The following is a 252,824-nucleotide window of genomic DNA, read 5'->3' as shown; positions in this document are numbered from 1 at the left end:
CGCCCTCCCCCACCCCCCACTGCTTTGATTACCATCTGTGTTCTGTACTCCCAAGGCATCTCTGACCTGCTTCTCTTTCCCAATCTTCAGGATTAATATAACAGTTTGTTGAAAACAGTCTAAATGCTAATTTTTGTCTTCTATTGTGAAGTATTTTACAAGTAGTAAATCTTCCTCATATTCACTTGGATACACATATATAACAAGCAAAATGGGATGAGCATAATACCCAGACACACAGCCGGTGGAAAGTGAGCTATCTTACAAGTTCGGCATGAGCGCCAATTCCTCTCTGGCTTTTAATTATGGTGTCATGCAGTGAAATCAACCACCTCAATTCTTTTGAGGGCATTCTCTTTGACAGATACAAATTTCATTTGCAAGGACCTCTATGAAACCTAGAGTTCTCCCCCAGAAAATGCAGTTTGAAAACAATTGATAAAGAGCAATCAAATAGTAATTGATGGAGTGGAACAAACCTCCACAGCATCTGGGAGTGCGGTGTCTGCTCTCGACACTTGACTGAGCTAGCCTTCATATGTGAAAATGCCATTAACCTCAGTTAAAGTCATGAGCACTGTGCCATTTTTTTCTGGCACCCAGTGTGGCATAATGATTAAGTGCCATAGAGCTCTGGAGTCAAGTAGAACTGGATTATACAGCAGGCCCTGCCACTTCCCAGAACGGCGCCCATGGGCTCTCTGTTTAACTGATCTTGGAACTTAGTTTCATCTTTTGCAAACGTAGGATTAATGTATACCAACCTCACACTTGTCGGATTGGTGTGAGAAAGGAATTACAAACTATGAAAGTGTTCTAAACCAGGAACGCAGCACAGCCAATGCAAATCCCTTCACAATGGACTGTACTGAACTTTAATACATATGTTAAAGCTTAACTCACAGTTAGTGCTTAACACATATTCCCATTTTTAGAACTGGTTTCAGCATTGTTGAGTCTCACTAAGACAGTTACGCTTGCTTTAAAATTCTCTTATGAAAGAGTACATCTTGCGAGCAAGAAGGAGCCGCTCATTCCGTGACAATGGAACAGAGATACTTGCTATAGCAATTCTTTTGCAAATGTTATGCGATAACTCTGAAAGGAAGCTTGAATTGTGTTTAATGATCATAATCTCCTTTAGTAGCATCTGAAATGAAGTATCTGCTGAATTCCCAACACCACCCTTGGCATGATATTAGGACCCTGATAATGAAAATTCTTACAGTTTTTGTTCAATTAACTTGGAGATCTTTTATTTACAACATTTTGTTCCTCCTTTAAGAGCAAATAAAAACCTCTCATTAATTAAAAATAGTAATTTTGTCTGGTGTACTATAGACAGCTTATATGAAGCAAACTAAATAGTATGGCCAAAACTAACCAGTGCCCACCACTGATGGATGCCATATGATGAATATGGATGCCTGGATACCTTCTTGACCAGTACAGTTGAACATATATGTATTGATCAAGTTAGTGGCTGCAGTCTCCTTGAGTTGCACCTATAAACACAGTCTCAATGTCGTGCTGATCTTGGCATTTACTGAAAAATTACCTAAATCTCTGGAAGCATCTAGATATTTTGAAATGGTTTTTGAAAGGATGTTAGCCCCATTCTTGTCAGCACCTGCCAAATTTCTGTCACAGAATCAAAAATACGTAGTCTAAAAACATAGTCACTTTAATATGTCCCTTCAGCCGTGGTTTTAAAGGTTTTGGTGTCTTCTGTATTTCCTGATCATTTATCACATTCAGTCTAACACAGATATTTCACTGGTCATTGTTTTTTAGTCCAACAGACTTCAGAGTTCAGCCCATTCCGCTGTCTTTTATTGCTTGCTGTTTTTAAGGAGACACCTCAGTAGAAACCCCCTTTTTCTCTACAGTGTAATTACTGAAGCACATAAAGCGGTTATAGCAGGAATTTATCACTTTCAGGTGGAAACACTCCCAGCCAAATAAAAGATAGAGTAGGAATGCCAGAAGCAATTTATAACAGGCTCACTGACATTTTGTATTGGGAAGCTCTACCACTGAATAAGCATCAAGTCATAAATCTCTGTAAACGTGATTAAAGCAAGCAAGTTATTCTTTGAGGGGACACTATAAAAAAAAAAAAGTTGTGATGCAAAGCAGGAAAATTCTGTTGACAAAAATCACCAAAACCAGCTGTCAGTAAAATTTACAAACAGCTTGCTTTAAATTCTGTTGAATTCCAGCAGCTGTTTGTTTGCACATAAAATGTTCATTTAGGAAATGAGCATTGGCCCTCGTTTGGGTTCCATTGTGTTTCACAATTTTGTAATCAGCTTAATCAAATTTCATACAATAATTTAAATTACTTCCCACAGATAAGAGGAGGTAACCAGTATGTGTAAGTCTGCCTTGGACACAGTATATGCTCAATAAACAGGGAAATAAATGAGTAAATGACTGTTAACATTGTCCCTGAGAGCAATGACCAATTGCAAAGTGCATTTCAGCTTTTTTTTTTTCCTATCATATATACTATTTTGGAAATGATGCCTTGTTCATACTGGATTCAGTTTGCTAGTATTGGTAATAAGCCTTAATAGCCCTTCAGCAATACATTTTTGAGTTTAGAACACTGAATTAAAATGTAATTACTGTTGTAAAGCCACTTTCTGTGAAAGAAAGCTTACTGAATCTCTCCTCAATATTTTTGCAAATGCCTTCATTTAATTGCTTTCCTCACTATCTCAAAAGATAGCTTACATATTTTTTCATCGGTGAAAGAGGGATAGTAGAAAATATCTCATTGCTGTTGTATGGATAAAGTAAGCTAATATCTTTAGCGAAGTCTCTGGTACAGAGTAAATTCTTAATAAATGCTATCACTTATTACTGTACAAAAACTCTAGGTTCAAGAATATAAAATGATAAGAAATTTATTCTTAGGTAGTAAGAACCAAAATATCCTCTTGGATACTCAACTAGACAGGAATCCAGTGTGTTTCAACTTATCTGTTCCCCCAAGCCTCAAAATACCAAATACATATATATATATATATATATATATATATATACACATATACATATACACGTATATGCCATTTTTAGGTGTTAATCAGGAGATTGGAAAGTTGTGTCAGACCAAAAAACATTAGCTTAAAATTAACTACAAAAACACTTTTCATTCTTCAGCCAAATGTACACAATAACAATCTTTCCTGTACCTGAATTGCTCAAATTACTAAGAAAACTATACAGTCATTCCTTGGCATGGGGTGGGGAGGTAGGTATTGGTTCCAGGACTCACGCAGATACCAAAATTCGAGGTGCTAGAGTCCCATGTAAGCCCTCTGTATCCACAGGTTCCATATCTGAGGATTCAGCCAACTTCCAGTCATGTATTAAATTTGTGATGCAGGGTTGGTTGAATCTACAGATGTGGAACCCACAGATACTGAAGGCCAACTGTATGCGTATTTATTGAAAACATTCCACCTATAAATGAACCTGCACAGTTTAAAACCTTATTGTTCAAAGGTCAACTGTATCCATTGGTTTTAAATTTCCATAGACTTAATATAATCCTAACAATCATCTTATGGTACAGACATCATTATCTCTTCATTTGACAGAAGAGGAAATGGGTCTTCAGGTTGCTTAGTAACCATCCCAAGGACACACAGCTTATAAGTGGCAGAGCAAGGAAATAGATCCAGGTCTGCCTGACTTCAAAGCCCAAATTTTAAGCACCAGCATAACTTAATTTTAATTAAATTTAACTTCCAAGGACTTGAAGCCCAAATCAGTTTAAATACCAGATTGCACACTGGTTTTCAGAACAATTATGCATTGTAAGATTACAGAAGAAGTTTAACTTATAGTCTCTCCCCTCAGAGAATTTACTGTCTACAGACAAGACTAATACAAGAACTAATACAAATAATATGAGACAGCTTATAATCAGGTGTTCGATTATGTGGTACACATATAAGTATCACAAATGGTCAGAGGAGAGAATGCTTAAAATTGCTTAAAATAAACAAAGAGGTTCTATGTATAGCACAAGGAACTATATTCAATATCTTGTAATAACCTATAATGAAAAAGAATATGAAAAGGAATATATATGTATAACTGAATCACTATGGTGTACACAAGAAACTAACAAACATTGTGAATTGACTATACTTCAATTGAAAAAAAGACAAAAATACTGCTTAAGAGGACTGGAGTGTTCATGGATATCTTTGTAGGAGACATGAAAGTAAGAGTTAAGTCTTGGAAGATAAAGAGGGTTTGAAGGAGTAGAAAGGAGGAGGAAGATTATTTCAGATGAGCAAAATTATATAAACACAGAGACAAATGATGGGGGGAAATCAGCAGTAGTTTGACAAGGGCAAAGATATTAGATTGAAGCATATGAAATTACTGTTTTTGTAGGTCATAAATGGTCAGATAACAGCAATTTCATCTGGCTCAACCTAATGCATATTAGACAGTAGTGATTACAGACAGTACCTAGATGAATGCAATAAGGAACACCTGCAATTTGGGGAGGAATCAGTGAAAAGTCACCTTCTTGAGAGGGGAGCTAGCAGGAATCAACAAATAATGGCTGAGATTATTATCTGTTCATTTATGTACTGTAAGAGAGATTTGGAAACAGGTTGCTTAGATATTCAAAGAAAAGCCCCAGTCCAATCAAAGCAAATAGAGTAAAATTAAAGGACTGAATTTTTTTTAACTTGCCTTTTCAGGGCAACTTGAGCCTGGGAATAAAAATTAAGTCACATTATTAATAATAACAACCCATATTTATATATTTTTGGCATCCACCAGGGATGTATGGTAGCTGATTTTACAGGCTCACAAGATCCAACATTAAATTTGTAGGAATTTTAGTAGCTATTTGTTAAGCAAAACCATTATTAAAAACTATATTGTGTAACTTTAGAATTAAATAAATTATTTCTTAAAGCAAAAGTATTTAAAACTCATCCTTTCCTAAATATTTTACTGTATTTTCTTATTATCTATCCTCTTGAAGTGAATTACATTTTTAAAAACTTTCTATGATAGACATGCTATAGTATGTAATGATGTGTCCTTGCACATTTCTTGCTAAACTGATGTTCAGTAACATCACCTTGGTGGCTTGAAATCTTTGTTACTAAGACATATTAATATGTCATGTCTGTAGCTCTTATATTACGAAGGGGCACAAAAAAAGTGATGATTTATTTATTCTTCCGGTATTCAAGCTGATTCAGCAAACAATTCACTCACATCACTGGATGAACAAGTTTCACTTTTGTCTTATTCATCAATTTAACATGAATACCAACCTCCATGTGTCAGAATTGCACTCAGAAAGCCAGTTGTGTGGCATTTACCAACACATCAGTGCACCTTCCCACCGTGTTGGAGCTGGTGTCTTCCCTGCCTTGCCCCCTTGGAAGTCTTCAGGCTGTATTTCACTTTTACTTAGAAACACAGTGCTGTTGGCTACAATATGGCATCGAGACTTCCCCTCTTCCCAGGCTCTGATTCTGAGACTCACAGTGATTTCTGCTGCTTGGAGATGCTCTGAGGTCTTAAGATCGTCACTCCTTTGGACTCCACAACTCCTCTGAGCTTGCAGACCCCACAAGTCTGGAATTGTCTCTAACTGCTGCCTTTGGAAATGTCAACACTGCTCTCCACAAATACGGAGATTTTCTTTTCCCCAATCTTGTACCTGCTCTGACTAATTGTGTTGCCTTATGCCTTCAATATCTCAAAGATGACATATGAAATTGGCTCTTTGGTTTTGCTGTGCTTTTTATGGTCACATCACAGGTCTACGAGGGGCTGGTTTGGAGGAACACTTTACCTTGTCTATTTCTTTCCAGCTGGTACCACTAGATGATACATTATATATTTCACTTATTTATCTAACTTATCCGTATTTCCTTATGGAACGTATACCCAAGGATAGCAGGGATTTTTGTCAATTCATTGCTATATCCTCAGCACTCAGGACAGCACCAGGGACATAATAGGTATTCGCATGAATGAATGAAAACAAAGTGACAATTATTAAGCTGTAGTCAGAATCAGCTTGGCGTTTTAATGCTGGGGCTATTATTTCTGGACAAAACTTGCTCTCCTTTCTCTTTAATTAAGATAAGTTGTGGGGGGGAGGCTGTAGCTCAGTGGTAGAGTGCCTGCTCAGCATGCACAAGGTCCTGGGTTCAATCCCCCAGTACCTTTGTTTAAAAAATAAATAAAATAGTAAATAAGTAAGCTTAATTATCTTCCTCCCCCCAAAAAAAATTTAAAAAATAAAAATTAAACAAAATAGTGTCAAAAAAAAAAAAGATAAGTTGTGTTTTCTTTTTCCCTCCAGAGATTCCTAAATGACTTATGCCCTACATGGTCTGTAACTGACACAGGGAAATGGTACGTGAGAGGATGACTGCATCTCAGGTCTTGATGGAGTCCCTGGGACGTGCCCCATCAAGTGAGGGTCCTTGGTTTCACTCAGGAAAGGATTCAAGAGTGAGCCATAGTAGAATGAACGTAGATTTATTCAAAGAGACACATACTCCATAGAGAGTGCGGGCTTCTCAGGTCAGAGAGGCCACGAGGTACGGAGTTGTTAGTTTTTATGAGCTCAGTTATTTCATATGCTTATTTCATATTTCATATTTCATACACAAGTTGGAGGATTATTCCAACTACTTTGGGGAAGGGGCTGGGATTCCCAGGAACTGGACCATTGCCCACTTCTTGGCTTTTCATGGTTAGCCTAGGAACTGTCATGGCGCCTGTGGGGAGTGCCATTACCACGCTGATATATTACAGTGAGCACACAATGAAGGCCCAGGTCTACTGGAAGTCAGATCTCCTGCCCCCTGGGGCCTCAAGGTCTATTGGGAGTTGAAGTTTCAACCATCTTGGTGCTAACTGCTGTGTCATTCCTTTAATAGCTGTGCCCTGTCCCCTTCCTTTCTGCCTCACAAGGATGACTAAATTCTCCTCACTGTGGGGTGTTGCTTAGATTCCCCTCCCCACCCCACCCCCAGTCAGACATAAAGTTGTGACTGGAACATTATAACATAATCTGTCTGAAGAGAAATAAAGCCTTTGAGTGTGTCAAATCAGAATGTCAAAAAAGCATTCTCTTAATGATTCAGACTGAATTTCTTTTGTGAGATGGTTTGGGATAATTCTTGATAAGTTGCTTGGCTAAGAGGGGTGTTAGCAAAAGCCAAAGCTGCAACAGGCAGTGTTTAAACTATCATCCATGGCCAAGGAGAGAGAAATTGGGTTTCAGGCCTGGGAAGGAGGAAGGGAGGAGAGAAGGACCAGAGACAGAGGGAGGAGCCAACAAGGTTGTCATGAGGTGGGACTTGCACCAAGAAAAGGCAGCCACTGAATCGTCCGAAGAGTTGGGTGACTGAGAACTTTAAGAGCGAGTCCTTAATTATGGAACATTTTTAGCTGGATATTGGATTGCTATGGAAACTAACCTGAAATCTATGAATTTATGGGGCCTGGCTGCCCGGAAAATACTACAGCTGCTCTTTATGTGAATTGAGTGTAAAAGTGATGGTATTTCATGTCTGAGCTGGTAGGTTTCTTGTGCAATTGATATAGTTGAACACATTATTGTTTACAGGTCAGGGCCAGAGCACATCATTATGTGGCAAAAAAAAAAAAAAAAAAAAGAGCAGGAGGTGCCTGGGGACTTGGGACCTTGAAACAATTAGGAAAGTATGAAATTGTTAGCAAAGGTGGCGAGAGCTCCAATTTGCACAAGTCTGGTTTGAAATCTTTTGTTTTATCTCAGTTGGGAAGAAGCTTCTGGGGGGCTTTTTGTTTGTTTTATTTTATTTTATTTTTAAATATCAGATACTTTCTGCCTCCAAGGGGAGATGTTCTGCTACCAGAACAAGATAGACAAAGGCTGTGGTGCTGCACAATGGTTCCGGCTTCTACTGTCTCACACTCAAAACTGTCCAAACAACCCATGAAATGCAAGAAGGCAAGAAACGACAGACAGTTACATTACCTGCATTTTTTTCTAATTATATTATCTTCTCAACAGAGTGTTATTTTCACACTCAGCGACTTGATGTCAAAGATTCTCACACCTTTCTGGCTTATTGCTTTACGTGAATGTGGATGCTGTGATAGCAGTTATTATCAAAACCAGAAAGAACAGGAAAAGGAAAAGACCCTTTGTTTTCCAGCTGGTTAAGAGTATTTAAAACTAAAAGGCGAAATATACTTTAAATGTATACATATTTTTAAAAGAATTTATGAGCATCTATTGGGGGAGGAGCAGGCAGGAAAAACAGGAGAAGTGGATAACTACTAATGAATAGGCAAAAAAAAAAAAAAGCCAAAAGAAAAACAAAAACAAGGCATTGTTCTTAAAACTATAAGATACATAGTCAAGCCCTGGTCCTGCCATTTGCTATTTTTTTTACCTTAGTTAAGCTACTTCATGCATTCTTCCAATTACTCTCATGCATCAATGGTTCTTAGAGCTAATCATATGTCGTCACTATCTTAGGTGCTGGAAGACCAACCTGATCCTGTCCTCACAGAGTTTACAATTTCTGTTTCCCCATTATTAACTCTAAAATGGGAAAAACCATAATTGCCTTCTCATAGTGTTACTGTGTGGATCAAGTTGAGAGTACCTTATGTAAAAGCAGTGTGTAAATCATACATGTGAAAGATTATTCTTATCCTTCTGTTTGTTAAAATGCAAAATAAGACGTACTCAGCCAACCCCACATTTGTTCAAATTAAAATAATTTTTCAACTTCAATTGTCATTGCACAATGGCCTCTGCAGAAGAAAGTGCCTTCTTTAAAATAAAAAATCTGTCAAGATTTTGTGCAGTTCCCATTATGATCAATAGACAACGTGGCTTGCTTTGAAATTTCTCCTCTATGTTTCATTTCCAAGTAGGAATTAAATTTCCTTTAGAATCACAAAATCTAACTCACTCTGCCCTGATATTTGAACCACAAACAGAAAAAAAATCCTATAATTTGAATAGCTCTATCTTCAAACTCAGGAAAATTTTTATGACACAGTACAACATAGTTTAAGAAAAGCCATAGTAAAGATAATTTTTTTAAATATTGAATTAAAATAACAATTTAATCTGCTTGCTCAGAGAATAAATTTCATATCAAATCAAAAAGAACCTTAGCCCTATGTTCTCTCTTATTCTCATTCATAAATGGTATCTCTTTAAATAAAATGACGGCACTCACGTGTTCACAGCTCAAGCAATCTTGACAAGCTCAGCTCTAAGTGTTTTGTAATTATTCAAAAATTGTTAAGTATGACTTGAAATTACTATTTCTTGTATTTCAAGTGTTACCTGTTGACCAGCATAGCAGTGTTGAAGTAGTGGTAATACCTATTTTAAATAGTATTTGACCCATTGGTCTGCTAAATAAAGTTGCCACTAACTTTTGAAAATAAGGCTACCGTAAGATAATAAAATAGATAAAAAATCCCCTTCTTTCCTACAAACTGAAATAGTTTACAGTCTTTGTCAAAAAATCAGTGTGTATATGTATTTCTTTGCTGTGCTTTAAATTTACAACCAAGCAAACAGAACCACTACATAATACAACTAAGATCAAGTATATATAAATATAATAGTACATACATAGAAATATATTATTGTAGTAGGATATAAGATTAAATTGACTTATACTTAAATTCATAAGGTTAAAGAGTTGCAGACTCCAGAAATATAGGAAAGAATTTTTTCTGCAGTTAATTATTGCAGGCAGTTGGACATTCTGAAGAGCGAACAACTGGGTTCATACAAGTGTCAAGAATGAACAGATCCCAAAACTTGGTTTATGCAGTGTTTAAGCACAGGCGATGCAGCTTTTGCCTTTATAAGGCAAATGTATCTTAAAATCAATTTGTAATGTGACAGAAAGACAATAAAACAGTTTTAGTAGTGGGGTGAGATATTGCGAGAGTTCAGTTCTAGGCAAAAATGAATCAAGACCTCCACGTCCTGTGAGGGCAACAAAGAACCCAACCTTACTAGGAGAGCAATATGGATTGCAAACGATGTGTCTCTTAAAGGAAAAATGTAGGGAGAAAAACGGCACTGAGCTCTTTGGAAGAGAAGTATAAGTCTGTTCCAAGTAGCTTGTATGGCAGCCTCCGTATTTTAAAGTAGCTTCACATGATATCTTCTTCATGCGCTGCTTAATGGAAATAGCTTATTTATTAAGATGCCTAATGAAAATTTAAATGAAAATACAGTAGTCATTATTTTACAAGGTTTGGTATCTTTTTTTAATATAGTAGAAGTTAAAAAGAGTCACGTTTGTGAAAATCAGTATTTTAACTCGCTGAAATGAAGCACAGGAAGAGCAACCTTACGATCGTGAATTTGTTTTTAAAATAATAAACCTTTCATTGCTTTCCAGCGTGACTGTAGAGAGGATAACAGCTCCTTTCCACAATATGTTACTCATATTCTGCATGAATGAAATGAAGAATATCATGAAACAATTTTAAAAAGTTTATAATCACAGCCAATGAACCATATTTTACTTAATAACTATTTAAGTGAAATATAATAAAAATTCTGAATAAATCATCTTCTTATAAGGAATAATCATTTCACGTTTTATATTGGAGTCATATCACTGGTGAGATTTCCTTTAAAATAATCTGTTAAGATCAATTGTTAAGGTATCTGAAGAAAAACCTTGCAAATATGGACAGCTTCTTAAGATTTCAAACCCAACCTAAAATGTATGCTTAATATTTCTACCAGGCACCTGTACTAGAACTAGGGGTGACCAAAAGATCCAGTAATAATTACATACAGTTCATCAGAATGTACCAGGAGGGTAGGTACCAATGTTTCTTATTCCAAACTTGTATGGATGTTCTTGGCTGAATCATAATGAGCAAAGCTATTCAGTTATACTTCCTTTTTTAATTATCCAAGCTGGGAAGAGACCGAAAATTTATTCTGGTGATGGTATTCTCTGATACTTAGAATTAACAAAAAGAATACGTTGACTACAAAGAGATTCAGTTTCAAGTCCAGAATGAAAGGGAAAGATGTGAGAGATTTGTTTCCACACAATGGGGAATAGTGATACAACAAGAATGGCCTCCTCCTGAGATTTCACATATTGTACCTGTTCGATTTGTTGAAACTTGATTTTCATGTAGGAAAAAAAGTGTTTTGGGTCAGATAAGATCTCTAAAATGTCCTTGCTTACCAAGTGGTAAGAAAAGCATTTCAAAAACCCAATTCTTGACTTCCAGGACATTCAAGGAGAAAGGATTGAGGAAGAGGACCAAGAACCTTAGGAATGATGACATTTCAGAGGGAGGAGACATAAAATGATGCAGGATTTTACAAGAAGAAAAAATTTAGGTATAGAGGAAACATCATTGAAGCTTGAAAAAAACTTATTTTGAAGAAGAGTTTGGGTTTGTAAGTAAATAAGGTGGGTGAAGGAAGGAAGAGACTGAAAAATATCACTGATCACATTCTTTTTAAAAGACTCCTCCAGTGCTAAGAGAGGTCAAGGGTTGAGAACTGGGAAAAGGCCACTGAATCTAGATATTCCACCCCAGAAAAGATGATGGCATTCCAGAACAAGCGTCATTAATGTGTCCCAAAGGTGCCTGCTCTTTCACCTTTTTCAGGATATTGAGATTTGAAATGGCTCTGGCTCATTTCTTTTTTTGTTTTTGCCCAGAAGGTCCCCATGATCTGACACTACTTGGTGCTGGGAAAAGTCCAGTTGAGGTGGCTCCTCTTAATCCTGGGGCCAAAATTCCCTAATTCTCCTTCTAGGAGAAATAGAAAAAAAAAAAAAAAAAAAGGCAGGGGGGATGAGGAGGAGAAGAAGGAGGAAGAGGAAGATAAAAGAGATCTGATGGATCTTTAGCTTGAAAAATGAAACAAAAATTGTGAAAATAAATTATCTTATTTAACAACATTTAGGTTATAACTGCAACTAGGTGTTCATTTTTAGTTCTTTCTTTTTTTAAATGTGTTCATTTTTAGAATGAACAAAGAATGAACCAAACATTTATTAGTTTGGGGTGTAATGTGGCAAAAAATAATGTTTAATAGTCAGACATGACCTTCTCAACCCACATTTTTCCAAGAGCCTCTCTTAATTCTTTTGTTACCAGTGCTGTTGCCCCAGAATCATACCCACGCCCCTCCCTCAAATGGAAACCAATTACTCTTATCTAAGTTTCAGGAGAAAGCTGCAAAGAGAAGAAAGCAAGAACTGGTTAGAATGGACTAGGCCCAAGATGGCAGATTTGACTTCAGTAGACCTTGACTCTTATTATACGCTCATTGTAATACATTAGCATGCTAAATGACACACCCACCAGCGCCATGACTGTTGACAGTTGCCATGACAATCAGAAAAGCTCATACAAGGACTGAAAAGGAGGGTTGCATCAGTTCCCCATCCAAACCACATCCCTCTTCTCAGATAAGTTATGAATATTTCTCCCACTCTTTCCAATTCCCTTCCTTTTACCTCGATCCTCTTGTATATTTGGTGTCTCTGCCCAAATTGGGTTGAGAATTGAACTAGGTTCCCCTCTTCTCCCTATTCTTTAGCCAAAGAAAAAGCTTGTGCTGTTTCAGTCTCAGAGTCAGTGTCGTTATTGGCTGCACACACCCAATGAGAAAAAGAATCTCCCTGGCTGAGACAAGGGGTCTCAACCTGGGTTAGGCCCCCCGTGAGGGTCGACCAATTCTGTAACATTTTGATATTCAAATAATTCTCTTTTGAAGCTTATACCTTGTCATCATGTCTGTTGCTTTTGTCTCCTCCAGTGACTGAATGATGGAATTCCTATTTGCCCACCATTCTAGCAGTTGTCCATTATCACTTTCAGTGGCTTCAAGAAAGTTTGCATCTTGAGCAATATTTGCATTTTCACTTTGAATTCGATTTGCATTGTATTTAACATAGTGTTGTCCAGATACTGATGCTTTAAGTGATGAGGAGTATAGAATCTAGTGTCAGGCATAGAGAATTCTGTGTTATTTGAGTGAGGACTAATTTTATAAATAGCCAGTTTTGTATCACGTATTTGTAAGTAATTTATATTTTACTTTCCTAAACAATTTTATATAAATCCAGGAACTTGATTATGAAAACTTAGAAGAAAGGCCTATCTCATCTTTGAATGATCAAGCATGGTCTGTCTTTCCAAACATCCTATGAATGACTAAATTCTTACATAAAGGAAATGTAATTGAGAAGTATATTTTTATTTCACCCTCAGAAATCTTGTTATGTTTTTGTCAGTCATAATAATATATTTTGGGAATATATACCTAGTCTTTAGCAAGTTAAGTGTTCATTTCAAAATTTAACTAAAAAAAAAAAAAAGGCAGAAAAGTCATTGCTTGCCCACCGTGTAAGTTTGGTTAATGAGCTGTCAACAAACAAAAGATTCTCTTTATTAATTGCTTTTCTTTATGGCAGTTTAAATTGGTAAAAAATTATTAATCAGATTGTTAGGTTTGTCTTTAATTTTGTTAAGTTGTTTGTAAACATAGGAAAAAATAACTATAAATTGCATTTTGGAATGCAATTATAATCTTATGATACAATGCACATTCAGAGTCAGAAAAATATAGTGTTGGTATGAGGCTCGTTGCTAGAAAATGAAGCTCTCCCTACCAATTAGTATTTCTGGAAATTTTCTATTAAAAGGATGTATTGACTCATTTTGAAAGTTTCTCTGGATTAATTTGAATTTTCAAATAGAAATTAAGAGGATTAAAAAAATGTAAATCAAACTTAAATCTATCCAATGCTTTTCAGAAAAATAATTAAGAATGGGCATTCTGGCAAAATCCTGTTTATAATTTTAAATCTCCACATTCCATTTGCATGAATGGTGTAGGAAAAATCATTATAATGCAGCAGAAATTCATTTATTTGGCAAAAAAAAAAAAAGGTTTTGCAAGAAGCACCTTCATCGACCAACTTGCTTTGCATTTGGATGCATTAGAAGTCAAGCTATTATTGGCCAACAGGTAATCAGTAAATGAAAAGATGCAGATAGAGATATACCTCCTCTTTGCCATCTTTAATGCTTTTCTACTCCAGTAATTTGGTCCATATCTTGTCCTTTTTGAAGCTTCCATTTTTTTTTCAGTCATTTCTTTATTTAGAACCCTGTGTACATCCTCATTGCTCTAAATGGTGGGGGCCACACAACAGACTGTTGATCCCACTCTTCTCCCATTGGCCGCCATGAACATGCTCTAGTAATTATTAGAAGTGACCAACCAACTTCCCTAGGACAGTGGCCATAAGAATTTTTTAGACCTCTGTCTGTAGCAGGAGCAAAAACTCTGTCTCATGCACACTATTCCTTTCACTTTCCAACCAATGAGTAACAGAGAAGTGTCATTCCTTGTATAAGACTATGTCAGGTAGATAATATAAACAGCAATGATGTCTTAAAATGATTCTCAATTATTGTTAGTCTTGCCTTAAATTAAATTCCTCAATAAACTCAATTACACAGTAATTTTATTTTCATGCATATCAAAATTTAGTAAGTTCCTAGAAACTTAGCAGCACATAAAAGTTACCAAATGATTTAAATTTCCTAAGGAGGTTTAAAAAGTTATATACTACTATGAGAGGTGTATGAGAAAAAAGGATTATAAAAATGCTAGACCATGGTAAGTAACTGTATTGTCTTTCTTCCAAATAATCTCTATGGAAACTGCAAACAGCATCTGTCATTTTACTCTACCTCTCTGAGCCTTTCATATTCATGACAATATAAATAACAGATATCAAATTATGGTAGAAGAACCCTGAATTGTGGGTTTGGATATTGGAGTTTTAAACTGGGCTCCCACTCACTGGAGAAGTCACAATGCTCATAAATCAAAGTTTCTATTGCATCCTCTCATCTGCTTTGCTCCAACTTAATTTGTCTGCTGCAGTCAGACAAACTGCACCTTGATCTTTCTTATGTGCTTCTCTCACTTTTAGTTGCTTCTGTATTCATTCCCACACCTAAGGAAGTATTTTTCCTTTCCTTTATTTCAAAGAGAAGAACCTTTCCTCATGCCAGAAATCATTAAAGATGTAAGGGTTCTTGGACAGTTTTCTCAAATTCAACCATCTTCCTCTTCACATTAAGCACTTAGCAATCCTTCAGTCTTGTATACAACTGCAGCTGATAATGAAACAGATTTAATAAATTTGGGTATTCCTCGAATTTATCTTATCTCCTTAACTGTACAATTTAGTGACCCTCATTATTCCATAGGCTCTAGAATCATGGAATCCATTCCCATTTCACTAAAAAAATGATGCATTAAACTTGCAATTAGAATGCCCACTTGTAATTAGAAGCTGCCCAGAGCCTCCTTTTGAGAGAAGCTTCTGTAGGAAGTGCTTTATGTACAAATGGACCTGCTGATGCTTACCCAATAACTGCTGGGCCAGGGCTAGGCAGCCTGGTACGAAAGCTCTGTCAAAAGGAGACAACCTATGTAAATGCTGCTGAGCAGATCAATTGGATCCTCACCCTGGGAGAAAACAAAACTCAAGCTAGGAGGAGCTAAATTGCCGTGATGGTGGACAAACAGATCAGAGAGATACCATGTGCTGAAAAATGGGACAGTCTGAAAAAACAAGCTGATTCCTGCGTGGATCACTGGGATGGCCACCTAATTGCCATTGTGCAATTTCATGCTGTGTCTACATTGCATTTATATTTTATGTACCAAGTAGAGGCCAACTAAAGTCCGTGCAAGTTTCTCAGAAACGAACCTTGAGAAAAGTGTTGGAAATACCGAGTGATCACACAATATGCTGAGCTCAAAAAAGCCTTTGCCACAGCAGTCAGTACAACCTCCCTTGCATTGCACGGAGGTGGGGGGAGACTTGACTATAGAGACAGAAAAGGAGATGCCGGTGCGATGACAAGCAAAGAGAGATTTGAAGAGGGAAGAAGGGGCCATAAGCCAGGGAACACAAGCAATGCAGTTCTGGAAGCTGGAAAAGGCAAGGAAACAGACTCTCCCCTAGAGCCTCCTGAGGGAGGTTGGCCCTGCCAACACTCTAGTTCAGCCCAGGGAAACCGATTCTGGACTTTCAACTCCAAGAACTGCAAGAGAATAAATATGTGTTGTTTTATGCCACCGTGCTTGTGGGAATTTATGCATTAACCATAAGAAATTAATCCGGAGATTCATGTGCATATTCCTTCTTTGTATCTGATAAATAGAGTAAGAGATACACGTTAGAATTTTTTTTCTTTTCCTCACCAATAACTGGAGTTAAGTACCTATTTAATGCAAATTTCAATAAATTGACAATCAAAGGTTGCTCTGGGCAGAATTTAGTTAAGTACAAGATCTGATTATCTTCAGTAGCAAGCAAATTCTTGAAGTTATTAATACTAATATGAATTAGCATTATTTGAATTAGTGTTATTGAGGTTAAAAAATGTATACGTATGTTTGATAAAGTTGAAAAAAATTATAAGAAGTGGCAGGTAAGGATGAAAGAAAAGAGAAAAATAGAATAAATGTCCCTGATTGTCACAGAATTTTTAAAAAAAGTATACCTAAATATAAAACCTGACCAAGTCTCTATCTTTCCAATTTTTCTATTATTTAATTATTTTATCCAACCTTTTTATTACTTAGTTTCCTATTTAATTTTACCAAAATAGTAGCATGTGCTATATTGTTAACGTTTTTAATTTAAATTGCATTAGATTTACTTTGACTTATATTTAATTTGCAATTTTGTTGATTTTATTTTTTCTTTATGTATTTATTTCATGAGCTATTAGCTTAAGGGGTTTAGGTTTATTCTTACCTTTGTATATGTATCAGTCAACATCAGAGTCTGAAATCTTTTTTTCCCTTTAACAGCTACTATTTTTATAACTGTTTTAAAAGCTATTCAACTCAGGAACGTTATTCCAAGTCTCTGCAATGGCTTTCTATCCCTTCATACTTTCCCAACAAACTTCCAATAATAGAATATACCTCTCAAAGCCTGTGAAACCCTACATCACTCATGCACACGTGCACCTTATTGTTAACGGTATTCTCAGGTACATTTGCTCTGGGATGTCATTTGCTAAATACAATCTTAATAATGGATTCATCAATTGGGAGAGTTACGCATAATTTTCAGAATAACTACATACCCATCCTGTTAGAACTCTTGTAGTTTGAATACTCAAAGTTTCAGTTAATACGGTATTGGTCCTTAGATGACAGTGTACGTGATATAAATTCCACAAGTAAGAAACAATGGACATTTAACAGATGATGATGACAGATGTCAGAAAAGCAAACGCCTTAGGTCTTACTCACCTCTGGAAATGTAATTTTGTCATTCCCTCCAGGAAGGTTCTCTGGGCCCCCAGGCTCCAGCAGCGGGCCTGGTGTTGACCCTAGACTCTCAGGGTACCTGTTCTGGCTGGGCTGTTTCTCCGCTATTCAGTGGGGAAATGAAAGGGGATAGGTGTTGGTTTTTATTTAATCTCTGAGCTAGATCAAAGGCCTGCCTCAAAGTCCTCATTCCAGCATGCGCAGTATACAGGAGGCCCTCAATTAATGTTTGTTGTATGAGTCTAGCTTCTCTAGCTCCTCCAGGAAGAGGAGAACTTTTAATAAGAGGCATTTTTTCAGGGGCTACTCAGCAAATGTCAAGCCTTTTAAACTGTTGCCTAGAAAAATCTGACACTGGAAACTTTAACCTTTAGAAGCCAGATTAGCATTTACTTGAAGGCTATGCTTTGCAATGAACAACAGACTACATCTAAAGCCAGCTAACTTGTACTCCAATAACACAAGTTTAGTAAAAATGTAAAGTGGGTAGTGAAATTATCAAAAACCAACTCCCAGCTTATTACTCGATAGCAAAGAACTTCTTCTCTAGTTAATCTTCTATTCCCCAGTGATCTATGACCACTTAATCGTCCGTAGAATCCAGTCTAATCAATTACAGCATTCACTCTTACCGATCCAGGCAGGAATAGCCTTTATCTGCCCAAATCCTCCTGTTTCCTCGTGGATTCAGATTTCATTGCATCACCAGATGAAAGCTGATTTTCAAACTGACATGTCCTTTTAGTGATTTGCCTTGTTTGGAAAAAAATGGAAAAATAGGGGCTTTGAAATCAGCAACAGTGCAACTGAACTTTTTTTTTTTGAGTGAAGGTAGATTTATTCAGAGAGATACATTGAAAGGCAAGAGAAAGGCCATGAGGTGTGGGGGTTGGGTGCTCAGATTAAGAGTAAGTACACATTCCATAGACAGAATACAGGCCATCTCCGAAGAGGGAGAGAGAGAGGGGCTTTTTCTTTCTCTCTTTCTTTCTTTCTTTCTTTTTTTGTCTTTTTTTTGGAGGGGGAGGGGTAGGCAATTAGGTTTATGTATTTTTACAGGAGGCACTGGGAATTGAACCCAGGACCTCATGCATGCCAAGCATGTGCTCTGCCACTTGAGCTATATCCTCTCTACTCACTGCAGTTGAACTTAATCTGCATCCACTAAGGCTTTCTCTATGTTGACCACTTTGCTAAATGCATCTATAAGTAGTTTATGATTCTTAGTCTAGTTTTCCATGAGCACATATACTCATAATTATTTTATATTTTATACATATTTGCATTTCTTCAACAAATATTTCTTGAGCATATACTATGTACCAGGCACTTTTCTACTACTGTGATACACATATATTTCTGCTAGTAAAATATCTCATAACTTACACACTGAAATTAAATATATCAGTGTTTCACGATGTTTTGTAAAACTGTGAATCCATATGTTCTGCACCTAAACACAGCCACTGCCCTCCCAAGTTACAGCCCACTGAATTATTTGAGTCCACTGGTTAGTCTTCTATGCATTAAGAAAGATAAATCTGGAAGAATCATGTTTCATTCCTCCTGGCAGTTTTGATACCACTGATTGATGTATTTTTTTGTCCAACCTGAAAGATACATTATTCTGGATTCTTCTCCTACCCGCTTGCATACTCTTCATGGAACTCTTGATTTCCTATCAAAAACATACCCTCCCTTAGTGTCTCTGTCTCAGTCAATGGCATGGCTGTCAACACAGTGCCTCAGTTCAAAAATTTAAGAGTTATCCTTGATTTCTCTCATCTCCTCCTCAATATGGAATCTAGTATCTTGATAAATCTTGGCTTTACTTTCACATGTACCACAAACCCATTAACTTACCTCCATCTCTTCTGCTCTCACCCTGGTCCACCACCATCTCTCACCTGGTTCACTGCAATAACTTTGCTACCAGTTTTTGCATTTCTACTCTCGCAGTTTTGCAATTCATTCTCTGCACAGCAGCCAGAGTGATGCTGTAAATGTAGACAGACCGTGTAACCCCACTGCTGGAAACTCTCCTATGGCTTTTTCCACATGGAGTAAAACTCAGACCCTTCTCTGGGATCTTCAGGAGCTTCATGATGTGGCCCCTACCTCCGCCTCTAACTTCACATTCTCCTATCCTCCACTCTGCTCACTGAGCTGCAGCCACCCCGGCTTCTTGCAGAAATATGGAAAAAGCCAAGTCTGTTCCTTCTTAAAGGCCTTTGTGTTTCTGTTCCCTGGGCCATAGACATTCCTCCCGAGTACTCTGTAGACTCGGCTCCCTCTTATTCTTCAGATCCTCAAACAAATTTCCCGTCCTCAGAGAGGCCCTCCTGGCCATTCAGTCTAAATGAGTCAGACCCCCCGCCTTCCTACGCCAGTCAATCTCCCTCATTACTACCCTCCATCATCTTATTTCATGCATGTGTTTATGGTCTGCTTCTACCCACTTGACCATAATCTCCATGAAAGCAGGGATCCTCTCTCTCTTACTCATCTGGATGCCTGGATCAGGCACTTGTTCACCTAAGTGGGTGCCTGGCACAGAGTTGGCCAAAAGTATTTGTTGGATGAATGAGTGAATAAATACATGAATGAAAGGAAAAATGGCCAACACTGTCAGAGTCTAAATGTGCTGACCCGTGACATTGCAGCTAACTTTTCTGACACTCAGAGCTTTGGAACTCCGTAAATGGTCCTGTGATGTAGGTACTTGAGTTGAGGATGGCTGGATGGATTTATTTGCCTGTTTGTTTGATTAACGTGCATCAGTGTGAGAAAAGCTGTGGCTCACTTGATTTTGGCTGAGAGGGCGTGGCCTCTGATCTCACCACACAAACAGCCATAATCTTACCTAGCAGATACCGCTCTAACAGAAAATAAACTGATTCTTTTGCTTCATTTCCTAGCATAATTCACGGCCTGTTTTCTGAAACTATTTTCTGGCTTCAGAGAAAAACAGATTCACAAAGACCACTTTAAACAGAGACCAATTTTTGTTTAAACAAACTTTGGATATGAACAGACAGTGATCATTTTTATTCTTACAAATTCATACCTTTTGATCAAAGGAAAAACGTAATGCCTTAGTGACATGCAGGAAATACAAAATACATGCTGACGTTTGAACTGCACACATTTGGTATGGCAGGAAAAGAAAGTTTATTCAAAGATAAGGCTTTATAGCTCTGTGTAATTCACTTATAAGAAATAACTGTAGAATTTCTTTCCTAATTAATTTGGAGGTAATACAGGATTAAATCAATTTTTATTGAAAATAAAGTGAATTATTTTAATAAATATTAAAGTTTAGCTCCTGGATCAGACAGAAGAAAAACTTCAAGTCATATAGGAAAATAAAAAGCTCTTCTGGGATAAAAGTAAGTAAACCTGGGAAGATTTCCACTGAGACAAAAGACAAAATTTTTAAAGTTTAAAAACAAATTGTAAGACACATATTATTTTATTCTTAAGGAAAAATGCTTTCTTGTTTTATGATGATATTCAGAACCTCTCCCTAAATCTACATGGAATTAAAAACTCTACTGAATGCAGAACAGAGTATGGCAACTTTGAGAGATCTGGGGGTTATGAATAAAGACTCTAGATTTACCTTGAATGCCAATGAATGTCAAATTCGTAAAACTTACTAATAATAGCCCTAACATTTGTGTAATACTTTATAGTTTATGGACACTTTCAAATACATTATCTCATTTGGTTTTCAAAATAACCCTTGGGAAAATCAGAATACACTTAGTGGTATTTAACTGCTAGGGAGAGGTTAGGGCAGACCCAAAGTCACTTAATACTGCACTGAAATAATGGAAATCCACCCTGCAGCTTAACATCACTCTACTTGGGAACAAAGCCTCTCACTTCACAAGAGAACCTAGGTTTAACCTGCAAATGCCTTGGAGACTTAACACAGCAATTTACACCACCACTAAGAAGCATATGAGTGATTACAGAGCCTTTTCTGGGGGAAGAATTCGGGAAAAGGTGAAAGAGAAGGTCTGGGAGGACACAGCTCCTAAAAACGTGCAAGTCTTTCAGTGAGGAGGTTGCTGGAAGGAAGTGGGAGCCCTTAAAGAGAAACCCAGCCTTATCCACAGGTCGTCTGAGGTCGCCCCGTCCTCACTTTAAGCTGTGCCAGTGAACACCATGCGTGGAAGTACATTCATGTTCTTGAAGAGTTTAATCTGTGCTGATTTTTAAAAATAATGAATCAAGGCAGAGTTTAAATTTGTTAAGTGATATTTTGACTAAGACGTGAGGAGTGAGTAGGAGTTAGCCAGGCAAGGAGGAAGCGGAAGCAGCAATATTCCAGGCAGAGAAAGCAGCATGAGTGAAAGTCAGAGGCAAGAGGTGATGGAGCCCGTTTACCACTATGTGCTGGGATAATTCACTGAGGTGTTAATCTGTGTTTTGTTTGCACAGCTAGCAGTGGATCAGAAGCACAAGAACTACTTTTTCTCTTCAAACCTCTCCGTCCCCATTAGGTTTTCGGTTGAATGAGGACCTAGACCCTGTCTTGCAGAGTTAAGAAAATTTTGTTTTGTGAAAGAAGATAGTCCAAGAAAGGGGATGGGCTTTGAGGCTCTGAGATCAGGAACCGGACATGACAAAACTGAAAGAGGCTCCTCCAAAGGCTGAAGATTAGGGGTCCTGAAAGTGCAGACCTGCACTCCACCTCTTCACTGTATCCCCGATTTGGTGTTAGGAGCCTGAAGTGTGGCTGGATCCAATCACCGAAGCTCCCAGCCTCTGCAAGGATCTCAGTGCTCCTGTTACCAACGACACCTCTTTACAAAGAAAATTCAGGCTTGGACAATCAGCAGTGACCTACTGGGGCCACACACAAGGTCTCCTGAATCTGAGGTGGGGGTGGGGTTGGCAGAAGGATATGTGTCCTAATTTTCTCAGAAGTATATAATTGCCATAAATACTCATTTAGGTTATGTCAGTTGCTCATCTCAGATGCAGAGACCTCAGGAATCTGAGGTCTGATCTAGGCCCTTGGAATCTAAGTGGCTCATATTTACTCTTGCCTTCAGAATTTGTAGGATTTCTAGAGGTCTCAGGACCATCATTTCCTGCACATTCATACATTTAGAATTAGAAGGACTCATTCTCGCAATGATTTTATGAGTTCTATATTTTACAATTGTCACGGTCACAAAGAATAGAAACCAATATAAAGGGAGGCCATGTGAAGGTAGAACATTTACCACATAAAGTTAAAAATAAGAGGTAACACTCATACCCCTGGCACAAGATCTTTTCCAAGTACTGTTTTAAGTGATGGAGCTAGATTAAGTTGCATGATACTAACAACCCCGTAGATAGATATTATTTTTTATCCCAAGTGTGACTATTGCCAAGAAAAGGATGAAGAAATGTAAACACTGAATAGGTAGCATTTTCCATCAGGAGAGAAGACATTAAGCCCCAATGAAGTAAAGCTAAAGGTAATTCCTGGATCAAAGTCAAATGCTATCATAAGAGAAAAAATAATCCATTACTTGTACTATGAACGAAAAAATACTGCAAACCATATCAGTAAACAAAGAATGCTGAAGCCATCAAGTCATCAGCAGCTGTCACCACCCCCCAGTGAAGACAAGCCTGCAGCCCGGCCTCTGCAGCCACTCATGATGAGTGCCCTCTGAGGGGACTCAGAATAAGAAAGGACAAGATACTGGCCCTAAATAGCTAGATGCTTGTCAAAGGAATGAATTCAATGAGCCCAAATGTTTGCTTCTTCCCATACACAGAAAAGTGCTAAGTTCTCTAATTTGAGATGGTTTTCTTTAGATAACAAGTAATCTGTTATTGTTCCAACTACCTGGTCTTTGTTGTAAAGCTCCTATATATCCTATCTCTTCCCCTAGCTCTTTGGAGCAGTCCCTCTGAGCCATCTGAGAGGCTGTCATCCCGGCTTGAGTTCTTCCGCCAAATAAAAGATAACTCTCAACTTTTAGGCTGTGCATTTATTTCAGTCGACAGCACCCAACTTAAAACTAGACACAGAACAACTTTTTGCCACGCAGAGAATGAAGTGATTACGTGAACCTATTTTGCCTTCTCCTTTCTGAGAGTCAGTCACTTTTTGTATATAAAGCTTTTTGTCATTATCCCTTTTGAGTTTTCACTGAACAATGAAGGCTTATTGTCTGGCGGTTTCCAGCATTATTATCAGGTAGCTACACCATCCTGAATCCAGCCATCATTTCCAGGGCATCTCCCATTGATTATAATAAGCCAAAACAGTAGGATTGGAAATTTTAGGTACTCTTGTTCATTAGAATTACTATCTAGTTTATTTTACAGAAAAAAAAAATCTATTATAAAGACTTGAGTAAATTAACCTGGCTCGACTGCCAGGAGATTCTAGTGTTATAGTATTTTCCCCCCAGAGCACTAAAGGGAGTGTGTTCATCTGCCATTCTTACTAGTCCTAATGTTTTATTGTCAAAAGACATGGCTGACTCTAGGCAAAATTGCAAAGCAGCCAAAGTTCACCTTAATAGTCCTGCCTTCTTTTCACGCATACCCTCCTCATCTTGAGAAAGCATGGATTGCATTTAGTTCCAGGAATGCTCAGATATCCATTGAAGCTCACTGGACTCACGAAAGGTTTTGGACACTGAAAATTTGTCATCAGGCTTCAACTGATCTTCCCATTGTTAAATCCACTCGTAAATGTACATTCCTCATTTGACCAAACTGACCAGCAGCACTTTATACAGCTGATTGCTCCTCTCCCTCAATATCCTTTTTTCCCCACATGGCCTCCCACTTGGACATCCCACTTCCTGGGTTTTCTTTCAATTCCACAGATAGCTTCTTTTTGATCTCCCTTGTTCCTTCTTGTCTCTCTAGCCTCTTAATACTGGAAGGATCCAGTACTCAGGCTTTGGTCATCTTCTCTTTCTCTCTATATTTGCTCTCTTGATGATCTCAGTGCTGGAAATATCATCTACAGACCAATGACTGCCATTATGCCCCTTTGGTGGGCCTACCTCCTGAATGCTAGACTCATGTATCCAACTACCTACTTGAAAGCCTCTCTTGAATATTTAGTAGGCATCTCAAAGTGAAGCTGACCAAAACTGAGCTCTGTATCTTCCCCAGAAAACCTGCTCTTCCTGGTCTTTCTGTCTCACCTGAAAGAAACTCCATCAGTCCAGTTAATCCAGGCAACATCTTTGGACACCCGGACTCCTTCTATACCTCATATCATACATTCAACTTTTTACATCTAACTTCAAACTACATTGAAAATTCAACCTCTCTTGACCACATCCAGTTACCTCCAGTGCTATCATCCTGACTGAACCATTATCATCTTCTATTTGGATTATTGCAATAACTTTGTAACTACTTTCCTTGTCTCTACCCTTATAAATTGTCTTGGTTTAGTTGCCTCCAATGGCAGATCCTGAGAAAGAATTTGGGTGTAATTTAAGAGGTGATCCTAAGAAACATTGTAGGGTATGGTGCAGAGAGAAGGATAAGGCACAAACCCAATAAAAGATTTAGTGTTAATGACTAGGTCACCCTTGTGGACAACAGGTGTAATAGAGAATAACCTTTGTTTTGTTGGAAGTTTACAGGGACAGCATGACCTGGCCCCCTTGGATGGCTGCCAGAAAAAATGCCTGCAGCAAGAAGTTTGCAACAATCAACCACAACCCTCCCTTGTTTTTTGTGCAAAAGGAGCCTGTATTCTGACTAGAACAGGATGATTCTCCAAGACATTAGTCTGTCATCCTCTCAGTCTGCTGGCTTTCTGAACAAAGACACTATTCCTTGTCCCAACACTTTGTCTCCCGATTTATTGGCCTGTCATGCGGTGAGCAGAACGAGTTTGGACTCGGCAACACTGGGGCTCAGTCCTGCCCGAGGACCAAGGTAGAATTTGCCTCATGGATGTTCTTCTCACACACACACACACACACACACACACACAAAAGGCTGACTGTTCTCAGCAGAGATCTAGCACTCCTTTGTCTTCCATGGGACACCAGAGGATTGGTGCTTAGGTGGTCATGTCTATCCTGTCAGGGAACAGGTAGCCTGAACCACCTGGACATTAGCAAGTGGAGCCTAACCAGGACCTGAGCTTTTCTGTGTGTCTTTCTGTCGGGGGCTGGGTGTTCCTTTCTTTGGGCAATTGAAACCAGGCAGGACCCTGCGGGGCCCTCCTGGATGCAAAAGCCTTTCTATGTGTCTTCTGTTTCTTATTTGCAGGAAAAGACTCCAATCTCCTAGACTTTCCTGAAAACCAAAGGGCAGATTCAAACAGTTGCTCATCAGGGAAGTCAGGGAATGTAGAAACAAAGGGGAGCAGTCAAGAAACAATAACACAACCTTGAGGCAAGCTTCTGGTTCCTCCTTAAGGAATATACATAACAATAGCTTTGGATTCTATTTTGGGAACTAAAGCTCCCACCCAAGTGGAGGATAATAGCTGCAGGCTGAGCACAAGATCCCTGGAACACCTCCCGGTTCCCTCACCACCAAGCAACCAGAAGAAAGTCACACACCCTGCAGCCCTCACCCCAAAATTTGCCTGTTAAAAACTTCTCCCCAGAAACCGTTAGCTTGGATTTTTTTTGAGCATGAGCCACAGATTCTCCTTGCTTGGCCCTGCAATAATCCTTTCTCTGCTCCAGACGCAGACGTTTTGGTTTATTTGGCCTCAGTGTGCGTCAGTCACACAAAGCTGCATTTAGTGATGAAATCTCCCTGTGGGGAGCTCGACTGGAACGGGCTAGGGTGGGGCGCCGAAGCACAACAAGTGACTGTAGTGCCCCTCGTCTGAACTGGGGCTTTCCTATGCAAACTCCTTTTGTGCTTTACCTGTCACCCGAAAGAAGCCAAGTCTCTCCCATTCCTCTGAGATAGGAAGGGGGCAGGGCACAGCCATTCAAGGAATGCTACAGCAATTAACATCAAAATGGTGAAAGATTCAACCCCCAGTAGGCCTCTAGGCTCAGGATGATGAGAGATTTAACTTCTAGAAAATCTTGAGCTTCATTATATGCTCATTGTAACATATTAACATGGTGAATGACATGCCCACAGGCACCATGGCAGTCCCAAGGCTAGCCACAAAAGGTCAAAGAGTGGGAAATGGCCAACTTCCTGGGAATCCCAGCCCCTTCCCCAGGCTGCTTAGACTGGTCCTTCTACTTACTAGCATATGAAGCCACCAAGCCCATAAAAACCAGCAACACGGCGCCTTGCGGCTGCCTCTCTCTCTCCCTCTTCGGAGACAGTCCACGTTCTGTCTATGGAATGTGTACCTACTTTTAATCTGAACCCCCAACCCCCAAACCTTGTGGCCTTTCTCTTGCCTTTCAATGTATCTCTCTGAATAAATCTACCTTTACTCAACCGTGGCTCGCTCTTGAATTCTTTCCTGCATGAAGCCAAGGACCCACACTTGGTGGGGCACGTCCCAGGGGCTCAACCAAGACCTGGGATACAGCCCTCCTTATGCCCCACATCTGTTTTCCTGCATCACCTCCTCCTTCTAAATTGTCTTCACCACCTTTGACAAATTTCTTTCTGACCTTGCTTCTGTCTCTCTGAGCTTCTTCAGAAAAAAAATCTTACTGTAAATTGTTCCTATAACTTCCCACAGCAACTGGGATTATCTTTGTGACTTTGTCCCAGAGCATTAAAAAATTTTTTTTAAACTTTTTTTGGGCAGGAAGGTAATTAGGTTTATTTATTCATTTTTAGAGGAGTTACTGGGGATTGAACCCAGGACTTCATGCATGGCTAAGCAGGCCCTCTACCACTTGAGCTATACCCTCCCCCTTGTTCCAGAGCATCTTGTTTGAATCCATATTGGCACAGTCTGTCGAGTTCTGGTACAGGGGCTGAGGCCTTGTCTTTTTGTAATTGTGTGGTCAAGATCAACAAGCCAGCCCTGGCAAATCCTCTCTTTCTGGATATCCATATTCCCAGATGCCTGTTTTAAGGTCACAAGAGACATTTGAGGCTTTGATACCTTGAGTAATTCTGAATGCCAGGCCTTGAAATTTTAAATTTTCCTCCTCAAATCCTCCCCTCCAGTTCCTGGCACTGAGTACCTTGAAAATGCATACATTTTCTAGTGACATGTAGCTGTCACTTGATAGTCACCTGCTCTGTAGTCCTATTTCGGCTGCTGAAGGATGGAAAAGGCCCTGAATTAGCCCATTTCTCACAGCCTCAGACTTCTGATCGTTCTCCAGGAACCCTCCCACTTTCTAGAAAACTTCCATGGAGGCTGTGTTAACCGGTAATTTCTAACCTGCTACTTTACGAGCTTGTTGCTCGCACTTCACCGCAATCCATTCACCTAATGCTGCATTTATCTGATTCCCAGTGGGACCCATGTAATCTTGAGCCTTGTCATTTCCCCAAAGACTAGATTGCCAATCTCATTAGAGTCTCCACATTCTCTTGCAGAATTTGGAAGGGTGTTCCAAGAACTGACAATCTCCTTGAACTCTACTTTGAAGAGCTTAGAGTTTTGCTGGGGAGGGGACACTCCTGGCCCAGTTCTATGACAATATCAGGACTCCGGGAATAGTCAGAGAAGGAGAAAAGCCTGGAGCAGATGCGAAGCACTGGGTGCCAGCCTCAGCTCCATCACTAATTAAACGGTGTAACTAAAAACCAGTCACTTAACCTTTTGGTGCCTCTTTTCCCTCACACATCCAATGAGAAATAATAACTAGATTTGTTGGGAGACAAATTCAATAATAAGAAGGTGCTTTGAAAAATAGGAAACTATACCAGTGTGAGGCAATTCTGTTATTATTAGCCTAAGTTGCTTTGGTCTTCCAATTTCAGTTGAAATTAAGCAATTGAACACAAAATACCAATTTCGTAAGGAGAATATAGCAGAATGAGCAGTAGTAAAAAGATCGATTTAATCTAGACTTTACATTTTTATTATGTGAAATCATTTAAGAAGAAATGGTATTTTTACTCATAACTTTGGTTTAAGAAAGGGAAAATATTGGAGCAATTGCAAAGAATTGGGCCATAAATTTTATTAGATTTCAACACCATTTAAATATGCTTCAAGTAAAGGTTATATGTTTGTTTCATGTTACCAAAATGGTAAACTAAGATGATAACACCGTACAGAGAAAATTAGAATGACTCTGTCTTATGTGTTAAAGAAAGAGGGGTACTTTCTTAAAAAATATTAGTACTGGAACAATATCCATGCTCCAAACACAATTAATTAACCCCTGATGGTATTCCGATACCTTCTCAGTGTCTGTTGTTTCTTTGAGCTTGGCATATCTCTTGGGACTTTCTCTTATCTCTTCAAGTGCATTTGTTTTTCAGTCTGTTTGTCTGTCACTATGACCCTATCCATTTCTATCACTAAAGACTTTCTGATCCACTGATGGCACCCTGTCTTCTAACACCATGATGGAAATACACTTTTGAAGACATATTTTCTGTTACACAAAAGAATCCTGGACAGAAGGTAGGTAGATGCTATGACTGGTCTTAATTTTTATAGTAATGGTTTCTGGTTATTACTTATAAATATGAGAATGCAACTTAGTCAAAAATAAAAATCATATAACCCCTGAGATAACCAATATCAATATCTTGATATTTATCTTTTTAGGTATTCTATTCATATTTATTGAAAGAAAGATGGGATCACTGAAAATCTGTTTGCCTTTATGTTTAATGAGTGCCTGATAAGCAGCAAGCACAGAAATGGATGAAGGAGATTGAGAGATGTGATGGGGATACAGAGGGAAAAAAAAATGTTCTCTGCCTTCAAGTAGTTTCCAGTTTATAAAAACAGACTTACCACATGATCCAACAATCCAACTCCTGGGCATATATCTGGAGGGAACTCTAATTTGAAAAGATATACGCACCCCAATGTTCACAGCAGCACTATTTACAATAGCCAAGACGTGGAAACAACCTAAATGTCCATCAACAGGTGACTGGATAAAGAAGATGTGGTATATTTATACAATGGAATACTACTCAGCCATAAAAATGATAACATAATGCCATCTGCAGCAACATGGATGGACCTGGAGATCATCATTCTAAGTTAAGTAAGACAGAAAGAGAAAGAAAAATACCATATGATATCATTTATATGTGGAATCTTAAAAAAAAAAAAAGACAAACGAACTTATTTACAAAACAGAAACAGACTCACAGACAGAAAATAAACTTACGGTTACCAGGGTGGGAAGGGGATGGAAAGGGATAAATTGGGATTTTGAGATTTGAAGATATTAACTGGTATATATAAAATAGATAAACAACAAGTTCATACTGTATAGCACAGGGAACTATATTCAATATCTTGTAATAACTTATGGTGATAAAGAATATGATAATGAATATATGTATGTTCATGTATGACTGAATATGAATGAAGCATTATGCTGTAACTAGAAATTAACACATTGTAAACTGACTAAACTTCAATAATATATATACATATACACAAAAAAGAAAAAAAGAAAGTACTTCCAGATCTAATGGATACAAAGAAATATAAATATTCTCCCAGTTATTCAATCAAACATGAATCTAACTATTGCTAGGAAGGGATTTTTCAGATATAATTAAGGTCCTAAATCAGTTTACCTTAAAGTAGGAAGATAATCTGAGTATGTCTGACCTTTTCAAATGAATCTTTTAAAATAAAGTTTTCTCCACGTGGGTGGAGAAGAGGAAGCCAGAGATTTGAAAAAGGAGAAAGATCAGACACAGGAGGATTGCTGGCTTGAAAGATGGGGGTGTCAATATGTGGAGAAATGCCGTAGGCCTCTAGCTACTAAGAGAAGATCCTGGTTGACAGCCAGTAAGAAAATCAGGACCTTGGTTCCACAACTGCAGGGAACTAAACTCTGACAACAGTAAGAATGATCTTGGAGGACTTGAGTTTCCTCACATCTTCCAGAGGAGAACCTAGCTGGGCTGACACCCCAGTTTCAGACTTGGGACACCCTGAGCAGAAAACTCAGCCATGCTGTGCTTGACTTGGGTTGGGCTGATATGTAGATGCACACTGATATGAATGGCAGCTGTACTAGGGTCCTACTTAGAGGTGTCCTTGAAAGTAAATAGTGAGGGCAAATGCTTCTAATGAATGGAACTTTGGGTGGTGCACTTAGACATTACTTTGTGAGAAAAGAGGCATATCCTGAAGCTAGAACATATGTAAGTTCATGACTTGGCTAACTGGATAGGAACCTGAAAGTTCTGGGCTAGAGGCATCTGAGTGAACATGTGCACGTGGGCACAGAATGAAAATATTTGTATCACATGCAACATGCTCAGAAAGGACTCACTGTGGAAGAGGCAATAAACAACCAGGTAGAGCAAAAACTCATCCAGTTGGTATCAACCAGTCTCTTCTTCATCTACTACAGTGCCGTCTCAATGGAAATATGAGTGAGTAGTTGTGATGGTGAGGATGGAGGCTACGCATGGACCCAGATGCCTAGACTCTCGTTTACCAAGACTGATGTAGCTACTGTTGCTACCAAATGTCCAATCCTCCAGCAGCAGAAACTAATACTGAATTCTTCAATATGGCACCAGCCCTCAAGGGGAACAGTCAGCTTTTTGGTAGAAAACTGATTACATTAGATCATCTTTACCACGAAAGAAACAGCTGGGTTTTTTGTTTGGTTGGTTTTGGTTTTTTTTTTTTTTTGACAGAAAGAGGTAGATACTTCAGGTATTGACTTGCCTTTCTTGCCCACAGGTCCTCAGGTTTATATGGTGTTTGCTCCTTCATGTGGCATCCTACATACATTGTGTTAGACTAAGGAACCCATTTGACAACAAAGAAACTGTGAGAATGAGTGCATGACCAACAGATCCACTGGGCATGTCACATTCAACACCACCCAGCAAGCTGACAACACAGCTGAATGATAGTCCAGAGGCAATGCTTTGCAACAATGGAATACCATCCTCCAGTGTATGTCTCCAGTATGTACTTTAACCAATGCTTCTCAACCAGGGGCAATTTTGCCCCCAGAAGACATTTGGCAAAGTCTAGAGACATTGTTGGTTGTCACAATGGGTGGTTGCTACTGGCATCTAGTGGATGGAGACCAATGATACTGCCAAACATCTTATATTACACAGGAGAGCCCCACAATGAAGAATTATCTTGCCCAAAATGATAATAGTACCAAGGATGAGAAATCGTACTTAACACTAATGACGTTTGTAGGGTGCAATTTCTTTGTAGTTGAAAGACATTGGTCTGAGACCCATGAGTTAGAAGCAGAAGTGGCCCACCTACCGTCACTTCCATGTCTTCTCTCTGGCACACTGCACTCTCAAGAACATTCCCGAATAAATCGCTTGCACATAACCTCTATCTCAGTCTGCTTCCTGGGGAACCCCATCTGTGACAGATTATAAATTAAGGCAAGGCAGTAGCAACAGCAACAAAGCCTGCATAGCAATTTTAGGATATTTTAAGGAAAAATAGAGTCCATTTACCAATTGGATATAAAAGGAAGGGAAGATGAAAGACTTAATTATAACTTCCAGGTTTACTTGGACAAGTGAGTAATCAATGGTGCAGTCATCAAGATAAGGAATATAGAAATAGGAGAGAATTTGAAGGAGGAAAATGACCAATTTTTTTTCTTGTATATTTTCATCACATGTATATAGAAAAATGCAACAACATAATATGTATAATGTTGTTAGTTTGAATCACATGAAATTGCCATTTTTATAGGTCAAAAACTGTCAAATGTTGGCAGTTTCAAATAGTTCAACCTAATAATTACATATTAGCTTCTACATGGGGAAATTTACTATTTTTATTAAAGCTTATGTAGGCCATATACGATTTTAGAAAGGTAATATCTGTCAGATTCAAAAGATAATCTTTGGGGTAATGATACATCATTTACATTTAAGCTTCCAAAGCAAGAATATAAGTCACATATTATTGCTTTAAGGCACGTTAGGGGAACTTGATGAGATTGGAAACTGTTTTATATCAATTTTCTTGTGAGAGTTGAGACATAATTGCTATAAGTAGAGCCAGGAAAGGTCACAGATAACTTAAATTTTATGCCAAAGCTTTGAAAAACATGCTATCAACTGTCATAAAAAAGAATGTTAAGACAAATGTGGTATGGGATGGCATTTGTCTTGCCTATCAACAGGCTCTTTTGCAAAACCCAAAATGCCAAAATGCTCTTTTGGGTGAGATCAAAATTGTGAACTTAACAGACAAGCACACATCACCTTTATAGGCTGAAATATATACTTATTAAACCAAGTTCTACCAAGGCTGTAGCATGTAATGTTGATTGAAGACGGGCACCCAGTATTACTGATAGAACTGATTCAAAATGGTAGTTGAGGGGGTGGAGTTAGAATAAGACTTTCTGCTGCTGCTTTTAGTGTGAGCCTGAGAATTGGGTTTTCATTCCTTCAACAGAGAAGTAATCCTCTGGGTGTATACTAATCTGATCAAAGATAGTATCTGATCGAAAATATTATGTTAAACCACCAACCTAGAGAGATAGAAAATGATAGAAAAATACATACAGAAAGAAAAATAACAACCTTCCTTCACTAAGCATAGGTTCAAGGACAGAGGAGTGGCATCACTCCTCGGGGGTAGGTGAGAGAATCTAAGTGAGAGATGTGGTGAGAACTATCAACACAGATACCAGTCAGAATAGACTAGGTTGTTCTGAAGTTAAAACAAACAAACAAAATCTGAAAATCTCAATGACTTAAAACCACTAAGTTAATTTCTGGCTCACCTTACATGATCATTACAAGTTGGCTGCGGGCCCTGCTCCCCATTGTCCTGACTCCAGGACCCCAGTTGAACAAGAAACTGCTGCCTGGAACCTTGCCATCCCCCAGAGTGAGCAGAGAGGGATGAATTGGACGCTGGCTTTTGAAGCGAAGTCCTGAGTAATACACATCCTTTTTGCTCACATAGTGTTGCCAAAGGAAGTTCAAGGCCACAAATAACTTCAAAGGGGATGAGAAAGTACAATGCTGCAATATATCTGGGAAGACAAAATAAAAATATTTGGTGAGCAGTCCTAATGACACACTAAGACTGCCGCTTTCTTTCTAGTCTGTAGTTGAGACCAAAAAACGGCAGTGTTGGGAGATGCAGTAGCAGAAGTGACGGAACCTTGGACCAGGGAGACCAAGGAGAGGAACAGTAAAGGCACGAGGCTGGAACACGCCTCACTACAGGAGGCTTTGAAGTTTCAGGTGCACAACAGCCTTCCCTGGAGATGTAAGAGGAACTATTTCTGCTAAGTATGCAGGCGCATAACTCCTAGACTGTGTTATCATCAGAAAGGAGAAGAAAAGATACCACAGGGAAATCGGACGTTTAAAAAGAAAGTTGTGATGTGAAAGAGGAATCCATTTCTCCTTAAGGAATCCATTTCTCCTTGTGGACACTCAGTAGTTCACAGTGGGTTAGTTTTCTTTCATCTCTCAACATCCTACATTCAACTTCAAGTCATTGCTTGAAGGCCACATTATTAATGAAAGAAGAATTTTAAAATAGAAAAAAAGTACATTTTAATTACCCACTAAAAATGCTATTTCTGTATTAATCCCACATTTCTGTTGGTTTTTCTAGAATTTATATATTTGATATGATTTATTTAAATAATTATTCATTTACCCAATTATCAGCCACTGTGCTAATTTTTATGGTTTTAATTTATAGGGATAGGAACAGTAACTAAGACACATGCGTTGAAGACTTTGAGTGAGTTTAGACAGATTTTACGTATCATAAATAATTCTGAGCAAATGGCATCGTTCTGCAGACTATCTACTGCCTCTCAGAAATGTCCACAAAAGAGAGAAAGGGCACTTTCTATTGTCATCAGTCTTATATTTAATATTATGAATGAGATTTATCCAAAAGCAAAATGACCTGGTGATTTAAATCTTACATTGTTAAGTTTAAATATATCTATAAGACTTAAAAATTTTGTTACTGGCTATGTCGACCAACATCTTGTCACAAAACTATACTAAAGAAACTGAACAAGGTGGTTCATACATTTTTGTAAATTATATGGACCTCTTTAATGCCTCCCTCAACACTCAAACAGAATAACAACTCCTCCATTTTATCTTGCAGTTACAGAAATCAAACAGTCCATAAAGCAGAAAAACAGAAAAACCATGTTTTAAAGTGAGTAGTCACTTCCACCTTCACAGCTAGTGTGGAGAATTTTTGTTAATAAAAACAAGAAGCGAGAGGGGAGACAGAGAGAGAGAGAAGCTTTTTTAGAGGATCTGAATTACTGTTATATTTCAGTATCTAGCACAATGTCTTGTACATAGTAAATGCTCAATGATTGTCAAAATGCATTGAGTTTAGAGTTCACTATCACATATTCAAAGGTCTATAATTCCTTAATTCCTTTTGGACTGAAAATTAAAACTGAATTAGGAGGCTTAAGTTATTTTGTTTTATTGGTATCAGTGTAATGCTGGCTGTGTAAGAGGAGTTGTTTCTGGATGTGTATATGTCTAATCACTTTCTGAAAGTGAAATTGGTATTATTTCTCTCTTAAATGTTAGAAGGAATTCACTAGTGAAGCCATCAGGGCATGGAGTGTCTTTGTGGATGAGATTTTAATTATGAATTCAATTTCTTTAACCGTTTTAAAGCTATTCAGTCCTTCTGTATCTTCTTGGGTCACTTCTACTAATACGTGTTCCTCTAGGACTTTTTTCTTTTTTTTTTTTTTTTCTTTTTTTTTTTTTGGTTAGTTGGCTGAAACATGGACCAAAAGATGCCCCAGAATGAGGGTTTTAGCAGTACTGGACCTGCTTTGGTTCAATGTAGAGGAAAAAATACAAACGTTTTTAGGGAGTTTAGAATGTTAGAGTGAGCTTGTCATTTAAGACCTACTCACCCACACCGGGAGGGCCCAGAAAACATACCTTTCTCCACTACTGTGAGAAATACACTTGTGAGGAGAGCCCTGGGACCCCTGAAGAACCTTGAGATCACTCTTCTCTGGAGGCCAGACTTTGTAGTGGGAAGTGCAGTTGCTGAGTTGAGAAACCTAGATACAATGGGAGCAATTAATCCCGAGGTGCCAAGTGGCAGCACTCAACTGCCAAGGGCAACATGGGCGTGGTTGCTGTCTAAGAGGAAGCGGAGTCAAAGCAGCCATCAGAATGGTCTAACTCCCATAGACTCGTGGCCTTGGCTACTTGATCATGGTGCTGCTATAAGTAAAAGAGACAGACAGCCTACTAAATTCTTACTTGATCTGCCTAAGCAGGAAGGTTCTAGATCAAGCAATATGGACTGAATTTTTGTGTCCCCTAACCCTCAAAGTGATGATATTTGGAAGTGGGGACTTTGGGATATAATTAGATTTAGCTGAGGTCATGGAGGTGTAGCCCTTATGGTGGGACTAGTGCCCTTATAAGAAGTAGAAGAAGAGACACAGGACCTCTCTGTCTCTCTCTCTACGAGCACATACCAAGGACAGAGCATGTGAGCGCACAGTGAGGAGGTGGCTGTCTAGGAGCCAGAAAGTGGGCTCTCATCAAGTCTTCTGGTACCTTGATCTTGGAATTCCAAGAACCCAGAATTATGAGAAATAAAATGTCTGTTGTTTAAGCCATCCAGTCTACGGTGTTTTGTTATAGCAGCTCAGTCTGACTACAGCAAGGACTGTAGTTGAAGTGGTGGGCATAGCTATAGGAGAGAGCTGCCTTGCTCGGAGCTGGGTCTTGGATAGAGAACAGCAGGCTTGGCAGGGCCGGGGGTGAGAATTAATACCCCGAAGTTACTTTCCACCTGCCTTCCAACTCTTGTTCATGCCTCCTATGTGCCAAATCTAACTGCAAGCCAGAAGAGTGCAGTCAGTGTGGTTCACAGGTCAGCAGATTGTGGCCTGCAGGCCAAATCCAGCCCATGACCTGTTTTTGTAAATGAAGATTTATTGCAACCTTGTTCATTTGCTTACACATTATTGGTGGATGCTTTCATGCAATAACAGCGAAGTTTAGTAATTGCCACAGGAGCTATATGGCCCTTGAAGCCTAAAAATCTATACTACCTGTTCCTCTACAGAGAATGTTTGCTCGCCACAAATACAGTTCACAAGGTTCAGTCTCTTGGGGCACAGAGCAGGGTGGAGAAGGATGAGGAATAAAAGCTGAAATGGCAAACAAAGACTATTCGGCAGAAAAAGTAATTTCACATTTTGTCAGTATATATTTGAAATAAGTTCCTAGAAGTTGGGCTGCTGAATCAAGGGGTAAATATCTGCCCTTTGAGGGTCATTTTTCCAGGTATCACCAAGCTTTCCTCCATGGGGCTTATTACATTTTGCATGATCACTGGCAACATATGACAGGGCCTGTTTCCCCACAGCCTAATCAACAGAGTATCTCAAACTTTAGGATTTTTATCTACCTGGTAGGTAAGAAGTGGTGTCACAATGTATAAGTTCAATTTGCACTTCTCTTATTAGTAAAATTGCATATCTTTTTGAACACGCATGGGACACTTTTATACCTTCTTCTCTAAACTACTATTATTTATGGGAGGAATACGATTTTTTTTTCCATTGAAGAGTAGCATGCTGTAAAGTGCGCTGAATGTTATAAATCTATAGCTTAGTGAATCTTTTAAACAAAGTAAGTGTTCTTATGTAACAATCAACTAGCTTAAGTTATAAACATTCTCAGCATCTCTAAAGGCTTCCTCATGCCCTCTTTCAGTCATCACCTGCAAAGTTAGTCACTATTCTGTCCATCATATATTAGTTTGATTTTTAACTTTCTATAAACAAAATTGTACAACATTTGCTCTTTGGTTTCTTACATTCATCATTATATCTGTGAGCTTTATCCATATTGTTAGTGAAGCAGTAGTTTGTTTTTTATTGCAATATGATAATCTATTTTATAAATATATAATTCATTTATTCATTGTATTGTTGATAGGTATTTAAGTATTTCTAAGTTTTTGCAATGAAGACTTGTGTTGTCACATTTGTGCTCATGTACTTTGGTACACATATGTAGACATTTATGGACGATACATACCTCACAGTGAGCTAGTGGATCATAAGGTATGATTGTGTTCAACTTTAGCAGATACTGATGAAAGCATTTCCAAAGTAGCTGTATTCATTTTTACTCCCATCAGTAGTATCTTAGAGCTCCAGTTGCTCCCTATTGCCAGAACTAGGCATTTTCAGAATTTTAAATTTAGGCCTATAAGTCAGATATTCATGTATGAAAAAAATAACTGTAGCCTCTAGCTTACACAATTCACCAAAATTTATTACACATAGATTTTAGGCCTAAGAGTGCTTCAACAGCCTTTAGTGAGAAGGGATTTATGGTTCATTTCAGAATATGTTATGTCTTTTCTTGTAATTCAGTAAATTGTCTATCTATTTATCTAAATTTATATCCATATCTATATAATCACTATTAATTTCTATCTATGTGTGAGCATGAATTAGTGTCATTTTTATGCTTTTAGTTGGCCCCAAACTCCTTGTGGTTGCAGAACTGACCCTCTCAGCTCTTAAAGGTCACCTTCAGTTTCCTACCATGTGGCCCTATCCATGGGCAGTTCACATCAAAACAGCTTACTTCTTCAAGACCAACAGAAGAGTCTCTTTTTTCAGTCTGCTGAGACAGAATCATAAAAGGTAACATAATCATGGGAGTCACATCCCATTACCTTTACCATAAGACATAACTGAATCAAGGAAGTGCCATCCACCACCTTTGCCATATTCTTAGTCAGAAGAAAGTCACAGGTTCCACCTGCACTCAAGGGGAGGGGATTATACGAGGACAGGATTGAGTGGAGTATGTCCACTCCAGAGCAATTATCACAACGTGTACACAACATGCCTGGAAGTAAGGGAGATAAGCAGCCAAGAAGGGCATTGCTCAAACTGTAAAATTAATATAAACCAAGGATGATGATCAGGAAGCTGAAGACAATCGATTCAGTAAAAAATTGATAAACTCACATCCAGTTTCTATATCTGAGTCAGGGTCTGACTCTAAACTTATTGATTGAAGAAGGAGGGACTCTGTAACACAATGATAAGTCACTTCCCAACAGAAATGATAGGTATTTACTTGCATAATCAAACTCTGGGGCAAGAGGAATACACAAACATTTTGAGGAATGTTAGATGTCAGGTCTGAGGTGACATCGATAATTAGAGACATAAAGCATCATCAGAGCCCTCATGTTAAAGTGAAGGCATTTGGAGACTAGATAATTAAAAGAATTTGGGCATACATCCAGCTCACAGTAGTTGGTTCACTGAGTTCACTGACTTACAAAGTTATTGTTTCCTTAGTCCCAGGATGTCATTGGAATGGAGATACTTGGTAGTTAGTGGTTCATTAGATCACAGAATAAGAGCTTTCCAGTAGGAAGGCCAGGTGCAAATTTCTAAAACTTCTTTCCCATTTCCCCATCCCCACACTTGTGAAATATATTAAGACAAAAAAGCAACATTGCATCCCAGGGAGAAGAGCAGAAGACCTAAAAGATGCAGAGGCCATGGGCCCATCATATGTTCATTTAACTCACTATTTCGACCCACTAAACAACCCAGATGGATCCTGGACAATGAAAATAGACTACTGCAAACTCAACCAACTAGTAGTGCTAATTGCAGTTACTATTGCTGAAGAGGTATCTTTGTTAGAGTAGATCAACTTCAAATACATGGTATTCAGTCATTGATTGTCTAATTTATCCTTTACTTCCTTGTCTTTGTAAGAAAGAAGCATCAAAAGCAGTTTGTATTCATGTGGGATAAATGTTTGTACTGCCCCATCACTAGGTTAATTTTCACACCCCCTGTCATGATATTGCCTGGAGAGACCTGGACAGTTTGGACATCTATACAAAATCACTTTGGTCCATTATATTGATGACATATTAATTGGACCAGATGAGCAAAAAGTGGCAAGATAAGTACATTGGAAACCTAGCTAAGACACATGCTCCAGAGAGTAGGAGAAAAACATTACGAAGGTTCAAGTGCCTGCCATGCCAGCTACTTTTTTAGAGGTTCATTGGTTTGAATATACAATACACACACTTGGGAATATTGCTCTACCTGCTCTGAGTGGGTCCCAGAGCAAGTAAAGTCTGCGCAGCAGGTCCAGATACAGCAGACCCTGTGGTGCAGAGGCCCCTGTGGTAGGGTAGCTGTGAAGTTAATGACAATAGGAGGATCAAATTCCAGAACTTGTGGTTTCACAAGTTCACAGATAAAAAGGAACTGGACTCCTGGAGCTGTGCTGAAGGAACCACACTCAAAAAGGCTCATACACATCTGAACATGATTTAAATGAAGCGGTGGTGGACTTTGATCTGACGCTGCAATGGACTGAGTTTTACAGGGGCCTGAAACATGGTGAGTGTATTTTTCACATGAAAAGGATGAGAATCACTGGGGGCTGGGGGAATACATGGTAGGCTGCTTATAATGTGGCTCCCTGTCATTTCCACCTTCTGGTACTCTTTCCCTTGAGTAATCCCTTCCCCTGGAGTATGGGCTGGACCCAAATACTTTTTTTTTAACCTTACTTTTTATTTATTTATATATTTTTTAGCAGGGATACTGGAGATTAAGCCCAGGACCTCGAGCATGCTGAGCACGCGCTCTACCACTGACCTATACCCTCCCCACCTCTTTTAGGGAACAGGATATAGCAAAAGTGATGGGACATCACTTCTCAGATTAGGTTAAAGGCCATAACTTCTTCTGGTTTGTACTGTCTCTTTCTCTGGCTCTTAATGCCCGCTTGTTTTGATAAGTAAGTTGACATATCATCAGATGCCTTAGTAAGAAGCCCATGTGGAAAGGAACTGAGGGCAGCCTTCAAAGATCCGCCAGCAAGGACTGAGGCCAAGGAAGAGATGAAGAGGGCCAGTGATCATACGGGTGAGCTGGAGACAAATCCAAGTGATCCTTGGAATGACTGCAACCCAGGTGACACCGTGACTGTAGCCTGGGAGAAGTCCTAAAGCAGAGGACAGAGATAAGCAGTGCCCAGATTCCTGACTCACAGGAACTGGGAGACAATAAATGTTGTTTAAAGCCACTAAATTTTGGAGTAATTTGTTATAATGCAAGAGATAATTAATTCAATAGCATATCATTGTACAGCTTGAGGGTCATCTAATCAAGACCCTCCCCCATTTTACAGCAGAGGAAAATGAATCCCAGTGTAATTAAGTACATTCTTTTAATATATCTTTTTTAAGATAAAAAAGGTTTTCATCACATTGAGATTTGTTTTATTTTCCTTTAAAATAGCACTGAATCTTTCAAGATGTTTAAATAAATGAATTCCTGAATCACATAATCATAGAGCTGGAAGGGATTTCAGAGATCAGCTAGTGGTCGCCACTCACTTTATAAAGGAGGAAACTAAAAATCTACTTTGAAAAATTCCCTTTTGTAATTGCCTTCTAAAGTGGTTTATGAGCTCCGTGAGAAAACTCGGCTCATAACTTGAGCTCCCCTTATTTTTGAAACCCCAAACCCTGTAACCCAATTTAACCAGCTGCTTTATTCACCGGTCTTGACTTTTGGCAAGCTTTAAAAAATCAAATCCCCCGTCAAAGGATGAAGATTTGCCACTATTGAGGATAGTCAAAGAAATTAGCTTCAGGCTCTGAAAGCAATTTCAAGAGGAGTTCTAAAACTGTTTTAAGCAACGGCCGTACCGCTGGAATAAATGTATATCCTGTCAGGGCAGCTACTTTGACTGGGATATGGTAATTTGGATCTGTAATTTCTGCTTTGTTTCTTGAAAAGTAGAAACACTATATATCAACTGTGCAGAAAGTAACAGCCATTCATTCCATAACACTGCGACAATAAAAATTTAAATAAAAGGTTTCAAACAGCGCTTCAGTCTTTGCTCAACAATCCACACCTATGATCCTGAATACGACCTTTTTGCATTTCATAGCTGTTTGCATTTACGATACTCTTTCCGTGCGTTCTGTCATTAACTATTGATTCCTCTAACATTTTCCTTCAATATTATTTCGAATAGCAGGACTAGAATTGTCATTATGTGAGCTATCAACCCTCAGCCCCTATCCTTTCATCTTTCCATACATCTTAATTGATGTTTAAAATGTAACCATTACAATTTTACAGCATAGATACTGAATTATAGATACATTTTCATGTTGCTTGTTCACTTTGTTGAGTTGTTCGTGGCTACCTGGATCACCAATACTGAGAAAGATTCTGTGGCCTTATCTGGCCTCAGTGGGAAAGAATTCCATATTTTGTGAAGTCTGCCATGATCAAAGAGGAAAAGTAACCACATATATATTGATGACCTTCTTTGAATTACTGCTTTGATTCCTATTGCAATGAAGATATCTCTAGGGTGGATAATGCTTTAATAGGTTGTCAGCCAGTTATACCTTAAAAGGAATAAAAGGTTTGCATTGTGTGGAAGTAGGGAGTACATACAGCTGGTATGCATTGGGAATATGGATGTCACCATGAGGGAAAATGAGACAGAATTGTTGCAAAGATCGTCTAGACTGCCATACTTCACGGTTTTATCCTGGTTCAGTCTGAACTGCTTTAAGTATGTCTTCAATTTGGTAAAATTGCCTCTGTTCACCATTCAGGAATAGTGCAGAAAGCTGGAAAATTCATATTTTCACTTATGTTTCAAGGACATTGATTTAATCTCAGCCTCTCTGTACTAAGACAGGTTGATTTCCCAAGGTATCATTTGCCTGGAAAGAGGGCAGAATTTATCATGATCATAGCACATGCTGGAAAAGCCCCTTGGCGGAGGTATTTTGTGACATTCGTGGATGTTGAATCAGGAAGCGATCTATCCCACTGGCCCACTGTCAGGCCAGTGTTTGGATGTGACTACCCTTTCACCTGGGCTGGGGTTCAGCGACTGTGAATTGGTAAGTCAGAACTCCTTCTCCTGCCTGCAGTAATAACTAGACACAAGAAGGGAAGCCATCAGGAAAGTTCGAGAACAACTCATGCAGGCACACTTTGACCCTAACAACCTGAATCAGTTCCAGCTTTGCCTGATGTTACCCTGGGAGCTTTTCTCCCCGCCATGTTCCTCCTTCCTCCCTCTCACTGGTCTATGTATCTCTCTCCAAATCTCCCATTGATGTCCTTTTCTTTTTCTTATTTTTCTACCTCCCTTTGCTGTAGTCATTCAGAACTAAATAGAGTGCCAACCTCTTACCAATCCATAGTGTATTACTGTGACCTCAATCCCATTTTCTCAGTTACCGATAAAATGGTAGTTCATTCCTCACAGCTTCCTGACATAAGCTCTGACTGGTTCACACCAAATCTTCACTCTATCCCAGAAATCTAACTTGGTCCGGACTCCAGTTCACCTTTATGCTAACTCGATGTCTCTCTAGGAGAATTAGCCTACTTAGCATTATCTAATTTTTTCTTAAAGTTCGAGACAATATTTAAAAATTTGGGAGAAACTGTATTAATTATAGACAAATTTGTTAAAAAAAGTTTTTTTAATTCTAATGTCCTTCCAGCTGGAAGAAACAGGATACTTTGTTGCAGAATGGCTGAAGTTTATTTTTTCTTTTATTTTACTAAGAAAAAAGTTGAAAACATCAAAGTATTCAGATTTTCTGAAGTCAAGGCTTTGCTTTGGTGGGTTGGGAACTTTTCTGAACCCTTTCTATGAGAAGTAATTGGATGTGTGCATAAAATGAATTACAATTCAAACCAGTCACCACAAGCATACCAATTGGCTCCCCTGAAAATACAGCAAATTCATTACTCATGAATTCTCAAAAATCAGTCAGGCAAAGTGAGAGAGAAAAAAATGATTACAATTCTCATATCACTGATGATTTAATATATAAATTAGTTTGTATAATTGGGTATTTACCAGTGACACAACTCAATTATGCTTTCTTTAATAGATTGGAGATCTCAAACCACTAAATGCTACCTCTCTGCACCACGACCCCGCCCTGCCTCTGCCAGTGAGAAACAGCACAGACCACCACCGTGTACTTTAAAAATCCCTTCTACCGAAAGGGCTCACTCTTCATTTTATATAACAATCTTGTCTCCAGTGTCTGATATGGATCTCAGATACAAGTTATGCTATGAATTATCTGGGTGGGGAATGGAAAAGAGAAGCATATTGTAAGCAGTTTATTCCTGTAGCACTGAAAGAGAATCTTCATTCCCTTTTTAGAAGGAATGAAGCTGGGTACAGAGAAGAAAATTGGTACCCATGCGTATCTGTGCTCCCAGAGGTAGAGTCTTAATGAATTTACCTGAGGGCTACATAGCACCTTTGGAAACTACCTTGTTAGCCAGCTGTTTGTTTCTGGCTAGTCTCAATTAATGTGCATCTTAAAATAATAGCATGGTCAGAAAAAGCTTTCAAAAACCTCCAAAACGGCATCTCTGTCTCTCAAAACAGAACATCATTGACCAAAAGGATGCTTTAGAGTGAATGACAAGTAACATCCTGAAAGGGCAGGCAGGGTAAGGCAGATAGAAAGCTGGGTCCCTTTGAACAAGTCTCTAAATGCCTAGATAGTCACATTTCTCACAGGGCATCTTTGTAGGAGATCATCAAGAGGACATGACCACTAGGTGACCCAAGAACTGGACCTGGGTAATCAGAGGCTCCTCCCCTCCTCTCCTATGCTTGGAATGTAGTTTCCCCCATTGTTCCCACAGTGGGAGGCATTTTCAAGGATGTAGCCTTGAGAGAGCAATGTGATGTCGAGGCCATCTGGATGGTACAAGTGACAGAACCCAGTTAAGGCCTCTCTATATATTTTTAAGATTGGTGGATGGGTCCAGAAATCTATGCATCTTGCGGCTGCCCAAGACAAGCCTGGTGAGTAAGTTCCTTTGCTTATCAGTCCTTCCACCTACCAACCAGGAGTGGTCTGCCTCTGTCTTCAGTCTCCCCGACCTTCAAGTCTGGGGATGGTTTTAGATTACACCCAGGAAGCTCCCAAGGAAATCTGTGAGCCAACGGGCATATAAACATCTCTTTTCATTCTATCAACCAAAGAAGAAAACATAAAAGGTGCAACTTGAGGGCAAATGTCAGTAACAAGAGCGAAAGCCTGTAGAGAGAATCAGAAACAGCACAGGAGTGTACAGATTACAGGAAAAAATAAAACAAAAGCAAGCCTGAGTCACAGAAGTAAAAGCATTGAGGCAATTAATGGCATAAACATATCTTTAAAAAGGAAGAAAAAGTGAAAAAAAACCTTGAAGGATTGGCACTAAAGGTAACAAAAGTCTAGTAAAAAGGGTTGTGTCTAGACACTGAGGCAGCTGCAGCGGCATATCCTTTCTAAGCACAACAGGAATTCAAATACAGACAGAACTTCCTGAATTCTAGAATTTTTCCATCTCACTCTGGAGATGACAGACAGCTCAAGCGGTAGAATGATTTAGGACGTTGTGGAGAAGTAAAGAGAAAAGCTGATTTAGACGACAGAAGAAAAGGTCTTAACTGAGATCCATGTGATTGAAGTCTGAAAATGTTGGCCCTAACACAGAGCAAGATTTTCCCTTAAGGGAGCAGACGAGGCTAACAGATTCTTTACGATTCTCACACAAGGAACCGCTTTCCCGAAATACGCGCTGAATATTTGCCCCAAGGGGGCATGAGTAACATTTGTAACTTTCATTGTAAAGGGTCTTTGTGAGAAACTCTCTTTTCTTACTATTTACAGGCAAGTCTCATAGATGGGGAAGAAATGTATACCTTTTCAGTTCCCAACAAGATAAAAGGAAATTGCAATTGGATTTTACTAAACCTACGTATTCTGCATGGAGGAAAGTAGGGGAAAAAGGGCCAGAACCCACTGTGTGCTGGAATGATCTCCGGGAATCGTGTGTTGGGGGTTAGACGGAGCATCTAAGTAGAGGCAGATTTATTGTGAGGTCGGTGGAGATCGAGCCGTAGGGCCCCTCACTTGTATGGACCTCAAATGGAAATTAATGCTTTGGGTACGATTTGATTTTTTCACTATTGTTTTAATTTTATTTTTTTTTTGATGTCAGAATAATTCTTATTAACATTATTTTCTATTCCTTTTGTTTCATACTTTACTACTTTTCATCTGAATTTTTTCAGGCCTTTAATATATAATTTATGTATGACAAAGACAGTGTCATTTATATAGTCCAAGTTAATGTCAATAATGTCTCATTTGTTTCATCGAAATATCTCTAAAAGGATCATAGAACGGGCCTCTGAACAGCCACAGCTAGGCCGTTTCTCGTTCTCACAGCTATTTCCACGTGTGGACGTTAGTAAGTTCCGATGCCACCCGTCAGTACCTCTGGGGGCCCAGTGACCGCACCTCCCTGACTCATGTTTCCTGGTTTTACCACCTGAGAGGGATTGAAGGGTTGCCCCCCCACCTTGGTTCTAATTTTAAAGAAGATCTCAGTTGAGTGTAGTGTGCACTATGTAGAGCATTTTGGACATAAGTTTGTTTTGGTAATTTGTGTCCTTTTTCTTAAGGAGGGTCCTCAAATTGTCAAAGCTTCAGGACCACAAAGCCCACACCAGCTTCCGGCTGGGTCAGGCCTCCTGAAGCATTCAGCAGCCCTGGGTTGGGGAATCAGAGCAGTTCAAACACTCAAGCACTTGGTGGCTGTCACTGTGGCATTGTCTGGCTAAGTAATGACATCACAGTTGACAGGAAATGCAGTTATGCTTCCAAGTTGACCCTCCCTTTTCACATGGTTGAGACTCAAAGTACTGTCTAGACTAAAATAGGGAGTTTTCTCAAATACTGACACATCTTAGAACATTATGTCATCCCCATGTAAATAATTATTGCCAGGAGAGTCTGGGGGTGAAGGCAGAACGGGTACAAAATCAATGCAGGATTTGTTAACTTATTATAGAATAAAAATAATTAAATTTTGTGTGAATTTTAAGTCTTAAATATCCTCTCCCATGAGATGCTCATCAAGTTATTTCCTGTTTAAAAAAATCCCAACTTTAGCAGCCTTAATTTGGCACTGCGTATATAACAGAAATGCCTAGAACAGGGACCAATGAGTCCCTGGTAAATACAATGTTGCTTACCAAAGAATAAAAGGAGGCAGAGTTTCAGAATTAGCATCTCAGTAGTGAAAGCCTCTTTTCTAAATCTTTAAAACATTTGTAGAGAAAAGAATTGGCAAACACCCAATTCTTCACACTGCAGGGAGATGCCTGAAGTTTAGGAATCATATCTCGGAGTCTCTCTTCAAGAAAAAAAAACTGGAGTCAATATTAAAGGCTAATTTAATTGATTACTCAAGTAGACCCCCCCCCCCCCCCAGTATAGTAATGTTCTGAAAGCTACCTGACACAATTACGGGGCCCAGGGAAAGGTAAAAGAGTTGTGTCTTCATAATTAAGAAAATCACTTTTTCAAAATTATTTTCATCTGGTGCCCAAATTAGGTGGATAGAATGTTTTGTGTGGCATCCTCAGTGTTCTAAGAAGTGGATATTTCACATATAAATCCAGATCTCTGCATAGTGAGAAGAGTGAGACAGACACACAGAGAGAGACAAAGGTGACAACTCTGTCTACATTCCTGTAAAACAGCAATATTGGGAGGTGTGTAACAGCTGTGCCCTTTGCAAAGGCAGGAAAGCTCGTTCTACTTGGCCATAATCCCCATCTTTGCCCATTAATAGTACCAAGTCTATTTCACTCATTTATATTATCTACTTAAAGTCCAAATGCTTCAATTTGTGATTCTTGGATTCAAATGCCCTATTCTCCCCAAATTAATGACTTTTCTTGGATATGTGTTTCACCAAAATGTTCTTCAATTAGGAAGATCAGCTCAGCTACAGCATGCACTGTACAATATTGGAAAAAAAAAAAAACCAACAAAGAGGCTCCTGCTTTACCATTACCAATGGCTCAGAACCATTTCCCCTCACCCGTTATATGAGGCTTAGGTAGCCACCTGCTTCACTGACATCTTGTCAACCCCTGGGGCTACTATTCCATTTCAAGCATCAGATGTGGGGTGTTTATTTTAGGGGAAATGCATGAAACTGAGCAGGACCCAGCAAGGCCCTCCTGGGTACAAAAATCCCTCTGTGTCCCCCATTTCTTGTTTATAGGAAAAGGCTTTGGTCTGGTAGGCTTTCCAAAGAGCAGACTCATGCAGCTGCTAATTAGGGAAGTGAAGAAATACAGAAACAAAGGAAAAGCAGTCAAGCCAGAAAAGTAATGATGGTTTAAACAATAGTTTGGCAATAAAACAGAGTCCTAGTTCCTCTAAGGATATGCTTAACAATCTGATGCTCATCTTGGAGTTTTTCTGCAGAAATTAAGACCTCCACCTTGTGGCAGATGGTGACTATGTGTTAACCACAAGCACACAGATCCTAGACTGGTTGGAACCAGAAGGTTGATGATTAAAATTCCCAAAACATCATCCTGTTGCCTCACCACCAACCAATCAGAATAAAGTCCATGAGCTGCAACCCTCACCCCACATGTTGCCTTTAAAAACCCTCCTGAAAAGTCACTGAAGAATTGAGCTGAGGATAAGCTGCCTGTCCTTCTTGCTTGGTGCCCTGTAGTAAGTGCTGTACTTTCCCTCATTACAACTCAGTGCCAATAGACTGGCTTTGCTGTATGGCAGGAGAGGGGATCCAAGTTCAGTTCTGAGTGTTCTGTGGAGGTGGGTAAAAATTCAGGCCGATGACTACCAGATAAATACGTCTGAGGGAGGGGATGTTACCTGAGGACATGGGAGCTAAAAGAGTTGTGGAGAAGCCCACAAGGGGAAATTCTTCGTAAAATCCAGTTCTCAGTTGTTTTCCCTTTTCATTCTCAAGTATAACCTTTGTCATCTATATTACACTTCTCTTCTGAAATTGCCCTAGTCTTTTAGTAAAGAAGTTTGCATTTGACTAAACATCTAGTGTAGTAGTCTTTAAGAGACTGAAGTGATGGGTTAATTAAAGGAAAGGAGGCTTTCTCATTCCATGAATTTCTGGACCAGGGAAGAGCGGCGGTTCTGGTTATCTGTTGCTGGGTAACAAGCACCACCACAACGTGAGCTGCAAAGTAGCAACCAGATTATTCTGCTCAGAAATCTGCGAATTGGGCAGGACCTCGCAGGGGTTCTCACATGGTTCTGTCTTCATGCAGTCTTGGGGCCACTCCATGTGGTCTTTTTACATAGTGTCTGCCGCCCTGAGGCCACTTGGGGAGGTCAGAGTTTTTACATAACAGAGGATAACTCTAAGAGTCAGTGCAACATCTCCTCTATCCTCACCTTAGGAATTTAAAAGTCACTTCTGCAACATTCCATCGCTGAAATCAATCTCTAAGACCAGCGAGGATTTAAGAAGAGAGGAATCAGACTATGCCTCTCCATGGGAGAAGCAGCAAAGAGTTTGTAGATATATTTAAACCACCACTGTGGCCGTGTAAGCTTCTCAGGTACATGGTGACCCAGATTTCAGGCGGTCATTAGCACTACAGACGGGGACTCCATGGCAGAGCTGGGAACTAAGGGGCCTGATTCAGATCAGTGCTGAGCTCTGCAGGGGGACCCATTCAGCCGGGTCAGGAGGATCAGACCTTTGGATTGTGCCTAAAAAAAGACAGAATACTGACATTGGAAAGGGGAATGGAAAGAGGTGGAATCGTTTTTGTGAGATTGTTGAATAGAAAGCAGTGAACCAGTTGAAATAATGTCAATATCTCATTTATTTTGTTGACACTTAACTGGTTATCTCAAACACATGCCACAGCACTGAAGAAAACTGAAAAGATTTCAGAGCAGCCAAAATAATAGAAAGTCTAGATATTAATGTTTATTTTCTTCCTCATAAGAGGGCCATTCCTGGCTTGACACAAGAGTTTCCTCTCTCTTACTTTACATGCAGTTAGGATAAATGCAGTTTGTGGTATTTTGGCTGATAGTAAATTTTAAGTGGCTTAGTAGGTTGGTGGGGACAGGGGTGGGAGTCACTGCTAGAAGGAAGTTCACCGGCAGCAATAAGAAATAACTCAGTTGTTAAGCCTGAATGGCTTCCAAACCCTAGCATCTTTCTCCCATTTTCCATGTTCCAGTCTTCACCACATGAAACCCTGGGGCCAAACGTACAGACTCATCTTCGTGTCCAGTTCCCAAGGTCAATAGAAACTTAACATTGGGAAAACCCCTTTCTGAGGCTCAGCACTGGGTTACCTTTGGTGTGGATCTGAAGTTGTGTCCCTGTTCTAGTGACGTTCTAGTGTCCCTCTCATTCCTGAGCCCCTCAATCCTAATTCCTCTAACGGGCCTTCAGTCCAGGTCCTTGTTTCCAGGGTGTTATGTTGATACCTCATGTTCAAATCCCTTCTGGACTGGGCTTCTGCCCTCCTAGGGGATATCCTAGCCCATGAATCCTTGTTTCATTAGTAGGGCTGTTTTATCCTGTGGCAGACATTTACAACGCCAATTCCCAACTGCCGAACTACTAAGTGTCCCTAATCCAAGCCCCAAAGTCAGGCTGTCCTCATGTTAGGAGGTCCTGATCTTTCGTTGCAAAACTCTATTGCTGACTGTCCAGGACACAGCTGAAGAATTGAGGGGGTGACCAAATCTGACCCAACGTTTGCCTCTCTGGCTGAACCCCTGTAGTAGGCACTGTCCACTGTCTGAGTGTACTCACCGCCCTCTAGTGGCAGGTCCAGTGCTAGATGATGTAGGTGTTATTTCTCTCCCCCTCCTGCCTCATCTGCTCTAAAGAGCTGGCCAATAGCCTCGCTTCCTTGATACCCTAGATACGACCTCAGCATCCCCAAATTAAAGGAGCAGAAAGAAAATGTACATCCATAAAACAAATACAAAGTCAAAAGAAAGGCTGTGGGATTATTTTGAAAACAAACACCTCAAGAAAAACACTAACGTTAACTTACATTTACTGGGCACGTCTCCCAGCCAGGCTCTCCTCCAAGCCCTTTACGTGTGTGAATTCATTTCAGCCTCACAACGACTAGGAGAAGTTGTGTTATTATTATTCACATTTTGTGGATGAGAACATTAAGGCCCTAGTGTGCAAGGTTATATGGCTGAGTAAGGGGGGCGGGGCTAAGTTTCAAGGCTGGGGATCTTGCCTCAGAATCCTCACTGTTACTCATTTTTCTAAGGCCTGGAAAGATGTCAGTGTGTTCTGGCCCAGTATGATGACCCAGGCCCACAATGATAGTCCTGAGTCATAAAAAACATTCAGATCTGTTCTAGAGGGCAGAAAATTGTATAAGATACTTTAAATAATTATCTCAAAATTGATTTAAAATAACAGCCCTTTGGTGGGTAGGGTATAGCTTAGTGGTAGAGCACAAACTTAGTAAGCACAAGGTCCTGGGTTCAATCCCCAGCAACTCCATTAAAAAAAAAATGGATAGCCCTTCAAGGGGTCAGCTTCTATTTGGAAAATGAATTTATGAATTATTGCTATCTTAGTGACATTCATTTTTTCATCAGGTTTATTTAGTACTTGAGACATACCACATCTTTAATGTAGACTGAATCTTTACAGGGCATAGGTATATACGCTAATACATTTCTGGAGTTACACCAGAAACACACTTATTTACAGTGTAACATATTTTGATACCACATAATTTTTGGATTATACAACTCTTTTCAGAGTTACTATCAAAAATAATCAAAACTGGTACACTGGAATCACATAAGAGACAATACGCCCCAAACTGAAAATAATTGGTTAACTCCGTCCCCCTCCCCAACACTGCAACACACTGAAGAACTTAGATACTTTAAATTTTATTTTTCTAAATGTTTGACCAGGTGGCCAAAAGAAAACGTTGTTCCCTACATTATATTTCTTAAAAAATGAATTCCAATTACCTCACGATTAAGGCACAGTTAGTTTGTTACAGGTCATGATTTAATTGCATCAGGCTGGAGTTTATTGCCAAATTATCTTGTTAGCATCCAGAGCCTGTAGGCCGCTGAAAGTCTAACTAAACGAAACATTCTGTCATAAATCTTTTCTGGGAAAAGATGGATAGGGGTATTAAAAACACATAAAAATGAGAAAAGAAACCATCCGGGACATTAAATGTTTCTTAAGAAGTGTCCGACATTGGTATTGGTTAAAAGGCAAGGCATCACATGAGAATTACGGTGAGACCTTTTAACAAATACTTGGGCTGAACCCCAGAATGATTAAATCAGGAACATAGGGAGCAGGACTTGAACATTGTTGCATTTAAAATTTCCCCAGTCAGTTCTAACATACAGCAAGCCTGAGAACACTGATCGAGGCCAGGGGTTGGCGAATTGTGGCTGTTGGCCTGGCCATTTTGTAAATAAAGTTTTATTGGAACCCATTCACACACATATTGTCTATGGCTGCTGCTTTGGGGCGGCAGGGGCAGAGTTGAGTAGTTGTGAGGGAGATGCTATGGCCCTAGAAGCCTAAAATATTTACTCTGTGGCTCCTTAAGAAAAAGCTTTTCAACCCCTGCTGTATGCTAATTAACATCACTGTATTTGAGTAGTGTTATTTAGGTGTGTTAAATTTGCTCAAAAGAAGGGAGGAGGGTTTAGAAGTACAGTATGTGTTATCCTCCCTTCATTATCCTTCCAGGAAGTTACATGCATCATTTCTGCTTACATCCCATTGGTTAGAACTTGGTCATGTGGCCCTACCAAGCAGCAAGAGGGCCTGGGAAATGTAGTCCTTATTACGATAGTCTCGCCCAGTTAAAATTCAAGTGTTCTATTACTAAGGGAAAAGAACACGGATGTTGGGTGACTAAAAGAAACCTCTTCCACATCAGTCTGTTTTCACACTGAAAGACTATACTCAAATCCTGTAATATAACAGGAAGAAATACTCTTTGGATCAGAAAACAAGCAAAGACAGATGGATAATCCATTTGCCTTCATCTCATGTTAAAACATTTGAACCTTCAGCTTTTGCATATGATATGCTCACTGACTTAGTCTCTAATGGAGAACAGAAAATATTTTTCAATTAGAAATCTCTCTATAATCATAGGACTTGTGTTTGATTCAGATACCCAAAACTAATGGAACAGACTCTCCTAACATTTGCTGCCATATTCGATGGCTGGCGTGAGAATTTGTGTCCAAGCTAAACAGTTGAAAGTGAAAGGGATACTATTAAAAGCTGTACTTGGACAACAGGGATATGCTGGAAAATTGTTCAACAGTCACCTTAATTTTGATTTACACTTTGGGTAAGCATTTTCTAATTTAGGATAAAGAGAAAAGAAAGAAGGAAAAAACCTCAGTGTGGAGTCTGATCTAATGTTGACCAATCATTGAGCCAGGTGGATTATCATTACTTTAGGGAAAAGTCGTAAATAATATTATCCTCACACTGATATAAATAAAATGTTGTTATTTTAAATTTCAAGAGACTGTATTTTATTTTATTATTTAAAAATTGTGGTAAATCTTTAAGTTAACCTAAAATTTGTGGTCTTTGTGGGAGTCAAATCTTCAACAGGTAGTCCACAGATGACAAAAGCTTGGGAAACATTGACTAAAAGGCAGAATTACTTGGAGGGCATACAGACTTTTAATCACAATATAGCATAGGTAACAAAAGGCATGTCGACAGGTCTTGGCAATTCTTTTAATATCTTAAAATCTACTCCCTTCTATCAATCCTTTTCACTACGTCTCTATTGCCATTATTCTAATTGGATTCCTTGTCTCCGATGCATTTGTCCCCCAAATCCATGCATCATCCTGTTCCCAGGGCAAGTTTCAAACTTGCAAATCTGCTCATGTCAATTTCCTTCTAAAGTCTTTCCAGGATTCCCCATGCTCCCCATTGCCCTTCAGGGTCAGGTCCAGACAGGGCTATATAATTTGTGGGACCCATTACAAAATGAAAATGTAGGGTCTCTGTTTCAAAAAGCAGGGACAATAGTGCCATTCAAGGTAATGGAATATAAACATTTTCCCTTTCTTCTGTGCTGTGTCTTTCAACTTGTCATAGTATTTTTATGTGCTATTTAATGTCATTCTAAATAAAGATAAATTAAAATCTTAAATTATCAGAATAAATTTTACTGTTCATGGTTATATAGTGGAATGCCAATTTTAAATGTAAAAATAAGTGTTTAATTCAAATGTAGAATTACCAGAATCACAGTTTCTGTTTTACAGCCCGTATGTGCACATGTATAATTGCTGCACGAAGCCAGCTCAACTGGTTGTGTTTTGCTTCTTGGCCCCTTTACTCTCTCACCTTCAGTCTTGGCAAAACATCCCTCCAGCCTGCCTCACCACACCCGCCTCATCGCACTTGTTACACAAGGCTCTGAATATTAATCTGGTTCATTTCTCCTTGCAACTAACCTGTGAGTTCTACGAAGTCAAATAAATATGTTTTTCACCTTTGTTTCTCTAGTGTTTAGCAAATAATAGCTATTCAGTACCAGGTTATGGCTGAATAGGTAAATGACTAAAAAATTAATTAATGATGACCCCCATTTCTCAATTTCCAATTCCTAGATTCAACAGACAGAATTGCCAGTTATGTTTTTCAAAGATTCCCAAGGATAGACATTCTACAGCCATCTTCTGTAAATATACTTCTTATACTTTACCAACTTGATAGTTTTCTCTTACTGGCAAACGGTAAGTTTTTCTGTCTGCTCACTACTCTTTCAGGGACACTGAGCAGGACTTGTTTTGGTCATATGCAGGGCAAAGATTCAGACAGACTAGGGGCAAGCCTATCTCTACTCACTTTTCTAGAATCTTCTGGTGAGCTACTTAGTTTTGGATTAGCTAACTTCCTTGAAGAGTTAGGGCAAGGACTATGTCAGAGCATGAACACATGGTAACTTTCAAGAAAAGTCATTCTGCTCCCTTCCCCTTACCAGCCATTTAAATACAAGCACCCCTCACTCTTAGAAACTTCACTTTACACAACTTTGCTTTTACAAAAGACCTATATTGGTACCTGTTTTTGCTAACAAAAAGAAATTCAAAAAGGGTTTTCATTTTACGAAAAAAAGGCAAAAAGCGAAAATAGCATTCACTATTACAGGGGCAGCACACACCCTGAGTAGGAGAGAGGTACCACCAAGCTCCTGCCCCGGGAACTAGACTCAGCATCAAGCCATCAAGCTACTAGAGCTGTGAACTGTGTCTGTGAGCATCTGGGCTGGATCTCAGTTTACAGTGGTCCTGCCTTATCTGCGGGGGATGTGTTCCAAGATCCCCAGTGGGTTCCTGAAACCATGGATGGTACCAAACCAGAAAGATACTGTTTTTTTCCTATACATACATACCCATAATAAAGACCAATTTATAAATTAAGCAACATAAGAGATTAACAACAACAGCTACACACAGGCACCCCAATGTTCATAAAAGCACTATTTTCAATAGCCAAGACAAGGAAACAACCTACATGTCCATCAACAGATGACTGGGTAAAGAAGCTGTGGTATAATTATACAATGGAATACTACTCAGCCACGAAAAGGAACAAAATAATACCATTTGCATCAACATGGATGGACCTGGAGAATGTCATTCTAAGTGAAGTAAGCAGAAAGAGAAAGAAAAATACCATATAATATCACTTGTGTGGAGTCTAAAAAAAAAAGGCAAATGAACTTATTTACAAAAGAGAAACAGACTCACAGACATAGAAAATAAACTTATGGTTACTGGGGGGGAAGGGAGTGGGTAGGGATAAATTGGGAGTTCAAGATTTGCTGATATTAATATATATAAAATAGATGAACAAGTTTATACTATATAGCACAGGGAACCATATTCAGTATCTTGTAGTGACCTATGATGAAGACTAGAATGAGTGTACATATGTTCCTATGTGACTGAAGTATTGTGCTGTACACCAGAAACTGACACAACATTGTAAACTGACTGTACTTCAATAAAAATATATTAAAATAATAACAGCTAATGATAAACAGAACTGAAAGATATTCCATAAATTAAAAAATGTGAATGTGGTCTCTCTTTCAAAGTATCTTATTGTACAGATGTAATGCCTTTTCCCTCTTAACTAAGCAGCACTGTGGCTGCAAACTTTGCAGCTTGAGGTGCAACAGCAAAACTAGCACAAATTTATTTTTGCTTCTCCCCAATTTCACCGATAGTAGATTCATTCTTACCAAAGATCTTAGTAACCTCAGCATGTTTTTTTTTTCCTTCCTTATTAAATTGAGAACTTTCACCTTTTCATTTAAAGGACGCACTTTGCAGCTTCTCTGTGACATAGCAGAATTGTCAGCATCGCTACTCTTATGCTTTGGGGCCATTATTAAGTAAAATAAAGGTGGCTTGAACACAAGCACAGTGATACCATGACAGTCGATCTGATAAGCCTGATGCCTACTATGTAAGTGACTAACAGACGGGGTTTGCTGGACAAAGGAGTGGTTCACATCCTAGTCCTGGGTGGGATGGAGCAGGACAACATGAAATTTCCTCATGCTACTCAGAACAGCGTAAAATGTAGAAGTTATGAATTATTTCTGGAATTCTGCACTTAATTATTTTCAGACTGATGTTGTCCAGGGTAACAAACCTCAAAAAGCAAAACTGCCTAGAAGTGGGGAATTTCTGTATTTTGTGCATCCATTAGCAAAATGTATCCTTAGAGTTTCATAGGAACGCTCTACTTTTGGATAGCGGGGAAACCTGTATCTTCTATGTATTCAGTACAGCAGTTGTCTTATCTCTGAGATAAGTAACTTTAAATCATTGTATCTTAAGAGAAGGCCACTCGTGATCTAAGAAAATTTGAACTATGTTAAAATTTGTATGCATATGTGATTCTCATGTGGTTTAATACATCCCCCAATACATGTAAGTCATACACTTAAATTTATTGAATTTTATTTTATGTACATTATACCTCAAAATACCTAATATAAAGAATAACAAAGATATGCTAATGTCATGTCTGTTTCACCTCTAGTATCTATGTTTCTCTGGATTCAGTCTCCCATAACTCTCCTCCTTCCTGGATCCTTTCATGGTGTTCTCTGAAATTCATACTCGGTGAGTTTGCTAGGTAGGTCTACCATAACCAAATACCACAGAGTGGGTGGTTTAAACAAGAAAAATGTATTTCTCTTAGCTCTGGAAGCTGTACGTGCAAGATTAAATTGTTGAAAGGTTTGGTTTATCCTCTCTCCTTGGCTTGCAGACATCTGCCTTCTCATTGTCCTCACATGGCCTTTTCTGTTTTGGCATCCCTGGTGTCTCTCTTCTTCTAAGAACAACAGTCATACTGAATCCAGGCCCCATCTTATTGTCCTCAGTGTAATTTAATCACTCTCTGAAGGTTCTATCTCCAAACACAGTCACAGGGACTAGAGTGCATCCATATGACCTCATTTAAACTTATTACCTCCTTACAGACCCTATCTCCAAGTACCTTTCCATTCTCAGCTACTGGGAGCTGGGATTTCAACATATACGTTTTGGGGGTTACACATAACATAGCCCAGAACACTCTGCTATTAACAAAATCCTCTAGTGAAGTTCTTGTTTTAACTAGAATGGACTCACTCCAGCAAACTACTTAGCATATTCTTTTTTTTCCCAACTGGGAAATATTTTCATCTTATTTTTATTTTGCTAACTCTTATTTATCCTTTAGGTCTTAATCTAAACATCCCAAATATCACTTCCTTAGGGAGGCCACTGCTTAACCCTTGGGTTAGGTCCCCTGTTTCATGTTCACGACAGCACCCTGTGATTCCTTTATGATGTGAAGGGTTTTTTTGGTCAGCTTTACTGATGCATAATTCATATGCAACAGAGCTCATCAATTTTCAGTGTACAGTTTGAGTTCTGAGAAAATTATACAAAGGTATATCCACCACCACAATCATGAAATAAAACATTTTTATTACCCTGAAAAGGTCCTTTGGGCCCATTTGCAATTAATTCCCTCTACCCTCAAACAATCATTGGTCTGTTTTCTATTATTACTGGTTTCCCTTTTCTGGTGTTTCATATAAATGGAATCATACAGCATGCAGTATTTCCTGACTGCCTCCTTTCACTTATCACAGTGCTTTTGAGCTTCACAGACAGAAAGCATGTCAGTAGCCCATTCCTTTTTTATTGATGAGTAGAATTCCACTGTATGGATATACCACAGTTGGTTTAATCCATTCAAGAATTGATAAACATTCTGTATATTTTTTTCCCCCAGTTTTTGACTATTATAAATTACCAAATTGAGTTGTTTCCAGCTTTTGGCTCTTACAAATAGCTACTATGAACATTCATATACAAGACTTTGTGTTGACATATTTTCATTTTCTTGGGTAATTATCTAGGAATGGAATGCCTGGGTCATATGGTAAGTATATATTTAACTTTTTAAATAAACTGCCAAATGGTTTCTGAAAGTGTTGTACAATTTCACAGTTTCATTTGAGGTGTTTAAGTGTTAACATTTGTTTCACGTCCTTACCAAAACTTAGCATTTTCAGTTACTAACTTTAGCCATTCAAGGGGGTATTTTAGTAGTATTCACTGTGATTTTAATTTGCTTTTTCTTGATGCCTAATGCTATTGAGTTTAATTCTTTCTTAATACCTTTAAGTACTTGGAAAATGTCTCTCTTCCCTCCCTGCTAGACTACAAATCTCATGACGGAAGAAATGGTACATTTCTTTTGTCTTTTTATTTCGGGACATCTATGCTCCTTATTCTTTAAAAATGTTTTAATAAAATATTTCAAAGCTGAGAAAAATTGTAACAAACCATCGTGTATTCACCACCCACCACCCCTGTATGAATCATCAAACCAAGACCTTTCTGTTTAATCTTTTAACCTCCCAAATTACCTTCCCACCACACACACACACTCAATTTATTTTAAAACAAATCTAATACTGTATCTTTCTTGTTCACAGATGTATCTCTAGTGTTTAGAACAATGATCCAAATGGAAGGCATTCAATATTTATTTGAATGACTTGATGCTATCTATTATTTCATATTTAACTTATTTTATCTTATGTTCTTACCTCAAAGACAGACCATTACTTTGAGTCATACTGATGAATGGGTTGAGCTTTTTTGGTAAATCTGAACAGAAATATCATAACCCTCTTTCAAAAACAGCACCCGTTCTCTTACTGTCAGATGGATGGTTGAAGCTCAGAAATATCAAAATTTTCTTTAAGCTGATCAACTGACCAAGATTTTTTTGGTTGTGAAGCAGTATCTCTGCTTAAATCAGCCATGAAAATGAGCTGCCGCTACAGTAGGTTTCTAGTTTTCAGAAGCTGTTTACTGAAGTCTGTGTTAGGTTGAATACTGAATAGTCCATCATACCAGTAACGGGGCTAGAGAGAATTGCTTGACTCTGGTTCGATGCCACTTTAGTACATAAATTGTCAAACTGGCTGTCAGGGTGGAATACACAATTGGAATGGCCTGTAGCAGAAAAACATTCATCGGCTGATGATTGGGCCAAAGTAAAGCAGATGTAAGTCAAATTTCTGGAGCTCACTTCATTCTGAGGCATATTTCACAACATAAAAATCCTCAAGAAACATGTTCTTCTATTTCTTGAGAGATAAATAAGGCTGCCTGAGATGTAAGACAGATAAATACATCTTCCATATTCCTGCAGTTTGGTCCTACAATTAATCCTGAACTAAAATGCTTCTGAATCTTCCAGTGAGTTTTGCAAAAACAAATGCCAAAGAGGAAGGATGTGCTTTCAAAAACAAAAGTCCTGTGTGATCGCCTCAGCTTTGTTTTCCCAGAGAAGGACGACTGGATGACTCAAAAAGCTTAGTGAGAGGGGAGACGGCTTCGTGACTTCCAGCTTGTTTCTGTTTCTCCCTCGGTCTGGTGACTCAGCCGAGGGAAGGGGTGCATCAACTGCAACAATTCTTTTACGAAGTTGGCTTTTTATGCCTCGTGCTGTGGAATACGCAACACAAAACTATCGCGGGTTAATAATGCGGCAATTTAACAATTTCTGTTAATCCTTATGTTGTGGTTAGATGCCAATGGCTCCATGAAGGCTACAGTTTAAAATCACAATTATTTGAAAGTATGTCTTTTTGGTACACCACTAGTAAATTGGATTATGTTTTCTGAGCCTCCAAGAGCATTAGCCAAAGCATAGCTAAACCTTTTCCAGTATTATAAATCATCTTTATAGGCTCACAGATATTTTATAATAAAGGTTGGGATTTCGCTAATCTTTTTAATATGAAATTCATGTTTCCTTCTCCCCATTAATCCTTATTCCATTTCTGTAACTCCACTCACACATTAAATTTATCTAGGCTATCAGCCAAAGTAGAGTGCTTGTTTATTTTCTTCTTAAAGCCAGTCTCTACATCCAAATTATCCATCATAGATTAGGACTCTATTCTGACCTTGCTACAAGAAATCAGGGAACTCTGTTATTCTGAATTGTGTGTAGATGGAGGCTTATAAATTATCCACCTGCTTGTTGGTATTCACCTACAAGAGGAGGCTTTTCTTTTTAGAAACATATGTTAGATTGTGAGAAAAGCAAGGAAGACTTCTCTTTGTGTACCTGAAACGAATTAAGCTGTAACAGTAGGGTACATTTAAAAAACTACTCATCATTAGTAATTTGTAGTTTGCATTGTTGGATGTGTGCCTACACAATTATACAGTATCTTAATTTTTTTTAAATTCCAAATGTCAGTATACTTTAACTCTGAGCTCTATTTGGCTTTGTAGAAACTCTTCTTCAGACCCATCCCAAAGGAGAAACAGAACCAAACTCAAACAAATAAATAAGCAAAAACCACTCTACAAAGAGTTCCAGTCTCATTATCAATGTCATATTTAAGGGGGAAAAGTGTCATTAGAATCTGAATCTATTTAAAAGTGATTTTTAGAGAAAAATCAGAGACATTATTAGAGAGGTTTGCTTTCTCTTCAGTAGGAGGATATAGTAGACACCATTCAAATAAATGCAATTGGAGTTTTAGGTAAATATTATTTGATAGAGATATAACTCTACATTGCATATAATCATGAGACTTCCTATCAGTTAATATGGTGATTTTTTGGCATCTTTTGGCTACGAGTAATAGAATATTCAACTTAAATGGCTTATCAAAAGTAGTATAATTATCTCCTCATACAAGAAGTCCAAAGGCTGGCTGCTTTCAGGATTGGTTCAACAACAGCTCAGTAATATTGTGAAGGATTCTGGTCTTTCTGTATTTCAGCTCTCCATCCTCAGAGTATTGTCTTGAAACTTAGATTTACTTAAACCTCTTGGATGTAAAGTGTAGCTGTAGTTTAGGTATCACATACAGAGATGACAGCATCTGCCATAAAAATGCAGTTTCCTTCCACATATCTTTTTATAACAGGAGAGAAAACCTTCTCCAGATGCTCCCTAGCAGACTTTCCTTTGGGTCCCTTCTGCTAGGATTGGGTCACATGCCCATGACCTACATGTCATGGGTAAATTTAAGGAAACTTAAGAAATTTAAGAAAACTATATGTGACATTTTGAGACGTCATAGTTGACTATCTGGGCCAGCAGGGAAGTGGGGAAAGAGAACTATGCCAGTTGAGAAGACAACAGTTGTCTACCAAGAGTTTACATCACATTTTGCCACTATTTTGTAAAATAAAGTTACTAAAAATTAAGTGTAATTTTATTTAAACTTTTGTTTTTGCAAAGAAATTTGTATCAATACATTACAGATAGTTTAACAGAGAGTCACAGAGTAATTCTAATTAAACCTCTTGAATTTCTTTCAAGTAAATTTTAGAAGTCCCCTCTAAACAAACTGGGGAAAAGAAAAGAATATTGTGATATTACTATTCCAAGAAATAAAAAAACAATAGGATGTGATGAATTGAGAAACCAAATTGCACTCTTTCAATGGAATGTGCCAAAGACCAACTGACTAGTAAAATAATTAGGAAACGAGACCCTGAGCATAGACTAAGGCATAATGGAAACCAGTCAGATTAAACAGACGTCAGTGCTATAATTACGTTCCACAGCAGACGCAGAACTGAAAACACCAGGGCACCTGTTTTGTTCAAACCAAAGCTAGCTTTCACAGACACAGTCTGAGGGGCAGAGGGCAACATCAAGTCATCTCTCTTGGTTTGGCTTGATTCACTGGGGAGGCTTCTAGATCTTCCAAGGGTGGGACAATTCCATTCAGGAAAAAAAGCAACAACTACAAAGAATCCCACATTGAACACAAAACACCCAAAGATACTCCTTCTTCTAAATGCTCCTATTCCGAAAGCATATTCCTCTTTGTAGTTTTCTAGTTTTATTCAAAGTAAATACCAGACGAACAAGCTTTAATGCAAAATATGACTCAAGAATACTGTGTAAGCAGGGATTTAGGACTCCTCACAATGACTGCCTTTATTGTTTCCCTCTTTTAAGGGAAAAGCAAAGAAAACAACTCTGTGAGCTGCAAAGAGGGTTTAAAATGACTTGTTTGGAAAGTCTCCAACCAAAGGACCAGAGTCTAAGGCCTCCTATATTTTAGGAGTTCAAAGTCTCCTCTAAGCACCAACATGAATACAATTCTGGCTGCATTTAATTGGGGGCTAAAAGAGAGTACAGACATTACAGCACATTATTAAGGAGCTATTCCACCCCTGAAAGATAAAGTACTTTTCTGATGAAAACAAGCACAGCACATTGAAATTTTCTTAAAAACCAAAAACCAAAAAACCTCAAACTCATCCTAGTGAAAACAGAAAAATACCATTTTATTAATCTATTAATTTCTCAAGAATAAAGGCTTTTATATTCTTCGTTATTCTAAAAGTCAAAATCTCCATTTCAATAGAAGGTTTTTAAGGGGAGGTGGAGGGAAGTTCTAATGAATATTTATGTCTAATTCTACCTGGATTTGCTTGGTGACAGAACACAGAACCTTTTAATATGCTTTTAAAAATGTGCACAGAACCTCATATGGAAAACAGGATTGGCATCACATTCAAATTGCTGGGGCGGGGTGTCATCCAACAGGCCACTTCAAGGTCTTAAAAACAGTCGTTAGCTTTCACAGTAACAAATGGCTTGCCCTCCAAGACACAACATTGCAGCCTAATTGAGCCTAAGATACTGGGTTTAAGTCCATGGAGTATCTGAACCAGCAGCAACTGTTAAGAACCCAGCATCTGATTATTCCTCCTGTCAGTCAGTAAGATAGTCAATGTTTCTTGAACCCGCGGTGTAAACAGTGACAGATACTGGGGACACAGCAGTGAACGAATCCTAGGTGCTGCTCTCAACTTTCAATCCGCTTTGTCTATTTTGCTTTAGGAGCCAAGGGAGAATTCTGAAATGTGAAGCATAAGACATGGCTGGAAGGAGACCACTGGGCCAGAATGGTCTGCTCCCTCTCCCTCGGTCACAGCGATATGCCTCCTGCGTTCCCCACTCACGGTGCTCCTCCTGCTTGTGGACACAAAAGCGATGGGACTAAACTGATGGTAATTAGCATGATGATTAAGATCATTCAGTTTTTTTTTAATGGATCACTGTAGGTATATGTCCAACTTTATAAACTTCTCAGTCATCTCCTTTCTTCTGGTTTAAATTAAAATAAATGAAGGGAAAAAATCAAAATTGGACACATAGGTTCTTTGATTTAATAAAGAAATAGTATGCCGATATTGTCAGTGATGCGTCATAAAACTAAATTAAAATACATGTTTTATAGGAAGAAGAAAATGATATTAAGCCACAGCATTTTCAGCTTTGCTCCCTTTTACTTGGAATCATTTTCCACTGCTCTTTATCTGTCTGACTACGTCATGTCTCAGCATAAATGTCAGAACTTGGCTGTGATTCTTGGAAAAATTATGCCACTTAGTGTTAACACCTCACCGTCTCTGAGTGGAGTTTGTATTCTTCTTGTCTTGAAGCACATAAATTATTTTCAAGGTTCATTTTATTTATTTTGTTTTGGTTTTGGTTGTTGTTGTTGTAGGGGGAGATAATTAGGTTTATTTATTTTTAGAGGAGATACTGGGGATTGAACTCAGGACCTCATGCATACTGAGCATGGGCTCTACCACTTGAACTATACCCTCCCCCCTAGAAAGTATTGTAAGCAATTCTCTATTAGTTTTTTCTTTTAAACTTTATAGAGCAGTTTTAGGTCGACAACAAAGTTGAGAGGAAGGTATAGAGATTTCTCATATGTCCTCTGTCCCCACATATGCATAGCCTCCCCTATTAGCAACACACTCACCATAGTGGTGCTTTTTTTTTTTTTTTTTAACCAAGGATGAACCTGCACTGACACATTATAATCACCCAGAGTCCATTTTTTACCTTGGGGTTGACTCTTGGTGTTGTGTATTCTACAGATTTGAACAAAAGTATAATGATGTACATTCATCATTATTATATCATACAGAGTATTTTCACCATCCTAAAAATCCTCTGAGCTCTGCCTATTCATCTCTCCTCCTCCCCCAACCTCCCTGGCAACCACTGATCTTTTTACTGTCTCCATAGTTTTGCCTTCTTCAGAATGTCATATAGTTGGAATCTATAAGTAAGGACCCTTTTTAGATTGGCTACTTTCACTTAGTGATATGCATTTTAGCTTCCTCTATGTCATTTCTTAGCCTGAGAGCTCATTTCTTTTTTAGTGCTGAATAATATTCCACTGTCTGGATGCACCATATTTATCTATTCACCTGCAGAGGGACATCTAGGTTGCTTACAAGTTTTGGCAATTATGAATAAAGCTTCTAGAAATACTCAGGTGAAGGTTTTTGTGTGGATGTAAGTATTCGACTCTTTTGGGTAAAAACTGGAGAGCATGATTGATAGTGTGGTAAGAGCATGCTTAGTTTTGTATCTATTCATCCTATAAATTTAAAAAAACTGTCAGTCTTCCATGTGTTTATATAAATTAGTGCAGATTTTCTTCCATTATACTTATTTAAAGCCAGATAATGATTTCTAAGACACTTGACCAAGTTTTATTTTTCTTTTAAGCATTTCAGATCTGCAGAAATTGATGAAAATTAGACTCTAAAATACACTAAATAATGTGATCTTCCTTTAAAAAGAACTATTAAAGTAATTGAATAAAAGCTATCTAGGATAAACTCTTTTGGAAAACAAATTATTTACATTAGAAACATATTTAAAAACTGATTAATTTTTTAACAATTAAGTACCCTATAGGTTTTCTAGTCTGTGATGACAAAGGCAGAGAAGAAGGAGCCAGTGGAGGAGGAGGAAAAAAGAAAGAAAGGAAGAGAAAGACAGAGAAAAGAAGAAAGGAAAATAATACCAAACTTTTTTTGAGGAAATCTTTTTACCAAGGACAGATGGCATTGGTAAGGGGGCAATGGGATCTCCTATCCTGCTAATTCCAGCAATAATGGTGATGATGAGGTTAAGGATAAAAATCTGCCCTGTGGTTAGAAAGCGAACATGTGAACCAATTTATTTTGAACCAGGAACAAGGACCATCTACTATGAGACTTAAACACACTTATCAAAATCACACCCAACTCAAAGGTCTTAATTGCTTTTAGTTTCTTTGTTCTAGTTCTTTTTTTTCCCCACTTTTCCTTATTATCATGGTCATTCTTATGATTAGAAGAATTAGCATATTTATACCCTGAATGTAACCACTTCCAAATATTGATCCAGGGAAAGTATCCTCTGCATAGACTTCCTTTTCCAAGAAACTGAAGAAAATTGTTTGTTCTTGAAGAATGCTGTTTGACCTCTGTTACACTGTCTATTTGAACATATAGTAGGCTACAAGCTGCTCTTTCTGCAAAACAAGCTTATTTTGAAGTTAGAGCTGAGTTCAAAGAAGGATGTTGTACAGACTATTTAGAGACGCTGGGACCTGGAGCTGTGGCTGGGGACCTGCTTGTAGGAGGGAGGTGCCAGGCAGGCTTGGATCTTGGCTATGGAAGCAGATTCTAGAGGACCTGTTCTCTTTCCAATTTGGCTGGTGTGGATGTATTTGATTATTGTTAAGTCACTTAAAGAATGTAAGCAAATAGTTGAGCGAACCCCTTACTTAGCTCCCAGACTTCCTGTGTACAATTCTTATAAGCTTTCAGAAAACCCTCCTAAATTCCCCATGCTCAAACTACTTATCATTTCATTGTCAGGGTATATCCTTTAGCATAAAATAAAACCTGCTGCATAACTTCAACCAATGTGATCCATCCAACAATTAAAACACCCCTTGGAAGGAAATTCCATTTCCTCCTTTATCCATATATTCTGGTGTTAATACTCTTTTTCTACGCAGCAAGTTTACATTTATCAACCTCAAACTTTCTGCCTAGTCCCTATCACAGGAAATGAACAATGAAATGAGTACAAGACCAGCAGTCATTACCTATCGGGAAATATGTAATATCTGAAAGTATTTTGTTTATTCAAAACTAGGATGCATTTGATTAATGGTATTTGATGTAATTAATATTTAAATTATATATTTCCTTGCTATCTAAATAAACAGTGTAACCATATAATTTTAAGTTTTGAAATAATTTATTTAGTATTTTCTGTAGTCTCAATGAATGACTATATAATTCAGTGATTGGTTTTGAGAGTGTCCGGGACCATTGTGAGTAGCTAAAGCTCAACCCACAGACGTAAACCAGGACTTCCCTGTGCAAACCGGGATGCATGCTTCTAAAGCACGTTCTCAAGCTAAAGAGTTACGTTTCCTCAGTCAAGCAGGCAACGTTTTCCCATTTATTTTTAGAGTTCATATTTGCAAGCAAATGAAACAATCAATTCCCCATTCCTGCAAATAGGGAAAACCTCTCTATTCAAAATTTCAACATCAATAACTTCTCCAATGTGCATGTAACTAAATTATACTACATCGCTCCCGCAACAAAATGGAGGAATAATGTAGCAAGAACTTGTTCTACTCTCTCAGCTACTTTTGTTCACTATTGGAAAATATCACTTACACATTTGTTTTCCAGCTTGTTTTCTGTCCCCCCGGCCTCTCCCCAATTACCATGTTCCCTAGAGGCAAATACTTTGTCTTGTTCATTGTTGTATCCCTACTGCCCAGAATATAGCAGATGCTCAACAAATATTTGTTGAATGAATGAATAAATGAAAGCCCATATGCAATAAGCATCATTTGGTGAAAAGCTGAAAAAAAGACAGGAGGAGGATACCCTTGATGGGGTTTGGCAGGGTCACAATTTCAAATGTCTCTTAGGGCAGGTACAGGATGAAGCGAACACAGCCAGAGGAAATCCTTCTGTCTACCCTGTGGGAAGAGTGGGGTTTGTGCTTCACTGACACCTGCAGCTCCAGGCAGCTCCAGCCAATTGCTGCCACGAAAAGGTGGAGGGTCCAGTGATGTCGGATCTTACAATTTTTCAAGACCAGAAATTTGAATTTCAAGCCAATACCTAAAATATATCATGTTAACTCTAATCTTTGCCATAACATTGTGTAGATTAAGTATAACACATCTTTGGTCTTTGGACTATGCACTTGTGACCTCTGGTCTAATTCTAATTCCATCAATTGAAAATTCATTAGGAAAATTAATTCTTTTCTGATATAAATAAAGCTGAAAGTATTAGCTTTCTCTCTTTCTCACTTTCAAAACAATGACTTTTGTCGCATCAATACATCTGTAGCTATCAGCTTCTGGGATTCAGAGATTTGACAGTAGGATGAAAAGGGGCCTACCTACCTTATTTGACTTTGAGAACAAATCATTTTTTTAACATCTCCCTTCTCAATATGACAAAATAACTTTTTAAATAATTATCATAAAATAAAACTAATACTAGCCAGAAAAGCTATGAAAACGGTGAAGGTTTATCTTTAATTGAATTTCACATATAGTCATGCCAGTAAAAAAAAAATTAATAAACATAAATAAAATTATTTCACTAAAGAAAAAAATCAAATGGATTGTTACTTTTTAACGATCTTCATTCTTTTTTTTGGTTAGAAAAAGGGAAAAAATATCTTTTTAGCTTTTTATCACTCAGTGAACAGTACGGTTTCTGTGTTCAAACCTCACTTTCTACAAATTTGTCAATGACTCCATCAAAATAGATTTTTGCATATTTAAGTTTGTTAGCAAGTATAGCCACATTGCTTAATCTATCTTCACTTCACAGCTGATCAAAGAACAATTAAAACATTTTTTTAAATTTCAAAATATTTCTCTCCAAGCAAAATTATAGTCAGGAAAAATCTTAAAAATAAAGTAAATTTTGACAGAGATTTATAAAAATTTCATTTCACAGTAAATTTAACTACTCCAATACTTAACACATCTTTATTTCTTTGGGATTGGTTCTAGCAGCCTTCAAATGTCTGTGGGGTCAAAAATCTTTGAACATAAATAAAAACTCCAAGTGGCTACACAGGATGACAGAGTTGGAGTAACAAGTGCTGTTCCTTCATCTTCACAATTAGTGTTCTCATTGTTTATTTAAAACCTACTGTGAGAACGCGGGAATATATATTTCCAGAGGTGATGGAGGCAGAAACTGCACCCATGAAAGCTGGAAAGATTCTGAATCATGCAGAACATATAACCGGGAGTTCTCCAAATTTTCCTACATGTAGAATACCATGTTTATCAAAGGATAAATAATTTTTTTAAACTTCTAATTTGCAGCTTGCATATGTATTATTAAGACTCAGTAGTAACAACATCAATTGTTCAGGACTTACATCGACAAAAGATGTTTTCAGGTAGGAGTATTTTCTCACTGACATAGTTTGGACTTGCTGGAGCTAGGTGAAAATAAAAAACAATGTCTTTTAGTTTGTTCTATTATTTAAAAATTCTCTGGAGACATTTGTACCCCAATTTCATATGCCCTGAGGTAGACAGATCCCACGGCCACCCATGAAAAGTCCCAGGAAAGGAATAGTACATAGAGGGAAGTAAAGAAATAGAGGAAGAAGAGTATAAAACACCCACATGACCTTTCATATGTGCTCCCTCCACTTTTATGGGAGATATTTGCAAATTGTCTTATGTTTATTCTCTGGCTCTGATTTTCTACATATGCTAAGGTAAATCATTGTTTTTATTTAAAGAAGAGAGATTCACTTGGGAGCTAAAGTACCTGAGCTCTGGTACCACTCATCTCATCTGAAGACATTTTAGTCCTCTTTCCTCCCCAGGGGCTTAGTTCAGGGCCACCACTGCCTGCTGTTAAACCCAGTGTCTCAGCTACCAGTTGTTACTGAACCAGGTTTGCTTGCCTGATGAGCAGCAAGCCAAACACTGAGATGCCAATGTTTGCAGCAGAGAAAGGGTTTATACAGGAGGAAGATTGGTGAGGGGGGTGGACAAATCTCAAATCCACCTCTCCTAAGTCCAGGGGGTTGGGATATTTATGGGATAAAGCTGAGGCCTGGGAGTGTGGGAAAAGGTCTTAGGAGATAGGAAAAAGGTGAAGGAATCGTGGTCCAGCACAGGTACAACCAAGCTACTGGCTTCTTCATGGACGGCTTGTTCAGAAAATGGGGGCACCAACGCGCTCTGAGGCATCCTCTGACAACAAAAGGTCACTGAGCAGACACTCACGCATGCCTAGTTGGGCGGGCTGGTGGTCCTAACCAGTCTTAACTGACTGGAGCTCAAACTAGACCCAGCTGACTCCAAGCCCCAGAAAATCAACTTCGGTAAACATCTTATTGTGTGTTCGTGATGCCTGGAGGTCTCTGACAGCAACAATTAAAGCCAGCTTGAGCAGTGAGGCAGGTTACAGGTGTTGCGGATTTAACTGATGACTACTCTTGGTTTCACCCTGGCTTTTATTTAGCTGTTTCTGATCCATGAGCCTGTTTACCTTGTTTCTGGGTCCAGTTATGGTCTTGTTTCATCTTTTGCATTTTATCTACCGGCATTCTGTTTTTGCAGTAAAGCTGGGTCCAGCAGAGTTTGGACTTCCAGCCAGCTTCTCTATTCCATTACAATGTACATACGAGTGCACATTTGGGACGTTATTTAGAACTAGAAAGTTCTGGAGTGAAAGGCACTAAACTCATTACGGTGCTTATCTCTGGGGAGATGAGGAGGGAGCTCAGGTTGGGAGCGGAGTCAAAATCACTTTCATTTTATCCGTAATATTTTAAGTTTTAAGGGAGACCACAGAAATATATTAATTCAAAAATTTTAAATTTACTTAAACATTAATGAAATAAAACATAATAGGAATGAGGGGAAGTATTTTATAAATACCCACTTGTACTACAAGCGCTCAAGGCCTGTAGGCAGGTTCTCGGGTTCCGGCAGACAGAAGAACACTCTGGAAGCCGTAGGTACGTCTGACGTGCGGAGCAGGACACAGGCTTCCATGGCAGCTGCGGGGGAAAGTCCCTTATGTATCAAGGCAAACGAAGCCGGCAGCCCGCCAACTGCGCTAGGAGCTAACCAGTGCGCTTGCGTGGTGCAAGTCGCTCTTGTATACCACTACATGGGTACCGCGCATGCGGGACAGTGCAGCTGAGTCACCGGCCACCGGATCTCCGGTGAGGGAGCCTGAGTGACTCCGTTTTCCCTGGACGACTGCTTTATTCTCTTTGTTTTCAACTTAGAAGCATGATTTTACTGCTACTAAATCCTAAGCCATCTATTTATGTGAAGTTACTTTAATGGAGCTTTAAAAATATAAAAAATATATCTTATATTGGTGCACTACTTGCTTTTATTAAAAGATGCTTACATTTTAAAAATTGAAAATTTAAATTCACAGAGAATAATTTGCTGAAATATTATAATGAACCATTTACTCTTCGCTAAAATTTACAGAGATAAAAGTATGCATCTGTGTTGCCATTTTTCTGAAGTAATCAATTTACTAAGAAAACTCATTTCTCTGGGGTAGTTCTTACTCACTGACACATAACATAATGCCTTAATGCCCTAAATGGATTGTTAGGTAGGACTTAAATGATTCACATATGATGCTGAGACAAAGCCTCTTCTTTAAGAACAGCTCAACATGATTCATATTCTGTGCTATATTTTAAGAAAACAAGAAAGAATAGAGCGACGACGACAGAAGCAGATGGGACAAATACTTTAGAAGCTGTTTCACTACCTATAAGTGTTGTAGAACCACCTGGCTAAAAAAGCAAAAGAATGTTCATCATGAGAGTCTTATACAGCAGAGTTGCTGGGAAGAGCTTCTTTTGGAAAATGACTCCAGACAAGCTCAGCTGTGTCTTCCTCTTGTATATGGCAGTTGGGTACATTTCCACTTTTTTTTTTAAAGCTCCATTACTTTTAAAATACACATTTAAAAGGAAAAAAAAAAAGCTAGGGCATAACTTGATTTTCACATCATTTAAAACCATTATTTGATGTCTCAAAAGGCTCTTCTTTCCAATTTTAATTTTAAAGGCATGACTATAATACAAGTTTTCCAAGGGCATTAGTACCTGGGATCTATATTGCAGCAATGCAATTTATAATTCTATCTGTGGAACCAAAGACTGATATAAATGTAATAAGACTCTAAGGAGTTATATATTGTTTTTGAAAATTTGCAGTAAGATATCAATTATCCATAGCAGAAAGAACCATGGATCTCAACCTTGATTGCACATTAGAAACACTTGGAGACCTTTTAAAACTCCCAGTGGCTACACCGTACCCTGACTAATTAAATCAAATTTCAAGAGAAAGGTGAAACTCTGAAATCAGTATAATTTCCCCTGGTAATTTCTATGTGCAGCTCAAATTGAGAATCACTGAGATACAGTGTACCATAATGGAAAAGGTTTGCCTAAAATGATTTTCTTCTCCTTTTAAAATATTACATTGTGAGTCTTACTCTTAGATTTTGTTGAGAGGAAAGCTGAAACAGAATTTTTAGGAATTATGTTAATTCCTTCATTTGTCCATCCACTCATTTATTCAACAAGAATTTACCGAGTTCTGATATGTGCCAAATTGAGCTTAGTTTATAATCTTAAATTAGGATAATTATCTTTTTAAAGACAAGATTATATTTTGATTCTTTCTTGGGAGAATTTAACCTGAAGAGACAAAGTGAAGGGACAGTTTTGTAAGAATTGGGGTTCAGACCAAGATGGAAATCATTTTGTCAAGTAGAGATCTGCTGTGACTCTTTGCTCTTTGAACAGATACTTTAAGAAGAATGGGCTTAATGAAACTCAGTTAAGAGGTTTCCTGGAATCAACAAAATACAGAAAGTTCATCATGAAACTGTCAAGTGAAAATAGTCGAGACTTCCTCCATAGAAGATGTTTGCTTTAAGATTTTTCTTTTAGAAGATACACTATAAAGAAGAACGTTTTTACATTTGCATTTATTCCTGGCCTGGATAGCTGAAATCAAGCCATGGCACCAAGACGTCAGTGAGAGGTATCATTTATGCAGAACTTACCACAGGGCCTTTTCTAAGCATCTTTAACACCATGCAGTCTTCACAACAATTTTGTGCAGTAGACACTAGCATTATCTCCATTTTTAAAACAAGAGAGCAGAGTTACAGAAAATATAAGTAAAATGTCCAAGATCACCCAGCTGGGGCAATTGGAAGTGAACCTCAGGACTGGACTATGAACTTCAAAACAGAGTTGAACCAAGGCAGCTGGTTCAAAGATCACCCTCTCGCCTCCAAGTGTGTCTGAGGAGCAGCAGCAGTGAGCTCGTTAGCAATGCAGAGCCCTGGGCTCCACCCCAGTCTTACTCATCAACACCTGCATTTCAGTCTGGTTCCTGGGTGACTCACATGTGCACTTAAATTGGAGAAGCAATTTTCTAAATCCCTGTTTTATACTGCCTCTCGGATCTGATGGGATCAATTTTATGAGCTGCTTCTAAAGGTGTGGGTATAATGAATGTCCCTGTTGTTGGTGTACACTGGCCATAATGAGGAGCCCAGTCGTAGAAATAAGGTCTATTAGATTGTTCTTTAAAACAACGGTTCTCCAAACTCTTGAAAATAAAAATCACCAGAGTACTTGCTAATAGTACAAATTACTCCCTAATCACTGACCTACTAAGTCATAATCTTCAGGAGAAGGGCCTGGAAATATGTGTGTGTGTGTGTATATATATATATATTTTAAACAAAGGGCCCTAAGTGATATTTATTATGAAGGACGTTTGGAAATATTGCTCTGAGTGAAGCTTTTTAATCAATAAATAATGAAGACACAAAATCAGTGCATCTGAAAAAACTGTAACTTGATTGAAAGTGCTATATCATCACATCTGAAGAAAGAAAGATGCACCTGAAGGGAGCTGGTTGACCACAGAAACATTGAAAAGAGCTTCTTAGAGATAAATCTTTGATGGTAGAGCTCAGGGCTCACTCAGCTCTGAGGAGGAAAGGAAGTTTCCAGAATCAAGGTTGTCTCTTTTGAAGGTGTGTCCTATGATGGTGATGGATGCTTCAGGCTGGAGAAGCCTGATGATATTAAACACTGCAGTCGTGTAATTAACTCCATTTGCTTGGAGTCTCTGCTCAGCAAGCAATGTTCTGATTAAAGCGTCACTTCCTACGTAACGTGCTTGCAGGGAAAGAAAATACACTGGCTGGGGGAAAGAAATGTGCAGTTAAAACTGTCACTGTAAATCAACAACCTGGTACCCAGGTTTTACTCATCAGTGATCTGGATTTCAATGTGAGTCCACCTAAGGGAGCTAGATCCCCTTACGCTGTTAAGATATGATTCCGAGCCTGCAGAACGGTGTGGTGAGAGGTAATACCCGTCATTCCTTGTGGGAAAGACCTGCCTGCATAGACCCGCCATCGCCCCTTTCCTTTGAAGTTTCTTCTCATTTGCCTTTCTGACCATGATAACTTTCCCCTGAAGGCCAGGATATTTATCTGCTGGCAGGACAGTAACTCTGGAGGACAGGATATTAGTTTAAGAATGAGTTTGATCAATTTCTTTGACTTTCCTCCTTTATCCCATTTAGTAGTTTACCAATCTAGCCTGGAAAACTAGGGAGTGAGTTCAAAATCACAGAGTTTTCTTGTGATGTAAATATATTTTCTTTGCTTAAGATTTGATGTTCATTTGTAGAATGGGGATTGGATATAAAATTTGTTCGCTTTCCATCCTAGGGAGTTAAGGGCAGGAGAAGGGGGAGAGAGTGAGTAAGTAGAGAAAAGAGTGAACATACTGCTAATTTTCTGCTCTGGGCTTTGACACGGGACTATGTGTGTCTCTCTGTGTTAAATATTTCTTAAATCAGCTTAATGTGGAAAGTGAGCCACTTTGTATCACGCTGGAACATTCCACATAAAAGTGAACTAGACCTCATGGGATGGCACAATAAAGGAGACACTGGGTCTCAGTTTAGCCAACCTGAGTTGAGTGTGGCATGGTCTCCAATTTGAGAGCAGTGTTCCTAACATGGTACCCACTCAGGCAGGACTAGGGGACTTCTGAGCCAAGGGTGAACGCTGGGCCTGTGGTAGCGATGGAAGATGTAACACTCAAGGGTGAGGATAAGTCAGCCCAGAATTACTACCACACTCTGATTAAGCCAGAAGACCAGAGCACAAGTTATGTCAGCTCAGGCTTCAGTCATTAATCCTAATGAGGAAAACAGTACTCAGGGAGCAGGGAACACTGCCCACTGCAGAGATGATCAGAGGTAGAGGGCACGACCCCTGCAAACTTGACCCTTTCCCACACACATTCAGGTGTGTAACATCGCTTTTCTGACATAACTGGTTATTCCCCTTCAACTACCAGCCGTCTCTCTGCCTCCTTTCCCTTTAGTCTTGAAAAAGTTAACTGTATATTTCATCTCCACTTTCCCTCCTATTTTTTATTAAGCTTATTCCTGAGGCTTTTTCCCCTATCTTTCCACAGAAATTTCTCTCAAGGTCATGGTCACTCATGAATATGTCAAAGCCAAAGGTCAGTTTTCAGTTCTTATTTTAATCTACCCAGCAGCTGCCTAGACACGATCAGCCACTCCCTCCTTTTTAGAAACTCTTCTGGGCTTGCATGCTGCATGTTATTTCTGGGTGTTCCTTCTCTGCCTCAAAAACACTGCAATTCCCCAGGGCGCTCTCTTTGGATAATTTCTCTGCTTAGACACATTCATCTCCCTGCATAACCCCATTCAGACTTGTGGCTTGAATTTCCATCTCTAGGCCAATAACTTTCACACTTTTTTTTCCCCCCAGTATGGACCTTTTTCCTGAACTCCAGACATAGAGATCTATCAGCTCATTCAACACCTCCTCTAGAATATCTAGGAAGCATCTCAGACTTAATGTATCTTAAACCCAGCCCTTGATTTTCCCTCCTAAGCCTTCCTTTGCCTCTCCAATTTTCCCATTCTCCAATAAATGGCAATTCTATTTATGCAGTTGCTCAGGTCATAACCCCTGGATTCATTCTTGGCTCTTTTTTTTTCTTACACATTTCTCACTAATCTGGCAGCAAATCCTGTCAGCTTCGCCTTCAAAACATATCCAGAATCTGATTATGTCTCACCACCTCCACGGCTACTGCCTTTTCTCCACTGCGCTCGTTTCCTGGAGTTTCCTGGAGTGCCCTGACTTCCACTTTGCCTCCCTGCAGTATGTCCTCCATGGCTGCCAAAATAGTCCTTCAGGCTTGCTGGATCCTGTGGTTAAAGAAAAGTTATCAGGACTTGGTTTATCATGCTATTTGTCAGCCCTGCTTTTCTCTGCTTGACCTTGTTAAGTGTGTGGTCTCTTCCTACTATATGAACGAGATGGCAGTGGGAGCCCTAGACTCACTTCCATTCAGTTTAGCAATCCCAGGGAAAGGAACCATCTCTTCCAAAATTTAACTGTTAACTCAAGGATGATTGACTGGTTTTACTGGAGTCATGTGTGGATCTCTAATCTAATTGGCCATGAGAAATAAGGTGCTCCAGCTATCCTGGGTCATGAGCCCATACTAACTGCTGAGATGGAGTAGTGTCATAGTCATTGACAGTCTCACAAGACAACCTTGCATAGGAGCAAGGGAACCACAGAAATCGGAGAAGGGAAAGAATTTAGATCAGAGAAAAATATAGTTAGCTACTATAATTTATTACATTTTGTTTGTGAAGTGAGTTATTTAATTCCTTTGAGTCTAATTCTCCATCTAGAGGCAACAACACTTCACAGGGTTGCTGTGAGATTCAAATAAATATATGTATATAGGTATATGAAGTTACTTGGTAAAAAATGAAATTATGTACAGTAATTGATAGATGTTAGTTATTAAATTGAGACTAGTCCATCAGTGGCTGATTAAATATAGGTAGATACAGAGGATAACCTTTGCGGACTTAAAAGGCATAGGTGTGGACAAAAGTTAACCAATGGATTAACACCTTAAGAAGGGAGAGAGGAAGAAAAACCATCTTGAAGACCAGGGGGAACAGAATTATATGGAATATAAGTGTTAATTACCTACTGAAGTGAGTAATGACTAGAGGTAGGTATTTTGGGAAGGATTATTTGAGGAAAAAATGTTATCAAATAAAGCTGCAATCAGCATGGTGGCCAGAGCTGGATTCTTGTCTGCATGTTCCACTAGGGAAGAGTCTGTTCCCAAACTCAGGTGATTGTTGGCAGCACTCAGTTCCTTGCAGGCTGTCAGACTGAGGGTCTTGGTTTCTTGCTGGCTGTCAGCTGAAGGCCTTCTTAGTTTCCTGCCACTTGGTGGCCAGAGGCTGCCTGCTATTTCTTGCCAACTGGGCCTCCCTAACGTGGCCTCTTCACAGTCACAAGGGAGAGGGGCTCCTAGCAAGACAAATATTAAAATCTCGTGATATGTAATCACCTTTGCCATATTCTATTGTCAGAAACAGTTCCTTACCACATTCAAGGAAGGGAACCGATCACTTAATAACGTGAAGACAGATGGTGAGGATCGTTAGGGGCTATTTTAGAGTATCTACTATACTACAACAGCCTGTTTTCTCCCCTTAGATTTGCAAAAGAATAAAAAAAACTTCTGTAACTTTCTGTACTCAATAGATAATATACTTTCCATATATAAGACATGCTACAGCTTCCCTATTCATGCAGGGTTCTTGAAATGCTAGACAGGTCACACTTGTAAAGAAAGGTTATAAACTCTCTTTTTAAATAAAGATAAATTATTTACCAAGATAATGCACACTTTAATTTCATTATCAAAAAAGAGTTTGGGGGAGACCTTCATAATGGGAGAATACTTTTGAAGCCCAACCTGAGAAGGGATCAGAAAAGTTCTTAAAGCAGTTAGTCTAAAAAGAACATTTCCTAGCTTAGTGTATGTTTGTACATCTCACCAAAGAATCTGACAAAATGTTTCAGGACTTCTCCGGAGCTGTAGCTGATGCTTTACTTTGGTAAGGCTTCCCATTTATTTCCTTCCTAAACTGTAATGTGTGTTGATTGCAACACCTTGCTTACAATATATTAGTCCGATAATATTTAGTTAATAAGTATCTTCATTTAGTAACTGAGTTGTTTTAAACAAAGAAAAGGAAAATTTCTCAGATAGTACTCCGTATTTCTTTTGGGCTGGTTATTGAACTTTTGTCTTTGAGAAGGATTTTGGCTTGCAACTCTACTGAGTTGCCAAGAGGTGGAAGTTTAAGTGAGGGGCTTTCCTTTTTTACTAGAGGTTTCTCAATGGACCCAAAGTAACAAGAATTGAAAATTTGTTTTGAGATGTTGAAATAGCCACTTTGGACATGACTTGTTTAGGGTACAGACCATTTTATAGTGCTGGCTCCAATACATTGGGAGTTTTGTTCTCACTTGAGTGGAATAATAAAACATAGACATGGAGATAGCTAAATAATAATAATAATAACAATAAAAATAGCCCATATTTTAGAATAGCTATAAATGGAGTGTAACCTTTAAAAGTTGTGACTCACTAAATTATACACCTGTACCTTATATAGGATTGCACAGCAACTACCAAATCTCAGTGAGTATAAAGCAAACTCTTCTGAGTTCAGGTAAGTATAAAGGCTTAGTAAATCTTTGCATGTCTAGTTGACGTGGTTGGGTTTCTTTGTGCGGAATTTCAGAGCGGCCAGGACGGAAGGCTAGAGTTCTTCCTGAGGGCTTCTGGGCGAAGAGCACAGTCAGGGACAGAGACTTCTTGTCCGGCCGGGAGCCTGCACTGCAGCAGTCAAGGGAGCAGTCACCGGGGCCAGCAGTGCCAGTGGTTCAGAGTTCCCTCGTCAGGGCAACACAGACATGCATACAACTCATTCCTAAATCACTAGTGAATTTGTGTATCTAAGTCAACAGATTCAAGTCTTTATTTTGGTGGGAAGGGGTCTATGTCAGGATACAGTGTCTGGAGTCAAATGTACTTTTTTGCTCTATGATTCAGAGCAAGGTAATTCCCTTTTCTAGTTCTCAGTGTCCTTGTCAATAAAAATAAGGTGAAAGTATGTTGTTAGAATTAAATAAGAATGGAATAAATGTGGCACATTTGACCCAGTGTTCCACATATGACAAATTTTCAAGAAGTGTTAACTGTGGTTATTTTAACTATAACTGCATCTTTACCTTGTTTCTCTACTTGTGCAGTGGGAGTGATTAAGGATAACTCTATATTGGTGGAAGTATTTGCTTTTAAATAGTATTTTTATTTTAATACTTTTTGGCAAATGCCATCTTAGGCAATACTATTAATAAAGTCATGGTATGTTCAATGCTTACATTTGAATGAAGTGTGCTTTATGCAGAAACTACATTTAAATTTAAAATGTTTGCAGGGATAAATTAGGAGTTTGGGATTAGCTGATACAAATTACTCTATACAGAATAGATAAACAACAAGATCCTACTGTATAGCACAAGGAACTATATTCAATAGCTTATAATAACTTATAATGAAGAAGATTATATATATGTATAACTGAATCACTATGCTGTACACTAGAAACTAACACAACATGGTAAATCAACTATACTTCAATTAAAAAATAAAATAAAATAAAGATAAAATGTTTGGTCATCCGCACATTTTTCCACAGCAGTTAATATTAAATTGTAATAGCCAGTCTTCTAAAGCTAAAACAAACATAACTGCAAAAAATTCAAAACAAAAATTATTTATAAACTGAAATAGACTTCTTTGGTCCCTCAAAGATTTCTTGAGCAACAGTATGTTGGTATTGTGCTGGATATGGTAGATACAATGAGGAAGGAATAACAGGTCACTTCTCTTAAGGAACTTAAGAGCCTAATGGGAAGAGAAAGATATGTACAGAGATGATTATAATGCAACATGGAAATGCTTCTGCAGAGGCAGGCACAGAAGGCTTTTGTAACAGAGAATAGAACAATGAAGTCTGCCTGAGGCTCTTTGGGAAGCTATCCTCAAAGAAAAGACCCAAGAGAAGGGTGAAGATGAAGAGTTTCTAGATAAAATCTAAGTGGGAACAGGGAAGAGGTCTTTCGAGAGGAAAGAGTAGTGTAAGCAAAGTGGCCCAGGAGTGAGAAAAATCTGTCATAATAGGAAATAGCAAGAAATTCGCTGAAGTCAGAGCATAAAGACAACATGCAGAAGAGAGGGGGAAATCTTGGGGGCTGGATTATGAAATATTTTGAGGATCATTTCACTCTATAGGTTATGGAAAACCAGCCTGGGTTTAAAAGTAAGAGAGGGGTAAGATTAACTTTGCAACAAATGATGCCAAAGGAAATTATATCATTCCCTTTAGCTTGCTGTTATTATACTTAAAAACTTACATTGAGGAGCTTACCTTAATGAAGCAAGCAGGCTCCCAGGGCCCCATGGGGGGAAGAGGATGCAGGTCTGCAGCATCAGCCCCACTGTCGTCCAGGAGGGCATCTGCAGGTCTAGGGACTGATCATCTCCGAGAAGAATGGCTCATTCAGGCAGAGAGCATATTTGGAGAAGGTAGTCGTATGTATCATTTTTCTATTCTTCTGATTTTGCACCAAGTGTCTTAATATTATAAAAATCAGGTTTTATAAGTGAAGTGAAGGTTGCCACAATCCTCAGGGGTAATTTAGGTAACTCACATGAAAAAGCAGATTCTGTAGGGTTGTCTAGAGTGGAGGCAGTCCTCCAAGAACTGGGAATTCTCAAAACATTTTCTCTACTACAGAGAAGCCCAAAGGGATGTGGGTTCAAATAGTTTTTTATGTATGTTCCTTACTTATATGTAAAAATGTACCTTGAAACTCTTATACAATCCATTTTTACAGACAAAAAGATAAAGAAGAATTAAATGTGCAGGAATGTGCAAAAGCAAAGCGTTAGAATTCTGATTCCAAAGAAGATTCCCAAATCCTCCTATCCTAGTGGATTCACTGTAATATCTGTAATACGGAATCAAGTGCTGTCTTTCCTTCTTCTCCATGAATAAACTACCCTATGGGAAACTCCACTGCATTTCAGAGATTTAAATAGAATAAAGATGCTTGGTTTCCATAATAACCATGCCAGCTTCTCTTTTGTTTCTCATTCATTTATTTATTCATCCATTTAACCAATAAATATTTATTGAGTGCCACAAATATTTGTGGTGAGTTTAAGTACTGATGGGAAAACCAGGAAGGTCACAGTAGATCTTCTGTCCTCATAGAGCTTCAATGTCTAGTGAGGGAGAGAAACAGTAAACACTCAAAAGTGCAGCCACTGTCATCCAGAGGTCAGCTTGGACTTCCCTGACTACTGAGAGGTACATAAGATGGGCTGGAACCCCCCATATCCACATCCTGGTGGGTCAGAGGCTCCACTCAGCACATATCCAGACCTCTGTGTCTCATGGTCTCTGCTCCAGCCAGCCTCCTCCTTCTCTGTGGTAAAGCAGTCATTGTTCTGCACCTCTTTCAAAGTACACATTAACACATCCCTTCCTCAATTTCCACTAAACACTCATTCACATAAAGCATTTATAAGTGTGACTGACTTCAATCAAGATCTAGGGGTAAGGAGGACAGTCTAGAGTGTTGGCTGCACAGCAAATGAATGTGAGATATATTTGGATATTCATGGTTTTTAAAGTCCATTCAACCACCCAGACCTCTCACTGGACTTTCATCTGTCTTCAGTACCCATCCTCCACCAACTCACTGGTTCTTCCTCTCTCCACTTTCTTTCTCTCCTCCCTCTGTGCTTCCGTCTCTACCATTGCTCAGAAGCAAGCAAGCAACCAACCATTACAGTAACAAACACAATGAACAACAAACAAATTCCTTTATTCTTTCATGGAGCCTGAACATTTTTTTGGTCATTTGGTCTCTTGAAGACACTCATCCTCTCGGAGTTACACTTATACTTACTCCAAAAGGCTTGTCTATGTATTATACTCAACAAGGACATTTTCTATCCTGAGGGAAATTCTGTTACCATCTGTTAAGATGCATATTGTTAATCTGATGTGTTACAAATTAGGATGCATGCTCTAACAGAAAAGTAGGAAGTATAAGAGTACCATTTTGGGACGGGAGATTGGATTTAAACTGAAGAAGTGGGGAAGGAAAGCTTCTCTGAGAAAGAAAGACATTTCTGAAGACTGTTAGCTAGGCACAGATTGTGGAGGAAGAGCGTTTCCAGCAGGGGAACATATGAAAACATATGGAAAGATGTGAAGATAGGAAGGAGTTTGGTGCACTGGAAAAACCAAAAAGAGGCCAGCATGGCTACACTCTAAAGAGGAAAAGGAGAAAGAAAGGGATGAAGGTGGAGAAGTAAGCAGGGGCCAGAGCCTATGGGACCTTGTAGGCCACATGATTGCAAGTTTTAGGTTCCTGGCTTTTCCCTAACAAATGAAATTGACTTCATGAATTGCTTTTTACTAAATTTTGATTTTATTTTCAACACAGAAACAGTTGTGCCAGAGCTGGCAAACCTGTACACACACACACACACACACACACACACACACACACACACACGCTTGCACACACAAATGTTATATAAAGCACCTTCCCCAAGGGCCATATAATTTGGCATTATTACAAAGTCTATTCCATGGCCATATACATGATTCTGGTTCGGCTGGGTAACTAGCTGAAAATTATCTTCATATTAATTTTCCCTTCACAGGAATGTTTCCTGCAGAGAGACCCAGAATATGAGGCTTTCTGTAAAATCTTAAAAAAAAAGTGGCCTGCCAGCAGCACATGAATTCTCTATTATCTTTCAGGATTTGTATCTGCCCGCTGACACACCCATTTCCCCCAGAGAGCAAGTAGCTTCTTGTTCTGCCCTGTGCCTTACTATTGGCAAGGCACTGTGAGAATAAATCTTAAGTTCTGTTTACCACCAGGGTAAACTGCCTTCCTATAGTATTCTTGTAAAAAGGCATTTTGGGGGGTGTGGTATGTCCCCACGTATTTACAGGTACTGAAAATGACATACACATGCACTCCAGACATTGTGCCCGCTCCTTACTGCTGGTGTTAATCTGGCCCTTGGCACTTTACACATCACGCAAGATTCATGTATTCAAGATGTTCATTCTGTTATTTCCTAAAAATAAATTATTTTGTTTGCTCTCTCAATTCTACCTACCCCAAACTACCTTACTTTTCTTCTCCATTCTTACTTTTCAACTGCTAATAGCCATGCCTTTTAAGCTGTCTTTTTATTGAAAGTAATAAATTAAGACATTCATCTTCAGGTAGTTTCACCTTTGCATAAGAGTCAACAACATATACATTAGTATGCTCACAGTGTTGAGTAGGCAGGAATTCATCTCAGCAGCAACAACATTCACTGATCTTAGAAAGAAAACTTTCCATTTATAGTTACTGGCAAGTCTTACACATTTCAACTTTCCAATAATATAATACTTCAAAATTAAAATATTTTGAGGAATTCGTATCTTCTGTGGCTCTTCCTCAAAATGAAGCCATTGGCCATTTGCTGAGGATGAGTTTGCTGGAGGTACTATGACTCCATCTGATCATCCTGTGAGTCAATGCTTATGGTGGAACCATGGCTACCAGTGTCCGCGGTTTCATAGCACTTTTGGTCTTTGGCAAAGTTGATGAAAACCTGATTTTTCAAGGGAAATAAAGCCATTGTACTTGGTAAACTTGGTAAAAGGAAGAAATAATGTCAATTCACACACACGCACACACATACACACACATGTGTGTGGGCACAATGGGAGGGCAAATAAGAAGAAAACTAGATTTCATAGGGACATGCCCAAACATATATACACACTCTCACTAGGAGTTCTTCCTTTATACTGAAATTGAACTGGGGCTTGAAAATAATTCCTATATGGACAACTATCAGTACATTTATAATTATAAATCTAAAGCTATAATTGAATATTTAAAGCCACATATTTGTATCTATATGATCTGCATCAATATCTTACAAGTATAAACAAGGAGCCCAACTCAAGCCCTTATCAAATGTTTTTATGATGATGAGACAAATTTCACTCAAGAGTTAATGCACTAAAATAAAATTTGCATAGAAAACTCACATTAACATTATGTTCAGTAAGCCGATTATTTAACAGGCAGACCTTTATACTTTATTTAAAATAATTAATTCTATTACTCATAGATTCATCCAGAAAATACTGAGAGCCTATTTTGTGCCAGACAGGATGCTGGTAATTGGTTACAAGTCAAAGGATAAATCTTCTGTGTCGGCAAAGCCATAATTGCCTTAATTCCCCATAAAAAATTGTCCATAAGATGAAGCACAATTCAAAGGCTTCCATAGCCTCACTTTCAGACCCATTCCAGTGATAGATACAGTCAAATGTTCTCTGCATCACGTTGGTTGAATTGCATAAAATTAAAACAGTGCAAAGTTGATGAAGGATGCCTTGTTAAGCCTCAAGTTACTGAACATAAATGTAATTAAGACAGCTGATGTGAATGAAACAAAAATCCCTGCATTTATTGCTTTGGTTGCCTGAATCTAGCAGATCCAAAGCTTGGGCACCAAATTCTAACCAGATATCCTCTTCCTCCCCTAATCCAGGAAGCCAATCAAAAGCAATGCTATTTAAGAAACCTACCAAGGGGAAAGTAAGGAAAGTAACAGCTATTTGTTTTATAGATGAAAATTATTGTTGCTTTATATAAACATATAACTGATGGGCACAGATGCTTTATAGAAGGAAAAAAACTTTTCTCCATGAAAAATAGTTACTGCTTTTCACATTTTTTCCCTAACATCCCAAGATGCAGCTAGAAATAAATTAAGCTAAGTTTTTCAGGTGTGAGTTAAATATTGCTTCAATTAAAAACAAATTGAATGTTATTAAAAGGGAATAATCAGCATGTATAATAATCAATGTGACACTGTGCACATGGATCATGGTATCCAGCTTACCTCTTCCAGTGTAGTCTGACTCACTAAGAAATTTGTGATATTTAAAGCCGTTTTATTGGTTTCCAGCAGATCAAAAATGTTTGCTACTCCTCCTGCTGTGACCGGAACATGATACTCTAGCATGCTGAGGTGTTGATCCTGTCAGAACCAAAGGAAAAAAAAAATGTATTTCTTGATGTCAGGGAATATTGACTGGACTACACATAACTTGACCAACAACTAAGAAACATACTGAAATTTGTTCCACTGAAAATGATGCTACAGTGTAAATAATCAGTATGTTTGGAAACTAACAGCTTTTGAAGATGAGATAAGGAGTTTTACGAATGTCAAAGAGAAAACAAATCAAATAGCTAATGATAATTCCAAAACATTCTATATTCATATGCACTTATAAAGCTGTAGTCTTGCTTAGAAAAAAATATTGTGGAGTGGTATTGCAGATGTCAGATTCTGCTCAGCTCACATAAGCTTTTTTCAGAGATCATGTTTAGAAATTTTATTTCTTTAAATGCTGGAATTGTTCTAAAAGGCTAGGGATAAGCTGTTCAATTTATATTGGCTAAAGTTGCCAGATTTCAAAAGCATCTAAGTGAAACCTTATTCAAATAATGCCACATTCTTTCTTAATTCACGTCAGAATTCTTTTCAATTTATTTAGCCCATAGTATTACTATCTACTTGGTAATATATTCTTATTTTCTTGCAGTATCTTAACACCTTTTTCTGCATATTTCATCAATCATCATATCCTATTTATTTTTCCCTCTAAAATAACTCTCAAGTTTAACCTTTCCTTTCAATTTGCACCATCAGTATTATTAACTTGATGCTCATCGTCCACATCTCAGTTATTGCAACACCCTCTTCAGAAGCCTAGAAACCGTATACACTCATATGCTCTGGCACAAAGTAGCTAGAATGATCTTTCCTAATCACCAGTTTGGTCAGGATTTTTCTTACTCCATAATCAACCCCTGTAACCTATGACTTAGATCAGGATTGTATGTTGCAGCCTGGCGTTCTAGACTTACGTTGCTGGAAACCCCTCTTCTCACTCCTCTGCTAGCCCTTCTCGTTGGTTTGTGTTCACATCACATCTATCACTGTAATCAGCCTATCTTACTTATTTTTACTCCCAAATTGTTGTTTTCCCTTTTAGAGATCTAGAAACCATCACACACTTGTAAAGAATGGTCTTTTCAGGAAAAAATCTAATTTTTATCACCAGTGCACTTGTCTTGTGGAGCCCTGGTCCCAGGAGGAAGAGACCAGGGCAAGAGCAATCTCATCACTCAGTGAATAGACATAGATTTCAACCCAGAAATTCACTGACCAATGCGATTTGTGCAAAAAAAGTGTCTTTTAATTTTTAAATTTGATTTTAATTTATATGATACAAAATGGACTTTGATAAGAATGGTAAAAGCTATTATTTCCTGGAGAACTTAGTCTAGGCTTGGGGGGTGGATGCAAAGGTATTTCAAAAAGATAAAAGAACTGTTTTTAAAAACACACTCCATTTTGCTCTCTAAAGTCATTTCACATTAATATGGGTGTCTCATAGTTTATGAAGCATCTCTGTGGACATTTTATCATTTAGCACTCACACCAATCTTGTGAAGTAAGTGTCATTACTCCTATTTTACAAATGAGAAAAATGAGGCTTAGAGACTTTGAATGCCTTGCTGGAAATCACACAGGCAGAGCTGGACCTCAGCCCAAGTCGACCAACTTCTTTTCATCATTCCACATCTGACTTCCTTTTAAAAACAATCATTTGCTATAACCAACTCGTACAAATTACCTGCATGTCAAAGTTGTTACAATGATAACTTTTTTTTTGTCAAGTGCATTTAAATATGTACTATGTGATCTATATGCATATAACTGTGTGTTGGTCCTGTTGATGTGTTATATGTAAGATGAAATTTAGTGATCAATTTTCCAACTAATGTGGGATTTAAGAATTTGATTTCCAAGTAATTCTGCTCAAAAACTCATGGGCTTGTCTTTCAAATGAGGAAAGCAAAGGAAATAATCTCTTCCAGTTGTGACATTCTGGAATTTTGTAAATTTTTTTTCTAAGAAGAAATGCCCTTGGTCATATGTATCTGTCACCCCTCAATTCCCTAACATATTTAACTAATAAACTAAAGTATACAACTTGAAAACTAACATAATATGGTCCTAAAGTCTTTGTGAGGAAGAAATAAAGGGGTGTAAAAGGACTATGAAAAAAAGTGTAAAAGTTTATTCTTAAATAACTACAAATTATATGACTAATTTGAAGATTTTATACTAAGTGTGCTTCAGAGTATCTTAAGCATCTTGAGCTAATATATTAAGATAAATAATAAAGCTATGGTCAATTTGAAAATGGCAAACATCCACTATGATATTAGATTATAACTATCAAAACCAGTCAGATCAAAAGGCAGGACAATCTCTTACTTACTTTTAAGTATGTTTTTGGAAAATGCAGTTGCATGAACCTTGTGAGGGCTTCCATGCTCACTTTGGTATTTTTCAAGTGAACTTTGACAGTAAAGCCTCGTCCAAACCTAGAAAAAAGTGCAAAATAAATTAAGAGTTACATTTTGCTGAAATAGGTCCTTTGGAATTTTGGATAATGAAACAGGACCCAAGCTGACCATTATAGCCCCTTTTTCTATATAAAAGCTATCATTTTGCCATAAAAGTTCAGGGCATGTTGCAAACTGGAAATAGTGCACTGCCATGACTTCTTATTTATTTCTACCATGATTCAAAGTCAGATCCTTGGACAAAAGCTGCATTAGAAAGAAAACATAAAATTGGGCTTTTTTTGGCATCCATAAATTGGCATTTGATGTCAATTTCTGGGGCTAAATGCTTTCTAATTTAAAACAAAGAAGATCTTGAGAGGCAAGTTATTGGAGATTTGGTGTCAACTGTAAAGATTAAAATCATTGGAGTTTTTAAAATAAATAATAGATCAATATACTAGCTAACTGCACCAAAAATAGAATTTGGAAATAAGTCACAACAGACTCTCTGAGAACAACATACGAGGCCTCTTTTATTCTTTTTCTTATCTTGGTCAATATTATCTTATAAAAAAGCCAAGTTGTTGTACAGATAAAGGTATAAAGTAGCATCATGAAGCTTGAAGATTAACATGGATATGTAAAATGCATATGCACTCTGGTGGATATGAAATATTAATTTAATTTTAATTTGATAGTATGATATTTATGCACATTTCCCTAATGTATTCTTGATTCAAAGGTTTTGAATGTGGTAAAAATGATAAATAGCTTACGAAAAGCCTGTGCAAATGACAAATGAACATGCTAGCTAAAAATCAATGTCTTCATGTACTTGTCAAGGTCTAATGTGTTACTGAGTTAACTGTTAACACTGCTTCCTAAGAGTGTTTTGCTTGAGGGTTATTTATCATCACCACCATCATCATCATCATCATCATCATCATTTATTTTCATTATTACTAGCTTTTAGGTCTTGTAGGTTTGGGGGTTATTAACTAAAAAAAATTCAACCCTCAGTACAATCATTGAAATTTAAGGCGAGTCAATGATTAGCTTCTCCATTCCAGTTTTACTACTCACTGCAGGATAGGCTACTGAGATAACCCCTGAAGGTGAGTATAGTACTGTTAGATTGATTACTCTACACCATGTGCTAAACAATACACTTGTGCTTCACCTGCTCTTAATATGCTGCAATGATCCAATACATTGGAACCTTCCATTCACCATAATGGCCAACCTGGTACAGAGTGCTTCACATTCTTCCATGCTGAAAGACAGAATTGTATGAACATTCTGGGCAAAGAAAACTGGATTGCAGTTCATGAACATAAGTTTAACTTTTTCATCATGGCACTTTAGAAATACTGATTGAGTTCCTTAAAATGTCTTTTTCCTTGAAGAACAAAAAAATCTTTGAATGTGGAAATTAAATGTCTTCAGATAGGGTTTATTACTGTTTCTTCTCAAACTTGACGCTATCTCTCTCATCTGCAATGCCCACTCTATCAAGCATAGTATTTCTTTCAAACTCTGACTAATGACTTATATTTCCTAAGAAACATTTCCAAAATAACACCAAGCTTTTTTTATTATGCCTCATACTCTGTATTCAGTTGGCTTTATGTTTTCATATTTACAATTAGTTAACCTGTACTTGATTATATAATTCTAATTTCATAACCTATAGTAACTGGAGGAGATCTTAGGTATCACCCTGAGATCTTTGGGATCACCCTATACATTTAATTCAAAAGTTAACAGAAATTAAATGATTGGCTTCAGAACATATAGTGACCTTGGGCAAGGTTAGGACATAGGATATTTTGATTCTAAACATATCTAGTACTTTTTCTACTATATGATAATTATAGCAAAAGGATGAACTTAATACAAGGCCAACCTTATTAAAAAGGGCACAGATAAAATGCTTTAGTAACTTTTCTACTTAACTGATGGAAAGGGTCTACTTCATGGGGGAGGCCTGTGAGCTAGTTCTCAAAGGATGAGTAAGATTAGAATTTGGAGATTTTGTAAAAAGACCAACTCCAGTGGAAAGCACAGCTAAAGAAAGAGCATAGTTTATAGGAAAGGGCAGTGAGTGTATCTGAAACCATGAGTCATTCAGATTGACTGATAGGAGAGGGTGTCATAGGAAAAAAGACTAGAAATTTAGATAAGGCCAGAAAATAAAACGCTTTGCATACTAAGCCTAAGGATGCTGAACTTTTTGTGATGGGCAACAGGGAGTCATGGTTGAGTTAAAAGGGCCTTAAGTCATGAGAAGTTTGTTTTAAAAAGCACACTTAGGCTCTGTGCCACTATAGGAGCCGATGTCTTACCATGAAACCTTCCTGACTTGTTCCTATGACTATAAATATAAAATACTTCAATCCAAATGCGAACATTCATTATCCATATATATCACACAGGCTTACCTTTCCCCATTTAGCATCCTAATATCATATTATCTAACTTTAAAGTTCCCATCCTCAGCTTACCTGTGAGAGGTGAGGATGACGGAACATTTATTCTGTACTTCTTCTGAAATGATCTTCCAGAGGTGCCGTTTTGACTTAGGATCCATCCCAGAGCTCGGCTCATCCTTAATAGAAAGTTACAAGAAGAATTTATCAAATTAATTAAATTTTGATGAGGTTCTTTACATGAATCACCACGTCTCACTCCCCTAGCACAGAAATCACTTTTCAAGCTTCTGTGACTAACTTGTTTTATACTTAATAGGCTTCTTTCTGCTGCTGTCAAAAAGCTCAAAATTAATCATTTAAAATTGTCAATCTGTTTTAAAAGTGTCTCAATGAAGTTGACACCCTGTTACTTTACACTTGTCTCTTCTATTTCTTTGGAAAAAATTCTGCTTCAATTACTGACAAAGCAAGAGTTTTTACATTTAATACTACATTGTCACATATATATTTGAAGCTACATCAACAAAATTGCTACCTTTCTTCTGATAGCAGAATTGTGGCTGTGAGTGATAATGTGTTATCTGAAGCCGAGAGAATGCAATTTGATTTTTTTGTTAATACATTTGAGGTGTATTTTTAGTTCTGTGTGATTAATTGATATTTAATACTCCTTGGGGAAATAAAAACGAGGTTTGCAGAAATTGCCAGATAGGAAGATATAAATTGCATTTTAAAGTAAACGATGCTTTGAAAAATTGTTCAGACTTAAAATTTGAAATGTAGCAATGGAAAAGCTAAACAAGCAGTGATAGATCCTGACAGATAATTTAAAAAACCAAATGATAGGTCAAGATTAGGTAAAAATTAAAAATATATATCTGATATGGAAAGTATGTATATAGGATCACCAGAGGTTTATTCTTATAGTAAGAGGTTAAATTTAAAGAAAGAAATGAGTGCTAATTTGGGGAAACAGTATATTGTCACTGCCCCCATTTTTGACACCAACAGCATATATATAGTAAATGCATACAAAGGAAAATACTGTATCTTTCTCTCACATCCTGATTTCAGTTCAACTCATTAATACAAAATATTTGTATACAGCTTTTAACATTTTAAAGTACTTTACATCTATTATCTCACAGGGGTGCCTAAGGATTGTTTTGTTCAATTTAAGGGACACTTATACAATAGAATTCCATTATGAGCATCGATTTGCAGGGAAATAATGCACTGTAAGCTTCCGGTATTGTAGAAAGATAGGTTGTGCATTACTCTGTCTGGGCAGTTTAAATGATCAGGGGTACATTACTTAATCCCTGGAAAAATGTGGTGATTTATAACTGGGTTTTTATTGCATATGGTTAAGGCTCTTTGGGAGTTTGGAGGTCCTTAAATGAAAGGAATCTTCCAAAACAAGGGCAAGATTATTTCTCAGAAATAAACAGTTTTCACAATATTTCGTCTGGGAAGCAAAATGCTATGTCATTCCTAGTGCAATTTATATTTCCAGGTGATCAATTTAATTTTCCAGCTCTTAACCAAAATACAATTATAGCATGTATATCTTGCCTTCAAAAAATTCAGACAGAACAGAATGGCATATTGTTGATTGCATCCCAAGCTAGGTATCTCAATGTTTTTTATGCAACAAGGAGATAACATTTTAGCCCAATACATTGTCTTAAAAAGTGTATTTCCTTTTAGGTAGAAGTTGGAAAATGTGTTAGTTTACCTGATCAGTTACCAGTAGAACTTATTTCTTCAATAACTGTGAATCAAATTCTGTCATAATTTTACTCACTCGTTTGAATATCGTGAACTGGTTTCAGCTACTTCCTATTCCCATGCCAAGTATTTCCTCAGAAACTGACTGAGCCATAGCTTCAGACAAAAACATTCCAAGGGCATATTGTGCCAACAAATTATGTGCTGATGTAAATTCCCTTAATGAGATAGCATACGCAAAGTGCTTTGCAAAATAACCAGCACACAGTGAGACCTCAGTAAATGTTTATTACAATAATGTGAATGAAATGTTACACACACAATTGCATATGTGGTTCTGATTATGTAGCAGGCTTTTTTCACAGTGATTCTCTTACCAGCAACAGAATGGAAGGTTTCCCTATCAAGGCCAGTGCAGTGGATAATTTTCTTTTTGTGCCGTAACTACACATACAGGTAGCTCTGTCCTTGTAGGGCATCAGGTGAAGTCTCCTGAGGAGTTTATGAACAGTCTGTGGGTGGAAAAGAAAACTTAGGTTGATTTTCCCTTCCAAAACCCTTAAAGCATTAAGTGGGGAAAAAAAAATCTACCTGTGAAAAGAAAGTTTTATAATGAAAAAATACATACCCCCCCAATTAAAACATTTAAATTCAACATAAATTTAAACTTTTATTTTCAAAGGTCCACTTAAAAATTAATAGGTCACTTAAAGAGATAAAAGAGATAAAAGCAATTCTGTGGAGGCTTATTTTCAAATGGGATCCCCCCGCGCCCCGCTGTATGTGTGTGTGTGAGAGAGAGCGTGTGTATACAATTGTTCTTTCTGCTGTAACTAACACAGGATTTCCTTGTAAAGCTTCAAAGAGCTAAAACAGAATTCATCCCTTCAGAAGGCAGGTTTCTTATTGACTGTCATCACTGTTTCATCTTCCTTCTGACTGTGGGGTGAGTTGTCACAAAGGCTTTAAGTCTATTTCAGACTGACCTAGTATCAAAACTTTAGTGCATTAATTTAGGAATCGTGTGTTCTTGTGGCTATTTCTGTAGATAAATAACCCAGGCAAACAGTGGAATCCTAGGAGGATTTCAACAGGTCCCGAAGGGTTGCAAAAATAGAGAAAAACGCCCTAAGGGTTAGCCATTCCATTAAAAAGGTAAATAATTATGGTGGGGAACAAAACCAAATTTAAAAAATTGAACTGGAAGCTAGTCTACTTCACTTGGGCAGTCTGGAGGTAATTCCATGTTTTAATACTTATCTGGACAATAAAGAATGTACAGGCATCCCCACCCAAGGCTCAACCCAGAGCCTAAGGCAAACGTTATGTTTTAGTTAAAAGTTTTTAAAAAGTAACTGAACATGGGCCAAGGTGTTTCTAAAGCTGAGCTGATAGGTGTGTATGTGACATACACAATCGAGCTAATGCTGTATCCATTGTCACTGTCAGGAGAAAAGTGTCCTAGTTTTCCAGAGGTCAAGTTGGTCTTGAGGGGAAGGGAGGTGGGAAGCAGAAACAATAATGGTTTTCAAGTGAACTAGTTTTTCACACTTATACTCACTTCTTTAATATCTTTTTCTGGAATTCCATGTATCCTAGCATAGAAATACAAATGTTCTTCCACAGTTACCAGGTCATCTAAGGCATCTTCCTGAGGACAGTAGCCAACTAATGAGCTGTGAGAGTCAACGTGAGCCAAAGATCTGAATTGAGAGAATCAAAACCACAAATGAATTTCAGACGTTTTCTTTCTTATCCCCAAATGTTGAGAGGGTAGCTCTATTTCGGTCATGGTGACCCGTGATTCAGGTAAAAAGAGGTAAAACAATCCAACCATCACAGTCACACGTGGAGGTTTAAAATTTTCCACTCACTTGGATGGCTGTTCTTCCTCCTAATGATTGACCACAAAATAGCATAAAGAGTTCATTTTAATTACTCTTCTCATTAATTATGTTGTGCTCTATAAATCGAAGTATTTTTCATACCCAGTCTGATTTCTGATCAGAATGTGTCCATTTGAGGGAATTATGTCTCCAGTTAGCATCTTGAAGATGGTGGTCTTTCCTGCTCCATTTACCCCAAGAAGGCCAAAGCACTGGTTTGAGGGAGGGAAAAAAAAAGGACGTAAACTTTAATTCAAACTAAAGATGTGCTACTATTATATCTCTTTTCTCCTTCTCCTTGGGTAAAATAAATTACCAAGAAAAATAAATCACTGGAATTATTCATGGATAATGTAGCCCTCTGTTGGCACTTGATAAAACTTTCTCTTTTAAAACAAATGGGTACTCATATATCTTTTTTTCTTTAACAATGTGAATATTTGTATAGATACATAGGATTTCTTTTACATATTAAATTATAGCATACCTCTGGTGACATGGTAAAATACCCAACAAGTGAGGTATGCTATCCTGATAAAGTAATTATATTTATGGATTTGAAATTATTCACACAGAATCACAACTTTACTGAATAAGCTACTGAAGCAATAATATCTTTATGCTGTCAAACAAATTTGATGCATTTAGTTTGCAGCTAGGCTTGGCAACCTATGCTCACATTCTCTTTCTTCTTTCCAAGCTGCCTTAATATTTCTTCTATGAAAACAGCAAGAATCAATATGGATGCAGTTCTAGGACCTCACTTCCAACAACTGATTTCTATTATGTTGCCTTTCAAGAAGTCTGGAAACTAAGAGTTGAAAAAAGTACCCTGCACATAATTCTTGACTGAAAGTCCACCCAGTGAGGATAGTAACTTGGGAAAGGCTCAGGACTTGGTGTGTGGTGAGTCCTCCCTGGCAAGAGGGAAGACGTATGGGGTAAGTAACATGTGGACACATGTAAATTATACATATAGAATCCATCAACGTATTCACAGGTTGACTTTCATATTTCTAGGAAAAAATTAAAAGAAGATAAAGATCTTTATTTGTCACTTACCATGCCAATATAAAGGATAGCTAGAAACAAAACATTGTTCCTTACCTCCCCAGCAGGTATCCCAATGCTAATGTTGTTTACAGCTATAATCTTTTTGTGGATAAGTTGGTAAGTCTTTGTGAGACGATGGAGTTGGACCAGGTCAAATTCACTTGCACCATTCTCAACTCTTAATCTCTCAGCCCGCACATCCTCATCTTCATCTATTGTCTCAACCACAGGTGAAGAATTAAATTTTCTGAAGAAGAGTCTAAAAAATGAATGAAAAGATTTTGCATCAATGATTTTAAAATGGCACCACTCAGTTTTGACATCTTTGAAGAAGTTCTCCACTAAAAGTGTGCTATCACATACTATGTGAGTTTAACATTTTTTATGCATTATGGTACTCAAATAACTTAAAACTTAGTACAAATACTGTTCACAATATTTGCTATGATATTTGAGAAACAGCTTTTGCTTTCCATGCCTTAAATACTTACAGATCCACTGTTACAATTCAGAATCTTAATTTCATAACAAGGAAAATCACTTTGGGTTTGAAAGTTACTTCCTAACAGAGAGACTAGAGTCATTGGTAAGACTCAACACTTACAAACCCTTGATCAATGATCACCTTTTAAAAAAAATCCTGTCTGTTCTTTTGTCATCAATAATATGAATGCTATTCTATATTTTTTTTTACTGTGTCTTACCTAGGATGTAGCCAATATATTAAGGTTATCAGTTCTGAAAACTCACTACATCTCAAACCCACTTCAGTATCTTGCCTAATAAATACCAAAGCAAACCAAACCAACAAATCAATTCAAGCCTTCCTCCCAATGTCCCTGTTTCTTTTAATGATATCCACAGAGATTCCATCCATGATTTTTTTTCTTTGAATCTTCCCCATGCCACAACCCACTCATGCAGCCAGTTTCCTAGCACTGGAAATGCCTTATAACACCCAGTCATCGATCATTGTCTGTCTGTTGCTATTACCATCATAGGCTTTCATTTGTTTCTCACCTAGATTTATCTAGGAGCCTCAGACTGCTCCAGTGTCTCTGACTGCTCCATTCCAGTCTGCACTGTCTCCACAAAACCACAGCTCCTAAAGCACCATTTGATCCTGTTGGTCTCTGTTCAAAAACCTTTAACATACTACTATGTGCTCACTGAACAAAGTCCAAGCTGTATCTCTTTAACCAAGCAATCAGTAGACTCCATAACTTTCCAGCATATGCTTCAGCTCCTACTCTTTTATTACATTTACTCTGTGCTCTGATCAAATTGTATTACTCACTTCTCAAACATGGCTCAAGATTTTTCTATCTTTGCTCTTGTCGCCTCTTTCATTATTATTAACTTACATCTTATTTTTCAATAGGTGATAAATGTACATCAAGTGTTAAAATTAAAATGGTACTGAAGAATATTTAGTGAAAGTAAGTCTCCTTCAACCAATATGCATTCTCTGTAGCAGAGACATAGAGACAATCTCTGCATATGTATGCATAAATAATAGATATATATACTTTTAAAACTCAAATGACAATATACTTTATATGTAGTTCTGAACCTTGCATTTCTCACTTAATAAATATTAGAAGTAACCCCAAACATTACACAGTGAACTGCATCCTTCTTTCTAATGGCTGCATAGTGTTTCATTCATAAATTATGTATATAATTTATTTAACTAGTCTCTAAATAAAGGACATTTAGGTTGTCGTTCTTTTGCCATTAGGAGTGTATAACTTTATACGTACATAATTCTGCATACGTGTGAGCATATCTGTCAAAAAAATTCCTAGAAATAAAATTGCTGGGTCAATGGTACATGTTTTTCTTTTTATTTGTGATTCTGTCCTCACTTTGCTCAATTTTCCTTTCCCAGATCCATTGCTAATATGCTACATACTCAATGCTCTCTCCCCATTTCTACTTTCCATCTTTTCAAGCCCAACTCAAAGACTACATCTTTTCTCTATGTACAAGTTTTCTCTCCACCACTGAATCTTAATTTCTTTAAGGCTAACAATTGTGCTTATTTAATTTCATTTTCTCACTCTACAATACTTGCAGACCCATAGTAAGGTTTGATGATTATTTACAGAATGAAATAAATGGTGAATTATGCTTTGATTTTTCAAAATTTTTTGAGCAAAACATTTCTATATTACCAATGGAAAAGCTTAGACTGTTGATGACTCTTTGAATATTTTGAATTGAGCATTATCAGAGATGTCGAACACTGTTTTTATTGTATTTACCTGAGTTTCTTTATTAGCCAGTCATTCATTAAAAGTCGTAAGAGAAAGAACATGGTCCCTTGAGAAACCAAAGCCACAAACATTGCACCTAGTTTATCCATCTCAAAGGTTTCGCTTGGGTATTCCACTCCATATGCTTTTAAGAAGTCTAGGACTGACTGTTGTTGAGAAAGTTCAATCAAACCGTAACCAAAACAGAATTGTGGGAAAATCAGGAAAATGCGCTTGAGGGTTTCAGAAATAAGTTCTAAAGTCTGAAATAAGAAGAATAAAAATAAAGCTCAGTGTTAGTCTTCCAACAAACTGACAAAAACTGAAACTAGACATAGACAAATGTTGAGATCCAAGAAGCCTATCTAGATAGGCAATTATTGCATATGCATGCTGAATTTACATATAAACATTTACTACAACCAAATGATGGAGATTTATTACTAAAATCCAAGCAAAAGAGGATTATATATTTTTTGAGATGGTCTAAGGTGTCAGGCCAAACCCTGGGTGCAGAATCACTTCTAGAGCTGCCTTAGATCCTAGGAATGTAGTAATAGCCAGGGTGTTGGGGTCTGACACAGAGTATCTACAGGTAGGTGTCTGAGTAAAGGAGGTATTTAGCACAGTAACGTTTCAGAAGCTAAGCTACTCAAAGGGGGGCTAAAATGGTGAAATGAGATGGAAGGAGAGACAACCTCTCTGAATGAGGAGCAAATGGCTCATTTTCATGTTATTCACACTTGGGACCAACCATTTGCACCTCATGAATTTTCTTCTTCCTCCTGGCGTGTGCTTGCCTTTTCCTCACTTCACTTCATTTCCTCTCTATTCTTTTCCACCCAATTGCCTGGCACGGGTAGTGCTTCCCTCCTCAGTAATCATAATCGCCAGCTCTGAATGGAAAGTGATGCTTACAATGAAGTAGACTCCAATACATGATTGAAAGGGAATGAATTCGTTTTTCTTTCTCTATGGACGTTCAAATGACTCTTAACCCATAGTTGTATGACTAAGCCATTGTCCTTGTTCCTACTGTACCATAACAGTTTCTTAAGAAGTAAAAAGTTTAGCTGACTGACTAGTTGCATGATTTTTGTTAGTGCCATACAATGTGTCTGATTTCACCTCCATGCCCCTACTCAAGCCCTGTCAAATCTCAACAGTTTTGACACTGCATAAATACAATCATAGATAACCTAGATGGAGTCTAAAAAGAACTTTAAAAGGCTGTAGTTTCCCCCCACCACTAAATTTAATAGAATCAAATGAAATTCCTCTATTTTATTTAGAGAATGCAAAACACGGAAAGCCTACCTCCTTGAACATGTTTAAGCATTTGATCCACTCACTGAAGTTTAGCAGACTAATAAAAGACCTTACCGGATCATTAGGCCTTTCCTTGGAGAGAAAGTACACCACCGACAGGGAAACAATGGAATTGATGCCAAAAAATAGGTTGATGCAAACGTAAGTGATGAAAGCCATTCCTGTTTCATGAAAGAGTCCAGCCAGCAAGTACATCCAAGAAAATGTGGCATACCTTTATGTTAATAATACTAAGAATTAAAATTATGCCTTAATTATTCTTATACTAAATAAACAGACATATATATATATAACTTAGATAGTGTTCTAAAGTGAAAATAAACATTAGGGATGAGTTGCCAAGCCTTATAATTAAATCTCTCTTTTATTCCTCCTTTTAACAACAGCACATACACATGCACACACACACACACACACACACAAAATCCAAAGCATGCTTTTTAAATGACAGTAAAGGTCTTTTAAGGAATCTTCAGTAGTCTGACATCATTACGACTATAAATTAATTTTTCCTAGAGATGATGTTACACCACCAAAGCAAGACTTTTTTTCCTTTGCTCAGAAATATGAGTTTAATCAATGTATATTTTACAATTTAAAGCTGAGGGAAAAAATGACATTATTGTAGGCTAGCCAAGCAGACAGTGTATGCTTAGAAGGTGGATGTCCTGTTTTCAGCAAATACCTGAGCAACCTTTGAGGTAATGAAGTAGAACTAGACACAGATCCTTCATCAGCTACAATTGCTAACTAAACGGATACTACTCATGCATTCAGGGCAGAAGGAAGTGCTATGCTAAGCATTGCTTATATCAACGTATTACCTGCATTAAGTACCCTCATTCAGAAACAATATTATATATGTGTTCTTAGACATCTATAAAAATATAAATAAAATAAATATACATAAATATATACTTTAAAATGCCATATATTTATATATACTCACAATTTGTTAATAAATTCATACATATACACACATTTTTCTGATCATTCTAAAGCCTCCATTTTTATGTAAATTAGATTACATTTATAAATTGCTAAGCGTGACACTCAGCACCTAGTAAGTGCTCATTAATGATAGGTATTACTATTAATGAGAACAACATTAATTTTCAGAAGTACTATACAAACTATGGACTAGCAAATGTAATGTACTGTTAATCATCACTTATGACTAATGAAACCCCAAGACAACTGTAAATTAGCTAATGAGATTTAGGTCCTGTTTGTGTCCAGCAGCATTTAATTCTGTTAATTCTTCTTTCACTGCAGCTTACCCAAACAGCAGAAGTAGGAGAGATACAGCGCCTAGGTTGTTTTCACTGTAGAAAGCAGGTAACTTGAAAATTGCAATGACACCAATTGAAAATGCTACAGGCACCAAGTAGAAGACCTATGGGAACATGTAAAACAATGTTTAACATATGGCAAGTAGTTTTTAAAAAAATCAATAGCCTATCTAGTTTAAAACTGTTAACAAATTAACCTGGAAACACTTGACAATACGAATTTTTATCTATGTTCCTGTTGCTTATAACATTCAGTTCATTTTACATTGATTTCACTCTAGAATTTGTCTCCTCCAGTATGAGGTCAAGCCAGTCTCCATCGTTATAGAGATACAGAGTCCCTGGCATTCCTGCTTCCAGGCTTTGCAACCTGGGATCATTTGGGGACAGAGATTCACTGAGAAAGATAAGATAGCCAGGTATCTTGGTATTAGTTAGATTCAGTCCTCAAAGTATTGACTGTGAATGCTGGAACTCTCTCAGATGGTTGACTTCTAAGGCTTGGTTATCAGTGTGAGCCACTCTGTGCAAAACAGCAGGGCAGTGGGTGCCACACATTCTTAGAATCACAAGGATATGAAAGAAGACTTCAGTGTTTCATTAGCAAGCAGAAATATTAAATGCTGAGGAGTCTGCAGCAAGATGCACACAATGAAAGAGGCGGTAATTTAATTTGGGAGGAAAATCTCCTAAAATTGTAATGAGCACCAGATATATAATAACAGAATCTAAGTAGTAAGTAGTCCTTCACAGAAGTGTGTACTTTAAGCTTTCTTAACACGTGAAAGCTCCCATTAAGTCCAGAGAAATTATTATCATTCTTTTAGATTTGACTTCTACAAACAAATGCATTTCAGACCTCACTGGATACATTAACCAAACGGATCTGCAGTTAATTACTCTCCAATTCTTCAAGCCATTGGTCTTTACAGGAACTCAGACAATTTCACCATAATCACCAGGCAACTACATACTTATCCTGGGCTTCTGGCCAATACTGGCACATTTGGAGTCAAGAAAAACCATCTGAACTTAAGAACCATCTTATGCAAATAAGACAGCTATCAATGAAATTCACCCTTTATTTTCCCAATTAATCTTCTCTAATGTGTCATTCAGCAGGGGCTACTACCTCAAATTTTTCACTATTGGTTGATTAAATTTTTATAAGCTTGATTATTTGTTATCATTGGACAAGGCTATTCTGCTTCTAAGCTACTATTTCTTCACAGTAGTGGTTCTTAAACTTCGGTATGCTTAAAGTAACTTGGGGAAGGGGTTGTTAAAAATGCACATTCTCCAGTCTCCACTCCCAAGATATGGATCTCATAGGTCTGGACTGGCGCCTAGGAATCGACATTTTAACAAATGTCCTGGGGAATCTGATACAGGAGGTCCTCAGACCACAGAGATAAGGGCAGGGAAGGTGGATTTTTCTTTTCCTCCAACCACTGGATGCAAACTTTTTTCCTTAATTTACTGTCTTTGTGGTAATAATCTGAACAAACCAGGGTCAATAAATCTCAAATATAAAACTGTCTTCTACCTAAATCAGTGCTGTCTTTCCTGCAAAGACATAAGTTACTCACCATGTCATAAATGAAGTTTGTTACCCAGTAGCATGTGACTCCAACACCTGAAATGTGCTGTAGCTGTTTGGCTTTGGTCTGATGCTCCCGTACGATGTAGGTGACAAAGCTGGCAGTGGTGACAGAGTAGCCCATCAGGATGGAGAGTGCCACTAAAATATCGATTAAACTGCTCATTCTAGAGTGAGCAATAGGGAGAGGAGAGCACACGTAAGTTTTTCGAACTCTTTTCCTTTCAGAAAGATTCATGGCTAAAGCCGCCAACAAAACAGTGCAAGAGATGCATAAGTCTTTCTGCAAGGCAGCCAGATAATATCTTCTACCTGACTCGGCTGTGACCTTGGGATAAATGTAGCTCTAGTGCATCTGAATTGACTAGGGATATTTGATAGAAAAACCTCAGTCTCCAAGGGTTGCAGGGTGTATGCAAGAGATATATAGTTCTTGAGCATAGAAATCGTACTTAAATGCTATGCAGGGAAGTTGAAATGATGAAGCACTTATGCACCTGACTTATAAAAGTGGCAGATTCTGTGAATCTATAGGCAACAAGCCCTGCTTGGCAACTCCACTCTACATGCTTTCAGAAACTTCCTTTCATCCCAGTCAGCGACTTATATTAACAGCTCTTCTAGATTGACATTCATTCAGATACAACTGTGATTTCCAATTATAGCACCTTATACAGAGGCTCAGCTATGCCAAGGAGAAAGCAGCCATGCCAGACATATCTGCTTACGTGGCTTGTTCTTGGTCTTGCACTCCTGGATAAGGATGACTATACATGATGATACCTTAAAGAAGAGACAATTCTTTTCATTAGCAGGTATTCAGTTAATCAGAAACACCAATTTTTAGATGAATAATGCATAATACTTTCTAAAGAATTTTACTTTGGGTATATTCTCTTAAAGGGAAGTGATTCCTTCCTGCCCATCTCATCAATGCCGTAAAATTGATGGCACTGACACACACACAAAAAGAACAGTTTTTCACATTGTGTATGGAATTCGGGGGGAAGGGGCAAGAATTTTTACTTCTTACACAGTATGTTTCCCCTCTATTGCATTTAAGTAAATTGTTTTCCATTTTCTTCTCCCCATCTGGTCACACGTAGGTTTGTATTCAGCAGTACTTTAGAAATGTATGGCATTTAAAGCAGCAACTCAAAGAGAGTCCATATAATCCTCCGATCACATGAGGCTCTCCTAGAGAACACTTTCCAGCCCCATCCCTCTTTACTGTGCTATTGGCTGCAGTAGGGAAATACTGTAGCCTGAGAGGATCCCTTCTTCTTTATTGCTTCTAAAATGCTTACTGTTCTAGAACTCTACCAACAGTAGAGCTTGGGAGTTTCAGCCACCCCAGAGGGATTTTCACTGACACATAAAGATCCAGGAGAATTCAGAGAAACTAACTGGTTCCAGAGAAGCAGTCCTTTAATTCCAATACAGTCCTAAATTATTTATGTCTCCTAGGGTTGGTTATACTTTCTGAGTTAGAAGTAAGTTTCTTTCCTCCCTTTCCTTAGAGCATGCTGGTTATCCAAAGTGGGCTGGCGAGTTTCCCAAAGGACCATGGTTTTGAGGCAAAGCTTATACTGTCTGAAAAACTTTGGAAAAGAACAGTAGGGGATAAGAGTGAGGATATCCTTTAAATAATTTTTCCTGTAGAGTCATTAGCTGAGCAAGAACTTTGTCACTTACTGCTCAATCAGTATATGTTCATTAGACTGGGTTATTAAGGCCCGCTCACAGCACTCAAATATTATAGGCTATTCTAAAGTTCTGTTCTTTCCATTAACTTAAATTTATACTTTTTATTAAGTAGAGTAAGACATATTTTGAGGTCAAATTCTGCAATTGTTATACATTGAAGAAAAATATATAGTTAAAGCAAAACAAAGAAACTAACAGCAACAATAATCAATTTGACTAACTTTAACCACATCACTGGGGGAATGCAGTTTTCTTATCTTTTGTGGAAATTAATAAACTCTCTTTTTACTGAGATTCACTTTTCCTTGGGCCCTACTTAAACCTTGTTGCTGGGTTATAATGTAGGCAAGGGGAAAACATTTCTCTTATTCCTGCTTTGTACTTCAGAATCCATAAATACTCTATTTCACCAGAGGAATCTTCACAAATATTTACTCGAATATGAAAAATGCTGCTGAACCAGTTTTTTAAGTACATATCTTTAGCTGAAATATCAAGTAAATGTATTAGGGTTTAGAATCTATATCACAGTCTTCTCTGTGGGTTCTATGGCATTCAGTATAATGTCTTGAGTACAGGGATTAGTTAATGAATGCTTATTGAATCTAATAAAATCTTAAAAAATTCCAATTATTTCCCCACATACAACATACATTAAAAAGAACATATTTTCTGTTGTCTCTACACTTGTAAACCTAAAATGAGTAACTTCCCACTGACCATTGCTACTAATGCAATAAGAATAAACTCTAGAGTGGAGCGAACAATGCGTCAATATTTTTGGAAAAGAGCCTAGTTGTGTAACATTTGTTACCGAAAACAAGTAAATCTGTATTCTTTGGGGAGAAGGAACAAAATTTTCATGTTAAATTTACCACTAGAGGGAACCACATGAATATAACAGACATTGACACTGCAAAGGAAAGCTAATTAAAAGATTCTGATTAGCACGTTAAAATTCAAAGAGAATTAATTTTATAGCTAAAGCAAAATCTCAATTCATGTAGAATCCAACAAAGATGCCTTAAAACACTAGTGTAGTAGGGGGACGTGACAGGAGAATAATTTTTTAGAAACATTATCGTGGCAGATCCCATACATGCATTACAAAAAAAATAAAAGTATTTTAAGGTGGCTTGGATTTCTTCTTTGAAAGAAAACAAACTCCTTCCAGAGAGAGTGGAAAGCTATCACTTTCATAGTTTTACACGAGAAAAGTTAATAAAAAACAGAAGGTCACTATTACTAATCTCTATATAACTCAAACTAAGTCTTATTTTTCAATTAAAAAATTTCCTTCTAGGGTCAATTTTAAGATTATGTTCCAGAATTTTTAATTCTTTAGACTCTGTAACTTAAAAATATAGTTGTAGGGGCCACGGCAAGACTGCTGAGGTCCAGTGTGATTCAGATTGCTTTGGTCTTGGTAAAGAACACAAATAGTAAATGAAATCCAAACACAGGTTTCAAAAGTTGACCCTTCAAAAGTGGTACTGGTCTCTTTTTCTCACCTACATACCTTTGCGACATGTCATTTCTATAGTTCTTATACTTTCATTATCTGTTACGGCAACAAATGTCTTTTGCTCTGAGTAAGACATCCTACTGAAAGTCAAGTATTCTGTTGTATTTCAAACCAGCTCATACTAGACCTACCTGGCTTTAGTCACCATTTAACTTAGCTTACTACTTTTGACTACACTCTTTATTGATGCTCTAGATCTAAGGACTATCTATCAACCTTGTTATTTTCTTCATGGTTCCTGCTGCTAGGACTATGTCAAAGCAGTTGGGGAAAAATACTGTTTTCTCTGAAATGAAGACTCCAAAAGCTTCTGTTCCTAGAATGAGTATCTGAGTCTACAGTTTACGTCTATAACCACCAGAATATCTAGCACAAGCTATTATGCCCAACGGTAGGGAGATGAAAGACAAGAAGATGCCGGCATTTCTAAAAAATATGTTGTCTTTTTCCTTTTTAACAGTCTATTGGTTGGACTATTTATTAGGCTAGAAACTCAGTGCTGGCCAGCATATATGTTACATAGTTTTTCTCCATTTTTATTATTATAGTTTTGGGGAATCTGAGAAAATAATTTGAGCAAGGCTTAAGAAGATGAAATGATCTGATGAAGAGCAACTGAATTAGAAAAAAAAATCAGTCTCTTTCAGGTTTCAAATACTTTTTGAAAACTATGTGGAAGCTTCCTGAGAAATCTCACTAAAGTAGACCTGGCTGAGCATAGAGAAGAATTAGAAAAATAAAGAGACAGGAGTCAAACAGACCTGGGTTCAAATCCCACTTCTGATCCCCAGTGGAATAACAGTAGGGAACAATAATATTCATCCTGAGAGGGTGCTAAGAATTAGCAATATTTTATACAAAGCAAGAGTCATACAGTAAGTACTCAATTAATGGTAATACTTCTGGTTAGGTGTAGAACTTTTTAGTTTAAAAATTTTGTTTTCACATTTAGATTTGTGTACAATATTTATTGACTTTTTTTAATTTTTAGCCTATGTACAAACAAGTAGTTATAAAATATTTTCCTATGAGATATAAATACTAGCTGTAAGAGCAGAAATAAGTGTGAAGTCAGCATTAGCATCTTGATTTGATAGATGAGGAAACTAAATTAACCTGAAGTTGAGGAGATTATCCAGAATGTTCCATCTGGCGGTAGTTACTACGTCCAAATTCCTTTTAAAGATCTATGATTTAAATACCATAAAACAGCTGCCTCTGGGAGGAAACAAGATCTAGCGTGCATTTTTATATGGAGAGCAGCAAAAGTTGCAAAGCAAGAAGCTTCTGTGTAAGTAACTTTACCATGTCGGGCAGCATCGTATTTTGACATGTTAACTCGCAGGAGGAAGTTATTCAGGCTGTTGAGATAAGCTGGGAGGGAGTGATAGCCTTCTGGATCATACCATACCTGTTAAATTCCAAAAGAGGGCAAGATAAGTTTGGTGTACAAATAAATTAAGCAGTTTTTCTATCTTACAGCCTACAGAATTTATATTTAAAGTAAGTGCACCCATTTTCTGGTGCTTATTTCATCCTGGAAGATAATGAACCATCCCCCAGAGTGCTGACCATAGACCTTTAGGTTTCCAATGTAGAGACTGGCACAGGTTGGGAAAACTGTCTTTTTTTTTTTTCCTTACATGATAGTACCAAGTTATTAATCATCCCAGATCTTCTCTACAGGTAAAGCTTGAAAAACTGAAGAAATCATTATTATCTTCATCTCTGTAACTGGCCTATAGTGATTTTGGAACTAGAACTAAGGCATTCTGTCTCTCGATAATAATAATAACAATAAAAGCAAATGACATATAGGCCAGGCTGCAGAAAGAAATTAAATACATCTCCAAGCATCAAGTCCTTAGCAACAAGACTGATGACCTCGGAATCCCCCCACTAACTTTCTATTCCTAGTTATAATCCACAAGAAAGTGAGCTACTTTACCCATATCAAAAGCAGAGAGATTTAAAATACCTCAGTTCAAGGAACATAGTTGATCAAAATTACAAATCTGATTTAGAGAGAAATTATTTAATATTAGAACCCTTTCCCTTACGAGGGATATTTACTCTCCATATGGAGAAAGGGAGAAAAGGAACAATGGGAGGGGCCATTCAAATCCTCAGCACTGCTATTTGTTTTATATGACCTTGTAAAAACCAGCTACACGAGACTCATTAATCTCTCTCTCATAGGGATATTGTAAGGATGAAATTACATAGTTTGTGTAAAAGGTGATACTAGTGCTTGGTTTATAACAGTCACCAAATGAATATTAGTTTCTTCACTTTCCCCAAGGTTGCATATGTCTCTTAATACCAAATGAGAAATTTGTGAAGAATAATCTAAAATTTAAAGACTACTCGTGATCCTATGGGTAATTATATGTGTCCGATTCTGTGACTCTAGCTTGTTTCAAATTCAAAGCATAGGTACAATCAACAGGATTATTGACATCCATCAAATTCTGTTAAGTTTCCATGTTCTTTAAAAAGCAAGGATAAACATATATGACACATATATAAAGAAAAATGCATAAAACATAAATGTATAGTTTAACAAAAAGTATAAAAGGAGTACACCCAACCCACAGGTTGAGAAACAAAACTTGCCAGCACCCAGAACATCTTCTCCCTGACACACTATGTCCTTCACAATCACAATGCTCTCTCCCCTAGACAGTATGGTTGGGTTTTGTCTACTCTCAAAGTTTATAGTAAATGCAATTTCCCCGTATGCTTACTGATAATGTTTGGGAGATTTAGCCTGCTTGTTGTACGGAACTGAGTTCCTTCATTTCCATTGCCAATTCTATTGAATGACTATATAACAATTTATTCATTTATTTAATAGTGTATGGACATTTGCGGTTGTGCTTTTGACTAATGTGAGAAATACTATTATGTATATTTTTGTATATGTATCTGGGTACTTACATGTACATGTTTCCTTAGGATAAATACATAAAACCAGAACTGTTGTATTAGGGAGTGTGCATTATTCCAAAGTGCTTTTCAAATTGATTGGCCCATGTTTTGTTTTTACCTCATGAAAATGCTTGACCGTTTCAAGTTCACATTCTCATTCGTATGACATCCTAAAAGAAGGATCATAATTTACCTTGGCAAGTGTTCTATTAGCAGGAACTGTTGTTATATCAAAACGAAGGTCTTTAGTCAAAGGCAGCCCAAAACTCCAACCTCCATATCTATACAGAAAAATTGATACTTGTTTTAATAGAGAAAATATTCATAAATAGATGTAAAATGTTTAACTCATAGCTCATTTTTTCTTTCCATTAGAAACACATTTACAATACGTAATAAATACTGCCTGACAAATATTTTACAGTTTTACTGATTCTTTTTATCATATTTTAATCTATAGAGTACATTATAACTAGAAGTAAAAAGTCTTTCTAAGCAGTTACAGATGTAATCATTCTGAAAATAAATAACATGTAATCTAGTCAATTTCTCCAACTTAACCGGATCATGCACCATCTCAAAAATCTTAAGATTTTAGTGCTTAAGTATCTTATTTTAGGTAATTTAATACTAAAGTGATAACAACATCAGTTACAATCTTTTTTCAAATGGCTCCATTTCCTTTATTCTCCGATCTTTTTTCTCTAGTTTGTCCCCTAGTGTTACACTTTTTCAATTCCTGGATGTTTTAAAGAGAGTTCTATCTATATAATTACCTGTCACTTCATGGACTCTGAAAAATAAAAGGTGGATTTAAAAAAAAATCCAAGCACTAATTTTAAGGATAGATTAGTTTAAATGTCCACCAGATTAAGACTGGGTTAAATAAAAAACAGTGTAGTCACACTAAAATAATTTTCTTGTGACTATTATCCTAAATGTGATGCTATAGAACCGTATTTTTGTCATGCAAAGAACAGTATAGCATATTGTTCACTTCTTTTTAAAAAAGGGTTTAGAATGGTTTATTTATAATAAACCTTATTTTGTTGAAAATACTTACATGTATATTCACATGTATTTACCAACTTTCCCCCCTCAGCTTTATTAAGATATAATTGACAAATAAAAGGTGTATACATTTAAGGCATACAAATGTTTTGATACATGTATACACTGTGAAATGGTCACCACGATCAAGCTAAATAACATATCCATTATCTCACATGGTTACCATTTTCTTGTATACGTGTGTTGAGAATTCTTGGCAAATTTCAAGTGACAATACGATATTGTTAACTATAGTCTCACTGCTGTATAGATCTCCAGAATGTATTCCCCTTGCATTACTGAAACTTTGTTCCCCTCGACCAACATCTCCCCATTTCCCCTACCCCCAGACCCTGGCAACCATCACTCTCCTCTCTGCTTCTATGAATTGACTATTTTGGATTCCATACATAGGTGATACTATGCAATATTTGTCTTTCTGTGTCTAGCTTATTTCACTTAGCGTAGTGTCTTCCAGTCCACCCATGTTGTGTCAGATGCAAGCCTGCCAACCTTACATCTATGGCAAATGTTTAGGTGACTTAGGTGGAAGCCTGTGGCCTTGCTGTACATGGACACATTTTATTCATATGTGGATATATCTACATTGAGATATTCATGTTGGAACTAAGGACAATTGTCACTGAAAACCATGCCTGAAAGCTCTCCAAGTTGGCGTAATCTAGTCGATAACTTGTCTTTTGCTTAGAGGAAAACGATATGTACACATTTAACAATATATTTTTGAGGCCTAAAACAATGCTTTTTTGAATGTGCTCAGATAAATCTTAGAATCATTATTTAAATTTTAATATGAAAGCTGTTTAAATAAAACAGAATTTAGCCCCATAAATAATCAATAGAAGCTCTGCATTTATTGCCACAAATTCAAAAGGCAGTTACTATTAAAATTCAAAAGCAAGATATTCTAAATTAAGTATGTTTAATAAATAGAGTATTTTTACCTTTTTTGTGTAAACTCATTAGCAGTTGATATAAGATAATTTTCCAAGTGTTGCCCAGTGAGGTTATAAATTACATGGGAAGAATAAGTTCTTCTATGAGGTGGAGAATAGTTAAATTTAGGACATTCCTGAAAAATAAGGTTAAAAATTAAGTTCTTTCTTTCAGTGCTGTACAAAGTAAATACACAATGTCAAGGAGCTTCAGTCTCAGGATTTGTCTATTAGTGCAACTGGTAGAGTGTGATAAGAGTGTCCTCTGCCTCTAAAGAGATTTGAAAAGGAAGTCATCTTTCCTATGCCAAGAAATTAAAACAAATAGTTATCAATTATATACAGCACATATATGTGTTTAGGACTTGCCTAAAGCCAAAGAAGAACACATTAACTAATGTTCCGTATTTCTTTCACTGCACTGACAAGCTTGATATGTTTGGAGAATAACATTAAACATTAAGATGACTCAAAATTCCCTCAATAATTCACAGGGAAGAGAAAAATGTTTGCCCCACACTGAAAAGATAACATTAACAGACATAAGTTTCCAGGGACTGACAGCAGCGGATGAAAAGTTGTGTTATATTAGATTTAAGGTACAAAACCTAGGTGTCAGAGTTCAGCTTTACACATAAATAAATCTAATATACACACACATACACACACACACACACATATATACATATATAAATCTAGTATGTGTGTGTGTATATATATATATATATATATATGTATATATGTTGCTTATACATACATAAGTTGCAAAGACAATGCACAGAGTGCCTGTATCATTGTTAGCATCTTACGTTAACTTTTGTACGTTTGTCGAGATTAAGTGCCTTGGTACCTTACTATTAAGCAACCTCAGAGCTTAATTTAAACCACTTATTTTTATGTTCATAGCTTTCTGCACTTCCTGACTACTTATGTTTCACTGAAGCTTCTCATGCTTCACTGCCATGCAGTTTAGTTTGAGAAACGCCCAGTACTTTTCCAGTTTCTCCTTACATCTTTCACACGGTGTCTCAGAGCCTGAGACTAGCACCACATGTGTGTATCAAGAGCATAAAGCTGCAGGCTGCTCTAAAAAATGAACGCTGAATTTCACCTTACATCAAGTTGTGTCTATAATGCCAGTGGTTTCATAACTGATTAGAGATACCCTTATATATGCAGTATAACTTTTGAGCCCTAATTTTTTATTGAATTATATTATACATACAGAAAAGCACATATAAGTATACTACTTGATGAATTTTGACAACCTGAACACATCCTGGGAACCAGCAACTGAGTCAGAAAACAGAACGATGTTAGCGCCCCAGGACCCCCTCATAGTGCCTCCTTCCAGTCACTACCTTGCCCAAGTAACTGGCACAGAGGAGTTTTGCCTGTTTTGTATTTTATACAAATGGACTTGTATCTTGTATTTGGCTTTTTTCACTCATCATTTGTTAGTGAGAATATGAGGTATGTAATTGAAGATCAATCTTTCTCATTTTGCTGTGTACAGAATTTCATTGTGGAAACAGACTACATTTGATTATCTACTGTTGGTGGGAATCTGGGTGGCTACTACAAATAGTATAGCTATGAACATTTCGATATATGTGTCTTGGTGCATTTATTCACATTTCTAATGGGTACACAACAGGAATGGAATTGCTGAGTCCACAGGGCATGAATAATTTCAGCATTAGTGGATACTGTCAACACTTTTAAAAACTGTTTACACAAATTTAGATGCCCATCAGCAGAGTATAAGGTTGAAAATTTTTTAATCGACTGTGTTTTTTTAAAAAAAAATCAATAAAATTTATCCAGATTCCAATTTTATTTTGTTTTATTTTTTATATGTATTTTTATTGAAGTATAGTCAGTTTACAATGTTGTGTCAGTTTCAGCACAATGCTTCATACATGAACATATGTATATTCATTTTCATATTCTTTTTTACCATAAGTTACTACAAGATATTGAATACAGTTCACTGCGCTATATAGAATGAAGTTGTTTATCTATTCTATATATATCAGTTAGTATCTGCAAATCTCTAACTCCCAATGTATCCCCTCCCACCCCTTCCCCCAGATTCCAATTTTAAAAGTTGACCTTTACTGTGAACTAGAAAAACACATGAAGAATTTCAGATGAGGGATTACAAAACTCTTTGAACTGGCCTAGAAAACTAAGGTGTATCTATAGAATTCAGAAAGGGTGTTGGTTGCACGATCTTTAATAATGTTTCTTTCAGGATATGGATTTTTCTCACATCTTGGAGGTGTTGAGAAGAGACACGGAGTTCTCTCCTGGACTTACACATTACTAACTTCCCTACCGACCACTACAGTAGACGTCTCATTGTGTTTTCAAAAATGACTGTTATGGTGGCATTTTGCTGTGTGAAACATAGAGCTTTCTGGTTACAACTGAACTGAGACCAAAAATTCATTTTCACTTGGTTTCCACAAAGACTGTCATAAAATTACCTACCGTAGGAAGTTTGTCCTGAGAGGGATTTAAAACAGTGACCTAAAGCTCAGTGCTTTTTTCAGCTGTCCAGGTCCACAGCACTAAGCTACTAGCTTCCATAAAATGAAATTATGTTGACTCTTTGGTAACTTAGACAGATCTTTCAAATTTTGATATTTATTCCTTTCTTTTTCCTACTTCACAGAAAGTGAATTCCATCTTACCTGGGTATTTTCTGAGCAGGAACAAACACCAAAATTAGTGATAGGTTCTCCATTGCTGTTCCACTTCCCCAGATGGTTTTTATTTAAACAACTTCTACAAGTAAAAATGATATTGAAGTGAGGAATGTGTGCATTCTCGTGTTTATATAAGAGCATATAAGTGAGTATGTGGTATTAAATTCAGGTGTATAGTCCTAAGTTCAATGTACTGATTTTTCATAACTTGAATATACATTGCACTACAATTTCCAAGTGATCAGACATTTTATGGGGGATTGAAGGAGAGCACTTAATGATTAAACAGTGTTGAGACCAAAGCTCACTGGATTGTGGTAATGTGGCAGGATGGGGCTTTTTTTTAATTGAAGTATAGTCAGTTTACAATGTGTCCATTTTTGGTGTACAGCAAAATATTTCAGTCATACATATACAAGTATTCGTTTTCATATTCTTTATTACTATAGGTTACTGGAAGATATTGAATATAGTTCCCTATGCTATACAGTATAAATTTTATCCATTTTCTATTCAGTAGTTAGTATCTGCAGATCTCAAACTCCCAATTTATCCCTTCCCACCCTCTTCCCCTCCAGTAACCATGTTTGTTTTCTATGTCTGTGAGTCTGTTTCTGTTTTGTAATTAAGTTCATTTGTCTTTTTTTTAGATTCCACATATAAGTGATACCATATGATATTTTTCTTCTCTTTCTGGCTTACTTCAATTAGAATGACAATCTCCAGGTCAAAATGGGGTTTTTTGACCCCTCTATTTTCCTTGCTCTTTTCATCCTCTCCTGTCAGGAAAGGGAAAATTTAGCACCAGTGTCAGGTTTCCACATGTCATGTACTAGCTCGGGAGTTTGAATAAACAACACTACGTAGTACAAAAGCATGCGATAGAAGACGTGGGTCTCAGCTTTATCTACACAACTCACTCTCTAGAATTTAGACAAGTATCTTAGTCCACATGAGCCTGTTTCTTCATCTTAAAATGGGATTAATAATCCACGGGGTGGTTGTGATTGTTAAATGAAAACATGCACACAAACTTTGCAAGTTGTAAAGCACCTGTTCATTATTACAGTAGAGCACAATCATGGAATGAACTAAAGCAGATACATAAAATCTGTTAAAGGTGTTGCCATCACAGTGCTTACCTCCTCCAGCCAAATAACACACACTCACTCACCCACACACCTGCACACACATGCACACATATGCACACACACAAACTGGAATGTTGAGAAAAAAGAAGAAAACAAGAACACTTACTGATTACTAATGTTCAAACACATGTTGTCGATGCCAGGGAAGCTCCACATCGCTGAGACCAGTTCTTTCGTGCTTGGGTGAGAATTTCTATAATAATAAAGGATAGAAACAAATTCATGATTCTTCCACTAGTCTCCCATATTAAACCCATGTTCAGGAATAATTTGAAGAAATGAAATATGCTGTCTACAGGACTATTTCCTTAAAAATCTAAGAAAGAGACTCAGAAAAAAAAAGGCACAAAAAATAAGCACAGGTCTCTATTTGGTTCCCCTAATTGTCACATGCATTGAGTGATTATCTACTGTATATATTAACAGTATATTATACAGAATTCTGGCATTGCTATCCAATACTCAATAAAAAGTTATTTGCTATATATTACAACAGATTGGGAAGTCATACCTAACCTGGCTTTCCTGATTAAAGTCTAGTCATTAAAAATAAAGATCTCCTATAACTTTATTTTTAGATAGACACAAAAACTCTTAAAAAAGTTATTTGTTGGCGAGAGAAGTGTCATGTTGCAATAAATCAAACTGTCCATTCATCTGGCAGGATAAGGTGCTGGGGCTCCTAAGTTCTTTATTCATTAGCATTTCGTGACATCCATTCAGGCACAAGGCACCTCTGGAGGCATTGCGGTAATGTTTTAGTTAAAGGAAAGAAACTTACGCATAGAAGGCTGTCTGTTCAGAGGTACCATAAAGAGACGGGGAGATCTGGATCTCTGGATAGCTGTCGCTGGAATTTCTCAGAGTGCCAAGGCCCATGGCAGTGGTTACAAAGACGATGGGGAGAATAACCTGAGCTACGAAACCTTTCCAGTTCCTGCGGGTGTGGTGGAACCTTTTAATGAGGATAGCCATTATCTTCTTCAGTAACAGTCCAAAGCCATCCAATCTCTCTCCTCTGGTCAGGATTCTGTCTGATTAAAGAAAGAGAGATGTAATATAGTTCTGGGAAACCTTAGTAAATTAAGTAATAAAGCAACTTCAAAAACTATGGGTGAATGGTATAATGTGACATGGGAGGAAAAGCTTATACTGTAAAGATCTACATTTGAGGTTCAGCCCTTCATTGATTAGCCTCGGGCCTGAGCCTCTCCATCTCATGGAGCTTATGCAAAAGTGCTTTGAAAATTATAAATTACTATACACAAAATATTCCCAGTCATATACATAGTAATTTTACACATCGAAGTGAGATATCTAGAATTTTATAAATGAATATTGTCCCCAATCTCCAAAGTCTTAATGTAGACTCAGTATGTATTACTAGTTACTAATATTCAAGAGATAGCTTCTATCGAGAGATTGAATTCAAATAAAATAAATATAAACCCTTTTTAAGCAGCCTAGTTAACTCAGTGGGTAACTTAAGTGACTGTAAGTCTAATTGGCTCTCATTCTAATGTGAGGGCCGATGAAGTCACCTTAAACAAAGGAAAATGCTCTCCTTCAAAGTACAATTCTAGTTCAAACGCTTATTCATTACATTCCTTTTAGAAATTTGGACTGATTATATGGTGTTCCAAAACTCCATTTTTACCACTTGAGTCACAAAAAAGAACTCACTGGAAAAAATGTCTACCCTCCCTCCCCAAAATGCTCTTAGAGTGCTGAGAAAAATTCCACGGCTTCTGAGAGTCAGAGCAGCTGTGGAGGCCATAAGCGGTTGCTCCCGCATTAGTGCTCGTACAACTGATCATTTCAGCAGCCCGCTCTAAAAATAGTCTCAAATATAACATTCTCTCTGAAGGCCTGCCACCAAGCACTCCTTTCCATGTGATAAGATGACAGTATTTGTCAACTCTGTGGATATTTTTAATTCTCCATCACAAATTATGCAGCACAAAAATCATGATCTTCATTTAGCTGATAAGGAAAAATACAAAGCTGCTTAATTTAAAATGAATTCCAATTAAACAGAGTGAACAAGTTTAAATGCAAACTCATATCTCTGCAAAGGTAAAGTGTAGAAGGAGCTGAATATTTTAAGTTAATTAGTATGCTTTTCTGTTTCTTTAGAAATTACATGTGGATGACTTACAGGTGTATCAAATGGAGCAAATGTGCTTTCTAAAAGATAATGTCAATGAGGTCAACATTCTGAATGAAGAATAGTTTCAAATTATGAGACAAATGCAGTGGCAAATACGTAACATTTACTTCCTGAAGCTGATGACCACTCTCTAATCAAAGTCCTCAATTCCATGGACTCGACAGTAACATTCCCAAAAGGTGATCAGGCGGAATCTAGCAGAGGGCAAATGAGACTCCCAAGTTCCAGAATTACACAAGCATCAGAGATGATCTTTTCTGAGATTTAAAGCCAGGCAAACGTTTAATTAAAAGTTCTATTCCTAGAGATTTTCCTCAATTTAAGCAAACTATTGAAATGACTACTCCATAATTTATAAAATGATTTTACCCTGTGCTTCCTTAAGTAAATAGTGTTTCCAAAGGCATAAATTAACTGTTGGAGTAAGAGAAGATAAAAGTTCTTTTCAAAAGAGCCCCACTCCTCAAAGTTGTGTCAAGCAACATAATTTTCCAAATGTATCTTGTGTGAAGAACTGGGGGAAAAAACCTATTATTATAGCTTCTTAGCCATCAAGCCCAACTCATCACTTCAGAGACCCTCACCCAAAAAGCATTTTCTTAGAGCCTGAATTTTCTCAGCGCCTGAATCATTCCGAGGTGGGGGAAGGTTAAACATGTTTTCAAGTGAGGTGCCATGAAGAGCGATGACTCTTAAAAAAAAAAAAACTTTTTTGATGACTATTACCTCCACTGAACATGTCTACTAGCAGTGAGTGAACTACCTTACAAGGTAACTTTATTCATTGTTGGACAGCACCAATTACAAGAAGGACTTTAACTTGTTGAACACAAATCTGAAGCTGTAGTAAGTTACATCTTGAAAATGACTTCTGGTGGGTAGAAGGAATATTTTTCACTACCCTAACAAGGAAATTCTTTCACATTCTCCAAAATATTTTTGAAATAGAGAATTCAATTTGGTTTAATAAATATTTTGTATATGAAAAAGATAGCTTACATTTCTTCAATATTTTTAAATTTAGAAAGAAAATTTAAAGTTGCATTTAAAAAAATCAAAATCTGTCCTACGATTTTCTTCATTTACATCATTTACTAGAACTAAGCAAAATGTGCACATTAGATTTATACCATCTCTGTCTGTGAAATTGCTGCTGCTCACAGATAAGTCATCAGGTGTCGAGATGCCATTGGTACTGCAATTTCCGATTTTCTTTTGGGTCAAGTGCTCAAGACTCATGCTACTGGTTTTTTGTGACTCTTTAGTCAAGTTCAGGAAGACCTAGAAAGAGAAGCCAGAACACTTTCTTAGCATAAAAATGCACATGTTTTCTAGTTAAGCTCAATTTTGATTTTAAATTTTTACCACATTTATTGTGACAAATGAGTATGAATTTAAGTGAACATATTTGTATGTAAAAGATGGATGTTCTTTAATTGGAGCAACATGTTTGTTCTCAGAAGTCAGTCTTACATAAGAATAGTATTGGGATAATTTGAAGATTTTCTGATTTTGTGAAATGTTTATTTTTTAATTAAAACATTTATTGTAATCAAAAGTATATTTACTTTTGGTTGCATTTACTTCTTGAAGTGTTTATTTTAAAATATTTCTTTTCTTTTTAAAAAGAACTGTTCATATTTATTCTAAGGGAACAGCAAATTATATCAGCTTTAAGAAAAAAGGAAACATCCAGGTGCACCTCTTCCACGGTGGTGTCGGAGATGCCGTAGCACCCGATGCTCAGGTCACCCATGCCGCTGTCCAGGGCTCTCAGGAGTGAGAGGTAGGCCCCAGAGACACTGGTGCTGAATGGAGGAAGCACGTAGACAAGCTCTCCCCCGATGTCCTCCTTGAGGTAGGCTTCAGGGAGGTGTGATCGGATCATTGCTGTCACGGCCGTTGTGTCACACACTGCACTGGCATTTAGATTTGGACTCTAGACACAAACAGAAGTTGAACACCCCCTTGTCTTAGACTGTAGTGCCCAAGGGCCCCAATCAGAGGGTGGTGAGTTCTTTTAGGCCACCCCAGACCTACGTCAGGTCATGTGTTACTCCCCTTGTGGCTCCCTGTGCCACCGGGGGTCCCTATGGTCATCCACAAGTCACCATTCTGCTGGATCCCCTCTCCCACCTGACCTTGTCCCTCCTCCAGTCCTTACCCACAAAACTCTCTCTCACTCTCATGTGCTCCGCCCAGCAACAACAGACCTTCTGTGGTTAGAGTGCTTTGGGTTCAGACACACCCTCCTCAGGGCCTTTGCACTTACTCCTGTGCCCCAGATATGCCATGGTTCACTCTCTGCCCAGCCCCAACTCTTGGCTCAGCTGTCACTTTCTCAGAGACTCCTTCTCTTGCTACCCTACTTCAAATGGCACCACCCAGCATCTCCCATTCCCCTTCTTTTGCCTTATTTCTACCCATAGCATTTATCACCTGCTACCATACCAAATAATATACTTAGCGATATTACCACCTGGATTCCCCACACTCCATCAGAATATAAACCCTAAGAGGACAGAGATCTTAATGTTGTCAGTTCACTGCTGTATCCCCAGTGCATACAACAGTGTCTAGGGTACATATTAAGACATAATATGCACTGAATACACACACATTTGAATAAATTAATGAATATAACAATGAACTACTTTTGTTTTTTGGAGGTCACATCAAGATGATCAGATATAAAATATATGGCAGTAGTGAAAACCTTTCTAATAGCATATACATCTCGCACAATTCCAATATACATGCTATTTTAGGTGGTACAGGGATCGGTAGTAAGCATTTTTCTTCTTTAAAGCTGTGAAAGCACCGCTGGCCTGAGTTAGTCTTCATGTTGCCATTCGAGGAGTACTGATCAGAAAGGGAATCATGACTGCATATTCTCTTCATTTGCTTTTGATGGATTGCTTGGAGAAGCTAATTTTTAGCCTTACAGCTGAAATGCTAGGAAAACTAACAGGCTGATCCTCCATCAATAACCTTATGGGTCATGTTTCTATCTAACACGTTGGTTCTCAATGTGCAATCCTGGACCATTAACGTAAGCATCACCTGGGACCTTGGTAGAAATGCAGTCAATTCTGGAGCCCCATCCCAGATGGACTGAATCAGAGACTCTTGGGGTGAAGCCAGAAATTTGGGTTTAACCAAGACCTTTAGGTGTTCAGATACTTGCTCAAATTTGAGAAACACGGATCTAACATATTAAAAATGAATTTTAGCAATGAATGAAGTTGGATAGATTCTGCTTCCATTTCATTCAAAAGTTAACTTATGACCCCACGGTGAGATATGTTTTCTCCCCTACAGACCTTTTTCTTAGTGAGTGTCAGGTGATACCCATCCCCAAATGCTTCCTTGAGATAAAATGGTGACCCGCAGCATCGCAGCCCGCCCTGCTCCAAGAAGGCAATGCGGTCGCTCAGCACTTCTGCCTCATCCAAGTGGTGCGTTGACAGAATGATTGTTCTGGCTTGAAAATACAGAGGAGAAAAACCAGAAATGAAAAATGAAGATACAGTTCCCAAGATATACTGAGTCAGCACAAGTAAATCCTATGATTTATGAGGAGAAGAGTCATGTTTTATGAGCTAACTGAAAAACTGATCAGAAGGAGCTTCCAAAACGATCAAAGAGAAATTCACACAAGGTGTTCCTAAATATTTGAGAGTTGGCGACAAATACACATTTATTAACCTGTAAGGTTAAATGTCCATAGTTTGTTGTTGGGGGCAACTCTTCCCAACCTCTTAGTCTGTTCCCTTGGCTTCATTTTCATTCTCTCCCCCTACTCTTTTTCTCTCTCCTTTTTGTCACGACGAAAAAGCGATAATTTTAAAGACTTTTTGAATATTCCTCTCTGATTAATCCACTCCACTCTGATTGCTCCTTTGCTTCACATCCTGTTAGCACTTATTTAGTCTGTTTTCAGTTTATTTTCACTTGTGTATGTTTGGTACCTCTAATTAGATTCTAAGCTCCTCCAGGCAGAATTTGGAACTTCTGTTGGATTTGCATGCTCTCAAAAACGCCAGTTGAGTGCTAAGCTCACAGTGGGCACTACATAGAGATTAACTCATTGATCCAGAAATTTAGCTGGGAGAAGAGTGGACTTGGGCAAAGGAAGAGCCCATCTGAGATATTTAATGGAGATTATAAACAGAAAAGGCTTCAACATGTTTGTGTGCCTCCCAAAGGGCAAAATTATGACTGTTGGTTGGAGAAATCAAAAGAAGGTACCCATACCAGTTTTGTTCTTGGATATAACATCCCATATACTTCTACGAGAGCATGGGTCAACTCCAGTGGATGGTTCATCCAAAATCACCACCCTCGATCCTCCGATAAGAGCTATGGATATGGATAATTTCCTCTTCATTCCTCCAGACAGTGTTCCAACTCTCTTATGACGATGGCTATACAGTCCAGTGTCTTTTAAGGTCCTTCAAAAACATTGTATGGTGGTTATTTTTAACAGACAGAATATTTGAATATTGGAAAAATACAATAAGCACTGTGAAAGGTATTCACTAAGCAACTATTATGTGCTCAGCAAGGTACAATAAACTATTGAAGATCCATGATATAGATTTCTGTTACTTACCATCTAGTTGGAGGTTCAAAATTGATATTCAGAAAACAACACAAGGAGTATATGGCTTAGTATTTCATTCATTCATTTGACAGATATTTATGGAGTGCCTGCCTGTTTTGTACCAGACTATGTTTTAGGTGCTGGGGAAAAGCATCAAGCAGACAAGTTCCCACCCGTAAGGAAATTATGTTCTAGTATGTGTGTTTATCAAGAGGAATGCAGGGGAAATTCAGTCAATAAACATATTTCCAAGTAAGTCTATAACATGCCAGTTGATGATAAGCGTGATAACAAACAAAATGCAGTATACACGAGATGAGTGCCGGGGTGTGCTCTTGTAGGCATCTATTTATACATGCTGGTCCCCTCAGAGAGGGTGGCTTTTGAGCAGAGACCAGGAAGGTAGAAGAATGAGTCAAAGGGCTGTGTGGGGAAGGCTGCTCTAAGTAGAGGGCACAGGACGTGGGAAGCCCTGAGCTGGAGCAGACCCAGCGTAGTCAAGTGTGCACCTGGGCCAATGTGCCTCGTAGGTCAAGGTCAAGAAGTGCCTCGTAGGCCTTGATAAGGACATTCTTGAGTTTCACACTGAGTGTGCTGAGAAGCCAGTAGAGGGCTTTGACAGAAAATACATGGTCTGACCAGTTTAAAAAGGTCACCTTGGCTGCTCTTTGAAGAACAGACTGTATAAGGGAAGGCAGAAGTCGGGAGTCCAGTTAAGATGAGTACAGTAGCCATGGAGATTAAAAACAGAGGACTGGGGGCAATATGGGAGCCAGAGATGAAGAGAGTGAAACAATTTCAGCACAATAACTGGCCAGTGAGGATAATGACCTTAAACGTATGTAATACTAGAAAAGTAGGAAAACTAAAAACAACTGTTTTGTGAGAAAATGTTTTCTACTGGTATTATTACTAAAGCTCAAATTCCTTTAGAGAGGAGTTAACAACTCCTCGTTCCTGTCACATCTGACCTTTTTACTTCCTCGTGCAGCTGCTTTTTGGTCCAGTGAGGAACTTTGATGGAGCCATATAAGAGGAGGTGCTCCTTGGTAGTGAGGTAACTGAACAAGACATCATGCTGCATGCAGACCCCCATGTTCTTCCGCACAGTGTGTAGGTCTGTTTTGATATCTTTGCCATAAACAAAGATGGTACCCGCTGAGGCCCCAAACAGCCCGGTCAACATGGAGCTGGAAGTGAAGAAATGATAAATTAGGTGTGAACCAAAGCTCTGAGCTAGATTTTAGGACTAAATATATCTCAGTTGTTAGGGAAAAAAAAGTTATAGTGTATCTCCCCAGGCCAGATCAAACTATCAAAGAAAATGGCATGAATTAGGAATAAAAAAAATTACTTTTACGCTTCTAATAATTTAGAGTGTTATGGGAACACTTCATGATGGTGGTGGTGGTGGTGGTGGTAATAATAAGAGACACAGTCATGCTCTTTAGTTGCAAGTGTACTCTCTCCCTGAGCAAACTCAGCGCACTTTCCTGGCATCAGTATTTATAGGCCATTGAGTGTCAAATTTGTATGTCAGTACAGATCTCTTCATTTAGTTCCAGGCTTGCTCTATACATCCAACTAACAACGTGACTTCTCCATGATGTCTTACAGGGCACTCAAACTCAACATGTTTAAAACTTAACTCGTAATCTTTGTCCTCAAACCCATGCCCTCACTGAGTTACCTCTTTCACCATATGATAACTCTGTCTACTAGTTTCACAAATTTTTGCATCCTGTTCCGATCTTCTTAGTCTCCTAACTCCACTCACTACCTCTCCATTTCCCAGCCAACATCATAGTACAAGCCAACACAACCATTTGCCTACCAACTGCTATAGGCTCCTAATTCTGTTGCCCACATGAACTTCGATCATCTTCGGTCCCTTACTCTACACTTTCAGATGGTTAGTAAACTGGGCTGCTCTTTACTACCCATTGTCTCCACTAAATGTAAGCTCATGAGGTCAGGGAAAGGACTTGTTTTCTCACCACTCTCTGAACATAACCAGATATGATAGACCTTAAATGACTATTGTAGATTAAATAGGGAATCAATATATGCAATTCTTCCCACTAAAAACAAATTAAATCAAGTCATACACTTCATTCTTTACGAAGAAGACTAAAATGGCAACTTTCTCAGCCAAAATTATAATCCCTTCAGGAGCTTTCTCAATCCCTTTTCTTCATTGGCCTCTTATTGCCTATTAGGAATCTTAACTTTTAAGCATTATGTTCTCACCAGAAAATCAACTCTGAATTGAAACAGGTCATATAAATAAGAGCAGCTGCATGATCACTCATTTCATAACCTTCCTTTGTCCCCTTTTTATTTCCAAAACACTAATGTGTATATGTTTTGGCAGTCATTGAACTTACTCATGATGATAGTAAATAACATATCTGGCAACGGACACTTTTTCTCAAATAAGGGCTACAGCAGCAACAGCATCTTACAGCTGACTCAGAGCTAAGCCTTGTGGAGCACTGGAGTGAGTCTCAGAAAACAAGTTCAAAAGAATGTCACTTTAGAAACATATGAATCTCTTCTCCATTAGGACACAGGAAAATGCTAGTTAAGTAAAGAGAGAGAAAGAACAGCCCATGTACCACATGCGGCCTTTTTGATCTATATCTGATAGTTGGTGATTCTTTTCTTTCTTCATGAATCAAGGCAAGGGTTCCCTGTAATAGAGCAGTTGGGGCTGAGTGTGTTTATACCAGGGTGTATAAACCCAAATTGGACACGGGCCAAGATAAAAATGCAAATAAATGAAACAAACTGAGTGTGTCAGGCAGTAAAGATTGGTGCGGACCAGGGATAAACCAGAAAACAGATACTCCCTTTGAGAACAGCCACCATTAAGCCCCAACCAACTGCCCCTACCTAAGCCTGTGGACTCAGATGTTGCCAGAACTTCCTATTATCTCAGAGATGCCAGGAATATTTGTTTTTATTAGAAAATTCCCCCATTGTTAAATACTGTACTGAAATTAAAAATTTTAAGTACTGGGGGCAGTACTAGGTGGGTCTGATCTGGCCTTTGAGCTCATAGTTTGGGATCTCTGATTTACACTCCATTCTACAGTATACAAGTTAAGCTATCTTAATCCATCTAGAAGAGGTAATAACTGTTTTTTATGAAAGAGGTGAGGAAATATTAAGTACTATGCTCCCATGACACTGAATGTTGAAAGTAACATACATGGTAGTTGTTTTCCCGGCTCCATTGGGCCCCAGCAATGAAGTAATATGCCCTTCATAAAAGTTCAAATTGAGGTTATCAACAGCAATTTTTGATCCATAGATCTTTGTGACCCCATGCAGGGCAACCCCAACGGTAAGATCTTTAGGTTCAGGCTCAATGTTGGAGGGAAACGTATATTCAGGACCTGGAGAGAAATCAAGACAAGAGTTGTAAGCTCACAAGGAGGGAAAATGCAGCTAGAGTTAGATTTTTCCTTAATTAAAAATTGAAGATTATAAAAATACAAGCCTCAAAGTAAAATGTAACTCCAGAAACAAATGATCTATTATAGTCTTCAGCCTTCTCACTTGTTTAAAAAATGAATGAGGGTGTGATACCACACTCCAAGGTTTATATTGCCCTTCTCTGTCAGACAAAGTAGTCCCAGAATATAGTATCATAATAATGAATTCTCCATTATTCAACAGATCTCAAATATTCTAAATATAATTTTAAGGCTTGGTCCTCCAATTGGACAGGATGACACCCACTTATTGAATAAATATCTGTAAGGTGTGATTTTACAGTGACGAGACTCACTCAGATCTGTGGTTTATAGAATCATTAATTACTCTCTGCATCTCCTTCAGGCATCACAAAAGGACCACTTACATGGGTCATCCTTAGTTTGCAAGACGACACTGCTCACCCAATGTCAGTAAGACATGAGCCTTAAAGTGTTCGTTCAGTGTTGGTGATGGGTTATGCTAAATTATCCATACTTGTTACTTGGTTATTCCTTATGACTAGCGACAGATGGCTGGAGTTAGAGGTGCAGACTGGGGCCAAGGAACAAAATTTTTCTCTGTGTGACTCTAACTGGACCACAAAGGGATCTCCAATCTTGGCCTAATTAGCACCATATGCTAACCAACTGAGATAATGAACCCAGAAAAAGCCACAGTTTAATCTCCCTAAGAGTCCAAACACATATGTGTAGACATATTCATCCATGACTAAAAGGATGATAACTCTGCCATTTAGAAAGACATAATTAAAATCACTAGTCATGTAAATTTTATATCACTTCTCTATAGTGATGTAAGTTGTTGACCTACTTGTCTTACTGGCAGATGGGTTGGTGTTCTGCATCATGATATTAGTAAACATGAGGCCGTTGCTTTTCTCATGCTTCACTTCTGCACATCCCAATCGCTCCCTCCAATAGGAAGGAAGGATTGGAAAATACCATGGAGCTGCCATACCATAGGTACCTGTAAGAACAGTGTATTAGGAAAAAAATACTGATTGTTAACATTAAGCATCAGAAGCTAAAAAACAGAGCACTTACTATATTGTGTTCAGGAAGTATTTTTACTTTTTGATACTCTATAAAACTAATAACAGGTGGTCTCTGTTTCCAAAGTAAAGTGAAAAATATAAACTTTTAAAATTCTTTTTTAAATAGCTTCATTAGGTATAATTATATACTATGAAAGTTACTCATTTTAAGCACAGGGTTGGATGATTTTTAGTAAATATATAAAGTTGTACAAACATAACCACAAGCCAAACATTCCAATAACTCCAAAAAGCTCCCCATGCCCTTTGCAGATAATCCCTGCTCTCACCTAAATTCACAATCACTTATCTGCTTCTGTTTCTACATATTTCTCTTCCATAGAAATTTTATACAACTGGCACAGAATATTAGTCTTTTATTCACTCACAGCATCAAAAAATGCACACATATAAATAGGGCTTAATGGAAAAACTCCTAAGCATGTTAGAAGTTTTAGCCACTTGAGACCTAGGAGGGGAACCCAACTAGTCTTGTTCCATTAGAATCTGATAAATTCTCTTTAGAATTAGGAGATTTGATTTTTGCCTTATAACATTGTACTCCCCTCAAAAACAAACAAAACACTGTACTCCCATTTGGAAAGACTGGACTCCATGCTTCTTAATTCATCCCATCCTTTAAAGGAACAACAGAGAAAAAAACTCAACAGTACATTATCTCATCCTGGACATTTCTGGTTAGTTTTGGGATTTAAGTATTTCTTTTGGAAATGATATATGGCAAATCAAATATTAAAAATATATATATATATTAGCAGATTTATAATGATGGCAACCATAGAAATCATATATCTGTAGGAAGCATGTTCATACCTGGGAAAACATTCCTGACATACCAAGCAATAAGGAAATAAATGAAAGAATCAGCTAGGATTAGACAGCATAGCCAGCCAAACGAAGTGGTATCATCCTGAACTGGGGAACTGTACATATTCTCCCACTGAAGACCTACGAAGTGAACACATATATTTACTTTTCTGTGAGATGTGTTGCAGGTGTGAAAGATGAAATATAATTTTAAAGAAAGTGAACCTACCAATGCCCTGCTCCTCATATCGTGCAATGTATTGACTCGCATAACTGAAAGCTGTTGGGGACAGAAGGCTCTGTGAAGAAAATCGACAGCAATGACAGTTCTTGTAGATTCTGTATATTTCACCCAGAGGAATCTTAACATACTGTAAACGCTGGGCATTTATATAGATTAAATTGACACTAACTCTCCAAGCATATTTAAAAATACAGAAGCTCCTCATCAAACAGGCTACATCTCTGAAAGAAGAGGAGATGAAGTTGCAGAAAACAAAAGCAGGGAATTGGTAACTTGGACAATATTTGGCAAAAATTCTGTATATCTATAAATTTATTAAATGTTCCTCAGCAATTTATAAAATCAGTAATTATAGGGCATTGCAGTGTTAAGACCAACAAATGAAATGTTCACGGCTAGAAGATGCTTTTACTTCGTGGATTGACTTCAAGTAATAGAAGTATTATGAATGAAAATATAAGGAAATGTCAATTGACTGAATACTTATAAGGCAACAAATTAAAAATTTAAATATCATTTAAACCGAAGGTAGTCGTGTCAAATGAAAGTTATTTATCACTTTTCATTTCCATAAACAGCACAGTTTTAATATGACTCTCAGACCTAACGATGAGCTTTACTTCTGCTTTCCAAATTTCAGTCAGTAATCTTAGTATTTTCATTAAAATTCTTAAATTAATTTAGTATTTTGAATTGAAAAAGTAGAAAAGAATTAAAAATTGATTATATGCTGTCAGTGACCTGTCTTTATGCTTGTATGTTATACTGTATGTCATACTGTATGTCATAAAAACCATGAGACTTATTCATATATGAGAATAATGCCAATGATATAGGTGCTAAGATATTTAAAGAATTGGGCCAGAGAGAAGTCAGAATTCTTGACAGTCTTCAAAACTTGATGTATTTCTTTTTGTTGTTATTGTTAAATGGAAGTACTTGGGATTGAATGCAGCACCTCATGCACGCTAAGCATGCATTCTATGAGTGAGCTATACCTCAACCCACCCCCCTAAGAATTATTTCTTAACAGCATCGCACATTATGGCTTTAGAAACTGTGAGTGAAAGTTTTCTTTTCATAGACTTATGCTTGTTTAGTAGACGATGATGTAGGAAGAATCGACTCTCGTTAGGACAGTTAAGCACACCTTGCAATCATTGACCTTTTAAATTTAGGTAAGTGTACTTTCAGTCTGAGGGACTAAGCACACAAAAAGGTCCATCCTTTTCACACGCTGACCATTCAGCTGTGACAGCTGACTTACCATGAATACTTTTATTACATAGCTCAACTCATCCTCAACTGTAACCAGAACAATAAATGGAAAAAAGGCAATGATGTAGATGAGGCTTCCAATCAGAGCTGCAATGTTGGTGTTGTTGAAGAAGACACTGATCAGATAGCTCATGGAAATAACTGAGAAGCTATAGTCCGAAAAGTACAGGAACAAGATGAACCCATCTGTTTTAGGAAGAATATTGCCAAACTTGAGAATAATGATGAGGAGGATGATGGTGACCAGCAGAAATCCAACACACTCTATAAGCCAGGCAAAAAAGTGACTGCAGGAATTCACACCCATCATCTTCATGTACTGTAAAACGGGAAAGGTGTTAGCTGCTTCTTCAGCAAATATTCTCTCAAATAACAATTATTGCTGTACCATTCCAAATGTCCATGAGACTCTTCATATACACGAAACTAGGCACTTTAATGATTTACTTAAGTCTAGTATTTGTCCATGCCTGCTACGTGAAATTAATATGACCATTTATTCCAGCCCACCTTAGACTGTATGCTCCCAGAGTGACTCAATATAATGAATGATTTGGATGGCGAGGTTTGTTTTGTTTTTTGACACTTTCATTTTATCACTGGTATCTGAGTGATATCTCCAGATTAAACAAGTTTAGAATAGATCATCAAAATTTATGGTATCCTCTGCAGAATTTTACAACATGAATTTGACATTTGTGTAGGCATGAATATTTCAAGCTGGTGAAAACCCATGGTTTACTTCAAATTCATTGTAGGAACTGAGATAATAAAACTCTATATTTTTCACTAAACATTAGTGAACAACACAATCAATATTCATATTCCTGAGAGAAACAGAATAGACCTGATTCTTAAGAATTTAATACATGAAAACTTTGAAGAGAGACTTTCTGCCTTCTGGCACAACTTCCCCATCCTTAAAATCGCTGACAGGCGAGGTCAGGTTTGTCATCTTTGTTTTCCAACAAAATGTCCATGAACCCTAAATGAATGCATGTATCTCAGATAATCTACACTTCTCTCTCAATTGATGTTCTTTAATAACTCAGTGATATCCCTAAAGGCCAAGGCACTTCACCAAGATAGAAAAATAGACCAGCATGAGGTGTTTGTGGATTAATTCAAAAGGATTCTGATCTTAAAAAAAGACAAATAAACTTATTTACAAAACAGAAACAGACTCACAGACATAGAAAACAAACTTATGGTTACCAGGGAGGGAAGGGAGTGGGAAGGGATAAATTGAGAGTTCGAGATTTGCAGATACTGAATACTATATATAAAATAGATAAACAGCAAGTTTATACTATGTAGCACAGGGATCTATATTCAATATCTTGTAGTAACCTATAATGAAAAAGAATATGAAAATGAATATACATATGTTTATGTATGACTGAACTATTATGCTGTACACCAGAAACTGACACATTGTAAACTGACTATATTTAATAAAAAAAAAAAAAAGAAAGAAAGAAAGAAAAAGTGGATTCTGAAAGATCTAAAGTCTAAAGGACCTTAGTGCCTTGAATTCGGTGACTTGACTTTGTACCTGGTTTTTAGTTTTAACAACTTTTGATTAATGTGAAGTTTATGAATCTAATATTCCATTCAAAAAAAAAAGAACAAAGAAATGTTCCACTAATGGCTTTATAATCCAATATATTTTTGTAAAAAATCAAGGATTTTCAATGCCTTCCCCCTTTAAACATAACTTGTTTAGGAAAAAAATAATTGGGAATGTGCCAATTCCTTCACTCCACAAGCAAAATAGTGAATTTTACTTTCTGCCTTTGCAACTTAGCACATTTTGATAACTCTGCTGCTCCGGTTGTTACCGTGGAAACAGCTACCTGACTGCCAACAGTCCAAGCTGTGGGCCTTAAGCTAATCACCACTGGGGAAATCCTGTGACTTTCCCTCTTAACTTTGCCCTCCTCCTTACCCTCTACTCTCCCTACTGCTTCTCTCCTTGCAGACTCTGCCACCCTTTGCAATACAAACTCAACCTATGTTTCCACAGGAACAGAAGTGAGGGTCAAAGTTTAAAAATCAGCATGGAGTGAAGATTCACTATTGAAGGTTTTCTTCAGTTGCTTTCTATCTATCATTGAAAAGAAAACTACATTTTGGTGTGAAAAAGACCTCACAGATCTTACTTTAGCAATTATTTCCCTGTACCCTACACCATTTGAGAAATTACTGTGTCATGTTTGACGACTTCATTTCAGAGATACTCACCAATTCAAATGTGGTCATGACATGTTAGCTCTCTTTATTTACCTTTCCTGTTATTTGCATTTTGAGGTTTTTACTTAATTTAATGCTTATCTGAATATAATTAAACGGGGGAGTTTTAGAACCCATATAACTACCCCAAAGTTGATATTTACTGCCTAATTTCATGTGACCTATACAAAAATATTTCCCTTCCAATAGCAATGTATATCAATAGGAGGCAATGTCAATAAGTCAAAGATAAAATATCCAGGACACTATCAAGGACATGAAATAAAGCTGCCTTTTGTGTATAAGTGTGTTTTCCTTCCTTGACAATTGACAGCTTCAGTATAAAACATTTATATATCTAGAAAATTCTCCATTCATAGCCTTGTTAAAAGATAATTTAGCAAACTGAAAAACCAGGACTGAAGGCATTTGTCTCTGTAATTTTGAAATTATCAAGACTTAAGATCAGATTTCTAGTCCCAAGAGTTGGTAAAAGTTGGGGACTGACCACTGTTTTTTATCAAAACAAATTGAGTTAGGTGCTTCCAGAAGTGTTTACTACTTAACATTCTAGCATCAAACTTCAGTGTTAAACTTTAAGATTTTGTGCCCTGAGAAGAACAGCTGTTATTCATGAAGAGAAAAAGCAGTAAAAGCATGTAAATTATCCATAAATTATCCAGATTCATGGCCAACGTGGTGATGATCAACAAGATCAAACTTGCTAATGGAAGGTGGCCCACAGAGAATGGCTGGCTACGCTCTCTTGGATGTTGTTAATTCCTCCTAAGAGTGACAGATTCAGGTGCCAGCTTTGTAATCAGAGTCACTCGTCTCAAGCCTCCCAAAGCTGCTGGAGCAATTCATCAATAGCTGATAATCTGTTACTCAGGAAAAGCCCTTTGCACAGTGTAAAGTCTGCTACAGTTCTTGGCAGAAAATAATGAGAAGAAAGAGATTCTGTACGATTCTGGATAAAAGTGTTGCCACATTTAAGACACGTTTATGCACTGGGATTTTGATTCCAGGTTCAGTGATCTTCCACTGCGTATCTTTACCCCCAAGATCAGGTGGTTAAATTTTGAAAGTAGATGCCTTCACAATGAAAACACAGAGCTACCAAACAGAAACTACTTCATCGATAAAAATGTCTTTCACATATTCTATTGAGAAATAAAAGCTCTTTATTGTGTTTGATATTTTTTAGTGGCATCCATAGATGCATTCAGAGAGTATTTTCAAACCAAAATAATACAGTGTGTGTATTTTATACATACATATATATGTATTATATATATAATAGACACATATATTACACACATATATGTACATATACACACATATTTACTGTGCTTAAAAAAATTTTAGGTAGATATTTATTTTGAAGTAGAAAAGAACTTAAGTGTCTATCACAGTTTTCTACTTCAAAGTTTTCCTTTAATTCGTAAAGATTTACTTCTGAGTACCAGAAACCTGAAAGAGAAATATAGGGTAGGAGCTTGCAACCAAAGTTATGGTCCAGGGCATTGATTCTAAACTGGGATTAAGGAAACGTTGTACACAGTCCTGAATATAACAGGGCTTAAACCAGTTGATGAGACTTTTACCAAATTATAACTGAAATATGAAAATGCAGCTGAGGATCATCCAGAATTCAAATAGAAAAGGCAAGAAGGATAGGTTCAAACGCTAGGACGACCCTGGAAGCCTGATGCTGAGCTAACAAAAACATGAAGCAGTAATTTGTACCTTGTAAGGAGAAATAATCAATTGCTTAGAAGCATTGGCAAAGTAAGTCTGAAAAGTACAAGTAGGCTAACAGGTGACTCTAACCTCATTATTTCAGACTGTCAGCCAGGCCTTGCAATAATTATTGTGCCCCAGTTGTGAAATGTTTCTGTTATCTTTTCACTCCATGACTAAGTGTAAGAATGGGCTCATTACAGGATAAGATAAAATAATTTCTATTTCAATACAATCCAAAAATCACATAATGCTTTTTCATAAATTCTAAAGAAAAGTGAGATATTTTGGATTTGGAGATAATGACAAAGAATATGTTCAAGAGGGGAGCACACTTTACATCCCACGTCCCCTCTTCTGCTGCCATATTATCAATGCAATCAGTAGCACAATGTGAAATTCTTAAGTCTCCATAAATCACGAGTCACTGGGAGATAACTGAAGGAGACAAGGTATATCAGAAAAAGAATTTGCTTCTTGAGCACGGAAACAAGCCATATGTCTTGTCTATGTCCATGTTCGTGTCCAAGTCCATATCTAAATCTATATCTATATCTGCAACTGTATTTTCATCCGGACTCATTAAGTTACTATGCCAATAAGTTTTCTGCCTTAATAGTTGTTATTATTATTACTTAAACTTCCTCTGTTAAATCTTGAGTCTTATAGGTAACTGCTTGGGCAAACATTACTCTTAGGATTATAAATAGCACTCAAATTTTTTTGAGAATTAGTCAGATTTTGTTTTTCAGAAGCACTTACGAATTCTATGTAACTTTTTAAGAAAATAAAATGTTGCCATACTAGCTGCCTTTAAAGATTCACAAAATATTTTTTTTTATCTAATTCACAAGGTATGGGTCAGGCTTTCTGAGCCTGTGAAAGTGTGATGATAATCATAGTAATTAATTATTATACAGACAGAACTAATTTATAACAAGAAGAGATTCTCAACATACCTCATGAAGCCGGAGGTCTTTCTCATAAACAAGCTTTTTTACAAATGCAGCTATAAATACCACCCAGGCAACCATAAGCACGATTGGAAGAGAATAAGAGACACTGGTTAGGAAGCTGTAAGAAAAAACAAAAACAAAAACAAGAAAACAAAAATCCAGTGACCAAGATGAATGTCACACTTGCAGACTGTAATACATAAAGAATACACTCCCTGTTACATTGAAAGTATACTCTTATTTTGAAATTGAGGATAATTATTAATGTGACTCCTTTATGAAGTGTGAAGCTAACTTAACAGTAGGCCCATTATTTTCTTGCTTTAATGCTACAAGAGTAAAATAGTTGTGGATTGTTAGATCAAATTTCCAAATTGTTTTAAGTTTATTTGAGTATGTCCTGTTCAAGAAAATAATTATTATGTAAATATAATTGCAAGGCTCTAAACTCCATTGTCTAAACCAAATTCCTATCTAAAAGGCAGATTTAAAATCAGATGATGATTGGTTTATCTAGCTAAAAGCTGTGTCTTCCCAAATTACTGTATTTACTTACTCTTTGGAAGCTCACAGTTATTATTAAGCCAAATTTCCCCCAAATGAAATAAAATAAAACTCAAAATCATCTGATTTAAAATGCAGACAAAGAACCTGAATTCCTCAAGATAATGCTCTAGGAGATGTTTCATAAACAGTATAGAAATGCTTTTTCTGGTAACATGCTAAACTAGAGGGTCACTGGGAGACTTAATATATTCCTGAGTGGCCAGCCCATGATACCTGAATGTTCAAATGCAGTGTTTGTCAAAGTTAACATGCATCAGAATCACCCGAAAGGCTTATTAAAACAGATTTCTTGGCCTCACCCATAAGCTTCTGATTTATTCTGTCTGAGGTGGGGTGATGAATTTGCATTTTGAACAGTTTCCCAGGTGATGCTGATGCTGCTGATCCAGGGACCATCCTCTGAGAGCCATGGTTCTGACATTAACCACTGTCTGTGGGCTAAGGCGAAGGAGCAGTTCTTAAGGAGAGAAACTCTAAATTGATCTGTTTTACATATTAGGCTCCACAGAAGTTTTCACCTGCAAAAACATCCCAAGGCCATTTTCTTTTTGATCTATAGGGCCAAGGAATTACCTTGAAGTTCCCCATGAAAAATGCAAATATTAATGGAACATGACCTCATCATCATTCATTATCACTTTAGCATCAGGAGTGTATCACCATTAGAGAAATGAGGGATTTTTTTTTTTTTTTTTTTTTTGGTAGAGAAGGAGTGAAGGTTGGGGCCACATCCAATTTTATTGGTTCCTGGGAAACTATCTGGCACGAGGAAAGCACTTAAAGAATATTTGTTGAATGAATTTTGTCTTGGTTCAGGTCCAGCTTTCATGCTGTTTCTGGCTCTAGAATTAGGTAAATGCCCTCATTCATTAATAACAAATCCCTGCTTATGTTTCTTCCAAGGGATTGTGTATTTTAGGTTTAGTATAGTATGAAAGAGAAAATTCTGGTATTGTAATCAAAAGACCAGTACAGTACCAGCTATTCAACTTTGGGCAATTTACTTGACTTTCTGGATTTCAACTTTTTTATCTAGAAAGTGTGGCTGATAATACCTGCTCCTACTTTATGAGGTTGTTCGGTGGAACAAATAAAATAACATATATGAAAGCATTTTGTAGGCAACACACACTAGGCATTATGTTCATACTGCCACGAAGAATGAAGAGTACAGTTACTTTACTCTTAAAAGAAACATTCAGGTAATCACCATCCTAGGTACTACAATTTACAAGGGGGAAAAAGTCAGTAAAACAATGAGAATTTTCACTTAAAGATGGCAGGTCTTTACTATTCATGCAAGCCGTTGCAGCTCACACATGGTTTAGGCAGCAAGGTCCTGACTGGCTTCCATGATAAGCACTTAACCTGGACAACCAGCCTGTCTCCCAGTATCACAACTGCACAAAAGGGCTACATGACCTCATCTCATCTATAGCTCTTGAAACAGCCAAAGAAGACAGAAGCAGCGATAGAAACAGAAAAGAAAAATCCAGACCCATTTGACTTGTCTATAAACTGTAATAACTGGCTGAATAACAACTATAGTTTGTTTAAGGTAATAGTCTGCCCCAAGCTTGGTTGTAGGAGAATGAGCTTGAAAAACTTGGTCCTCCGACTTTCTTTTTTCACTGTGGTCAGAGTGGAGGAGCCATTCAGTGCTACCTGACTGGCAAATTTCTTAAACATTTAAATTTAGTTGTCTAAAAGCATGATATTTACATATTTTGTTCATTTAAAAAACCCACTTTAGATACAGGTTCCTACCAAGTGGACTGAGAATACATGATAGTTTCAGATAGCACAATATTTTTCTTAGTCAATCAATAATGTGTTTTATTAAATTGTTTTCTTAAAACTGACCCTGCACTCACAGATTTTTAATTAAGCTTGAGAGTTGGAAGGGATTTTAAGATTGCCTTGTTTTAACACTCTCATTTGACTAGAGAAAAGCAAGACCAGTAGAGAGTGAGTAACATCAGAATCATGCAGCAATGCACTCAGGTCTGGAGTCCAATTCTCCTAATTTTGAGGCCAAAGTCCTTGGAAAGCTAAGGGTTATGATAAAGAAAACATGGATCGTTTGGTAAAAACGTTACCATCATTTGGGTAACAATGAGCAGCTACAGTGAGCTGTGCCCTATACTGGGGACTTTTTCCTGGAAACAAGCATTTGACAAAGGTTTAGTGAACATTATTCCTTTCACCTGATACATGTAAATGAATGAAAAGAAATGAATTCTCAAAAAAAGTGGACGTACTTGTCTTTCATGTAGCAGGGATAGGGAATTGCTTGGACCTGGACTGCTATTTCCTGGGAGTTCCTTCCAGTCTGCAATTCAATGATGGCTCTTTCAATACTATCCTGTAAGTAGATAAAAGCCCGGCCATAGATCTGGTTGTGTGATGGAGAATTGTGTGGCCCCGGGGCCCAAATCTTGGTTCTTATTCTTCTTGTTGTCTGTGCAGTCTTGAGACTCATGCGGATGGTATATTTTACAACAGGAGGAATAGAGATGTTTTCAGAGTCATAGCTTCTGTGCCAGCTTCTATTGGAAGGAAGCTTAAAAATAACACCTACAAATAAAACGGCAGCAACATTAGAAAGGTTATTTTACGGTTGACATTACTTATTGTTTGGAGGGTACACATAGCGGGCAGCCAAACAGGCTCAAATTGAGTTAGTAATGTGACACAGTAAGTTCAGACTTCTAATTTACAGAAAAGATGGCTAATTGAAAGTGACAATCAGCGATTCAAAGCAGGAGTTTGAGAATATAATCACAAACTAAGTGGCCAGATTAAATATATCACTCTAAGCCATTTACTGAAATTAAACACACACACACACACACACACACACACACACACACACACACACCTTAAAATGAATAATCTTGACTGATTATGAGGATGGACTCAACTTCACCCTGTAACTATGTAATCCTTTTCAGTTTTAATTTTAACCATACCAGCAAAATTAAACATATTGAAGGCTCCTCAGACAATATGGGTGGTTGACTACATGAAAGGTTCTCATGCCTAAGGACATCAGAGGGGAAAATGCCCTCCCCCTCACCCCGGACTATTTTTCTGAGTTCTGGATGAAAGAAGTGAGGGAAGAATTTGGCCAATTTTAGTACAAAGAGAAGCTCAAATTCTGGAGGAACAGCACTTACTTCCAAAGAGTTCATTGCTCTTGTAAAGTCTTTTAGCCTCTCTCTCCATTTCATCTATGCTCTTTGCCGCCTGAATACGGTCATATAATACACAGGAGGAAATATTTACTGTCAGGGAAGACAGCGTGTTAAGATGATCAATGAGGTCAATGCTGTTCTCTAATTTCAGCCTTAGAATATCTAAGGAGAGAAAAAAACAGACACAAAGCATGTTATCATGTTGTATTATAATGCTGTTTTTGGTAGTAATGAGACAAAATATTACTTTTTGATGAGTATTAAATCTTAAACTAGATTGTAAGGAATAGGAAGTTGTAGAATTTACTCTAAAAATATCTAATACTCTACATTTGGGAGAATGTGACCAGTTGTGCAAATGTTCATTGAGATAATGTTGAAGTAGTTACAGATACAGTAAACCCAAGTACAAAGAATGATAAAACAAATTCAAAAGTATATTCTGCTACAATTTAATTAACCAATGACTAAAGTTGAATAATTTAAAAATATATATCTGCATTAGTTAGGAAGAAAACTATAAACTAGAGGTGACAGTTTTGAATAAATAGAAATGCTTGCTTTGTTCACGGAATGTGAATGTAGGAATTTAACCAAGGAAAATCTATGGAGAGTGTGGAACAAATAAACTCTATCATTCAGTAAGTTGTGCTACAGAATAATTTCTTAGGAGACCGTGCCAATCTATGCCACATAGTTACAACCTTCTAATATTGTTTGATTTAAAACCTTATGAGAGTTGTCTCTATTGACACATGTATTAATCTAGACAAAATGATCAAGATTTTATTTCAGGTAATTATTCAGGAAGAAAGAGAATTTAATTGTTCCCTAATTTCATGATTCCTTAGAAGGAAATTGACTGAGACAAGGGTAAATATAAAATTGCAAGTTAATAAATCACTTGGCCAATTAAATTTTCACTGACTTGGTCATCATGGATACGGAGAAGGCTGTGAATATCATAACTCCCTCTTCACAGAACCTAAACATGTCTCTACCATCATCCAATAGAAGACTAAACTTCTCACAGAGGGCAACTTCTTAAAAGCATCTCTCATTAGAATTTGAAGTGAAAGGTTTTACTTGATATAGACGTTGGTGGGGGAGGGGTAAAACTGTGGTTGAACAGTGGCCTCCAGCAGCCATTGGAAATCAACACAACAATGGTAGATGGAATCAAAGAGCTATGGAGTCACTGCCTCCCCAATTCAAAGTATACAATCTCTTAGCTACTAAGTTACATATACAATTATACAAACAGCAAGTCTCACTTCTATAGTCATTTTAACCTTATTTTAAATTCTAAAATTCATCTCCTATATCCAAAGTTAGGAACGAAAAAAAATTATATAAGAACTTTGTAATTTATCCCTGATATTTTGATCAAATATTCCTTATCCAAATGACACTTTTGGAAAATCAATCACTAATACTTTTCTTAAATAAAACTGGATTGACGAACATAAAATGCATACAATTATACACAATATAAATGTAGGCATAATTTCTCCCCACTGGTTTACAACATGAATCATTTAAGTCTCTGTAGTGCTGGGGAGGAGGAGGGGCACCTGCTCTACTGCTGCCAAATTCTGATGCTCTCAATCCCTTCCTTATGCCTATGGTTGCATAGCAACAGGGAATCAGACACAGACTGAATTAGATATCTTACATCCCTGAGGTTGAAGGTGGGGATGTGGCAGAGGGAATGCATAGTTCAGACAGCCTTCTTTGATCTGTTTCAGCATGTTCCTTTTAAATGGCCATGAGAGGAGGAGTAGACTTTGAATACTGATTTAGGTTTATTTTTCTTTTGAGTCTGCATTGTCTTTGTTTGCTTTTGCTAACTTTATAACCTCTTCCCATTACATTCTGAGTTAGTCAAAGTGATACTGAGGCCAGTGGAGATTAAAATTATAAATGTAGCCAAAAATAAACCATTTCATCTTCTTTTGTCCTTAAAGACTTGTTTTTCATCAGGTTACCAAAAAAATCACATCATCTTGTAGCAACTTACCTGTGATTGAAGGACAAGCTGCATTTACATGGAATATACTGCATTATAATTATTGAAACTAACTACAGACACTGGGTATCCAAATAATCATTACTACTTGTAACTGTACAACTAACTAGGAAGAAGATGGATGGCTATATCCAGGATTTTACTTTTCTTAGAATAAATAGCTAGAAACCAAATACAGAAGAAAAGGGAAAAAAAGATCTTATATGGGAAACATTTTTCACATTTCTGACATGACTAGTGAATAAAAGTTTTGTGAATATGGACTCACCGAGTTCATCTATTTGTTTCAATAGTTCAACAGCATCAAGTCCCACGGAGAATTTTATAAAAACTTGCACAAATGGGTTCCTTAGAGTATTCTAACAAATAATAATAGGGAGTCAGTTTTAATACACGACAAAAACATGTTTAATCATCATCTCTCTAATAATACCCACAGTGAAATGAGGTACCACTACTGGGCATTATCAGTGCACCATCTTGCAAAGGCTCACATACAAATCTCTGAGAAAGAAAGGTGTGTGGCTGATAGTGACTTGAAACGCTGAGGTTTATAAACACAAACTGGTCACCATGCTGAAGTGGCCTTATTGACCACTTTTATGACCATAATTAACATTAGGAAATCATATTCAATTTAGCAGTCCTTTTCCCCCACAGCTTCTATATTATTTACTTTTAACATATGTTATGCACAATTTTAGTGGTTCATAATTGAATTATATAATTGAAACAACCCTAAAAATTGTAATGTCTACGTGGAATTTAACATCAGAACTGGTTTGTACTCTAGTTCTACAACTTCCTAGCTGTGAGGTTTTCAGCAGGCACTCAGTCTCTTCCAGCTTCAGTTACTTTTCTGTAAAGTTGACCTGAATGACGCATCTTATCAGAACAGTCAAATGCAAATTATTATGGTATTGTTTTATACTGTAATGAGTTCAGCTTTGTGAACATGGAAAAATAAACTGATGATAAAACTTTAAATTACTCTTTATTCAGAAGAAAGACTGAAAAATTAAAAAAAAATACATGCTTTAAAATATAGAGGCTTTTGTAGCTATCTTCCAAATTAGGAGACATAACTTCTACAACTGCAGTTGTTCTTCTTGGTAATACTTACTGAGACCTTATTATGTGGTGGGCACTAGAGTTTACCTTGATTTTGCTACTGAGTTTTCAGTAATATCTTGAGGTAAGTACTATTGTTGCCGGGAGGAGGGTAATAAAAGTCAACTCGGTTCTCAGTCAACCTCCCCAAAAAGAATTTTTAATGAGAGACAGAAAGCATGACGTAAACAGAAGATTTTGTTAGTGAAGTAAAAAGGCAGTAAAATACAGTACACCCCTGAGAACTGGGAGTGGGCCAATCCAAGAGAGGAAAAATGGCGCCCCTCCTTTGTTTCTCCTGTCTGGTATCCTGGTTTAGGAGGCATTTTTGTGATTGATTGAGTCACAGCTCAGTTCCTGGTGCGTCAGGCACGCCCATTCCTTTTGCGTGTTCTTACCCGTGATGTACACAGAGAAACCTATGGGAGGGGGCTCAGACTGCAATGTTAATTACATCATAATGCGCATTGGGTCGAGTTAAGCCAGTCCTCTCTATTGTGCAGCCACAGCATTAGGTCCCAGCCGGCTTCTTTGCTGATCCTCATTTATAGAAAGTCACAAAGTTTTGAAGCCCCTTCTCCTGAGCGCAGGTGTACTATTATTTTCTGGGTTGCTCTTTCCCCCTTTCTCTCCCCTTGCCCGTGCTCATTTCTTTCTAATTGCCTAACATTATTATCCTCGATTAATAGACGGCAAAGCTAGGGTCCAAGAAACTGTGTAAACTCTCCTAAGGTTGTACAGTTAGTAATGGCCAGGGGAAAAGTTGAAGGGAGATAAAGAAATGTTTATTCATCTTATATGGAAATTCATGGCTTAGTTTTCATGTGAGCTAGGCTTAAGTTGTTTTCCCTTTACAGGACGATTCAGCACCACTTATTAATCTGTCCTTTTTACCAATATCTTCTTTTGTTATCATGGAGATAAGTGATTAATAATATGTATTAATAGAGCACATATATAATAAATTTGCTAAATCTGTAGCTGCTGAGAGATCTAAGGGCAGCTGGTAGCATAAACACAGATGGCTATCACATAGCTACACACCATGATAACTCAAGTTCTTTAAAATCTGTTTATCAAGAATTAATTTGTGCATTGTGGAAAATCTGAATTACAGCATTACTAATAAGTAAAGCACAGTGTTACCTGCAATTCAGAGATGATCCAACAAACTCTATTTCCATTCTCCCATCACTTTCAACCATTCCTGTCTATGATATATAATACTATTTTCTTCCTTTCTTTTTTTTAATGGAGGTACTGGGGATTGAACCCAGGATCTCATGCATGCTAAGCATGCACTCGACCACTGAGCTATATCCTCCCCACTTAAATATTTCCACATGTATGATTTTCACAGGTCTGTGACATGGCTATCAAAAGACCCATTTTAGAGATTCCTAAACTGTAGCAAGTATTTTAAGTCATTTGCCTTAGAGTTCACAATAGCAAAGCCAGGTCATGCGATAGAAACATGAAGTTTCAAATTCTGTGCACACTTGCAGAAATAAATTTTCCTCCATAATTGAGACTCATGACTTATATTGAGAATAACAATACTCCAGTCAGATGACAATCCATTTATAAGCATAATCACAGGATTTCTTCTTAGCAAGTTACTGTGCTTTGGAATTATTATGTATAGATCATTAATTCACTGCTTTAGCCAACAAAACTTTCCTTAATGAAACATGTGTGGGGTTTTTAGTCTGTTCCCAGAAAAAAAGTTTTAGGAGAAAAGAGCAATTTTTCACTGCAGAAAATACCTATGTCAATAAACTACTGTCCATGTTGCCTTTGTTATCTGAGATTCACTAAAAGAGACCACTTTAAGTAGACATGCTTAAATTTAGAACCAAATTTAACAATAAATTGTGGGGAAGATGTCTGATGAAAAGCCTATTTTATATTAAGTTCATTAAATATCTATTTTAGAAATTAATTTTATTATTTATAATAAAATTTCAGGCTGTAATTGCAACTATGCACTAATTGTTAGTCAAAACAAAGACTGAGTTATACCCCATTCTGGGGGTATAACTTTTCTTACAAAGTTGTATGACACAAATTTTTTGTTCTCTGTTTAACTTCTTGAGCATGATTATAAAGAAGGGCATTTTTTGTTGCTATCGTTGCAAAAATCTTTCGGGGTTCCATCAATTTTCCAATTCCTTGATATGCAAGCCATTCTTTCTTGAGGTTTCTAAGTGGTCATCATTCTTGACAATCTTCTCTTCTGCAGTTGATAATGGGTCTAACTCTGCTGTTTGGTGTTTAGTTACCAATAGCTCTTTGTGACTGGAACACTTCCCCACACTATTTGTATCATCTTCAGAAAACCCTGCATCTTTACAAGAATGGCAGATTACACTTTTCAACCACTGTACATTGTTTTTGAGTTGCACTGTCAAATCTTTAACCTGAACTAGAGTATCAAATGTTTCAACCAAAAAACTCCCCAGATTTAACATTCTTCTCCAGAATATTAGTATTTTAGGAGTTCTGATTCAGTGAAAATAGCAAAACATAATTTAGAGAAATAAATAAAATAAGCATATTTTAAGTAGATTTTATTGCATTTTCATTTTGGAAAATGGATTTATATCACTATTTCTGTCTCAGGATCAACTTGTAAAATGGTTTATCTCTGAATTACAGACAGAGGAACTGTGGTAAAAGAGGTGAGGATGGTTACAAACATGAGTGATAGAACTGTTATCCAGTCTCAGACCCACTCTCTGGAGGAGAGGCAATTTTAATCTGTTAAATATGGATTCTAAGTTATTATCTTCCCATTTCCACAACAAAGGTGATTAAGATCTCAAGGAATTATAATTCACAGGAAGGTGAATAACAGAACCATCATCTCCTACCTGGAGCATTGGAATCGTCTGGTTTAACAGGTGGAAGGAATTCAGGAAAAGTGGTGATTTATCCATCCACTCTTGAGATTTTTCTCTTAATTCTGCCAGCTGCCTCAGAGTTACATTAGACTTAAAGACAAAGAAAACAAAAATAAATCTGGTCGATTAGTATTTTTCCTATATTCCAAAAAAAATCTTACGGTTGTTTTGTTACATAACTTTAAGGAACAGTTCTACAAGGTGAAGTCAATAAAACATTGTCAGAAATTTCCCCCATGATCAAAAGATTTTGATCAAAAGGTTTTAAATGGCAGATTTTATAGGGTCAAGATCACTTATAAAAATTCAGGAAATTTTAGGGTTTACAGGCAAAATTAAAGCATGCCTTCTGGAGTTCTCACAAGTTAACCATTAAAGAAACATCCTAGTTCAAGGATATAAGAAGGATACTCTCATGTATTACTGGTAGAAAGGAATAGAAATAGCCCTTTTTGAAAAGCAATCTGACAACAGTCATTAAAATCGAATACAGTATCCTTCAGTCCCTCAATCTTGAACATTCACCTCAGTGAAATAAAAATACCACTGTATAAAGTCATATGCAAAGAAGTATCGGTTGCAACACTATTTACATGAAAAAAAAAACCCAAAACAAAACAAACACTAGAAACAAAAAGAATGCCCAACAATTAAGGATTGGTTGAGTAAATTCTATGATATGAAAAAATTTGCAATCTTCCAAGAGTGACTAAACTGTATCTATTGAATTGGAAGAATTTCCACAAGGTATTGTTGTGTGACTAAAGCAATATGTAGAAAGGTATTATAATGAAACTTCATTTTAATAATGCAAATGATGGCCAAAGAATTCTGCATATGAAAGTGCATATAGTATAATAATATATAAAGGATTAGAGGAATGAATGCAAATTATAGAAAGACACATCCTTGAATACTAACATTCATTAGTTTACACGAAAAGAGTAGGATCAAGCAGGGAGAGAAAGGAATGAGAGTCAAGGAAAAAGGAAAGAAAAAAAGACTGCATTACAATATACAATAAAGACAAAGAGCATTCTAGAAATCAATGATGACTTCAAGTACATTTTTATATAGACCTTAAAATAATTTATATTTACATAAAGTTTAATGACCAAATAATGCAGATGTAAAGCAGAGATTTTTTTTTTACTTTCACTCTATCATTTTAAAAGCATCGAGTTTATAATTCAAATCATTGAAGCCAACTTTAAAAGTGAGAGAGAAATGCCATTATGGTTAAATTAGGTAGATAATAAGTATAGTTACTATTAATAATGTTGTCTTTCTCAACATCTATCTTCTATACAAAGATGTCAAATTGATATAAAAGATGTCAAATTGTACAACCAAATATGAAGCCAAGAATCTATAATTTAGCAATTGTTTTTGTTCCAACTAGTTATATAATGCCACAATATTATTTTTTCTAGTGCCATTATTTTTATACACTTTGAAAGTTAGGTGCCAGTTGTAGAAAAATGTTCTGCTTTGGAGATAAACTGCAAAATCTGAGGCATTGCTTTAACTAACCTCATTCTCAAGTGTCAACATGGATCATTTCTCTTCAAAGAGCTATTACCCAATCGACATTGTTTACACATATACAGGGCAGAAGTTGAGAACTGTTAAGAGTTTCAGAAAGCCAAAGGTAATAGTATGTAAGCTGTAAAGAAATCTGAGGCAGCTAGAGTAAATTTGGAGGCTGACTACTTTAAAAATCATCTCAATAATCAGGACAGAAACTTTGAGTAACAATGGCCAAACCTTTTCCATTATTGCCTTTGTGACAGGGGTATATGGTGCGTACAAGATCCTTCCCAACAACATAGGTTTCAAGAAAGCCCAAATCACAGGTCCAGCAGGCATATTAATGATGTCTTTATAAAGGGAAAAGCAAAATGGTGCTGGAAAGAAAAAGTATAATAAAACCATTTAGTATATGCATTTAAAATCTCTCTCTTCATGGTAAATTGATATAGCTTATTTTTATAGTACCCCAAAATATATGCCTTACACTTCCTTTTTTACTGACAGATATGAGGCATCTGGTGTCAAAGTAAGAAAGTACAATAACAAATCTTTTTTTAGGTGTGAAAGTTTAACCCAAAAAGCAAGCCCATAATAAGTGATGGCATTTTGCCAAGAGGAATTAGAAAGGTTGAAAACCACATTTCAGAATTTCTTCCAACAGATCTTCCTCACCAGCACTTAATTGAAAAAAATACAAAAATCTGCTGCTGGGATGGTATCAGATACATAAGAGCTGTTCCCCAATACATGCTTATTGAATGAATAAAAAGATGCACAAATGAGTCAATCCAATTGCTATACTAAACCTCCCTGTATAACTTGGAAGAGCTCAGCTGATCATATTTTTTTTGCATCTCAAAGCTTATAGATTAAGTAAACAGCTTTGATATGTCACTGAACACACAGTTCAGTTTGTGGTTCTGCTGCATTCACAAATCTCTTCTATGTGTAATACAAATTTCTAATTTTAAAAAGTTAAGAAAAAATACTGACCCTGAGCAGATTTAAGGCATGCTGTTGTATTATTTACTGGCAAGGTGTAGTTGTGGCTAACAAATTCCTAGTGCTGTGGTTAAGAGGTTAGAATTTGCAGCAGACTACCTGTGTTCAGATCCACAGCTTTGATACTTTCCTGTCGGGCGACCATGGCCAGGTTACCCAGCCTCTCTGTGCCGGTTTCCCTGGTCGTGAAGAGTGAATGAGTTGATACGCCTAACATGTTTCATGCGTGGTAAGTGCTGTATGAGTGTCTTCTATTTTCACTCTTGGGGGAAATTAATGCTTCATTTCTCATAAAAGGCTAAGATTAGTAGACAACATTGTCAGGAGAGGACATTACCGTGCTGATTGTGAAGTATACTCACTGGAATGTAAGGGAATCCCATATTTTGCAGCAATTTGCTCTTTACTTAATTTATGAGTCAAATAGTCCTTGGTGTGGTTGCCTTTCTGCCTCTGAGATGAGGGCAGCAGTGCAATTAAATAATCAGTGGTAATTCCTTGGGAGCACAGTGCCTGGGAAATGGTACTAAATGATCCTTGGGGTGTGTTTATCCGGTTGCCTCTATACATAGCCTGTGGGATAAAAATATGCAATTTTTAACATCATATGAGCTATAAATGCTACCGAAAACAACATAGAAGAAAACCTGATAATGTTTAGTGTGTCCTTATAATTTCCGTAATTCCTTTAAAACATGTACCCCGCATGGAAATGCAGAATGCTAAACTCCACCCATTTAAGTGTCAAAAACTTTTGCCAGAGCAGAAGAGTTTTCCTGTAAGTGATTTTTGTCAATGTACTATATTTGTGGCCGAATGTATTATAACTAACCTCAAATAAGAGTTAATATGATAAAAGGAATTTTCCAACAAGAACATTACTGGGTGACGTTCCTACCTGTGTTAATGGAAAGCTTCTGGGCAGATGTTTCAGGGATCTCATTTTTTCTAGCAGCGGTCGTGTGCCGGAAGCCATCTGATTGAGGATCTCCTTTAGCCTTATGAAGAGCTCTATCATCTTTTCTACTGGCTTTTGATCTTCTCTAGGGAAAAACACCTAACAGGAACAGAATAAAAATGAGTGATTTATGTGGAGAAACTGGAACCCTCACACGCTGTTGGTGAGAATATTGAAAGGTATAGCCACCTTGGAAAATATTTTGGAAGATTATTAAATAGTTAAACATAAATTTACCACATAACCCAGCAATTCCATTCCTGGGGGTTTACCCAAGAGAAATGAAAACATATGTCCACACAAAGATTTGTGCGGGGATGTCCACAGCAGCATCACTCACAATAGCCAACATATGGAAACTGTCCAAACGAATGGATAAATACAATGTATATCCTTAAGCTGGAATACTATTTGGCAATAGAAGGAAATGAAATACTGACACGTTACAATACATATGAAACCCAAACCATTATACTAAGTGAAAAAAGCCAGACACAAAGACCATATATTGTATGATTCAATTTAAATAAAATGTCCAGAAAAAGCAAATCCAGAGACAGAAAATAGATTAAAGCTTGCCTGTGCTAGAGGTTAGGATGAGAAGTGACTGAAAATGGACACAAGGTTTCTTTTGGAGTTGATGGAAACGTTCTAAAATCAGATTGTGGAAACAGTTGCACAATTCTATAATTTACTAAAAATAACCACATTAAATTGTACACTTAAAATGAATGAATTTATGGTATATAAATTATACCTCAATAAGTTTGCCAAAAATAAGTGATTTTAAAAGTCAGAAAGGCAAATGTCAATTACATAATTCTTCATGTATACTATTATTCAAAAAACATATAACATGCTCCTTAAAAATCAAAAAAGGTCTGTCAAAAAGTGTACTTGATTTATCAGGCTAAATCATAATCCCACAATGTATTTCTGCTGCAGTAAGAAACACTGGAAATATTTTTCAAATTAAAATTTTAATTTTATTCTCTCATTCACCCATTTATCAACAAACATTAATTGAGTGCCTGCTATGCTCCCAGCACTGGGCGAGGTGATGGTATGGTGGTACACAAACTGGCATAATCCTTCCACTCAGGGGCTTTTGTTTTAATAGGAGGAACAGATATGAAAATAGTCGGTGAACTAAAAGGCTGGGGAATATGAGGAGGTAGGGAGTTCAGCTAAGAAATCAAAGAAGTCTTTCCAAGATGGCACCCCAAAGGAAAGAAAGAACAAACCACAGGAGGAATACAGAAAGGAAGGTGATAGGCAGAGGGGGAAAGATTTGTGAAATTCATGAAGAGGGGAAAGCTCTTGGCATGTCCAAGGGGGTCAAAGACCTCCGTTATAAGCACAAGATTCAGCTGGAGAGATCTCATAAAGACACAGCTACTAACTGCAATCAGATTTTTCTAAATTATATTCAACATATTAATTTTTCTTCTAGTTCTGCCAAAATTCTAGGCATTCCTATATTTATTTGAAATAAATTGACTAATGATGGGAAATTTTTCATTATTTTTGTTCATAGTACCTTGAAGAATTAGGGATGGTCTTCTGCTTGTAAAATGTATATATTTAGTTACTATACTCAACAAAAAATAGTTGGTTTGATAAGTGCTCTGCAGAGACATTATAAAATAAGGATTAAAATTTTAGATGAAAATTAATTTCAATCTATATGCATTTTCAGTTTAGTTTATGCAAAATAACTACTCATTTAGTCACTGGGTATTTGCTAAGTACTCTAAGGGCCAGAAACTGTTCTTGGCATTTGAAATGTTTCAGTGAACAAAGAGCCCTTGGGGAGCTTATATCCTAATAGAGGTAGACAAAATATAAACAACAAAGGTGAATATTGAATAAAATATACAGTATGCTGGAAGTGCAACAGAAAACAGAGCAAGGAAAGTATGTTTGAGAGTGCTGTAGATAAGGTTGGCAGCATTTTAAATAGGATTGTCAGGGTAGATCTTACTGAGAAGGTCAATGTTGAGTAAAGACACATAGTTCTGCAAATCACGTGAGGAGCACCTCCTGGAGTGGGCCCATGCAGCAGCCATGGGCCCAAAGAGTAGCCTTGTAGGAAATGGGATTTTTTAAATGGGGAGGGGTTGTGCAGGCCATGGGCCCCTGCAAGATTTCAGGTTTTACTAGAATAAAATGGGGAGCCACTGGAATGTGTTGAGCAGAGGAGTGACATAACATGATTTAAGTTTTAGAAGGATGACTCCTGCTGCATAGGGAGTGGTAGGTGGGTTTGGGGTAGTGGAGACAAGTGTGGAGGCAGGGAGGCCAGTTAAGGCCATTGCAGAATGCAAGTGTGGGATAATGATGACCTGGAAGGGAATTATTTATAACTAGTCCTAAAATGTCTTCCTAGCCTTTGCTACACTATCTCAACAACATAACTCAGCCATGTTGCTTCTGGTTTTTCTTACTTTCAAGAGAAAAAAATTTTTTTCAGTGCTTTCCATAACATGTAAATCATTTTGACCTAGTGTAGATTTGAGTGACTATAGAAGTTTAAATTTCCTATGTTTATATTTTTTAGTTTTTTATTCAATAAGTACTTATAAAGCATCTATGTATTGCAAGATGGAGTTATTGATGACTTTCCTAAGTTCTAATAATGACCGTTTGCTTTGTTCTACTGGATGAGTAATGGCAGCCTCTATGTAAATCTGATGAAGGAGGCACAAAAGTATTTTTTAAATACCAAAAATAAAAAAAAAAATGTAATTTTTTACTTGAAAAAAAAACTTTGTTCTAATCGTTATTTTTTATCCTACCAAATTAATGCTTGTTCACTTAAACATTTTTATTATAATATTTGTATCTCATACTTTAGTATATTGTATATTAAATTTAATTCCTGGTATTGGATATACAAATTGAAAGTTAATAAGGCAATAATATTAATTTCCTCATCTATAAAACACTCAAATTTATAATATATGATCTCTAAGATCCCACTTAATTCTAAAATATAGCTATAATTCCAAAGCTGTAAAAATGGCTCTCACTCCTCACAGTACCAGGGAGCATACATGTGTAATCAAATATTTTTTATTAAACTATAAATATAAAAGTACTTCTTCAACAGCAACTTGCCTTGTATGTGAAGTTGTAAACGTCTAAGTAGTGCAGAAAAGTGAGTGCAATGAGGTAAGACAGACGGGATCTCTCTGGAAGAGGCAGGCTGCAGAATTCCTTCATTGCATCTTCCAATTTGGGATTAGTCATATTAGCATCACAAGAATGCAACCAGAACACAAAAGAAAGAATCTGCAAATTGGAGAAAAAAGTACTTAAGCTGTGAATCCTCTGAGAGTTACCTGTCCATTTTGAGAGGTTTTCTTATACTCTTAAAGCTTCATTCAGAAATATGACAATTACCTCAAAATCAAATAATCTTTATTTAAAGCACTAATTACTATCAATAAATCTAAGAAGTCCATAGTTCACTGGAACGCTTAAGAAATAAGATGGGAAGATAGAGAGGAATCCACAATGATTCCCAGATTTCTTGCTTGAATGACTTGGTGAATGATGGTACCAAGTAAGATAATTGGTTTGGAGTAAGTTTGGGGAAAATACTAGTTTAAGACTCTTCTTGCCTTTAAAATTTTACTCTTATTTATTCAAATTGCATTACATTTTTATAATCATTTGAAGTTTAATCTTGTACAATAAATTACCAGGTCCAGAGATGAAAGGCAAAGGAAAAAAAGCCCAGAATCGCACAATAATATGAACCTACCATCCTGGACGGTAATGCTTGTGTGAAAAATGAGATGTGACTATAGGAAGTGAGATGTTATCTCTATTTCCACCAAGCTGAAATAAGAGAAAAGTTTATGAAATTCAAAGCTATACAAACTTTTCTCTTTCCTTTTGAAAGTAATAAGAATGTATGTTCTCCATTTACCTGTTTTTACTTATTAAAATGAACCTGCTCTTCAGAAGCCAAAAATGTGATTATTGAAATTAGATGTTAGCATCACATGAGTGAAAGGTGAAACCAAGGGGAAAGGCGAAGGAAGATTAATTGCTAGAACAAGAGTTAAAAAAAAGAGCAAGGCAGTTTTAACTTTTGTTTGGGAGAACCAATTAAAATGACACAGCTAAACATAAATATTCCAAAGTCAGCCTTAAAGGTTTTCAGAAAACTTGATCCAATATTGGAGAATAACCTGGTTGTGTTTAGAAATGACACACTCTGTCACACGTAAGTTTTGAATGGATGAGGTCTTAAGCTCTGCTGTTCTTTTGGAAAATTTCTATGACGCTTCCAGACAATGAACTTGAAAAAGGGATAAAAGATGAAACATTTCAAGTGGTAAACCCTATTATCAGCCTATGAGGAAATGCCATTATTCATTTTCACAGCAAAAATGTTTACTATACCTACAAACTTACCCAGAGTTCCCTTGACTATATCTACTTTAGATACTCTGTCTTGTCTTGGGGCTTTTAAAAAGTCAAAAAAAAAAAAAAAAGAATTATTCATTTTTATTTTAGTTTAAACAGATTGTAAATTATCTTTTTCCCCCCAACTAGATAATTGAAACTTGACTTTGACATCATCATTATAATAGAATGTGCAAATTTACCTCAGACAATGTGATTATGATAGGGAATATAAAGAACTACCACTTATTTAAGAAAACCATCTGGGGGTAAAGAAAAGGAGAGGACACAGGTGCAAGAGGAAGGAGAAAGAAAAGTAGAGGGAAAGGAACAGACGGTGATAATATTCTTGCCTCAGGATTTTTCTTCTATTTTCACTTAGGAATTAGGCCTCTAATTTTAGTGTTTGCATGGAAAACTCACCAGATTTGCATGCAACTTTTCGGAGTTTTACTGATAAGTGCTCAACAAATACTAAACACTATTTAAACTTTTAAAAACTGGATGTAAGTGCAAACACATTTCACCCCACCTTTGCTCTGTTGTCAGGGATGGGAATGGCCAGCAAACTGTCGATACTCTTATTGGACATTCCTGTTGTTCTCCTCAGTTCTTCTTTCAGCTCTTCAACATTTTTGAACACTTCTATTAATTGGTCTGCAAGAAAAAACCAAAACAAAAGAAAACTCACATGTTGGTTACAATGTAATTCTCTTTAGTCCTACTCATATGGAAAAATATTCTAGGCTAAGACATATTCAACATATATGCCTTGTGTCAGGAACAGATGTCTCCCAGTTTTGGCAAACTCTGCATCTTTAGGATCTATTTCTATTTAATTTAGACTTATTCCTATTATGATATCATTAACCCAAGGTAACAGATTGCTCTGGGTTATAAATTTTCCTTAGATGTCTACAACACAAGGTTGATTCAAAGAAAATATGGTTTCCTCACAGACTTTGATCACATAATGCACTAAATATATCTCTCTCCATTTGATTTAAAACATCACAAAAATTCAAAATGCTTTTTAACCTCAAATCATATATTGTCAGCTTAGGACAAGGTTTGCTAAATCTACAACATAATGCCACAGAGCATTTTTTCTTTAACTCTGCCTAGCACCTCACAGTTTAGAAAGGGTTTTCACAATCATTACCTTAATTTTAAATTGAATGTATTTAATTCCAAACTCTTTCAGGACAGCTTATAATTATTTCATATCTGGGCCATTTAATGCATAACAAACAATACTTTGACTTGACTTTAGCAGATTGTGATCTCCATTTTGCAAACGCCTTTCAGTTTCTTTATGAAGTATCCCTCATGCAAATATATCGTCTTTATTTTTGGACTTAATGCCCTTTCAATTTTGTGGCTGCCTGTTGTCCAAAATTCTAAATGCCTTTCTTTTCAGTATTGAGGTATTATACAAAGAAGAAGTGTATTGCATGATGCATCATGCTCAGAATACTAATAGAAGGTTCTGAACTGATATTTCTGCAGACAGCAGTGCATCTTTATTTTTAAAAATCAGATTATTCCCTTGCTCTTGCAACTGACTTTCTAACGCACTTTAATATATCAGAGAAATAAAAGATGAATGGTCTAACTAGTTAAATTTTTGAAGATATTTTGCTGTGAAATCAAATTTTGCTATTTCATTCTCTGCTGGCTTGCTGTGTGTTTATTTTAGACAAGCAATCGTATTTGAAAGCTTCAGGTGTCTCATGTATAAGGGCAGATACAAAGTAGATTTGGTTAGGAACTTCAAAAAAGCCTTTTCTAAGCTGAAGCATGAGAATCACATGCATTCTAATAAGACAGCATTTAAAATATGGATGGGGGAAACACCTGGTTTTTCAGAAGAGCCTGCACTGTTATTGACATGCAGCACAGCTTCTATGGTTGGCAATAATCGTGTGATATTTTCCAAGTAATTCATTTGCAATGCCTGTTCTAGAAACCTGGAACAAAACAGAAGAGAAGAAGAAATTGAACTAGTCATATCAATAATTATTTAAGAAGGGATTTCACCAAGGAAGAAGACAATGGAAAAACTTACCGATCCATATTTATATTAATTTTGCTTGGATCCCCAGAAAACAAATCCCTCAGTTTTTCAGATAGGATATTGTCATGATACAGTAAACTGGTCGCTATTTCGGTGCCAAGCTCTGCTGCTTCGAGGAGTTGTACGTGAAAGGCACTCTCTTCACACAGGTTCCCAAAGTTTATGCTAGAGAGCTGGCACATTTTCTCTATTGAACTGAAAGTGTCAGGTTCACAAAGAAGCTTGGTCAAGTCTCGAAGTTGAGACAGCTTTCCAGGAAGGGAAAGAGTGGGAAATAGATTAGTTATATTATTCTGAATACTTAGTATTTGATAATAAGCAACTAAAATTAATTTAGTTCCTAAAAACATTTTGCTTATGCGTTTGGTTAGTTGGCATTTGGCAACAGTTTCGCCACAAAGCACTATTTTCTGTTATTTGAGTTTATTGTTCTCTTAAGACTTATAAAATTTTGGGGCCCATTTGATCCCTTTCCCAACCATACTCATATCTTGGAGATTCACAGATTAAAAAGGTGTAGTTTAGTTTCATTTTGTTTAAATTACAAATACTTAAACTAATTTTATATGTTAGTCTATATTTTAAATTGTATAAGGGCAGAGAGCAAAGCAGGTTTGGTTTGGCACTTCAGAAGTCTTTCCTCACACCCACTAGGATGGCTACTATCAAAACAAACAAACACACAAACAAATGAACAAATAAAAAAAACAGAAAACAAGTGTTGGTAAGGATATGGAGAAATCACAACCCTTGTTTACCACTGATGGCAATGTAAAATGATGTAACTACTATATGAAACAGCTTCAGAAAATCTGAAATAGAATTACTATATGACCCAGCAATTCCACTTCTACATATATACCGCAAAGTGTTTAAAGCTGGGCCATTTAATGAGGTGATATCACACTGTAGCATTGATTTGAACAGATATCTGATATTTGTAGATCCATCTTCATAGTAGCTTTATTCAAAATAGCCAAGAGGTGGAAGGAACACAAGTGTCCATTGACAGTGAATGGATAAACACAATGTGGTATATGCACATGATGGAATATTATTCAGTCTTAAAAAGTAAGGAAATTCTGACACATATTACAACATAGATGAATATTGAGGGCATAATGCTAAATGATATAAGCCAGTCACAAAAAGACAAATACTTCATGATTCCACTTATATGAGGTACCTAGCATTGTCAAATTAATAGCAACAGAAAGAGTAATTGTGGGTTCCAGGAACTGTGGTGGGGAGGGGAATGGAAAATAGCTGTTTAATGGATATAGGATTTAGTTTTGCAAGATTAAGAGTTCTGGAGATTGGTTGCACAACAATGTGAGTGTATTTAACATGACTGAACTGCACAGTTAAAAATGGTTAAGGTGGTAAATTTTATATGATGGATATTTCACCACAAGTTTTAAAAAATTAACTGACCAAAAAAAAGACTTTAAAACTTCAGCATGAGAATCACAATATTTAAAGTATGGATGGACATATACCTGGTTTTCCAAAAGTGTCTGCACTTATTGACAGTATCTTCTACCCTCTTACCTATTGAGGGAAACTTTTGTTCTATAAAGTGCTTAGAAGGGCTTGAAATCCCTCCCTTAGAGGAAAAGAAAAAGAGTGAAAGTCAACTAATTTTCTGTCGTGTCAAGTATGTTCCTCTATGCAGCTCACTATGTTCTGTGTGTTCTGAGGATCTATCCTCAAGCCATACTTCCTGAGGGGGAAAATTATGCCTCTGGGAAAGCCTGTTCTGTTGTGCTTGGAAGCTACCCTAGAGCTATTCCTTTTAGGAAGTCAAATAATTTGGAGCAACATCTAAATGTCATTCATTGCAGTTCAGTTTCCCAACAGAAGTTGCATTTAGACAGAAATGAATTATTTTACGATATAGGCAAATGTTTAGGAATATTTCTTTGCATATATCAAATGGGAAAGGCACACTGATGTGTCCTGGATGAGAGGTTTACAGTAACTACATGTAGGCAGTAGCATTCAACATCATCTTAGACAGTAAATATCATTATTCTATTTTTCACTGTAATTAATAGCCTAATTGACTTCTGGTTTTAAACTGTCTAAAATGGTCTCATATGTAGTAAAATTCTACTTACTAGTCTTATTGCTAAAAGGAACTTTTCATTCTGTAATAGACCCACTTTACCAGCTGTAACTATATGTTTGTCACTTGCTCCTTCCTTTGACTTTCAAATACTAGCTATGATTAAATTTCTAACGAATGGAGCCAAACCTCTCTTCTACATTCTCCAGCAACTTTTATTTTGGTGGTTTCTTAAACAAAAAGATAAATACTGGTAGCCTAATACATTTTTTTAATTGAGATTTTGAGGATGTAGTAAATTTGAATGACTTCACTCAGAAGAGACTGAAATATTTTTATTTTTATTTTTCATTTTTCCAGTTTTATTAGGTAAAATTGATACAATTTGACTGGACATATACAATATATTGCATGTAAATTCATATATACAATATACTGCACATATTTTTAAAATTTACATATATGTATTGTTCATTGTTTCTAAGACTAGTTTAGAGCTTTAGCTTTTTAAACTTACATAGTTATCAAAGAAATAAAGCCAACCACAAAATGAAAATCAGCAGAATGCAGTAATCTAATCATAAGGACAGTCAAATGTGCTTACACATATTAAAAAAATCAGTCATCTAAGTTATAAATAATAAGTAGTTCATTTGTGTCCTTTTTTTTGTAGATTCCATATATAAGTGATATCATATGGCATTTTTCTTTCTCTTTCTGGCTTACTTCATTTAGAATGACAATTTCCACATCCATTCATGTTGCTGCAAATGGCATTATTTTATTCTTTTTTATGGCTGAGTAGTATTCCACTGTGTGTGTGTGTGTGTGTGTGTGTGTGTGTGTGTGTGTGTGTGTGTGTGTGTGTATACACCACATCTTCTTTATCCATTCATCTGTTGATGGACATTTGGGTTGGATCCATGTTTTGACTATTGAATATAGTGCTGCTGTGAACACTGGGGTGCACATATATTTTGGAATTATATTTTCCTCTGGGTATGTGCCCAGTAGTGGGATTGCTGGATCATATGATAAGTCTATTTTTAGTTTTTTAAGGAAACTCTGTACTGTCCTCCATAGTGGCTGCATCAATTTACATTCCCACCCCGTAGGAGGGTTCCTTTTTCTCCACACCCTCTCCAGCATTTATCATTTGTAGACTTTTTAATGATGGCCATTCTGGCTGGTATAAGGTCATATCTCATTGTAGTTTTGATTTGCATTTCTCTAACAATTAGTGATGTTGAGCATCTTTTCATGTGCTTGTTGGCCATCTGTCTGTCTTCTTCTTGTCTATTTAGATCTTCTGGCTATTTTTTGATTGGGTTGCTTGATTTTTGATATTTGAAATATATTTTTAAATTGAAAGTTTGTCATTCATGTATGAGGAACCAACAAAAGTCCATATAGTACAATCTTGGCTTAATGAAATAAAAGATATAGAAGGAGAAATTAGAAATCTAGCCATGCTACTGAAGTAGAATTGGTCCTCTGAAATAATAATTTAATACAGCGTTAATAATGTGGACTGCACTGTGGTACACATCTGCCAAGGAACAACATGATGGTCATTTTGTATTTGCCATTATTTGCTACTTTATTCTAAAAGCGATACATGCACTAAACTTCTAGAAACTTCATGGATCATTAATAATCAACATGTATTCAGAGAATTACAATTCTCTCTTCAAAAGTATGTGTCAAGTCTCGTATTGTACAACATGGGGAATATGGCAAATAGTTTGTAATAACTATAAATAGAAAGCAACCTTTAAAAATTGTGTAAAATTTTTAAAAAATAATTAAAAAAAAAAAAAAGCATGTGTCAAGTCTAGATGGCAGGTTTGTCAAAGCCTCATGCAGAGCCCTTCTCTCCTTTACACAACCCTGGTCCACATAGTGAGTAAGAGCTCAGGCCTAAATTTAAACAATGACTCATAACTAACTCCATGTCTGGCTGTGACTGAGTTCCTATGGTTCCCAGTGCATCTGAGTCAGAACTGTAAGTGACATGCCAGTGTAGATCTCAAAATATTGTAGGCATAGAAATGCTAAGACAGCAACACTCCTGGGCTCTTAGCAGGTAAATGAAGGGGAAAGAGACCTACTTAAAAATGTAAAAGTGCTACAGTATAAATATTGTGCTATTTGTATTTCTGTTCAATATGGAGAATATCCTTCCCACCAGAGAGACTGGAAAGAAAAGAGGAGAAAACAGACAATGAAGGCAGGAAGAAAACACAAAAGCTCAAGAAGAGTCGAATGTTCAGGGCTAGAACAGAAAAAAAGTTACCAATGAATGAAAGGCATTTGGCATTTTAGAGGGTCTAAACCTTCTTAGAAATATCATGAAGAAAGTTTTAGAATGGGTGGGCCCTACTGACTGTTACAAACAAGAAACTAATTACTAAGGAGGACAAAGCAAGGAAGTAAGAGCATCTCTTTTTGCAAAAGTCTAGGAGTTTGTCTTCATTCTTTCAATGATAGGTACTGAATATTTCCCAGGTGTCAGACTCTATGCCAGGTGCTGAGGGTATACGGTAAAGTGACAGACTTAGCCATGTTCCTATGGAGCGTGTAGTCTTGGAATGAATGGGTTCTGTCAATTGCAAATAGCAGCCATGCTTGTTATAAATGACAACAGATTTTCTACCCAAGGGACAGGATTGTAGTTTATTTCCACTTCTGTGGCTTCTCGAACTTTTTTTCATAATGTAGCCCACAAGGAGAGCAGTGTACTCAAAATGTGGATGCTGTATTAAATTATCCTTAGCTCCATTCCCATACCATTAGTGTAAATGACTGAGAATGTATTGTTTCCATGTCCCAGTATATTGTGTGCTGCCAGATTACTCTGCAAATTGAGAACTACAATAATAATTGCGCAGGCAATGTGATTATATCACCAGGGCTCTACTTTAACACCATCATTTGTTGCAACATCATGAGTCAAGTCTTAAGCTCCTACTATGTGCTAGATGTGGGGCTTTAGAGAGGCAGAAGGCATAATTTCATCAGATTTTACACTCTAGTGAAGGAAATAGACTCTTACATACAAAACAAGCTATAATACTAAGTAATAAGTTCCAAAAGCCAGAAATCTCACTGTAACTGGGGACTCCCCTATCTTATGCCTCACGCCTCACTGGCTGCCAAGCTGTGTCAACTTAACCTCCTACAGTGCTCCTGAAATTCTCTTCCTTCTATTCTCTGCCACTGACACCATGCAGGACCTCACTTTTTGCATAGGTTATTGCAAAAATCACCCACTTAGCTTTCCTCTAATCTGTCCTCCAGAATTCTCCTAGAGAGATCTCTTTTTAAAATATGGAATTCACCTTCTTCAATCTCACAATTTTCAGGATCATATTCAAACTCCTGACTAAGCAAAAGAAGCCTTCGGTGTCTGGGCCCAGTCTCTCTGAGGCCTCCTTTCCTGCCTCTCTCAGAGGGACTTCCTGCTCAAGTTGGACACATGACTCCAGGTAACTTATGTCCGTCCCTCAGGTTCACACCTGTTTTCTTACCAATTCAGATCTCTATGTCTGGAATGTAGGGCTATAACCCAATCATACACAGTCTGCAAAACTCAGAGTAAGGAGTATCTCCATGAAATTTCTTCTCTCCATCTTTATCCTCTGCAATCCAAGTTATATGTGACATCTCCATACACAGAATCCTGCCCACCCACACACCATAACACTTATCTCACTATGTTAAAATCGCTGGTCTGCTTTTCCATCTTCTCTGCTGGATTGATTATAAGGACTTTAGGGCTACAAGTTGTATCTTTTACATAAATAGATAAGTGTTATGGAAGCACAGATGATGGATGGATGGAATGAATGAATGGATAAACATTATATGCACACTGAGTCACTATCCTGGCCTGAACAGGGGGAAAGGTGATACTCTAATTTTATAGGAGTGACATTTAAACTCGTCCTTGGAGGATGAGTAGGATTTTTCTGTTGAATGCATAACTTCCTTCTCATTTGCACAAACAAATTAAGATGATGCTAAATTAAGCACATTAGTTCAGCACATTAGAAATTTTGATTTGTGTTGAAAACTAAGACTACAATATAGGGAACCTAACTAGCATATTTATCTGTATTATACATGGACACAGGTTTTGTATGCCTGCTTAATTAGACCATGTTGACTATACAGAAAGTCATCCTGCTTGACTAGAATAAACCAGTTCTAATTTTACTTTATCCCTGGCTACATAAATCCAATTAAACTGCTGTTCTTACTTGGAAAGCTGCTTTCAAAATTTAATAGGGTTATTTAAGAAATAGAGTGAATTTCATGATAACCTGCATACTCTATGCATAGCTAAACAAAGAATAAGCGACAGACACCAATCAATTCAAACTTCAGAGTTAATTTTTTCTATTGCTTTCCCCCCTTTCTTCAGTATTATAAATTTTAATATGATGTATTAGTTTCTGCTTCTGATGACAATAATAAAAATAAGGTGAGCCAATGTCTGAGATTTTTGTACACTGTGAAGTCTAAAACAACAAGTTTTGAAATCAACTTTAAAAACTAGGAACATCTCAAACAGGAATCATATTTTGAATGTTTTTTCGAATTATAAAGCTTAAGGAGACAACTATACCAGTAGAAATTCCTTTATGTACTGCACTCCGTAATTAGGCCTTGTGGGTCATTTCAGACAGAGATATCCACTCATTAAAAACAAAGTACCATTATATAACACCAGAATTCTTGTCACCCTTTTTCTAACATTAATCTAGAGTCGAAATAGGATTAGAATTTACAAAAATATAGATTTAAAACTTAAACAAAGATATATCTTGCCAGAGAATTACAGGAAATGTTAAGGTTTATTAATTATTTTTTTTCATGGCTTACTTTTGATATCAAGACTTCAGGAACTGGAGGGAAGTAATCCTCATAGGAACCATTTTGAAGAAAAGATTTTTTAAACTGAATTGTGGATTGCAGGAGTCTTAAATTTTCTGTAAAGGAAGAGAAAAGAGTTACCTTATGTGAACTGCAAAGTCATTTAGGAAACCTATCTGAAAGACACCTTTATTCTAACTCATTACTAAGTTTTTTCTAAGATAATAGCCTACTTCAATCTAAATACAAGATGAGTGAAAATTTAATCTTTCCTTGAACCATGGAGACTACAGAGTTCATTATTTTTAAAATATTCATAGATATTCTGCTTAGAGACAAAAATATTTCCAGCAAAGGCGCTACACAGTTTTGGCTTTTTTTGTGAACTGAAAATGCTTTTATTTTGGATATACTATTAAGTAGAAGTGTTTGAGAAAGAACAGGTTGTATAATCACTGTGACACAAATATGTCCTTCCAACCTTAATAAATTCATGCCCTGTAAACAGAGACCATGCTTAAATATCTGTTGTGCTATTTGCTTGCCATTGAGTATCACAGCACTATTTTCGGTGTAGGAAAAGCTAATGTATATCTCCTACAAAATGTGAGAAAATTGATGTTTTTATCTTTAAAAAAAGGGAAAAGAAATATTTGATTAAATACAATCTTCATGGTTGCCCATGTAGGTAGAAAACTGAAAATAAAGTGTGTAAGGATAGGAAATAAAAATAACCTGCTACAAAAATTTACATCTGCCTTTGGAAGTCTATGTTATCATTCGTCATTATTTTTGGACAACTAAGATTATTAAGGGCATAGAAAATGTCACGGAGAGTTATGTGAACTCCTAATTCTGGACACTTGGAGAGTTTATCCAGGTGGCCATTATCACATTAACTGTTGTATGGCCATTACACATTAAAGTTTGTCCAGGTGGCCAGCAGGTGGTGCTAGCAGCAGCAACAGGAGTCATAATACAATAATATGATTAGATATTTCCTTCATATAGCAAACCACTGAAACTAATGCATAAGGAAACTAAGATTTTAAAATTTTCTTTCTTTTCTAAGCAAATGTCTTATGACTTACTACTTTAAAACAAAACTAGAAACCGTGAGTAGCATTTTGACTCTTAAGAAGAATATTACCTTTTGATCCCCTGGCCAAATTGTAAGTGACATTTCTCACACATGTCAAGTAAGGAATATAAGGACTATCTGCTGATACATTTAAGAGGGCATCTTCAAAGTTTTCCAGTATTAGGAGCCTACAGAATGAGAAAAGAATATATAAATCGAGTCATATAATAATAAAGCAAAGCCATTTTGTTTTGATCACTTGAGTTCCTGGCTGTTTGGCACTGGTTGGCTTGGGCACTGAAACCCTGTGAAGCAGCTATCTTCCCTCATCCAGCCCAGCTCCACAGTGGCCCCACTACTCTGGATTCCCTGAGTGCTTACATTTTCCAAGGGCATTATCTTTGTACTTAATTGTTTTAATATCCAATCATGAGTGATTGTAAGATCATTTCTGGGTACATTCACATGAAATAAAAATCACTGGGCTAGGGTTGCCAGATAAAATACAGGACTCCTAGTTAGACTCAACTTTCAGGTAAATAATGAATACTTTTTCCATGTAAGCACATCCCACGAATTTTGTATGCTTTTTCTTTTCCTTTCTTTCTTTTTCTTCTGTCTAAATCTAGCAACACTCCTCTGGGCCTCAGCTTCTTCTCTTGACGAATGAGAGGGAGGGGCTAATCTACTACATCTCTCCCGCCTACAACATTCTTAAATAATTTAAACTCATTTAATTGTGATTAAAAAGAAATAGTAGAACCCAACTAAACAACGTATGTTACTTTTTTTTTTTCTTTTTAAACAACCAATTCAGTGTTTCCAAACTAACCACTTTCTGGTTTCCTTTCAAATTGACGGGCGTGTGAGGACATTAAGATTTTTGAGGTACATGTAGGTGAATAAAAATGTATGTGTTATGCAAGTCTTGTCACTTCAACTATGAGGCTGCATCTCTATTTATTTTGTAATTTCTTCCCTCAGTGCCTACTATTGAATTTTATGTATAGCAGAGATAGAATAAATGTCAATGGCTGACTTAGGAACCATCTATTTTGCATCACACTGCACAACACACAAATTAACTGGTTCTATCAGATATTTAACTTAGATTTTATTCAAATACTAATGGAAGAGGCTTATCCTGGCATAGCTAGTAAATATGTACGACAATGTTTGCATTAACATTAAAGAAATCTCAGGCTGTTTAGATGTGGGTTAACGACACTGGATCTTTGAGGAACTTGAAAAAGAAAAAAAAAACTATGGTTAAAAAAAGTCTCTAGCTTGGCAGTCAGAGCACAGCTAATTGGTCAGATGACTACCCTCATTTAAATACAATTCATAGCCTCCATATTAAAAAAATTTACACCCGCTCCCAAGCTTTCTTGCTTTTGTTTAGCCATTTCCTTGATCAGAGACTCTCCTCCCAGTATCCCCTTTCTTTCTTTTGTGTTTGTCTTCTTCGCTGTCAGTTATTACAGCACTGAGCCAATTCCATCCAGTGCTGTGCTCAATAGCAAAATACTGGTCTAACTTGCCAGATGGAATGGCACAAGAGCATCTTATGATGAATTTTCAAGCTTGAAACGGAAGAACGCTGGGCTAGAAGTGACCTTGAAATATCATCTAAGCCATTACGTTAGTTTCATAAAGCATATTTGATTGCCAAGTTTTTGAGATTAGATTTAATATACTCCAAAAATGTTACATCTATGCACCACTGTTTTGGCATAAACATTTAAGTATTCCTCTAAACTATTTAATTTATGTATCATCCTTTATATAAAATCTCAATCCCAAGAATGCTTACAGTAAAAGATGAACTTACAGATGTGTGCACGCATATGTGCACACACATTAAAAAAAACAATAAAAACAATAACTTTAGTACATAAATAATGAGGGAGAAGAGCTTTGAGGAAAAAATGTTTTTGAGCAACTTTCTTTAGAAAATTCTAGACCAAAAAAACTTCTATCTCATGCCAAGTATTGCCATACTGTGATTATTTTAAAGTGTGAATGGAAAAGTACACAGATAAGAAATCCCTTAATTTCATCAATCTCAACAAGATCCATCTTGAAAGTATTGAATTTTTCCTAATAAACTGTCAGCTAGCTCATAGCAACTAACTACATTTGCTGTGGAATTTTCAGGTCTAGCATTATCAATGCTATGGAAGCCTTAAGCATCCAGTTGTCTTAATTCAAAGGTTTAAAAAATATTTTGATAGCTATATAAAAAATGTGTTTAAAAGACCCAAATATTTGGAACATGGTATCCTGACTGGGCGAAAACTGCCCAGGGCTGCCAGATTTCTCTGGGAGAAGCATCCAGTTCAGCTACCTTAGAGGAGGAGAGATGGGGAAACAGAAACAGGAGGTGTTTGTTTATGGAAGGCTTTTGCCTTAAACTACCCAGAGTTGGAGAACTTCTCATTAAATAGAAAGTGTATAAACAATTGCATAGATTTTATTTTAGAAAAAATACGAAAAAAGGTTAAAAAGTAAGTGCTATTATCTATTTTTATTTGTACAAATTTCCATTAGCATAAAAATGTCTCCTTTGGGACTAAAGTCAAAGAATTTCAATAGTATAATTTATCAGGCTAAAACAACCTTTACATAACAGGCCACCTAGTCTCCAAATCTGCCTTGAACTATATGAATTTACTTCAATCAGCTTCTACAGGCAACTGCTCGTATTTCCTACTGTAATTATTAGTTACTTCAGGGAACGGCTCCTTAGGAGCCAAGGCTGCTGCTGTCATTTTCACTGCCTATTGCTAAAACAACATATTTACATGCCCCAATAAGAGTCCAAAATCAAATTACCTACAAACAGTTTTGCCTACTTGAATACTACTGAAGCAAATTCTGAATTATCTTTATTGAGCATACAAAAATATTTTGAGTTTTAAAAACTAAAATAAATAGTAACGTGTAAAATTGGAGACTTTTACATCTCTCATGATGAAAGACCTTTAAAGAGTTGGAAGCTGGACCTCCAGCTAGATTTTCCTCAGAGACATAAGGTAACCAATCCATTCAGGACATGCTGGATCTAGTTATGCAATCTGAGATCTGAAAAACAGATCCTCATGTTGCATTGTCCAAAAGTATCACTTGTATAATACCAAAAACCAAATTTCAACTTTACTGCACTTCAATCGTGTCTTTTTCTTTGGTCAGTCAATAGTTAATTTTTCCATTCCATAGTCTTATATACTGATAAAGAAATTATGCTAATGAATTGTTTTGATCATTTATTCAGCCAAATTACTTACCAATTTAGAAACAAACCAACAAACCAGCAAAGACTTACTGTGCAGCCAGGCTGCTTGGGGATAGCGACTGTCCGTCTTCTGCACTCCACACGTGTGTTGTATTATCAGAGTCACCTAAAGTAATAATATTTATACAGGAGAATATTTAACATGCTTGCTTAAAGGATTTATTTTTCTAAGCAACAATCATCCCAGGTCAAATTAATGGGAAGAAAAATGAAGGAACTCTGCAGAATTTTTCTTCAAAGGATTTTACAAAAGATGTCTATGCTCTTTTGGTTGAAAACATTTGGGGTGTTCATAGGAAATAGATGCCTACTAACTGAAATAATCCCAATGGTCAAGCCCATGCATTTCTAACAAATTATTTCTCTGTGCATCAAACCATGATATTATTTTATCCTAAGACCTGTACACATAGATGACTCAAATATTATAATGCAGATTGACAACACCGTGGTTTGTTAATCAAATGAAGCCAATATCAGTCCTATGGGTCACTGGATTTTTTTGTTTGTTTGTTTGCCTTCAGTTGTCTAGAATGTAGCCTTAGGAAACATCTGCTGTCTCTAATCTATATTTTCTGTCTTTGAAAAAGCAGCCAGTGATTCCAATTGAATGCAGCTATGGATGCAGATTGGCTAATGCTAACAGAACCATTCTGAGTGGTCTCGAATAATATGAACTTTTGGAGTGTGGAAGGCAATCACTAAGTTGGGTCTAATGGAAACCGTATGTGAAGATCTAATTCAATGTGGAGAATTGCCCCTAGAAGTTAAACCAGTTGCTGACCCAGAGGGCTGCATAACACTGTATCATTCAAGAGGAAGTGTGTAACAGAACTCACATGAAAAATTGCAAATGAAATACTTTAAATGGCTACTGCATAACCGGAAAGTCAGTGCTTTCATTCAGTTCCTTTAAGGAAACAGTATCACTTATTTCAGTCTTCTCTGTAGACACTACTAATTCCTTATAAATAATCTAGTAGTTTCAGTGTTGTCATTTTTAAACATTGGCTTAATTGTTTTCAATAGGATATTTTATTGCCAGCTTTAAGAGTTCTCCCATTGTCTTTATTAAGTATGTCCTAAAGCCTGCTAAAAAGGTCCTAAGCGCAAAGCTAGGCAATTATCGGAATTTTTCTTGTACTGATCATTTAATTTAAATTAGCATGTGTGTAAAAAAGACTCACAGAATTAAAGACCTCCTTGTCTACCTCTGCATCAGTCGTGTCTGAGTAATGCCTGCATCATCCCTAGTAACTGGCAGAGTGGCTTTTTTTGGTTTTCTCTTCTGGTTCTCTCTCCTGTGATCTGTTCAAGGTGCAGCTGAGTATCACTACTCTAACGACAGCAGTGCATCGGTGAGTGAGAGGACCAAGAATGACACCCAGAATAGCAAACCTAATTAATAATGGCAATACCTATTATTTATTGGCATCCACATATGGAATAGTCCAGGATAGAACTCTGTGGAGATTTATGCTTCTGCAATGTAGGATTATATAAAACCATTTACCAAGATCAAGTCTTGCTCACTTTGAACTCCTGTGTGGCTGAGCAAGTTCATGAGCATCTGTATACTACATGGTTATGGAGTTTCTCTTCCTCATCAGGCTATTAAAATGAATAATTAATAAAAATTAACTTCATACATATCAACTGTAGGCTTGACCTTGATGTTAAGTATGAATTTTTCCTTTTGCTACTTTTCCTTCTGGACCCTAAAATATCTGGGAAGAAATACTATACTAAATAAGCTATAAAGTGGAAGCTGTTACAGACCTTTAACAAATGAGATTTTACTTTTTTTTTAATTTGTAGAATTAGGCATATAAAAACAGTGCCCATAGACATAGAAAGAAATCTAGTGCACAGATAACCTCTTTCACCAGTAAAGATGGCTTTCTGCTTAAAGATGTAATTTCATGTAATTTACTACTTTGCAAAAGAGCAAACTTCAGTGAACCACAAAGGTAGTCTTTATTCTCAAAATTCAGTTTTATAAATGGAAATCCTAAACTGTGAGACAGGGATCCTTGCTGGGGCGGAGCTGAAAATTAGATTCCTTAAGACAGGAAGTTAGGAGACAGTCTTCCTCCCAAGTGTTTACTAGCATCACCATATTTTCATGGTCCTGAGGAGCCTTCTGGAGAAACCTTGAAGTGTGTTTATAATCAAGGTTGAATCAGAAGTAGACATGGGGTCCCAAAAGGAATGGGGGGATGGCTGCCAAAAAATGTATCCTGTGGGAAGGAATCTGGAACAATTAGTCAAACTGTATCAGTAGCTGAGAGTGGAGCTGTTCTGAGGTTTGGTAGTGGCAGGTACTTGTGTGAGATATCCTAGAAGCCAGTGTATATAGTAGATGTCCCAGATGGTAAATATGAGTGAAGCCATGTAACAAAGAGCTCAGGGGACCTGACTTTGGGTGTAGACAGATCCAGGCTCTAAATCTCAGTTCAGCCACTTGCTGGATGTATGAGGCAAAGTGCCTAGCCTCTCTGCCTCAGTTTCTTTGTCTGCAAAATGGGATTATAACTAAGTCTCAGAGAGTTGTTTTGATGATCAAGGGGGCTTAAGATAATAAAACATTTATCATTGACACAAAAAATACCACCTTTTTACTTTCTTTCTTTGAAAGACAGGAGTGAGAACTTCAAAGCTATCTGAGCCCTGTCATGCATTAGAGAGGACTCTGCTATGAGAGACCACTCCACTCCAATTTACCTGAGTGTAAAGCCAATCGATGAAGTATGTTCATTTCACAAATACCACTAAATACCATGAAGACTAAGCACAAGTAGCTTGGGCAATGTGACAGGTATCTGTGCATGGAGATAGAGACCCCTGTGCTATTGAACTAGGGTCACTGGTTCAGCCTTTAAGGACAAGTTTGAGTTTCCTGAAGGATTCCCAGAAATACGTGGAAAGATTTTTCAAAGACCATAAAAGTTTTGCTCAAGCAGGAAGGCACTTGGGGTTAATGATTTAGTTATTGACATTAATGCCACTGCTTTGGCATCCTCAGAATAATGAAGTCACAAGTGTAGGAAATTTTTAAAAAGACACATTTAAGCACATTAAATTTTTCAAAGAAAAACACATTTCCTTGATGTATTTCCTTGTCATCCTGAACATCCAGTGGCATGGTTTAATACATGCCAAAACCATCATGTCCATTCATAGACATGAGACATGGCCATTGTTAAATACTGAAAATTGAGTTCTACTGTTCACTAGGAAAAGTGTTCTGCTGCCTTAGTTAATAAGAGGTTCTCTGGCTTCTAATGCACTGAGGAGCTTTTGTCCTTTGTAAAAATTTTTTTAACTTTATTCTTTTACTTTATACAATTGCAAGGTGTGAGTCTGAAGGTGAAAAGGAAAAGAATGGTAAGGAGAAACTTGAAGTTCTGAAGTCTTTAAAATGCAAATATAAAAATATACAGGGAAAATAATTAACGTTTGTGAGCATACTGCTTAATTTTCTGGCCTGGACTTTTTTAAGAGTAAGTTCCCCTCTCCGCCCCTGCCAATGTTCATCAAGACTATTGAATTTAACAACAATCAACCTTGTAAGCTAGTCATTAATTCTGTAATTGTAGATATAAAAAATGTTCCAGACCAACAGAAATCAGTATCCTTCGAGAATTCGTCAAAGCCTTTCCAAACCTGCTTTTTATATGAAAACTAATAGTTTAAGACCTTGTAATAAGCAATTGGCTTGTGGCCTGATGCTCTCAGGATACTTATCTGTAATCCAAAGGTAAAGTCTACATATTTAAAAGCTGACAAACTCAATTGAGAAAGTCTAGTTCTAAATTCATTCAGGGGAGATAAATGCTAACCAAACATTTTACTTGGGAAGCAGGGATTTATTCCTTACAGCCCTAAATTTGTTTGTATGTGACAGTGTCTGCATGTCTGTGTATTTCCGTGTGTGGTATGTATTGCTATTCTGTATATGCAGAGACCATCTCTTCTGATTCACTAGCAATATGCTGTAGCTTGTCCTACTGGGAGGGGCAGTAGATTTACACCTATCTATTTATGCTCTGATGTCCATCACACATTTTCAAGATAGCTGGTTGAGGGGTATGTCTTCCACCAAAGAAAGATTCATCCTGATTAAAAAGCCAAAGTTTGGAAATGAGGACAAATACTGCAGTTCAGTGTAGGCTTTTGTTCAAAAAGTCATGGTAGAAATTTACTTGTTGAGGCTTACTCCCTTACTCTGATATTTATTTTTCATACCAAGTATAAACATAGCTTTATAAGCTAAGAGACATCATTTTAACCTAAATAAAAATCCTAGAAAGTCACAGCCTCTTTTCTGGCCATTTCAGCTTGTCGCCACACTTTAGTTAGCTAAAGATTCAGATTTAGTTGTAGCACATGTCCCCACCTAAGAATAGTATCATCCATAAATGATTGTGCTCTGTTTTTAACTTCTAATGGAATTGAATACAGGATTGCAACACAGAATTGAATACAGTAAGATGGAAATACAATACCTTGAGATGGGGAGTCCAGAGTGTACAACAGATGTTTAACAGATTTATGGAGAGTTCTGAATCCTTCGTTAGTTGTGACACGTGGATAAACCTTCTGTACTACCAGCAGCGCACTAACGAGTTGAAAAACAATTAAACCAGATTGTATTTCAAGGTTTGCAGACAGAAACAAAAGGTTACTCAAGGAGAAAATAGCTACAGTATAGAAAATTATTCTTATAACATAAAAGACAAGATGCTGCTTTTGTCATTTAATTACTTGTTTGTCTGTTCATGCACAAAATCCTAACAAAGTGTTCTTGAACCAGACAGAGCACTTCACGTTTCCAGGATTCTAAAGCCTAAAGGCCTTAAAGTAAGGAAGTAAAGTTCACACCAGTTTTTTTGCTTTTTGTTTTTGTAAGACCTAAAAATAACTGCTTAGATAAAGCAGCTCCAATGAAAGGATACTTCTTTTGTGTTTTTAATTAAAGGAAAAAATTAAACATTGGAAATTATTTTCATTAAAAATCAAGCCCAGATAAAGGGTCCAGTTTCAGGAATAATTATTATTTAAGCATTGGATATATATTTATCCTTTGCTAAACAAATGGTAATGTTTTTGAAAAGGAAAAAAAAAAGACTTGCCCTAATTAAAGACTGCATTCTATCTTCTAAGTGGCCCATAGGCACTGCTCCAGGGATAACTCAAAATTAGTCTCCAGACTAACTGGCACTGTCTTCCTAGGATTTTTATGTTACTAATTAGGTGGGCAGTCTACACTGGGGATGGACAATCAGCAAAATCAGTTATGCTTGAGCTCGTTCCTTATTTCCAAAAAGCATCTAGTGACTTAAGAAATGCCTTTTTTTTAATCCCCTTACTGTCATTAATACATTAAAAAAATTGGCATTGTACAAGTATGTCATTGTACACATACTGTGAGGTAATGCTTTAATATACATAATATACATGAGTAGTAACTTAAAACAGAAGGCTTTGTTAACAATTTGCCATTGTGAAGTTAAATGTAGCACATATTAGCTAGTAGTTTTTCCATATGTATCTTAGTCAACTGAAGGTTCACTCCAGCAAACAGATACAGTATATGCATACACTTTCTACAACAGTTTTTCGGAATTTTTAATGTTTATAATATCATTCTAATTGTACCTCCCTAGCTATGAATGAAAACTATATTTAGAGAGCTAGATTTTTGAATGTCCCCTAGCTTCTAGTATAATATTAGAATATACATATAGATTATATGTGCATGTATATATAAACATACACACATATATTTATAATTTTATTTAGTATTCTATTAATTCCATAAAGTCTATTTTATTTGTCCTGTTTGCAGATAAGAAAACTAAAGTTCAAAAAATTGAACAACTTACACATGGCTATCCAGTTAGTAATAAATAAGCTGGTTCTGTCTAATCCCAAAGTTCATGTTCTTTCCAGTCTATATCTTGTCTCTGGCACTTTGCCCCAACATGGCTGGGAGGAGGAGGACAGAACATGTCCGCCCTGAGCCCACGGGCACTGTTAACTTGCCATTCTAGCTGTGTGTTTGGCCATAGGGACGTGGCTGTATTTTTTTAATCTCTGCTCTATCTACGTAACAGTCGATACCTCAGGCATTTTTATATTTGCCCCAAGAATCTCCTGGTTCTCAGACTCTGGGTTGCTTCTGAACCCTGATGACTGACCATGGAGACCAATTAAATGGTCTCTACCAGCCTTCTCTCAACTTGGCCCTGTGCTTGACTCACCTGATCTGTAACACTTTCAAAGACTGAGCATTTGGTAATCTTATCATAACTGTCAGCATCATTGCTATTAATATCATTCATAAAATGTCAGTAGATTTAATTCATCTTTTTCTAACAATGTGACTTAAAAATGACGCCTAATCTCCATCTTCTCTGAAATCCTTTCAACCATTGATCAAATACTTATTTCCATTTATAGATTTTGTTTTCCTGTGCTTTTCATCATATACAAATGGAATTTATCCAAAAAAAATCTTCCTTATAAGTAAAATAATTCCAAAGGGAGTTTTTGTGATTCATATCTCAGCACAGCTTCTTCCTCATAAATGGAGAATATTTTGTATGTTTTTCATATACCCAACTTGATTTTTGAGACTGCTCATTTTTCTAATCTCTGTCATAATCTTAACATTACATAATCTGGGTTTGATGATTGGGTTATAGGACAGCTTTACGAAACTGCTAGAGGAAGTAGCAGCAGTAAGATTTTAAGGGGTTTATTTGTCTATATTACCTGTTCAATAGAGAAAAAGATAAACCAATGATTTGGTGATAAAATACAGTCATTTGTGAGGAATTTATAGCTTTTAGAGACACTGCCAGTTTAATAATAATAGTAAAGAAGATTTAACTTTAAAAAATGGTTTACAAAGGCGTCTTCAACAGAAATATAATGCAAGCCACATATTTCATTTTTAATTTTTTTAGTAGTCACATTAAAAAAGTTAAAAGAAACAGATGAAATTAATTTTAATAATATATTTTATTTGGCTCAATAAATCCAAAATATTATCATTTTAATATTTAATCAATATAAAATACATTTATGAAGTATTTTGTCTTTTTTTGTACTAAGGTTTCAAATTTCACTGTACATCTTACACTTATGAAGCATCTCAATTCAGATGGTAAAATTTCATTGAGAACAGTTAATCTGTATTCAGATTTCACTACAATCACTGGCAAAAATATATTCACAGCCCATGTTATTTCAAACATATTAAAATTTTTTCTAATAATTGGATCAAGTACTAGAATTTAAAATTTAATTTAATTTAAGTTAAAGTTAAAAATTCAATTCCTTAGTAATACTAGCACACCAAGTACTCAAAAACCACATGTGACGCACTGTATACTTATACATTTACAAAATATAATATCAAATTTCTTAAATTAAAAAAACCACAGGTGTCTAGAGGCTATTATATTAGAAAGAATAAATATATAAATTGGCAATCAATTTTAATTAATTAGTCAATTAAATAATAATTAATAATAAATAAGTAAAAGTCAACTACTTTAAAAGAGCTGTTCAAGTTAGATATAAGTCAAATGTCATTTGCTTTATAATAATTTGAAGCAATGTTTTTGAAAGCTGTTTTCATGATTATGTAGACTGGTTTACTTGAGAATATATCTTATTGAATAATGCAATAATTTTATTAAATTTTAAGAAAATTAAAATAGCCATAGTGTAATGTCCTTACATGATTTACTGAAATAACATCTGAAGTATTCTTAATTAATTAATTAATCAGTCAATTAATTAATTTTTGGCCTGAGAGTATTTTTTTGGATCTTCCACCTTCCAATGAGTATTATTTTGTGGGATTTTTGGTTTTTATTTGTTGTTTTCAGACTAAATGTCACTAAGGTATAATTCACATGCAATGTGATGCATCTATTTTAAGTTATGATTCAATGAGGGTTTTTTTGAGTTATTTATTTATTTATTTATTTAGGTTTTTTTTGAGGGAGCAGGAGGTAATTAGTGTTATTTATTTATTTATTTATTTATTTATTTATTTATTTATTTATTTATTTATTTATTTATTTATTAGAGGAGGTACTGGGGATTGAACAGAGGACCTCAAGCATGCTAAGCAGGCACTCTACCACTCAGCTATACCCTCCCCCCAATTCAATGAGTTTTGACAAACATACATACTCATGTAACCACCATGCTAATTAAGATTATAAAATATTTCGATCACCTCAAAAAAGTTTTCTCATGCTTCCAACAGTTGCCCCAGGATCCACTGATCTGATTTCTAACACTAAATTAACTAGTGTTAGAAATTAATTAATTTTGTCAATAATAAAGTATTTACACATCTAATATGTGTTCCTTTTTTTTTTTGATCTGGATTCTTTTGCCAGCATAATATTCATAAGATTTATCTACATTGTTATATGATTCACTAAGCTGTTTATTTTTCCTGAGTAGAATTTCAATGTATGAGTAAACTACAACTTTTTATCCATTCTGTTTATGTATTTTTTGTTTTTCCTTCAATTTTTAGCTATTATGAATGAGTCTGCTATCAATATTAGCACACAAATCTTCATGTAGGCATATGTTTTTATTTACTTGGGTAAATACCCAGGGATAGAATGTGACACCATATGGATATATTTTTAACTTCATTAGAACCTGTCACACTGTTTTCCAAAATGGTTTTATCATTTTACACTCTAACTTGCAATGTATGAAAGTTCCATTTGCTCTACATTCTTGCCAACAAGTGTGGTCATCCATCTTTTAAAGTTTTACCCATTCTAGTGAGTATGTAGTGATATCTTACTGTGGTCTGAATATTACCTTGACTCTTTTCATTCCCGCATTACACAATTCAAACAATTCCCTTTTTCCTTTAATTGATTTACCTGTTTGCTTTCTAAGACAGAATATACATAGGAGGAAGAGAATCAAGTACCAAAATTCTAGGTGAATACAAATTTTCCTAAGAGGCAAAATGAGGACTAAAGCAAATTTCCTAATATCTTGCTTCTTCTATAATTTAATTATGACATGTTATTGTGAAAAGAGCACAAGATTTGGATTCAGATTCCTTCAGTTCAGGTTCTAGCTTTGCCCCTTACTAGTTATAGAACCTTGGGGAAGTCATTTGACCTCCATGAAGGTGTGTTTCCTCTTCTATAAAAGGGGGGCATCTGTGGTCTCAATCTCAAAGAACTGTTGTGACAATCAAATGAAATTAATGTGCCAACATAAAGGCTTATTATAAGGTCTTTGAACAAATATAAGCTCTTAGAAGCTTTCCAGAGAAGATGAGAAAACTCAGACATTAGAGATGGAATATATTGCACTCTTAATCACTTATTAGAGATGCAGTCTGGGTTCTGCAGTTAAAACACCTGGGTTCTGCAGTTAAAAAAACCTACCTTCCTAGCTGCACAATCATCAAATATTTATTTTTATGACCCTCTGTTAACCTCATTTATAAAGTAAATAATAGTTGTGTTGTAAGTTTCAATGTGACATATATGTATAAAGGGCCCAGTAAAGTGTCTGGTATGTAATAGGCACTCAATAATTGCTAGTTGTTGATGTAGTTGTTTTGTATAATGCACATTTCCAAATTAGGTGGACAGGACAGTCAAAACCTAAGCATGTGTCCATCAAATTCTAAATGTTGGCCATGCTCAGATCTCTTTTTGAGGAAAGTAGCCTTTAAAGGGGGTTCTTCTGCAAAAATTTTCTAATCTTTGTGTCATATATGTTAAATAAAGCCAACCCAATATTCAGGCTTAGAAAGATCATCTACAGACTAGCTGCACATGAGGGAGGCCAACCCCCTTGAGGTGGCTTGGTGCAAAACTCTAATCAACAGGGTTGTTTTATATTGCATGGTACCAACCAAAACCCAATGAGATATTTTCTTCTGGAGCAGTTAAAATACTAGATGCACAGAACACTGGTTGTCCTTGAGTGTGCCTGAGCCAATGTTCCATTCTACCATTGGTCCTGTCATACCATCTTTCTCAGAAGCTCTGGGATACCAACCGACAATATAGGTATTATGATTAGTGTTCCTCTGTAATTCCTCATGGACATGACAATAACTCTGATGACCATGCTGTGTGTTTCTCCTTTGCTTAACTAATACCCTCACTTTCATTGCTAAAATCTGCAATAGGGTAATGATGGATTATTTGCTGTCTTTAAATTCCCCACCTACCAGTCACCCTCAAAGTAACATTAAAAAAGACTTTTTTGTGAACAGTAACATTCCCCTTAATGCTTACCTGTTTGCATTTCGAAGAACATCAAATAGATTGCTTAGCGTTGTGTCATTCTGGAACATATTTGGAAAACTGGAGAGAAGCTGCCACACAGCTGTCTGCTCTTGCACTTGTGAGAAGAAGGACAGCACTTTGACCATCTCCTGAAACATGGCCTTCTGGTTGTTGGGATCACTTGATAGCTTAAAAAATAAAACCATAAACAGAGTGAAATGAGTCTTCTAAGTAATCCTTTTAGACTTTCATTCAGTTTGAAGTCATCTTTCACTTGGAAAAAATCATTTCAAATATTCTTAAATATAATTGGATTTTTTCTTACAGTTCTAGAAATTGGCATATTTAACATTTGGTTAACAAAGTTATATTTACACAAAATATTTTAAATTATCTTTTTGGAAATTAAAATTAATTTCTTAGAATAAAATTGGTAATGCTTTTGTTTTTCTGTAGAACATGGTTTAGGAGCTATAGGCATAGTTCCTCTATATCCATTAGTAGACCTTATATTATTTATTTTTTACATGGAAAACACTTAAAATTTATATGTGAAATTGTTTACTATTTGAAACATTCATATGCAAATGTCTACTACTACAATTACACATACTTAACAAAACTAAATATTTCCAAAGTTCTGTTTCAATACAAGGAATTTAAGTTACAATAAATGATTTATAGTGAATAACCTACATAATCATATCTTGTACTCTAAGCAAACAAATAAAAAACACAACCTTTATTCTTGCTCTGGATCATAGGATCCAGCTAGTACATTCAGAAGTAAAAAATTTTCTTCATTATACTCCCACCCAAAACAATTTTCTTAATAAGGTCATTCATACTAGTAGAGTTAGGCTCTTGTTCTGTCTTAATTCTAGGTCTTTCATGCTGAAAATGTGATTTTGAACAATGTATTCTTGGCCACACATTCTACACAACTGTTGAGTATGTAGAGATAGGATTTTAAGTGTTCTACATTGCATTAGGGTGTCTCTAATCCAGTTCCCTTGGAAAACTCAGATTGCTGCAGGGTAATTTAAGCATTCTGTACTTCATAAAAATTACAATAAAACTCAGAGAACCAAGTGGAAAATATTAGACATGGGCATGTTTCATTTATTTCTGTTTATAAAATTTTGAGAGAATTCTGAATAATTTTATGATATTTCATTGTGTGTGAGGTTTCATTAAAAGACTATCAGTGCCTTATTTTCACATTGTTGTTTAAGACAAACATATAAAAATGGTCATTAGCACTCCATATTATAAAGTTCTTGGTTCTAATGTATAATATTTTGGAGAGAGAGATAGATTATTTCATTAAAAATCAGCTTTTCAAATTAGGTTTGATATTAGAAGAAGAATGAAAAGATTACCTATTATTCTAACTTCTGTTTAATTATTAAACTCAACATTACACCTTAAGTAATCTCACTTAGATAACTCATAGAAAACAGTCTTCATTCACCTTAAAACAAAGCCATATTTCATCTATAAAGATGTGTCTACTTAACCATAATGCAGTATTTTTGGTTCAACATTGACATAACTTGAGTCCTGCACATTTAAATGGAAAGTAGACATTACTTAGAATTAGAGATTGTTTGTGAATCTCTGTACAAGGAATCCATGCTAAAGGTGAGCCAATATTTCAGTCAGCATTTCTCTACGGACTAGTTCTTTGACACACTTTAAGTCATTTTGTGTATACAAGAATGGAGACAACACATTTCCTTCTATTGCTTATGGGATCTTGATCATAGTAAAGTGTTTACACTCACCTGAGAGAACTGGTTGGTTAGTTCTTGGAGAGAAGACTCTAAAAGGGTCATGTTGGACAGGCAAAATACGTTAAAAATATTTTTCCCTAGAGTAGTCCAAGAGAAGTCATAATCAGCAATATATGCTGGATAGCTCTCACACAGCTCTCTCCGCATATCTTCTGAAGTTGAATTTTGCTTTAAAAGCTAAAAATGTGTGTGAGAAGAGTGAGTTAATAATGTTAGTAAATACAGATGTTAAAGTGTCCTAATCTTCAAGGAAACTGACCTGTCTTCACAATAGCCATTTTAAAGTCTTGCATGATAGCAACTATTAAATTAACACTAAAATACATTGGGTTTACCCATGAAAAGTCACTGAGAGAATGTGTGAATGTGGTAATTCTTGTCATCTTTATGATTTAAAAGATTTACATACGATTTATTTAACTGAACTCACTTCCTGTCTCTGATTAGACAATCTAAATGTACTAGATCTTGTCTGACAAAAATCTTCAGGCTTAAAAATCTTAGCTTTTTCTGGGCATTTAGAAGCAGAGACTCGGGTGTCCTAACAATCTGTGACACCTCATGGGAAATTGGCCAAGATCTCTGGAAGACTTCCAGAGAGGATGAGCTTCAGTCTAGTCTCAAGACCAACAGTGTTTTTTAGAGAAGTGGAAAAACATGGATTATGTCTCATTTGCAAAGCAATCATGTCATTTAAGAATTATGCTATAGAGAAAAAAGAAAAGCATATACATGAAAAAATATAAAAGTACCTAATTATCAAAGGCAATAATTGGAAAGTATTTTCATAATGGAATCCTTATAAATTCCCTATATATTTCATAGTACAGACCAGTCATAGATGCAGCACTATTTTCTGCTATAATATTGATCACATTCATCATTATTAAGTTGTTTGGATATTTACAGAGCCTATTACATTTAGTTGTAATATTTAATGTATCCTCCCTAATAATTAATTTTTATAACCCCGTGAGGTGAGGGCCAAATTACTTCACCCTCCGTTTAAGTTTATATCACAAAATCTACACTCTGCCTTCCAGCACCTCAACTTCTAAATGTAATGATACAAGACAGGATCCACTTATTCTAAGATATACTGTAAGTGCCAGGTCTTCTAGTCAGTCACCCATATCTTTTTCCTAACCTTACACATAAACTTACCCCAAAATGATCTCTCTACTTATTCTTGCAAGGGTTGCAGAAAGCAATAAACAGAAAGAAAGAAGAATCAGAGAGATTGCTGACACAGGCATCAATATGTCATCCTAATTTTTACATCCCTTCCCTGCTCCAAGTACTCTGAAAATATGTATCTAGACATAGAAAATTTATTTGTGACTTATCTCCGTTGGATATATGACTCTGTGCTGCCTCACAAAATTCTGAAATTTCTTTCAATATGAGAAAGAGAACCTGGGAGTTTCAAAACAATAAAAGGATATTTTTGAGACAAGCCTTGCTATTCTATATATTAAAGAATTCAACTGATACAATGCAATACTGTTTGCTTCTAGGAACCAATATGGAAGAACTGTAATGGAATAAAATACCTTTCCCTAGTTTACACCCTGGCCTGATTTGAGGAGGCTTTAGACTGGAATTAAGTGGGCACACTGAGGGGCTTCCTCAGCTACACAGGGTGTAGGTACCTCAACTATTATGTAAACTAGATTTTCAAAATCTAGACTGGACTGAATGTGAAAGTCTTATATTTCAACCAGCACTGGCAGAATTGCTTTAATAGGTATAGAGCCTTTTCCTGACATATATTTTTCTGTTGTTCTTTGGCTTATTTACATAAACCATTCTATCAAGATGCCTCAGTTATACAGAATGCCAGTTCTAAGGGAACTAATAGAGACATATTAAGCAGCAGTGGTTATGGTCATAGGATATAAACAAAGGTCATAGTTATGTCTTCATGTTTTAGATGGAAGAAATGTCTACTATATAAGACATAGATATATTATTTAAAATGCTTGTGCTTGTGTGGGGTGGGGTGAGAGAGACAGAGAGAGAGCGAGCGATGGGGGTGGAATAGTTTCTCTACAGCAACATCTTAAAAATGATCTCCTCTTAATATCTGAAGAGCACATAAAGCAGAACTCAAACGCCCGTAGGTCAGCCAAATAACTCAAATGTACGAACCTGGTTCAATAAAGGACAATAAGGAAGTGGGGATTGTATTTAACAAATGAGTACCTCTTCTACCTAAAGGCATTCAGATTCAATTTTTTAAAATCCCTGTGGATGTGCACACATACACATATAGCTCATAGGCTGCCAGCTTACACCTCTGACAGAAATGATGTTTATTATCTTGCAATCTGGAATCTTAAAGTGGAAGACTAGTAAACAGACAGAAATCCATAGGTAAGCTCTGTAAATCATGCTAAGGAAAGGGATTTTATCACTTTGGGGAGATATTTTTTACAGCTCTAATTTTTTCAACAGTATTATTAGTATGGATGAGGCAGCAAGTTTGATGGAGGTTATAGCTTCATTTGCTTTCATGCAGCATTTTTCCTTCCCTGCTTCAGAAAATTAAAAGATCACATATAATGCCACTCTATTTTTTACTAAATGAAAATCTTAAGTTCAATTAAGGGACTTACCAGGGAAGTAAATAAATATCCAAGACCTTATGGAATTCAGAATGTCTCAAAATTAAGCTTTTCATTGAAGAGCTCCTAAGAAAAAACTCTCCCTGAGATATTCCTTCAAATGAGAAGGGTACCTCAAACTGCTTCCTATTGGGGAGATTCCTCTGTTAATCTAAGAGGCATTTATTTTTTCAACTCCTTTTTATTATAAGTCCACTACAAAACTGAGTGAAATTACCTTTTCCAAACCAAGAATCCGAGCAAGCACTTGACTACCATTGAAAGTATCTGTTCCAGTACTTTCCAAATCAGAACTTGGACTAGGAAATACTGTGGCTGTGGTAAAAGACAGAACAGATTAGCATTCTAAATATACACACCACACACCACACACACACACACACAATGGGCAAGTTCACATAAGAATCCATAAATACCATTTTTGCTCTCATAATATTCCACAGCAAGAATATATTCAAATATGCATCTTCCATGAAAGTGTCACATTGGCAAAATGGCAAATTCCATCAGTTTTCCCTTTCACATAAAATTGTGATGGTTTTGGTCTGCTCTTGGGTTTTTTCCAATCATTTTGAATGTCATTTGCTTTCACTCCAGTTTATATCATTAAACTTCATCACTGGTATTATTGCCTAATAAACTGAATCACTTCTGTGCAGGCCTAGAGGATTGGAGGTGCCTCCACTAGCTCCACAGATCCATCACATCCAGCATCTGTTCAAAGGATCTGCCAATGCACATCTGGTGATAATGGTTTTTTTTTAATTATTCAATTGGGAGGCTAAAATCTGCTTAGGATCATAAATTCTCTCCTCCCCAAAGTGGTTTCTGAATGATATTTCAGATCAAATAAATGGGAGGAAGCAATTAGTCTGGACTACAGTATACTCTAATTAAGTAATTCCCAGAGTGGCCTCATCCAGTACCATTTATAATGTGGCAGTGTGGTCTGGGTTAGAAGCATTAGCTAGGAAACTATGTTCAGATCTACAGCATGGATGTCCATTAAGCCAGTGTGCTAACTTTTATAAATATTGGACAGAAATACTCTGTTATCCTAGTAACAAAGAATCTTAATATTCAAAAATACAGTAACCTAACATCAGTAGGGCCTAGACTTCGTGAAAATGCTCATGGGGCTGAAAAATTTACCAGCTGATTCCTCCAGACCAAGGCAATACATCGTGAAATGACTGGCCAGGGTAAGAAACATAATCTGTGGCTACAGAGCAAAGCAAAGCTTACTGGACCACAACAGTACGATCTTATTTCTACTGTGCCTTAAGCCACTCAGCCAAACACCCAGAGATCATTCACAACAGCACATTAACTCCTCATAATCATTCACCACCATATTGCTACTACAATACAAAGGACTTTTTTTCATTTGGTCCATCAACTTGTACTGGAATGTAAATATCAGAGAATCTTAAATATCCCATGGCATTTTTGAAGGTTCTCTTTTTATTTTCCCCAGAGCACCAATCATATTCCAACATAAAGGAAGTTTTGCTTTGTTCACTAATACATCTCCAGTACTGCGATAGTGCCTACATGATAGTGGGTACCCAAGAAATATTTGCTAATGAATATGAAACAGTCCAGGTGTTTTGAGAGTTTATTCTCAATTTGTGGCTTCTAATGGGTGTTTCTCAAGACCATCTGCAACAGAAGCACTTGGGCATAAGGGTCAGGAATCTCAGCCTGTGGGTATTCTGCACACTAATGTGAGGGCCACTGGCCTAGCTGTGAACGGAGGAAGTACACAATCACACAGAATGACTGTGATACCGAGTGTTAGAGTGGAAGGAGGAAGAGTACAGCTGGAATCTGCCAGTACATCCTGTACATCCTGTACATCCTGGCAGTTGTTCTAGTACCCAATAGGCTGGATGACTACAGACAGGGAGGGCACTTAGTCTTGTGGGGCCCCATATTCCTCATCTGTAAAATGTAAAGTTTGGACAAATCTCTGAGATTCTATCCAAATTTTAATGTTTTATTACTGGGGCTTCTAACCATCCCAGCATCATCTAATTGCGGACAATTGAAGAGTTCCTAGTCAATTCTGGGAAAGCGTGCAATTCTCAACATTGTATTAGTACCACTAGTCTTTTGCTCCTGGAGAGTATTTCAGTAAGAAACTAATTTCCAATTATTCTCAAGAACTTTTCATAATTGCACCACTGCACTCAGAAAAACCATAAGGAACATTTGTATCTCTTAGGGATAGCCCAAGCATTCCCTCTTCGTTTGAAAAGTTTAAAGTATAAACCTTCTAAAGAGTAGACCTTTACTGTTTGCTCCAAAAGGCCTGTTCTGAACTCAACAGAAGAGCATACCTTACCTGGTGAAGCATGCCTTCTCTCTGGAACTTTGGTGCTCTGGAATGATAAATTGCTGTCCTTCTCCAGGTTGGATGACTTTCTCAGAATTTCACTAGAGAAGAAAAAGCAAGAACTCTGTGCCTTCACCTACATTAATTTCAGTTAGTCACAGCAATGTATTATGTGGCAGATTCCAGGACTCTCTGAGGACTTCCAAGTTTTTAATCTACTTTCTAGGATTTTAGTAGTAAAACACCTAACCGTCCACCAATGAACATATAAAGGCTCCTACAAGGTAAATCTTTATTTGGATAAAATGGCCTAGATGAGGTTTAAAACAGTTATTTTTGTTACTTTAATCTTATAGAAAGGAAATGAGTTTTAAAGGACATTAGAGCTAAAATTTGAAAATACTTATGTTACATAGTTTTCTTTTAAAAAGATGGTGGATCCCAAATAGATGGGCATCAAAGGGTGTTTCAAGGACTGAAACGAAGGTCTCCTTATTTGTCAACCATGAAAGAATAACAAGTTTTCTATGTTAAATTCTAGATGACATTTAGAAGATTATCAAAGATGAATACTTGTAAGATAGCTTCAAGGACAAAGGAGAAGAATGCACATTTATTGAGTATCTAGTCTGTGCCAGGCGCTGTGGTTGATGTCATTACAGGTGGCACCAACTGTTAAAGGAATAATTATGTAAGCAGATTTTTAATTGTACTGAATGTATCAAAGCTGTAATAATAGTATTCTTGTGCCAGGAATCCCTGCACAGCATGATCACACTAAGCTTTTGGAAGAAAATATTATTGGACCATCCAACAATTTAGTAACCCTCTTTTAAAAAGTTCACTTCCTGTTTATTCATTATCATTAAAATGGAGATAATCATATTTTCTTGACACCTAGGATAGGCTTAAACCATATGTCTAAAATAATGTATATATTTCAATCATGAAATCAGTTCAGGTGCCTGGATGTGAATAATTTTCAGAATTCCTAAAAGTTGGAGAGCTTTGTCTGGTTGTTTAAAAAAAGCTCACTTAAGGTACATAAGAATGAATATAAAAAGATAACAGTGGAAAAGCAAGAAGTTCTGCTTGCTACTATGATTCGATTAGGCTTTTTATTAGAAACAAGATCCGAATCCTGGTTCCAGGGTAATATATGATTTGTATTTGGAAAAAAAATTTGTGTTTTTTTTCCCCCATGTCCTTTTAATAAAATCATAAGAAGAGATATATTTTTGTTTTCATTCCCCAGTGTTCTTCCAATATTCTCTATAAAATGTAGAAGTTGCCCCAAAAGTTCTGCATTCTTAATGTATATTTGAATTATTCATGACCATGACTGTACTCCCCTAAATCTTACATTCCTCATGCTGAATATTTGGATGGGAAATCTGTTCAGATAAAAATAAGAACTGACCTGAACCTTTTCCCTTCTCTCAAACAGAAGTTTTAGAAAGTTTGAGAAAGTCAGATTCACTTTTCTTTTTCTCGACATTTTTTTAGTTCAGCTTGAAATACTATAAGGAATATTACTGAATATCAACACATTTTGAAAGTAAGGGGAAAAACTGCCTTTATAAAAATTTCAAGGGATAGGGACAGTAACAAAAACTAAAGGAAGAACGACAAAGATCAAAATGAGTAAAAAACAAAAAAAGGAGCAAGAGAAAACAGACTGAATAATGAATGGGAGTCTGGGAGAAAAAAAGAAGAGGTGATAGGAAACTAAGAAAGTGTAAGCTTGGAGAAGCAAAAGCTGCATTCACCCTACAGAGGACACCCTGCCCATTTTCTTTACAGAGGACATCTTGCCCCCTAAAGATGGTACAGAGAAACGGCCTGCACTATCAGGATGGAGCTGAAGCCCCGTACTTCTGTATCTGTGTCTGATGTAATCCTTCTAGAATACCAGAACCTTCAAGGTCTCTGAACACCAAGTGGATGCTCCCCTGTTATTCATGATCTGAAACCTGTGAGCATTGGCTAGCGAGGTGAGAAGAGGCAAAGCACCTCACCCAGAATTGTGTAACCCCCTTTACATTTTATTATTTAATTTCTTTACCACTTTACTTTTAAGAGGAATTTTCCATTTTAAGTGATGATCAATTTTCTCTTTAGACTGCAAAATTCTTGAGAAAAGTCTACAGTTCACTGTGTTGGCAGATGGTAGGATGTTCAGCACATGGCCAGCAATGAATAATAGATAATAAAAATATCACTTGGAAGAACTGATAGCTAAGGAAGCAACTCTTTTAAAACAGCCTGGCCTGCTCTCCAATGTTGCATACCTGGTTCTGCAAAGATCTTTGGAAGAGGAAACAACCAGAGAGGGCACCACAGGCACAAACAAATAATCTTAGACTGTATTCACCATATTCATTCTTAACCTCACTAATATTTATTAAATTCCCACTATATGTAATACAATGGGCAAGTCGAATAAGAAAATTTGGGGATTATAATATGCTAATGGTAATAGCTAAATAAGGACATGCCCAGGGGATGATGGTAACACATGAAAGGAGGTGCTAAATTAGACTTATCCTTTGTGCTTCCTATAGTTCAAGATCCTAGAATCATAACCTAATTGAAGCCTTTTGCTACCTTAAATTTTTTTCCTTCCCCCTTTCACTAGACTGGTGGGTTTCAACTAGGGGCAATTTTGAGTGCCCTCCCCTGCTCCCAGGGGACATTTGGCAATATCTAGAGACATATTTGGTTGTCACAACTGGAGCAGGAGTGATGCTACAGGTTACTAGTGGGTAGAGGCCAGGGATGCTACTAAATATTCCCCAATGCACAGCACAACAAAGAACTATCTGGCCCCAAGAAGCAATGATGCTGAGGTTGAGAAAGCCTGCACTAGGCTATGGTAGAGAAATGAATTTATTCAGTGATGACTCATCCTCAGTCTTACTCCCCAGGAGATTTAAAATCCCACTCAGGAGATTTAAAAAATCCTCTTTGGGAACTCGGAATAGTTCTAAGGAATTCTGAATCTCTATCATACTAGGTATCTCTGGGAGGTATATTAAGGCATTATGCAAGAGTTAGATGCCCCCCCGAATCCAGTATGTAGGTTCACCTGAGTCCAGAAAATTCAACCTTCCGGGTGAGACAAGAAAGCCTGATTCAAATCTCCAACTGGCCCGTGACATTATTTAACTGCCTTTTACTGGCCCAGCCACGTGTGCAGTACCCTGGAGATAGACAGCTACAGACTTCTCCTCTAAGACACTGAAGAAGTAGATTCTGCCTCAGGGACACTTATAGTGCTCTACTTTGAAATAAAATTTAATCAGGGAAACATCTTGGATTCAAAATGTTAAATTTAAGATACTGGAAGAGAAACTGGGCTCAGAGTAGTTTTACTTCTTCTCAGACATATCTACCAACAGTTACTTTTGGGAAATGTCACATTTATAGATATCATCGTAACAGGAGAATTTATGCACTTATACTTAATGTCTTTGTATTTCCTGTGAGTGGGAAAGAGAACCTGTGAGGGCGGTATCCATGTGTGCCACGGTAAATTCTGCCTATAAAAGGAATGGCTTCCAGGAAAGACACATATGGCAAATCCTAAAAAGAAAATCCTGACACTTTTTTGTCTCTAAAGATTGGTTAAACTTTTAATACTTTCCCTTTTTCCGCAGAATTATAATTACAAGGGTATGTAGTGACACCTGGAAAGAAGGTGTGAAATGTGTTCTAGGCCCAGTTCTGATTCCAGCTTCTGAGAACATTCATTACTGACTTGTAAGCACAAATAAGGATGTTGAAATGGCACTGAGTCCTCCTCAGTGATTTGGTACAGTTGTCCTTCTTGGCTAGACCTAAGCAGAAGCCATTCATAGGAAAATTTTAAAATTTTTCATCATTTTCTCAAATTTCATTCTGATATTCATTCCTTCAGGGTCATCCATGCTTCAGTTATAATCCCTGCCTGCCCACATTCAAAATATACCTGTCTTTTATGTGGCTCATTTACCAATCCACAATCTATATAGTTAAGATGTTAAGATTTAGAAATATCTTAATATGTTGCTCTGTTTTGTATTTGTAATTTTTCCAACACAGTAGCAAAGATAATGTGCCTATTCCTCTAAACTGACTATACAAGAGCCACCATCTATTTCTTTCTCTTATTAAGTTCTGAGATTCTTTTTCTATGGCCCATCTCAAATACACTTTCCTCTAGTCTAGGGAACCACCACCCTATCTGTCCTTAATGACCTCACCCTTACAGGCCTCGGGAGAACTCTGCTGACATCTCCTCACACAATCTCTCTCCACTGCAATATTATACCCAACAGTCAGATCCATATTCCTCAGGCAGAAACAATGTCTCATGGTACCTGTGTAACTGTTCACCATTTGCTGTCTAATGGTCTGGGCACAGAGAGAACTAAACAATGTTCATCACATTAACCATGTCAGAGAGTAATCAGCCTATCCAGTATCTCCCTGTGTTTCTTTCCCACTAGACTGTAAACTTGTATAGGGGTGTGCCTTAGTCATCTCTGTATCCATAGTAACTCGCATAGTCTCCAGCACGTGGTACACATTTAATACAGTCTTACTCAATGAATTTACAGTTTCGTTTGCATGGCAGTTAAGACATCCTTCCACTTTGTTTTTGATAAGTTAAATTTTAACCTTTATTTTTATACAAATACTAATGTGATTAATAAATGGTTATAATTACTCTAAGATTAATACAATATGAGAACTATACATCTTACCTCGTCTTTATAGTCAAAGGAGGACACATATCTGTTCTACTTCTACTTACTTTACATTCCTGATAATATCTCTAGGTCAGTTTCTAAACACATTTATATTTTTCAATACTAAACAAAAGACTTGGCATTTAAAAATTTTCCCTGAATAGAATCTGATGAGCTATGTTTCACATTCTGTAGGAGCCATTCAACAGGAACAGAAGTGTGAATTTGGAAAGCACGGCTCATGGATGAGCGTTGACATGACAAAGGTAGGGAGTAAATCCATAGAGGCAGTTCCCACACAGGAGCTGCAGGAATGCTGAACTGCTTCTCCAAATAATGACCCTGTGAGCTCTGCAAGATGATCTTTGCCATTTGCCAGCTGTGTGAGCAATGGCACAGCCAGAGGCTCCCACTGTTCTGCTGTATTCTTAGGGTCTGTGCAGGGAGGAAGGACCACAAGGGTAAGTCCCAAGATGTTGGATCACCCCTTGTGCAAAAGAGCTAAAAAAAAAAAAAAAAAACCCTCCATAAATGTAACCATTTCTTCTTTCAGACAGTTAGTTACAGTTGATGCTGAGTAAAATGTCAAAGTTTTTTGAAAGCCATTCATTCTCAAGCTAATGCTTAGAGAAGTATGAATTTAATAACATAAGGCTGGTGCCAATGCAAAAACACTTGGCGATTGGCCAGCAAGTAGTGACTGCAGTGTGATCATGTCTTTCAGAAAAGCATTCTATTAAAATAAACATGGTGGGCCTGTTCTGATGAGGCCAAAGATGGCATTTTCCCCCATCACTTACAAAACAGGAAAGGAAGACTGTTTTGCTTCTTAATGAGGCTAATGCTGGTGAATCTTCTTTCACCAAAGAGAAGCAATTTAGTGGGATGGCCTACCTAGAAACCATGCCCTCATTTCACTGCATGGCTATATAAAGCATAAAAGTTAATAGCATGGTGGGAAATATCATTAATGTAATTTTATTATTGTACATAATTTTCTAAATTAAGCTCCAATTACTTGGTAGTTTAGAGAAAATACTGAATATACAGCAACATACAGCTTGAGCTTTACAAACTACCTGGAGATTAGAATAAAACTAAAAAGAACAAGATATGATCAGCTAGCTGGAGAATAATCAACAAAGGGTGAAATAAGCCTGGGTTTTAATCTTAGTTCCAAAGCTCAATGGCTCATCTCAGGTGACTCCATAAATTTGGTTCTCTATTAAATTACATAGAAAAATACTTCTTTAGGGCATGGTATATTTATAGACTTCTTAGATATGATTCATTATTTCCCTCATTGTTACTTAGTTCTTCATGGGAAAAAAAAGATACAAGGAAGAAAAACTGTTATCAGCAATTATGCTATTTATTTATTTAATTGCTCTTTTTTGCTTACTTTCCCATTAGCATGCAAGTTACAAAAGGACAGAAAGTTTGTTTGGTTCACCTCTGTATCACAGTACCTAGAATGGTGCCTGGCACACAGAAATGCCTCAGTCACTATATCCCGAATAAATTAATAAATACATGAATGAACATCAGAGTGCTTTAAGTTTCAAGACTAAATAACTTACTGAAACAACAAAACCAATGTGAATTAGCAACCCAACAATTATGAGTGTCCCAAGTCATTTCCCATGACAATTCTTGACGTGTTGATATTTTATGCCAAAACGGCCTGTAGTTAATTACTCTCTCTTAAAGTATCGCCCATATTAACTGATAACCAAAATCATGATGATAATACTAAAGGAGAAATGGTACTACATTCAAAGGAATTTAAATTAAACTTTTAGAACCAAATATCTCTGATTATGGATAAATATAAACTCTTTTGGAGACACACTTTAAAAAAAACTCTACCAGAATAATCTCATGGTCGATTCAGATAACAACGTTGTTCTCAGTTCTACAGACAGTTCGGCTCTTGGGTGTCTCTTTAGGGTTAGAATCTCAGGATGGAAAACTGAGGTTGTAAATGGTCTAGATTCCCTATCATTACTCTACAGCTTCTTCTCACACCATAAAATAGGACACACATTAACCTCATTTACAGGTTGTTGTTCAACTAAGTATGCTTTCAAATTGAGTGCTTTGATTTCTGGTCTCTTAATTTCCTTATTTGCATTTCCTGGTTTCTGTTATATCTGGAAGTACCGTATAGAGTAAGATAAGTATGTCATTCTCCCAGAATATAAGATTCCTGACATTGCCCTACATCTTAATGCTTGTGATCGAGTCTTAGGCCAATGTGTCACTGACAATTTGAGGCAGGATAGAGGATCTCTGAGGGGAGTTAAGGAGGAACTGCCTTGGCTACACAGTTTAAAAACCAAAGTTTGACTAATTCATCCAAAGTAGGTTTATGTTTAATTCCACATAAACATGGTAATTCCAGGTTGTACCCACCTTGCTCAGTCATATTTAGATCATCACATTTGTAGATATAGAAAATAAAGTTGTATCTAACCTGGGATGCCTTCCTGGATATCTCATAAGGAAACAAGATCTGATCTCTTGAAGCAACTGGGAAGTGTCCTTAGGAAGTGTCCCTACCTGTCTTTAAATAGTGTATCATCAATTCCTTTCCTACGAAGCAGATCTTGTGGCCCATAGGGTGTGTCTTTGCACTTGGAGTCTGTGTCACAGAGCAGCGTTTGCAGGAACGGGAAGAAGCCAGTGCTAGGAAGGTTTCGAGGTGCAAGGTAACCTGAAATTTAAAAAATATATATATCATTATGATATTTGCCTGGGAAGGGGAAGAATTGCAGTAACTGTTTGAAATTATCTTCTGGATTATGACTGTCTGGGTCCCCTGTGTATCAAAAGACTTTAAAATGCTTGTTGCCCTACAACTTCCCTTCCTGGAGTTTATTCTAAGGAAATATCTGCAAGAATGTTTGCCAGAGTGTTTTAAAAATAGATCACAGTGCATCCATGTTATACAGCACTATACAACAATAAGTATGTTGTCAAATAATATAGAAAATAGTTATAATATATTGCCAATTAAGAACAGATCAGAAAACAATGTGACCAGAATAGCCACAATCTTTAAATATATAAATATATGTAGTATATTAAAAAATCTGGAGGAATTTTTCCCTGTGTGGTATATTTCACATGACTTTGTTTTGTATATTTCACATACTCTCATTTGACTATGTATTTTTTCCCACAATGTCCAGGTCTTCTTTTGTAATCAGTCATTATAAATGCAGCCAATCTCCCAGATACAGGAAATATTTTTGATCTTCTCAAAATGTAACATAACAGCTAAATTAATTATCCTATACATACAATATTTTCTTCCTTTTTAAAAAACAATAATTATAGTGTGACTGAATATGTAGATTTCCCCCAATATTAAAGTCACAAGAATTGTAAAGTTAAAGGTTTTGTAACCTTTAACGTTTGCCTTAAAAAATATGAAAATGGCATACACACGAGTCAAGACAATAGGCAAGCTGTGAATTATGAATCTTTCCACAATTAGGTCTGATACTAAAACACTAGCTTCCTCCCTTTGGGGAATACAGAGACAATAAACTTTCAAAAAAGGCAGGTTTAGAAACCATAAGGGTAATTCCAAGCTGAACCCTTAACTTCCTTATGAATCTGTTAAAAGAGTGTTGGTACAGATATGTTTTTATTACAAAAAGAAACAAGAAATTTAAAAAAATTAAGAGGATGCATTATTAGTGTAGAGAATCTAAGTAACTTAAATACAGATCTACATTAAAAAAGCTAATTGGAAATAAAAATGAAAGCATAATAGGAAAGTTGGCCAGAGAAAAAGTAAAGAAACAAAACAAAACAAAACAAAAATGGAGAGAGATTGGAAGATGCTATAAGACTTCGAAGATGGAGGTAAAGCCAAAAGTCAAGGGAAGAGGGTGACCTCTGGAAGCCAGAAAAGGCAAGGAAGCAGATATTCCTAGAGCCTCCAGAAGGGATGCAGCCCTGCTGACACCTAACTTTCTAACTCACTAAGACTAAATTTTGGACTTCTGAACCCCAGAACCAAAAAATAAGAAGTTGGTGTTGTTTTTAATCAACAAAATTTGTAGTAATTTATTACAGCAGCCATAGAAAAAAATAGAAAAAACTAACACATAAAATAGCAGTATGAATTAAAGTTTTGAAAATTCAAAAGAAACTGGAAAGAACTTAAATCTACCAAACTATTCACTATTATTTTCTAAGAAGCTTCTTTTTTCTGACACAGAAAGATCAGTGTCTTTCCTAATATTAAACCCAAATGAAAATTGCAGTGAACCCTCAATGTTCTCACTGTGACACAATTCCTTGAATAAGCTCAAGCAGCAAATTGCCTGCTGTCGTTTTACACCACCCCTCTGTAACAAAATTCTGCCACACTGAACTGCATACAGCAAGACCTTTACAATTTCGCAGTGGAATTTCACCATTAATGGTAAGTCACCCTGTTACACAGCTACCACCTGGAGCTGCTCACTCTGGGTGTGGGTCTGCAAGTGGGCATATTCCTATTCCATTTCAAACACATGCAGTGGGTTTTCTGAATGGAAGACAGAGATAAGGGCAGCAGAAACAGATGGTCCCTCTGCTCTATACTACTCATTAAGGTGATGGTGGGGCTGATCCAGGCAGTGCTAAAAACAATGGCTGTTCAGGAGAAGCTGTATAGAAACAGAAAGAGAGGGAAAGAAGGAAAAAGATATAGGAAGAAGACTTAGGAAGAGTTGGCACATTACACCCAATTTTACTTATTCTGGTATCGATTACACTTTACAGTTTAAACCCACAACAATCTTTGATCTGATTAGCTGTAGATATGCCTATTTTACAGGAAAATTCATCAAGGCATTTCTTTAGAAACAAGATCCCATGGTGTTCAAAGTACAGACAGTCCATGTTTTGCAGTTTTTTGACAACTGATATTCAACCTGTTACAATGGGTTCATGCAAGTGAGAAGCTGGCTTCGGTATATACAAGTTTAACACAGCATCATGCAGAATATGGACTGCCTGCATCATTTATTTTACCATCACCTTTTAACCGAGAATCATATACTCATTAAAATAAGAGAGCCTGTTGCAACAAGAGTAACACTGATTTATAAGCATCGACTATATTCCATGCATGTCATTCATCCTTTTTTGATATCCACAATATACTTTCACATCAACTTTTCACAAAGTCTGGAAATTCCTTAGAATTAACAAGTCAAAATGAAATAGAATTAAACTGTATTATAGCTTTCTTGGGAAAAAAGTAAGACATTTTCAGTCTTCTGCCCAACTCAAATGTGTGCAAGGAAGAAACTACTCAGAACAATGGTGGAATCAAACCACTGCATGTTTCAAAGAGCTGCTGACTCTAAATAGAACTCATTCTGTTCTGAAGGTGTCTCTGGCTGTTTCGGGTTCCAAAATTATGTCTTTATATTCCTAAATGCTAGGATGCAGGAAAAAGAGCACCGTTCCTCTATCTTTCACAGAACTTCCATTCAGCAAGCACGGAGCATGCAAAGTTAAGGCTAACAATCGGTTGCCCACGTTCACAGCCAGAGCACAGATTTAAGGGTACAAGTAGAGGAAGATAATAAACGTGTAAACCATGGCACCACTTGCAGGTAAAAAACCAGATCTCAAGACTCTTGGGATGGAGTGTTAGGCAGGATAAAGTCCTTGATATCATGATTCCCAAAGATCTCACACTCATGACAACATTCACACTCATCTCTAGGAGGAACGCTATTAAAGAACTTGCAATTTCTCAGGGAAATTGGAGTCAGAATACTCCAGCATAGTCTGGGAGTGCGGTGGGGTGGATGCCAAGCAAAATTTCAAGCCACTTTTAGCGTAGTCTCTCAGAGGCTCAAGGCATAGGCAATGAGGCTGTATGAGCAGTAACCCACAGTGGGAAGATATTAGTCTCATAAAATGGATACAGTCAACATTATTGACACAATCCAGTAACAATGACAAGAGTCCAATGTTATTCCAGGGAGTGGAATCAAGCCAAACTATATAACATTTTTGGAATAAACAACCAGTTAGCTAAGCTTTTAACTAAATCAAATTCAGTTTTCTTTGTTTTAAGAATGACGCTGGCATTATAAAAAGATCCAGTTTAAGAATCTTTGGAAAGATACTTTGTAAAGAATTATATCAACCTATATATTTATGGTTACCTAGAAGGGGGACCAAGTTTGATTCTCCTTTCCCTTTCTGCACAAAAGTCCTTATTCAGAACAATACTAGTGTGTAAAGATTGAAGTGGTAGTTCTCAAAGTACAGTCCCTGGATCAACAGCATCAGCATCACCTGGAAACTTGTTAGAAGTGAAAATCTGAGATCCTACCCAAGATCTAACGTAATCAAAAACTTTGAGGATGGGGTTCAGCAATCTTTATTTTAACAAGCCCTCCAGGTGATTCTGATGCACACTAAAAAGTTTGAGAATAACTGTATTAGACTGCAAACTTTTCCGTAAGAGTTAGATGGTAAATATTTTAAGCTGTGGGCCATATTGTCTCCATCACAATTATTCAGCTCTGCCATTGGAGAATGAAAGCAACCATAGACAAGGGGGACATCAGTGGGCCTGCTTGTATTCCAATAAAAATGAATTTACGAAAAAAAAAAAAAAGGCAATGGACTGGGTTTGGTTCACAGGCTATGGTTTGCTGACCCCCAGGAGGATAACCTCTTATACTTGTCCCTCTCCCTCTCCTGTACTGTTCGTTTCTTGTTTTCACTTCCCCCCTCCTTCTTTTCTTCTTCCCTTACCTCATTAATCTACTTAATATCCCCTTCCCTCTATTTCTCAATCTTTTGTTCTTTCCTTTCCACTCGCCACCTTCTTGGTTTCCATTTCTTTCTTTCTCTTTTTTCTTTCTTCCTGCTTATTCTTTCTCTCACCAATCCCTCTATCTCATTACTCACTGATATAGCCAAGAAGGCATATTTCTCCCAACATCCTCCCTTAGTTTTTTTGTTTTTTTTTTTTTCCTTTTTTGCCACTTCAGGATTTTTTGCCCACTTCCATACTAAATTCAGGAGATTGTTACTCACTGGCACTATCTACAGAAGTACTATTTTCTACTTATTGCTTTATTAAAGAAAGAAATGTCACAGTCTTTTTGGTAATGAAGCTACTTCCATTTGACATCATTAGGCTCAGAAAGCATTCTGCAGGCTGCCTTGGTGACATTTGTAAATATTATAATAATGGTAGAATTGGAGAACTTCCACTGTGTTTCTTTGTGTTTTTCTCAAAGTAGGTCAGAGCCCAACCTAGGTGGTATTTTTGTGTTTCCAGGTGAAAGGAATTTGGTCTTTATCCCAGTAAAGAGATAAATGATAAATCTTGGAAGAAAATTCTGACTTTTTAAAATATGGAGTTATTCATTTGAGGCATTATATTTTTTCTTAACTTTTTGGATACAGGGTCACATTAGCAGAAAAAATTCAGGCCTTCTGATCAGCAAATGACATCTCCTTGTGAAATACCATGGCAAGAATTTGCCATGACAAGCACACAAAATGAGACAAGCATTTCTGAAAACATTATCTGCAAATAATCAGATAACCAGATATGAATAAAGAAAATTCCAAAAAAGAAATGAGTCTCAGAAGTACATCTGTAATAATTTATTAAAGTCTTTTTATTCATCTAGTTTTTGAGGAAATTTTCTTCTCAATTACATTTTTAAAGACACAATTAAAATTATAAATGACATAAACCTGACTTTCAAGTGATCTGAAACCACAGAACTATCCCTTTTCTCCTTCACATGCACTTCCATTTGGAGGCTCAGGCTGTTCCCTGAGGGGAGGTGTCCTGTTCTCCTGACCATCACAAGGTAAAATCAAATATACTAGCTCTTCCTGATTTCACTCCCTCTGAATAAAGGCTTTTTTTTTTTTTTAATCTTTGTGGCCCAGAGAGATCTTAGCCTAGGGTTGAATACTGATATGACTGTGAGTCTTCAGACAGAGACACTAGCCCAATAAAACTACACTTTTTCAGAGACTAAAGAATAAGCTATTTGAGAGAAAGAAAAATCCTTACGTATTTCTTAGTACAATGCTTGACATATTGTAAGCAATTATTAATTATGTTAATAAATGAATCAATGAATAGATGTACTCCTGAGGGTCACAGTAAGACAGCATGGTTTAGGATTTTAACATGATATACATCTTTATTTTTATTATTTGTAGGACAAAGGTTCAAATTTTAGCCCCAAATTACAGTAAGTGCAATGGATAATAAGTGCAATGGATAACACTGCATTATATTCATGTGCCTTATGAAAGTGGATAGATTGATAATGATTAATGAAATCAATAACACTTATTGTTACAGTCTCTTTAGTTCTTAGTTTCTCCAAAAATTTAGCTAGTACATACTGACATCTATAACATCAATCACTGAATTTCTTATCTACAAAGTGAATCAATCCAACATCTATTCAATAAATATTTACTGAACAGATATTGTACATCTGACACTGAGTAAGGTGCTGAGTAAGGTTCATTCTTCTATCAATTTTTTTCATTTAAACATCTAAAAAGGTAACTATGGGTTGTGTGTGTGTTTGAGAGAGGACAAGTGAGTGCCTGGTTTCAAAGCTCATCATACTTTTATTAAGTAAAATGCATATAGATGTAATTTGTTTTCCTGAATTGTCAGAAATATTATGTATAAAATAATATATATTTGAAAATAAAGGGTAAAACATTAGTTTAAAAAACTTCATACTTCAAAAGACTTAATCATCATTTCTGGCCAATATGCACATGAAAAGATGTTCAATATCACTAATTATCAAAGAAATGCAAATCAAAACTACAATGAGGTATCACCTCACACTGGTCAGAATGGCCATCATTAAAGTCTACAAATAATAAATGCTGGAGAGGGTGTAGAGGAAAGGGAACCCTCCTACACTGTTGGTGGGAGTGTAAATTGGTGCAGCCACTATGGAGAACAGTATGGAGGTTCCCTGAAAAACTAAAAATAGAGTTACTACTACTCCTGGGCATATATCTGGAGGAAACTCTAATTCGAAAAGATACATGCACCCCAATGTTCATACTAGTACTATTTACACTAGCCAAGACATAGAAGCAACCTAAATGTCCACTGACAGGTAAATGGACAAAGAAGATGTGGTATATACAATGGAACACTATATACACAATGGAACACTACTCAGCCATAAGAAAGAATGAAATAATGCCATTTGCAGCAACATGGATGGACCTAGAGATTATTATACTAAGTGAAGCTTAGTCAGATAGAAAAAGATAACTACTATATGATATCACTTACATGTGGAATCTAAAATATGATACAAATGAACTTATTTACAAAACATAAACAGACCCACAGACATAGAAACAGATTTACGGTTACCAAAGGGGAAAGGGGGACCAGGGATAAATTAGGAGTTTGGGATTAATAGATACAAACTACTATATAAAATAGATAAACAACAAGGGCCTACTGCATAGCACAGGGAACTATATTCAACATCTTATAATAACCTATAATGGAAAAGAATAAGGAAAATTATATATATATATAAATATGTATGTATGTGTGTGTGTGTGTGTGTGTGTGTATACACATACATACATACATACAAAAAACTGAATCACTTTGCTGTACACCAGGAACTAACACAACATTGCAAATCAACTATACCTCAATTAAAGAAAGAGTATTCATTTCATGTGAGCCTCAAAACAGCCCTATAGGATAGGCAGGGCAAATGTATACCCATTTTTGCAGATATCCTCAGAAAGATCAAACAATTTGCTCAAGGTCACATGAAAAATAAAATGCCAGGGATGATACGTGATATACGACATGATATACGACAATAATGAAAACATTCTTTCAGCTAATTTTCAGTATATGTTGAAGTAAGCAGACTGAGAATTTGAGAAACAGGTACCACTTCTGGTTTTGCTGTTGATTCATTTAATCACCAGGGGTAAATTAACCTCTCTGTGTGTCTATTTTCACATCTACCAAATTGAGGATAATGAGCCTTGCCACCTCACAGGGCACAGGAAGATTAATTAGCTAAAGCTTGTGTAAGGTACTATGAACACTGAAGAGGAAAGACCACATAGAATCATGAGTTACCATTGCTCACCAGGCTGCCGTTGCAACATTTGTCTAATCTACACCCAGTGACTGAGGCTTTGCTGCTCTACCGGGTCTCCCATCTCTGTGCCTTGAACCAATGAAAGGTTAGGAGGATTGCATGATGTGTCTCTCTCTCATCCTAGTAATTCATAATATGTACCTGTACCAACCGGTGTAGTACTTCAATTACTGCGTGCTCAGTGGGTGTGGTGCCATGACGCATTCTTCCTAATTTTCCCCTGGCAAGTCTTGCTTCATAACACAGGTTCTTTTCCAAGTTCAAACCCACTGGCAAAATATAAACTGTTTCTGGCAGTGAGGGTGGAGGCAGGATGCCTAATCCTTAAAACAGTGGGTAAGGAGGTCCTATACTCAAAGGGTTGGCATCCATATGTTTAACGGCTAGGGCCACAGAGAACAAGAGAACAAACTTTGGGTCATTGAGATGGTATTCTACATGTTGGGATCCTTCCCACATTCCCCACATCCCTTGGAGTTGCTTCCAAGTACCACAGCCAACGTATTTTGAAAAATATGTAAAAAGTGTAAAAAGTGTCCCTGTGGAGATAATTTTCGGACTCCGGCTATGACATTGCAGGTGTAAGAGAAGTGGGAAAAGATTCCTGCCTGTGTATCTTTGACTTATTACTGTTATTATTTTTTAAGACAAGAAGATGAGGCAATTTGGACTCGGGATATTGCTATCTCTTTGAATGTTGTCTCTTTGAACCCAAAGTACACACTTGAATCGATGCTCAGCCCAGAGGGCTCTATAACCCACCTTACTAAGTTTCCAGAATAGAATGTGTTGCCCTCCTTTCTGAATGTTAAGGAGACCTTGCTGGGTGATAGGTTTCAAAGGCCATGGCCCAAAGTATTTAAATCGTAAACAAAATGGTTTGATTCAAGGCTAGGGGACGTAACAGGAACACATACATGCTAGATAATAATCTTCCACATGGACCGAATCTGAAGACGTTCAAAAATAAGAATCTCCATTAATACTAATCAAAATATTCCCACTTGGCAAAGAATGTTGAGTTTTATGGTCCATCTTGGGTGAGAAGAGTCTGTTCATCCTGTTAGACGGGCCTAAGAGTAACCAATATTTTGCTTTTCTGAAACTTGTCTTTTAGTAACAAAGATTCACAACTATATTTTAAAAATCTCCCTGCCATGACCATTCACACACAGAATCTTGGCAACTGTTTTATTTCCTTCTAAATTAAAGTTAAAGGAAAAATGAACCCTAGATCCTCTTTTCATTGCAGGACATTAATCTCCTAACTCTCCCTAGATGTGGCTGACCCAAGAGTGTGCCCTCTGTCCTCTGGGGCAGAGTTGCTGTGACGCTGGGTATACAGTGGTATGACTGTGCTGATTGGTAATATCAAAAAGATGTGGTGCAGGTAAGCTGAGAGCCCCATCAGTTGCAGCCCCTCCTCTGAGGCACTGCCAGTTTCCAGCAATATCAGTTAACTTCCAGCAAAGGGAGGGGTCCTCTGGAGGAGTGATGCTTCCTCCAGTGCCACCACATCTGTTCTGATTTGTGAGGGAAGTGCTGTGCTAACTGTTAATCACATTGCGTATCAACCAGGTATCTAGGTAGGTAACTCACAAAGCCTGCACTGGGAGAATGAGCTGAGGAACTAATTCCTCTCCCATTACAGATGATCTCCAATGTGACGCTGGGGCTTTGGGGAGTAGAGAGTGGAGGAGAATCAGGATTTTCATAAACCAGATTCTGGGACCAGATGAGTTTAGGAAACTAAACTCTATCTCCTGTTCTGGGAAAGCCAGAATATATTTGCATATTAAGGACTGTGAGAAGTTTTTCAGTAAAAAACCTGAGTAACTTTAGTTAATTCCACATTTCCACATATGTGACCACAGACTACTTTCGTCCTTTCTTTTTCTTCCTATTTCTTAAAGTAGCACTGGATCACATCCTGAGAGTGAATATTCCAAGGGGCACACTTTGGGCAACAGTGCCTTAACCCATTATCTCACTTATTCCCGACTGAAAAGGAACCTGGAACTGTAAAGTTTTTCCTTCCCAGGAGGGGACTTTTTATATAAGAAAATATCTTGGCTTTGAGCCTTAATGTACTAAAACTTACTTATAAGCATTTTCTTCATTGTCTTCTATCTATTGGCTTAGATATAGTAATTTAGCAAGCATCTTAATGTTTATTTGTGGGAGTCCATGACAACTGTGTATTACTATTGTGGGAGTCCTTCAGAAAAATCCAAGGCATCACTTGGAGGAGGGAATTTCATTCCAGAAGGATTTGGGGAGTCTTATAAAAGTACACACTCTATAATGGGAAAAAATAAGGTAATGTGGAAATCAGAATGAGAGCAAACAAAGGTAAGAAAAAACAGCCAACACAATAATAGATGCCAAAGGTCCGTGTGGTATTAGAGGTTGGCCACAAATTTGAATCTGAATGTCTTAAGAACTTAAAAAAAAATCCAGTTCACAGTGTTCATAAAATAAAATAAAAATAAATAAATGTATTGGGACAGGTATAGCTTTTGCTATGCAGAAAGAAATCCTACCTCTTGGGCATCAAGAGTTGCACTTTAGTGGGTCCCAGTGCATTTGCCCCCACCCAGCGCAGGAGCACCAGGGAAAGCGACTAACCATCCCAGTGACCCATCCTTAATGGGGAGTGAGTGATGCATCCTGAGGGTGTTTGCCACTAGGAGGCAAAGACTAGGGAGAAGCTGAGGTGCTATGTTCCCTTTACCACTTAGCAATGGGGTCAGTTCCAAGCTGGGGCACCAGTATCAGAGTACTGGTATACAAGATGCTGAGTAAGACAATAATAATAGTGCAAAGTTGTTTGGTGTCAGGAAAATGTCCTCTGCAACTTCTTCCCCAGATCTTTGCCTATCTGGTAATTGGGCTAAGTTCTGAGTTGTTCCAAGAGGTACATATTGGCAGACATTTTAGAAATGACTCTAGCGAGTGAAGTACAAGATAGGAACAAGAGTTAAAAAGTACCCTTCTAATCCTAGATTTTCTAATGATTTATTATGTAACTACTACGACCTCTACCATGAGTCATTTCCTTGCTTATGCACGAAAAATAAATTTGGGCTACCCATCCATCACAAATATTGTAAGTAGAAGAATCTCCTTAAAAAGGAGATTAGTCATGTTGAAGTATTAAGCACTTAATATAAGATGAAAGTTGTTTTTGAAAATTGAAATGTGATCTCAGTAACCTATTAAGAGTTATGATATGGAGAAAAGAATTTCAGGGGTTACCCTTATGGAGGTATGTCACTAACAACTATTTTCATTGAGAAATCTGATTCAGTTATGATCACAGATAATTTTGTGCATCACAGTATAAGAACAAAAGTCAGTGAAATACATTGTTAGGATCATTGTATAGAAAATAATAAGCCCCGTACAAGCAGAAGCTTAGTGACTTCTCTAATTCAACAGATGGTCTATTCACTTGGGAAGAACAGGGTCTGCTTCCGGATCCAATCACTTCTCAACAGCTTGTGTAATATTTATGTCTTTGGTATTCATACTACATCTTTTTACAAATGATTCGTGAGACAACTTGCCATGGGAAAATGTATGTCACAATCTTTTCTTTCAAGAGCACTGCTGACAGGTAGCAGCCTCATCTTCTTGTCAGACTTGACTTTCTCCTAAGCCAAAGATTCTCTTACCAAGACTTCTGCCAATCAGAGAGAGACAATTTAAGTTTCTTTGTAACCCAGGGCACATTACTGGCCCTCCCCTCCCTTTCTATAGAACCTCTTTTCATCAAAGCCACTGTCTCATTAGGGAGGGGAAAAAGAAACAGAGAAAAATTCCCCAGTGGCATTTTACTAAGTTGTAGAGCCAAAAAATATTAACATAGCAATTAGTTATTTCCTATTTTTTTCTAAGAAATAAGTTCTTTTTTTCTGAAAAGAAAACACAGGAAAATACAATTGAAATCATGAAATTCCATTTTACACCTGTCAGGTTGGCAGAAGTTTAAAAAGTCTGATAATACCAAGACTTCTTGTTGGAAAGGATATGCAGCAGTGAGAACTCTCATCCCATGGTGGGGAAAAAGTAAATTAGTAAAGCTACACTGTGGAAAACATTTGGTCACATTCAACAAAGTTTAAAATATACGTAGCTCTAGGTGTGTGCAAAGAGACAATAAAAGAATATCCATCACAACACTATCAGAAATAAATTGAATAAGAGAAACGAGATGCTCATCAAAAGACCACGGATAAATAGATGACCACTATACATGGAGTATGTTTTCATAAGTCAAGAGAAATAAGCACACAAAATACAATGCTGAGCAAAATATAATGTCCAGCCTAAAAAGCATGATGCTAAAGGATGCTAGAGTGGGGTACCATTTATATAAAGTTTAAAAATCTGTGGTCAAAAGATATAAACTTCCAGTTGTAAGTCCTGGGGATGTAATATATAGCATGGTGAACATAGTTAATATTGTATTGCACATTTGAACGTTGCTAAGTCAGTAGATCTTAAAAGCCCTTATCACAAGAAAAGCAATTTGTAACCATGCGAGGCAATGGATGTTAACTAAACTTCTTGTGGTGATCATTTTGCAATAGACAAATAAATTGAATCATTTACATGTGAAATTAACATCATATTATATGTCAATTATATCTATATCTCAATAAAACTGGGGGAAAACACTTATATTTACACCAGGAGACATATAAAAAAAGGTTCAGGCAGTACTGTTCATAATAGAAGACAAAGAAAGAGAACCACTTAATATATTAGCAAGGAAATTAGCAGAGACACACTTCTGCAAAGAATCAGAGAATTGTCCCTGATTCCTGACAACATCCAATTCAGAACAAAGATCTGCTTCTGAGGACCCTCCTCGATTATCATCCAAAGTCCAAATCCTTCAGTAAGTTCTCTGTAACACCCTCCCACTGAGACACACCACAGTTCCTCACTGTCTGCACACTCCCTAGCTCCAAGCAGTAATAAACATCAACTTTTCCAACAACAACAAAATTAAATGAAGTCCAGAAATTACAGAATTAAAAAAATAGCAAAATAATATTATTTAATGTACTCAGGTATATAAACATGTAGTAAAAAATGGGAATGTTATACACTGAATTAATAATAATGGTTTTCTTCAGAAAAGGGAGGAGGGAGATGGGAAGGGGGGAGAGCAACTGATCTAGGAGGTTTACACAGCGGCCTCAATGGTAATTTAATGTTTGATTTCTTTTAAACAACCACCAAAAAACTCTGAAAAATATGACATAAAAATGTTAGGGTTTGAGAAAATGAGGTAGTGGATATGTGAATATTTATGCCATTTTTATGTTTGCCATTGTGTTTGAAATACTTCACACTTTTCTCTTCAATAATATGCTGAAGTTCCATTAGACTTCAACTAGGAGGTTTTAGTTACTGAAGTACCAGAGAAAACTCATTACAATGCAATCTTACCTACAAGCCAGTTTAAGAATTGCTTTATAGCAATGCTCTCCGAGTTGATAAATTTCATCCACTTTTTGCAAATGTTATGACTAACTCACTGACCTAGGTTTTTTTTTTGCTCACTGTCCTCCTTGCCCCATTTATTACGATATTAGCTGGGACTCTCTCTTCCTGGGAGGATGGTTAATTCAGAACTCATTAAATGCATGACTCCAGACTGTTCATTATATATTACTCCATCTTCTCTCCATTGAGTATCGTCTGCTATTGTGTTTACTCCATTACCGAGCTTAATTAAGTCCTTCAAGAGTTTCTCATAATCCTCCAAACTTGTTGTTGGCAAGTATGTACCATTTATTTGCGTTGCTTCTAAATTATTAATAAATATGTTTTTAAATTGTTTCTAGGTTTCTAAAAGTCATCTCATTCTTCAAACTGCCATGCACTCTCTTCACATTTTTGCTTATCTCAGCTGGTTTTTGGAACTACCCTGGAATCTAATCTTTTATCCACTATTAAGCTACCTCAATTTATTTAAATAATCCTGCATTCTGAGTCTTGTGGGAAGACCACAACAAAGTGCCAACCATTGGCTTTCCTAACAGCCAATATTCAGTTAATTCTTTTAAGGAATTTCAGCAGGTTGCCTTCTCCTGAAAGAATCAACAAATGTTAACTCAGTGAATGTTGTGGTCTTAAAAATAATTTATTAAAACTATACCAAATGAGCTACCTGGGCAGTCATTTCTTTTTCTTGCTAAAGGAAAAAATAGCTCACACCTAATGTGAATTCCCAAGATCCCGCTCCTCACATTTAAAAATCAGGTGAGCCATTAGCCAGCTGGTAGCTCTTTAAAGATATTCTCACAATTAATGGTAAATGATACAATGTCTGCAGTCTCTCCAGAGTTTTAAAAGTGATAACCAAGTTAAAAAAATGCCGTTTCATTTCCTCAGACTCCTACAGTTTTCACTGCATATCAGATCAGTCGTCTCCACTATTGTGTAGACACAAGATCATGAAGCATCATGTTTAGCCTTGACTGTCGGAGAGAGAATAAATCTAAGGGACTCCTCAGACTTTACCACATGGATGCTATCATGGAATTCTTGTTACTCTTTTAAACTGTAGGACATTTTGTCTTCAAATCCCTTCTTAAGTTTAAAAGCTCTACTTTATGCGGCCCCAGATGATAAGTTTCTTCTTCATTGTCCATTCTTGGGTAGATATTGTTCCAATATGTGTTTCTACATCAGCAACACAACATCGTTACTCATTCATTCAATCAATCTGCAAATGGCTATCAAACACCTTTTATATACGTTATGTGGAAATGCTAGTGTTGGACAAGAAAACTGTCTCTACCCTTAGAGAGACTAATGAGAGACAGGAAACAGCACAGAGTTCATCATGGTTAGCAAAACAAACCCTGGTCACCCCATATTTATTTGAGGCCTTTAATACCTGAGAATTATATCTTGACTTAATAACCTCCAGACTATTACCCCTCTTTTCCTATTTTGGAACTGCCCTCCCAGGATTAGACTTCTCTGAGGCAATAATGAAATTAAATCCTTCTCCTAAGTCCAGTAATTAAAATAAACTGGGATGCAAATCAGCACATGAACTAGGTGAGTGGCGTAGTGTATTTTGCTTCTTCCTTCTTATCCCTTTTTATGTATATTTAGTGAACTCTGTAGCAGCCCATTTTGTGTCTGAGGCAAGCAGATGCTTTTATTCTTTTAGTCCAATAACGTGGAGAAAACAGAAGGATGTGAGAAGTCTTCAAGTGCTTCATCTTCAGAGATAATAGATAATGAAAACTGCTCTCCCTCACACCACCCTCTCTTCCCAGTTCAGTTTCCAGAAAAGGTGAAAGAAGCATAAGGCTGTGCTGTAACATACAAGAAAATGTGTCTGAGGACAGTGATGGGTTTCCTTCCAGAAAGAGGTGACCAGTATGTGAAACTGAGGGATAAGAACTTAGAAATCACAGCACTTCCTGGCTGAGACAATAAAGTGTAAAAGAGAAGGACTTAACTAAGTATTCAATATAAGATCCTCAGTGCCAGCCCTGGAGAATACTGATAAATAATAGAAATGAAACATGGAAGGTATCTGAAAACTCAAAATGATCTCCAATTTTTTAAATATCAAAATTGATGTGATTTCACTGACTGCTTACTATCCTTAAAGGAGCAGCTAATTTCTTCCAATTCAATGTTAGCTGTTCCTGATCATTGCCCCTCTTTGTTTTGTATTATTCAAGTTAACAAAAGGAGTTTCCAGCTTTTGCTACTGAACAGGCAACAATTTCCCCATAAGCACCAAACTCTTTAATTACTCCTTTTGGCAAACATTGCACAGATCTTATTTTGTATTACTTAATAAAATGTTTAGAAAAAAGTTAATGAAAACTTTAAATTCCAGGCAAGTGACTTCCAACATTTTAAAAAGTTGATGAAATCAGGTACAATATAGAAAGTTGGGAAGAAATAAAAGTTAGACATACCAATTAGATTACTGTCAAAATACTTGTCGGGGCAGGATACTGCAGTGAATAAATGTATAAATGGATAGCTACCATTTTTTGTGTTCATAATATATATTCCTTTATGTGACATATATTGTTTCTAATTCTTATGACAGCTCTGCTAGGTGGAGACTTTCTTCCCTGTTACAAGTCGTAATTTGGACTTTCCTGCATGTATCTGAAAGGCCTGGTTTGCATCTTCAGTCGCACACCTTTTTTCCTGTTTGTTTATGGTAACATAAGTTCTATTATTAGTAACTTCTAATGTAGTTTTCAAAAATTCCTTTAAAAAATAAAGTGGAAACCCCTCCTTGAGATGTAACTAAACGAGTTAGGGATTTGTCATCGAAAAATAACATGTATGTATTTTTAAATCTAAGAAACAATTATTCTAGGCTATTTAAAAGAGAAAAAAAATACTCATTTACACTTTATAGGTTAGAAAAGAAAGATACTGCAGGAGTAAATGACACACCAGAGGCAGCCCGGTCAGTGGCCTCAAGTAACATCCATTCCTTCCCATGCTCAGTGAGATGTTCTGTTAGGAAGTCAAGATCGTATCTCAAGTGCCACATTCTACCCAGCGCTCCATTTTCCTGCTCGCTGCAGTAACAAGGGTTTCTATAAACAGCATTACAAGTACCCGGTAACCCTTCAAAGGAGTTATAAGTCAAGCTTTTCTTTCCTTCCCCCTCAGAATCATATAATTTTTAATCTTTTCTGGACCAGTTCTGAGATATTCCTATTCCTATTAGGTAATTAAGGAATGAGAATTAGTTGATTGAAATTGAGAATCATTTGGCTTATCATTAATTTTTGCTTCCTATACTAAGCTTGGTTTTATGGTGCCAATTTCTGGCCAAGAAAAGGAAGATATCAATTATCCTGTCTAAATTTTATGTTCTGCATATTTGTATTCAAAAGCTTCAGTTAAGATTTACTTTAATTAGTCTACTTCCCTTCACTTCTTGTCAATGCAAACAAAAATTGGGGGGAGGCATTTAGATTTAGTTTCCCCCTAAATAAAGGTGAATTTTAAACATTGGGATGCTTTGACACACAGTGCTGGCTCTATAATTCATCAGAGAGCTAACATTTAAAATTACATATTTAAGTGTAAGTGTATATATACTTTATAGTATATAATACTATATAGTATTTTGAAAATATATTTGTGTGTTTACATACACATACACACACACAATACACATGTCTTTAGGAGAGCTCAGGAGAACGCAAGAGAGAATATTGAGACAGGAACAGAAAGAGTGTTTAGGAAGAAGGATTCTGAATGTTTTGTTCCTTTATGAATTAACTAGAAGATCCTGAAGTTTCTAACACAGAGGCAATGTTAAAAAGGCCTTGGATAATTTTTTGTTACCAGACTATTGGAACTGTCCTCATTAAGAGTGTTACACAGGTTGTGTAGACCTCAGATAAAGGTGAGAATCCCTCTTCACAAGTCCATACGCAGGTATGTGTTATGCCTGAATAACACTTTCGTGCCTTTTCTGAGCAGCTTTCCCACCTTCAGGATAAAGTCCAAACTCTAGCATTGAGTAACACTTCTATCAACCCCACCTGCTGCTAACTTCCAACAACAGGATGTCTCTCCCACCAATTGAAATGAATCATTTTGTTTATATTTTGCAATAAAACTTTTATAATTGTGCCCTAGAGTTTACTGGAATATAGGCCCAGAGAAGTTAATATGCCTCATTCAAATACTTGCCTTCTTTCTCTTCACTGCGTCCAGCCTTATGGTCATAAGGCTGAGCTTCGGAGAAAGAAGACCAGTGGTCCGTGAAGAATTATAGTATATAATACTATATAGTATTTTGAAAATATATTTGTGTGTTTTGCAATAAAACTTTTATAATTGTGCCCTAGAGTTTACTGGAATATAGGCCCAGAGAAGTTAATATGCCTCATTCAAATACTTGCCTTCTTTCTCTTCACTGCGTCCAGCCTTATGGTCATAAGGCTGAGCTTCGGAGAAAGAAGACCAGAGGCTGATGCAGAAACACCAAGTCTGTGACCAACTGTTGCACACACAAGCCCCTTGCTAACCACCAGTTCCTCTTGTAGTTTTTAGAATATATATAACCAGTTATATCTCCTTGAAGAGTTGGCTCAAGGGGGTGTCTTTTTCAATTACAATAATAATAACATATGTAACTAGAACATATTTTAATGCTTTTAAGCTTTAAAAGTACTTTTACAAATAACAGCACATTTGAGCCTCATTTGCATAACCATGGAAGGTAAGCGTCATTTCCCCTTTTATGGATTGACTAATAAAAGCTTGGTGACATTTGTAAGCAAACAAAGTTGAAACTTTAAAATAAGAGTTGTGATTTCAACTCCCAAATTCTTTCCTCCGTATCATTTATACTGTGTGATCTGAAAGCTGATAGAAGTACAGAAGTCCCCCTCCCACCCCACCTCTAATTAAATCTTCTTCCCTAACTTGACAATATGATACGCATTTCCACATAGTAATGGCTTTCTAGAGATGTTTACTTTTAAACCAGATTAATAGGTTATATTACTGAGATGTCTGAGACAATGGGTATCTGACATATCCACAGGGATTACTGCCTGTTAGTCATTAACATGTAGAGTCATCTAGCAGAGAACAGCTGTCTGTGGCAACAAATAGTGGGATGTGAAATTTTGATAGAGAAAGGAGCCTGGGAACTGCCCTTTGCATGAGGCTGTCCCTGAATGGGAAATCAGAACGAGAGGTCTAGACATCAGGGTTCAATACAAAAGTGTCAGAGAGGGCTGGGATGATTCACGGGAGCCAAGGGGAAAGGCTGGGAGTGCCCTATGGTCTGAAAACACTAATTGCCTTTGGGCATCATAACAGATTATATGTCAAAGCCCCTTTACACTGGACAACCAGAAAGAATTTGCAAGAAGAGAAGAAAAAATTAACCACAGTCAGTTATCCCTTGGGTAAGTGTAATACTGCCTTTCATTATTTCTCTAGAGTATGTTAACTAGAAGTCCTATATACTTTACCATCATGATGCGCTCTTGGAAACAATGAGGTTGAAACCCATAGTTCAAATGGTAAACTGAGGCAGAGTAGCTCACATGACATGTCAAGTGACTCACAATATACACTCAATCCAGTGACTAAGGTATATGATATGCCATGCTGACGGCGTTAGCTCTGTGGCGCATATTTTCCCCTTAAACCACCATTTCAAAATGGAAATAGTTTTGGTATGGCTTGGTCTTTATGACTTTCATGTTTATCATTATGGGGTTTTTCTTTCAACCTTTTATCTTTCTTATAAAGAATATTTTCAATCTGTACCCAATATATAAATACATAATTTACAAGTGAATCACAACTTATACTTATAGATAACATTATTTCAGACACCATAAAGCACAATGACCCTTTATGTGTCAAGTGTTAATCTGAGTCACAACAGTTTATTGTCTTATTACTCAAGTTAAACAAAATGGTTGCATTTGTTTTCCTATAATTCTTTAAAATCAAGGATAGAAAATTAGAAGGAACCACAAATGCTATGGTCAAAGATCGTCTTCTACAGACCTGAAATGATAGTAAGATGAAAGCTTTTCGGCTACCAAGGCTGAATTAAAATCCTTAACCCTCAAAAAGGGACGTTGGCCAGAAGTTTCTCATAACTATTATTTCAGCTGCATAAAGATTAATGTGCATATTTGATCCGAGGAACCTATTGATAGTTACAACTCTCCATGAAGGTCAATTTGCTTTACTGGCAAGGCTTTTTGTGTATATTATGCCATATATAGATAAGATGGTTGGAGTAGGAGCTCAAAAAATATAGTTGAATGGACAAATGATCTAATGAATGAATGACACAGTGTTTTGTCCCTACATAAGAAGTTAATGCTATAACATCCAAATTTCAATTACAACGAACTCCCTATACTTTAGATGTATGATAATTTCACTGTTGTAAATATTAACTGACATTAAGTGAACCAGATCAAGATTTCAAAATATGTTTGGCAGGAGGCTATAATGAGTATTTGTATGACATTAGCCCAGGCCTAGACTCAAAAGCTGCTTCCAGCTTCACCACTGCATAACTTTAACCAATTGATTTCACCCCCTCTTTTCTTCAGGGTCAAAAAGGAGACAACGGCATCTACCTTGAGTGATATTGTAAAGATCATATGAGATGTAATATGGAAAAGATTTACCATAGTCTTGGGCACAGTGAATATTAATTCCATATACATAATTCTTTTTTTTTAAATGGGATTTACAATGAGGTCTAGCCTAAATTAGTTTTTATATGTAGCAATTATGTCGCCTTCTTTTTAACATTACATACTCAAGGAGACATTTCTCCCTTCTGTAAGTTTCTCTCTTCTATAACTATTCATTCTGTAGACGTTTTAGCACTTTCTGTGTGTGAACAACTGTGCTGGCACTAGAGTCACTGCCTCAGAGAGGGGAAAGAAAAGTGGGGAGGAAAGTCAGAAATGTTCAACAAAGTATCAATCTGCTTCCACAAGGAAATTAAGCACATATGCACTTGGAGAATCAAGAAATATATAATTGACAGACTCCAAATGTAAATGGAAAAGACCATTATATAATTTTAGTAAAAAACAACCTAATGATGGTGGCAGAAGAATCAGGACCCCTGGACTTAAGACAGGACAACTGATGGCAAAACGGGGAGGGAGTAAGAAATGGGAAATATTTAAGCCCTGAAAGGAGAGTATTTGCTCAGCTAACCAACCCTCCTGGCCAGAATCCACTGCTGTCAGCAGTGCTTATAGTACACCATCTTCAGGAGGGGGCTGGCAAAAACCATTGTGACTGACCAAAGGATCCAAGGGTTAAAATTAATATTATACAGACTACACTTTATTTTGAAACACATCAGAATACAGTAAGTTAATTGTGTTCATTAATTTTAACCTAGCAACTGTTAACTTTTGAAGTTAATTCAAATCTAAACAACTTTGAAGTTCCCAAATCAGGAATACCCAGTCCTGAAATAGTTAAATCTAAATGAGAAACTCTAGGAGAACCTGAGCCAGGCTGGTATTTTGCAAAGGCAATGCTTCTCCTGCCTTTCCTCCAGTCAGCCTTGGAATGTGTTAGGTAGTATGGTGGGTGTCAGAAGTAAATTTTCATCAATGAAATGAATACTGTTCACGTTAATGTGGCTTGGCTAGAACTATTGTAAATGCACCTCCATCTTTACAAAAACAGGGTATAAGAATCAGTGGACTCAGGATCCTAATACCCTCCAGGGGGCATGTGTGGCGTAGCAGTTAGTTCCATTCAACTCTGTGCTCCAGCATTAACCAGGTGATCCTGGGGCTAATGCTACCTTTCCAGCAAGATTCTTGAGTGACTGAAAGGACTAGATCTGGGACTTCACTGAGCTTCATGAACAGGTTCGTGTGACCTCTTTTGTGGACACTTGCTAATAAATGTTTTTATGGATGGCAAGCCACGAGACTTGTTTTCATTATATGGACACGAACTGCAGGCAAGGTTGTGGGGGAGGAAACCCACAGAGCTCACTTATCTCAAGTTATCAGACAATTATTAATACTGTCTACCAGGAGGAACCTAACAATCATAAATGGCCAGGTTGGCTTAGAATATTCTTAATAGATTGGAAAGCACAAAGATGCAAATATTTATTCAAATGATTTACTGCAAATCCAGATCCTTAGCTTCCATTTAGATCACAAATGTATTTTTTGTGTGTGTGTGTTTGCCACTGGGATGAGTATTTGGAGCAAATATAGATATGGAAAATAAAATTCTTACTCTAAATGGGCATACAAGCTTTATGTGTGTGTGCTCACACAAGTGCATATGTGTGTGTATTGTGTTGAGTGGTTCAGGAAGATAAAAGAAAAGAGACAAACATGTGTCTGAACAATTACAATTGGAACAATGCTTACTATGACGATAGGGTCACGCACTGGGTATGCTATTAAAGTGTGACATGTGGACTCCTAATACCATCTGGGGGCAGAAGGTAATGTGGACAGGTAGGGGTTAGCTAGAGAAGTGGTACCTGTCATGAGTTTTGAAGGACAAGTTGGAACTAGCTGAGAGAATGACAGGGAAGGGAGAAAATAATATATGCAAAGGCATAAATGTAAGAAAGCCCTTGAGGATCTGAAGTACAATAAAACCCCATGATAATGCAATAACTTGAATTCAGATGTAAAGCAATTGGCTCACCAGGTCATTTCATTATCCCTGCAAAATAGGCTCCTGCATTTTACATGACTGAATGTTCTGGCCCCACTTGTGATGCATTTCTTTTAGTTCACTGCAAGTGGCTAGAGTGTACAGAAAGTGGCTGAGTGATGGGGTGACGCTCATGGCCAGAGATGGCGCTGAAGAGTTAGTTTAGGGCATGCTCCTAAAAGGACATAGGTGCCATGTGATAGTCTGGATATTAACCTGGAAGTAATGTTGAGTCAGAAGGATATTAAGTATGGAAGTGGTATGTATTAGATACATGTTTAGAAAAATAATTGGCATCAGTATAAGTGACAGAGTGAAGGGGCTAGGTCAGGGGGATGGAAACCAGATTAAAATTGTCATAGTTAGAGCAGAGGAACAGGATGAAGATCTAAACTAAGGTAGTGACAGTGGAAATGAAGACAGAAGAGAGTTTCTAGAGACATTTGGAAGGAAGAATTGACAGGACCTGGTAACTAAAGGATGTGAGAGTACAGGGGGGAAATGGCTACCACTGGACTGCTTTGGATGGCATGGAGGATAGTAGATCCATTCCCCATATGGCCAGTTTGAAAGAAAGGGACGGTAAGGGGTCTAGTAATCAATTAGTTGAATACTTATAACAAACCCACATTTCTTAATTATCTTTCTTTAGGTATTGCAATTGGGTTAGTCTAACATGATGAAAACCATTAGACTTTAATGGCCAGAACTGAGCTGGATTAGATTCATTTATCATGAGTTGACTGGGAGATTTGGAAATGAAGCCATCTGAGGCTTAGTTTGGAGTTATCTGTCATCAGACCAAACTAGAATTTTAATAAATGGGAGGAGGAAAAATTTATTTCATTAAGTAAAAGGCAATGAGAATGAAGACAAGTGTTCTTGGAAAAAAGCCTGTTAACTCCTAGTTATGATCATACATTTGTCATTAGTAAGGCTGAATGATATTGGTGATGTGAAATCCTTATCAAGTGATTCCTCAAATGAGCAAACAGGGATTTGGTTCTTTTGGAGAAACTTCAATGATGCATTGATTTAGTCATTTCATAAAGCATTAATATACCAATCTATCCAATAAATATTTATTGAACATCTGCTAAGAGCCATGCATATTGAAAGAGTTGGCAGAGTCTGGAAAAATATAAAAAGAAAAGGATCAAATCTTGGTTAGAACATTCAAAGAAGGTTTCATACTTCAGACCTCAATAGTATAAACAAGGAATCCAGAGGTGTAATAGGAATAACTAAAGTGTATTAACACCTACTCTGGTTTGACTGTTTTTAGCTATGGTTCAAGTTGGCTTTTTCCAAGGCTTACTTATACTCAAATAGGTTTCTTATTAATTATATAATCTTTTCTTACTTATCATTTTATGATTTTCATGTTCCTTCTTCTAAGAATGGGAAAAGAGCATGTCAAAACGAAAAGAGCGACTGTTACTACTCTAAAACCATTAGGAACCCCTATAGTCAAGAAAATCAAGACAAATACTAGCACAGATACAACAGTAAAACAAAGACTCTGTGATACAAATTAGTGTGCAGTCCAGAAAGCCTCCGAATATTTCTGTTCTCAGAAAACATTTTCTCATCAATTTACCTCTCCTGTGTGATTGTTGTCCAGGGCCTACCAGAATTCTTTCAAATGTTGGTTCTATTAAAATGTACTTTGGCTTAACAACTATAAACAGTTGATGTAGCATCTTTACTGCCTTCAGTTTTAAAGTACAGACTCACAAAGAGAAACAAGTTCCATTAATAGTGGTTGTTGCTAAAGATTACAGAACTAATTTAGCATTACAAGAATTTTGATCCAGTGTGTTCCTTTTGGCAGTTTCACATATATAATCCAGTATATAAGTATAGAAACCAAAGAACAATATATATCCTTCCTCAAATCCTAGGACAATTAGAAAGGCAGAACTAAGATAAGAACAATTGATTTCTTTTTTCTGCCCCCTCAAACACCAGATCAGTGATTCTTAAAGAATGGATTATAATAAACAAATAGTGTCCTTTGGGTAGTAAACAACTAATATATTCATAACTATCTCCCTGGACCTTAATTTTTTTTCTAGCAGCAACATGATACGTATAACAAATATATCACAAAACTTGAGTTCAAGTCAGAAGCTCTTCCACTTACTAGCTTTTTAATCTTGGGCAAGTCATCTAACCATAATAATCTTTTAAAGCACTTACTATGTACTTCTATAGACTATGACATCCTTCTCTGTGATATCACAAATTATCTTACTATATGCTATCTTATCATATATGCTATCTTAACCCCCCTAAAATGCTATGAGGTAGACACTTTGATTACCCACATTTTACAGATGAAGAAATAGGCTCAGAGAAGTTAAGTGACTTCTCAAGGTCAAACTGAGGCTTGAATTGAGCACCCTGAACAAAGGCCCATGGATATGGTCATTAGGTTCTATTTGCCTCTCTGAGGGTTTTGATTTTCTCGCCTGTAAACTGGGAATCACAATAACGAATCTCCCAGGATTTTTACAAGAATTAAAAGGCAGCATTACTAAAAAGGAACATTGCTACAGTTGTTGATGTTCTGTTCTCTCAGATTCCCAGATTAAAAGCCAGGAGAGTGCTTTTATTTCCAAGCATTACTTTGTCCCCCAAATCTAATCTCTACCATATCCTACTGACCCTCTCCTCCCAGTATCTTTAAGATTTTCATTCTTCTCCGTTTCTGTTTCTCCAACTGTGTTAGTGAGAATGCTTATCACTTTTTGTAACTTTGGTAACTGTGCAATTCTTTTTCTTGCTCCAGTCTTCTCACACTGATTAATATACACAAAGCACCATATTCCTACTATCGTGTGTTGCTGTTTATTGCTGATCAGCTAAAGACATCCCAATATAGTCATCCTGGTCTTTGAAATTCTTGGTCCCTTGCTCTTATACCAAGTATTCAAACTCGTTTCTCAGTAGAATCTAATGGAGCTAGGAGGGGATATTTATCTATTTAATGTCTATTATGTGTGAGGCGCTGTTGTTACTTGGTGGATAAGACAGGCTTAGGCATGGGCCTCAGGAAAGGGAGACCAGGACCCAAACACCAAATAAAAACATATATAGTACACTGCAATGATAGAGGAAGGTGGTACGGGGGTAAAACCTAACCTAGTATAGAGGTTCAGGGACGTTTCCTTGAAGCAAAATAAGACCATTCACTTTACATCCCCAGCACCATGAACTTAGTTCATTCTCCTCTTTCCTTTGAAAAATTTCCCATTCTTCTCCATGCAAATCCAACTATCCTATTAGTCTTCTTCAGAATGCAACTTAAGTCCTACTTACAGTATTAAGCTTTGCTAACTTCTCTAGCCTGCAAAAGACTATTTTTTAAACAAATTTTAATGCACCTGTGGTTCTTCATTCCTGCTATCAAAGTTGATAATGCAATAGATCATGGATTTTAGGGTCAGGTATGGTATATCTTGCCTCCACAACTTGATGATTGATGTTTTCATCTAAAAATCCTATGTTCTCCTTTAGATTCCACATGGCACTATAGTAAGTGAAGATTTGTTTAATGAATATCTGAGTGTGGAGGAGTTGTGCACAGCTAGATGTTTAGAAATCTACATAACAAAAGTAGGCATCAGAACCATGACTCTAATACCTTATGCAACCATCCTAATGTTTGAGATCAACCTAATCCCACTCTTGTTCATTTGCTTTAGGTTTTATTTGAGCTTAAACTTGATACTTTTTGTATTAACATTGCAGAAAGACTGGCTGCTTATTGTTCTGGAGGTTTGGCTACATTACCTAATGTTAACACAGAATTCATAATAATCCAAAAACTGAACCTGCCTATGAGATTCACTGGTCCCTATCATTTACCCTCCAGATTATATATTTAATGCTAAATTCCCACATAAAACTAAAGATAAATCAACAAAATAAAGACCTTAAATTTCAGGCATGTAGCTGAAAAGAATGTAATCTATGTAACAAAGTTGTGTTGCTTTTTTTTTTTCCTTCTGTTTTTTGGAGCTCTACTTAGCATGCAGTCTCAAAAACAGCTAATTAAAGCTAACAGGATTCAGTGAAGATGGGTGAAGTTTTCAATTCAGATTAGGTTCAATTTTGGTACAAAATTTTGCCAAAGTAAATAGTGTTACAGTGTATAGAGAGGTGCATGAGAGCTTAGGTATGCTATGCTGTACTTAAATTCATTTGTTTCCCTTTGTCTGTGGGTTAAATATCAAAGCATAATGCTATTCATATGAGAGGAATTCCAGCTGAACCACATTTATTTGTCCCCCTCTAATCCAGTCCCACTCTTTAAAAGCCTATGCAATGGCACAATAATATAAAATTCATTCTACATAGAATCCTGTGTATGGCCATCAGATCATAAGCTTCTCAAATCACAGGAGACTTTTGTATCTAACTTCTGCACTTTCAACACAGTGTCCATTCAATAACTATGATAAAATAATAGCTGCATAAGAAGCAAGCATTCTGGCCTGTATTCCTCAGTTTTCTATTGACTTGTAAGAAAATCTGAACAGATTTCTTCATATCTCAAGTTTTAATGTATTGTTGCACTGAATTTGCTCATTTGTTCATTTGTTCAACAAATATTTGTTGGGTGATTGCTAAATGCCAGGCAATATACTAGAAGTGGTTCTGTTAGCTATGCCAACAGCAAGGTGAGTGTTTCTAGTAGAGATGAATGATTCTGTTTGACAGACAGCATGGGGAGTAGAAAGAGAAATCTGGGTAGTAAGACCAAATTAAGTGTTGCTTTAAACACTTAGTGAAACCTGTCACTAAAACCTCCAAAAATAAGTATCTTCATCTACAAAATAGTAACAGTTCAAAAAATATATAATGATGTTTCCACATGCAGGCACTGTGATAGGTGGACAGGAATACAGTATGGCCTGGAGCAGATAAGGACTCTGCCACGATGGGGCTGAATATTTCAAGCACGTTTAATGCACACTATTATTGTACCACTGGCTCCTGTTAGTCCATGGGCTTTAAAATGTGCCCACAGAATCTTTGACACACTTTACTACAAAAGGTGGAGACTAATTCCCTTGCCCTTGAATATGCGTCAGGCTTAGTGACTTGTTCTAATGAATAGAACATGGTAGAAATAATGCTTTGAGGCTTCCAATGGTAGGTCATAAAAAGGATAGCCTCACCTGACTGCTTCTTGGATTGCTTGGTCTAGGAAAGCAGCTTCCATGTCATGAGGACAGTGAAACAACCTATAGAAAGAATCTGAGAATCCTCACCAACAGTTGGTACCGACTCATTAGCAATCCATGTAAGCAATCCATCTTGATAACAGACCTTCCAGTCCTAGTCAAGGTGTCATATGAAGGCAACTCTAACCAAAATCTTGACTGCAGTCTCATGACAGACTCTAAGTCAAAACTACACAGTTAAGCACTACCAAATTCTGAAATAGGAACTGGAAGATAATGAATGTTTACTGTTGTTGCCATTAAGTTTTGGGAGGCAATTTATTATTGAGCAATAGATAATTAATATAGCCTGTGATAGAAACGTCTGGATAAAGGTAAACAATTATGGCAGAAAATCTTTCAAGCTTCCCTCCGTTTTCCTCCCATGATGGAAAAGGAAAAATAATTCCTCACAATGCTTCTGCTGCTATAAGAGAAAATACAAACTCTTGGGTCTAGGATTAAAAATCCTATGTGATCAAACCCCACACAACTTGATCTCCTCTACTCTTTAGCACATTCTCCTCTGGCCAAACCAGTCTACCTATCCTCAGCCAGCTTTTAATCATGACCTTTCTCCCTCTTGAAGGGCACATATCTTCTCATTGTGTATTCATCATATTCATTTTCTCAAACATTAGTTTGCATAAGAGCCCAAAGAATTCTTTAAACTGTCTGGTCCTCAACACCGCCCAACTCACCATCATCAGCACCTCATCACCTCATGATCTCATCATCACCACCTTCCCCACCACTATCACCAGATGCCAATTCTGAAAGCCTAGAGTAAAATCCTGGAAGCTGCATCTTTCAACAGGTGTACTTAGATGGTTTTGATTAAGGTAGTGTGATTATGTGTATCTATTTTTAAATCACGCAGATAGAGAAAAATTAAACAGAGGACACTGTTAATATTGTGATTCCTGTATTATTTTCTCTTTAGTTGGCTGTAATTCCATGTCCCAGATTTGCCCTAAATTGTGTTAATCTCATTTTAATCTCAATATAAAATTAAAGTGTTATAGCTAGTCATGCATGGAAAACCTTCATATTATAAAGAGTAATTATTTTTTAAAGAAATCTGGATTTGAAATTCTGGAAAGAAAGTGAGGAGTTGAAGGAGGAGGTTTTAAAATAATTCTGGGGAAATCACCAGCTGTAACAGAGAAGTCTTTAGACATTTTAGCCCCCTAAGATTTGCAGGGCAGTCAAGAGATCATGAAAATGAAAACTGAAATGGGAGTCTTAAAACCAGAACTGTGTGCCCAATCCAATCACCAGCTCCTACTAAACCATCTTTCATTCTGCTGCAGGAGCTCTTTCTAAAATGTAATCTGATCCCAATGGTCACATTTTGGTTGCATGTATGTGTGTGTTTTGCTATGTGCCTAGAAAAAAGTCTGAGAAAATGTACACTGAAATGTTAAAAATGGTTATCTTTATAAGGCAAGATTATGTGGGACTTCTGCTTTTTGTAATATGAATACTTGTAACACATTATTTAATTTTTAAGTAATGAGGCTGTATTTCTATGATCAGAAAAAGATACAAATATTTTAAGACAAAATTAATTTACTAAAAATTTCCAATGGCTTCTTATCCTTTTCAAAATAAAGTCCAATACTTTTGGTATTGACCAAATGGCCTCATCTCCTAACACTTACAATAAACATTCTCCTTTTTCAGACAAAGCAGACTACAAATTCTTGGCACATCTAACTCTTTCATGTCCTGTGTCCTCACTCATGTTGCTCCCTCTCTGTTACGATTACAAAGACACTAGTTGTTCAGCTAACAAATGCCTACTCATTCTTCAAGGATCATGCTAAGACATAGGACTTCCTTGTGAAGCCGTTTCTGGTATCTCAGGCAGTGCTATATGAGCCACATTGGAGCCCAAGACAAAAGAAAAAGCAGTAATACTGATCATGACTTTATTTAAAATTTTTGTATTTTGTATATAGAATTTTAAAATTAATTTTGATATTTTAGAACATTGTATCAAAATATGACTGGTCTTGATTATTGAGTTTTTTGTTAACCCCTCAAGTTTTGCATTTCATTTGCCTCCCTTTAGCCCCAGGCCTCATTCCAGTTGCCCTCATTGAAGTTGTCTGGATTCCATCTTCTCTGCTGCTCCTGCTCTTGGGCCTACCTCCACTGTGGAATTAATCACGTTGTGTATTTATTTATTATAGTTTCTGATGTATTTTTTACTCTGGTATAGACTTGATTGCTCTGAACACTTACGACTTTCGTGATCAGCACGGACATAACAGATTTCCTTTAAATATGTGACAATGGCAAGAATAAGTGTGAAACTTCAAGTCTCTTAAATTTTCTGAGCCTCAGTTTCCTCATTTATCAATAATGATGAGATACTAGATTATCTCGATGATACTCAATGATTGATGTTATACTCTATACATATGTATCATTATATTATAAATAATATAAAATAATCCCCAACAGAAATGTAGATCTTATTATGTGCCTGGCAGTTTTCTAAGCATTTAACAAATATTAATTCACTTAACTCTCACAACAACTCTATGAGGAAGGCACTACTATTAGTAGCTTCAACATACAGATATGGAAAATGAGGCTCCAAGCATCCAACAGATTTATCCAGGACTTGTGTTTGAATCCAGACAGCGTGGATCTCTAGTCTGTGCTCTAAGGCCCTACATTTCTTCTCACAATAATGATTTTATATATAAACATAGGTGTGTAAATACATAACTAAAACAAGAATTTTATTTTTTTAATGTGAAAATATTATAGGTCCACAATGAAATTTTAACTGACCTGAGACCAGTGAATATCGTATGCTGTGGCATTTCTTCCGTGAGAGCTACTTCACTCTAAAAATACATTGGTTCATTTATCAAAGCAAAGGACATGAAATGACCTAATCAAAAAGAATGAGAAAACTTGAGAAGCGAGAGTAGCATAAAATGACTAAGGTTTAGTAAGCCAGGTTTTCTGGACGATGCTTAGAAGACGAGTTTAATAAAACAGTCACTCAGGAAAACACACAGTCAGCCTGTGAGCCTGTGTCGGGACTCTATGCGGTCTGACAAGTAAAAAGGAACTGGCTGTTAAGTTAGGCTCTTAATTCAAGGGTTTATTAGAAACATCAACTGATAGTGGTGATCTCAGCAAATGACATTACTATATTTGGGAGAATTTTATGAGTAATCATTTATTTATTCGTATTTATCATATAGGTTTGGATATTAGAGGTCCCTATCTGACAGTAACAGGAGCGCCTCTGCTCTTTATAAAGGGGAGAAAAGAGAAAAGGGGTAAAAAAGAGAAGACACGGCTCTTAGAGCTAATTGCAGTGGGGCAGTCACCTCTGGGAAGCTTGTAAGTAAATTATCAAAAGTAGGGATGATGCAAAATGAGCAGAAAAAAAACAAAGCCTCCACTGTGCAATTAACAACTGCTCTGTACTCTTTATTCTTCTACTTGTTAAATTAAGTTTTTTTGTACTTCAAGGTATTTCCAGTTCTCTGAAGCAACTATGTGTACTAAGCCTAAGAGGCCATCAGTTGAGAAACCCTTTGTCATGTTATTTGGCATGAGGGTGTGCCCATCTGCACTGTGTGAAAGAAAGGCAGAATTTCAAGTCAGGAGCTGTGGAAGGTGGGCAAACACCAGCAGGAGCCATGAGTGTGGTGGGGCCATGTTCACATCCCCTTTTTCCTGCTCTTTCCTATCTCTGTGCAAAATGCTGGAGGAAGCAAGGTCACAATCTAAGCTCAGTCTCAGTTTCTATGAGTTTCACAGAATTTATCTCTGTGTTACCATCTAAAGGGTCAGTAATGTTTCCCCAAAAAGTTAACTACTGATTTACTGATGGAAGAAGTAAATGATGGGGCTCTGGCTTTGAAATTCAAAAGCTGTTCCAACATCTTCTGGAGCTTAAATAAGAAGTGGACTGCAAATCCCACCCACACAAAAATCTTTCATACGCATTCACAAGAATTCATTAACTTGTGAGGAAAATTCTCGGGTGGATGTACCTGGGGAGGAGTGAAGGGGCTTTATGTCCATTTTCTTTCCCTAGTATACCATTACAGACATTGTTAATAGCAGTCAGATGTACCTGGATTGAAGAAAGTAAAAATCAATCCCCAAATGAGCTAACCTTTTGTCCTTTGCCCATCTTAGACTCACACTGAATTTTTCTATTATTCATATCTGGATGAATTTTGTAAACCCATCATCTGTATCAATTTTTCAAACCGTATCAAATTCTGATCAATATACTGCACTCTAATTTTGTTCCATGTTAGGAATTATGCTGCATCTGACAAGAGTGTGATGTTATGATGTGATTTTTGCTGTTAATGTACTATCTGTACAATGAATGAGTCAAGATAAAGCAAAGATCACTATTAGCAAGATGTCCACAAGAAAGATATAAAGGAGAAATAATTGGAGTCTGAATGATCAGGGAAGGCAAAAGGGTAAGCCTTAGATGTGAGTTTTTAATAGACATTGAGGAGGCAACATGAGCATGTGCATCCAAGTGGGGATGAGCAGGATGTGTGGAAGACTCTCAGACACTGTTTGTCTAGACACAAGCATCATAGCGCAGAACAGAAAGAACAGAAAGTTGGATGAATCCTAATTATGAAGGTCTTGAAAGTGAGGCAAAGAGAAGTTGACAGACACAAAGAGTATTTTAGGGGATTTTCTGATGATGAAATATGGGAAGAATTATAGGCAGGGCTTTCAGAGACCATAAACAAAACAAAACAAAACAAAATAAAAAACTTTCTGAAGAAATCCAGGTATGAAAAACCAAACTGTGGCAGGAAGGTTGGAAAAAGAAGGGCTAACTCCAGGACGCATTTCACAAAATGGATTCTGATTTGAAGGATAATGGTTTGGGGAGGTGAAGGAAAGGGAGGAGTCAAAGATGACTCATGCTTCTAACCTGAGAGACTGCCTCGTGTTGCTGGCACACCTGAGAATGGAGAAACTGGATGGGGCAATCCCCAGCAGAAGACGAATGATGATGAATTCTGAGTTTCCCAGAACAAAGCATACATTAATTTTAGCCAATCGACATTGAAAAGTATATTATTTACTTTGGGTCCCTATTAAGGGACTATTAAGATTAAACGATTAAACTATTAAGATTAAATCATGAGTATGCTGGAGAGCACGGTATACTCCGGGATTCTGTTCCAATGGCACTTGCCTTCACTTCCATAAAAACACTGCACAAAAAATTAGCCACAAGAGCAGGGCCAGAAGAAAACCTCACTCCTCTGATTTTCACAACCCTCACCAGTAAGAGGCCTTATAGGCTCTATCAACATAAAATAGCACAATAGTTTCCTTTTAACAATTCAGGTACCATAGGTATAACAACATGCATGGATCCCACAAGCCACCAGTTAATCAATAATTTCAATCTTTCTTCTCACATTTTCCCCTAGAGCTGCTGACAAAAAAAAAACACAAAAAACAAAAAACAACTGAGTTCCTTTTGCAAGCACGTTGGATGTCTGAGAGCACTAACAGGTGGTATAAGGAAGAAAATGGGGAGGCTGTAAACTCAAATGAGTCAGACCTTTGGAGTGCCATCACTGGCACTCATGATCTGGAAAAACCTACTGTATGGGGGTGGGGGGTGTGGAGAAACTGGTTAAAATCCAGGCCTGGGCACATAATAACCATATGAACATTGATAAATTACTTAACATTTCTATGCCTCAGTTGTATTATCTTTAAAATAGGAAGATCATATTACATAGTTCAAAGAGATGATGTAAGTATCAACTTAGGAAACATACGTAAAGTACTTAGTTCAGTGCTTGCCAATGGTAAAGTCTTCAATAAATATTCACTCCTATTAATATTTTTATTGCATCCATGAAGACAAAAAGTATGCTTTGGAGGTCAAAAGACATGCTAGGAATGCTAACTTTGCATTCACCAAAGCTCCTGAGTCACATCTGGATGGGAGGTATTCTGTATAACCTTGTGATAAGACAAATGTGGAGATCATTCAGTTAGCGGTTAACCCTTTCAAACACAGGATGGGCTAAATTTCTTATCTTCTGAGGGATCAGGGGTATTAGAAAGTGACAGCCTAGAGATTGTTGGGGTTTAATTCAGTGTATTATCATATTTGTACAATAAAATTTCCATTATTCTCTTAGTGACATTTTTGCACACTTGAAAAATATTGTTTTTCATTAGCTTCATAAAAATGTGACTCCTTGTTTAGCAAGACTGATTTTTTGGAGGCCACTTGTCTCATTATGGCAGCATCTTACTGTCCTTGAAAAGTAGTGGGTTCCTCAGCGATGGGAACTGCTTGCCTGTACTTTCATGAGGATGTATGTGTTAAAAGGAAACAAAAGTAACTCACTGTACATTATAGCTTGACTTAGTCTAAAGGCGATTTGGGCGTTTGGTTTGGTTTAGTTTGCTTTTGCTACTAAGCATGCTATTTTGACTTTAAAGTTTGCCTCTCAACAAGCCACTGCACGTAGGGATTATGAGAAGTTGGAACTACTTCAAACTCAGCGCCTCAGCCCATTTCTTCTCCGTGTGAATAAGAAGCATCTGGGTCTGCCTGCCAGCCTTTGGGAAACTTTCTTTACCTGGGACTTGTTATTTGTGGGAACAAGTTACCTAAACTATTGGTGGAAGCACAAAAGGGAGTAAGTGAAGGCAGACAGTGCCAAAAGTAAGCATTTTGCCCCAGACTGGCACTCACCACGGCAGGGACCGCAGCAGCTTCCTTACTTCCCCAAAATCCAGACCTCTCCAGATGCCCATCAGTCAGAAAGCCTATGAAGGAATCCTTTGAGTGGCTGATTATATTTGTTCTGAATGGTTTATTAGTCCTACATACCTGCCTGGCTAATCTGGGAGCAGAATATGCCCACAGGATGACAACTCCCATTTTTCACCATAGCTGAGTTTCAGCTGGGGTGTAGTCTGGAGTTTCATTTTCATTTCTCTATTGCCCAACTAGTACTGAAGAAGCCACTGTAGCCTGAAAAGGACTTTTACTCTGTGAAGCAGGATCCGATTTCTAAGATACCAGAACTACAATGATTCATGCAGAATTTGTCAAACACAGGCAGCATTCTACATTCAAAACTAATATTTAGTATAATTCTGATACATACATCAGAATCCTCATATTTTTGATTTCATGATAGAGACAGAGAAGGTGCTTATATTCTTAATTTCTAATTTTTAGTCTGCTTTCTGCAAAACCTAAATAATAAAACATGAAAAGTTAGTACTGACTCCTAGGTGTAAGAATGTCAGTCCAGGAGCATAAAACCAGATTCAGGAGCCAAAATGTCTGGGTTCACATTCTGACACCACCACTTACTAACTGTGCAATCTTGGACAAGTTACTTAATCTCTGAGTCTTGGTTTTCTTGACTGTGAAATGAATAATACAGCCATTACATATATATGAGATCAAGAAATATTTATCATTATTATTATTAGCTCATTTTAACCTTTTGGTACAATAGATATGAGAAATATAGAGAAACAACAATAAAAAAGAATTAAAAAACCTAAATTTAAACTTTCCTTTTGAAGTTATTCCCTATCTACCACAAAAGAGAAAAAAAAATAGCTGCATTGATACTAGTTTTAGATTCTCTACATTACTCTACAGAATAGCATCTCCAATTATAAGATCACATTTTAACTTCTGTTGATTATGAGTTGAAATCTTGGACATAATTTATGTTTAGGTCTGTGCATAAGAGGGTAAGATACAACACAAATCTCACAGACTAAGAATAAGAAAAGGTAGCTTTCAATACCTTTCTCTCTTATCCCACATTATTGAATTTTGGCAAATTAAAATCTCCTTGAGTCCCAGCGTTCTCATGTGTAAAGTGAGAGAGTCTCCTTTACTTCTAATAACAAACCAATAAACTATTTTTTAGATGGAGTCTCATAAGGTCTGAGAGATAGCAAAAATACTTTTAGTGTTTGAACTTTTCTTAATTTTGTTCCCTCCTACCCATAAACATAAAGATAATTGCCTCAAAGCTAATATTATTAGAGTAGAATAATAGGTTCATAGTAAAAAATGGTTATTCATTTCCTTTTGGATATTGTGTTTTTGCAGAGGCTTTTAGATTAGGTCTGTGAGGCTCGTGTCACATGGTCTTTCCACATTTTGCTTAGTAATTTACGGGGATTGTAAGAGCACTCCATGATTTTCCCCATGAATCTCTAAATCCTATCAGGTGGAGCCAATTTAAGACTATTCGCTCGCACAACTTATATTGCTCTCTTGGAAGTTTTAGGAAAGGAAGTTTATATAACTGAAAAAATCCTTAAGAACAAAGAAATTGGTGGAAATAAGTTGTTGAAAGGAACTAATAAACTCCTTTTATCACTATTGCTAGCAAATTGATAATTAGCATCTTTAACCAGAATACTTCAAAGGGTATTTGAATTTTTGTGCTGAATGCATTATTTCTGAAGTCCATGTTACTTAAGATACACAAGAACACATAAATTTGAACAGTATACAATGGAACTAATCTGTTATAAAGAACAAATACACATAAAATGAAGAGAACAAATTATGCTGTTTTTATAGACAACCTAACCAAATCTTATCAACAACTTTTCATAATAACTTGTACAAAAGTCCTTTAGAAATGATAAGGTGTTATTCAAATGTAAGGGATTATTTGCTCTAGCACCAAGGATTTAAATGCTTCACACTAATTTAACTGACGTTTTCTTTTAAATTATCATATTGTGTACGATTCAAGTAGATTCCACCATGGCTCTCATTTTACTTCTTAGGACTAGGTAACTGAAAAGCACTGCACTTATTTTAAAAAGCCACCAGTTCATTATTTTCTTTACAAATAAGTCAGCATAGTATTCTTTTATATAGTGAATTACCATAATTCATCTGAAATACAATTTGATTTTTCAGAAATCTGATTTTCAAGAAGCTTTTTAGGAGATGGTGGCTTTGTGAAACTGACTCCAAAGTTTAAAAACAAAAGCAAAACAACATTGGTCAAATCTTTGGGGTTAAAAAGTTCATCCTGCACAATTCTGAAGACTTCTGAGTGTCTTCTGCATTTCCATTCTAAATCCAAAAGGAATCATGAACTGAGTTGGACACTGTCTCCATTTTTCAACTTGGTAATGACTAAATGTAACTGAAACAGCACTAACTGGAAAACAATCTTCTTTTAAATAAATGTGTTGATACATTTGCACCATTCAAATATTAGTCCTGCAGAGAGATGAGATTTTTGTAGTACTCTGGATTTCATTAGTTCAGTTGATCAAATTCCAGGCTATGGCTTCTGCTATGACACAAAGTTAAAGGAGGATCTAGCTTGAGATGGCTGCTTGTTTGTGTTATGCACACCCTGGTGAGATTTACGAGATTAATAAATGACTCAAAATTTTACAGTTAAAGATTAAAACATATTCTGGCTCCTACATACTTTAAATTTTTCTAGATAAATTTTATAGGCCCAATTTCTTACTAATTCAAAAGACTGGGAAAAAACCATACTAAGTATTTACACAAATACTTCCAAGTGGAAAAACTACCCTCAAAAATAAATTTTAGAATAAAACGCTAAAATGGTAGCCAAATAAATTTTAACCAGCATCCAAAAGTTAGGGAAACAAATAAATTTCATTTACTTACAAGTTGGTTTTGCTCTTGGAGGAAATTTGGTCCGAGTAATAGCCAAAATTATGAAAATCATAACTGGCCATAAAATCAAGACAAGTGTCCAAAGCTGCAAAGTAATGATAGAAAAAATGTTAATTATATTGCTGAACCCAAAACTTGACAAGAAGTACATTATACTATAAAATTCTAACACAAGCCAGATATTTGCCTGTAAATATTATTAATAAGAAAGGAATGTGAGGTTTTTAAAATGCAAGAGAACTTGAAATAAATACAAGAAGGATTTTTCCAGGTTTAAAACCTTAAAGTGACCTTCTGAAGCCCCCTTTCTAGTCACCTTTCATGACTTCTCCAAGAGTGATGATCTTAAAATGCAACAAAGGATCAGGAACTTCCTACTTGAAAATCCTTTAAAGTTTCCCACTTGTTTGTTGGATAATGCTCAACATGCTAAACAGGGCATACGAAACCCAACATAATTTCAACCTGGACATATCTTACCACTTCCAGTGTCATCATTCTATGCTCAGGCATGAAGCTTAGTGTGTGACATTGGATAATGGCTCAATAAACATTGTTGAACAAATGAATGAACAAATGGTTGAATCAACAAGTAAATGAGTAAACAGAAATGTAAGGTTCTATGCAACCCCTTCCAAACCACTATAAATAGTGCTTTGTGTCTGTTTCTATCATAGAACTTATACTTTTATCATCAGTAATTTTTTTACCTGGCTTACGAAATAAACTGGCAATTCTTTTCTGGCAAGAACAGTGTCTAATTCATCCTTGAATTTCCACTGGTACAAAACAGATGTTCAATAGACGTATATTGCATTGGAATTTCTACTAGAGAATTTCACTGTGAGACACTTCAGGAGCAGCTTTCCTCTCCATATAAACATGACTCAGTTCATAAGACACTAACTGCTTAATATTTTACACACCTATAAAATTGGTTCCAGAGCAGTGAAAAACATGTATTCACAAGAACATTAACTGTGATATTCAAACAGTTATAGTGCTCAAGCCAAACCATACAGAACAAACTTTGCTTATAACCAAAGTTAAACTTGAATGATGTTTCTGTCTGGTTATGCAGTCAGACTTGTTCTTATTCCTCCCCCATTTTTCAGAGACAATTTGCTTCTGCCAAATCTCAAGCTACTGCCTGGGGCTCTTCAATTCTCCAAAACAATCTAGACCCTTTAAAATGTTGATCCTTAAGTAACTCTTAGCCCAAATTTTCCATGAAAATCTCCAAATGTCTCTATCAGCATTGACCTTCTTGCTGGCAGCAATCTGTCATGAAATTCTTAGACTTTGAGTCTAAAGACAATTTTTTTTTAAAATGGAGGAAATTGACTGTAGATCTGGCAAATCCTAAGGTACTTGGTTTAATCATGGCTTAAGAGCTCCCAAACAGGCTTAACAGCCTAGTCTATAACAACACTGCTCAAGTATTAAGGTGCATACTAAATTGCCTAAGGATCTTGTAAACTTGTAGATGTGGATTCAGCAGATCTGAGGCTGGCTGGAGGTACTGTATTTCTTTCTAACAGCTCCAGGTAGATGCTGTTGCTGTTGCTGTCCATGGACCAAACACGGAAGAGCAAAACCGTCCTTTAGAAAAGGAACTTAATATATGGGTCCATGGACCACACATGGAATTCTAAAGGCACACCACTCTACCTAACTAGCAGGATGGTTTACAAAGTCTTGAAATATTTTTGTTGGAAAGCTCCTTAGAAATCATCTAATGAACAGAATTCAGAGCAATTGTAAACTTTGATAGAAAAAAAATTACATTTGAATTTTCTCTAGCTTATGAATGAAATTTAGCACTTCCATTAACAATGAATATAGGCAATGAATCACATGTTATTAGAAGTAACTGTGACTTTGTCACCAACAGAAACCACAGATATTTTCAAATCATATTAGTGTGCTGCAGAGACCTCAAAGTACTGTTTACCCTCATTGTAGTATTAAAATTACAGCACTTCTGAATTCACCTATATTTATTTATCTATCTACTTATTTATTTAATACTATAATAAAAAAGTATTACCATATCATAGACTTGTTTTTAATACCTTAATAACTGAATTTCAGTATAATCGGTTTTATTTATAACCTTATTGACTTTATTGATTTTATTGATTTAAAATCATTATTCTTAGATGGGCCACAGACTTCACCAGGCTGCCAAAGACATCCATAGCACAGAAGAGATTAAGAAGCCTTGATCTGATCCAACTGCCTTTTTATTCTCTGGGCTACATACCCAGTTGGGAAGCAGAGCAGGGTACAAGGATCTGAACACCAAGATACTTACTCTGGCATTTTAAAAAAGTGTATATATATCATACTGTTCTGAGGAATAAGTAAGAAAGTATTACAGAAAGTATACTGGAAAAAAACAAGTGTGATAGAAATATAAGATGTATTATTATTCTCACCTAGTCTCTGTATATTTGAAAATCTGAGCCTTCTTCAAAGATCCTAAACACAAGGTACCACTTTTATACTATGTGACTCATTTGAAATATAGACTATAAAGAATCAAGGTTAAAAACAGTTAATGCTTGTGGATTGATTGGTTTTATATTTTAAGCCATAGTTATTCTTTTAAGAATGTATTCATCTGAGCAGGTTTAGTGCCCCATAGCTACTTTTAGGAACATCTATTCATTTTCCATAGCAACCTCATGAGAATTCAGTGAGCAACTGAGATCAACTGCATCAACACAAATTTACATTCACATTCAAATAAGGGACATATGTCATGGAATATCTTTAAGTTATCTTTTGGTTGATCTAATTTGATAGTTTCATGAGGATGTTTTGATAAATTTTGAAATTAATTTTAGACATGATTTAAACCCAGACAAAAATGTAATCTATATCAGAGTAGGTTAAGGTAATTTAGACTCAGTTATAGGTAAAAATGACAGAAAGCCCGTAAACAATCTATTATCACAAGATTTCCCCGATGATTTTAGGTCAGAGAGGTTTGGAGAACATTTCTGCATAGTGCACTTTAGAAGGATAATAAATCCAAAGCCCTCCACACTGTGATCTCAGGAATGTTAAGGTTGACAAGTTAATCACAAAAGCAAGAAATGAGCAAAATTTAAATTTTCATAGCGGCAGGATTTCTCTCAACACCATTCTAAATATTATCATAAATGACCTAGAAAAAAATCCAATGTCAAGGATCCAAATACTAAACTGATGAGCCATGACTTTTTTTGTTTGTTTCTTTGTAGAAAGGGCTAAAATATTGATTCTATATACGTATAGACACTGGGGCTACTTGAAAACTTTGGGAAAAAAGTTTTTTAGAGTTTCATATTCTTGCTAATATTTTAATTATCTCACAGTGCCTCTATAGCTCACTGGCATTCCATTCCATACCCTCTGCCTTCTTGACATCTAAGGATATATGCACACTGAGTAATTTACAGTTCCTTAGTGACCATGACACTTGTCTCTTTTTATTTCTCCAGGGTATATATATGTTCCATTGAGATGTCCCATTCTGTTCTCTTTTTATACATTTTCCCCTTTCTAGAAAGTTCAGTGCCCAAAAGTCCTTAGGGGCCCACCAAAGAAAGTCCACACTAGGACTCGGGGCATCATAGTGACCCAGTGAGGGAGGTGGATCCCTAGCAAAGTGAAGAGGACACCTGCAGTGCAGCAGGCAGACATGGAGTGTGAGAACCCAACTAGGGTCAGGAGGGTGTCTGTGCAGGGTGAGGAACAGGCAATCAGGAAGGCTGATTAAAAAGTAAATATATCCCCCATTACAGGAGCCAGGTTTCTCACTATCCATCATGGAAATTACAAACATGGAAAAGGAGGAAACTAGAATGAACCTTATAGTGTTGAGTTAGAACTGAAGATATGAGTATGAACTGCTGGTTCATGAAATATAGCTATATATGTGTATGCATAGCGTATTTGTATCTTTCCTTCTTTCTGGTTCTACAAGTTGTTTCTGCCTCATTGTGTACTTTCTATGTCCCAGTCCTGAAAATACCCATTTTCAAGAAACACTGGCTTCTTTTAGTAGATGAGGACTAAGTGTGCTTGTTGTTATTGGGATGTCACTGGTTCTGAGCCTGAACAGAGCTATAGAATATATGTATATAGACACAAAGACACATAGACAGACAGACAGACAGATCATCAGTTCTGACCCACTGGCCCACATTAAACATTAAAGGACATTATGATAATAAAAGATTATTATCTAACTGAATAAACTAGGGATCCATGAGTCTATGTAGATATAAATAAATGCATAAGGAAACAGGCAGATAAATTGAAAGTTTATGAGGAATGGAATATGTACATTATCTCAAAGTATTTCCCCATAAAATGGGACAAATTGACATCTTGCACCATCTAATGTGATGCAATACGAAGAACAGAGCATCATGTCTGTGTTATTCCTTCCAGAGATGAATAACCGAGTCTCTACAAAAATACAACAGATACTTCACAAAAGAAATGGTCTTCAATATTCAAAATGTATCAGGGTCATGAAAGTCAAGGAAAGACTACCGATCTGCTACAGACTGAAGGAGACTAAAGACCTGAAAATAGATGCAGAACGTGATTCTGAACTGGACTGTTTTGCTATAAAGACCATGATTGAGAGAACTGGTGAAGCTTACACTGGGTCTAAGGATTTGATGTTGGTATTGGGTTATGTTGGAGGATGTCCTTGTTTGTGAAATGTGCACTCTAAACTATGAGGTAATGAGGCATCAGTCTCAACTAGTTCTAGAAAAAATATATTTGTACTGTTCTTGCAACTTTTCTTTAAATTTGAAATGATTTTAAAATTGGAATTTTTGAAATTATTTTAAAAGTAATTCTTTTTGAAAATCTAGAACCAAATTTTTAAAGACAGGAAATAAGAAGAGATAAAAGACCAATAAGAGATTTAAAAAAACATATTTTATATGCAGGAACTCTAGCCTGTTGCATGCAGGTGGTAAGGTTTGGAGAATTAATGATAAGAGGGTACATTTCAGTGACCTTGAAGTCAGTGAAGTCATCTGCTCAAAATTCTAGGTTTAAATCTTAAGAAATTCCTTGAATGAGCCAAATGTAAATTCATTCCAAAATTTTCATTTAGAGCTGAGCTGTAGTACTTTGTAACTCAATTGAATTACCTAGTAACATTTGCCTCTGCATTTGTTGAGAACTATTGTTTCAAATCTTTGAAAACCTTTCAAATCTAGTTTTCTGGAAAATCTTCACAAAGCACATAATTTCAAATTTAGGTCATTCACACTTTGTCAGAACCCCTTATTCTAATAATTGTTAGTCCACCTGACTCCATTTGAGGCCACTATTTTTATTATATTATCTTATCATTTTCACTAAAAGTAAATAAGAAAACAAGATACAGTTGAACTTTAATGTTATACTGCAGATTTAAAAATTTGAGGAAATGACTATTATTTGAATGCCTTTAAATAGGATGCTCAGTTTCTAGTCTTAATCATAAATGTCATCATTTCCTACTGTCTTATGCTTGGCCTACTTCACATAGTCACATTATCTGTCTTGCCCTTATAGACATTTGAGTTTGTTTTCCTTGCACTAGAGTGGTTTGAAGTTGGTTGTGTCTGAAATGAAGGATACTGAATATCAGTACAATTTCCAAATTTCAATGGGGATTCTTTTGCTTAATTCTGAAAATAATTAAAAGTAAAATGTTTAGGATGAAGATTTTTCCATTTCCCTCCATGGAATCATAGTCTTGAAGAATCTTAAGGAAACTTAATTTGATACACACTACAGTAATCATTTATATAAGGCTTATACATTCATTAATACAGTTAAAAATTATTGAGCACCTACTGTGTACCAGGCATTGAGGTTGGAGCAATTACAATTTTCAGTCTTTTGCGAAATGGAAACATTAAAAAAATTTATAATAAAATGCTAAGTCACAGGAAGCCAAGAAGGAAGATAAAGTGACGGGAGCTGAATCTAAAACCTAAAAGATGAGAAAAGGCCAGGCAGAAGAAAGGATACATGTGTTGGGTGGAGCGTGAGAAAGAAGTGGGAGTCTTTTAAGCAGAAGAAACATATGGGTGAAGACCCACAGACGGGAAAGAGGGTGGAATGAATATTCCAGGAAAAGAAAGAAGTCCAAAATGACTGATACATCAAGAGTTAGGGAAAACATCTCTGCAATACGGTTATGTAGCCTGTACTTGAATGCTTCTAGTGACTAGAAGTTCACTATTTCATGAGACTTCTTCATTATTAGACAACTCAGAATGTGACATTTTTTTTGCTCATGTCAAAGTGATATCTTCCTTCTCATGACTAACACTCATTTGTCTTAGTTTGGTCTCCCCTTCCACAGGAAAATTCTAAAGTATTTGAATACAGACAAAGTCCTCCCTCCTTCTGGGTACCACGGCCAGTTCCTTCAGCAATTCCCTGTTTAATATGATTTCTAAATATCTTACCCAGGATGAATGAATTCTTGTTGTCAAGTGGTATTCTTATAATTGGTATCAAAATTCACTAAAGTACTCCAAATGATAATAGCTAATATTTACTGACTGCTGAGAATGTGCAAGATGCTATGTTAAACCCTTAACATGCATTACCTCACTTAATATAATCACCTCATTTCCTCTTGCAGATGGGAAATTAGAATCTTAAAGAGACTAAATAAGCCTTCATTCCATAAGGCACTAAATGGAGGAGCTGATATTTGGACCCAGGGAGCCTGGCTTCAGCACCTGCACAGTTAACCACTGAGTCTGTAGCCAAACCACTACAGATATGCATTACTAGCTTTCTTTGATTGCAGTACTATACCTTTATTAGTTCAGCCTATAACAGCATTAAAAGTCATTCAAAGGTTAAGTTATAACCTAGAATCATAACTTTTTATTACAAACTTGAAGATAAACTTTGCCTTTTCAAATATAAAGTATACATTATTTTCCTTCCTCTTCTATTCTTTACTTTTTGCATTGTCTCATAAGCCAAGGATGACTGTTACTTGGTGTCAACAAGGGGATTCCAAGGTTTATATTCAGAAATAAGAGTCTGATACTGTAGATCTGGAATAAACCTTAGTTTCATCCCAAAACAAGGAAACAAAAGTGGCACAGAGTCCTCAGTTAATTGGGCTTTCTGCTAGTTCACACTGCCATCCACATAAATGACCCCTCTGAAAACTCAGATCAAGACAATTTTCTGAAATCCATATTTACAGATTATAATACATTTTGAAGATTGTTAAACTTTCTATGATGTTTATGAAAACAACACATTTTTACTGGACTTTATCTCTCTATTGCTGCCATTTCTAAACATCTTTATCTCATTTACTTTTTGATTGACTAAACTATAAAATGGTCATGTCTGCTATGTGCCAGGAACCATTATAAACAAGTAGATCTAAAATTTTAGAACAATTAAAAGGAATTAAAGGAGTAAATGGTACAGATCCAGAAGTGGGAGAAGAGCCTGGAACATTTGACCATGTAGTTGAGTGAATTGTGCAAGACCTAGTTCATTTTAATCTGATTCAGAATTAAATGTGGGATTCAAGTTTAATTCTAAGTTGTTTTAATCAAAAAAAAATTTTACTGCATGGACCAACCTGCTCCAAAATTTTCAAGCTAAGTGTTCATTTTTTTTTTAGCCACTATGAGGGAAAGTTACATGAGCAAGGTGAGGATTAAGGAGGAAGTGTCAAATTTGACCCAAGTTAGAAGTTTATCAAGTTGTGGGAATGTCTGTGATAGAAAAACTAGGTCTATCATCAACTGAGCTAAAGTGTGATCCACTAGCTGAACAGTTACAACAGAAAATAAACAGCTGAAAATAACTTTCTTTCTTCAGATCATAAGTTTGGAATTAGATTCCACTTCTATACAGACTTACAGTTACTTCTTGAAATGCCTATTTAGAACCTATCTTCTTAATGAAAGATAAATTCTTATCTTGCACTATCTAGTCTTTAAGCTTGCAGTCTCTTTGCTGTCCCAGGACTCTGTTTCCTGTCATTAACTAGCATCTCATTAAGTGAGCCTCCCTGTTGCTAACCATCTCCAGTGGAACGTATGTTTATTTTTCCATTATTTTTTAGAGTTAAATTATAAGCCCAGCAGGGTAGCGACTGCATCTAATTGATTTTCTCTATTACCTAACATTTCTGTTGGTGCCTAATGTATTTTTTCACACTCCTTTAGTATTCATTTTTTTCAATATAATTGAGAATTGGTGTTACCACTAATACTAAAAAAAAAAACAGCAATATTTAAGGCCTCCTTAGCAATTAACAATTGCCTCCTTTGTTGGTGGGCTGAACTCTGACAGGGACTAGAGAATACTGGGAAAGGAAACTCAATTTGGGAGTAACAGAGAAGCAGCAGGAGCTAATGGAAAGAACAGATCCATTTTTGGGGAAGAATCTAACTTTGAGTTTTTATATTCACTGTGTGACTCTAGACAAGTTCCTTGAGCTCACAGGGACCCCATAAAATTAAGACAGTTAGATAACCCCCAACAGTCCAAATTTCTGACATTTGATTTCATAAAAAAGACAGAACATTAACTCTAAGAACAATTTTAGGAAAGTCACCTCAAAAATGAAAGATTCCGTCTTCCCTTTTTTGAAGTCAGGTCAACATGTAGCTTTTTCCATTGTCATTTTATTTCATAGACTGCATAGTTGCTTGAAATTCTTTTCTCACTTTCTAGTCTGCTATATACTTTTATAATAAATTTCCTCAGTAATCCTCACTCAACTTTAATATTTTTACTATATTTTTGTTTTTCTTCTTGTATATCATTTGTTTCTCCATTAGCAGATTCCTAATTTTTTCCTCTTATAGACTATTCTTCCCACTGACTTGCTTTCTTGAAAATAAAGTGGAAGAGGAGGTCATGGAGGTGATACTAACATTTTTCTTTGACATTCATTAAGAACTATATGTTTCTAGTGTCACACAATTTAACTTGTATTTCCCTGGTTATAAAAGTATACTTTAAAGTGCCAAATTCAGAACAGTTACAAAAATAGAGATAAAAATACTTGCATTTTAAATAATTCCTTGATGGATGACAAAGTCCAGTTCCTATACAAAGACTGTGTCCTCTCCTCAAATTTATAAACCCCTTCTCACATTTTGTCTTCTAATTCACCTATATTTTCTCTCTTCACATTATAAAAAAAAAAACTCCTTTTAGATTTTTAATCCTAACTTTCCAGCCTCTTGATTTTTTCATTCTTCCCTCTTAAGTAACACTGGCACACGTATATCCTTCCCATGCTGGGTCCTCAAGTCTTCTTTCCCAGCACCAAGACCTAGGACTGGTTCTAGGCAAAACTATGAGGAAATATACCTTCCTTTATTCTACAGCCTTCCACTTAGAATTATCTTTCCTTCTTCTTTTGGCAACATTATTTTCTAAAGGTCTCTTGTGTCCCTCTAGTCAGTCATAATGGATTCAGATGGGCCCTCTGTATTACCTCAGATTCTGAACTTCTAATGATCTCACTTCTTGCAGCCAAGACTTATCTGTCCTAGATCCCATTCTCTCAAGGTGCTCTTAAGATCTGAATCATTTGATGTCCCAGAATGAACTAATAGTTCATGTCTTCTCTTTCACTAGGCAAAAGTATAATTATCAGGGACTTTTCAGGGATTCTGGCTACATAAGAATAATATAAGGGATCAGAGTAAAAATATTTTAGCATACCTGACTTCCATCTCCTCTAAATTTGCCATGTCCAGCAGAAATTGACTAAAATGGAGAAAAACTCTAAAGTAGAAAATTGATATGACAGCTACTTTACAGGTGAGGAACAAACTTATTAAAGTTTCTAAAGATAAAATTTCTCAATGGAAAAATTTATTCACCTGAGGGTATTTTATTTTTAACTTTTTTGTAAAATTGAGTTGTAAGGAAAATATACAACCTCAGCATTCAGCTTATCAGCAACAACACAGATGAGTTTTCAGCTCCTCTATTCTTTTATTTTGAACTATTGAGTTTTCATCACTTAAGAACCTTACTGCATATAAATTTCTTTCTCTCTCCCACACTCCCTTCCCCTAGATTTCCTTTCACTATTACTTTGAATAAAATATGACACAGACATTTCCCCAAACCCCTCTATAATCTATTTGCTGAGTGTTCCACCATTTATAAAGCACTTTGGAATACATTAGTATGTTTGGTTCTTACCATCCTATAAGAGGTATGGTAGACTTCATGCCCACTTTACAAATGGGAAAACCAGTACTCAGAGAAATTGTAATGTGCTGTTCAAGTCATGTAGCTGGTGAGGAGAAAAACCAAGAAGCCAACTCTTGTCTTCTAACCAAATTCACCTCCCCAGACTCTTTTCCTGCAGAGTTCCACATAGAGCCTACCATGGAGAAATTATGGAAAGTTTTACTTTTGTGTTATTTCCAATTTAAAGACAATAAAATAAAAATATTAATGATTTAAAACTTTATGTCCAATACCCACCAACATGCCACTGCAAAATGTCTTGTGATTTTAAATCCTACCCACCAAATTCACAAAGGCAAATGAACTTCTCTCTTAATATATATGGCAGATCACTTAAGGTGCCAGGCCCTGAAAGCAAACATAGAGTGAGATAAGGTGGATAGATAAAACTTTGATTTCTAAGACACATATTATTTGCATATTTATATTATGCAGTTAAAGTTGGGAATTACCACTCTAAAATGAAGTATATTGCGTGCCTTTTTGGATTGCTCCAATTTTCAGACATTGTTCTGAATACGTGACAACTCACAGAAGTGAATTCCTTTCTCAGTCTCTCTGTAGCCTATCTGGAGAGGATCTACTAGCTGGCTATGTAATTTAAAAAGCAAACATGAGTGTAAGAGCACAAAACAGATGTTGCAATAAGCAGAGCAGCCAGACTGTAGCACTAAAGTGATTCAATAATGGTCTCGATGCACGGCACATATATTGACCCTTGTTTGGCATTTCAAGTCAATAATTTTTAGATACTTAAAATTTCCTGGAAGCTTTTCAAACTATTTCCTTTCCTTATCTTTCTTTTCAACCAACTCTTCTATCATTTTTGGTTTTCAAGTACATTTCTCCCCTACTTACTATACCTTTCATCTGAAACTTCTCTTCATCTCATTTTTCACTAAACTCATTAAGAAAATTTCTGAAACTGTTTTGGCCTGAAACCTAGAATTCAACACTAGTTCCAATTCAAGCAGTATCAAGGTGCATCCTTTTCTTTGCCCGGGGCATGTCCTGGTTTATTCTTTTAATTTACTAAAATCAAAAGGCATCTTCGGGTGCACGTTTAGACTTGTCCCATAAGCTGTAAGACAGATGCAGGGATGATTTCTAAATATGTTATTTCTGCTTTAGAAAATGATGTAAAACTCTTCTCTTTTTACCTGTCTTTAGCACTATATTTTAAAATTGCCTGGAGCAATGATCCTAGGGCCCCCTTCCTTCATTTTACTTACCGGCTGCCTTTTGACACCTAGCCAGTTTTTCCAGACCAGAACCCGAAGCTGATGAAACTGGGAAGCCATCCTTCAGATGCCACGAACGAGAGAAGTCTTCTCTTCTCCACCCCTCAAAAGAAGAATTGGTACCCCGTCCAACTTGCTATGTGTCAATGGGTCAGAAGCCTTTTCACGGCATAGCTTTCCTAAGGGATGGGGTGAAAAACCCACAGATCTTCTCTTCCTGCTAGATTTTTCCCTTGGGTTAATCCTTGACCAAGGAGCACTTCTCAACCAATTCTTCCTTTCAAACAAGGACACAGACCAGGATCTTTTCGTGGCTTTTGCTTCTTTTAAAGTAATATCCAGTAACTGCTTGTTGCATGAAGTCCAGACTCAGGAGAGAATGAGTATCATTTGGATAATGCCCCACTGGAAAAGAAAAAAAAAAAAAAAGCTGAATCCACACCTCCTACTCTCCATAAATTAACTGCCTACCCACACCTTCGAGAAGGTGTCACCTGCACCGGACACGTCATGAGGAATTAGGAGGGACCCTTGCCAGGCCAGTAGGACTTGTCCTACATTGTCTCTCCTCCTTTACTACGTAGTGCCTGCTTTAGCAGAGGCAGGGCACAGAGAGTATTTTACAGACTCTGGGCCTAGTGATTCTTACAATATCTAAAGTTTTACTAAGATGTTTTAAGACAATAAGGTCAGAGCTCAGCTGAAATGCTTTGAACCTTAGCCCATCATTAGATATACTAAAGAAAGTCTCAAAATTTAGCTTAAAGTGAAGTTGAATGCTTTGATTTGGAAGGAAGTGACTTTGTTGGCTCCTATCACACTCTACTAGGTTAAGAAAAATACAGAAAATAAAAGGTAAGGCTGTAGGTGACATAAATGACATAATGGATTCCCTCATCTTGGGGCTAGGGATTCATGTGTCTATTATAGGAAAGTGATGTTGTTTCAGGTGTTTATGGTTACAGGAGACATAAGCTGACCCAGGATATTCCTAAGTTTATAACAGAGTTCTACTGCACTTGAAATCTCTAAATCAGCAAAAGAAATCTATTGTAGTTTAGGGGAAAAGAAACAGGCTCTGTGCTTGAATTATTCAAGGTACGTTATAATTAAGTAATTTTAATTGTGATTTAAGGGTATATATAACCCAGACGTCAGGCGCAAAAAGGCTTTTAGGAATAAACTTGCTTAAACGCTGTAATGATAGCCCATCCACTCTGATATGCAATGCCCTCCACAATCTGGCTCCAGCCAATTTTCCAATCTCACCTTCCAACATACTATCATAAATGCTTGACTCCCTGCCAAACTGGTATATATTACGAAATGCAAATGTAACCTTTGCTCCCTGGTCCCCGACTTGCTTATGCTAACTCCTCTACTTAGGAGACATGCCTCCCTCTCCAAGAACCTACCTCTCAAGATTTTCCTCAAGCTGACATTTTCCATGAAGCCAATTTAGATATATCCCGTAGGATATATCTTTTGTCTTTGAATCCAGCATAGTTTTTTGTTTATATTTCTCTCAAGGAACTTGCATTTTTGCCTTATTGTGATTTTAATATGTCTTATTGTTTCCACACTAGATTGTAAATTCTTTGAGAAAATGGACTATTTTATATCACAATACTCAACACATGTATCAATGCTCAGTAATGACTGCTAAATTTAATTGAAGAGACAATTTGAGCCAAGACTAGTGAAACTCCCCTTCAGTCAGTCCTCACACTTCTCCAAGACTGACGCAGAGGCTGTTTGTAAAATGAGTTCAAGTGATGTCTGAGTTCTCCTTTCAAACCTGGAGCAAATACTGGTTCAGCTACCTGATCCCCATGCTGATTCTGCCATATTGATGGCAGCCAGCCTGGGGCTGACTAGAGCCACGTTGGCACGTGCCCATTATCGCAACTCTGGATTTGTCCCTACCGTAATGAGTCTCTCCAAGCCCAATCCCCAGGAGGCAGTCTGTGCTGAATATCTAGAATTTGGCCCCTTAATTGTTTTTCTGGACAATGTTAAAGACAAGGGGTTTTTCAAGCAGCTGAGGCCCTTGGAGATAATACCCTCCTTCACCACTCCTAGGATGCAATGTCTAAGATTTGCCTGGCTTTCTCCAGCTTACTCCATGACTTGAGCTTCTGCTTCGCTGCCTTCTTTCTCTGCCATCTGTCACAGTCTACAACTCACTAATAGTTTGGTTCACATATAAACACTGCTCAGTTGTGAAACAAAGTGGGATTTGGGGCTATGACTTCACATATCAAGGACCATTACAGAGAGTCAATTTATTCAGTCAGGTTACTTCAGGTTAAAAAGCACTGACTCACCATGCAACTGATGCAGGTCAGAGGTGAGCTCAAAAAGTCCCAAATGTTTTCTCCCAGCAGCTGCTCATCACCTCTCCAGTGTAACCATGGAGCTGTTTTGTTGGTGTTTGGTTAACATTAGTTCAAGCTTCTCTCACGGGATGTCCTCTTGCCCAGACACCTTCATCTATATCCTCTAATTTTCTGATGAAGATAATGTATTTTATTACAACCCATGGCTTCCCAAGAGATCTATTTCTCCAAAGTAATCTCAAAACTATACATCAAGTATTTAACATATGTAAGATATTTCTTTACATTTGATGGCACACGATGTCATAGCTCTAAATGTCACACACATTTCCTTGGGTACATAATGCACAGTAAGTTAAGTTAGAGTACATAGAAAATTAGACCTCCCAAATTTACACCACTCCAACTATCTATGTATTGGTACCTATAGTGACCATTTCTGCTTCTAGAATCTTCTTTAAGGTTTTCAAATTTCTTTTAGAATATGAGTTTAAAAACACTTTTTAAAATTCCATTGTGGAAAAGTCTTTGCCTAACGTCAATCTTGGAAGCTATAGCTTATATAAATAAGGAATCATAACCTCTGATCAAAATAGAACTTGAAGTAACTATTAGACCAACCAAAAGGAAATGGAAGAGAGAGTGTGGAAGAAGACTAAAGATAGTGAATTCTTTTTTTTTTTTTTTTTTGCACAGAGGAAAATGTAGGTTTGTGCCCTACTCCTAACTGTAGATTTGGATGTTACTGAGAGGTACCTTAGGATTTTCTCCGGAGGGAAGAAAGAAAACTTTGGCCCCCAGAAATACACTATACCCAGGACACAGAGTTGATGAAAAAAAATTAAACAAAAACTAGACTGGCAGCAAATAATTACAGACAAAGTTAGAACAATACAATCCATGAGCAAACAGACTGACCAGTAATCTGTTTACAGAATTTATTCTTATTGTGCTGAGAAGTTAAATGACTCTGATTGGCAGGACTGTGGCAATCTGCCACTGGACTCAGTTGTTTCACTGCTTCTGCCTGAGTCCAGCAGACCCAGGTTGTCTTTAAGAATGACTTTCAATTCTCTGTCTATAATACCTGTCTCTGATCCCTTTCTCTGCTGTTGGTGGCTCTGTGCCTTACAGACTGACAGGTGCTTGATCCCTTCATCAAGCAAGTAATCATCACATCTACCAGAACTTAGGCAGTGCTTACTTTTGAACACTCAATTCACCAGCAGTAAAATCAAAAATATTGCTTTAGTGTGGAATAGCGTGTACAAAATTAGTTATTTTGAAGATTAGACTTTTGCTTTCCAGAGTTCTAGAAATCAAAAGTTTTGGAGAACAGTTCAACAAGCACAAATATGACTGAGCCATGCCAAAAATTAGATTTGAGCATGCCTAGTCATCTTCCTGAGACTGGTCTCATCTAGGGTCACCTCCAAGGTCAGTTCACCTACTGAACCCAGTTAGAATAAGAGCTGATAAGGCTACACAGCTGCGTAATTGGCGGGCTCCATAAACACTGGATGTGGCAGCTCTTGTCGGTCAACCAGTCATGTAACACACTCCAAGACCAGGGCAAGGAGGAACTGGTCCAACCACAGACAGGATATTGATGTGGCTGAAACACATTAATCTGTTTTATTAGTATTTATTAAAGATCTACATTAATATAATAGTTATAATAATATAAACTAGGTCACAAATAGACCCCTGTTTATTTAACTAATCATTGTATAATAGGAATCTAACACAAGTCTTGTCCTGTAGTAGGTGGTCAATTAATGCTTATTGAACAATAATTAAGTAGTGAACATTTGTTAAGCATGCATCGATTCATTATAGGAGGCCTATCATGTACAAACTGGTATTATCCTCATTTTCAATGGAAGAAAAGGACACTCATAGAGATGCTGTAAGTTGCCTAAGTTCACCCAGTAGAAGTGGGGATGTTGAGAACATCAGAGAGGAACTCAAACCCCAAGTCCATACTTTTCATCTCTGTCATGCTACCTCCAATCCTATGTACTGCACTGCTTGGAAAGACCTGAAAAGAAAATAAAAGAACTTCAGGATTTTTCCTGGTTCTCTAGGGGCCTGTAAATCACTTGTGTTAAAACTCTTTTAAAAATTGGCAAAAATAAGTCATAAAGAATAGTTGCACCAGGAATTCAGGAAAAGGAACACTGCTATTTTTAGGCTTCTTGGTAACATCAAAGAACTTCCCAGCCTGGGCCTTGCCAGCTTCATCAGGTGTGTCTCTCCAGCCTCAGCCATCCCTCCTGCCATTGGCTGTAATGCCTTGGAGGAGAACTACCTACTCTCAGGCTTTGGTCATGTGGCTCCCTCTGCCCAAACTAAAATCACGCTCATTCTTAAACGACTGACTCAGCTGTTGCTTCCTCTCTGAAGCTTCTCCCAGCCTTTGCATCCACCCTACCTCCACTCTTGACTGACATAAGCACCAGTTCACCTGTTCTACCACAGACCTCTGCTCATAAAGACAGGCAGCTTCTTATTAGTCTGTCATAGTCAGTTGGTCTCCTTGTCTACACTCTGAGCCCCATAAACAGGGACCATGCTTTATGAACACTAAGGGTTGGAGATTAATTCCATATCCCTGGAGAATGGTGAGGACTCTGGCTTGATTAGATCTAAGAGCTGGTTTGAAGTAGATAAAATTTGGAGAGTGAGGGACCTTACTCTCCAGAGGAACGGAGGATGCCATATTGAAGATTTAGAATGAGAAGTTCCTGACAACTCTTCTAAAGAGACAGAGAGTGATAAAACTCATGCTATTGAAAGATGAAAATGTTATTACAATGAGAGATTCAGGTTGAGATCTGAAAACTTCTATTTTGAATGGGAAAAAATGCAGAAGTGAATTAATGATGAAGTGAAATAGTTTAGGAATTTTGATGGGAACTAGATCCATAATTTTACTCCTTCACCTCTAGAATGGTTTTTGTTCATAGCATCAGTGACAACTTAATTTTTTTCCCACCATTAATTGACTTTTACATTAATATGCTATGGGATACTCATCAGATACAGGATCTAATCTTTACAATAAACCTGTGAGGTCAATATTATAATCTCTGCTCTATAGATAAAGGAGCATAGGTCAAGTAGCCTTCCTGGGTTATACAACTAATGACAGCAAGGACAGTGATTGGAACCCATGTCTCTGTATCTGCAAAGCTCCAATAGGCTGTCATAAAGCAAGCATGTATAAGAAAACATGGCAAGTGTGTGCATTTAACCCGCATGGAAATGTAAAATAAGTTGGGAAATTGAAGCCAAATCATGGCAAAAACAACAGCATCCTTCTTTTATGAGGAGGGTGGGGCTGCATCAGAGCCTTAAGATAAAGAGGCCCCAATTACTAATACCACATTACCTAAGATCCACCTGCGATGTAAGGTGGTGATAGCCAATGCTATGAAACGTAGGTATGAAGAAGGTATCAGATTCAGGATTTTCAGGTGCTTTATCAGCACTAAGACACTCCAATGATGATGTGGTTAGAATAGCTGTATGAAGAAGCAACTGGTAAAAACCTAATCCATAAAACCAGGAAGTAAACATATTTTAAGTGGGCTTAAACAAGATTCACCCCAAGATAATACAGTGGTACAGAATGACCCACCACAAATAACATGGTCTAGTAAGGAGAGCCATTTTGATAAACTAATGATTATCTTGCTTACCACTGAGCCATGTGACTCTGGGAATTTCAGGGTGATTTACAATCTTGCAAAGAATTACTCACCCACTCACCTAGGATGAGTAATCATTTACGGGGTTAAACTGGTAAAGTACGTTCAATTAATTACTTTTATTACCTACATTTCTATAACCTTGTGTGACTAAGAAATAAGAAGCAATTGGTCCTTTATTAGCCTACTGAACTTCTAAACAATCTATTAAAACTTAAGGGAAGATTTGATATAGATCAGCCCCTCCTTTTTGCAGTGTAAGTTTCCATCAATTCTCTGCTTTAGAGGAAAGAAATGAAAAATACTATTACTGTTTTCTTCTTTTCAACTTACATCCTATCCCACAAAAAACAGCACAGTTTAAAAGACAAATCTATGTTTTTATCTAGTATCACTTCTTTATTAAAAAAATAAACAACAAACCAATTTCTGCATGTCTTTTAGCCTTTGATGACCAGACTTTTCATAGAAAAATTAAAAAAGAATATCACAAATATTAAAGGCTTCTGTATTTATGTGGCAGTATGCATTCTCTTTAGTAAACAGAAACTGTCTTAGAAAAAAAAATTTTCTTGAATAAGCTATAAAATGATCATTCCTAGCATTTTAAAATTCTAAACCTACAGTACAGAAAAAAATGTCATCCAGTTATCTGTCCCCTCATACTTAAGCAACACACAATTTTTCCATATATTTTCTATGTGTATTACTACTAGATTATTTTGAAAGAATAGGACTGCAGTGGAAAGGACTGGTCAATGATTTCAAGTCAAATCAATAATGAAATATTTTTTTGAAAAGTCTGATGATTCAAGCACTAATTGGCCAGTCTGCAGAGAATTAAATAAGGTCTGTTTTCATGCCCCTATAATATGGCTCCTTTAATAGCACTTCCCTTTCATCAGGCACCCCACAAGCAATATTTTGGAACAAAGGAGAAGAAAAGATATAAGGATAGAAGTGGAAGGCAGTAATTAATTGTCATGTATATTGGTATCTGATCGTTTGACTTCTGAACAAGAGAATATATTTTTTAAATAAGGTAGAATAAATTCACAAGTCCATACTCAAAAAATCCATTTTTGTTTACATTTATATAGACATAAATATATGCCCATATAGGCTTTACAAATACAGAGATATAAAGCATATGCATAAATATATAAAGAAACATTCACAAAATTTTAGCCATTATATAAGCATACATGGATTGTAAATGTGAAGAAAATGGTGTATAATAAAAACGAAACATCTGGTCCTCCAGATATGCATTTTAATGAGTGCTTTAATGATAGCATGTGACAAATGGAGCATATGGTATGATATCTATTGGTAAAATCTCGCTATAGAGAACTGGACAGATCTTTTGAACCAAATTTTGTAGCATCTCAATTTAGCCATGATATTTTTCTAAACACACAAATTCAGAACTATTCTAAATTAAATAACTGCACATTCATTAATTTTTTAATTAAATTTATTCATTAACCTTCTTCCTGGGGGAAGCACTCACATGTAACACAAAATGAATATACCTCAATTTAAATGATAATTTGAATGACTGCAGTGAAGCTAAACCCATTCTGCTACCACTCAGGCATTCTCTCTGGACCATGGAACTGTTTTGAAAGCTGGTTATGTTCTGTATAAAGATCATAATAAAGAAGAAACTTGTTCAAAACTCTTCAACAGGCTTGCACAAACTTTCCTACCACTAAGGCTCTTATGGGAAACATAATCCCATTCTCACCGACAGCTTGACCCTCAAATCTTCAGCCTTCTTTCAATAATGAAAGTTTATTGCTTAGAGCAAACAACAGCATTTCGTGTAGCACGAAAAGCCCCTGAAATGGAGTTCTGTTGACGCTTTGGTTCTGTAGCCTCAGGAGGTCATTGGCAAGATGCCATTTTGATATAGCAGCTTCATTCCCTAAACTAGGGGCCATGTGAGAAATGTCAAATCATGTTGAAAGAGAAGGCACTGGCTTACTGTAAGAGGAGAGAACACTACAAGAGCTTCTTTTAAAAGAGCTTGTTTTGACTAACAAGGAAGCAGGGGATATTGAGGTCACTCTCTTTTCCCAGGTAGGTCAATTTCGGAGGCTCAAATACTCTATCTAGAAAGTAGGTTAATAGTTATGTTTAGTCCACAGGTTTGTTGGGGAACTGAATTAAAGGATCAAACAAATGTAAATAACTAGATATTAGCTAAGGCCTCGTTGCCCCCCAGTTCCTGCATCTACGTATGTGGCTTGAATTAACACTCTATATAACCCAGATAGAAACTCAACCTACTGGTAGTGTGTATAGGAAAATAAAAACAAAACTTCACACAAATTATTTGGTGAGTTTAGTACCCTTATTGGAAACTGGTGGGTCACAAATTGTAGAGTGTGTGACCTCTAAATGTCACCACTCACCCTCTTCTCTTTGCCCCTGCCATATCCTTTTCTTCACTCTCTTCTACTGGCTCCTGTTCCTTAAATTCCTCTCCTTTTCTCTTAAGTAGTTTTGCCTCCTTCTCAGAAGCTTTGATGCCTTCAGCCCTCCAGATTCTAGAGGGATGCATTTACACTCAAGCTTGTCAGTCACCAGAACAAGGGCTGCTTTCTCAACATAAGAAACTCTGGGAGCAGCTTTTGAAGAAGTAAAAATTTCACCAACTCCTTATAGTTAATTACTATTACTACTGGCTGAAATAATGCTTGATCACTTGGAACCTCCAAAACAATGACAACAAAGAATATAACGAGATTAATTCCACAGCAATTATTTCTAACTCAAAGCAATATTCAATTATATATCAGGACATACAAAATATTCTCATTTTCTATTTTTCCTTTACCTGAGGTAGTCTGAGTAGAGGTCCTCTGGAATCCATAACCTATTGTTCAGGGCCCATGAATTCTTGAAGATTTAATCTTCGGGGTTTTTCATGTTTATGATATTCTGAAAAATTAACATAAACCTATTCTGCCTCATCTGGATGACCACCTTATGAACAATTGTCAAGTGACTTTATGGTGGAAATGTTCATCCTTCCAGTGAATCAATAAACTTGTCTAGATCTTTTATTATAGTGCACAAATGACAATTGTTACATACCTGCTATTGTAGCTCAAACTCCAAAGAATCATTAAACTCCTTTACAAGTTATAAAAATAATATTTCTCATTTTATATATATTAAGGTTTTGATTTGACATCATTAACAGGATACAGTGAAGCAAAGCAAAAACTACTTTAATTGCAGTGGGTCAGTGAGAAAAGGTAGAGGTAGATTTAATACTGAAATTATACTTTCAGGTTAACATTGAAGAAATACATATAAATGTTTTTTAAAAACTGTAGTTTCAGCACAGAGGAAAAAATTAGCAGGAAATGACTTGCTCATGACATTCTAAAAACTATGTGAGCATAAATCAAGATTTCTTTGTTATACTTTAAATTCAGAGATTATTCTTTGGAAGTTTCTGGTCAAATAAAAAGTCTGAGCTAGCAAACAAAGCTTTACAATAATTAATACCACTATGTATGATTTCTATGAGCATGCATTTCCTATGTTTAGAATACACTGACTATACTGCTCCTTTGTAGGTTAGAATCAATCCATTCAAAAATCAAAAAAAAATTAGGCAAGATGACGAATGATCTAATAGCTGTGCAAAGCCGACTAGATAATGCATAGGAACGAATTAGTGATCTAGAAGACAGGGCAACAGAAAGCACCCATTCAGAAGAACTACAAGATAAGCAAATAAAAAATAATGAAAATAGCATAAGGGACCTATGGGATAATATAAAGCGTCCCAATCTTCGCATAATAGGGGTCCCAGAAGGGGAAGAAGGATCAAAGGGGATTGAAAAGGTTTTTGAAGAAATCATGACCGAAAACTTCCCAAGCTTAAAGAAGGAATCAGATATCCAAGTACAGGAAGCTCAGAGGGTCCCAAACAGGAAGAACCCAAATAGACCCACACCAAGACATATCATAATCAAGATGGCCAGAGTCAAGGATAAAGAAATGATTTTAAAGGCAGCAAGAGAAAAGCAAAGAGTGAATTACAAGGGAACCCCCATAAGGCTCTCAGCTGATTTCTCTACACAAACACTGCAGGCCAGAAGGGAGTGGCCAGATGTATTCAAAGCCCTGAATGAAAAAAAGATGCAGCCTAGGATACTTTATCCAGCAAGGCTATCCTTTAGGATAGAAGGAGAAATAAAGAGTTTCACAGACAAAAAAAAAAAGCTGCAGGAGTTTAGCAACACTAAACCCATGCTAAAAGAAATATTGAAAGGGCTATTCTAAATAGAAAAGCAGCAGGATGCTACAGAAATGAGAAACTCACAACTGGAAAGGTGATAACTCATGAATTACAAATAAAGAAAACACGAAATTATAAAAGAAGACATACAAATCACTGAGAGTGGGAGAGGGAGGCAGGGAAATAAAGAATTTTTTTTTCTTTCTTTTTTTAAATTTTTTTAACAGTAGGATGGGTTTGAGATCAGTTTAATAAAAACAGGTATAGGTTAATAGATTTACAAAAAAGGGTAACCACAAGTCAAAAATTTACAAGGGAGTCACAAAAATTAAATAAAATCCATGATAATACAAAGGAAAATTACCAAACCACAAAAGGAAGAAGAAAGGAACAAAGAGGATATACCAATTCAACTGCAAAGATAAGTTCAAAATGGCAATAAACACACACCTATCATTAATTACTGTAAATGTTAATGGACTAAATGCTCCAGTCAAAAGACATAGAGTGGCAGACTGGATAATAAAGCAAGAACCTTCAATATGCTGCATACAAGAGACCCACTTTAGGGAGAAGGACACATATAGACTGACAGTGAAAGGATGGAAAAGGATATTCCATGCAAATGGAAAAGCCAAAAAAGCAGGTGTTGCAGTACTGATTTCAGACAAAATAGACTTTAAAACAAAGGCCATAAAGAAAGATAAAGAAGGACATTTTATAATGATTAAAGGAGTGATACAAGATGAAGATATTACACTCGTTAATATATATGCACCCAATATAGGAGCACCTAAGTACATACAAGAATTACTAACAGAGATAAAGGGGGATATTGATGGGAATACAATCATAGTTGGAGATTTTAACACTGCATTAACATCACTAGACAGATCTTCCAGACAGAAAATAAACAAGGCAACAGAGAAATTAAATACTACAATAGAAAAACTAGATTTGGTGGATATTTTCAGAGCTTTACACCCCCCAAAAATAGAATATACATTCTCTTCAAGTGCACATGGAACATTTTCCAGGATCGATCATGTACTTGGACACAAAAGAAACCTCAACAAATTTAAGAAGATAGAAATTATCTCAAGCATCTTTACTGACCACAATGCCATGAAACTGGAAATCAACAACAGAGAAACAAAGGAGAAAAAAAGAAAAGCATGGAGATTAAACAATATGTTATTGAAAAAACAATGGATCAATGAGGAAATCAAAGCTGAAATTAAAAAATACCTTGAGACAAATGATAATGAAAGCACAACCACTCAGAACCTATGGGACACAGCAAAGGCAGTGCTAAGAGGGAAGTTTATAGCGATACAGGCCTTTCTCAAAAAAGAAGAACAATCTCAAATAAACAAGTTAACCCACCACCTGAATCAATTAGAAAAAGAAGAACAAAAAGCCCCAAAAAGCAGCAGAAGGAAGGAAATAATAAAGATCAGAGAGGAATTAAATACAATAGAGATTAACAAGACCATAGAAAAAATCAACCAAACCAAAAGTTGGTTTTTTGAAAAAGTAAATAAAATCGACAAACCTCTGGCCAAACTCACAAAGAAGAAAAAAGAGAGAGCACAAATTAGCAAAATAAGAAAGGAAAATGGAGAAATTACAACAAACAAAATAGAAATACAGAATATCATACGAGAATATTATGAAAAACTCTATGGAACCAAACTGGATAACCTAGAGGAGATGGACAAGTTTCTGGAAACATACTGTCCACCAAAACTGAATCAAGAAGAAACTGAACACTTGAACAACCCGATCACTAGAAAGGAAATAGAAATAGCAATTAAAAACCTCCCTACAAATAAAAGTCCAGGACCGGACGGCTTCACCGGGGAATTCTACCAAACATACAAAGAAGAACTCATACCAGTCCTTCTCAAACTCTTCCAGACGATTGAAAAGGAGGGAATACTCCCAAACTCTTTCTATGAAGCCACCATCACCCTGATACCAAAACCAGGCAAAGACACTACAAAAAAAGAGAATTATAGGCCAATATCACTGATGAACATAGACGCCAAAATCCTCACCAAAATTTTAGCAAATAGAATCCAACAACACATGAAAAAGATTATACATCATGACCAAGTGGGGTTCATCCCAGGGACACAAGGCTGGTTCAACATACGCAAATCAATCAATGTAATACATCACATCAACAAGAGAAAGGACAAAAACCACATGATCATCTCAATCGATGCAGAAAAAGCATTTGATAAAATTCAACACCCATTTATGATAAAAACTCTCGCCAAAGTGGGTATAGAGGGAACATATCTCAACATAATAAAAGCTATATATGACAAACCTATAGCCAGCATAGTTCTCAACGGTGAAAAACTCAAAAGCTTCCCACTAAAATCTGGGACAAGACAAGGATGCCCACTATCACCACTCCTATTCAATATAGTCCTGGAAGTCCTAGCCACAGCAATCAGGCAAGAGAAAGAAATAAAAGGGATCCAAATTGGAAAAGAAGAGGTAAAAGTGTCATTACATGCTGATGACATGTTACTATATATAGAAAACCCTAAAAGGTCCACAAAAAAGCTACTAGAGTTGATCGAAGAATTCAGAAAGGTAGCAGGTTACAAAATTAATGTTCAAAAATCAGTTGCCTTTCTTTACACTAACGATAAATCAACAGAAAAAGAAAGTAAAGAAACAATCCCCTTTAAAATAGCACCCAAAGTAATAAAATATCTGGGAATAAATCTAACCAAGGAGGTGAAAGAATTATACACAGAAAACTATAAACCATTGATGAAAGAAATTAAGGAAGACTTTAAAAAATGGAAAGATATTCCATGCTCCTGGATTGGAAGAATCAATATTGTTAAAATGGTCACACTGCCCAAGGCAATCTACAGATTTAATGCAATCCCTATCCAATTACCCAGGACATATTTCACAGAACTAGAACAAATCATAATAAAATTTATATGGAACCATCAAAGACCTAGAATTGCTAAAGCATTACTGAAGAGAAAGAAAGAGGCTGGAGGAATAACTCTCCCAGACTTCAGACAATACTATAGAGCTACAGTCATCAAGACAGCATGGTATTGGTACCAAAACAGACATATAGACCAATGGAACAGAATAGAGAGCCCAGAAATGAACCCACAAACTTTTGGTCAACTCATCTTCGACAAAGGAGGCAGGAATATACAATGGAATAGACAGTCTCTTCAGCAAATGGTGTTGGGAAAACTGGACAGCAGCATTGTAAAACAATGAAGCTAGAACACTCCCTTACACCATATACAAAAATCAACTCAAAATGGATTAAAGACTTAAACATAAGACAAGATACAATAAACCTCCTAGAGGAAAACATAGGCAAAACATTATCTGACATACATTTCAAAAATTTTCTCCTAGAAGAAATAAAAGCAAGAATAAACAAATAGGACCTAATGAAACTTACAAGCTTCTGCACAGCAAAGGAAACAAGAAGTAAAACAAGAAGAAAACCTACGGAATGGGAGAAAATTTTTGCAAGTGAAACCGACAAAGGCTTGATCTCCAAAATATATAAGCAGCTCATACAACTCAATAAGAAAAAAATAAACAACCCAAGCCAAAAATGGGCAGAAGGCCTAAGCAAGCAACTCTCCAAGGAAGACATACAAATGATCAAAAAGCACATGAAAAAATGTTCAATATCACTAATTATCAGAGAAATGCAGATCAAAACTACAATGAGATATCACCTCACACCAGTCAGAATGGCCGTCATTCAAAAATCCAAAAATGACAAATGCTGGAGAGGCTGTGGAGAAAGGGGAACCCTCCTACACTGCTGGTGGGAATGCAGTTTGGTGCAGCCACTATGGAAAACAGTGTGGAGATTCCTCAAAAGACTAGGAATAGACTTACCATATGACCCAGGAATCCCACTCCTGGGCTTGTACCCAGAAGGAAATCTACTTCAGGATGACACCTGCACCCCAATGTTCATAGCAGCACTATTTACAATAGCCAAAACATGGAAACAGCCTAAATGTCCATCAACAGGTGACTGGATAAAGAAGAGGTGGTATACTTATACAATGGAATACTACTCAGCCATAAAAACCGACAACATAATGCCATTTGCAGCAACATGGATGCTCCTAGAGAATGTCATTCTAAGTGAAGTAAGCCAGAAAGAGAAAGAAAAATACCATATGACATCGCTCATATGTGGAATCTAAAAAACAAAAACAAACAAACAAACAAAAACAAAGCATAAATACAGGACAGAACTGGACTCATGGACAGAGAATACAGACTTGTGGTTACCGGGGGGGGGGGGGGGGCGGGGTAGAGGGTGGGAAGGGATAGACTGGGATTTCAAAATTGTAGAACAGATAAACAAGATTACACTGTATAGCACAGGGAAATATACACAAAATGTTATGATAAATCACAGAGAAAAAAATGTGACAATGAGTGTGTATATGTCCATGTATGACTGAAAAATTGTACTGAACACTGGAATTTGACACAACACTGTAAAATGATTATGAATCAATAAAAATGTAAAAAAAAAATAAATAAAATAAAATAAAATAAAATAAAATAGCACCCAAAGTAATAAAATATCTGGGAATAAATCTAACCAAGGAGGTAAAAGAATTATACACAGAAAACTATAAACCATTGATGAAGGAAATTAAAGAAGACTTTAAAAAATGGAAAGATATTCCATGCTCTTGGATTGGAAGAATCAATATTGTTAAAATGGTCACACTGCCCAAGGCAATCTACAGATTTAATGCAATCCCTATCCAATTACCCAGGACATATTTCACAGAACTAGAACAAATCATAATAAAATTTATATGGAACCATCAAAGACCTAGAATTGCAAAAGCATTACTGAAGAGAAAGAAAGAGGCTGGAGGAATAACTCTCCCAGACTTCAGACAATACTATAGAGCTACAGTCATCAAGACAGCATGGTATTGGTACCAAAACAGACATATAGACCAATGGAACAGAATAGAGAGCCCAGAAATGAACCCACAAACTTTGGTCAACTCATCTTCGACAAAGGAGGCAAGAATATACAATGGAATAAAGACAGTCTCTTCAGCAAATGGTGTTGGGAAAACTGGACAGCAGCATTGTAAAACAATGAAGCTAGAACACTCCCTTACACCATATACAAAAATCAACTCAAAATGGATTAAAGACTTAAACATAAGACAAGATACAATAAACCTCCTAGAGGAAAACATAGGCAAAACATTATCTGACATACATTTCAAAAATTTTCTCCTAGAAGAAATAAAAGCAAGAATAAACAAATGGGACCTAATGAAACTTACAAGCTTCTGCAGAGCAAAGGAAACCAGAAATAAAACAAGAAGAAAACCTACGGAATGGGAGAAAATTTTTGCAAGTGAAACCGACAAAGGCTTGATCTCCAAAATATATAAGCAGCTCATACAACTCAATAAGAAAAAAATAAACAACCCAAGCCAAAAATGGGCAGAAGGCCTAAGCAAGCAACTCTCCAAGGAAGACATACAAATGATCAAAAAGCACATGAAAAAATGTTCAATATCACTAATTATCAGAGAAATGCAGATCAAAACTACAATGAGATATCACCTCACACCAGTCAGAATGGCCGTCATTCAAAAATCCAAAATTGACAAATGCTGGAGAGGCTGTGGAGAAAGGGGAACCCTCCTACACTGCTGGTGGGAATGCAGTTTGGTGCAGCCACTATGGAAAACAGTGTGGAGATTCCTCAAAAGACTAGGAATAGACTTACCATATGACCCAGGAATCCCACTCCTGGGCTTGTACCCAGAAGGAAATCTACTTCAGGATGACACCTGCACCCCAATGTTCATAGCAGCACTATTTACAATAGCCAAAACATGGAAACAGCCTAAATGTCCATCAACAGGTGACTGGATAAAGAAGAGGTGGTATACTTATACAATGGAATACTACTCAGCCATAAAAACCAACAACATAATGCCATTTGCAGCAACATGGATGCTCCTAGAGAATGTCATTCTAAGTGAAGTAAGCCAGAAAGAGAAAGAAAAATACCATATGACATCGCTCATATGTGGAATCTAAAAAACAAAAACAAACAAACAAACAAAAACAAAGCATAAATACAGGACAGAACTGGACTCATGGACAGAGAATACAGACTTGTGGTTACCGGGGGGGGGGGGGGGGCGGGGTAGAGGGTGGGAAGGGATAGACTGGGATTTCAAAATTGTAGAACAGATAAACAAGATTACACTGTATAGCACAGGGAAATATACACAAAATGTTATGATAAATCACAGAGAAAAAAATGTGACAATGAGTGTGTATATGTCCATGTATGACTGAAAAATTGTACTGAACACTGGAATTTGACACAACACTGTAAAATGATTATGAATCAATAAAAATGTAAAAAAATAAAAATAAAAATAAAAAATAAAAAAAAAATTGAAAAAAAAAAAAAAAAAGAAGTAAAACAAGAAGAAAACCTACGGAATGGGAGAAAATTTTTGCAAGTGAAACCGACAAAGGCTTGATCTCCAAAATATATAAGCAGCTCATACAACTCAATAAGAAAAAAATAAACAACCCAAGCCAAAAATGGGCAGAAGACCTAAACAAGCAATTCTCCAAGGAAGACATACAAATGATCAAAAAGCACATGAAAAAATGTTCAATATCACTAATTATCAGAGAAATGCAGATCAAAACTACAATGAGATATCACCTCACACCAGTCAGAATGGCCGTCATTCAAAAATCCAAAAATGACAAATGCTGGAGAGGCTGTGGAGAAAGGGGAACCCTCCTACACTGCTGGTGGGAATGCAGTTTGGTGCAGCCACTATGGAAAACAGTGTGGAGATTCCTCAAAAGACTAGGAATAGACTTACCATATGACCCAGGAATCCCACTCCTGGGCTTGTACCCAGAAGGAAATCTACTTCAGGATGACACCTGCACCCCAATGTTCATAGCAGCACTATTTACAATAGCCAAAACATGGAAACAGCCTAAATGTCCATCAACAGGTGACTGGATAAAGAAGAGGTGGTATACTTATACAATGGAATACTACTCAGCCATAAAAACCAACAACATAATGCCATTTGCAGCAACATGGATGCTCCTAGAGAATGTCATTCTAAGTGAAGTAAGCCAGAAAGAGAAAGAAAAATACCATATGACATCGCTCATATGTGGAATCTAAAAAACAAAAACAAACAAACAAACAAAAACAAAGCATAAATACAGGACAGAACTGGACTCATGGACAGAGAATACAGACTTGTGGTTACCGGGGGGGGGGGGGGGGGGCGGGGTAGAGGGTGGGAAGGGATAGACTGGGATTTCAAAATTGTAGAACAGATAAACAAGATTACACTGTATAGCACAGGGAAATATACACAAAATGTTATGATAAATCACAGAGAAAAAAATGTGACAATGAGTGTGTATATGTCCATGTATGACTGAAAAATTGTACTGAACACTGGAATTTGACACAACACTGTAAAATGATTATGAATCAATAAAAATGTAAAAAAAAAATAAATAAAATAAAATAAAATAAAATAAAATAGCACCCAAAGTAATAAAATATCTGGGAATAAATCTAACCAAGGAGGTAAAAGAATTATACACAGAAAACTATAAACCATTGATGAAGGAAATTAAAGAAGACTTTAAAAAATGGAAAGATATTCCATGCTCTTGGATTGGAAGAATCAATATTGTTAAAATGGTCACACTGCCCAAGGCAATCTACAGATTTAATGCAATCCCTATCCAATTACCCAGGACATATTTCACAGAACTAGAACAAATCATAATAAAATTTATATGGAACCATCAAAGACCTAGAATTGCAAAAGCATTACTGAAGAGAAAGAAAGAGGCTGGAGGAATAACTCTCCCAGACTTCAGACAATACTATAGAGCTACAGTCATCAAGACAGCATGGTATTGGTACCAAAACAGACATATAGACCAATGGAACAGAATAGAGAGCCCAGAAATGAACCCACAAACTTTGGTCAACTCATCTTCGACAAAGGAGGCAAGAATATACAATGGAATAAAGACAGTCTCTTCAGCAAATGGT

At 36.8% G+C, this 252,824-nt stretch overlaps 1 protein-coding gene across 2 annotated transcripts; it reads right to left on the bottom strand.

The window, feature by feature from the left end:
* Positions 1-82,108: 82,108 nt before the first annotated feature.
* On the bottom strand, positions 82,109-234,763 carry ABCA12 (ATP binding cassette subfamily A member 12). 2 transcript variants are annotated; one of them, XM_015244190.3, is made up of 53 exons: positions 234,360-234,763; positions 222,841-222,934; positions 186,062-186,215; positions 178,776-178,867; positions 176,646-176,743; positions 173,793-173,978; positions 172,015-172,193; positions 166,207-166,319; positions 161,729-161,804; positions 158,473-158,591; positions 157,332-157,438; positions 150,368-150,624; positions 150,157-150,269; positions 148,832-148,956; positions 147,001-147,174; positions 143,821-143,979; positions 143,285-143,495; positions 142,155-142,294; positions 140,358-140,477; positions 136,643-136,733; positions 134,328-134,507; positions 133,410-133,725; positions 130,585-130,699; positions 125,640-125,969; positions 124,358-124,427; positions 124,135-124,269; positions 123,078-123,233; positions 121,978-122,164; positions 119,735-119,953; positions 118,415-118,611; positions 117,481-117,641; positions 115,860-116,096; positions 115,288-115,438; positions 112,769-113,021; positions 112,094-112,180; positions 110,822-110,915; positions 108,132-108,259; positions 106,310-106,397; positions 104,491-104,596; positions 100,682-100,736; positions 99,943-100,120; positions 98,342-98,457; positions 97,116-97,275; positions 95,742-95,995; positions 93,529-93,733; positions 92,524-92,633; positions 92,097-92,238; positions 90,913-91,047; positions 88,877-88,980; positions 87,553-87,645; positions 86,303-86,408; positions 83,845-83,982; positions 82,109-82,536 (listed from the first exon to the last, which is right to left on the bottom strand). In XM_015244190.3, exons 1-53 carry the CDS (start codon positions 234,426-234,428, stop codon positions 82,429-82,431), a joined length of 7,791 nt encoding a protein of 2,596 aa, XP_015099676.2. In that variant the 5' UTR covers positions 234,429-234,763; the 3' UTR covers positions 82,109-82,428. The 2 variants fall into 2 exon arrangements, with proteins under 2 accessions (XP_015099676.2, XP_072817426.1); XM_072961325.1 differs by lacking the exon at positions 147,001-147,174.
* Positions 234,764-252,824: the final 18,061 nt, after the last annotated feature.

Source organism: Vicugna pacos, chromosome 5, assembly GCF_048564905.1.
Source record: "Vicugna pacos chromosome 5, VicPac4, whole genome shotgun sequence".
Classification (NCBI taxonomy): Eukaryota; Metazoa; Chordata; class Mammalia; order Artiodactyla; family Camelidae; genus Vicugna; species Vicugna pacos.
This window is presented reverse-complemented; position numbering and strand designations above follow the sequence as displayed.

Bases quoted from the DNA above. Each gene is read 5' to 3' on its own strand.
- ABCA12 (XM_015244190.3), bottom strand. From the start codon at position 234,428: ATGGCTTCCCAGTTTCATCAGCTTCGGGTTCTGGTCTGGAAAAACTGG. The intron at 134,508-136,642 runs GTGAGTCCATAT...TTCTCTCCTTAG, and splicing joins GAAACAAATAGATGAACTCG to ATATTCTAAGGCTGAAATTA. The intron at 123,234-124,134 runs GTATGAACATGC...CTGTTCTTACAG, and splicing joins TGTCAGGAATGTTTTCCCAG to GTACCTATGGTATGGCAGCT.